Source organism: Bolinopsis microptera, chromosome 5, assembly GCF_026151205.1.
Source record: "Bolinopsis microptera isolate Bmic1 chromosome 5, MBARI_Bmic_1.0, whole genome shotgun sequence".
In the NCBI taxonomy this organism is placed as follows: domain Eukaryota; kingdom Metazoa; phylum Ctenophora; class Tentaculata; order Lobata; family Bolinopsidae; genus Bolinopsis; species Bolinopsis microptera.
In genome coordinates this window covers 13,406,123-13,659,914 of record NC_087076.1, presented here as the reverse complement: position 1 = coordinate 13,659,914, position 253,792 = coordinate 13,406,123, and the positions used below count along the sequence as shown (strand labels likewise).

The window sequence follows — 253,792 nt, the reverse complement described above, 5'->3', positions numbered from 1 at the left end:
TAGTACTTATCGGTACTGCAGTGGTGACGCCATGCGGTTAAGATAATCAGCTCACTTTATAAAGCTAACTTACAAAGGATGCAATAACCAAGTCACTACAGAACAAGAGTGAAGCAGTGTGTTGAAGAATCACAAAACATATATTAATAAGAACCCAATCGAAAGTTGGCTGATTCAGCCACGAAACCATGAGAGGTTGCCAAAACTCTAATGACTTCCACGTTATGTGTACAAGCTTGAGCCGCAAACGGTAATACGAAACACAAAGATACAATGTATATAATGGACATCTCGAGTACAAGTAATTATATAATTAGTAATTACATAATGGCCCACAATGTGCAGCACATCATGGAGCTTGTAAGCTGTGTATAATTTAAGTGTCAACGGAGGAGAATTACAATGTGGTAATCATTTGTTATTTTAAATTAAATTGGTTATGATTTGTTGTATGCTAGAATCTAGATTAAATAAATATTTCACGATGGACCAATCACTACCAATGTTACACCAGCTGTGGGTAATAGCTTAACAAATAACCAATGAGACGACCCACTACCTCACAACTTCACTACTGTTCAAAGCAAAGCTATCAGCATTTCTTAAACCGTTTCCAGATAACCCATCTGTGAGCAATTACAAGAAAACAACAAATTTTTCAAGAAAACTAAAAATTTTTATATATATCAATTATAGCAACAATTTGAAATTCTTAAAAGTTATTCCATTACTCAGCTGAATGTACAACGGGTATGGTAACTTGGACTATTGAGTTGTTAAGTAGATTAAGATTAGTAAACATGCGCTTGCATTGTATTTATAAAAACTAGAAATTAAGCTTCGCGGTAAAATGGAGGAGCAGGCTAGTCTTGGAGAGAGCAGACCGTAAAGTTTACGCACCCACCAGGGCTACCTAGTACCTACCTACCCTAATTGTTCTTTTTGGTTTATCAGCTTGTATTGTTATATTTATGGACCCCAAGTCACCACACTAAGAAGAAGTACATAATAAAATTATAAGTTAAGTTAATGTCATCATATCAGTGTAAAAACAGTAAAAGTTAAGTTGGGGATTAAATTTCTTAATCTTACTATAAATAAAGCGAGACGATATATATATAATTTATATACAGGGTGTACCGTAGAAAGTGTGACTTTTTTCCACTTCTGTAATTTTTTACAAAATCAAACTTCATAGTTATTATTAACTAAATTTTGTTGGAAATATATTTGAATTAATGATAGTAATAAAAAAAATTGTTAATAATTAAGAATTTGCTCAAAATATCCACCCTTCTTGGCAAGTACGTATTGCAGTCGACTATTTAAATTGTTTATTGCCGAACTAATTTGAATTTTTCCAATCTTCCGCCACTATGGATGGATCCGTGCCATTTTACTGACACCACGGCATCAACTTTAACGCGACTTTCCGCAAAAACCGTAAAAGATATACAACTGGAACTTTTTTGACTGGGTCAAATGCTTTAATGGCCTTCAAATCAGCATAAAAAAATAAAAGTAGTCCAAGGAATAAGAATTTTAGTGCCCAAAATTTGGACTCCCAAGTGGTGTCATAATACGATAATAGTTTTACAGCGTAATTTAACCAAAGATACAGAAGTAGTGACGATTGCCCTAATGTAAATTCTTCGTTTGACTGGAGTATGAATAAGGCAGCAGCGATGCTGCAAGGGCGGTCGAACTATTCGATGACACAATAGAGGAATCTACGAATCTCTCCAAAATAAGTAAAATGAGTGTTAAAGGCAACAGTTCCACGGTCAAACTGTATACAACTGCAACCAGACTCAAGACTGCGTACGTATTTGGAACAACGTCTGCCCTGGAGTGAGACTGGCTCTAGTCTCTCTCTCTCTCTAGTGATTAGCCCTTAAAACATCAGATCAATATATCTGTACATAGAGCGAGTACTGCAAGGTGGCGGACAATAGAACGTGCTCTATCATCTTCTTTGTTAGGTAGTGTACATATGCTGCAGTACTATAATAATTAACATCGAGAGAAAACAACTGGCACTTCATGATTTAAAATTCAAGTAGTCTTATAACGGTGAAGTTGAACTTCTTGTTAGACTAATATACAGCTTTATAGGGTTTAATTTGTATCATTTATACTTTATCAACGAGTGCTTTAAAAATGAGTACTTTAAAAATGAGTACTTTAAAAATGATTACTTTAAAAATGAGTACATTAAAAATGAGTACATTAAAAATTTCATACTTGATTCTAAATGAAAAGCTCGAATATGCTCCACAGTCCAGACCTTCTATGTCAAGATACCTTAAAACTTTGCAGGAATGATCCTTGACAATATATATAATATTTGTGAGAGTAGGGCAACAGCTGATTTAAGGAATTTAGTATTACTGACGTCAGTGGACTCTCTATGTCTGACGACACGGCCAATTTCAACTCTTTAATTTGAATGCTCCAAGAGAGCAGATGTGAGTGGACCCCTAGCTGCTACCAACGATCATACACCCACTAATTCACTAATGACTGAGGACACTGATGATAATCATGTAATTATCATCCCACATTTCTTGTGTACTCTCTGGATGATGCAATTCATTTCTGGGATGTTATTTGATAGTTTGACTATCGTTGTCAGTTGACGATGGCGAAGTTGATCAGAACCAATGCTTCCAACAAAACTGTTCGTAACTAGATGGAAATAAAAGTACTAATTCATAAAGTCTAGCTCTAGAAGGAACTAACAATGTATCAACCACTAATCCCTTCTTCTGTTAATGCCAGCTGAAATAACCAAGTAGCAAGAGCTGATCAGGAATATGCACACAATATCCTACTTGGGCTGAGACTCTCATGAGACGACCGTACCCATGAGACAATAATAAATCTCTCCATGAACTATCTCCAACTATCTCCAACTATAGAACACTGAACAGTGAACAGATGCCACCTTCAAACAAACTAACAAGATATCCTCAGAGTTCGGACAAACCGTACCCTATGAAGTACCCACAATACCCCACCTGGTCGAACGACCTTTTGTGTGTACAATTCTGTGTGTAAACTCAGACATATGACAGCCACTACAATGGTAGTAATGTATTGGCAGTGTTACTATATAACATGAGCACACTTGTGAGTTGTGACTTGCAATGTGGCGGGGTATACTCCCTGAACAATAGTATAATGCAGATTGCAGGCCCAAGAGAGCACGAAGTGTTTATAAACGGTCTAAGAGGAATTATACGATTTTGGACTGTCAGACAGGAGCCAGACCTCAATTTGAAAGGTCTTTTCCGCACTATTTTCCTTTTTGTGTGATATGACTAATGACTATGAGCTCGGGATATGGATTGTTCAAAGAATTTTAATGGCTCAGCATCGTATTTCAGAAAATACCTCATCAAATCTATTGACGATCTATTATTATATTGGCATTGTTACTTTACTAACAGCTTTAACTCTCCAACAGTTCTATTAGTATTATAATTGTGATATGATATAAATATGTGATAATAAAATAATACTCTGAGGTAAAAGCCGCGCATGATAATTCCCGAACAACGCGAGGGAAATGACGTTGCTCGAAAAAAGTACGAAGGTACAGGGTGGGCCAAAAGTCAGTACCCATACGTTGGCCTTTATAGCTCAGTCACTGAGTGCCCAATTTAAATACTTCTTTCTGGTATGACTTAGTACCACCACTGGTTCGAGGAATTTGTCAACTCGAAAAATATTCGCGTTCATTTTTTTCAAATGGAGGTTCATTTTCACATTTATTTGATAGTTTGGATAGTCGGATCAAGCTAAATGTTATTGAATTGTGTTTGGCCATTCGAATTACGTTTGTCCTGAAAGAATTAGAACTGTAGCTTCTCAGATGACCGAGATATGAAGCATAACGAGTTTATTCATTACGTGTGATCAGGTGATTGGTTTACCTAATCACGTGATAAGGTTCCCCCGTTAACTACCCCGTTAAACATTATGGGAATTATCAAGGGTGCCCAATTAAGGTGTCGTATCACGGTGTCACATAATCACCCAGTCAATATTGTTAACGAGATACAGAAAATGCTTGATAACTTCGTCATTTCTAATCCGTTTTGCCTCATGTTTTCAGATCATATGCAACATTTGATAATCTACCGTCTCTGAAAAAATCAGGCGTTCAGCATGTTCAGAGAAAACAATATAGGTGTTTTAATAATTCGAATTCGAATTTTCAAATTTTCAAATTTTGACGACGGAATCCTCGAACCAGTAAGTACAGTATGCCATCTGCAAAGCAACAGCTCTCAAATATAAAACACGGCGGAGCTATTAAGGCCAACGTATGGGTACTGAATTTTGGCCCACCCTGTATATATTGTATACCTTCGCATTATTATATTATTATATTATGTATTATCTTACTGGCGGCGCTCAGCCTGTCATTTCGCCGAATCTCTATTGTTTATGAACATAATAGCCTGTGGTCCCCAGGTAAGTATTATCGTCCTGGAGGTTATTATCCAAATAACTGGCAACTCCGAACTACTATAGTTCGTAACATACGGAACAGCGCTTTTAACAAAACAATATTTATATACCGTTAACCTCGATTAGACCACCAATGACCAAATCTGGAGAGGGTCACGAACACAAAAACATACACGTAGACCAGATAACTAAAGATGTCACTGCAACATTCCTAAATTAAACAGCAGCATACACTGCCCATTGTACTGTGATTAAAACAGATCACCTCCATTGTCCAGGGAGTGCACGGACAGGGTTATTAATATGAGAGTGAGAGAGAGATAGAGAGAGAGAGAAGCTCTGGGAAAAGAGTTCCCAGGCTTCATAGTTGTACATCGTAGGACACCGCTATTATGTTTGACCATTTTGACTACATTATAATAAAAATGATTATACCAAATATTGTAAGTTAACGACCTGTTTTACAAAGTAATTACCAATTTATGGTACAAATATATTATTCAGGTAACTAATATTATTATGGAAAGGGAATATAAATTTTGTGAACCAACCCTGTAACCCTACGAGCTGAAAGGGCAGAATTCTCAGGTTATAGCTGTGATGGTCTGGGAGAAGGTAGGTAATTGTGAAGGGCTGCTAGCAGGCAGTATGTGATGAGTTTAAAAGTTAATTTACCTCATTGGAAATATTTTAGCTAGGAGTAGACACGAACACGACATTTGACCATCTGGCCCCTTGCTATTTAAAATATTGTCTTTTTGTGATGGAGCTCCATTCTCCTCCCAGTAACTTATTATAATAGTTCTCAATACAGTTTTCAAACAAATGCTCCAGGATGATCTGCAATATTTAGCGATTATTAAAAACAATGATAATAAAATGACATGATCACGATAGTCTATAAGAGCATAAGTATAACCATACAGCTTTTCGTGCAGCTGGCGCACAACAAATAAATACATATACAGGGGGGGGGGGCCAAAAGTCAGTACCCATACGTTGGCCTAAATAGCTCAGTCACTGAGTGCCCAATTGAAATAATTCTTTCTAGTATGACTTACAACCACCACTGGTTCGAGGAATTTGTCGAATCGAAAAATATTCGTGTTCATTTTTTTCAAATGAAGGTTCATTTTCGCATTTATTTGATAGTTTGGATAGTCGGATCGAGCAAAATTTTACTGAATGGTGTTTGGCCATTTAAATTACGTTTGTCCTGAAAAAATGAGAGTTCTAGCTTCTCAGATGACCGAGATATGAAGCATAACGAGTTTGTTCATTACGTGTGATCAGGTGATTGGGTTGAGGCTAGATCCGCATTATGGGAATCGTGCAGAGAGGCCAATTACGGTGTCGTAATTGGGTAATCATTGAGTACCCAATCAATTTTGCTAACGAGATAAACAAATTGCTTGATAACTTCGTCATTTTAAATCCGTTTCGCACCATCTTTTCAGATTATATTCTGGATTAAATGACCTATTGTAATATGTTACAACGGATTCTCTAACATGTTCACAACCACCAGTATAAGCAATTCAATGTTGATTGGGTGTGGCCCCCAAAAATCGAATTTTCAAATTTTGGTGACGGAATCCTCGAACAAGTAGATGCAGTATGCCATCTGCAAAGCAACAACTCTCAAATATAAAACACGGCGGTGGAATAAGACCCAACGTATGGGTACTGACTTTTGCCCCCCCCCCCCCCCTGTATATATAAATTATAAATATATATACTAGTGAAACCCGTGCCTACGGCCGGTACTTCATTATCGCAGTTAAATTGCAAAAGTATAAACACTTACCACCGGCCGATTAAAAAATTGCTTATTGGCTTCGTCAGAGTTTTGTCGGCACTATACCGAAAAACCAGTCCTGTAACTGATCGTACCGTTTTTTAATATAACCGCTCGGAAATTATGTCGCATTAGTGGTACAAAACCTTCGATTAAACCACTTACCAACGGCCGATTTTTAAACAATTTGCTTATGGGCTTCGTCAGAGTTTTGTCGGCACTATACCGAAAAAACCAGTCCCGTAACTCTTACCGTTTTTTAAATATAACCAAACGGAAATTTCCCGCACACATACACAAACATACAGATTTCTTGAGATTATTACAAGTGATATAAATAACGCACACTGATTCAAATGATTGAACATCCAATATCCATTACAAAGGATATCGATAATCCTAGATTATGCAATGTGCATGGCAAAGTATAAGTAACCATTAATTATGAGATGATTCGGGAAACTTTAATCAATCTTTGTATAATGATAGTTGTAAAAGGCAATAAAAACACAAAAAGCTAAGCAACTGATAAATTCGTTATAATCTATGTATAAGGTATAATAACTGTATATTTGTAATTATAAGTAGGCTTCAATCTGCAGCAAGTGGATAATAGGGGGAACGATACGACATTTGCGGTGACTATTTATAGTCACCGCAAATGTCGTATCGTTACCCCTATAGCAACGTACAAATGCGTATAACTATAGCAACAAATGCGTATAACTATAGCAACGCACAAATGTTATAATGCTCGATGTCGATGATCAGTCTTGGAGTAAAGTCGATTGAGGCATGCAGTGATGATAAATGTATCTTTAACACTAACAGTAACACAGGTGTGCTTACATTTGTGCTATCAAATCACCAACGCTTAGGTACATGAGAAATGTATATTAAGAATTTCGCAATCTCTTGTCATTAAGAAATCTAAATCACAATCTTACACAATCTATTGTTTGTAGGCTGGAGAGTATTTAAAATCAGTGTTCAATGAAATATAGGTACTTTGTTCAACAATCAATTCAGTGGCGCTAAAGTTAAACTGCGAGTAATTATAATGACTGAATCCGGGGCGGAAACTTATAACTGACTGGTTCAGGGAAACAATGGGCTCTCTCTCTATATTTATATTGAGGGGAGTTTCTCTTTTTACATATTCTAAAATAATATTACATGATAAAGTACTGAACAAGAACACAAACTAGTTCAAAGACTGAGGAAACAGGAGGACTCTGCAACCCAGGAATCAACAAATCGTACACCATCGCTTAATAGTTGGTTTGGTATCACGTTATAACATACTATGTTTACCCGACTTTTATTTATTATATTTATTTTTAAAATATTTTTTATCTATATTTATATATATTTTTTCTCTTTTAAACCATTCCAGTATATTGTGCAGAAAGTTGGAGATTTACAATTTTGGAAGATCTGATATCGATCGTAAATAATAAAAATACTCTAGCACAATTGTAACTGCAGTTTTACAGAACTCCAGATGCTTAATGAACACACTTGCAGGTACCACCCGTATTCACACTCAAAAATGAGTTTCGTCAGTTTCCGATACGAGATCGGTACGGGTGCTATAAACAAACAAACAAACAAACAAACAGTAGTAAGAGTAGAGCGAGAATTAGAGAGGTCGACCCGAATTACAGGAATCCAGGATTCTCAAAACGTGCAAAAATTGCAAAATACCCAGCTCTAAAACCCCACTCATAATTCTCAAGCTTGTCTTGAAACTAAAGACAAAAGGAAAGCGTAGAGAAAAAGGATTTATATCAAAGTGTAGGAGCATTGGCTATATTGAATATTGCGAAGCAACTGTGTCATACGATACGAACCCACCTGGCGCAGTTCTAGCAAGATCTCTAATTGTAGGGGTCAGCATCTTTTGTCTTTTTAGGGGGGTTATTCCTTTTTTGGGTTCTGATGTCGTGATGTAGTGTACAAGCTGACATTTAACATAGATGATAAAACACAAGAAGAATATACAATTTCTCGGAGTATTGCGAAGGTTCTGAAGTTTCAAAATATGAGATACATGCTCCCTTGTAAATATGACGTATTCTCCCTTGTAAACGTGACGTGTGACGTTTTTTTCTAATGGGGTATTCCTTTGCCCATCAAATATAAATTTGGTTCTATATTTTAGGCCAGGATAACGACTTGGGATAGAGTTTCAACAGTTAGGGTCAATATATGGGATGGTGAAGGGACGTTATATTATTTAGAAAATTTGTGAGGATATATCTTCAAGAGGGTACCAGTACCAGGCAGGGACAAAAGGAAATCGCGGCATGTACGGAATCGCGATTTTTCCCATTATTTGCGACAAATTTTATGTATAGTTTAATGTATAGTCTGTTAAAAATCGCGGTACCGCGAATTTTGGCCAAAATAATCGCAAAATCCTTTTGTCCCTGGTACCAGGGTACCTATACTACCCACTATATAAAAGTTTAAATCGTTCTTAAAGTTGATACTTGACGACTGTTGGTATTTCAGGAATTTTGGAGGGGTTTTCTTTAAAACATTTAAGTGAAAATATTGTTTAGCAGGAGCTTTCAAAATACATGTGTTAATCGTCTTCAGCTGTCAGATCATTGCTTTTCCATAAGCTGGGGCTGAGTTATGATTACGTGTTTGTGCAACACTGAGCTGGTCCTCAATAATTGAACCCTCATCAGATCATCAATAGTTTAACAAAGGCGAGTAGAAACAATAGTGGTAGCCAATAAATCTACAGTTTGTTAATGTTCACTCACGGTCGACCGTCGTGCTTCTCAAACAAAGGGGGAGAACAAAACTATTACATCCTGAAGCTTTGCCAGTGAGCATTGCAAGGAAGTCAAACTACTCCAGCGAGGGACTCCAGTCTACACAGTTTCGAGGAATTAGGAATTAAAGTTTAAACAGGAATTAAACATTACATTGTCAGAGGGAGCACTAACGCTCCCGTCTAGACTATACAACAATTGTAACAAAGTATTCAAGAGTGAAATTAAAAAAAGGTTAATCAACTGATACAAGGTTGTTAAATACGTATTAGGAGGGAATACGTATTGGAATACGAATACGTATTAATCCTCGAAAATTGACGTATTACGAAAAGGTGTGTCGTGCGCGCAAAAAATTGTTTGCTTATCGGATTATCCATGAAATTTGATTACAAATTTAAGTTATCATGTATAACTGCACTCCTTTAATGCATGATCAATGATGAGGGTGGCGCGCAGCTGTAATGTTTAATTTTGACAAATCAGCGTATTACGGCGTATTATGGCGTATTCGTGGACGTATTTAACAATCCATAGAAATTACCGTATCACAGCGTATTACGACGTATTCTTTATTAGAACCGAATACGTCGTATTATTTCACGAAAATTTGACGTATTTAACAACCTTGAACTGATATATATTGTCATAGATGTCTACCGTTAACAGGACCAACCTGCTCAGCAACTCATTTTCTGGCAACCACCATAATATGGCCATCGGTATCGAGAACGACCGCATAAGACCTTTCCGGACGTCCTACAAGAATATACTGGATTGGATCCTGATAAGTTACGTTTGCTCATGAGTGATAGAGATAATTGGAGAGAAGCGATGTCACGAAACTCATTCCAGACTTCTTCTGGATCGACCTAGGCAGGCAATTGATATCTATTAATCATTCATCATCAATTAATCGTCACAGATTGCAGGGTGACATGATCTCATTCTATTTTCAATGGGAGCCAGATTATGAAGGGTGCGAAAATTTCAAACCTGTAGAGGCCGAGGTCCGTCTTTGAGTTTGATCATTTATGGATTTTATAAATTTATTGGGTTCCGAAATTACAATCTGCTATATGATTATGAAAAAATGGCCAAAATTATTCGAGTAATTAAGGCCATTTTAAGTTAGTTTGTCCAAGTGTCTTGCTTTGATACCGGAGAACCATCCGATTTCCGGTTATACTTATAGCTGCAGCTGGTCCAATTCCCTGGTAGACTACTCGCCATCAAGGTGGTTGGGGAGGGGGGGGGGTGAATTGACAATTTTAATTTTCTCCTTCTTCTTGCTTTTACAAAATGTGTTTTGAATCTCAAACAATAACCATGGCACTGATTACGAATCATTTTTTCCCACTCATAGTCATAGCGTAAAACTCAACGCTAAATAGTTGTTAATAATAATTGTTATTATACAGCCGTTTGGTATGTGGTAGGCTAATTAATTAATTTCTTACCAAGCCAGGATACTTCGAGATAGGTTTAGGGTGTGGTAAAAATAGATATCACGTGATTATGGTATTATCAGGCCGTGGCAACGTATTCCTTCGCAGCAAATCAGCTTAACGCCTGGGATAGGATAACTGCAGGGGTCGGAAAATACATATCAGTGCAGCACTACTACTTTGAGTTTGAAGCTCCGCAAATGCAGCACCATCCTTTCCGCAGGCAAATTCAAACGGAAATAAACCATAAACGGTATTTTAAGGCATTCACCACAACCATTATATTCTATGATCATAACTTTCCATTGTGTTCAGACAACCGTTATGGTTATATTTCACGTTATATTTCACGTTATATTTCACGTTATATTTCACGTTAACAGCACACAGGTTAATCACGAGATCATTTGACCTACTTACCCGACCGTGAGTTGAAATAGTGGAAATTAATTTGATTATACGGCTGCAACCTAAAAACTTAAACAATTACTGATGAAATTATAAATTTTCTCTTTTACGGAAAACTAACCGTAACTTTATTAGCGGTAGCCGTTCTGCGCCGGACGTGCAAGCAATAATTTGTCTCAGTCAGCAGTTCTTCATCTTGAACACTGTTTGCTGACACTGTAAAGTCACCAGTGAACCCCGCCAGTGAACCCCGCCAGGGCATGACGGTGTTTAAAAGTGCACGTGTTGTGCGTTTAGTGTATTGGCTCCATTCACCATTTTCCTACGTCTTGAAATCTATCTTTTTTAATAATTTGTGCGTGTTTAAGCGATATAATCAATAATATTCATAGCGTATTTCTCAAAGTTTCAAGTCGGGCATCAAACACTATACTTATAGCACAAATTCTTGCATGTTTACTCCTTTATAATGTATTTCTTTGGACCTTTCTTTCATTAAGATTCGCTTTCAATTACTTGGTAAGATTATCATTAAGGACGCGATAATGATTCCGGATTTGCCAAAAAATTGCTTTGTGAGCAATAAAATTTAAATGTGGGAAATTTCTCAACTTGAGTTTGCCTTTTTTGCAAAATGTGCCACAAATTTTCTATCCCTTAAATTGTATCTTATTGTATAATACTGATAAGCTTGCCGTCTGTTTGTTGACGTTGAAAATTAACCGACATTTCGCGGGAAAACACGCCACACACAGCTTTGCGTTTCGTCAAATTTGACGCACAAAAACAATTATGTTTGGGTAATTTCATTTTGATTTTTTAACAAGTTATAAATAAACATGATATATCTTGCCTTATTGGATCTAATTTAAGCGGATATTACAAAGACGAAAATTACAGTTTTGTCGGAATTAATCATGACATCAAAAATTTCTTTGAACGTGAAATGGACAATGTACATTGTAAATGTACAGTCAACAGTACATGGTAGTAACAAATACTAGTGTCTTTAATTTTGACGGATTTATCGTGGTCGCTGAGCCCTCTGCATCACCCTTTAGTGCCCACGTAATAATGTCCGGCCAAATAAAGTCACCAATTCACCATGGAATATTTCCTAAGGCTTCCATTTCCACGATTAATTCCACAGTACTTCATATGCAATCACTTCGTAGCCACATCACAATTCACATGATCCAGTCAGCATGCGACGTTTGGTTTATAAAAGGAATATGATTTCTTTAGTATTTATGAAAATAATAATAATAAATAATACCTTAGGGCCAATAAATTTGGTTCGCAATAAATTTGGTTACCATAATTTTGGTTACCATAATTTTATATTTAGTCACAAATTTCGGAAATTTTTAGTCTACAACAATTTCAGTCACTTTTTTTGACTTTTCGAGACCATTTCCATTCCATTTACCTTAAGAACGACAAATTTAGTCTACCCCGTCTGAGCATTACAGATTAATCTGCAATGCATTACTCAGGAATTTCAATAACATCAGATCCAGAGTTTGTGACTCTGTATCACTAAGTTCTTGATCTTCAGAACACCGTTCAGTTTCTTTTTCACCCTTTTTCGACTTTACCATTTTTGTCGGAACGACGTAGTTTATGTCGATATGATCCTTCAGCCTTTTCAACAGAGGATACATTGGGATGGATCGATTAAAAATGTAATGTCCAAGAGGAGCTCTAACCCTTTAAGTGCAATAGGAATTTGGTACGGTTTTGTGCAGTAGGAACGGTGATGTCATATATTAATTATAAACAATGTTAGCTTAATAATATTCATGTCATATTTGCTCTACTGAAATTTTGGTCTGCTTTAAAATTAGTCGCCGAAAAATTGAGTCTCATGAAATTTGGTTTACAACAATTTTAGTCAAAAGTTTGACTAAATTTATGGTAGACTAAATTTGTCGTTCTTAATGTATTAGTGATTAGATTAAGATTTTGTTATTATAAGTCATGAATCTTATAACATTTTCACCGACGATTTTCTTTTTTTGGTAATTGTCCCAGTAACTTCCGTGAATCTTGAGATCTAGCACAAGTCATATCATCCAACTACCAGTACCACTAAACTACCAAAGCGGCGGCTACGGGCTACCTCTCGAAGATATCAATAGATCGTATCATCCGTAAAGACTTACACGCATGGAAGTTAATGCAATTAGATGTAGTTGAACTGCCCCTTCTCCTTGAAACACAAATATGACAACAATACATTGATTCAACAGATTGTGAGTGTATAACCTTAAATTTCGGCAAACTACAATCTAATCGTGCGACTAAAGCGACACAATTTCAATCTGTCGAGGGATTGCGATGATGTGGCTATATCATTCGCCACGTTTACCTTCTCTCATTCTTAACCCTAATTTCAATTGTATTATCAGCTCACCATTACTATAAGACAATAATTTGCAAGGAAGTTTTAGGTCGCAAGTATATTTTCTGGGGCTCTCACTAATTCGCTCGCCTTAAATTATCACGTGACTTTAGTTTTTATGGTTTTGCAGCCGAACAGAACAGTTTCACATAAACCCTAATCCCAACCCTAACCGGCCTAACCATAAACCCGAAACTATCCATAACCCTAACCACAACCCTAACCCTAACCCGAACCGTGAGCCCTATAAGCAATCGAACTCGTGTTTATAGGTCACGTGACAGGCTATATAAACAGGATTAAACAGGATTAAACAGGATTAAACATGAAATTACCAGAGAGAACACTAACGGACTCGTCTTGGCTATACAAGAATGAATAAATGAATAAATGAATAAATAGAATTATCAAAACTGAATCATTTAAAAATAGTAAAATTTAACCGTTTACAATTTCACGAAAATAAAAGAAGATCGTCTATAATAATTTAAGGTAATACAGTAAATAAAGTTCGAGTACTACATCTGTTTGCGAGGGTTAAGGGACGTTTTAGGAGGATTACGTAGATTTGAGGAGTCTGTAAGGTACTTCCCGAACTCTTTTATATGGGGTGAGTTCATTATTGCTCCATATTCTTTTAGCATCAACAGGCTTTTGAGGTTGTCAGAGAGGTTGGACCTGAGTTGATGGTAGTAGGGGCACTCAGTTAGGACGTGGTCTTCGGTTTCTAGAATAGGAGTTTCAAAGAAGGGGAGCTCCTCTAAAAAACGTATGACATCCGTTTCTGAGGAGCAGCAGAAGCGACACGTTTTAAGAGCTGTGTTGAGTTGATCTTTGGTGTAGCGACCTTTTTCTATCCTAAGATCGTGACTGCTAGATCGGAGTTTAGCAATATTGACCCTTTTAAGCCGGCAGGGGAGCTGTAAATAGGGTTCTTCGCCAAACTCGAATTTAACCGCTGTGTAGAAAGACATTTTGGGCTGGTTGAGGAGATCTCTCTTCCAATGGTCAACAAATGTCTCATGTATGTACTCACAAGCGTCTAGGGTGGGTGATAACTGCGGCTTGGAGACTGTACTCATCTTGGCAATAGTTGACCACGCATCATACCAGGTTAGATTCAGTAGCTTTTGCTCTTGAGAGGTGTGGTGCAAAAGAGTGTTCACGTTACCTTCTACCGCCAGGGATGCCCGATGGAAGTAAGCTAAACATTGGGGAATGACGGTAACTGTCCAGGGGGTTCTACCAGTGTCACCATAGCAGAAGTTGTTATTAGCTTTCTTGTGAACGCCTAGTATCCATTTGAGAATCTTCAGATGAGTTGTTTCGAGCGGATCTTTAGCTGCAGATTTAGGCAGGCTCACTTCTTCTTTTTTCGACAGGATAGCCTTTACGATGTTTGTTGATGAGAGCCAGACGGGACATGCATAGGTCGCTACAGGCTTTACTAGACTATCGATGAGTTTAAGCATCGTGCTGGTAGTGAGTGCTTTCGTGTTGATAATTCGCCTCATTGAGAAGAATGAGCGTAGAGCTTTCTTCCTAAGTTCGTCGATAGCTTGCTTAAACGATCCATTCAGAGAGAATTGGATTCCGAGATAGCAGTATCTTTTTACTGGTATAATGTCCAGGCTTCCTAGTTTAAAGCCATAAGAACATTTAAGTGTTCGTGAGCTTGTATTGAAGACCATCACACTGGTTTTGTCGATGTTAACTGATAACTCCCATTTTTCTGCATAGTCGTGCAAGCAATTCAGCAACGATTGTAGGCTGAACGCGTCAAGTGCTAGGAGGACTAAGTCGTCAGCCCATAGGAGGTGGCTTACTTTGATGCCGTTTAAAATTGGGACATTCAACTCTTCGATTTGTTCCAGTCTGATGGAAAGTTCGTGGATATAAACTTTGAGGAGCTCAGGGGACATCGGGTGCCCTTGTTCTGTGCCGATGGTAACGTCGATAGCAGCGGAGAGCTTTTGGATCAGCTTAACTCGGGTTGACGAGTTGTTATACATGTGGCTGATGCAAGTGAAGAAATTGCCTGAGAGACCCATGTTGCCCAGTTTGAACAGAAGTGCATCCCTGCATACACTGTCAAACGCCTTCCAGAGGCACCTATTAGGTGCGATGGGTGCGGGATCGCACAATTTACCGTTTTCAATAATTTATTGTTTTCCGCACATTTTGTAATTTTCCGCATATTTCCGCATAATCTAGCATTTTCCGCATAATTTTGAAATGTTAAAAGTCGGGCCCTTTTAGGAAAACCGCACAATTCCAGCACAAATTTCGAAAAATCGCCGCACATTTGCCGCATAATTGCAGGTAAAAATTTACCGCACCTTACCGCACATTTTACCTTTATAGTCGGGTGCGGTACCGCATAATTTCGATTTTTTTACCGCACCTAATATGTGCCTCTGACGCCTTCCGATAATCGACGAAGCAGGCAAATAGTCGCTTCTTCTCTTTTTTGACATATTTCTCTATGATAGTGTTCAGGGTGAGCAAGTGGTCATTACATTGTGCTCCACTCCTGAATCCCAGTTGATACGGTCGGTCGGGACAAGCTATTTCCCTAAATTCTATCAGCCGTTTAAGGAGCAAGTTCGAAAATAGCTTGCCAAGACAGCTGCCAATGGTAATGGCCCGATAGTTATCGGGGTTCTGACGGTCACCCTTTTTATGGAGTGGAGTGGTGATAGAGTTGTTCCAAGGGTAGGTTCCGCACTGAAGACAGGCATTAAAAAGCTTAACTAGAACAAGTTGGAGTTGCTCGTTGGAGTTTTTCAGCATCTCGTTTGATATCAGGTCATCAGACACACTCTTGTTGTTCTTCAGTTTCTTGATCGCATCTTTTGTCTCCTGTAAGGTGAAGTCTCGATTCAAACTGTCGACTAGGTTTTTAGTGTTCTGCAGCTCGTCGGTTGTGGGAGTAGAGACGACGTCATCATCTGCGTGGTGATTCTTACTACACTTACGGTTGTAAAGGTCGTTAAAAAATTTATGAAAGAGGAGAAGATCATAAATGTCAAATGGCTCTTCATCTTTGTGTTGTTCGGACAGTTGCTTGAGCGCCGCCCAGTTAACATTACCACTTTCGTTTATCTTTTGATTCATCTCGAACAGATATTTCCCCTTTTTCGTGCTCTTAATAGCCCGGTACTCCTTTTTTTTGAGAAAGTGCTGATTGCGAAGGAAATTGCTGTGTGGGTTGCGATTTGCATTCCTGTCAGCTCTACTAGCCGCACTTTAGTATATAGCCTGTCACGTGACCAAAACAGTTTTTTGCCCATAACTCTCCAGGGAAGCATTTTTACCCTACGTCATGGAGGCTGATTCGCAATCACTGGCCAAAAATATATCCACTCGGCACTCAGATTACTTTCACTTTCATACCCTAACTCTCCGGGCCTTTTCATAAGAATTTTTTTTAATTGAGGCGAGCAATTTTAGTTCCATGGCCAATTTTAGTTCCATGGCCAATTTTTAACTTGGGCAATGACGAACTCATATATTTTCAAGTATTGATAAAATACTCCCCTTCCCGTTTTCCAGTATAATTATTTATTAACATATCCCATCACTGAGTACTGACCAACTTGAACTATCGTAGTGACTAGTACCTATCACCATGTTTAAATTACATATTGTCCCAAACATCAGCAATAAGCATTAAACATTCCCCTAAATTTCTCCCTCGTTTATAATCATAGATTTTCACTTTTTATTCGACACGGACATCTTGACTTAATCAGATTGAGTAACTGAATCGATGAGCTTGCAATGAGGTGACATCCTGAAGACGTTCTTGTCGTGAAATTTCGGCTTGGAATGTAAAGTCTAGCTTTAGCAGGAACTGGACGCCGTGGAATGTAAAATGCAAGCTTATTATATTGTTTGTCCTGCACTATTATTTCATTAAGGGTCAACACAATCATGTTACCAATCAGATTACCACGAGTAGAGCTCCATTCTGCAGTCACTTAACATTCCTTGCAAGATGCTTTACAGAAATACCTTAAGCTGTAGGTACACTAATATGTATAAGATTCTTGTTTTAGAGCCACGTTATCACTTTCCTGCGATATCTGCAGGAGATCAGCAGATATCATTTATTGGCGTGATATCACAGAGAAGAAGCTAGCGACTATAAATACTGATGATATGTTTTGATAGCCATACTTCATTTTATCTTTTCATTTGCAGATCGCTCTACCAATAAAGTTTACTCCCAACATGATTCTGGTCACCTTCTTCCTCCAGTGAACAATACCACTGGACGTATATTATTTTAACAGTCCGCCCCATTATTTTTGATGGTCGGGGTACACAGTACACACAACTTGATACACATGAACCCCTTCAAAGTGTCTTAGATTTAGTTATATAAGTTAGAACACGCTTCGTTCCCATCCATGTTTTTATGTTCCAATATTTGAGAGATTATCGATGACAAATTCAGATAAGCATAAACATGGGTTGTTTGGACTCTTTCGTTAAGATGGGACAGAAATTCCTGCCTCCTCCCGGAGTTCTCTTTATCACTCATCTGGTACGTATTTTAATTCACTTTTCTAAGGTTTAGGTAAATATAGTATTTTGGAGAAGGGGTCATCGGCATCAAAGTTACAGGATTTCTCAGTTATTAGATACAGTGGAATGTCGATGACCCCTCACTCTAGGTACATAAATTTCCTTCACGTTTTATTTATAAACAATTCTCTTTTTCAGCTCTACACAACATTGAGTATTATCCTGTTCTTCATTGAGGATCTAGTCTACAGTGGCATCAGTAATACCTGCAACGGCTGGATTCAATGGATCCTACTGTAAGTACACTTGCAATTTCCTAACTGCTAATACTTAATAGACTCGACTGCTTTCGACTACAGAACACAAAACTGCCCATAACTGGATATATTTCAAAAAGTTTATACTACCATTTTCAGTGTTGTTGCTATCCTCATGAGTATTCTGGTGGCTTATGCTAAGTACAAAGAGAAGGAAGACGCTATGGCAGCCTTCGTTTCTCTCCTCTTGTTCTTCGCCACAATTATTGGTCTCCAGGTAAAGCACATTTATAGTACTTTCAGTAGTAAAACTATACTGGTTTGGTAATGGAGAGCATGACTGTAGCCTTGAAAATTAAGCCGATTTATTATTTATTATTTTAGTAGTGTTATGTATATCAAGTACAAATGAATAATAATCGAGCTACAGTCTACACTAGTCGGTTGACTTCAAACTTATAAAATTACTGTAACTAAAATAACTGTAACTGAAATAATTTCAGCTCCATCCATTCGGTTGTTTCAATTTCTCAAACTGGGGCAGCACTCTTCTCTACTATATCATTAGAGGAGCCATCTGCATTCCTCTAGCGATCATCTACTTCTTCGTCTGCAAGTCTGATCTTGACTCGCTCAAGCCTCAGTAAGCCTCGAATCTTGGAGGTTGAGCCTCCCTCCCTTCAGGTCTTTTTGTTTTGGAGGTTCACAACTGGGTGTAGGTGCACTGTATAAATGTGGACGCAATTATTTTAGATATGCTACTGCTATAGTTGCAGTTTTGTTTGTATAATACGAATTTGGAACGTTTTACTTTTATTGTTGGTTTCTAGAACTAGAAAAAATTGATATTATTGAATAACCACATTTTTCTTTTAACTGTTTTCAAATGAATACAACGAGGTGAATGAATAATCTTAGGTACTATTTTAGAATAACATACAATTCATGATTTTAATTAAAACGTCTGGGACTGTAAAGTTTAACGTAACCTTAAGTTAATTCAAATTAAATATCAAACTGAAATAAAATTGCTTTCTCGTATAGTAGACTAGAAAAGACTTTCTGCAAACTGCCGCTACACAGCACACAGGAATTTATATGAAAATACCGTTAAACTGAGCTATTGTTGTATGCCAAATATGGCAATAATACTATAAAGGTTCATTTCTAAACTGCTGCATTCCGAAGAAAATGCATCACAAAAGAAATGAAACTACATAGTATATATCGTGCCAGGTGCCCCTAAAAGGAAAATATTTTGAAAAACCTGTAGTCATCTACCAGGCAGAAATCAGAACGACTACGGGCAGGAATTAACCTACTTTCTCTCTAAAAAACGTAGTTATTTAAAAAGTGATTATACATTTTTCTAAACCTTGTAAACCTTGTAAACCTTGTAAACCTTGTAAATGACAGTAACACTCGACCTCTGCCTGATCCAGAGGATGTCACCATTTTACCTTCACACAGACATCGAACGCTGTAAGAAGATGAAGATCAGACCTCGTTGTTAAACCTTGTAAACCTTGTAAACCTTGATTCCGAAAATTTATGCAAAAATAGTGTTCCTGAGTTCTGTAACTATTTTGAATGAATTTACTTTCGCGTATATCGCGAACTAAAATATTACCATTATTTTACACACGCTGTAACCCCTTTGGCTTTTGATCGCTGTAACCCCTTTTGATCGTCGGTTGGCTTCGCGTGCACGAAAGGTATATAACGTGTAGCAAACCATAATAGGTGATTTTGTTTTGGTGGTCTCTTTGCTACACGACTCGTGCACACAAAGCATGCAATCTGGCCGCCGAAAAAGGTTGCGCGAAAAAAGGTTGCAACGTGTGTCAGCCGTGAGCCGTGAACCCAATCCCCAAGTTTTTATAAATCGCAATGTAATTGATAACTGCCCCCTGTATAAACGACAGTTTGAGTTATTGTCCAGGTCCTGGGCCAGGACAACTGGGTCCGTGTTAATTGAGCTGCTATTGATGACAATGGACACACAAGTCACAACAAACAATGTCACAACATTGTATTTGTATGTAGTTATTGTCACTGATTGTATTGTTACAGCAACATTACATTCCAACACACTGTGGGTACGAGAGCTCGCCAATTCCTGTGTGCGGCGCTTTTATCTTTTCAAGCTCCCATCTTTTCAAGCTTCCTGAACATGAGAGGAGTGAGCAATAAACTTGCAAGCTAGGTAAATACAAGAGCTGAAATTCCTGAAAACTAAATTTATTTCTTGCTGGCTATGGACCGATTCTTAAAACGCCAAGTTCCAACTATCAGGAAACCAAAAAAACATTACATTTACTATACCTGTTGAATTTTAAAGACTTGATTTTAAAGACTTTATCAGGATCTTCATTCATCAATGATAAATGAAATAAAACAATTTGCTTGCAATAAAACAATTTGCTTGACCCCAACCTTAACCCTAACTGCAAACCCAATCCCTGACTGAAGCATATGCATTATGTTGAAACCTTAACCCTAAAGATGATGATTAATCACTCTACACTCGACTGTCACGTGACTTTTTAAACACGTTCTCTAGCTGGCCCTGAAATGACTATTCGAAATCCTAGCCCTCTAATCACTAATCTGATCCCAACCCTAACCTTGACATACGTTGCATGCCACTTTTCGCGCGCGAAGCGCGCGCCGCCGAAGGCGAAACATGTATCAACCCTAACCCTAATCCAATCTTTTACAAAAGCATACTGCAAGCTGAAACCTGCGAGTGTATCACTATCAGCGTAGTGATTTAGCACGCTCGAAAAACAATCGTCGCACTACATAATTAAATATTGATGGCTCAGCCTGCAGCCTGTCATTCCGCCGCGCATTTTATGAACAAAAAACTAGCCTGAGGTCCCTATGGCTATAGGTACTATATATATAGTTCATAGTCGAGGCGAACATACTCCTAAATTTGCCACGCCACACACATTACTGGGCGGTGCTCAGCCTGTCATTTAGGCTCGGCCGAATCTCTATTCTATGTCTATGAGTATATATGATCATGAACATTATAGCCTGGGGTCCCCAGGTAACACACACATAAAGGAATTGTTCATAATTGAATACTTTTAAATTGGATACAAGTATAAGTATAACGATGAATTAGTAATACATAATAGTAAACATTATATTTATAATGATTGTTAATTAATTGTTCAAATCTGAAACAAAAAAGATTATCTGGTGACAAGTCCAAATGCATTTTAGAGTCAAGATTAACAGTTACACGGATTTATAGTATAAGTTTTTTAAATATTTCAAGTCGATTGAGTGAAACTAACCAGTCCTCTGATATCGTGGGGCAAGACGACTGACGGACTGAAGCCGTGACTTTGAATTAACATTGAGAACAATTAACTCAAAATATTTGCATTGTGTTGTGTTGAAGAATTCCAACACACTGTGGGTACAAGCTAAAATTTTAACAAACAAAAGCATTCCAGGCATTCCAGGCTATCATCTCACGATCATGATCACCTCATTGCTGGCTCCAACGAGGAAACACCCAGCACACAGCAGATCTAAATTATTTGTGTGCTATTAAGGCAGCGGGCTGGAGACTATAAATACTGATCATTTCGTTTTGGACGTCAGACTTTGTTTTATTTTTTCATTTGCAGATCTCTTCATCTCTGTACCCACATTATTTTGTCTTCTGTTAACACATAAGATTATCAGCCTTTGCCCGACCCTTTATCATTTATTTCATAACCATCCATCTTACGTTCTAATATTTGACATATTTTTGGCGCAGAAAAGTTTTTAAATCTAGTAGTAGTAGAAGTACTGGTACTGGTAGTTCGTAGTACTACTACTAGCATACTTGTATACTAGTATTCATAACTAGTATTCATAACAATCTACCAAAATCAGCTCAGTATAAATATGGGTGGTTTGGACTCTTTCGTTAAGGTGGGACAGAAATTCCTGCCTCCTCCCGGAGTTCTCTTTATCACTCATCTGGTACGTATTTTAATTCACTTTTCAGGCCCTTTACCCATTGGACCTTGTAAATCGTGTAGCTTATCGGCCGACTAAATATTTTTAAGGTTTATAAATAAAAACCATCGACATCAATACAAAGTCTCAAATAAGATGCTGCAGGATTTCGATGAATTCACGTGACTAACTAATATTCATGATTTAAAGCAATTAATTCACTTAGAAACGATTCACTTTTTCAGCTCTATATAACATTGAGTATCATCCTGTTCTTCATAGAAGACCTTGTCCACGAAGAGCATAGCACCTGTAGACTCTGGATCCAATGGCTCTTGCTGTGAGTAAAACTAAAATATTTTAACTGTTCTAATATTTTAACTGTTCCTACTGCTGTTCATGGACAGTTGTGAAATACACTGAGACCAAGCCAAAACAAATATCTGCCACCTCTTTCCCGATAGTCTGAATTAAATAATTAGCTATCTAACTAACTTATATTATCAAAGCTAAGAAAGCTAAAGCTCTACTTCTAGTGAGGGTCTTAGTCTTAATTTGCAGAACAATTTTTGCTTATATTGAAAATATTCTAAAGTCTATTTTGTTCTCTTCAGCGGTGTTGCGATTTTTATGACTGTTTTGGTGGGTCTAGCCAAGTACAAACAAAAGAACGACATTATTGCAACCATCATCTCTTTCCTCCTGTTCTTCGCCACGATCATCGGTCTCCAGGTAAAGGACATTTATAGTATTTTTAGTTGTTAAACTACTGGTATGGAGAGCATGATTGACTGTATCATTGAAAAATTAAGGCTTATATTAATTGTATTTATAAAGCCGAATTATTATTTTAGCAGTGTCACCAGTAATGCTAACAGTAACGCTAATAGTAAGTGCGCTACAGTTGACGTCAAAGTTGTAGTTAGATTGAGATGTATCTATCGTAACAATGATTGAATTATAAGGACATAACTGCTAAACTAAAATAACTGTAACTAAAATAATCGCAGGCCTATCCATTCGGTTGCAGTAATTGGGTGAGCTGGGGTAGCCATCACTGGGTCTACTACATCGTAAGAGGAGCCATCTGCATTCCTCTCGCTATCGTCTACACTTTCCTCTGCAAGGATGATCTCCTCTCACTCAAGCCTAAATAAGCACCAAACCTTCAAATGAGTTTATGCCTCATTACCTTCTATTCAATGAGCCTCAAACCTCAGAGATTAAGTCTCCTTCCCTTTAGGTTTTAGTTTTTCGGAGGCGCAAAGCTGGGATAAGAGTGGTCTAATTAATGTATTGGTGTGGACTTGATTTAGATATGCCACTTTTATTGTTGATATTTAGTAGTAGTTTTATTGTTGATATTTAGAATTAGAAACGATCGATATTATTGCAGAATAACCAAATGTTTCTTTATTAATCTTTTTAAAATGAATACCATGAAATGAATGGATAATCTTTCAAACTCTTATATCATAGACATAAGAAACAATCCATATCTTGAATTAAAAGGTCAGGAACTGAAAAGATGGGAATTTACACAAAATTTATTCCAATTTATTATCAAACAAACAAAATAATCTGATTGAGTCGTGTATAATTATTAAGTCTCATATTTTGATGCTTCTTTCATACAAATTTCTGTTTGTTTCTGAATAGACTCTGTGCAGACAGTTTCTAATTTATTTCAATTAGAAGCCGTCTTTCTGTTATTCTATTAAAAACAATCAGAAATTTGTATGAAAGAAAAATCATGACACGAAATAGCAATATGGGGTCGTTCACATATTACGTAATCATTTTTTGGAACATTTTTACCCCCCCCCCCCCTCCGTAATCAGCTTTACACATAGCTATTGTGTCAAAATTACACTGGCGTAATCATTCGGAACCCCCCCCCCCCTCAGCTGATTACGTAATATGTGAACGACCCCTATCGCAAAAGAGGAAACTTCTTAAATATCAAAAACTAAAATAAAATTACTTTCTCTCACAGTACTAGATTAGAAAGAACAAAATTTTTACAACATCTATCCGTGAGGATTGATAGATAGGATGATTAATACAAAAAACTTTTTAAAAACCTGAAAAATCTGAAATAAAAATCTACAACTCACTAATAATCTTGTCGCCCTATCCAGACTAACGAGACTGTTGACGTCGTATAAAATTAAAGTCATAATTATAAATTATCACTGCTTACAACAGGATTTATAACACTGCTTACCCGACAAAAAGACAATCCCAGCGCAGACAAAATGAAAGTGTTAATCCGAAACCATGGATACGGTAAAATCAGGCATATCATGATTTTATAAAGGAACCAGTTGATAGGAACCAGCTATAATACGACCGTTTGAAAATGTTTTGCACCAAACACGTCGACAAAGCCAAAAATATACACTACAAAAAAATTCTTTGAATAACACAAAGATAATTATAAAAAGCAGTCGCAGATGATCAACAGTCTTCTGAATAGGAAACCTACATCGATAAAACTGTCGGACGAAAACGGACAAGTCAGCACTTCGGCAGTAGTAGCAGAAAAATTTAATGATCACTTCTCAAACATCGCTCTAAAAATTAAGTCTGAAATTAGTAGTAGGAGCACTTTCGATCCTGGTGGGACCCAGGGGACACTTCGCAGCCCTTCCCCAAATAGTATCTACATATAAAACCAGTCACAGCTACCGAAGTTCAGGACGTTATTAACCTAGGACTTCTACTTTTGTATTCTACATAAAGGATCTGCCTCAAATTTCAGAAATAGCTAAATTCATTATGTACGCAGATGATGCAAACATCTTCCTACCAGGATAAAATCTAAACGAGGTTTATGATAAGCTCAAAATTCTTAGCGATGTCTTAGTTAAATGGGTAGATAACAACGGGTTAGCTCTAAACCAAAAAAACGAACTATATGATCTTTTCGCGGCAAAGAAACCTCAATTTTCGCGATGTAGTAATTTCTGGTGTCACAATCGAAAGAAAAACAGAAGCCCGTTTCTTAGGAGTTATAATAGATAATGGATAACAAACTGAACTGGTCACACCATATTTCTGCCATGAAAATGAAAATGGCCGGATACATTGGGCCGGGGTCATGTACAAACTTAAAAAATAATTGACTCTGGAGCACGTTTACAAATACATATTATATGAATATCATAGCTTTGTGCAGTCTCGCCTTAATTACTGCTCCCTCGTATGGGGTTCTGCTGCCAAGTCCCATATCGAAACAAAAAATGGGTCTTAGAGCAGTACTACCTGGTTTCGTTAATTACTGGTACAAGGACGGTACTCCACCAGCATGTACCAAGTCCGGTTTCTATGTACACAAAATATTAACAGTTCATAGTATCATCGTGAAGAATGCACTAGTCTTTAGGCATAAGTTGAAAAACTTCCGATAGGGAGCTTTATATTCGCTAATTATACTAAAATGTAATAACGGTAGATGATGATCATCATTAGTAAAGCACTGTTTCCGCTGATTGCACTGATTTAGTCCGACACCATATTAGTATTACTATAACGGGTATCCGGGAACTCTACATAAACTATAAAATGATGTTAAAAATGGAGTTTCCATTGACTTTTACTTTAAATAACCTTGGTAATTTAAATAGCATTTATTAACTAAAATCTCAGAACCGCTCTTGGACTCTGAATCGAATGTCATAATAACCGGGTCTGAAGCGTTTACTGTAATGCCACAAGCATATCATATTTGCAATCATTAACACCATCAGCAGCTCGAAGAAGTATGCTATCTTGCCGTGGTTCAAGTTGTTACAAATCCACGGACCTCCGAGCTCGGGTAATAATGTCACGTATTTCACGATTAGTACCAGCAAAATCTGAAATAACATGTTTACACTAACAATTGCAAGATTAGATGATTGATAGAATCATCTGAAATATGGTCCAATACAATAATCACAAATCAAATGTTTTACAGTTCCGGAATTAACTACAAAAAAAAGAAAAACACAGTATAATACGGTTAACGCATCGAAAAAAAAATTGGCCAAAAATCTTAATCAAGCATCTAAGAAGTATATTATTATTAAGTTTTAAACTAATTACAACACTACAAATCTATTACATTTATTGAGTATTGTGTAACGCGATGGAAATATTTAAAATTTAAGCGGGTAATATCCTATCCAAACCCAGGATACATAACATGAAGACTTTGTTTTAACTTTGTATGAAAAGCATTAATATACCATCTTATCGATTTAAGAATTGAATTTTCTTACCGCAATAGTATCTCCAATCGTCTGAATGAAGAAGTAAATCCCCATGGCAAAGCTCTTCATGTATTGAGGTGCCTCCAGGTATATGAACTCCATGCTTGCTATTATCGCGAAAACCTTGGGTTTATTTTGAAAATCAGGGTACCATCTTACAGAGCTGATCAACTTTCGAAGAAATAATTTTGGAAATTTATTTGAATCTCTATCACTTCTAGCCATAACGAAATGAAGATTACTTTGTAATATTTAATAGAGTTTTAACGATGACTGATCGTAAGATTTGTTATGCGACCAATGACCCCCCCCCCCCCCCCAATTCCCCTAAGTTTAAATTTCCTCACCTCGCTAAGAGACATAAGAATTATCTGAGGAGATAACCAAGCTATGCTCATATCTGAAAATAGAATATATTATATAATATTGAAGGTGAACGAAACGAAATGAAATAATTGAAATAATTACATTAATTAGGTTATTGAATTAAGTGATTAAACAAAATAATTTAATTAAGTAATTTAATTAAATGATAACCTCTGACTCTGTAGGTGGTGTAGTTACTACTAATATTATCTTCTTTGTGAAAGTAATGGATGGGAACTGGGTTCCACTCGGGAGCTGTTCTCTCTTTCTCCTCGGCCCCCATAATCTGGTCATAACATTAACATTTTAGCATAAATACATGAACAATTAGCATTTATCAGCATATATTAGCATCTATTAGCATATAATATTAGCATAAAAGTAAATTTATGAGTGATTTTGGAAATGATAAGTCTAAAATAAACTGGTCATATAATATTAAAAACCAGTTATAGCTGATAGCGAATCCTATTTCCTAAATTAGGCTTACCGATGCACAGCATAAAGAAAGACCAGCCATGGCGAATCCTATTTGCATCCTCGTAAAAGCATGCAACTCCAAATTCCTTCTTGCCAAATAAGGATAAACAATGTCCTTCATTAGCGGCACCTGACAAAATATCGAAAATTAAAACAAACAATATGCAGTAAGATTAATAATAAAACGAAAAATTTGTCGGAGGAATCATTAAATTTACTGGTTTTAAAACTTTCAAAAAAGAGAGAAAACTTCAAATTTCTCGCAGAAAATCTTGCTAACTTAGATCAGCTTACCAGGAATAAAATAATGACAGGATTCATAAGATTTATGATAGACAACGGCACGTTTTCCGGCCTCTTAAGGTAAAATGCTTGGAAGTAGTAATAAGAGTTGAACTGAAAATGTTGAGCTGTAAATTTGACCATCAAATTCCGAACACAAAATCTGTTAATACGAACTTTATAATGATTTAATGTGATAAGTACCAAGTTTGTTTGATATAAGCTGGACAGACAAATCAAGAAAATAAGTAACCTGAGAATAGCAGGTCCAGTAGACAGCCATTGTAGACATAACGGGAACAACGCGCCACAAGTCCGCGAACGCGTTAACCTCCTCCTCCCCGAACCTACCACCGTTCCCCCTCTTCAGCAAGTCCAGTCGGGATAGCCCGATATTCCGTATGACTTCCGGGGCTGTCTTGAAACCAGCGATCCACTCTTTGAGGATCGAGAAGAAGGTTTGGAAGGTGTCTTCGTAAGGTTCGATTTTGATGAAAACCCCCGTTTTGGATCCTGGGACCAGGCAGGTGAGAAAGCGTAATCAACTAAACGGTATTGGGCTACTTTTAGGGGTGGTTCTAACGACATTTCTAATTGATAACCTGGAAGTAAGTTTAAATTTAAATGTTGATACCTATAATGAGAAGGATGAGACAGACAACACTGAAACCAAGGGACACATAGAAGCTAGAGAAATAAAGTATAGGGTCTGCGTTTTGAGTCTGCATGAAGCCCACAGCATATGCTCCAAATGCTCCTAGATTTGTGAAGAAATAGAACCAGAGGTAGAACCGCTGGAGGTGAGACTCTCCATTTTCACGCATCTGATCCGCACCAAAAGGAGCGATGTTTGGCTTGCAGAGACCGTAGCCCACGGATATGAAGAAGAACGATAGCGTGAGAAGCACCTGCAATATTACAAGATATAATACACCTGGAACATTCGGTAATGAAGACAGTAAACGTTAGAAATCATCGTTATTTCTAAATGTTAGTGATAATATTGATAGAGGATGTTAGCCAGTTGAAAACCATCACAAGAATCTCACTATATCTAATATTGTACCAACCCATTGCATAGCTATTTCTCCATTGTCGCCCTTAACAGCATAATTTTTGCAGAATTTAGTCATTTTACTGCAACTGGTATCGTTACTGTTATTACAAATCATGGTCCACATGAGAAGAAGGAAACTGATACTTCCCAAGATATAGAAAACGAACGATACCACCAGAGTTTTGTACCTGCCCCATCTGAAAATAAGAGTTAACTTTATTGAAACTGTTTTTTTGTACTATACTCATTTTAGGAGTTGTAGCACAATTTAAGTACTAAGAACAAAGGTAAAGAAATTTCGTCATTGAGAGCAAAATTCTAGCTTGTCGTTTACGGGCGATTGTATAAGAAGACAGCGAATATAAAAGAATTACTTGGAATCCCCGAGCCAACCACCGACCACTGAAAACAAGGAGCAAAGCAGGTAGAATGATATCATGAGAGTGACCACTTGAACTGTGCTGAAATATTCAAGTTTAATTTCGCACTTAATCGCCACGCTGCTGTTTCCCACTGTAGTGCAGTGAATGTCCATGTACGTGTGCAGTGGGGTAAAATACTAGTAAATCGTATACCATCGACCCAGAATATTTACCCTTAAAATTGTTCAAAAGCCCAAGGAGAGCCTTTTTCAGTTGGGAGCTTAACCACAGTTTCTTTAGGTTAAACAACAACAACTGGACGTAGCCTGAGGCCAGGCTATACGGTAAACTTGCAAAAATAAAGGCTGTACCTGGAGAACTGCCCGCAGGTCTACAATGATCAAAAGATTTGCATTAATTAATAGATTTTCGCAAACGAATCTATAATATTTAATTAGATCTTGAAATTTTAATTAAATAAACAAAATATTAAATTAATAAATAAAATTAAAGCATGCTCGTGCGCCGCGCATACAGACACAAGAATATTTACAACGCACCTTCCAGTAAAATAAACCAGAAGACGTTTCCCTGAATTTTGTAGTGGATTTTGTAGTGGATTTTGCGCGCCGCACGTACGTTACAATATTTATCATTGTAGAATATACGACGGTAGATCTTAAAATTTATTCCGCTTTTATTTTTATTCCCACTCTCGATTCCTTGCTAGCAGTCCGGTTAATTTAGTACCTTTAGTGGGTCTCATTTATTCATTAGCTCTAATTAAAGAACCTCTCACCCTCTCAGAAAAATATTAAATTAATAAATAAAATTAAAGCATGCTCGTGCGCCGCGCATACAGACACAAGAATATTTACAACGCACCTTCCAGTAAAATAAACCAGAAGACGTTTCCCTGAATTTTGTAGTGGATTTTGTAGTGGATTTTGCGCGCCGCACGTACGTTACAATATTTATCATTGTAGAATATACGACGGTAGATCTTAAAATTTATTCCGCTTTTATTTTTATTCCCACTCTCGATTCCTTGCTAGCAGTCCGGTTAATTTAGTACCTTTAGTGGGTCTCATTTATTCATTAGCTCTAATTAAAGAACCTCTCACCCTCTCAGAAAAATATTAAATTAATAAATAAAATTAAAGCATGCTCGTGCGCCGCGCATACAGACACAAGAATATTTACAACGCACCTTCCAGTAAAATAAACCAGAAGACGTTTCCCTGAATTTTGTAGTGGATTTTGTAGTGGATTTTGCGCGCCGCACGTACGTTACAATATTTATCATTGTAGAATATACGACGGTAGATCTTAAAATTTATTCCGCTTTTATTTTTATTCCCACTCTCGATTCCTTGCTAGCAGTCCGGTTAATTTAGTACCTTTAGTGGGTCTCATTTATTCATTAGCTCTAATTAAAGAACCTCTCACCCTCTCAGAAAACTCCGTTTGGAGATATTTCTTATTACGCTCTAAGTTATTAATTTTCCTTGTGTTTGAATCCTGTCACTTTTTAACTGTTTTTAGTCTTTATTATTTTCGGCCGATTTTTGCACTTTTACACTGGGTCATCATTCATAATTTCTGGGATTGAGACGACTTATATCAGCATTTAAGGAAGAGTTTGCTTGTCTGACTTACTTCATTAGACACTTCTGGTCAAGAACTGAACAAGAACCACATTCAAAAACTGGAACATCTGAATGACTCCGCAACCCAGGAATCAACTACTCAGTTATTATCGCTCAATAATCGGTTTGGTATCGACGTTACATACTTTATTTATTTTTTTTAAAGCTGATTTTAGAAACCAGGGAATTGAAGTTACCCTCCTAAGGCTAACATTAAATCGCTGATTTTATTTATATATATCATTTTTTTGTTCTTTTCCTTCAAAACATTCCAGTACATTGTGCAGAAAGTTGGAGATGAAGCCGTAGTACGTACATGTAGCATTGCACTGGATCGAACTTGCAGAGTGTGGTTTCCTCCAGTCTGCGCCGCGCGCTTATATAAACATACGCGGCGCAGATCGACTGAAGGAGATTGCACTGTGTAGGCTCCAGTGTAATGTGATATGTATGTACTACGGCTTTACAAATTTTGGAAGCATGTAGGGATATATATCTGATACCAATCGTATATACTAAAAATACTCTAGCACAATTGTAACTGCAGTTTTACAGAACTCTAAATGCTTAATGAACACTCTTGCAGGTACCACCCGTATTCACACTCAGACCTGAGTTTAGTCATTTTCCGATACGAGATTGGGGACGGGTTCTATAAACAAACAAACAAACAAACAAACATATACGACGGTAGAAGTCAGAAGTCTCAATAAACTGCTCGTACTTATACTTTTATAGATATATAAGATATGAAAATCTAAGTAACACATCCACCCCACTCAGGCCGCCCATCCCAAATAGCTTGAAATCTGTGACAAATCCCTAAAAATCCAGAATGAGAATCTTTACCCCTGGGCCCCGAAGGGGATTTGTGTTGCTGAGTATTTGAAACATGTTTGGTGGTTAAATAGGTAGTACATATCCCTAACCATCACAAAGACCAAGTTTTAAGGTCTTGAACCACTCAAGCCACTCCCAGAAGCCATGCCAATCCCAAAATTACTGAAATCCTCATGGTAAAATCCAGATCGAGAATCTTTACCCCTGTAGTGCTTTTATGTTCCGGGGTAGGTGGGACATGTTTTAGTTTAAAAATGGATTCTGCCTGTACCAAACCATCATAAAAATCAAGTTTCGACCTCTCAACCCACTCGGGCCACTCCCAGGGGCCACGCCCATCCCAAAATGACCGAAATCCAGCTGAATCCAGACTTTAAAATCTTTACCCCTGTAGTGCTTTTATGTTCCGGGGTAGGTGGGACATGTTTTAGTTTAAAAATGGGTTCTGCCTGTACCAAACCATCATAAAAATCAAGTTTCGACCTCTCAACCCACTCGGGCCAATACCAGGGGCCACGCCCATCCCAAAATGACCGAAATCCAGCTAAATCCAGACTTTAAAATCTTTACCCCTGTAGTGCTTTTATGTTCCGGGGTAGGTGGGACATGTTTTAGTTTAAAAATGGGTTCTGCCTGTACCAAACCATCATAAAAATCAAGTTTCGACCTCTCAACCCACTCGGGCCACTCCCAGGGGCCACGCCCATCCCAAAATGACCGAAATCCAGCTAAATCCAGACTTTAAAATCTTTACCCCTGTAGTGCTTTTATGCTCCGGGGTAGGTGGGACATGTTTTAGTTTTAAAATGGGTTCAACCTGTCCCAAACCATCATAAAAATCAAGTTTCGACCTCTCAACCCACTCAGGCCACTCCCAGGGCCAGGGGCCACGCCCATCCCAAAATGACCGAAATCCAGCTAAATCCAGACTTTAAAATCTTTACCCCTGTAGTGCTTTTATGTTCCGGGGTAGGTGGGACATGTTTTAGTTTAAAAATGGGTTCTACCTGTCCCAAACCATCATAAAAATCAAGTTTCGACCTCTCAACCCACTCGGGCCACTCCCAGGGGCCACGCCCATCCCAAAATGACCGAAATCCAGCTAAATCCAGACTTTAAAATCTTTACCCCTGTAGTGCTTTTATGTTCCGGGGTAGGTGGGACATGTTTTAGTTTAAAAATGGGTTCTGCCTGTCCCAAACCATCATAAAAATCAAGTTTCGACCTCTCAACCCACTCGGGCCACTCCCAGGGGCCACGCCCATCCCAAAATGACCGAAATCCAGCTAAATCCAGACTTTAAAATCTTTACCCCTGTAGTGCTTTTATGTTCCGGGGTAGGTGGGACATGTTTTAGTTTAAAAATGGGTTCTGCCTGTACCAAACCATCATAAAAATCAAGTTTCGACCTCTCAACCCACTCGGGCCACTCCCAGGGGCCACGCCCATCCCAAAATGACCGAAATCCAGCTAAATCCAGACTTTAAAATCTTTACCCCTGTAGTGCTTTTATGTTCCGGGGTAGGTGGGACATGTTTTAGTTTAAAAATGGGTTCTGCCTGTCCCAAACCATCATAAAAATCAAGTTTCGACCTCTCAACCCACTCGGGCCACTCCCAGGGGCCACGCCCATCCCAAAATGACCGAAATCCAGCTAAATCCAGACTTTAAAATCTTTACCCCTGTAGTGCTTTTATGTTCCGGGGTAGGTGGGACATGTTTTAGTTTAAAAATGGGTTCTGCCTGTACCAAACCATCATAAAAATCAAGTTTCGACCTCTCAACCCACTCGGGCCACTCCCAGGGGCCACGCCCATCCCAAAATGACCGAAATCCAGCTAAATCCAGACTTTAAAATCTTTACCCCTGTAGTGCTTTTATGTTCCGGGGTAGGTGGGACATGTTTTAGTTTAAAAATGGGTTCTGCCTGTCCCAAACCATCATAAAAATCAAGTTTCGACCTCTCAACCCACTCAGCCACTCCCAGGGGCCACGCCCATCCCAAAATGACCGAAATCCAGCTAAATGGACAGACTTTAAAATCTTTACCCCTGTAGTGCTTTTATGTTCCGGGGTAGGTGGGACATGTTTTAGTTTAAAAATGGGTTCTGCCTGTCCCAAACCATCATAAAAATCAAGTTTCGACCTCTCAACCCACTCGGGCCACTCCCAGGGGCCACGCCCATCCCAAAATGACCGAAATCCAGCTAAATCCAGACTTTAAAATCTTTACCCCTGTAGTGCTTTTATGTTCCGGGGTAGGTGGGACATGTTTTAGTTTTAAAATGGGTTCTGCCTGTCCCAAACCATCATAAAAATCAAGTTTCGACCTCTCAACCCACTCGGGCCACTCCCAGGGGCCACGCCCATCCCAAAATGACCGAAATCCAGCTAAATCCAGACTTTAAAATCTTTACCCCTGTAGTGCTTTTATGTTCCGGGGTAGGTGGGACATGTTTTAGATTAAAAATGGGTTCTGCCTGTCCCAAACCATCATAAAAATCAAGTTTCGACCTCTCAACCCACTCGGGCCACTCCCAGGGGCCACGCCCATCCCAAAATGACCGAAATCCAGCTAAATCCAGACTTTAAAATCTTTACCCCTGTAGTGCTTTTATGTTCCGGGGTAGGTGGGACATGTTTTAGTTTTAAAATGGGTTCTGCCTGTCCCAAACCATCATAAAAATCAAGTTTCGACCTCTCAACCCACTCGGGCCACTCCCAGGGGCCACGCCCATCCCAAAATGACCGAAATCCAGCTAAATCCAGACTTTAAAATCTTTACCCCTGTAGTGCTTTTATGTTCCGGGGTAGGTGGGACATGTTTTAGTTTAAAAATGGGTTCTGCCTGTACCAAACCATCATAAAAATCAAGTTTCGACCTCTCAACCCACTCGGGCCACTCCCAGGGGCCACGCCCATCCCAAAATGACCGAAATCCAGCTAAAATCCAGACTTTAAAATCTTTACCCCTGTATATAGTATTGCTTTTATGTTCCGGGGTAGGTGGGATATGTTTTAGTTTAAAAATGGGTTCTGCCTGTCCCAAACCATCATAAAAATCAAGTTTCGACCTCTCAACCCACTCACATCCACAAATTTCCGAATGTAGGTACGGACTTCAAAAAACCGAAAAATATATTCTCGGCTCAGAATGATCAGGGTAGCATGAAACATGAACAAAAGTAGTTTCCAGAAAAACGTTGAAAAATTTTGACTTGAAAATTTTCAGTCTTATTCATTCTCGATACGTACCTCTGAAAGCAGAGCTCCCGCTTCCGAGCTCGTATTGCGAAGGGGAGGCCTGCCTTCTGAGATCGCATTACAAAGGGGACCCTCGAGTCCAAAATCGTATATCGAACTTCGAAAACCGAAAAAACATTATTTTTGGCTCAGAATTTTGACTTAGAAAATTTTCAGTCTTAGTCATTCTCGATACGTACCTCTGAAAGCAGAGCTCCCGCTTCCGAGCTCGTATTGCGAAGGGGAGGCCTGCCTTCCGATATCGCATTACAAAGGATACCCTCGAGTCCAAAATCGTATATCGAACTTCGAAAACCAAAAAAATTATTTTTGGCTCAGAATGATCAGGGTAGCATGAAACATGAACAAAAGTAGTTTCCAGAAAAACGTTGAATAATTTTGACTTAGAAAATTTTCAGTCTTAGTCATTCTCGATACGTACCTCTGAAAGCAGAGCTCCCCCTTTCCGAGCTCGTATTGCGAAGGGGAGGCCTGCCTTCCGAGATCGCATTACAAAGGGGACCTCGAGTCCAAAATCGTATATCGAACTTCGAAAACCGAAAAAAATTATTTTTGGCTCAGAATGATCAGGGTAGCATGAAACATGAACAAAAGAAGTTTCCAGAAAAACTTTTAAAAATTTGGACTTTTAAAAAGGTGGCACATGTTTTAGTTTTAAAATGGGTCCCGAACCATCGTAAAAATTAAGTTTTGACCTCTCAACCCACTCAGGCCACCTGGATTTTACCTGGATTTAAATCCAGGTAAAATCCAGACTGAGAATCTGTACAGTACAGCTGTACTTACATTCACAAGCATGCAAGCTCACCTCACACCTGGTCCAATGAGCGCGAAACGGAGAAAAGCTCTGGTGACGTCATGGTCACGTGACTTAAGGCTAATAATCACGTGGTCACGTGACTTTAGACCCAATCAATTGGGTTCTGGCCTGGGCAGCCCCCTGTCGGTCGATCTTGAGGTGACGTACGACACCTCGTCAACCCAATCAATGTCTGGAAGGCTGCAAAGTGAACATGATCTATCTGCTCGATTCATAGATCACATAAGGGACGAGAACCTTGCTAACTTTAATCCAAGATTTTAAAGTCTGGATTTAGCTGGATTTCGGTCATTTTGGGATGGGCGTGGCCCCTGGGAGTGGCCCGAGTGGGTTGAGAGGTCGAAACTTGATTTTTATGATGGTTTGGTACAGGCAGAACCCATTTTTAAACTAAAACATGTCCCACCTACCCCGGAACATAAAAGCACTACAGGGGTAAAGATTTTAAAGTCTGGATTTAGCTGGATTTCGGTCATTTTGGGATGGGCGTGGCCCCTGGGAGTGGCCCGAGTGGGTTGAGAGGTCGAAACTTGATTTTTATGATGGTTTGGTACAGGCAGAACCCATTTTTAAACTAAAACATGTCCCACCTACCCCGGAACATAAAAGCACTACAGGGGTAAAGATTTTAAAGTCTGGATTTAGCTGGATTTCGGTCATTTTGGGATGGGCGTGGCCCCTGGGAGTGGCCCGAGTGGGTTGAGAGGTCGAAACTTGATTTTTATGATGGTTTGGGACAGGCAGAACCCATTTTTAAACTAAAACATGTCCCACCTACCCCGGAACATAAAAGCACTACAGGGGTAAAGATTTTAAAGTCTGGATTTAGCTGGATTTCGGTCATTTTGGGATGGGCGTGGCCCCTGGGAGTGGCCCGAGTGGGTTGAGAGGTCGAAACTTGATTTTTATGATGGTTTGGTACAGGCAGAACCCATTTTTAAACTAAAACATGTCCCACCTACCCCGGAACATAAAAGCACTACAGGGGTAAAGATTTAAAAGTCTGGATTTAGCTGGATTTCGGTCATTTTGGGATGGGCGTGGCCCGAGTGGGTTGAGAGGTCGAAACTTGATTTTTATGATGGTTTGGGACAGGCAGAACCCATTTTTAAACTAAAACATGTCCCACCTACCCCGGAACATAAAAGCACTACAGGGGTAAAGATTTTAAAGTCTGGATTTAGCTGGATTTCGGTCATTTTGGGATGGGCGTGGCCCCTGGGAGTGGCCCGAGTGGGTTGAGAGGTCGAAACTTGATTTTTATGATGGTTTGGTACAGGCAGAACCCATTTTTAAACTAAAACATGTCCCACCTACCCCGGAACATAAAAGCACTACAGGGGTAAAGATTTTAAAGTCTGGATTTAGCTGGATTTCGGTCATTTTGGGATGGGCGTGGCCCCTGGGAGTGGCCCGAGTGGGTTGAGAGGTCGAAACTTGATTTTTATGATGGTTTGGGACAGGCAGAACCCATTTTTAAACTAAAACATGTCCCACCTACCCCGGAACATAAAAGCACTACAGGGGTAAAGATTTTAAAGTCTGGATTTAGCTGGATTTCGGTCATTTTGGGATGGGCGTGGCCCCTGGGAGTGGCCCGAGTGGGTTGAGAGGTCGAAACTTGATTTTTATGATGGTTTGGTACAGGCAGAACCCATTTTTAAACTAAAACATGTCCCACCTACCCCGGAACATAAAAGCACTACAGGGGTAAAGATTTTAAAGTCTGGATTTAGCTGGATTTCGGTCATTTTGGGATGGGCGTGGCCCCTGGGAGTGGCCCGAGTGGGTTGAGAGGTCGAAACTTGATTTTTATGATGGTTTGGGACAGGCAGAACCCATTTTTAAACTAAAACATGTCCCACCTACCCCGGAACATAAAAGCACTACAGGGGTAAAGATTTTAAAGTCTGGATTTAGCTGGATTTCGGTCATTTTGGGATGGGCGTGGCCCCTGGGAGTGGCCCTAGTGGGTTGAGAGGTCGAAACTTGATTTTTATGATGGTTTGGTACAGGCAGAACCCATTTTTAAACTAAAACATGTCCCACCTACCCCGGAACATAAAAGCACTACAGGGGTAAAGATTTTAAAGTCTGGATTTAGCTGGATTTCGGTCATTTTGGGATGGGCGTGGCCCCTGGGAGTGGCCCGAGTGGGTTGAGAGGTCGAAACTTGATTTTTATGATGGTTTGGGACAGGCAGAACCCATTTTTAAACTAAAACATGTCCCACCTACCCCGGAACATAAAAGCACTACAGGGGTAAAGATTTTAAAGTCTGGATTTAGCTGGATTTCGGTCATTTTGGGATGGGCGTGGCCCCTGGGAGTGGCCCGAGTGGGTTGAGAGGTCGAAACTTGATTTTTATGATGGTTTGGTACAGGCAGAACCCATTTTTAAACTAAAACATGTCCCACCTACCCCGGAACATAAAAGCACTACAGGGGTAAAGATTTTAAAGTCTGGATTTAGCTGGATTTCGGTCATTTTGGGATGGGCGTGGCCCCTGGGAGTGGCCCGAGTGGGTTGAGAGGTCGAAACTTGATTTTTATGATGGTTTGGTACAGGCAGAACCCATTTTTAAACTAAAACATGTCCCACCTACCCCGGAACATAAAAGCACTACAGGGGTAAAGATTTTAAAGTCTGGATTTAGCTGGATTTCGGTCATTTTGGGATGGGCGTGGCCCCTGGGAGTGGCCCGAGTGGGTTGAGAGGTCGAAACTTGATTTTTATGATGGTTTGGGACAGGCAGAACCCATTTTTAAACTAAAACATGTCCCACCTACCCCGGAACATAAAAGCACTACAGGGGTAAAGATTTTAAAGTCTGGATTTAGCTGGATTTCGGTCATTTTGGGATGGGCGTGGCCCCTGGGAGTGGCCCGAGTGGGTTGAGAGGTCGAAACTTGATTTTTATGATGGTTTGGTACAGGCAGAACCCATTTTTAAACTAAAACATGTCCCACCTACCCCGGAACATAAAAGCACTACAGGGGTAAAGATTTTAAAGTCTGGATTTAGCTGGATTTCGGTCATTTTGGGATGGGCGTGGCCCCTGGGAGTGGCCCGAGTGGGTTGAGAGGTCGAAACTTGATTTTTATGATGGTTTGGTACAGGCAGAACCCATTTTTAAACTAAAACATGTCCCACCTACCCCGGAACATAAAAGCACTACAGGGGTAAAGATTTTAAAGTCTGGATTTAGCTGGATTTCGGTCATTTTGGGATGGGCGTGGCCCCTGGGAGTGGCCCGAGTGGGTTGAGAGGTCGAAACTTGATTTTTATGATGGTTTGGGACAGGCAGAACCCATTTTTAAACTAAAACATGTCCCACCTACCCCGGAACATAAAAGCACTACAGGGGTAAAGATTTTAAAGTCTGGATTTAGCTGGATTTCGGTCATTTTGGGATGGGCGTGGCCCCTGGGAGTGGCCCGAGTGGGTTGAGAGGTCGAAACTTGATTTTTATGATGGTTTGGTACAGGCAGAACCCATTTTTAAACTAAAACATGTCCCACCTACCCCGGAACATAAAAGCACTACAGGGGTAAAGATTTTAAAGTCTGGATTTAGCTGGATTTCGGTCATTTTGGGATGGGCGTGGCCCCTGGGAGTGGCCCGAGTGGGTTGAGAGGTCGAAACTTGATTTTTATGATGGTTTGGGACAGGCAGAACCCATTTTTAAACTAAAACATGTCCCACCTACCCCGGAACATAAAAGCACTACAGGGGTAAAGATTTTAAAGTCTGGATTTAGCTGGATTTCGGTCATTTTGGGATGGGCGTGGCCCCTGGGAGTGGCCCGAGTGGGTTGAGAGGTCGAAACTTGATTTTTATGATGGTTTGGTACAGGCAGAACCCATTTTTAAACTAAAACATGTCCCACCTACCCCGGAACATAAAAGCACTACAGGGGTAAAGATTTTAAAGTCTGGATTTAGCTGGATTTCGGTCATTTTGGGATGGGCGTGGCCCCTGGGAGTGGCCCGAGTGGGTTGAGAGGTCGAAACTTGATTTTTATGATGGTTTGGTACAGGCAGAACCCATTTTTAAACTAAAACATGTCCCACCTACCCCGGAACATAAAAGCACTACAGGGGTAAAGATTTTAAAGTCTGGATTTAGCTGGATTTCGGTCATTTTGGGATGGGCGTGGCCCCTGGGAGTGGCCCGAGTGGGTTGAGAGGTCGAAACTTGATTTTTATGATGGTTTGGGACAGGCAGAACCCATTTTTAAACTAAAACATGTCCCACCTACCCCGGAACATAAAAGCACTACAGGGGTAAAGATTTTAAAGTCTGGATTTAGCTGGATTTCGGTCATTTTGGGATGGGCGTGGCCCCTGGGAGTGGCCCGAGTGGGTTGAGAGGTCGAAACTTGATTTTTATGATGGTTTGGGACAGGCAGAACCCATTTTTAAACTAAAACATGTCCCACCTACCCCGGAACATAAAAGCACTACAGGGGTAAAGATTTTAAAGTCTGGATTTAGCTGGATTTCGGTCATTTTGGGATGGGCGTGGCCCCTGGGAGTGGCCCGAGTGGGTTGAGAGGTCGAAACTTGATTTTTATGATGGTCTGGGACAGGCAGAACCCATTTTTAAACTAAAACATGTCCCACCTACCCCGGAACATAAAAGCACTACAGGGGTGAAAAGCACTACAAATCCACTACAAAAATCAAGGAAACGTGCTCTCAAATAAACTGTAGACCGTTTCAAAGGTAAGCCGAACTCAACATAAACGTAAAACTGAATACTCACTCCAAATGAGAGTAGTTTGTTGAAGATGAATCGCCAGTACAGTTCGCTAGACCTTGATTCTTTGCTGAGGATGACCAGGTTAGTCTAATTTTTTAACGAGCGTGCTAAATTATTCTACACTCGATTTTCGAGATTTTTCTAAAAGTGTCCCATGACAGTTGAAACCAGCTTGAACCAATGTATTTTAGAGCGCTGATTCCGAATCACCCCACATGACATCGGGTTAAAATGCTCCCCTAGCGAGTTATCGGCGAAAATTGGGGGCCATCTAGAGAACGTGTTAAAGTAAGTCACGTGATAGTCGAGTGTATCGTTACTTACTAGACGAAAGTCTGAACCACCGACTGAGGGTAAAGGGCATGTTAACAGTTAGTGTGTAGTAGCCACACCTCTCAAATACTGTCACCTGAAACACACTCCGTATTAATCAATTGTAACATAGGTCATAGAATACAAATGGAAATGTGGTTCATTCTTGATTATTATGATATTATAATCTAGATAAAATCCCACAGATCGAAGAGCTGGTACACACTTTCATTATTATTAATCTGTTTGCACGCATCATCAAGCATAGAAAATAAAGTTATAGCATTACTTATCAATAAGCTAAACATGGCCACACTAAAAACTGACAAACTGTATAATTATACTTACAAGAATAAGTAAAACAGCTGCAGCTCTGTTGGTACGAGGGAGCCGGTAGTTCTTATCACCATGGTTACCAGAAAGAGGGTCTGACTCACTATAGTCCGTATCACTTGCACAACTTTCCTCCAAATAACTTACCATCAGCTGTATGTTTATTTTCATTATTGTAAGTTTCATGAGTTGTCAATATTAACGGGATGAAGATGCTCAGTAGAGATGAAATGATCAAATTATTGTCTGTAGTACATAGGTCACATAGGTAGGTCAGTAGTCTCGATGAATAATTTGGTAGCATGAATTTATATTCTCATTGTAGGGATATGTTACTTGTATAGTGTAAAGTGTATACGCGGTGAAACACTTACAATCAGGTCAATGCTAGTGTAATATTACAATGCTAGTGTAATATTACAGTGTGAAACTGTAAGGTGAGAGCCTGTCTGGGACGATACAGACTGAAAACATGTGATGAGTACACAACATGTGTGTGTAGAGATAAGAATGCGAGTACGAATACACGAATACAGAGATGAGAACAGGTTTGGCTTCAGCTGATGTACAATTTCCGTAGATAGTTGAGCTTGTAAGCAAATACAAATGAAGGTATACTTAGTATAATAGTATTCTCAATCCTTGTTACCAGGAGATGTTTGTTACTATAAATAGAGCCAACTTGTTTCCGTGCCGTTATCGTCAGAGCACAAACAATGTTTTGCATGATAAGCCTGCTACTCAGTACTCAACCATCTGTATTTTGTCGCTATCATCACTGTTATAACTTATAACCTCAATATGACATGTTTTACGGAGTAACTTGACACGCTAGGAAGTGAATAACAACTTTCTGAGAAAGTCAGCTTCCTTGTGAGAATTAATGTATATAATATATATATATTGTAAATTCTGAGTGTGTAAATAATATATACACTCCATACTGCATGTTCCAATGATAAGTCATTGTTATTACCACATAGTAATGTATTCTCTCCTCAGACTAGGAGGAAACTACTATGTAGTCAAATAGTGAACCATGGTACAGTAAAACTCCGATTTACTGCGGCCATTTCCTTTCTCCAAATGGAGCCTAACATACTAATTTTGATCGTGAGGGGACCAACTTGCCCGTGATGTGTAAATTATTTCAGGGTTACAATTATTGTGAACTCAATAAATGTAATTATAATTTCTGTATCCTTGTATCCATACATACAAAACCCTGGTTATACAGTATTTAAACTCTCAAAAGCAAAACCAAGTTCCCAATACAACGTATTTTCCTTACTTACGTATTTTCCTAACTAGCGAGAAATAAACCAAATCTGAAGATAAGATTGGGGTATTAGATAAGTAAACCCCCTACAATATCAGTAGTTCAACATGTTCAACACTAAGTATAATATTAAACGTATTATTAAGAGTATGATTTCTGGGTCATTTTCTCATCCAATTTCAAGCTTTGAAATATATTCAGAGCTGGGAATTGTAAATTGTATCAAAATTTAAAATTACAAAGTATTTAACACTGTAACATCCTTAAATCAGTCGGCAGATCCGTAACTCTGCCTCCAGATCCACACAGCACAACAAGTACCCTCTGGTGAACAACTCGTGTAATTACTAATTATTACAACACGTGTAATTACTAATTATTACAACACGTGTAATTACTAATTATTACAACACGTGTAATTACTAATTATTACAACACGTGTAATTACTAATTATTACAACACGTGTTATTACTAATTATTACAACTCGTGTAATTACTAATTATTACAACACGTGTAATTACTAATTATTACAACACGTGTAATTACTAATTATTACAACTCGTGTAATTACTTATTATTATAACACGTGTTATTACTAATTATTACAACACGTGTAATTACTAATTATTACAACACGTGTTATTACTAATTATTACAACTCGTGTAATTACTAATTATTACAACACGTGTAATTACTAATTATTACAACTCGTGTAATTACTTATTATTATAACACGTGTTATTACTAATTATTACAACACGTGTAATTACTAATTATTACAACACGTGTTATTACTAATTATTACAACTCGTGTAATTACTAATTATTACAACACGTGTAATTACTAATTATTACAACACGTGTAATTACTAATTATTACAACACGTGTAATTACTAATTATTACAACACGTGTAATTACTAATTATTACAACACGTGTTATTACTAATTATTACAACTCGTGTAATTACTAATTATTACAACACGTGTAATTACTAATTATTACAACACGTGTAATTACTAATTATTACAACTCGTGTAATTACTTATTATTATAACACGTGTTATTACTAATTATTACAACACGTGTAATTACTAATTATTACAACACGTGTTATTACTAATTATTACAACTCGTGTAATTACTAATTATTACAACACGTGTAATTACTAATTATGTAAGGTTGAAGTAAGCTGTTTGTGGCCATTTGTTTGGGATATGAGTTGTGCAATTCTCATTCGTGATAGTGTAAATTAGTGTACGATGTAAACAGTAATACTATCAAGTACATAAAACACAGTCAAAATAAGATTGTAATGTTTACTTTCCACATATTTTATTGTAAATTACCAAAAGTTAAAAACCCCCATTGTGAGAAAATAAATCCAAAATCTAAAAACAAAAACAACACAGTCATAATAGTACAAAGTTTTAGAAAATATCAAATTTTATATAAATATCTTCTGTTCAAGTCACGTTCAGCACAATTAAAAGTTTGGTCCGGAGTAAATACACGTCACTAATTAAAGCATTATCAACGTGTCATATTACTTAATAGAGGAATCTTGATTAATCACGTCATTCATTCGAAAAGTGTGCCAAAAGTACAAATTGGTAGTTACATCAATTATTGTGATAGATGTGTAATTTGAGATAAACTCGATACTGTACACCAATCAACAATAAGTAATAACTGCTACACTATATTCTATTAATAACTTATCGGATTTTATTTGAAGGGATGTTAATTGGACGCTAGAGGCCCTAGCGGCTAGCGTTCATTTTAATGTCTGTTCAAAATTATATCCGTTCACGCAATGTCCGGTCAAATAACGTCCGATAAGGTAATTAATAATTAATAACTAACTAGGTACTTTATAAATAATTAATAACTACAACAATTTCTCATTGAAAAAACTTAAGAGCAAAACTATAAACATTGATAGCTTTTGATCAAAATTCGACCTCTAGACCAGTTTAACTTTCTTCCAATAAAATTGAATTTTTGCCAAGAATGATTTGTCGGAAATTAAACTAAGACTCCAAATCGAATTACCATACTTTGTCTCAGCATAAAAGTCAGGGAATAATCTGGCCCCGTTTTAATGTAGTCCAGAATTAAAAGCTGGTCTGTAGTCCATTATTCCACTTTAATTGGTAAATAATTAAATGCCTACATAGTACATGCATACGAAATTAAATCGATATATCAAGTTCATAAGAATCTGACTTAAAACAAAGAACAATCATGTTAACAACCATCAAAACACAAACAGTGTAGAAATAATAATACATATGACCAGCATTCAGATCCTGACAAATCCAGCCGTGACCATCAAAAGCGTAATACGTTATCAACTGGGTGAGCAGCAGCACTGCCGCTGCTAGCAGGGTCCCCAGCGCGTTGAACATGTATAATATTCCCATAGATACACTCTTAAACTGTCTGGGTGCCTCAATGTAAGCTAGCTTCAGCGCAACAATAACCACAAACACCTCACTAATCGCAATGAGGAAATACTGAGGAAACCTCAGGTAAAAGTCGAGAGACTGGTTAACAGTTATTTCCAACAAAGAGTAGAAATGTAGGCGGACTTTAGCTGCCTCGTTGTAGGTCGGGTCAGAGTGTAGGATTCTGAAGTATTCCAGCAATCCAGCAACCACCATGGACAGGGCAATTAGAGCAAATCCCACTTGGGACTTTAGAATGGGCGATAAAGGTCCGTAGTGCCTCCTCCAGTAGGGGTACACCTTGAATATTACCAATGGTATCAGCAACATTATTGTAATGTTATTGATTCCTTCTGCGCCAGCATAAGGAAAATATGGCGGGGTTTTCATGAATAGGCCTTGAATATAAAACGTTGTGTGCATTTGGGAATAGAGAAGAAAATACACCATGTAGATTGACAGTTTAGGGATGAGCTTTAACAAGCGTTTCACAGCATTTACATCCTCCCTGTCATAATTACCACCATAATCTCGTCTAGCATAGTCCAAATAATGAAGATTAGAGTCCACTGCAATCCCAGTGACTCTGGAGAGTTTGTAGCCTTCCTTTATTACGTTTACAAACAAGGAGGAGGCATTAGTTCTTGGTACATTGACAACAAAATACTTCTTTCCCAAGAACAATGGTGCTGCGGAAATGACTGAGCAGATGAAAGGCATACAGAATCCAACGGACCATTTGTGTTCCTGAAGGCTGGAGATAGCAACAAAAGTAAAGAAGCAGCCAAAGTTTCTGACAAAATACAATAGGTGTATCGCCTGGCTTATCTTAGTGTACTGGCCATGTTGTTCCCCGTCCTCCTCCTCAGTCTGCACATCAACAAACTGCTCCACACCAAATGGTATTATATTGGCACAATGTATCCCTGATCCGGCAGCACAGATCACTATACTGAAAAACAGCAGACTGTACACTAGAGTGTTGTAAGCAGTGACACCCATGTAACTCTCAATCGGGAAACCTTGACTCCGGTCGTTTGCCTGCAGTACAATTGCTAGACTAGCATAGAGTGCTGTGCCTAAGATGACAATCACCAGGGACAGTTTCAGAGTTTTGTATCTACCCAGCTTTGTGTCACCCAGGTACCCACCAATAATTGAGAAGATGGCAATTAGAAGGTAGTAACTAAACGTAGCTGTAGCCCCTTCTGCTGTACTGGGCCTGGATATGGCAGGATTGTCAATATTGTTTGAACCCTGCTTGCATGGCAACCATGTCCAGCTGTTGTTACCAACAATTGATGCCATCCATACCATATTTGCTGAAACGCTAAAATCTGACACATTCTGTAAAATGACAATGAGGCAAATAAGATGAATTGAGTACTTTTTCCTTTTATCCTCCATGAATTTCATGCTTGTAGTAAGAGAGTTCAGAGGTTTGGAGGCCTGTGAGCTTGCGACACTTTCTTCAAACCGTATGTAGTCAGGAGAGAGCATTTTAGCATTCAACCTTGCCTGAAAATTGAAATGTAAAACATAGTTAGATTATGCAAATATACTAGACTGATTGAAGTCATTGAATTTCGAAACTTATATTTTGTATGCTAAAACAATCTTGAAGTCTTTAACCCCGTTGAAAATCTCATCAACCCAGAAAGTTACAATTTGCCTTTAAAACCATTTAAGTTACCATTCAATATAGTACAATAATAAAATTAGATATTTGAATATACTGCAAGAGGTGCGAGAAAGAACTTGGTTAATATATATAGTCTAGATTTAAATTTGGAGCCACAAGGCCAAGGGTGATTTTCAAATGTTTCTCCCAATATTAAAGATAGGGAATTTATTGAGTTTTTGAAGGGTTGTTTTTATAAAGGGTCATTGTGACACAGAGGCGGCTTTTGAGGGCGTCCAGGCGCCCTAAAATTATTATCTGGTGGCTGGTGCTTGAAAATAGAAATAGTGATTAGTAATGGTATTCGGAAATATCTAACCGCAATATAAAGCTCTCTATTCACTCAAACGTTTGAATGTAAGCGCACGCATGATCTTTGTGAAATTTTGTGTTGTAGGGTGTCCAATCCTTGTTTGGACAACTAAGACGCGCAGTTTTAAGGGGGCAGGGGGGGTCTTCATGGAAATTTTCTCAAAATCGACTTTTTAGTTGTTTCTGATAGAGGGGAGTGATATCTATCAGATGCTTTCAATCCGATAGAAAAATATTGTTCCTAGCCGAAATTATCGCCGGTTAAAGGTCAGCGCTTGTGTGTAATTGTATTGTGCGAGCGATTTTTGATCGCGTGCCCTGAAAATCGAGTCTAAAAATCTATCTTCTCCTACATTTTTTGAGCAATCACCCTCAAACTTTCAGGATATGTTCTAAGGATCATTTAGAAGGGATTGTCCAGGCAAAATTTTGAGATAGGCCTTTAAACATTTTTTATTCGATTTTAAAAATCTTGGACCTCGAAAAATCTTCAAAAAACCAGGTCCAAGATTTTCAAAATCGAATAAAAAATGTTTAAAGGCCTATCTCAAAATTTTGCCTGGACAATCTCTTTTAAATGATCCCTAGAACATATCCTGAAAGTTTGAGGGTGATAGCTCAAAAAATGTAGGAGGAGATAGATTTTTAGACTCGATTTTCAGGGCACGCGATCAAAAATCGCTCGCGCAATACAATTACACACAAGCACTGACCTTTTACCGGCGATAATTTCTGCTAGGAGCAATATTTTTCTATCGGATTAAAAGCATCTGATAGATATCACTCCCGTTTATCAGAAACAACTAAAAAGTCAATTTTGAGAAAATTTCCATGAAGACCCCCCCCTGCCCCCTTAACACATAGTTAATTGTAAACGGTACAAAGCACATCAAGCGCATCTACTAAAGGTAATCTATATGATTTGGTTGTCCAGGACACCTTGTAATTTGAACTTTTGACTGTTATAATACTGCGTGGCTGAGATCGTACACGTGTTGTGTCCTGTTTCTCTCATGTTATAAGTTTTTGTTTTTGTTTATTTGCTGTCATGTAATGTGCCTGTGACACATTACATACATGAGGCACTGTGGCCTGTGTGTAACTGTAATGTACGTTGGAATAATTTAATTAATTAATTAACTCTCTGCTATGGTAATGGTATTGTATGCAGTCATCGGTGAATAGACATCGGCAGTTTGGGGGGGGGGGGGAGCTTGGGCGGCCCCCAAGCCACCCCCACCCCCACTCGGTCGGACACCCAACAAAACTGCCAGCCAGCTCCCATGAGCCGCCTCTGTTGTGACAATTATGTGTATATTGTTGTATTAGCGGCCAGGTAGCGCAGTTGGTTAGAACGCCAGCTTTACAATCGTGAGGTTGTGAGTTCAAATCCCACTGTCTGCCTGGTCGTGGGGTGAGCGTCGTTGACGTTCAGCTAAGGATCCTGAGTGGTCTATGCAGCCCCCCGGTCTACTCAGCCGAATACTCGAGAAATCGGGTGAGAGGGTTAAATGAGGAGCTGCACATTGCAGCAAAGTCTCGGGCGAAGAAAGTATGGTACACACTACCTTAACCGTCACTGGCCAAATAAATCCTTCGGCTTCCTGTAATTGGCTGGTTGCACTTGTGTAACAATGTGGCTGACGAAATAAAATAAGTGTCTTGATAAAAAAAGTTTGAATAATTTTTAATTTAAAATATACTGCAAGTCGGACCCGTCGCCACTCTCTGGTTAGGTTTACTTGTGGTATGGACATGGCCTACCAACAACACTTTTCATTTGACCCATTCGATCAACGTACTGCTGCGTTGGCAATAATAATAACGTGTCCAAGTTGAATCACACAGTAATAAGATTGCATCTTTCGATATATCAACATCTTAGTCTGGTTACAGTAAAACAAAATTTAGTAAAACAAAATTTTTATTTACCACAAAACAATCAATACATATTTAATATTATTATACATTTACAAATAAATCTAAATTTAAATTCAGCTATATACACAATACACAGCCCGCCGCGCAGACAGCCACACATTGCTGAGAGATTCTCAGGTGCAGATGTAAGCGCCGCGCGCGCGAGGTTTGTTATCTTACAATTACATGTCACGATATATTATTAATTATCAGAGAATTTAAGAAGCAAAATAATAATTGCATATTGGGAAAATTTCGGTCGTTAACGCAGTATAGGGCGTGGACACTGCAATGCTAATAACGGAAAATTTTGAGGCACGAGTTTCATTCAGCTACCCAATTTATATGTGACATGTACTTGTATTAAATTCAGATAAATGTTAGTAACAATCGACGCCAACATTGTTGATTGTGCAACTGTAAACTGCAAAATGTTAATGTCGATTATCACTAAATCACATCTCGCAAGTTACTAATTCTTTGCACTATATATGTTACGTCACTATAGCATATGTCATTCATATTGTACGTTATTGGTTATATAAGATAAAAATAAACATTTTATAATTGTTTCAATGTTCAACACTGCTAAAAAACAAATACCTACTTGCCCATTGATTAAGCAGTCGCCAAAACAAGGCTCAAAGTTAATTTACCTTCACACCTCGTTTTGGAGACTGAAGGATGTCAATAAATAAATAATGGATACATTAATACTGAATATGATGGATAATCAGTAATATCAATAAAATCCACAATCACTAATCATGTTTTCGATGGGCAAGCACTCGCAACTGGATGCTGAAACAAACGGCGCAAGTCTTGCACCGTTCATGCAGCATACGTCGCGAGATATCATGAGCTCCGCTAACTCTGCGATTCTAACGGATGAATTAGGCTACCCCGACAGAAACACAGGTAACAGGGGGTTGTGGAAGGACACGAACACTGTTCGTTAACTCGTACCCCGGGTACCCCCTATATAGATCTATGTCCCGCCGGAGACAGCCCACCACCAGTCATATCGAAAGCAGCTTTTAATTCTGCATTATAAATATCGCGTCGTCATAATAAATAATACATTACCACTACACACTTGTCACTACACACTTTTATGCACAGTACAACTAAAATATTAACAAGAGACAGAAGAGTTTTACATCGGCTCAGCACCGCAAGGACGTTGGCTATACACGTGGTTCATAAATTAGTTTGATTTGGGTACGGTTCGACCGGGAAAGTGGTCGGGGTTAGTTCTCATAATGAGTGATCACTGTCGTCAGATATATTAGAGCGGGAACTCCCCCAGGTTCCGGACGAAACGCGCACAGCACAGTATTTAGAGTATCAGCGCGCAATGCTGTGCGCGCTCCCATATTGTTTTATCATTCGGCGATCGCGTTCAACGTGACTGGTTAGGAAGTGCTATGTTGTTTACCTAATTTCAAGCATGGTATCCATAGATAAGATTATCAGTCAGTAAGTGGGAATAACAGGCAAGTATCACTTCTCACTCAGAATTCAGTGAAATTTTTGTCACACCAATCAGTTCCATACCTGTTTTGAGCTCTTAGAAGTGACTGTTTAAGCAAATTCTTGACAGAGCTGCAAGGGGAGGTGAAATTCATCGGCCCAACTTTACGAAATTCGTTCCACAGTCATGCAGATTTGTACATAAATTGATTAGTTGGAGAGGGCGTGATTAACAAATTATCTTTCCTATTTGATAAGCCGAATAGGTAGTTTAACGAAATTGGTACTCGTGACTTAATGATCTTAAACAATTCCATTAAACAACGGTATCTGTATAGGTTCTCTATAGCAAGTAGTTCGTGTTTTGTGAATAGAGGTTTGGTGGACTCTTTAACATAGAATTCAGATCCTAGACGTTGAGAATTAATTGGTCTTGCTCTAGCACAGAAAAGAATATTCAAACAATATACACATAATATAGCAATGGCCAATTGGCTGACTATAAGGTCATGGCCCGAACAAACAATTTTTTTTTAACCCTTTTAAATAGTCAAGTGATGCTAAAGCAGAGCACAAATGTGTAATAAGTTTTTTTTTTTTTTTACCTAATTATAAAAATTATTCAAACAATATACACATAATATAACAATTACCCTATATAAAATTCAATATAAATTCAATAGAAAACCCTTGAACACCCTTTAAGTAGTATAAGTAAGCCAGTTTAAAGAACTGGCTCCAAATTTATATCTAATTCTGCTATTTTTATTGCACTACTACTTTTAAACCCTCTCTCTCCTCTAAGAGCTATGATTGTTGTTCTCAATAGGTCAAATCTTACTCTCTTCCTAATAAATGTCATTGCCTCACTATATCGTTGGCCTGATTTCCTAGATAGTTTATCCGCTAACTTCTTGAAGAACTTATTAGCTTCCCTTCCCACACCCCCAGTGGTTGATAGGACTATCGGTGTAAACGTCCCATGTTCGACTTCTACAATCCTTTTATTGTATAAATTCTTTTTCTGTCTCTCGTGGCTATTGTACATAGTGGTTGGAGATCCAAGAGCCTTATTGGAAGGAGCTTGAGCATGAAATACTCTTACATCTAAAAATGCCCTTTCCAATGGGTTCCATACACTCCTAGCACTAACATCTAATCTAGCTCCATCTGCTTTGTTGGCCCCTGCAGGAAGTTCTCTCCCGTTGACAGGAATGAGGAGAGGTTCAGTGGTAACATCTTTACAGCCAGCAGTTTCTAATAGCTCTGCTATCACATCTCTCAATGAATTGTGGCGGAGAGATACATACCCACCCCTTTTGCATATCAATGAGTGGTTTATTGAGTTGTCACTTCCACATACACATTTTCTTGCAGCATCTTTTATTCCAAAGTTGTACCTAAGGGCTAGGGCGTCATTGAATTCTTGTTTGTTGAGACAGAATCCAAATGATTTGAGTGGGAGTGATGAAAGCCAGGAACTTGCCCCTTTCTCTGATGTAAGATCTAATTGCAATTTTTGGGTTTCATTCAGGTCTTTTGTAACCTCTTCTTTTCTCTCTTTGAAAAACTCTATCCTTGATTTTCGGATTTGGGTCTTGATCTCGACAAGTTTTTCCTGATCGTCATAAAAATCTGGGTTTTGTTTGTATATTGCTTCTGTCAGATCTGATGTTACTTGGCATGAGTACTTGTACTCTAGGTCAGACATCAAACTTAGGTCATATATACCAAGACCTCCTTCTTTGACTGGTAATGCAAAGAGTTTTCTGCTTGTTTCGTTGGTTCCAAAAGATCTATCCAATATTGCTGGTATAAAGGATTCTTGAATTTTGTATTCTAGTCTTTTAAGGTATTGACTGATGCCAGGTGTTGTTCGGCATACATAATTCCATCTTTTAGATAACCCATAGTTGAATGCAGAATAAGCTGCCTGAGGTTCCCTTTTAGCAATATCTGCTAGATCTTCAATGTCATTATTCCATTCATCGACTTTTCTCTCCACAAATGATTTTGTCCCCTCCTCAGTTCCAATGAATGATCCAAGATATCTGTGCCCAACCTCTGATACTTGTATATTTGGGAACATTTTTTCTGCTTTCTCTTTGCAATGTGGTTTAACAATGAGCCATGTCTTGGCTGCTTTGGGATAATAGCCAAACAGTGGCCCAGTTTCATTGAGTTTTTCCCACCATCTAAGAACATCATCCAATTTCCCTCCCCCTGCTGCGTCATCTGCATACCATACCTGTTTCACATTGGTCGCATCAGGTGTTGATTGTGCAACAGTTTGAACTAGAGGCATGAGGGAGCAAGAGTATTTTCCCATTGCACAATTATCTCCCTGAGTTACCCCTTCTTCACTTAGCAGTTCCTTGTCTGAGTTGGAGATAAAGAGTCTCGCCGGATTCCTATAAGTGTTAATGAGGTAAGTAGCAATCTCTGGGCATATGAATTGTATGTTGTGTAGCGCTGCGGTTCGGTTAAGTCTGTTGAATGCATTGTCTGCGTCTACTAAGAGTACTGCTTCACTTTCTTCGTCGTTAAATATCTTCCTTAAGCCATGTACAGCAGCCTCTACTCCACCTGCTACAGCCTCTACTCTTGCTCTAGCACATGTCTTGAACTTGTCTACATAGGCTTCAAAGTCTCCAAAGAGAATCCTGATACACTTCTTTTGAGTAATAAATAGCGGTTTCAACTGATTATTGGGAATACCTCCCCAGACAGAAATAGCATAACCTAGGTGTGATTCAAAGAGAGAATGATATATTTGCTTATATAGTGATTCTGGCAAGCATTTCTTAATACGGTAGATACGTCCACAAGCACTACTTAGTTTCTTATTGAGAGATAATATGTGTGGTTTCCAGCTCAGTTTATCATCAATGATTACTCCAAGAAATTTTGTCTGACTTACACGTTTAATTATTTTGTTATTTATGGACAAGTTTTGGCTATCTATATCTGCATTTAATTCGCTATTATCACGTTTAGAGGGAGAAAAGTACATATAACAACACTTCTTTACATTAATGTGCAGTAGGTTAACTCCCATATACTTGTTTACGGCTTACTGGGCCGCGCTCAGCCTGTCATTCCGCCTAATCTTGTTTGTTTACCAACATTAAAGCCTGGGGTCCTCAGGTAATTTACGGCCTGTAGTACTTCATTAGCCAATTCGTATGCTTTATTTTTCGAATCGGCAGCGACAAATATATTAGTATCGTCTGCAAATAAGACAAATTTACCCTTATTAGTTATATTGCAAATATCATTGATATACAGTAGGAAAAGTAGAGGTCCTAATACACTACCCTGAGGGACTCCAAATTCGACCGGTAATTCATCAGATTTGGTATCTAGAACATTTACAAATTGTTTCCTATTAGACAAGTAACTAGAGATAAGATTCAGAGCATTCCCTCTTATACCGTAGTTTTTTAATTTAGTAGTTAGTTTACAGTGATCTAGAGTGTCAAAGGCTTTTGAGAGATCGATGAAGACCCCTAGGACATGTTGCTTTTTACTAATCAACGATTCTATATGTTCTACAGAGTAGTTCAGTGCATGGCTGGTGGGGTGTCCTTTCCTAAAGCCGAACTGGTTTTCATGTATTATCCCCTTGGAAGTAAGGAAACTATAGAGCCTCTTATAAATTAACTTTTCTAGAATTTTCCCGAATACAGGTAGAGTTGATACTGGTCTATAGTTTTCTAATAGCTGTTCATCTTCTTTTTTGTAAATGGGGCTGATTCTCCCAGTCTTTAATTAATACATGTTTATAGTTTTGGTTCTCTCTTGTTTGTTATTTTCACTTTTAAAGTATTTTAACAAACGCCCTGTTAAAATAGCATTTTCACCACATTTGAACTGCATTTTCAATCTAGTGAATTTTTACATCTACCGTCAAGTAAATGGTTTGATTGAAGATGTCAATCCATCGAGATCGTTGCTCTGCGAAGCAACGATCGACGATGCGAAGCAAGAATTCTAGTTTGCGCGGCGCGTCGAAGCGGCGAAGTCCTCCAATTAGTAAATGGTTTATTGAGCGGTGCTAAGCCTGTCATTCTGCATTCCGCCAAATTAATATTATAAACATTATAGCCTGGTAAGTATAGTATCAAAATTACGGCAAAATGAAGTAGGTGACTAAATAAAACATTTTATTTACTGAAAATCAATACATTTGACATCTATATTATATTTTAAACTTGACGAAATTTCCCCGGCAACGGGGACATAGAAGAAAAAACACCGAAAATCGACCTCAAAATGACCCTCTGGTGAAGCCAAACCCAGCTCGCAAATGGAGTTGAAACTTCGCCATTTTTAGCAGGGTTGTAGAAAAAGGATAGGAATAGGCTATAGCATTCTTAGAATTTTGATTTAGGCTTTAGATTTTTTATAATTAACGTCGGAAGTGAGGTTAAATAATCGTTAGAATAATGGCGTTATTTTAGCAAAGGTTTACTGCGCTGTTGCGTAGCAACGATAAAAATGCACGTGGGCGAGCAACCACAGATTAACAACGCGCGTTGTTATGCTGTATGCTACGTCATAATTTCAAAACTAGCTCACATTTACGCTCACGCTATGACTTCTTATAACTCCGCTATACTGATACACGGGTTCCTGCTAGTTGAATATATTTGAATAACAAGTTTTAGGAAAACAAGTTTTAAATTTTGGCATTTATTAATAACAATCAAAACATATCATATCATAAAAATAAAGCTGCGCGTTGGTTGACTGCCTCAGTAAGGTAAATAATTTAAGCTTGGAGGTGCGCCGCGCATTTAAAAAACCTTGCGCAGCGATCACAAGGACCTGTGAGTGCCTAATTTAATTTAAAGATTTTAAGAATTTTACATGCATCATACTATTACGACGCGCGAGAATTACTGATGCGATGCTTTTTATGAGTTACAGAAGAGCGGATTGCAAAATTGCAAAATGCCAATTTAAGGGTTGGCACACTTAAGCCATGAGCTTTATAATCAGAAAAAATATGAAACGTCAACACTGAACCAATTATTGAGCGATGGTAGCATTTTAGTTGATTCCTGGGTTGCAGCATGTCTTGAGTCTTTCGTATTTTTCAAAGCTTTGAATGTATGTTGGTGTAGTTTATATCTCCCACGACAGCACACTCCCCAAATTGCACGCATTGTAGTTACTTTTTAAAAACTTCTATTTATGAATCGAGATCAAATCTTCTGCAATGTATTTAGAATCAATATATGCACTTTACTTAAATAAATCACTTGAAATACTTTTTAAAGAGAATAATAATAAGCTTAAAACGCTGTTGTCTTATTTCTCCGTAAAAAGCACAACAGCATGAATTTTGCGCTAGTTTTACTGCCTCTTAATACATTTGATCCTCTAATATGACGCCTCCTCCACTTTTAAATACTGTGTAACATTGGGTGTGAAATTTCGTTAAAGTGGAGTGCAGAATACTTCAAAAATGCTTGTAATTTGCTTCCTTTATATGAAATAATTATTATAAGATATGTTTTGACATCATGTTGTTCGTTGATGGTGCAGTGTTTGCTCTCTCTTTATAGTAAGCGTTTGTGTAATACATTCGTTTGAAGTTTAAAGCTGGACATTTTTTTCTGATCGTCTTATTCTTAACTTCATGCGAAAGTGCTCACTGTTGCTGGTTTCAAGATAAAGCTGTATAAAGTGGATTTACGCAACTACTAAAGAATTGCTGGAAAAATTTAATTTCATTTCAATTTAATCGTCTTTCTTTGAAATTTCAATGTACAATGTTTAATTCAAGATACCAAAAGCATGTCCACAAGAAGGACGAAACTCTGAAATATGCACTGTTAAAAGGACACAGTGAAACAGACTCCTTGAAATAACAAACTTTCAGAAAGCAAGCTATGTCAGCATTTCTGGCTATAATCCTCTTTCAAACACTGTATCTCATCCCTAGTTTCTATGGTAAGATTAAGATAATCACATCAATTAAGTGATCACCTGTCACCAATCTGAGAACCACTCGAGATTGGAGAGGCCATATAAAATAAAGATATTTTTTCACAGTAATCGTAAGTGTTATCTGCATCGGGTAATTATATGTTTTCAGTATTTGTATTGCAATAGAGTGATGTGCTACATTTCAGCATATAAAATAAAGGTGAGGGTTGAGACGGCTGCTGATGAGGGAAACGAAGAGACAGACGTTTATCTTACCCTGATGGGTCCCACCGGACAGAAGATTTCTGAGGAGAAAAAACTAGGCAAATTTGAAGAGGGCGAGGTTAGGGTGTTTGAATTCACCACAGATAGCTTGGATTTGGTTTGCTTGAAGTTTACCTTGAAAGAGGGCACAGATGGCTGGACAATGGAGAAGGTAAGTGATTGCTTCATTATGATGTTTTTGATCAGAGATTGAATGATCATTCAATTGCTTAGAGTATACATTCTAATATTTAACATTCGACCTCCAATATTACTCTACACTTACAATAATATAACAGTCTACAGTGGTATTAGAAAGTGGAGTAACGTACACTTATACAAATCTAAGGGGAACAAAACTTGACAACACATTTTGGTTTCAAGAAAATTCGGTGGATTTCTGTTTAAAGAGCATAGGTGAGAGCATGTTTTAAAAAACTATTTGAAAGTAAGCTTATAAAATGTTAATGAAATGAATCTGTATTCACCATGAACAGTTGACACAGTCATGGTTCTTCTTAAAAAGTCACCAATTCGTTAATGACAGTTTGTTTATGAATGCGTCGCCAGTTCGATTACTTATGATAAAGGCTAGATACCCTATTTCAGGGGCATTCGAACTGGTTGATAAAGATTCAAGAAATGTAGAGGGACAGCATGAGGGGCTACTACTATTCGATGGCGGAACAGTGTGTGATGACGACTTTAGTGACTACTCTGCTAAATCGATCTGTATAGCAATGGGGCGCCCACATAGCAACGTTTCATGGACATCTTATCTGGGGGGATCTTTGTACGGTACTCTGCAGAGTAAAAAACATATTAGACTGGACAAAGTTAAGTGCAGTACCAGTTACTGGTATCAGTGTTCCTTCTCAACAACTCCCAAATGCAAGCATGAAGAGGATGTATTTCTGACATGTGGAGGTAATAGATCAATTAATAAGTTATTCAATGGGGAAATGTTTCAAAGTCTAATTGCTTTTATATCATGGTGTATTTTCTTTTAAATCAGATCAATAAAATCACTAATCAAGGCAAGTGTGGGAGGGTTTCTGGGGGAGGTAGCCCTAACCATCAAATTTTGTATCATATTTTTAACACTTTTTATTCTACTGCAGACGGTACTGCAGCAAAGGGACTGGTAACTACAACAGTTGTGATAATAATCGCAGTTATAGCAGTTCTTATTGTTGCCTTTCTGATATGTTTGGTAGTCTGTTGTAAGCGAAGGAAGAGAGCTAATCAACAACAATCTAGACCAGAAGCGGCACCTTTTACACTAGATGTGCAGACGCCATCTTCATCAGCACCATCCGCCCCACCGGCCTACAACCTCGAAATGGCACCGACAGCAGCTGCAGAGGCTCTGCCCAGTTATGATGAAGTCGCAGCCAGCCCCAATCGATTCAAATCAAGGTCTTCAATTAGTAGGATTTCAAGCATTTTTAGGAAAAATAATGGATAAAATATGATGTGTAGCACTGAAGCATGTTACTTCTTATTATTTCTTATCATTACAGATTTATAACTTTACATTGCGATGTTTTTTGTGTTCGAACTTCAAATATGAACGACTAAGAAGATTTATGTATCATGTAAGATTCTTTATTAAACTAGTTTTTAAAAATTTGTTAAAACCATTTTTCAGATATTATCGGTAAATTATGATTGTTTACAACTAACAGTTACCTTTGGTTACATATGTTGGATCGAATTTTAATTTTGTTTTTGAGAAATTCAGTTATATTTATATTTGTTTGTTAGTCCAGACTTAGTTATTTTAAATCATAATTTTATTTTAAACCAGATTTATTTTTTAAAGCAGCTTCTATCTAAACAGAATGTTGTATCAAGCGGGATCTGACGTTGAAAATGGCTTCATAGTTCATATATTATGGTGCAATTTTAACTTCAATTTTAACTCATTTATTTTATTACTTCCATAATCCACAAACATTTTCGAGATATTTTCTGCTACTGAGAAAATTTATTAACAGTTTAGAAAAGATGCTGTGTAAAATGCTGTGTAAAATGGATTTACGCAACTATCAGAGATAGTTGCGTAAATCCATAGCAAAAATTAATTTTTAATTTAATCGTATTTCTTTGAAATTCCAATGTACTTATAAGCGTTCTGGTTAATCTATTATCCTAATTCATGCACTATGCAGTAACTTGCTATCTTACTCTTTATAAAGCACCGTCTTATAATATATGAATGTGAAATGGATTCTTGAAGCTCCAGCTCTAGCTGGGTGTTTTGAATTTCATTTATTGTCTCATAATAATAATAATAAATTGAAATTTAATAACACCGTTATTAAGATACAACTTATATTATACTCAGCAGTGTTTAAACTAGTCATCCAAGAAAATAACATGAATACTAAGTTAAGAAAAGTAACTTTTAGGTTCATAGCGAACCTTTATTTTCAAAGTAGGACTAATAGTCCGTAGGACGGGTATATACTATATCGCTAGTTTGTTTAATTTAATATAATTATGAGGGCTGATAATATTAGGATTGACCAGTAACACTAAACACCTTACTGTTGGTGAGCCCAGGGGCCGGGTTGAGAGGTATATCAGACCTTCAGTACAAGTGATCTGGCAGATCTTGCTAACAACAGAGTATTGATACCACAAATTTAGGGACTCTGTCTCTCTCTTTCTCTCTTTCTCTCTTTCTCTCTCTATCTCTCTATCTCTCTTCATTAGGTCACAATCATTTGTTATATATTTAAGTGTTAAAAGTATTAAAAACTAAGTTTAAAATTTACAATTGAAACTATGTTTTCATGGAATTGGTTAATGTATTAATTTTCAAACATCATCACTTATTATAGGATGAGTGAAGCGATTTCTCCAGAAGTTAAAACTCCCGACCAGAAGATGTCGACCCTAAAAAGGACTCCATCTCTTAGTGCAGTCATGAAAAGTATGGTCGAAATTCCAGCTTCAGGTAGGACAACTTAAAATGTGGAATGTGCTTTTCAGATGTCACAGGATTATTCTGTCAATGTGTTGATACGTAATTTTTTTCCAGGTACATACATACCTATCAATTTTTGCTATGATAAACGCTAAAATGTTTGCTTCAAGTCAAATCATAAAGTTAGTCACTGAGTCAAGGTTATTGGACACTTGTCTCTGTTTGAAAATATTTTCCGAATTAAATAGCTCACATAAATTTAGTTATAGTTTGGGGTTCTGAGATAAGTTTGAGAACCGATGTAATGTAGTACAGTGTCTGGTGTCCCCAAGCGAAATTCTACTCGATAAATTGTGTAAATTCCATCTGTACCAAGTGTAAATTCGATCATTTACCTCCCATGTTTGACTCCAGCTCTTGGATCATTTGTGTAAAGTTGTGTACATTCATAGCATACCTGAGGTGGGTAGCAAGGTTTTGTCATTACATTTGGGGTTGGTAATCAATTCTACAGCACATGAGTTACACACTATACCGAACTTCTAGAACAGTAGAAGTATAATAATCGTATTTACCAGTTTGGTGACATAAACTCAACAACTTTTATGATTTGGCCTAAATAGATAACTAAAATTGCTTATTCAAGTGTGTTGTAAAAGCTCCTCGGTAATAGATATAATGATATTGTAATTATTACCACCAGAGTAAAGACCCTTAACTCCATTACGTAGTAATGTAATTCTAAATAGCTCTGGAATCCTAAGAATGTTACATTATATAAATAGCTGATAATGTGAACACGAAAAATATCGCAAGGGGGGGGGGGGGGGGGGGGGCCAATGGCATAAATGGAGAAAATGGAGAATTACTCATAGGTTTTTCCATTTTCTCCATAGAAATAGTCTCCATTTTATGCCATTTTATGCCATTTTATGCCATTGAAAACCTGAAAAATTTAGAATTTCGAGAAAAATTATTTAAAAAAAGATATTTTCGGCCAATAATGAACAGGGTATCATGAAACATGGAGAAAAGTGGTTTTTAGAAAAACTTTGAAAAATTTTGAAAAAAGTTGACTTAGAAAATGTTCGGTCCGAGTCATTTTCGATACGTACCTCCCGTATCGAGAGCTCCCGATTCCGAGCTCGTGTTGCAAAGGGGAGGCCTGCCTTCCGAGATCGCATTACCTCGAAAAATATTTTCGGCTAATAATGAACAGGGTAGCATGAAACGTGAAGAAAAGCGGTTTTCAGAAAAAAGTTGAAAAATTTTGACCGAAAAAATATTTTCGGCTTATAATGAACATTGAACAAGGTAGCATGAAACGTGTTTTTCAGAAAAACTTTGAAAAATTTTGACTTAGAAAATTACCCCTCGGTACACAATTTTGGACTCGACGCTTCCCCCTGGTAATGCGATCTCGGAAGGTAGGCCTCCCCTTTGCAACACGAGCTCGGAATCGGGAGCTCTCGATACGAGGGGTATGTATCGAGAATGACTCGGGCCGAAAATTTTCTAAGTCAAAATTTTTCAAAGTTTTTCTAAAAACCACTTTTCTCCACGTTTCATGCATCCCTCTTCATTATTAGCCGAAAATATTTTTTCGGTTTATCGAAGTCTACACCTACCCCTCGATACACAAATTTGGACTCGAGGCTTCCCCCTGGTAATGCGATCTCGGAAAGTAGGCCTCCCATTTGCAGTGCGAGCTTGTTTCGACTTTCGAGGACCTAGGTCTCACTTCTCAGTGCCTATTACTCTCCCCTATTACTCACTCCTGCTGTAGCCTGTAGAAATAACTTTACACTAGGCTTGAGTAATTATGAGTTTGCCTGAGGTGTGCCTCTACTAACCTAGTATAAGCATCTAGTAGCCTACTATGAGCTTTCATAAGCTTGTTACGCCCCTAGTAAGCGTAAATAAACATGTTAGGATGTCCAATTTAGGTGTTAAATGGTGTTAAAGATGAAATTTCGAAGACAAAATTCATGGCATAAAATGGAGAAAATGGAGAATTACTCATGGGTTTTTCCATTTTCTCCATAGAAAAAGTCTCCATTTTATGCCATTTTATGCCATTTTATGCCATTGGCCCCCCCCCCCCCCCCCCCCCCCCTATCGCAACTGTAAAACAATAATTTGTTTAATACTGTCACCGTTAGGGGTTGTTCACATATTACGTTATCAGCCGGGGGATGGGGGGGGGGGGAAGGGGGGGGGGTGGTTTCCAAATGATTTCGCTATATTTACACAATATGTATAAAACTGATTACGGAAGGGGGAGGGGGTTAAAAATTGTCCAAAAAGTGATAACGTTATATGTGAACGACCCCTAATAGAAAAGAGGGAAGATGCCTCGATCTTGGAATGTAATAAAATTGAATAATTACATGGAAATATATTAAAATATTCCTCAGTCTTATCAGTCAGAATGGTCAGTTTTGATTTTACAACGCATGACCATTGACCACACCTTACGCCGAACATATTGACCAATGTCTCCCAGGATCACATTTTCTTGACGTAACAGTCATTCCTTTTCAGGTGAATTATCCACACCAAAATCAAATCACGTGAAGACGCCGAAGAGGACTAAATCTCAGATAGAAAAAGAGATAGCTCTTCTCACTAACTCAGAAAATATACTTGGTTTCAGGTTAGAACCTCAGTTTATCGGAGATTATTCTGTTCTGTGGATTAACATTCCACGATTGTGGTTGGCTTCAGAAACCTCTTGAAGATAGATTATTCTGTTCTGTGGATTAACATTCCACGATTGTGGTTGGCTTCAGAAACCTTTGTATTATTTTCTGTCGAAAAATTGGAAACCCTGCACTCCGTTGAATTATTAATAGTAAATTGCAAATTTCCTCAAAAGATTTGTAATTTGGATCAAATCGTATGATATTGAGGCCCATGTTCTTGCTAATGTAAGGTAATCGAACCCCCTGGAGCTCAATGTAACTTGTATAGAGCAAGCTAACTATAACTAAAGTAAAAGCAACTTCCTTAACCACTCACCCTATCATGCATGTTTACAACTTAAAGTTTGAATTTTTCGCGCGATCCGCGCCGACAATTTGTGCTTTAATTTGTGTGTGATCAGTATTAAAAGTATGTGTCAGCACTCCATTTGCGCGGCTTTAGACTTTCTTGTTAGATTTAGGCGCTTGAGGGCCCGCCGTCCTGTCAGTTTCCTCCCAATTTAAACTTAATTGAATTTAAAATTAATTGACAAATGGTGTATTCCGTGTGCTCCTCCCACTTGATTGTGCGCTGGGAATTATTTTGAAATCAACCAGAGTACTGCACCAAACCCAGCTATAACCCAAGTTACTAGTTAGAAATTCACCTTAAATGGCTGGAGAAATGTTTATAATCGAGCATATTTACCATGATGATCGAACATGTCTTGTTTTCTTGTTACTATAATTGTGACCAGTAATTATTATAAGAATTTCATCGTGTAATGACGTCAAGTCTGAGACCTCTGGAAACTTCTTTTGACCCCCTCAATGATTTTTAAATGACCACACATTCATACACGTTGCGGCCAAAAAAAGGTATAGAACGTGTATAAAACCAAAAACTATGCGAGATAAAGCAGATTTTACCGCCTAATACCACTTGAAATTCCGGCCCAAACATTTACTGTGGTCAATCATCAAATCGCTGCGGGTCATATTCGTTTTGATGTAATCAAGTAATAACAGCTGTAAAGACCTCATGTAATGATCCTAATGATGTAATAGAGTGAGTCACTCAGTCCTATTTGAAAAGAGGGGGATTTGAAGCCAGGGCCAGTATTTTACACAGTGTCACATGTGCATCTACATTTTAGCAAGCACTCAGCCATTCATGGTGAAAAACGCAATGATTGCACGTCTGTTCCAGGAATGATTTGCTTTCTAAGTATGTCTGATCGAGTTCGTGGCTCTGATTTCCTAAATTCCCATATTAGCCCAATCAAGCGAACGTGTCCTAATTTTGAGACCTTGGTGTCTGACGAGGTTGCTAATTGACTCACTAGTCCATTTTAATGGTTAGCACCTAATCAAGTAGTTGCCAGTTTGAACTATGATCCAGTATACTTCGTCTCCTTTAGCCTGCTCGTAACTTTATTTAGTTGTTAGTACTCTTAGCTCTCTATCAATGGCTCTGACTCCCTATCATCTTTCTCTGTAAGATATTGTGATTTTCTGAACAGATATTTTTATTGATAATGGCTAATAAACTTCATGCATGACTGTGTATTTCACTCGTTTCTGAACACGTTAGTAACTCATCCTTTCTCAGGCGTCCCCTGCGACGGAAGTCTAGCAATAGCAGCTTGAGAAGTATCAACAGTGTCTCTTCCATCTCCTCTATATCTAGTATTGCTTCCATTTCCGGTGGCTTCAATTCTCTTAGAAACAAGGTTTGTGTTTAGATTTAAACAAATTTATTCTTATTATATTTGACCAAAACCCATAATCATGGGTAGAGTGAACCGCTGCCAGTGTCTCTCTTTTTCAAACAAAAGGAAATGATATTAATTTGAGGAACCGTCCGCAAATGCAAATTGATACCGAGAATGAAATCGGTCGCTCGCTTTTCCCATTCAATAAGCTTTATTACAATTCGTAAGCCGTGAATGAATGGGAAAAGCGAGCGACCGATTTCATTCTCGGTATCAATTTGCATTTGCGGACGGTTCCTCAAATTAATATCATTTCCTTTTGTTTGAAAAAGAGAGACACTGGCAGCGGTTCACTCTACCCATGATTATGGGTTTTGGTCAAATATCATCTCTTTTTGATTATAATGTCAGGATAATTTACACAGTCGAAACTTCATTAATAAGGAGGTAATTTCAACAATTTTGAAATTTCACCTTTGAAAACGTTTCCTTGTGTTCAGGTAGGTTTATCTGTCGATAACAGACTGAATATGGCACTTTTTACTCATTCAAGTTGGCATTTAATTCATATATAATGCCATTTAAATATCGTGGGAAAGCAGAATATATTCGAAATCACGAATGAGCAAAATTCTCACCTTTCGCACATGCAAACTTTGAGCGGACGTTGCGTGCGCATACAATATTTAATCACCATAAATTTTTGCATAGTGGTATTTAATATATAGTTTGATAAGCATGCAAAGTTTCAGAAGATTTCAAAAAGAACTTGGATCACAACGGGACTCCAAAGTTGATAAAAATTGTGAAAATAACAATTTTCAGTGATTTTAGCTATTTTAAATCAATTTGGGCGTGTCCCCACGTGTGCAACTTTTCGATTTTTAACTTTAAAACTAGCCTATAACACAATTTAGACCTTTAAGAAGTAAAATTGAGCTCCACAACCCAACAGATGGCCCAACACCAGAGAATACTAATTCACAACTTTTGTGTTTTTATAAAATTATTCTTCAAAAAAGCACTAACTTCAATAGCGAATATTTTAATGAAGGAGTAAGGTAAGAAACTTTTCCGGTAGATTTTCAGAATGCTTGAACAATTATCTAAGATGAAAATGTCCTCAGATTTTGAATAAAATTACTCCTTAATGGTGTAAAATCGATTTGAAAAGTTGTTATTTTGTCAAATCAAGTTTTAAAAACACTTAAATTGATGACGTCATCAAGTGATGATGATGACGATAAATTATTTTTCAATATAAAGTAAACTAAAGTATAAACGATTATCTTTAAAACCTGTGGTTCGAAATGACTGTATCTTTTATACTTTTGAATCTACGGACACTTAAATGTAGGCTACAATTGACTGCAAAAAGCGTCTATACATACATATATACATATATATGCTTTACGACAATCTGTTGTAAAACAGGGGTTCCAGAAAACCCACTTCCCGATACTCCTGAAACATGAAATTTTTTTTACAGTCGATTTGGACAAGGTCTAGACGCCCTGCAACGTTTCAGATCTCTGACTCAATTTTAACATGGTTTTTAAGGCACCTGAATATGGCGATTTTGGGTTTTTTACCTAATTTCGTATAACATGCTGGCGCGTATTTTGCGCAAATTTCTTAAAAACCTCCACATAACTATTTCTTATTCCTGTCATCTTTAACATTGAATTAGAATGTTTTGAACTTAAATATACCTGCTGAATTACTTTCGATGAGTCTTAATGCCTGGAAAACAATAAAGGGGATATAATAGTATAGGGGGTAAATAGTGTTGTGAATATAAGGGCAACGGTTATGGTTGCCAGCATTGTGATTAATGCTTTTCATGCAAACAAGTTAAAACGAATCTTTTATGTCATGTATCCTGGGTTTGGACAGGATATGCCCGCTTAAAATACTTCCGTCGCGTTACATTTCATAATTCTCAATAAATGTAATAGATTTGTAGTGTTGTAATTAGTTTAAAACATTATTTATGATGACTTAAAAATAATTTGGATGATAGCGACCTAGTTTACTCTTATATTGTTTTTCAATAAAAAATCCCAATGTCCATCGTCCAATAGTTTAATAATTATAAGTATCATTAGTAAATTGAGTATAATCGAGATTTCAACTTGAAGGCCGCAGCTGCATTATTGGGCATAGAGCCTCAGGGTAAAGGCGTCTTCCTAATGTTGCGGTAAACTGTAATGAAGTCACAGATCGATAATTAGGTGCAACATTTTTGAGTTTGCATTTAGTTTGCCTTCTTGTATATTTACATTCGTTATCTTTCAATCGTGCTCTTATGCGTCTTTTCATCCTCAAACAGCTTAAAGGAAAGATGAAACGAAAACGGAAGATGTGTGACGACGAATGTTCTGCAAAAAACAAGAGGAAAAGACACGGAAGTATCGGGAACATAGCCAACTTGTCAAGTGTTACAACGGGCCGAATGAAATCAGTCAGTGGTACCCTGACAAGAACTAACAGTCTCAGGATGGTTCGGTTAGTATTGTTTTTAGTACTGTCTTACAGTTTATTCTCCATTTATCGGGAATTTATCCTCCCAGAATCTAATTGACATGCGGTTTGACTTTTTTGATCACTTAGAATGGAACGTGTTGGTCACAAGCTTTTACTTAAGTTGCATATCTTAACCGACTTAAAGCTATCATATTCTACCATCGGATTGCACTGTTACATCACAGTTTTTGAAACTAGTGAACTACTAACCAGTTCCTACAAAACTCGATGATGTTGATATGTTGACATAATGTTGAACATTTGTAACGATTTCAGATCGCCCACAGCCGAGTTTATAAAGCCGTACTCCGGACCCGCCCTGACCCCCAGCAAGGTGCGGGAGCACATGGTATGGCAGAAGACAGTGGACCCTTTTGTGTTGGAGCACATGCCCCCTGCTCTAGTGAGGAGACAGGAAGCTATATACGAGTTGTTGCAGGTTGGTCAGGGTTGGTGGTTTGAGGGCTTGTTTGTAAATTGTAATACTACTGCTATTATTTTATTATGAAAAGTATAAATGTACGAGGACGTATGCCTATAACTCGAGTTTGCTTTTATTTGCCGTATTGACAAAATGATCTGACAAATCAAGTAAATGATCTGATTGGGATGTTACATTGTTACAGGGAGAGAAGGAGCTAGTTGAGGATCTAAGCCTTGTCCTGAAAGTGTTTAAAGTACCCATGAAACAACTGGGTCTGATAACAGAGGAGGAAATAGGGTTGATCTTTGGGAATATCGAGGAGCTAGTCTCAGTTCATCAGACTATAGTCCACAAACTTGAGGCTCTACAGAACCAGATTGGTGTTTATGACAGTATATCAGATACGGTGACAGAATGGGTTAGTCGAAACTAGGCGCTTTTTCTTTTATTTGTTGTTAATAAAATGATAATGTTACAGTCTACAGAAATTTATCAAGTGTAGTCCGTTTTGTATGCGATTTGTATAAAAGCTAGCTCACAATATCTTTTTAATTTTGCTAAATTTAAATATCTTGTTCCCTCAGATACCATTGTTGAACTGTTACTCCAAGTACTGCAGTAACCAGATATACGCCAAGGAAGTATTCGACCAGATATCTCAGAAGACAGACGTTGCTGACTTCCTGGAGCGGTGCAGAGCGTCCTCTTTCTCCAGAAAGTTAGATTTGTGGAGCTTCCTCGATACTCCCAGACGGAGACTCCCTAAGGTATGTGTACTGAATCTGACAATTTGGAACTGAGCCAACTGAATTGTACGATCGCATAAAAGTTCGGCACACTGTTTTCGTCGCGTCTTGCATATTCGAAAGAGGGTTATATATACTGAGTACTAATTACTAAACGTCTAATTCATTAATCTGCAGTATGTGTTGCTGATAAAGAACATAGTGAGGATGACCCTGCCGACACACTCTGACAAAATGGGACTACAACAAGCTATAGAGGGCCTCCACACTGTCCTCTCTGCTGTCGACAAGGCTACTGGACAAGCCAAGGTTTGTCTTTATCTTATTGTTTCAAAACTTGGAGGTGATCTATCAGATTGTGCCGGTTATTTAATTCACTAGAGTGTGTACCGTAGGAGTGTCATATTTGTTATTTTTAAACTTAAAATCTCTCCCAGTGTGACAAGTATAAGTCGAGGTTGGTGTTCCTGCAGGAGGAGCATGATACAGGTGAGATACAGTCTGCTACCTCCCTTCTCTGTGATGGACCTCTCAAAAACAAAAACGGAACTGTAAGTTTGTAGAATTATATGCAGTGTGATGTAACAGTTATTCTGGTTCTTGCATATATGCTGGTTTCGATGTTCATCTCTTTATAGTTTTTTGTCCGTTTATATTTTTCGAAAGAGTACTGACTATTTGACTCGTTTGTGTTGGGTGTGTTGTCTTAGATCGTGGATTGAAACTTGAACATTCTAACAACAGGGATTGCAAGGGACTACTCAGTTCATAGTGGTTGTTCAGTTCTTTAAATGTGAGCTGCATCGCGTAGATTTATCTTATTAAACTCTGAAATGATATTCATTCTATCAAGGGGTCTCACAAGAATTATATGTGTAGCAAATTTGATGGGCAATATAATCGAGAAATATAATATGTTATATATTTCACTATTTGTACTTTGCACTGCATGAAAACTTAGCATAACTATTACTTATTTATAATTGTGATTAATTCCACTGAGTGTGACACAATTCTTATTTCGTGGAAAGTTCGAGAGACTAATTTAGTTTCCCGGACGTTCCCGAAATGCGTCCTGTGCTACACCGTTCCTCGTATAATGATCTTTGTCTTTCACATCGTGTTTTTGGGGAAAAACTTGGCATTACCAATTCCATTAAATATCAAACTGCTTGCGTTGAATATGATACAATTTGACTGTTACATTAACTAGATCTTGACATTCTGATTTGCCCCTCAGAAAGTGCACGCTCTCCTCTTTGACACAGTATTCCTGCTCACTAGACAGCTTCAGAAAGAAAAACTACATTACCAGGTTAATAATAATATGACATGGTACATGCTGTAAGGGGATGTGTATTCAAGTTCGATAATAATATGTTTCAAGTTTAATATCATTGGCCCTTACTATTGTGGAGGGGGGAGGGGGGTTCTCTACACTTTTTTACACCATACATAAAAAAATAAAAAAAGGCAAAAGTGTAGTGTAAAATAGCCTAAAAAAGCCTTAAAAAGTGTGAAAAGGGAATTTTTTTCTCACCAAAGGTATAGTTTACCCCTGTTTTGCCTTTGAAAATGTACTATGTGAACTGTGAAGACTGATGGGAATATATATACATATAATATCAGGAAAAAGAAGATTTTAAGGTGTAAAAAAGTGTAATTTAGTGTGATTTAGTGTACCTTTTTTACTACAGTTTTTACTACACCATTCACCAAAAAAGGCAAAAGTGTAGTGTAAAAAAGTTTAGTGGACCCCCGGCCCCCAATATTGTATAAAACAGGAACTGATACTTTTATCTTGTACAGGTCTACAGAACGCCCATCTTAGTGTCTGATATACAAGTAGAAGATTTACAAGAAGTTAGAGTCGGGGGCAGCTTCAAACGGACTTTCAGCACCACAGCTGGAGAGATCAGCAAAAACTTCTTCAGAGTATTCGAGGGAGAGGGTCTGGGCTACACGCTATCGGTTCAGTCCGGCACTAAGAAACAGTGGATAGACTCCATCCTGAACGCTAAGAAGGCTCTGTCTGCAAAGAAAATGATGTCACCTCGTAGTTTACCGCTCTTACCTTGTCCTGAAGTGAATGGTTCTGATAATATTGAAAGTGATCCTATCACCTCTGAAGATGACGTCAGAGTACCGGGTGATGACGTCAGAGTACCGGTTGATGACGTCAGAGTACTGAGTACCCCAACAGCACCTGCTAGTCCGCCGCTAGAATTCATCACTCCTCAAGCAAAGCCGCCCCTGTCCCGAACCACTTTTGATTATACGCCGACTTTAGAAGGAGGGAAGAAGCTGCGGAAGACGAGCAATGATCAGTTCTGTGTTACACCGAGTGCTAAACTCCGCACTCCTGCCTGTGTTACACCGAGTGCTAAACTCCGCACTCCTGCCTCTAAATGTGTTACACCGAGTGCTAAACTCCGCACTCCTGCCTCTAAAATATCAAACCCTGGCACTCCAACGGCCACTTCGAGTGCTGATCGAGAGAACTGTAGGAATGTTGCGAATCAGATGACGCCGTTTAGCAATACTTCTCCGAAACTGATGTTGCGCACTGACGAGCACGTGTTGAGACTGATTGTAGACGACGCGCCCCCGACCAGCCCCTCACTCGCCAAAACCTCTACTGTTTGAACTGAGTTTAACCTTCAGTTAGCGGATATTGCTACTCAGTGAGAGGCAGTGCACATTTTGTTGTATGAAGGAACGTGCATCGCTTATAGACAAGCAGCGACATTAGTGTTAATTTAGATATTTAGGATAGTTGGCCCTGAGTTGGCTTGCCTTGATATTTGATGCAATGATTATAATTGTGTTTGATAATAATGTTGTAAATTTTCATTGTACTATCTGGCTTGACGTGGCCACGCTTTGCAATTTATTTTTAATTTCCAGAATTCAGACCCGGGTCAGTTCTCATTCAGATCAAATTGATCAGAATTTTTTGGTTGTTGGGCTCAAATTTGGTGTAAACATGTGGAAACTTTTTCAGAAGTCAGATTCAGAACTAACAGTCTTTACTTTGATAACATACTGTGGTGTATACTTTTTTCTGTTGTTCGTAACGTTTGGACCTCGCTCTGAACTTTAATAACAGGATTACATTTCTAGAGATCTGTCATTAAGTCATACAAACGGAATGAACAACCTTTCATGCACATATTATCTTGCATGTATTTGTAAGTTAATGTAATTGATATCATCATGAAATAATATTTGTCCGTTTATAAGAATATATTGCAAACGCAAGATTCTTGCGTTTGCAAAATTCTAGTTGTAGTCGTATTTGTTTATATGATCAATGATGTTCAATGCATGACTTATATTTGTCTCCTGTACATAACAGTTGAAACGAAGATTAAGTTAATGATGCAATTATCTTCGTGTCAGAATTTATTGTTTTTCAACTATTCATATCTTGATATTGCTTTTTGGATTTAGATAAAACCTTCAGAACGAAATCTTTCAAACTGGAATAGCACATAGATTCCCTAATACTATAGAAACTCTCAAGGAATATTCATTTCTTCGAATAATTTTAAGCTGGTGCTAAAATAGCCTACAAAACTAAGAATATTAGAATGTTTGATATAGTTGGATAGATTCTAACTAATAGCTCACTTTCGTAGAGATTGTATGTTGTATGACTTTAAAAGGGTTATACTTATTGTTTATATAATGCAGTGAAATATTACTCGTTTAGCTAAGACTGCAGCATATCACGAAGGGACATTTTTCGTCTCAATTGAACCTACTTTCTTTAAATTATCGGTATTCCACAATTACTAAATCACAAATTTGTTAAAAATAAACTGTTTTATTTGTACTTTTGGAATTTTACTGCAGTGTACCTTGTTGCTTGTATTGGATGACGCGCCGCGCGAACTATCATTCTTGCTTTGCAGAGCAACGCGGATCATCGTCAATCAACCTAGCTGGGAACCCACGGCTTATTATTATTAAGTGTTAAGAAACAAATATCGCAAATATGGCGGAGCTGGCACGCCATCGTTTCACGTTGCGACCCCCGCGGTCGTTTCACTATGGTCCTGACGATACAGGCGGGTCATACAACGTATGACAAGCACGTCACAGGTTCAAGGTTGGTGACGTCCATGCAGTAAGACTTAGAGACTACCTTATGAGATATAGCCTGGATAGATATTGCAGAATTTCCTATAATTAACCTGTGAAAAGCGATGCCCATCGGCATTACTCAGCTCTAGCTGAATAGTTGCACGCAATTCAACTTCAAGTTCAAAGTTAGTTAGATCAGCAATGCGGTTGCGATATCGAGACGAATTATTAAATTAACTGATGCGCAGCGTGGTTCAGTGGTGCAAGTGCATTGCGCTACATAACACATAAAGATTGAGAGATAACATATTCAAAATCAACAAAAAAGTAAACATAGCATATTTAATTGTTGATTCACGATGTCATATCAACCCTTCGCAGCTAGCTCGGCAAGGACTAGGTGTAGGGGGTGCACTTGATTGACGATGTCAATCCTTCGCATCGCGCCGATCTGTGGTTGCGAGAAGCATTATTTGATGCGCGCGCGACCCAGTAGTGCATCGCGCTACAAGGGGTGCACGATAAAAATAAACTTGCTCGGATTTTTAAAATGTTTGTACCATTGTTTTCTAGAGACTGTGAGAATTTTCACAGTACCAAATTTGTCATACCTTTTTAAAAAGATCAGTGAGTTTCGCCTAGGTGCCATATTTTATGGTGCGCGGCTTTTGGAGCAAAAGTAGTTAGTAGCTGTAAAAGTCGCGTAATTTGACCAAATTCGTTGATTTTTGTCGTATTATTCGGATATGTCTTCGGTTCCTTGAATGAGATCATTTTGAAAATTAGCGACTACCTTCCAATAGGGCTTTCACAACTGTCCGAAAAATTTGGTGGATATCGGAGTTGATACAGTGATCAAAATGGGGCAAAATACGCTGCTTTTAGCTGTAACATAATGTCTGATGGTTGGATATGCTTTAAATTTTTCGGACACGTTCCTTGTAAGTACTGATCTATGAGTAAGCTTACCAATTTTTGTTGCAATCGGAGGTCAGAAAGGATACTCAATATCTATTTGTTTGAAGAAAATTGTGCTGGCCGAAATTAGCGCTTAAAAACCATCCTTGATCCTACAGTCGGCAAGCGCGGCTCACTGTCGATGGCGTATTACTTACAAAGCCCAATGGTGCATTTTGCCGCAAGATCAAGAGACATCATTTGATGCGCGCGCGGCGCGGCCCAGTCTTATCCATTGTTAATGGACTAGCCCGACACGCGCTACTTCGTAGCACATGCCTCGGGCCATTTAGAGAAGAAAGCGCGGTGCGCGCAACGCGCTACTTCGAAAAATTTAGACGAGTAACATCCGTTTGCAACTTTTGCTCGTAATCAGTAATGCCAAATTCTAAATCAATATTATATGTAGCCTTGGCGGTTGCACTTAAAACTCGTTGCATACTTTGCTATAAGCTTTAGCTTTGCATACACATTGTATATTGTATAGTAATGCACATTGCACTACTGGGCCGCGCCGTGCATCCAATAATGCTTATCGAAACCTTTGTTAGATCGGCAAAATGCACCATTGTGCCTCACCGAGCTGCGAAGGATTGACATCGTCACTTAACATCGTATACCACTCGATACACTTAAAGGTATATAAGGATCGAAATTGTCAATTAAATCGTTGACCAGATTTTCTTATCAGCTAGCTTATTAACAAAAGATGTTGGCTTTTCTTCCCGTTCCACAATATTTTTAACCCACGGCATGCCACTTGCTGAAGGCGGATAATATCTCTGAATGTTTGTGAGACGTAACATGTATCAATGGGAACTCAATTTTGATATCATGGAGCAGACTTCGCAAGTTCTTTGATTAAGTTTTTGAAATAAAAAAGGATGGAGAATAATTCCTTCGAATAGAGGTAAAACTGTGAAAAGTTGTTATATTCCAACTACTATACTACACCATCCCTTTGATTAATGAGATGGGTTCAATGTTAGACCGGACGAAAATATAATTACATCTTAACTGCAGAGGTGCTATTACAGTTCAATTCTGTTACATGGACTCAACTAAACAGTTTTAGTTTAATCATTCTTACACACCAAAGGTTGATATGGGTTTAATTTGATGTATTATTGTAAATAAAGAAAAGTTTGTATTGAGACTTTTACACAGCAGTCCAATTAACTTACTTACTGGCCAAAAGTTTGTATTGAGACTTTTACACAGCAGTCCAATTAACTTACTTACTGGCCACATATATGGTTTTAAGAATATTATGACATTAAACGAATTTATTTATTGCGAATTTTAAGGACTGCTAGTATTTTTTATGTATTTGTTAATTTACTTCTGCACGTTTAGGCAATTGCTCTGGTGACCAGAGTTTAAGAGTTATATGTATATATATCCCGTTTCACAGCTTCAATAAACGTCTTTTGAAAAGAGAGGCTGAGTATAGATGGCCCACGAAAGGATAGCACGAGGATGCTTTACCTGCCTCTACCTGCAATAAACCTTAAGTAATTTAAAGCTTTCTTCTTCCAACTCTCATAGGTAGTGAACATATTCATTGGAAACCCAAAAGCCTTGTTGGAAGGAGCAACGTAATTTGGTTCAAATCAACATACACATTTATTTGAATAGCTATTTATTCATGACAGCATCGGTCATATAGGCCAAATTACTGTCATTGTCTCATTAAAACAGTGAAAAAAAGATGGATTAACACTCCCTCTGTGATCGGAAAGTTTTGTGTTAAACCCACTTTTATAATAATAACTAGAAAGCCGGTGGTAACAGGGAGGAAGCTAATTAATAAATAGTATTCTTTGGTAGTCAGTTAGTCAGTCAGTCAGTATTGCATCAAAAAACATCCATCACAACCGAAGATACAGCCTATTAAAGTGTAGCTCGCACTGAACACAACTTAGTTACCACAAAACCGATCAAAATGTCGCTCGCAAATCTTTGCACGTGCACGTGCGCTTTAGAACACCGTTACTATGCAGCTTCCTATTTCTCATCTAATTTGCACGTGGGCACTGGGCGGTCATACAGACAGACATGTAATTTGTATACAGGTTGAAATAATTTAAATTCTACCCTTATGCTCATTGCTCAGCTATAAAAGATAATTTCAAACGTAAGGAGTTGTAGATCTTCACCTTGGACTGAGGTGAAACATAAAACTGTAAAAAGAACAGAAGTTATTATTTGTAAATTAACCCCTAATTACCCACTTTATATATCACTTATATTATATAGAATTTGTCTTTATTTATATCACAATATTTTTTACTGGAACAAGTCAAATGTATGTTGACAAACATGACTATCACCAGGATGTTAACAGCTCCACAAGTAAGGTGCATTGATAAGTCTTCAGTGCACAACATTTGCTCAGGACAGGTTATTGTTACTCTTGCAACAGCTGTAAAAGAATTAGTTGAGAATTCCATCGATGCTGGTGGCAAATCTATCAATGTCACTTTTAGAGAATATGGGGCTAAAGCTATTGAGGTTTCCGATGATGGAAAAGGAATATCAGAAGAGAATTTCGCTGGCCTGACACTTAAACATCATACCTCTAAGATCCGTGATTTCAAGGATATATCTGATGTCTCAACCTTCGGATTTCGTGGCGAAGCTTTAAGTTCGTTGTGTGCCCTTGGTAACCTCAGTGTTTTGACTTCAACAGGTGAACTTGGAACTTTCTTGTCGTATGGGAAGGATGGAAATATCATAAAATCAACTCACCAAGCTAGGCCTAAAGGAACAACTGTAACAATTGAGAACTTGTTTCATTCACTCCCTGTTCGACATAAAGAGTTTATGAAAAACATTAAGAAAAATTTTCACAAAGCCATTGATGCTCTCCAAGCATATGCAATGGTTTCATTAAATGTTAGGATACATTGCCTAAATATTATAAACAAACGCAAGCAGGTAATATTCTCCACTCAAGGCAAGTCGACTCTCAAAGACAATGTGATTGATGTTCTAGGATGTTCAATCTTTAAAAATCTTGTTGCAATCGATTTCAGTGAATGTATATTCCATGTTCATGGATATGTATCTAAACCTTTGCCCAAACATGGGCGTGGAAGTGCTGATAAGCAGTACTTTTTTATTAATGGAAGACCTTGTGATCATGAAAAACTCTCAAAGACAATTAACTCTACATTCAAGCAGCATCAAAAATTTCAGTATCCAATTTGTATACTTGTGATTGATATAACTGGAGATAACATTGATGTGAATGTCACTCCTGACAAACGAAAGTTATTTGTTGACAATGAAAATCAACTGATTGACAACCTGTCAAAGTATTTTGAGAATCTGTTTCAGAAATATGCTGGAGTATTTCTTGAACAGACTTCCAAGCTTCAGTTAACATTACCTGTTATCGAATTGAGTCATAAGGAAGACTTGATTCCCAGCCTACAAGAAAAAACAGGTCCCCTTTATGATGAAGGCATACATTTCTCCAACAATAGACCATTTGCTAGTCAACTCAATTTGACTAATGTTGATACTGGTCACTCAAAAGCAATTGTTCCTAACCCCAGCATCGATTGTTTTAAAACTAGTAAAGAGACCAATTCTTCATGTATCATGTATCCAAGTAGACTTACGAATGGAAATGGGCTCCAAAATTGTGTAGAAGGTCAGAATGATGATGGATTCAAAATGGAGATATTTGAGCCTGTCACTGAGACAGAAAATGAAAGTCTTGCTTTTTCTGTTGTCTCACCTGAAAATTGCCTGTCTGGTGGATTTGTGATGGATATTATAGAAGCTAATCCGGTTAATGGGATTGCTAAAAATCATCTACCCAAACAATTTAGTACAGCAAAATCCTCTTATGATAATGTCAGCTCTCCAAAAAAGACTCCGGTTGACAGATATGATGAACCTAATGTTTCTCGGAAAAGGAAGAAGGTAACAATTAAATGTAACTCCAGTTTGATTTTGAAACAAAGTTCACAGTTTCAACATGCTAAGAAAACTAGTCACGTAAATTTAGTTCACTTTAATCATCAAATAGAATCAAACAAAGATGCTGAAAAAGAGCTTGATCAGCAGATTACTAAAGCAATGTTCCGTAAAATGGAGGTACTTGGACAGTTTAATCTGGGATTCATTTTAGTAAAATTGAATGGAAATCTTTTTATTATAGATCAGCATGCCAGTGATGAAAAGTTTAGATACGAAACGCTCAGGAGGGAAACCAAAATTGATAATCAAAAGCTTATTTGCCCCAAATCGATGGCACTAAATGGAGCACAGGAGGATCTTTTGTTATCCTATGAGCACATTTTTGACAAAAATGGATTTACATTTTCTGTTGATGAAACTAAAGAACCAGGCAAGAGAGTTTGTTTAACTGGTGTGCCACGCAGCAAATACCTTCTGTTTGAAGAAGAGGATGTTCAAGAATTACTATGGTTATTATCTGAAGAATCAACTCTTAACATAGAAAATTTACGACCATCGAAGGTTCACAGAATGTTTGCTTCAAGAGCTTGTCGATCAGCTGTAATGATTGGCACAGCATTAAGCTTTGTACAGATGAGGGAAATAGTGGACCACATGGCCAACATGGATCATCCCTGGAACTGTCCGCATGGTCGACCTACCATGAGACATGTTGTTGATCTTTTAAGAATTTCGTAGTGTTAATCTGTTAACTGCTGATTGATATTATGTAGGTATTTAATTTTCATAGTTGAATTAACTTGAAATATCCTATTTGAGAGAAATCAGATTGTGTTTTCTTAACCATTTAACTATGCTTTCAGAAGATCTCCTAATAAAATTGAGAATTTACGTTGCATTTCTTTAGATGAATTAAAGATTTGATAGCTTATTTATTCTGTGTAAATATGATATTATTACAGCAATTGTTTTAAATCAGTTTCTATGTTATTATTGTGAGCATTTTACTCTTGTCTTAAGATGTTATGTAATTATCATGTCAATTCATAGAATTGTCAATATTACTACAACTGATTTCAGTGCGAAAAGATGTTCACAAAGAATGTACAATTTTAACACCCTATTCGATTTTCGATTCCAATCTATTTTAATTGAAAATTTACACAATTTAACGTGATTTTCAGGAGCTATGTCGACTGAAGATGAATCAAAAGAAGACAAGAATCCTAAAATGACACCCCAACAGATGCTGCTTAAAACTCAGAGTATTTATGAAAACCTGGTTCGAAGTTCTCCTAGAATTGGTTTAAGAAAACAAAAGGTTAATAGCTTGTAGGCAATGCGGGCATGATTAAATTAACAAGACATTGAACTAAGTATTATAGAATCATCTGTCTTATTGATAGTGTTTAAGACCTAATTAAGTGTACCCATACTTACGACAGCTTACATCGTGTCATTAATTCGTGTCTGTGCAATTGATAAATTATATTTCCCTTTTCAGCTAAGCACCGAAAGCTCTTCACCAGAACTCAACATTTCCAGAAAGAGGAGAAAAGTTGGCAAAAACCAACTACCGTCAGACAGCAGCCCAGATGATTTTGAAGAAAGTCCCCTCAGGTAGTTAATTTGTGATTCTTTTTTTGCCGCTTCCAATTTCAGCTGCAACAACGATGTAAGGTGACTTTATAAAAATACAATTTGTTTGACCAATTTCCATCTAGGAAGAGTCTCTCTCCCAAGTCGCCCAAAAACAAAACGAGAAAGAAGAAGAGCTCTAAACGAGAGTCAAGAGACCCAGAATCCAGCCCTGTAGCGACGAATAGGTTTCTACTTAAGATTCAGCTATATTGTGGGCCAAATTTTATCATACAGAATTGTACAAGTAGTAATATCTCCGCAATGGGTTGCTTTCCGCCTTAATGAAATATTCGATGGAAGTTATGTTAGGATAATCATATTATATCAACTAAAACAACAATTTTAAAGATTGGATTGGTCATTACTCTGGTACTTTATCTAAAATAGAAAGTCTACAAGTTATAGTTATCAATAGGTAGTCTTTATTACTGTACAAGGTGGGATGCAAGAAAAGCGTTTATGCGGAAGTAGATAAGTAGATAATGTAATTATGGTAGCCACGCAATGTCGCATGTAGTTTTCAGCGTATCCGATTTCAAAAGAGTCGCAGAGTACACACTTTCTCGCTCTACCTTTCTCAATTTCGAATACAATACAATAAGAACATTGCTAATTGCAAGTCGAGAACTGAAATTATACGCCTGCTCTCAAAGGTCTAACTATCCCATTACATACAGTGAACATTGTTAACATAACAATGTTACACTTCAATTACACCTCAATATTACACCTCAATCATCAATGTTACACCCTTTCTTAAAGGTACACAACAAGGACGGGGAAAGCTAAGAAGAAAATATCTTATGCAGATTTACCTGAAATGATGGAGAGCGATTCTGACTTTGGCTCACCTAAGAGGTAAGCATTCTTTTGTTATGCATTCTTTTGAAAGTATGCATGTTCTATATGTGTTACGATGCCTGGTGGTGGCAACAATAAAAGAGTATTGGCTGTGACATTCTTAACCTTGACATTTGTACCCTCGTAAAATAATAAGGTCCAGGCATGGACCTCACTTGATACCGAATTAGTGCTTTTTACACTGCTGTATACTATATAGTGTATATAGCTGTATATCTCCAATCACTGACCTCTGTAGCATCTTTCAGCAGTATGCTATCCTCCTTGTTTAGATTGTTTCTCTGCAGAATGCTGATTTGATGAATGCAGACTTTTTAGTGTGATTTGCTGTGTTCTATAATCTCCACTTAGTAGCTAGGCAAGCTGTTGTACAATCTGAGACTTACATTTTCTAACTGTACTGCAATGATATATACCTCAGTATAGCAAGCTGTAATTGTATATGTAGCAACCTGCTATTGTATAGCAAGCTGCTATAATACAGCGACTTACCAATGTGTTGAAATCTAGTCGTCACTCTCTTATCAGGTCAGACTCGAGTAGCGAGTGGTCTGGGAGCACGTAGCAACATTTCTTACTCTATTTTTGGGGATCAATTGCATGTCTGGTTCTTGAAATAAGTATGAACTATCTTGCATCCCATTCGATTGCTGGACATTTTAGGTTTATTTCATTAAATTATATGATACTTTCACATTTTGTGCAATTCCTTAACATTTTATTATTTCATGGTTAATTTACACTATTTTTCATATTCATTATTTCACGTGAATTGAATTTCCACAAATTTGAATGCATCCAGTTAGTGTTATTAGTAAATGTTGTTAAATTCGGATTGTTAACTTGTGAAGTTTATGTTATTTTCACAGAGCAAAATCAGAGAAATCAGCGGAAAACTAAACCGGTTCGGTTATATGATCAGATAAATGTGAACTCAAGAATTGAGCTATTTCAATATTTTGATAGTGACGGGTTAAATTTAGGTTATAGCTATGTGCAATGATCTTTGGGATTTGATCTGAATTTTCGATACAAAATGCTGACTCTAAAAATACGCATTTCGGGGTTATATTATGTCTATTTGCAACAGCTGTTGATTTGTATTAATTGCAAACATTTTCTTTCTCCTGTGGAGCCGCCCTAGCTCGGTCATCTCCCAAATTTCATCACATGATCGTGTTGAAAATGTTGTTTTTGATTTGGCAAAATGTCCCGTTTTAAATATATATCACTTTTTAAAGGGGATTTGAGATTATGTTTTATGACTTGAGATTTATATCATTGAATCCCGTAGATTACAGAGTTAAGGCCATAAGGGCTTTGCATATAATTTCAGATACAGTAAGATTTAAAATGCTTTCTGAACCCGAGTTTTGGAGGTAAAGAGATCTACAACGAAAAAAATGGGAATATGATAAAACAAAATCTTAGGTCACGAGTTAAATAGAGTATGGTTTTGTTATAAGAATTTGTACTGTTATATCATTTCAATAAATGTTGAAAATGGTGCGTATTTTTTTGTCATCAATCAAAGAATCAAGCTTCTCCGTGTATCCACTATCTGGACACACACGTTTCCTAATTAAGCTCGTTGATTTGCAAGTCTTCAAATTGAACCAAGACATTCTTTCTGATAACTGATTGTGCCAAGAATATTCCGGTAACAGAAATTAAATTGTGTGATTGGTTGCTACATCGGTGATATTTCAGGAGCATCACTGAGAACTCCAATTCTGCCAGCAGCGATTCGGAGACAGTTAAACGACGGTATGTTAAGTTTCTAAATGCTTATTATGAATACACTTGTAGGTACCACCCGTATAGTATTCACACTCAGAATTGAGTTTAGTCATTTTCCAATACGAGATTGGGGACGGGTTCTATAAACAAACAAACAAGTTTCAATCCTATTATATAATTACTAGTGTAACCTGTGCCTACGGCCGGGAGTTCACTATCGCAGTTGAAATGTAAAAGTATAAACCCGCCTATTACATTCGAATACACGCATTGCATTGCAAGTCACTCAGTCCAAACAGACCGCAATTTAATTCTTAGTGCCCCTCACGTATCTAATAGTAATACTTGATAGGGAATCTTGAGGTCTACTGCCAAATTATCTTTTTATATAGCAAATTTGTTATGGTGGGGGGGGGGGGGGGGGGGGGGGGGGAGAGAGAGAGAGAGAGAGAGCGAGAGTGGGAGAGTGGGAGAGTACACACACACACACACACTTTAGTATCACATTTAGGTCACAAAATGATCAATTAAACCACTTACCACCGGCCAATTTAAAAAACCTTAATCATTTGGCTTGGTCAGAGTTTTGTCGGCACTTTACCGAAATAACCAGTCCCATAACTCTAACTGTTTTCTTGATTAAGCCGCTCTGAAATTACACGCGAACGAACACACATACACACACATCTTGAGATTATAAGTATTGATGATGGAACGAGTTTTAGATTCAATTTCGGTTGACTGGCAGTTTAACAGTCAGTGGATGCACAATTTTATGATCGACTTAGTTGGAATGCGCGGGTATAATTTGTATACAGTTTAGCACTCACCGCACGCATTTATTTTAAATTACGTACATTACGCGCCTCTCATCGATTCGCGGTAAATTGTTAGACTGACGTATAATACAGCTAAGCTTATAAACTTGATACATGTTACGTATCACAAATATCAGAGAAAAGTGGCATGCAACGTATGTCAATTATAAACTTGCTACGTATTTAAGAACCCCTATCTTATATATCCTTTGCGAATTGACGAAGGTGACAACTACATTTAAACAAATATTCCAGTTCGCAGGGTTTATTCCTCATCACCAGTTCGTTGTTGCAACAAACATATTTTACATGATTTGGCCAATTTATCTGAAAAACTTCCATTCCTGCGGTTAATTGCTACGGGGTCATCTACTTAAGACGTCCGGCAAATAGGGAGGGGGTGGTTTTGGAATTTCGGACAAATCCCGACAGGGGAAGAGGGGGTGGTTTCAGTGGCGTAGCGTTGTTCAAACGACGGTTTGGCCCCCCCCCCCCCCCTAAGATTGTGCATCCCCCCCCCCGCACAAGTACACAGCGGTGGTTTCTGAAAATCGGACACACCCGGACACGGGACAGGGGGAGGGGGTGGTCTGAAAATCTGCGATTTTGGCGGATGTCCTAAGTATATGACCCTAAAAATTGTATTGGAAAGGTCAATAATAGTTGTCGATAGCCTTACCTCCTGTTTAGCAAGTGAAAGGTTTTTTAAAATCTTCGTAACAACAAGCGCTTAGCGCATAGCTCTAGTGCAGGCTAAATCAATAGGCAACAGGAAAGGATGGATATGTCTGTCATATTTGAATCTTTATTTTGTTGATTGCATTGTCAAATAAACGTTAAATTTCAGTTTCCACCTACGGTCCAGAAAGTTTCGGAACAAAAAGAAACCCCCGCGGATTGAAGAAGACTCCGAGGAATCATCAAACGACGATAAGCTAAGACCTTCCAGAGTTCAGCCGATTGATACTGCCTCTGAAAACGATAATGTGCAGCCTGCAGATAATGAATTTGAGAATATGAAGAGCAAAAAAGAACAGTCAGAGGATGACCAGCATGAGAGTAATGAATCTGAAGAAGAGATGATTGTTGACAGAAAGAAAAGTGAGTAAATCTTTCATTGAATATTCACAAATTGCCATAAGATTAATTGTCGTGGAAGAGAATTTTAAATTCTACTCTGAGTTAAGATTATTGACGTTTTATGGGCGGTTTAAAAGTTGTCAATTATTGACGTAACTATCCAAAGCTGCTGCTGCTATTTTTAATAGGCTACCTTATGTGTTAATCACACCAGGCCCTATAGTAGTCCAGTCATTTATGGACATTCTTGGTTTGGTACCTGCAAATTTCTAGATACTCACGAAACTTTGCACAAACCTTCCCAAAGGTATGTCCAAGGTCCATTGTCCAAGAATGACTAGACCTACCAGACAGAATAGCAGCAGTTTATTTATTGGCCCATTAGCACAGGTAGTTTCAGACAATGCTACTAACGTATTGGTGAAAACGTTTACAAAATATTACCGGATCCACTTACGAAAAGTCACAAAAGATAATCTTGATTTTGAAGAACACTATAATTATATAGTTATGAGGTTGACATATTTGAATATTACTGTTTCGCCAAAGCTATAGAATACATAAGCACATGATACACAAAAAACAAAAAGTGAATAATCCGTCACTGCGATTAGGATACTGATAAAAGGAGTCATATCATATATCCAAGTTTGATTAAAAATTTAATAACAAAAGGTCCATTAGACATATTTTGTATATTAAGATAAGTTCAGATTCTAAAAATATCACTTCTGAAGCATTTAAAGAATATTCTCAGTTTCTGGGGTTCGCACAGACCATTACTCTAGGCTCGTGCTGTTGCTTTAAGTGTTCGATAACTGGTTCTGTTATGTTTGCTCCTAAAAACAGATCTGAAAGGAAAGATGTTAAAGTTAAAACAGTATTTGATCTACTACTACCAGACAAAAAAGGATATATTAAAAATTTATGCCATGGTTTTAAGACATTACAAAATATTATTATTACGCAATCCATACAAAAAATATTTATTCTTCGAAAATGATACATTTCATAAGAACACTACTCACTAGACAACAGATCAAGCAAATCTTACCTAAAACATCCCATGCTGATTTGAGTTCTTGAGACATCTCCCTAGTAAGTTGCTTGTTGAAAAACCTGTCCGAGAAAAGCACGTCCCACTTGCTGCGGACTTTGTTCTTTGTAGCTGCTTCCAGCTCCTCTTGGGTATGGTTCAGGGACACGGTGACACTTTCTAATTGCTGTGTAAAACTATTTTTTGTCGCTGTAAGCTCAAGTTGGGTGTTGGAAACCTCATTTTGTGTGCTTGCGAGGGAGAAGTTAAAACTTCCTAACTTCTCTTCAAATACCTTCAGGGTAGATTTTGTCTCTGCTAGATCTTGCTCAGAGTTCTTAAGCTTTTCTTGGGTGGTTTTGAGAGATGTGGTTACATTCTCCAACTTATCCTCGGTTTGATTTAGTCGTTGATCCAGAGTAGACTTAGTCTCGGCTAGCTCTTGCTCAGTGTCGTTAAGCTTATTCTGGGTACCTGTCAGGGAGGTGATAACATTTTCTAATTGTTGATTAAGATTAGACTTAGTCTCTGCTAGCTCTTGCTCAGAGTTCTTTAGCTTTTCTTGAGTTGCTGTGAGGGATGCGGTAACATTCTTTAACTTTTTATCAGATTGTATCAAATTAGTCTTTGTTCTTGCCAACTCCTGCTCGGTGTTCTTTAACCTACTCCCAAATGTCTCTAGTCTTTCTTTAATGAGCCTCAGCATTCCAGCCCGCCTTCCAGCTTCAATCTCTTCAGGAGAACATCCAGTTATCTCAGTCACAGAGCCACTTCTCTCCTGTAATATTATACTTTCCCACCTAAGACTTCTTATCGAGTTTAGATTCTCCTCCTCGTTAGAACATATATCAGAGGCCATGTTTCGGATTTCAGTGTCTGTTAAAACTCTACTGTATAGGTTCAACTTGAACAAGTCACCACCGAAAGCGTATCTAGATTCCTTACTCGCAGCATAGTTACCAAGACACATTGTTCCTCCTGTTCTCAGCTCCCTCTGATGAGTAGCTGTAGATCCTATAATCTCTCCGTTTAGGTAGACTGTAGTGGTGTAACTAGATGCACTCCACAACCAGCAGACGTGAAACCATTCTCCATCAGGCACGTTGTACTCGCTCAGAAAAAAATCAGAACCTACCACTAGTAGTAGTAAATCTTTCAAAGTACGAAATATCTCTTTAAAAGAGCATCCTAGGCACCTTATAGATATCAAAACGCATAAAAAAGAAAACAAAAACATCAACCATCTTCTAACTTCTTCCACTCCTCCCTATCTAAAGCTAAAAATCTAAGGTCTTCGAAATCAGTCAAATTCTTAAGTCTAATATCAAGATTTCTACTAGTCAAGTCTTTTCTAATAACATCTAATAAGTTTAAACATGGTCTACCCCGTCTCCCTTCCATAAAAATATCAGAATTTATAGCAAATAACATAGAGGTGTATGCTGGTGAGTATTCCTGTCCTCTTAAGATATGTCCTAACATTCTCCATCGAAACTTAGAGACTCTCACAGACAAGGGAGTGACATAACAACGAGCATAGAGTGCCTCATTAGAAATAACCCCAGTAGGCCATCTGATGTTGAGGATTCTTCGGAGGTGTTTGCGATGAGCAATATCAAGTTCATTCAACGAAGCTAGTGGTGCAGCCCAGGAGTTGCAGTTGTAGAGTAGAATAGAGACTACTTGTGCCTCGTAGATTTTGAAACCTACCACTAGGTTATAATAACCGTTATCACCTAATATCATCCCGTACTCGTAAGGATTGTAGTTCACAACCATTGGAGCTGAAGACTGATGTCTCTTCTTTAGCCACGTACAGACAGAGAACTGCCTTTTAAAAGGGGCCATGTTCGGAGACCACTCTATATAGTCGGCCCTGCTTTGACCAAATCTTAATGCTCTGTGCTTATTTGCCTCTACAGTAGCAGGAAACGATCCTATGACTAAGAGTAGAGCTAAAGGTAGTAACATTTTCCTGGGTGTTTTGTAGGGTATTTTGTAGACCAGAAACACTTCGACAACAAAAAACAAAAAGCGGAGTGTACACACAGAAAGGTATCTTGGTTTAAGAATTGGAAGGTCAGGAGATGTTATTTTGAACTTCAAGAACTGTTCTTGGCCCATGGACAGAATTATCAGTATAATTTTGAATGATCTAATGTTATATAGTTACATGGAAATTTGATTTGTTTTAGGAAGAGATTATCAGAGGAACTGAAGTCCATCTAGCATCCAAACATAGCGCAGCTGGGAGGTCACGTGACAGCAAAGTCCGTTTTTAATAAGGTTAACAAATTCAATGAAGTGAGCGGCTCATGGAGAGAATTATCAGTATAATTTTGAATGATTTAATGTTATGCAGTTACATGGAAATTTGATTTGTTTTAGAAAGAGATTATCAGAGGAACTGAAGTCCATCTAGCATCCAATCATAGCGCAGCTGGGAGGTCACGTGGCAGCAAAGTCCGTTTTTAATAAGGTTAACAAATTCAATGAAGTGAGCGGAAATGCTGATTACAAAAGTTTTATCGACAGGGTGGGAGTGAGTAGAAACTGGGTCAATACTATTGAAGTATTACATATATAATAATTACATAAAATTAGATAAATATAAATTCCCTTTGCTTAGGAATACCAATATATCCAAAAATGAAACGATGTACCTTAGCACACAACACAATACATAAACAACTGGTAGTTTTTCCTCAGAAAAGAGCCCTATAGATAAACCTGGCCTGTGTGAGACCTGCATTGCGATTGCTATTCAGCGATGTGTGCTCTACAAGTCATCGCATACCTGAGTTACAATCACGGTTGCAGTTTTATAACTCACAATTAAAAGTTCCTCGTTATCGGCCGAAATCAACAAATACACGCAACAGCCATAGATAAGAGCCTTATAGTACACTTAAATCTAAGTAATATGGATATTGGATATCAAAAACATTGTATGTTACACCTTGAACTTATCTACATTGAAAATCTTGCCGTCTCTAATATAATGATACTTTGTTGGCTGAGCAGTAATCATTTCCTTCATTTTTACAACAAGTTTCTGATGAGCTGCTTTCTCCTCCCTATTTCTGTCAGGTGTGATGAACCACGTATGGTACGCTGCACATTTAGATTTCTTCAGGTTTCTTGCTCGAGCAAAAACCATTTTGACTGATTCCATACAAGCCAATGTCACTTTTATCGGTCTCGGTTTACCACTATCTGCAAGTTTTTGAATCCCGATCAAACTTGCTGCCACCACTTTAGGATAACACCCCGATGATTCCCAAATCTCGGTGAGGTTCAACTACGGTTTTCACAGCTGTCTTTATACTTTTATACTGTCAATCTACGGAGCACTGGTAGTTGTTCCACAGTGCTTCATGATGCTGCACCACGTTTTTTCATCTCAGTTTGTACAGTTTGCTGGACAGACAGGCATGGCTCCAGCTCAAAATCTTTGGGTGGGTGCAGCTTGGCGCGCAGTGCGGGGGGGGGGGGGGGGGGGATTTTGGAATTTTACCCTCCTAAACATATTTCAATATCTCTCAAAACAGTCTCAATTGAGTAGAAGTCAGAAGAAAATAATCAAACAATTGTGTTTGACAAAAAAATTATAAATATAATTATATAGTTATGAGGTTGACATATTTGAATATTACTGTTTCGCCAAAGCTATAGAATACATAAGCACATATACACAAAAAACAAAAAGTGAATAATCCGTCACTGCGATTAGGATTCTAATAAAAGGATTCATATCCAAGTTTGATTACAAATTTAATAACGAAAGGTCCATTAGACATATTTTGTATGATAAAATAAGTTCAGATTCCCTAAATGTTATTACTGAGGCACTTAAAGAATAATATCAGTTTCCGGGGTTTGTACAGCTCAATTCTCTGGGTTCGTGGTAATGCTTTAAGTGTTCGATAAACGGTTCTGTTATGTTCGATCCTAAAAACAGGTCTGAAAGGGAAATCTGTTAAAATAATATCGTTTTTACTAGACAACCGGAGTTATCAAATTTATGCCATGATTTTAAGAAATTACGCAATCTATACAAAAAATATCTATTCTTCGAAAACGAAAAATTTCATAAGATCAATAGACAACCTAAAAAGAGAGAAATTACCTAGAATATTCCATGTTGATTTGAGCTCTGGAGACATCTCCCTAGTAAGTTTCTTGTTGAAAAACCTGTCCGAGAAAAGCACGTCCCACTTGCTGCGGACTTTGTTCTTTGTAGCTGCTTCCAGCTCCTCTTGGGTATGGTTCAGGGACGCAGAGACACTTTCCAATTGCTGTGTGAGATTAGTTTTTGTCGCTGTAAGCTCAAGTTGGGTGTTGGACACCTCGTTTTGTGTGCTTGTGAGGGAGAAGTTAAAACTTCCTAACTTCTCTTCAAATACCTTCAGGGTAGACTTCGTCTCTGCTAGATCTTGCTCAGAGTTTTTTAGCTTTGCGGACACATTTTCTAAATTAGCATCAGATTGTTCTAAATTAGTCTTTGTCCTTGCCAACTCCTGCTCGGTAATCTGTAACCTAATCTCAAATGTCTTCAGTCTTTCATCAATGAGTCTCAGCAGTGTAGCCCGCCTTCCAGCTTCAATCTCTTCAGAAGAAGGACAACCAGTTGTTGTCTCCGTCAGAGAGCCACTTCTCTCCAGTAATATTATACTTTCCCACCTTAGACTTCTTATTGAGTTTAGACTCTCCTCCTCGTTAGAACATATATCAGAGGCCATGTTTCGGATTTCAGTGTCTGTTAAAACTCTACTGTATATACTAAATTTGAACAAGTCACCACCGAAGGTATGTTGAGCATGTTTACGCACAGCCCAGTTACCAAGACACATTGTTCCTCCTGTTCTCAGCTCCCTCTGATTAGTAGTTGTAGATCCTATAATCTCTCCGTTCAGGTAGACTGTAGTGGTGTAACTAGAGGCACTCCACAACCAGCAGACGTGAAACCATTCTCCATCAGGCACGTTGTATTTGCTCCGTACATCAAGATTAGAACCTACCACGTAGTTATAATAACCGTTATCACCAAACTGTATCTCGTAACCTGGAGGATGGTAGTTCACAACTATTGGATATGATGACTGATGTCTCTTCTTTAGCCAAGTACAGACAGAGAACTACCTTGTAAAAGGGGCCATGTTCGGAGACCACTCTATATAGTCGGCAGTGCTTTGACCAAATCTTAATGCTCTTTGCTTATTTGCCTCTACAGTAGCAGGATACGATACTATGACTAAGAGGAGAAGATAAGGGAGTAACATTTTCCTGGGTGTTTTTCAGCCCGGAAACGCTTAAACGAGAAAACAAAAAGCGGAGTGTACACACAGAAAAGTATCTTGGTTTAAGAATTGGGAGGTGTTATTTTGAAGTTCAAGAACTGTTCTGGGCTCACGGAGAGAAATATCAGTATAATTTTGAATGATTTAATCAATGTTATGCAGGGTATGCAGTTACATGGAGGTTTGTTTTGTTTTAGGAAGATATCAGCAGAAGAACTGAAGTTTATCTAGCGTCCAATCATAGCGCAGCTGGGAGGTCACGTGACAGCAAAGTCCGTTTTAAATAAGGTTATCAAATTCAGTGAAGTGAGCGGAAGTGCTGATTCCAAAAGTTTTATCGACAGGGTGGGAGTGAGTAGGAATCTGGACAAATAAATTCAAAATTATAGCTTATCTCAATATTTTAATAAATAACGCATATAACATTCAGATACTCCAACGAAACGAATGCCGATATACCTCCAAGACGAAACACCTAAAATGACCAAAAATCCGTACGCACGGTAAGTTTGATCTTAAGTCTTACATTTAATTTTCATGAACAGATTTATATAATGGCATGATTGAAAAATCTATTTAATTTTTACAATTGCAATTTAACATTTTTCGCTGTTTAAATGAAACATGTTCACCCCAGAAATACTAGTTCGTACTACCGAGAAAGTGGATACACCTGTAGAACTGACGATTTTTTAGACGACAATTTCATCGCAAGCACTAGCAGCAGCAACGAGTCCGACCCTGACAGCGGTGGAGAGCGAGTAAGGAAGACTGACCCCAAGCGTAAACAGATTTTATCTTCGGATGATGATTCAGACACTATTGTGGATGGAAAAGAATCAAACACACCAAGTGAACACGATGATGATGAGGAGGAAAAGAATATAACGCTTAGGCGATCTAGTAGAAAAAGGCCATCTCGACAATCCCCAAAGGTTGCAAAGGCTCTAAAAAAATTGGCGTCAATGTCAAAGCGAGGGAAGAGGGCAATAAGCATTACCTCGAGCGAGTCAGCTAGAGACACGGAAGAAAGTAATTCGTCGTCATCAGATGAAGAAAAATCACCCGAAAATTCTAAAGACGATTTTGTAAACTTTTGCACACAAGACCCCGTGAACAGTAAGCCTAGTCGGTTCCACAACTCCCAGGAGGCAGGGCCCTCGAACATGGGAAACGGAGGTGAGAATAATGGTGACAGGACGGTTGAGATCAACCTTAATGACGTACATGATGACGTACATGATGACGTACATGATCGGGATGACAGGAGCAAGGACAGAGATGAAAGCGATCAGGTAGACGGTGATCAAGGAAATAACGAGAAAGATGATGATCGAAATTTTGATGAAGTACAGGATAAACTTGTTCAGATATTAAGGTTTGTTCGGATACTCTTACTACTAGCATAGAAAACAAATGTTGTCTCTAAAACCTAACTTTTGATCGTTAAATCAAGCGCTTACTATTCAGTAACCAATTTACAAAAAAACCCGACCGTTTTCCAGGGAAGGAAAACTAAATGAACTCCCTAAAGATACGTCTCCAGATAATTACCCAGATCTTCTCTGTGAAGCTGCTGCTATCAGTACTCCCAAACTTGTTGGCTATCTTATCGAAAAGTTTGGTACGTGTTACTCTTTAAATCGGTAAACTGTTTTAAATTTTATACTAGATTTTGCCGGCTGATTGCTTCAATGCACTTGAATTCGCGGATATAATAACAGATTCAGATTACGACACTGACAGGTTTCAATGATCAGGATTTGATGTATTTGAGGCGGATCAGGCTAAAGTTGGAAGACCTTTAACTCATGCTATAAAAGCTGGAAGAGCTGATAATCTGCCACCTATCATGATGGAAATGAGAAGGAAACCCAAAAAGATTTGCTCGGAGATTACCGGATGGTATTTGACTAACATTTCATTCAATGTTAAAAAAATTCAATGTTAGAAAACAAACTAGGAATTTAAGGATTTTGATAAGATCAGAATATTATCCCTGCCATCACAGACTATGACTGCTTAAAAGAATTATTCCCTGCGGTTTATTGTTGAATTGAATATCACCTATCTGCCGTTAATTAATGAACTTTAGATTAACTTTAGATTAACTTTAGATTAACTTTAGATTAACTTTAGATTAACTTTAGATTAACTTTAGATTAACTTAAGATTAACTTTAGATTAACTTTATAGCGCTATTAAAAATTTGTAAAATTAAAGGTGCGCTCGGGACCTCGTAAAAGGGGATATAAGCTGTTTAAAGGCCCTGGGGGACTGGCAAGAAGAAGTTGCGTCCGGACTATGGGACGAAACATCTTTTATGGAGAGGGTTTTACAAAAAAATGAAGGAATTAGACGGGTTTTCGGTATGTAATGTAATTAGTTTGACTTGCTTATCCGTCATATATCTTGAGTGGATAGATCATGCGCCAATATTCATTACTCATATTGATATTATATAACCAAAATGTTGTAAGGTTTTCCATTTCAGGAACGATTGGCGAGAATTTAAACACAATGGCCCTAAAGCACTTAGTCAGCTTGGAACTACCCTCTGAATGTTATGCTCCTTCCATGATTATCTCAAAATGTTTGCAACAATCCGATAGGTAAATGCAGTTCCGAACTATTATAATATGTGTAGTATGTTCTTATGGAGTAAGAATTTAAAAGTGGACTGATAAGCACCCTTTAAAATTCGGGCAAATCTCATATCCAAGTACTACCAGACATGGTAATTGGTAGCAACAGAATATCAGATGGCAGCAATGTAACTGCCTATTCTTTCAGGTGGAGCGAGGATGAGGATTTCTGCAGGATGTTCCTGACAACGGTGCTTGATTGTTTTAATAAGGAAGAGGTTATTGAAAAACCCCATAAAGATGACAAAGATGACTTTGCCTTGACTCCACTGATGCGAGGCGCGCAGTATGGTGAGAAATGGGACCTAGCAGAATAATTAATCATAATATTAAAATAATTAATCATAATATTATAGATTATAATCGTACCCTTGATGAAAATTAATGTACCTTACAAGACATATTTATGGCGGCCTAATTTGCGACGACCGAAATTTTGGCGGTCCGAAAATATGGCGAAATTGAACAAAAACCGTCAAATTTCGGACGTCACAGAAAATAAGGGTATTTTTCATCATTTTTTGTGACAGTAAGCAGTAAGGAAATTTCTGAAATTCGGTAAAATCATGTTCAAACTTAGTCTGTATTAAGACTGTAAGACTTTCATGTTAGCACACACATGTATTTTAATGCAAATTTAAACTGTATTGCTTGACATTCAATTCGTCATTGGTGTGGTGATAATTTGTCCCAAGATGCCAGAATTTATTTATTTATTTTACTTGATATTACTTTTTAGAAACAAAATAAAGCAGTGAAGGCACAGTCATTGAAATAAGCTAAAAGATAATGCGACGGATTCTATTACGGTGACCGAAATTTTGGCGGTCCGAAAATATGGCGAAATTTTCGGAAAACCGCCACATTTCGTACGTTATAAATATGTCTTGTAAGGTAATAACAAATGTGAAATCTATTCTGCTTTCAAACATTATTTTATTTGAACCCGTACTTATTTGTCTCAGATCTGCCAGCCGCCGTAAAGTTTCTTCTTGAAGAAGGAGCAAATCCATTAACACCTTCAGAAGATGGAACTGCACTTCATATAGCGGCTGCACATGGTCACACGAGGTGTGCTGAAATAATCCTTCGTAAAGAAGGACAAACTCTCTCAGAAATCCATGGGTGATTGTTTATTATTTTATGAACTCTGTTAACAAATGTTTGACATCAATTATTAACTGTTGGAATTGTCATTAATTTATTTGGTAGTACAGTGAATTTATAGCGTATTCATTATCAACATTTTTAATGCTTCCTTCGATCTTTCTGATTTACAATAACAATTTTTAGTTCGGATTCAGGATGGACTCCAGTGATGAACGCAGTTTTCCATGATCACTGGGAGACTGTAGACATGATGCTGTCTATAAATCTGTCTCAGAACAACGAATCTAAAAAGCTGCTGAATGTCATCAGTAGTCTTAGACATAAAACGTGAGTCTCATTTAAAAGAGATGATTTTGAAGCTGAATTTTTAAATTCTGAAAATTTCGAGGCAATTTTATTATGCAGTATCTCAGTGTGCAGAAAATAGATTATCAGAATTTATTGTTTAGGTACAGAAAAAGAGATCGAAAGAAAAAAGAGAAGAACTTCGGTATGATACAGAAATTAATCACACATGTGGCTGAAAGCGACCAACTACGACACTTGTTGAATGACCTTGTTACGAGCATTGATGATCGAACTCTGTCCGATTTTATTTTGGAGGAACTGATGCAGTACCCTGGTCTTGTATCCACAGGTTTGAGAAATAAGTTAATCGCTGATCAAATTATTCATCAGTTAATGATTCATGGATGCTCGTTTTGCTGTAACGAAAAGGCAAAAATTTTAAAAAACTTTCAAAGCGGATATTTAGGACGAAATCGGGTTGCATCCAGCCATTTGACAATTGATTTATCTCCTCAGGTGTTAAGGTCAGATATATTAGGTCTCGCTGTTCTTTCATGAATTTTGGAGCCCTAAGAGAGATCCGGCGAGACGATCTACTGCAAGATGTACTTTCTCAGAGACATAAAATTGAAGGGAGAACAAGTATATCAGCTACCTTCAGAAACGAGCCCGCAGGTGGGCCAGGTTAGTGTTAATGTGATGCTTTTCGAGCATGATGTTGGTAAATTTTAAGAAACCCGACCATTTAGGGTGCACTTTAGGGTAGAAATTTGTATGGTGAACCCTAACCCAAACCCTAACCCTAACCCTAACCCTAACCCTAACCCTAACGCTAACCCTAACCCTAACCCTAACCCTAACCCTAACCTTAACAATAACCCTAACCATAACCTTAACCCTAACACTAACAGGAACTGTTTCCCTGAATGAGCAACATCTCTACATCTTGTAGTTGTAATCCCCTTATTTTAATTTGATCGTATTTCAGGCCCAACGAAGGAGTTCTATCAGCTGTTTAGTCAAAGTGTTGTAGATAATCACTTGTTCAAGTCAAATGAGGATGGATTCTTGAAGTTTACTTGCTTACTTCTCCTTTACAAGAACATCAACAACAAGCAAAACTATGCTCAGTTTAAAGTCTTGTAAGTTTAATTTCTTACCAGTCCAAATCGATATCAACTTTATTTTATTTTCCCTCGACGTTTGGCGACAAGGGGCATTACCGCTTCACGAAATCAAGCTCAATGTCAACATTGTTATCATTCTATATCATATTTTATTTGGAATCAAAAACTAAATTAAATAAATAAACAAACGCTCATTGCTCAGCGATGTAAATTATTGATAACCCTAAGATAATCTATAAAACTAGACTAAATATCTTCTATGTCTCTAACAGTTATCGGTTCCAAGTTTCAAATTTCAAAATTAGAAAAATCTTTCGTTTTATCATCTTCTTGAAAAATATCTGGATATGCGAATTCTAAATTCTCATTCCCAGAAATCTAACAGAATTCCCGTCAGGTATAATTTAGTGGGACAGATGTTGGCTAGAGCAGTACTGAACAACGTACCCTTGGGCCTCAACTTAGCCGAATACATTTACAAATTTGTGTTAAATGAACGAAAAAACGTGCTGCTTGATCTGGAAAGAACCGATAAAAGCTTATTTAATTCAATCAACGAAGTAGAACCTAAGGTACTGTGGAACATGATTGACAATTTATAGATCTGGAGACTGGTGAGGAGGTGAACCATATTTCTTTTGGCACGTGACTATGACGTTCGGTTATAATTGGTCAATTCTGGTCGCTTATTAATTAATCACTGTCACTTGAAAAATATGTTGTTCCCTCCCCACAAGTATTCAGATCTGCACTTCAAATATCAGCTTTTTATTGACGAATACCACTGAAAATTATCTGAACCACTATTTGATGATAACTATGATCCTTACCAGGATTTTCGTGAGTTGGAGCTTGAACTTTTTGAAACCATTATGGATCCCTTTACCAAGGAAGCTATCGTAGTTCCACTATCCACTGTCAACACCGGAGAATTTGAAACTGATAAGAATCGGTAATTTAACGTTTGAAGAGGAATTTAATCTTTTCAGACATATAATATACAACCGGATATTATCCAACTATCAGTATCAATAATATGTAACCTTTCAGACATATATATATATATAACCTTTACTTTACTTATTATTCCACTATTTTAATCCGAAATTGTTTTTACTCAATCAACTTTTTTTTTTTCAGTTATATGGTACTAAAAGGGAGGGCTCTTTACGATTTTCCAAACCTGGAGCTGAAAGAGCTAAAGGCGGGATTCGACAGGATATTCCCATCCAAATTTAAGGAACTACTTACTGCTAGAGAATTGGGTGCACTTATTTGTGGGGAGCTAACATTGAACCTAACTGATTGGATGAATAATACTAATCACGAAAGGATTACACAGGTAGACAAATTTCCAGCAGTTTTCAATCTGAACCCTGGGCAATTAATGGAAATAAGAGAGTGCTAGCTGGAATTATCGTATGATTATGATCTGAGGCACGTGTACACTAACCGGCACGTGTGCACTACCCAGCACGTGTGCACTACCCAGCACGTGTGCACTACCCGGCACGTGTGCACTACCCAGCACGTGTGCACTACCCGGCACGTGTGCACTACCCGGCACGTGTGCACTACCCGGCACGTGTGCACTACCCGGCACGTGTGCACTACCCGGCACGTGTGCACTACCCGGCACGTGTGCACTACACGTGTCACACACATAATTTAAGTTTTATGGGTGCTGGTGGGAAGATGAACCCTATTTGTTTCTGACACGTTGCAGTGATTAACCAATCAGCGTCCAGCATTGACCAATTATAACCCCGAACCACTGCAACATGTCAAAACAATCACGTGCCACCTGTATCACCAGGTCTGCAACATTCTCACGAGATCTGTTTACAGGAAACTAAGACAAATTTCTGGAGATGTGTCGAGAGTTTCAGCGCTGAGGATAGACAATCTCTGCTACATTTTGCTACTGGATTGTCGAGCCTCCCCTCTGGTGGTTTCGCTTATCTCTCCAAGAAGTACGTGTTATTTACTGATATTAAGATCGATCTTTTTGTATCACTTTCTTACGAAACTTTTGTCGATTCTCTAAGTTTTATCTAGTTAATTTTTACAATCGATCACAAATAAAGTGATATATATTATCAGTCACATGGTAATTTATAATCAACAATAGTTTCCTCGTGTAAACTCTCTCGAACTTACAGGTTTACCCTGGTCTCTGGTTATGGTGAGATGGACACTAGCCTACCTACTGCTGCCACCTGTTTTAACCAACTGTCCTTACCTCCGTACTCTTCTCAGGAGATCATGAAGAAACAATTGTTAATAGCTATCCGCTACGGCTCCAAGGGATTCGTTTTCAGCTAAAATTTTGCAGTTTATCGTCGAGAATTGGGAATTGTTGTCACAATCAGAGTTGAAATTGTACTTTTGAGAGAAATTAAGAATTCACAGATGATTTAGAATACAAGTCAACTTCAAAGAATGATCAATTACCAAACCATGGTGTTGCTTAGCACAAAATGGTACGCGGCCTAAGCCTTGGAAACAAATTAATTGTTGGTAGCTGTGATGGGCTCCTCGTGCAGAAATACATGAATATCTTCCTCCTTGCTGACACTTGTGTGAGCTTGGAGAAGCATCACGAGCGGGCGTTGCCAGGTAACTGGCTATCCTGTGAATGGAAGCTTGTATTAAAAAATTCGACTTCAAGGAACGTTAGAAAACGCTAGTGCTAGATTGAAAATTCGTTAAAAATTCGTTAAATAAGTTCTGATAATTTTGTTTTTATAATATATTTATCAAATTGTACAAGTTTTAATCAGAGTTTAGAGACTCATAGATTTTATAATGAAGTCTGATCGTAGTAGTCCCATTACCTTAGTATTGCTGTTCCACTACTAAAACTCATAGATTTTGTTGAATACGTCCTGCTATCGATATTGATTATAAATACATTACATTGAATAGAAATTAGTTGCATTATTATCGCATGCATCGAAATATATAGATGGCTTTTTTTGAAGCAGGTAGAGAGCTTTTGAAAACTCAAATAGCAACGAAAACCTATGAAATGTAATGTAATAGCTGCAGTATACAGGAGAAATCATCAGTTATTTAGTATTATTTATTTTATGAAAATGACAGAAGGGTTTCATATATGAATGATTGGGAACGATTTTTATTTATCTTGACAGTTGTGATGTGGATATAAAATAGTTTTCTGAAGTTCTTGTCCTAATTGCAATGCTGCGTTTTTATCAATGTGTTATTCAAAGTACAAAATAAATACAGACAATATTTCACAATCTGAAGCATTCTTTCGGTGCTGTGCAGTCTCCTGTTGTTTTACATTTCTGAAGTTGCCTCATCAGCCAATCGTTTGGTTGATTCCAATCTACCAAAATTTATTTCATTCCCTTTTATGATCACTGTCCATAGAATGTATTTAACGTATCCAAAAAACAAACAATTGAAACCCCAATCGAACCAAACACTGTTATTGAGTAATTCCCCTGTATCGTACGTCAACTTCAAGTTTCTCATGAATTCCGAACTTTGATCATACCAGTATAATTTGCGTTAAACATTGCACATTATGTTTAGCGACATTTTAAAGCCAGTATAATAACAGAGCTATGACACGTGCCAATATATGTTGTTGTGTTGTATATAGTTAAAACACCATAAAATGGCAAGTCATTATAGGATGCTTGCCACTAAATTGTGCTGTCACTATATAGAGAAGGAATCTATAGATCAGCCTCAAACTATTGAAAAAAGGTGAAGTCTGTACCATGTGTGCATCTTCTCTTGAGATCTGCACTGATAATAGTGGACCTCTGCTACCATGAAATAGGTAGCGGAGTGAAAATGTGGACATGAGGCATGTTGAGCACTCCCAAAACTCAGGTGGCCACCCCCACCCAAACCCCCCCCCCCCCCCTCCAAAAAAAATACAGCTTCATCCCAACAACAGTAACTCACGAATGCACTGATAAGGATAAACCAAAGAGTGTCCTACTTTTACTTTTCTAACCGTTAATTATGGAAATATTGGATACCCCTACATCAACATTCGTTGTCATAGCAACAACAGTGTCACTTATTGAATCAGATCATGATTTCTCATACACACTCTATATTCATGTTTTCTTACTTTGCTCTCCCTCTCAATCTGTTGCTTTTTTATTTATATAATCATAAATCATAATATAATTATGTATATAATTACTTTGTTTTATGATGTCTATAACTGATTACTTCACAGTATCATTGGGATCTTGAATATTTTATCAGCTTCAATTTATAGAGATCAGCCGTGTAATGAAACTGATGATACTCTTGTAGTTGCACCTTTCTTCCAGTGCTCCCAGCATCAGAAATAAACACTGTTATGGTACGGCACCAGTTTGTCGGGCACGTGGTAACCGAGTGACGCAGTCACGAGGTACAGTCAGCTGATAGATAACGTGATCTATATTAGCCAGCGAGAAGGGCTGGATTTCATGCTCAAGCAAAATTAGATTCACAATTCACATCCTAATAGTTTGACTGTTTGAGAGAACAGCAAGGGTTGAGTCAAGCTTGAAATGTCACTGTAATCGTTGGAAATTAGAGGAGTATCTATCGCTAAGGAATTACTTTCATAAAGGAATTTAACAGGAATTTAACATTTATTCAGTACTGTACTCAATAAATGTGATCTATGAAATACAGTTCTCAATAAGTATCAATAATCAAATCGTCACGTGACAAACGTGCGCTGTCCAATAGCAGTTAGGTAAGCTGTCATGTGGCACCACGAGAGTAACACGATGGTAGCAGCATGGCAGGATGCTCATTGGACATTGGACAATGAACACTTTGTGTCGGAAGAAGTTACAGTTTTTTGCCAATTTGACACGGTTAAAAGGCACCAAATTTCAAAATTTTTGTCGGAAAATGTTCCCAAGACTGTTGTCTTGTGCCGTACCATAAGCAATTTATAGAACTCCTGACAAAAATCGTGCCTTCGGCACTCGTTTGGTCAGGAGTTCTATAACTTACCTTATTGTTTCATTTTACCTGCTGATATCTAATTCTAACAGTAATAAACCTTAATTCCGTACAACTATAACGGATAGAAGATTGCCAATAACATCGCGTCCATGATAATCTGAGGTAATTTAACATGCAAGTTGCAACAGTACACAGTAGTATACATTGAACAAAACGAAACTATAACTTAGCTTTGTACACTATAGATTCGTCATTTCTGTTGATTTCAGATTTGTGCTGTGATTTTGAATTTATTTACAGTTGTGCATTTGCAGTTGTATTGAACTAGTGAAACTAAAAGAACTGATGAAATTAAAGCTGATAGTCTCTAGTAGAGCGTCCTGCATGCTCTTGTCATGCGCTTACTGCTGACTCACTATTACAATTTATAAAACGTTTTGAAACATAAGTCTATGATGAAAACACAAGTTCAATTAGTGCTACCAAGTAAAAAGTGCGGTTATGGGTGTAGGAGACGGTAATGAGAAGCGCAGAACTCTAAAATCAGTTTGTGGTAAATGTGAGTCGGAGGTGATGCACTGGGTTCACTACGCTGCTGCAGGTTCGTCCACTTTTACTGAAATACTGCCACAGCTTTTTAACTATAGGGCGAGTTTTTGCTTTTGAGGCTCGGTCTTTCTTATCTAAGTCCTCTACTTTGTTTGTAGGTTTTATTTATGGCCGCCTCAATTAGACTTAGAGATCTCGACTGCCTATGTTTCAAACCATGGCACTCTGTAATGATCTCGTGTGGCACGGAGACAGCCGACCCTAGGGGCAACAGAAAAACTCGTTATTGTCAAAATTATGCATTACATGATTCCTTGTCATTGTAACTACGAGTACACTTGGGGCTTGGACCCTCCTACCGAAATCCTATATTCGCTCACAATTATAGATGGAATCAACACAACACTACAGCTCTTCTCCTTCCACGATCCAGCAACATAGCAAAGGAATAGCACTACGCCACTACAGGTTCAACAGCATGCTCCCCTCATGTTCCAATTTAACAATCTGGAAGTTCCTGGAGTGTCTCCAGAAAGAACTGGGCCAGACAGCTCATGACTGAACATGAAGTTAACTTGTATTATCATTATTCATTATCTTTAATACTTTGAAATACGTGTATGATTTCTCTACATGAACATAAAGTTGAATAGTTTTTATAGACAATATAATTGTCTACGGTGTACTAATACTATTTTGTGATGATATAATACAGTGAGCAAATCAGTACCATAATCGATATAATGCCAATGGTAAGTGTAGTTGTTATTAACTAGTTAACTAATTTTATAGTTGTAATTCTCATTTGTACCAATAAATAGTACACATCACTTACATCAAATCTAACCGCACTTATACTGGCAGGGGAGATCCCATCCTTTCCTCCCGGTCTAGATGATGCCGTACCTGACTTCAAAGTTAACAAGAGAATCTTCATCCACGACGGCAGTATATCTGAACTAGAATGTGACGTCATCACGCTGAGTTGTTCTAAAAGCATCGCTCCCACAGGCATGAAGGCTGTTTATTATCAGGCAGGTCCTGAGTTAAGCAGAACTGCCAGACAACTTGGACCAAAACAAGTGAGGAAAACTATTTAATTTTCCCGATAAATAGTAGCACATCGGTACGATTTTTATGCTCCAAATTGTGTGCTTGATTAAACCGCAAATTTGCAAGCAGAGATTTGAAAATATTAAATTTGCAATGTTACTGTTAGACTTTTAATGGTTAAAACGGCAATAACTATTTTTAGAACCAATCCGTTCGTAAGACCTAAAAGTAAAACAGATTTGGTGTTTTCCACGTTTAGTCATGGAATTGAAAAAAAATTGTTAATTGGTCAATAATTAGTTTTTACTTTCGGCCATTCCGTACATTCTGCAATTCGTTGTCAGTCGCTGCCCGACCCATCATTTCATCGGTTGAGGGGGTGCATGCCAAGCCGTACAAGCAATTAATCAACTCGCCGTATTCTGTTTACGTTTCGTAATTAGGAAAACTGAAAGCGATTAATCATCCGATTAACGATTGTGCAACAATTGCGGAATGTTTCTGTTTTCTACTTAAAACATCAATTATTGTCCTGTAGCAATTTTAGATTAAAGTAGAGTTTTTGAACGTCAGTTTTATATTTACATTACTTTATATTTACATTACTTTATATTTACATTACTTTATCATATTTTATCGAACTAAGGTGTAGTATTGCCAGATCCCAGTTCATTTTGTAACGGAGTTTTATATTAACAGGGAACAATGTAACAGAGACAGAGTCGATATATTTTAATGTTGCCATGGGGTGGCAAGTCCCCATATATCGTGGTCCGGTAGTTTCATTGCGTCCTAATATATAAACTTCATCGCGGTGATTTTCAGGTAACAGAGCTGGTTGAGACAGAAGGATTCGAGCTGCCAAGTTATAATGTATTTCATATTGTGGTACCCCCGACCTGTCACACAACCACGGAATTTGAACAACTGGAACAATGTTATCTCAACATCCTCAATACCTTGGTGAAGCATGGTTACAAGTCAATAGCAATGCCTTGCCTAGGATCTGGAGCTACAACCCAAACCTTGAAAGACAGTTGCGTCAAGTAAGCATACATTTTCAAATCGTTTGTAAATTTCCCCGCAAATTCTAGCATATGTTTCCCGACCTAATAGAGCTTGATCTGAAGATTCATAAAGTTATAATCAATGTAAGCATCTCCAAGCTTCAGCACTAAGCCCGATTAGGTTTATTTCCGCCAATGATTTGTAAATAACGACCACATTTAAACAATTTTCATTATATACTGGTGGCCTCTTCACACCGAGTGGTTGTTTATTATATCTCATCTTGTGACCGTTACCTCAACCTGCAGACAAGTCGTAATTATTATCTATATGGCACATTCCAAATTATGAAACTTCCTGTTTTAAATTAAAAATAATTTCAGTGTGCAATTACGCACCCTGAGAAGATGGATGGATACAATAGTAGATGGGATTCCCAACGCTAAAAGAGTAACGACAATAATCTTATGTAGATGGATAGATCGGGATATAAATGCCCTTGATCGGTTGTTACATAAATGGTTTCCAACTGATCCACCAAAGGTGAAATAAAACATTTTACCATGTCTTCTCTTGAAATAAATCTATCATTTTAAGTTTTAGATTCACATCAGCGTATTCCCCTAATGTCACTGTTCAAGGTAACGCAATTAAAGAAGACTACGACGAATAAAAAGAAGAAGAAGTAGGATCTACGAAAGGGAGGACTTATTTTATCGGACTTTATCAGGTCGGACATTACGTGGCCAATTTTGCGTCCATATTTAATATTTATGTCCGACAAAATGTCTGTCCACACTCCACATAATGTCTGCCCAAATGAATTCCGATAATGTAATACTGTAAGAAGAAAAATAAAGTATTGATGAAAAATATATCATTTTCATGCAACAAACCACTGATATGATATGAAGCATCCAAATCTGATAAAGCTAGTCACTACTACTACTAGTCACTAGTCAATAACGACAGTTTTATATGTGGACTGGACGGCATTTTGGCCTTCTGTAATTGCACCAATGCAGTTTTTCTTTTTGTCATTTTTCTTATATAACAAACATAAACTAGATATATTATAATTTTACTATTACAAATATAGAGATCTATAAAATCGACATATTGTTAACAATTGTGAACCTGCGGCTTATTAAATACGCATGAAGTTTATCTAATTATTCTAAATCTAATATGAAAGTGGTTGGTGTCCATTTTCAAATAAGAACACACTTATCATCCATAAACGTATTTTCACAGGGTTTTCTACCTGCCATACAAAGTTTTATTCATGAGTCTCATTTTGCGTCCCAACCTAATTGTCACTGAATTTCCTATGAAGCACACGATGTCAAATGATGAAGGGAAGAGGGGAGATTCCAAAGGACGCAGGGCGGTAGAGACAGTGTGTCCGAATTGTAACACTGATATAATGCATTGGGTGCACTTTGCTGCTGCAGGTGCTAGGCTTTGAGTTTGATATTGTTATAATATCTGCAAAACCAGTTTATATTTGTATTTGTGACCCTTTTATGCCGGGAAAATTTTGATATTTAGTATTAATGGACAAAAGTCTGAAACTAATGTCATTTTTAGTTCAATTTGGGTTGATTGGGCGGTATGTTTACGTATGATTTCTAGGAGATATTCCTGTATTTGGGTTGATTGGGCGGTATGTTTACGTATGATATCTAGGAGATATTCCTGTATTTGAGAAGAGGGAGTATCCCGTGGATAAGAAAATCAACAAAAAGATTTTCATTTACGATGGAAGTGTTACAGATCTTGAATGTGAAGCTGTCGTTATATCTGCAAACAAGAAAATCAGTATGCAAGGTGAGCCTTGGTTTTTAAATGTCACAAACATATTCAATTTTATATTAATTTCGAATCGATATTAAAAGGACAGTATATTTGAGGGTAAATTGAAAAGCCAACCTTCTTTTTGAGACCCTTTATAGCATTACAATTAGAAAATGCATACTGATTTAGTAAGCAGCTTATCAATTTGTAATCTATATCCCAGAACAAGGACTCGTTGCAAAGTTAGCGGGGGAAGGAATAATAAAGGAAGCTAAAACAGAATCTAAGAAACACGGTCCTTGTGAGGTTGGCAATCGTATAAAAATATAAGCTTCAGATAGGCATCCTTAATTCTGTGCTTATTGATATCTTAGTTTAATGCCATATAGATTATAAATGTATCATCTATACTATCTATACTAATTCAGTAGGCTTTTAACGTTTGCCGTGATTGTACAGTCTTTAGTTGGAAGCTAATTGTTCCTTCCCACAATCAACAACTGTCATAGCAGGATAGTCAGATAATCTATCATTCAAACAAATCGTAATTCTATAACCAGGACGCAGACGTGATTGAAACAGGAGGATACGACCTCCCCGCCGAACATGTGCTTCATGTAGTTATACCGACCACATTCAAGGCTAAAGAAGCACAGTTTATATTGAGGTCATGTTATGTTAACTGTCTTGATCACCTACGTGAGAAGGGATATAAATCTATCGCATTTCCTGCTCTGGGCTCTCAGACTCTTAGAATATCAAAGAAAGCTGCCGCTGAGTAAGTGCCACAATTATAAGCCACTTACTGTAGTATATAAATATTAATTAGTTTTGTTGTTAACTTAAACTTTTATTGTTAATCAAAGCATAAATCAAAGCAATTTTTACCGTCGAATGTAATATAAATGGGCCAAAGAACCCGAAATCCAAATCCAGAAGCCATTTATATTATTATATCTATATAGTATATATTTATATTATATTATCTCGGCTATCATTTTATTTGATTGTCATGAGATGATAAACAGTCTCCATAATTTTTCTCTCAGCTTAACAACGTATATTTCAGGGTTGCGTTGGGATCTATAAGAGCTTGGTTAGAAGATAGAGAAAAGAAAAATGACGTGGATATCATAATTCTGTGTCGTTTTGAAAACGAGGATAAGGACGTTTATGATAAATACCTTCACAAATATTTTCCGGTACTGAAGTGACTGGAAAATACTGATCAGAAGAGAAGTTATGACAACGCAAGATAAAACAAAACACAGTTAAAACAGCTCGAAGGCAATACTATGGTTAGACCGGCGCTCTACCGGCGCTCTACCGGCGTTCTACCGGCGTTCTACCAGCGTTGTGCTCCCATTCTAAGACCAAAATATCTGACATGATTATTGACGATACATTTCTTTATATTTATTTACTTAGCAGGCTACCGAAAATATAGGGTGAAATGGATACAATTCATGTCAGTGCTACCTTTAAAGCTTTAATGATCAATATGATGAAATGAATGATATGAACGCAAATATGAATATCCGGCCGTCGGTCGCTGATCCCTTCAACTGCAAGGTTAAGTTTTTTTAAAATCTTTCTTTGCCAATCATAACCTACACCTATATATGTAGTAATAATTTTTGTAGTGACTTTATACAACTGCATATGTATAATTAGTAGCAGTGCCATTCACTATTCATACTCTCGGGTTTCTCTAATCATGTTTTGCAGATTTACATCTGTAACTCCCTTGTTATGTAGTTCAATTAGGACAATAACTATACCTAAGTAAACACGATCGATTGATTATTGAGTTAATATTACGGTCGGTTTATTATTAAATTATTTTTAAGATGGTAATACATTGAAAGTGATACGATAAAACACATGTTTAAAACTTTCATGTGATCCTGGGTCATGAGTTTGTGAATGTGACCCTATGAGGATGCTCATAGTCATACTCATATAATGTACTCAATTATATACATCAGCATGTCTCAATTTAAACGTCAATTTTAATTTATTAAACTCTGCAATATTTTGTTCGTGATTTCGATATACATTTGTAACTGTATACAAACTCATTGTCTCACGTTGCAATACCTAATTTTTGTTCGTGGTTATTCGCTGTGCTGTGAAGTGGCCGCGCAGTGCACATGCAATGGGGCAACAAACTTACTGATCACAATTAATGCATATCATTTCAGCTATAATCAAACGTTTATCTGCGATTTTCTTGATCTTGGCCTTGTGCCATCAAATATTATCGCATTTTACTGCATTGTCCGTACCAGAAGCCTAGTCGTACCATAGTCCCACGATAGCACATGTAGTGTCGACTATTGTACACGGCAGGAGGATACATCTCATGGGGCAATGTGTCCAGTACATTAACATACGCGTCGCCATGGTCACGTGACACTCACCAACCAATGAGAGTCCCGCAATGTGGCCCACGTGAGTGTGGGAGCCAATGGGAGAAGAGTAACTGGGTAGGGTGACATTAAATGTGATGAGATCACACTATTTAATTTACTTCTTCGATTTACCCATACCCACCTGCGGTAACTTGTTATACATTGTACAAACTTTTAGTTTTTACCTGCAGTGCAGTCACTCAAATCAGGGGAGTTTCAGGTTCAGAGTTGTAGTACACTTACACTCTGACCCACTTACACTCTGGCAACCTAAAATAACACTTTACTTGGCAATGCAGGAATTGCATTTATTAATATTTGTATAAAAGCATATTGTATTAAATTGTATTTGATAGTTTTAGGTTCGATATTCCTTTAATTTGTGTCCATTTTGAAATGATTGTTCATGTTGCTATTTCTGCAATGGTTTAAATGATCTGACTTGGTGGACGTGATCCCAGGCCCTGCTATTCATTTGTCTGATTATCTCGTATTAGTTTTAATACCGATATGATTCATTAATGGTTTGGAGGTACAATCATGAGGCCATTTACGTTCCATCAGGTTGACTGGTAAATAATAACAATAATTCGTTTGCAATGGTTAAATGCTTTACCATTGAACGAATCGAGATTCGTTAAAAGTAATGAAACTTAAATAATCTCATGTCAAATGTTAAATTCACAGCCCTTGAAACTCCTCGATCTATTAGTGATGTTCGTACTTCCATCTGACTGGGAGTATGTATGCAAAGCCGCCGTCCCAAGTCCAAGTGACCATCCCTTCAATTTTCGAGTTAAAGCATCTAATATTGAATTTTTAGTTGAAACGCAAACGATTTATTACCACGTAGCATTACTACTTTACTACGTAAAAACCATTTAATATTATAATACTGACCGGCCTTTAGCGTATCTTTACCTGTTTTCTTACTGAGTTAATGCATTAAGCTGTTTACAAATAAGTAATATTATAAGAGCAACGTCAGCATCAAATTAGCGCACGGAAACTGCTGAACGACTTCCAGTTCCACCCTTCCATGTTTCAGTGTCTCTGGGAACTTGGGATTAATTAATAATTTATCTCTTAGATCTTAAACTTCTTTAATTTAATCGGATAAATTTTATTTTTATGATATTGATATAAGACAATTTTAGTTTATGATTTATCTGATCCCGTGGACTTCTTTTAAAGTTCTTGCACCGCTGGCGTCTTTGTAGCACTTTGATAGTTTCACTACATGTTGCTTTCTGTGATTGGTGGAACACCATATGTGATATGATTGACGTGATAAGTGATTGTGCAGTACTCTTTATAGAGCCCACCTATCTCCTGATCCGCCAGCACTTCAACACTATTGTGAAGGTATGGCAATAGTGTTGTGGTATGTGAAAGCACTCCACTCACAAAATACTAAGATGTTTTCGACTCCATCCACGTGTTACGAAAAAGTAAAGTAGCGGCCGAAGCAGCATGATACTGAAACTAATGGGATCACACATTAGGTACTAGAGCTAGCTGTTCTAGAGCCAGTATACTCGGGTCCCAGAATGGTGGACGAGAGTTGTTGCACGTACGGGAAATATTAGATACCATTCTTCACCATCACGATAGAATAAATGTCTTGGTTAAATTCGTTGTTGTTTGAACTGGATTATACCATAAAAGGAGATGCTGTATTCTATTTTACCAACGTATCGTGATTGTTCCCCTTGCCTGATGCAGGTAGTTATTTTTATTCCAGCATGCCTCCCGAGCTCTGTTTTCCTTGCGCATTCACGAACGTTGTTACCAGAATTTATGAACCTGCAACCTTAGTTCATATTCCTGAAAGTGATCACCCGGTAATGGTATTGGTTGAAGCTTGCGTCTTGCTTATTTAAATAAGTATATCATACTATAGCCGGAACAGTGGTCGAGAATTAGAACATTTGTCACGTCAAGTCACCGCAAGTGCTTAAGCATATATAGGATAATTTGACAGGTATCAGCCTGTATATCTGATAGTACTATTCTCCATCCGTTGCAGCGTCTTGATCTCGAGACCACTACTTGTTATGCCAATAACACGAGTACAGAGTGTGATATTTACTACCTTATCCGTTATCCGACTTTATTTGAACGGAGGCCCTTCCGTTCATTTTAATTTCCGTTTAAATAAAGTCCGACAAGGTAAAAAAGTGCAAAGTGTGAACGTTACTAATTATAACAAGTTGTATTATATATCACTTCGCGTGAAAACTACGTAAATGGTCCAATTGTTCTGACATGTATGACATGTTGCAAGCCTTTGTTTATGAAAACAACGTGTGAGCTAGTAGTTATTGTACGCTTATAGAGGTGTGCGTTTAAAGGCACCTGTTCTGTTCTAATTGGAGCTGGTAATTCATCTACACAGTTGGGACAAACTTACATCAGTTAAATTTACTGTTTGACCATGTCGGACTTTATTTATTCGGATATTTCAACTACGTGAGCGCTGATGTCCATCCATTTGAATTTGATATCTGCATTCCGCCAAATAATTAGGTTCAATTAGGTAGATGAAAATTGAATCCAGCCGCCCAGCCGGTTGTTAATATAATGTTAATTTGAGTTCTAATAGAAAACGTATATCTTTGGACTCGAAAGTGACTTTGCATAGCTTGTTAATGTTTGGTATGAAAGCTTTTTGGGCTGTGTTTTTGTCGATTTGGTTAAATATGTTTGGGTTATTATTTTGTTAACTTGGTTTATTGAAGGTTGGAGATGTCGAGGCTTGTCCCTGTGATACTGCTATTCAGCTTGTACTCAGGTAATTTAAATTCTATGAATACATTTACCTTGCACTTCCCGTTTCACTTACAGTAACGAAAATATGAAACACATTGTGGGAACGACATCTAATCTTTTTCGGTAGTACTAATAATTGAATACTCTGGTACGACTACGAATTTCAGTGAAAATAAAAGTTCCCATTGCAATTGGTAGTCAGTAGTGGCCTGCCAGGCACATCAGTGCCATTGCAATTGGTAGTCAGTAGTGGCCTGCCAGGCACATTAGTGCCATTGCAATATCTCATTATATGTTGGTGATTGAACCAATGATTGGTATTTCAGTGAGAAGTGCCCCCTCATACAGCACTGACATCCCCTCGTCGTCTCCCTGGCCAGCAACCGCAAGTTCGGCCATCTCTAACCCATCCTGGGACTTTGAGAAGGAAAGTGCAGACACACAGACAGACACACAGACAGACACAGTTTCAGACACACAGCCTGCTGTAGTAGATGGTTCAGATCAGATGCAGCAGGTCGTAGAACAGCCTCAACAAGACGGAGGAGGAGTAGTAGTAGTACAGCAGGATACAGCAGAACAACCCGCAGTTTCTGATACAGCAGAACAACCCGCAGCTTCTGATACAGCAGAACAGCCCGCAGCTCCTGTCCAGACGAACCCACAGATAGTGGTGGTTCCCCTGCAGTCAGAGGACCAACAACAAGCAGACCAAGTGCAGCAGGACCAGGTGCAGCAGGTGCAGCAGTTAGTGGATGGCGGAGTGGAAACCGCCCATCAGGTTGTGAACACGGTGGTGGACGGTGTGCAGCCAGCTCCTGAACAAACCGTCCAGCAGGTAAACTACTCACAGGTTTAGAACAGCGCATATTGAGGTTATTCGGAACGGGAATACAGCGCCACAATGACATATTAACTATTCAAAGCCCATTATAATTATATCGAAACCCAAATTATGTATTGAAAGAAGGGTAACCAAAACACAGAAGTGTGCAGTAACAAATACCACACCAGCAATAACATTGGGCCCTAGCAAATAAAAAATTAATCAAAACATATAATATTGTACTAATATAGAAAATAAAACTCTCAAGGCTCCTTCTCCGAGCTAACTACTTTTAAGTTCCTGATTACGTGTCCGGCTCTGCTGTCCTTTTATTGAGCAGTTGGTAGGCCATCTTATCTGCAGCTGATCTATCAAGAGTAATGTAAACTGAGCTAAACCCCTCTACATGTCTTAGTAGCTTAGTCTTGCTCAAGATGGTACGAGCACAGCTAGTTTCAGATAATGCTTCTAAAATGATGGTGAAAACATTTACAAAACATCACCGGATCCACTTACGAAAACGTTCACAACAATTAGAAATTAGAAATTGGAAAGGTTGACATACTAAAGTGAATCCGTCACTGCGTTTAGGATTTTGCTAAAAAGAGTTATATCCAAGTTTCATTGAAAAGTTTAGTAATAAAAAGTCCATTGACATTGACATTTGTATGATAAAATAAGTTCAGATTCCCTAAATTCTATTACTGAGACATTTAAAGAATAATATCAGTTTCCGGGGTTTGTACAGCTCATTTCTCCGGGTTCGTGGTAATGCTTTAAGTGTTCGATAAACGGTTCTGTTATGTTCGATCCTAAAAACAGGTCTGAAAGGGAAAGCTGTTCAATATATGTTATTTAGGTATTCAATCAACTTATGATATATGCTCTTTGGAAACAACCAAAATCTTAAAAATTACGTCAAATTTGTGGCTCATTTTACGCAATCTATGAAAAACATATTTATCATTATGCATTGAAAACGAAACACTTCAAAAAGTTAAACAACAGATCAAGCAAAAATTACCTAAAACATTCCATGTTGATTTGAGCTCTTGAGACATCTCCCTAGTAAGTTGCTTGTTGAAAAACCTGTCCGAGAAAAGCACGTCCCACTTGCTGCGGACTTTGTTCTTTGTAGCTGCTTCCAGCTCCTCTTGGGTATGGTTCAGGGACACGGTGACACTTTCTAATTGCTGTGTGAGATTATTTTTTGTGGCTGTAAGCTCAACTTGGGTATTGGACACCTCGTTTTGTGTGCTTGTGAGGGAGAAGTTAAAACTTCCTAACTTCTCTTCAAATACCTTCAGGGTAGATTTTGTCTCTGCTAGCTCTTGCTCTGAGTATTTCAGTTTATTCTGGGTAGTTGTGAGGGATGTGGTTACTGTTCCCAGAGTATTCCTTGTTCCTGCCAATTCTTGTCTGGTTGCATTTAGCTCGACCTGGGTGGCTATGAGAGATGTGGATACATTTTCTAACTTATCCTCGGTCTGATTTAGTCGCTGATTCAGAGTAGACTTAGTCTCTGCTAACTGTTGCTCAGAGTTCTTTAGCTTTTCCTGAGTGATTGTGAGGGATGCGGTTACATTTTCTAACTTTTTATCAGATTGTACCAGACTAGTCTTTGTTCTTGCCAACTCCTGCTCGGTGTTCTGCAACCTACTCTCAAATGATTCTAGGCCTTCTTGAACGAGCTTTATTATTTTATCCTGCTTTGAAGCCTCAATCGCACCGAGAGTACATTCAGCAAGTGTTGTCTCCGTCACAGAGCCACTTCTCTGTTGTAATATTATATCTTCCCACCTTAGACTTCTTATTGAGTTTAGACTCTCCTCCTCCTCGTTAGAACACATATCTGAGGCTATGTTTCTGACTTCAGTTGCGGTCAAAACTCTACTGTATAGGTTCAACTTGAACAGGTCACCGCCGAAAGTGTAACCATAACTCTTACTCGCAGCATAGTTACCAAGACACATTGTTCCTCCTGTTCTCAGCTCCCTCTCATTAGTAGTTCTAGATCCTATTATCTCTCCGTTCAGGTAGACGGTGAGGTTGGAACTAGAGACACTCCACAACCAGCAGACGTGAAACCATTCTCCATCAGGCACGTTGTATTCGCTCTCCAGACTGAGACTATTGCCTACCACGTAGTTATAGCCACCGTCATCACCAAATATCATACCGTAACCATGAGGATAGTAGTTCACAACCATTGGATTTGATGACTGATGTCTCTTCTTTAGCCAAGTACAGACAGAGAATTGCTTGGTAAAAGCGGCCATGTTCGGATACCACTCTATATAGTCAGTAGTGCTTTTACCAAATCTTAATGCTCTGTGCTTATTTGCCTCTACAGTAGCAGGAAACGATCCTATGACTAAGAGGAGAACTAAAGGGAGTAACATTTTGTGGTTGGTCTGCATACCGGGAACACTTCAACAGAGAAAAAACAACAAGCGGGGTGTACGCATAGAGAGGTATTTAAGTTTAAGAACTGAGGGACGCTATTTTTAAGTCCAATAACGGTTCTTGGCTCATGATAAGAAGTACTACAGTTTCATCTGGAATCCAATAACAGCGCAACTGGGAGGTCACGTGACAGCAAAATTCAGGTTGAAGCAGGTTTATTGGAGGGTTATCCGATTGACAGATTCAGTGCAGTGGGTGACAGTGCTGATTACTAAGGTTTTATCGACAGTGTGGGAGTGAGTAGGAATCTGGTCACGAACAAGTTACAACACATTACCCAGCAGGATCAAGCTATAGAGGGAATTCTATGTCTCGGATACTTGCTGAGACTCCGTGTTGAGTACAGTAGACTATTTCCGAGTTTACATTGTCAAAATAAGATTATATTCAATATTACAGCCTTTTGATTGGCGAATAATTTACATTGTATCGAACTCAGAAATGCACCATTACCAATGCCTCATATTTTACAATTTACGACTATCGCATAGGCTCTAAATTCATTAATAATTATTATTATTATTTATGATTATTTGTATTTATAGTACATGTTCATAGAACTCTAGCGTAGCTTAAATGATTCGAACAATCGAACGCAAATCCGTCACTACTATACGATTAAGACTTTGCTAAAAAGAGATATATCCAAGGTCAATTAAAAAGCTTAGTAAAGAAAGGTCCATTCAAAATGAAAATGTTAAGATAAGTTCAGATTCTAAAAATATCACTTCTGAAGCATTTAAATAATATCCTCAGTTTCCGGGGTTCGCACAGACCATTTCTCTAGGCTCGTGCTGTTGCTTTAAGTGTTCGATAACTGGTTCGGTTATGTTTGCTCCTAAAAACAAATCTGAAAGGGAAAATGCATGTTAAACTTAAAACAATATTATTTCTATTACTACTAGACAAAAAAAGAGTTATTAAAAAAGGTGTTAAATTTATGCCGTGATATTAAGACATTACGCAATCCAAGCGAAAATATTTATTCTCCGAAAACAAAACATTTCATAGGATTACTAGACAACCTAATTTAAAAAGAGAAATTACCTAGAATATCCTATGCTGATTTGAGTTCTTGAGACATCTCCATAGTAAGTTGCTTGTTAAAAAACCTGTCCGAGAAAAGCACGTCCCACTTGCTGCGGACTTTGTTCTTTGTAGCTGCTTCCAGCTCCTCTTGGGTATGGTTCAGGGACACGGTGACACTTTCTAATTGCTGTGTGAGAATATTTTTTGTCGCTGTTAGCTCCACTTGGGTATTGGACAGCTCGTTTTGCGTGCTTGTGAGAGAAAAGTTGAAACTTCCTAATTTCTCTTCAAAGAGCTTCAGGGTAGATTTTGTCTCTGCTAGCTCTTGCTCGGAGTTCTTAAGCTTTGGTTTTGAGAGATGTGGTTACATTTTCCAACTTATTCTCGGTTTGATTTAGTCGTTGATACAGAGTAGACTTAGTCTCTGCTAGCTCTTGCTCAGAGTTCTGTAGATTTTCCTGAGTTGCTGTGAGGGATGTGGTAACATTCTTTAACTTTCTATCAGATTGTATGTAATTAGTCTTTGTTCTTGCCAACTCCTGCTCGGTGTTCTGCAACATACTCTCAAATGTCTCCAGTCTTTCTTCAATTTTAGCCCGCCTTCCAGCTTCAATCTCTTCAGGAGAAGGACAACCAGTTATCTCAGTCACAGAGCCACTTCTCTCCTGTAACATTATATTTTCCCACCGTAGACTTCTTATATAGTTTAGACTCTCCTCCTCGTTAGAACACATATCAGAGGCCATGTTTCGGATTTCAGTGTCTGTTAAAACTCTACTGTATAGGTTCAACTTGAACAAGTCACAACCGAAAGTGTGAACAGATTTCTTACCCCCAGCCCAGTTACCAAGACACATTGTTCCTCCTGTTCTCAGCTCCCTCTCGTTAGTAGCTCTAGATCCTATAATCTCTCCGTTCAGGTAGACGGTGAGGGTGTGACCAGAGGCACTCCACAACCAGCAGACGTGAAACCATTCTCCATCAGGCACATTGTACTGGCTCCGCATAGAAAGACTAGAACCTACCACGTAGTTAAAGTCACCGTCATCACCAAATATCATCCCGTAACTGTGAGGCTCGTAGTTCACAACCATTGGATTTGATGACTGATGTCTCTTCTTTAGCCACGTACAGACAGAGAACTGCCTTGTAAAAGGGGCCATGTTCGGAGACCACTGTATATAGTCGGCAGTGCTTTGACCAAATCTTATTGCTCTGTGCTTATTTGCCTCTACAGTAGCAGGAAACGATCCTATGACTAAGAGGAGAGCTAAAGGTAGCAACATTTTCCTGCGTGTTTTGCAGTGTGTTTTGTAGACCGGGAACACTTCGACAAACAAAAAATAAAAAGCGGAGTTTGCATAGAAACGTATTATGTTTTAAGAACCGAGGGGCTCTATTTTTCTAGAACTGTTCTTGGCTCATGATAAGAATTACTACAGTTTCATCTGGGATCCAATAACAGTGCAACTGGGAGGTCAGGTGGAATGACCAGTGATGACGTCAGGCACATCAGCAGAAGCAGGGAGACACAGATTACCCCTGCTGCAGCATCTAACCCTCTACTCATCGTCCCTAAGTTGATCCCTCTCTCACTCATTCTAGCCCTTGCAACATTCAATGTTCGTGGGCTGAGCAAAGAAGTAGACCAACATATATTAGGACGTGACTGTACTCAATATAAATTAGACGTTATAGCCCTTCAAGAAACTAAGATCACTCAGCCATCTGAAGCAATGTTACCCTGTGGCAATAAGTTGATTATCATTGAACAAAAGGATGCCTGTTATGCAGGACTGGGGTTTGTGGTATCAAAGCGGCTAGTACCGTACATTGTTCAATATCATCGTGTTAGTGACCGTGTTGCGTGGATAGATTTCAGATTGCCTGTAAAGCACGGTGAACCCGTCATGTTTAGAGCCGTCAATGTGTACTGCCCCACCAACACCAAATCAGAACTCAGACCAGAAATTGTCAGGAAAGTGTACAAGCAAGTCAGTTCAGCTATTGTCGTTCCTTCAAGACACGAGTTGTTTGTGATGGGAGATTTCAACGGTAGGCTGGGTAAGCTTGATGACTCAGACTATGTAAATGGTGTGTCAGATTATGTCGGCAGGCACGGTATGGGTAAAAGGAATCACAACGGTCACTACCTTCTCAACTTCATGTGTAGAAACGACTTGTTTGCTGCTAATACTGCCTTCCTTCACCGTGCGAGTCATCGGACCACTTATGAGGGTTTGGTTAATGTCAAAGGTCAGTCTGGTCAAAAGCGTAAAGTGTTTACTCAGATAGATTATATTCTTTGTAAAAGAAGAAGTAAATGTCTGCTCAGAGATGCTAGGTCGCACAACGGTATGGTGTTTAGTTCTGACCATAGGCTTGTAATATGTACGATTGAATTGTCTAAACGCCCCCTGTTCTACGCTAAAGCTCCTAAACGTCCTAAAATGTTTGACACTCGCAGGCTCACATCAGACCCCGATTGTAAACGAACGTATGATCATGACATTGCTAGTAGACTTTCTACTGTAATACCCTCAGGTGATCCCAACAAGGACTTTGCAGTAGTACTGGGTGAAGTTCATAAGTCAGCTGCTGAGACCCTAGGCTACAGGAAGGCTAAGAATAAGTGCTTCTTCTCTAATGACCCTACTGTTGTTGCCCTAGTCGCAGAACGACACGATATACGCCTTGCCCTGGCAAGCACCAACAAGCCCTGTGATAGCTCTGTACTGCGAGGACGGAGAAATAAGCTCGGTAAAGACATCAAAAAGAGACTGAAGGAGCTAGAGTGTGCTAAGGCTGACCAGTTAGCTGAAGAAATTTCGTCAACTGACGACACGCGTCAAATGTTCGAAGCTGTGAGATCCTTAGCTAAGACCAAAGAGACAAAGCCTATAGTTGTCCACAATAAGGATGGGTACCCCATTGGTACAGACCTCGCTAAAGCTGAAGTACTCCGTGATTGGTATGAAGAACAGCTGACTGGAGATGAACCTGCCCTTGATCCGTTTGAAGGTCCCCCTTCTCCCCTCGACTGCCCTATCACAGAATATGAGGTAAAAACCGCTGCTAAACGCCTCAAGAACGGCAAAGCCAATGGACCTGACAATACCCCCAATGAGCTCCTCAAGTATGGTGGGAGTGCGCTATGTGTCCATTACGCCAAAATCATCAACACCTGTTTTGAAGAGAACCTGTTCCTTGACGCTGTCGGAGAATGTTTCATCACCCCTCTTCAAAAGCCTGGCAAGACTCCTGGTGAACTGAAAAGCCTCAGACCCCTGACATTATGTAACTGTGCTCGTAAGCTGCTATCCCTCATTACACTCAGGAGAATTGAAGCAAAGGTAGACGCTTACACAGGTCCATGGCAAGCTGCCTACAAGCAGAAGAGAAGCTGTGGAGACCTGGTATGGTGTCACCGTATGTTGATCAGCATCGTAAAAGAAAGAGAGTGGTCTTTCCACAAGATGGGCCTAGACATGTCCAGTGCCTTCGATACGATCAGTAGGCAGACTGTGCTCAACCTATTAGAGGACGCAGGGTGCACAAGAGATGAGATCAGACTAGTGAGATTCCTCCTGAGCAACACCAAGATCAAGGTGCGAGTCAACAACGCTACCTCCCTTGAATTCATCAGCACCAATGGAGGACCCCAAGGTGATAGTGTTTCAGGCCTCTGTTTCACAATCACTCTAGCTAGTGCATGCTACCACCTGCGTGCCGTGACGCTGCGCCCAACCCCTAGTCCTAGCGGCATGCCTGAAGAAGATGCCTACTCTGATGACATCGACTATCTTGGTGAAGACAAAGATGCTCTAGAAGCCCTCCTCCCTATCGCTACTAAGGTGTTCAAAGAGTGGAATCTGAATATTAATGAATCAAAGACAGAGTTTGTACACGTCTACATAGCTGGGAAAGATGAGGTCATGGATGATGGTAAACCCCTTAGAATGAATGAAGAATGGTGCAGTAGCAAGTTGTTGGGTTCTCTGCTAGAAAGTAGGAAAGATGTCACCAGAAGAATCATGTTAGCCAATGTAGCATTCCAGAACTTCAAGAAGGTCTGGTGCCAACTGCCAGAGTAAGATCCCCTTACAGAAGAAGCTGAAGGTCTATGAGGCCCAAGTAGTATCTATCCTCATGTATAACTCTAGTTGCTGGGGAATGCCTAAATCGTACTGGGACAAACTAGACGCATGTCACCGTAACCACCTCAGAAAGATCATGAATGTCAGCTGGCCACGCAGTATGATGTCCAAAGATACCCTATACAAACAGAGTAACTCTACCCCTATGTCTGAGCGTGCTGAGTTATCTAGGTGGAAGATGCTAGGACACATACTGAGGAGCGATGAAAGATCACCAGCTCAAGCTGCGCTGTGCTTTGCTGTCGAGATGTGTAGTGAAGTTGGTAGACTCGGGGCTCACAGACGTAACCTCCTACACCACCTGAAGGTTGACCTCTGGAAGCGTTTCATCTTGCTGGAGTCGTATGATGATATTCTTCATTTGAGAGAACTTGCTAGTAACCGTGGTTATTGGAGTAAATTGTTCGACTTTATACTTGAGTACAAGTCAATTTGACTTTTGGGACATATAATCTTACAAAGGATCACGTTTAGGTTCTAAATTATTTTAGGATTGTTGACATTTGTAAGATTGACATGTTTGATAATGTATTTATAGTACATGTTCAATCAGGGACGTAGCCAGGATTTTTCTTTGAGGGGGGCTGTCGGCGAGCGAAGCGAGCCGACGCGTCCAATCAAGCTGCGCAGCGAGCGAAGCGAGCAAGCTGTGGCAGGGGTCTGGGGGCGCAGCCCCCAGCGGGGTCCAGGGGCGGAGCCCCTTGGCGGGGGCTAGGGAGACGCAGCCCCCCGGAAATTTTTTGCGAAACAGGGTGTTTTAGACGACATTTGGCATTAAAGAAATTTGTAGGACAGCAATAAACTGGGATTGAAAAGAATCAAGTACTCACGTAAATTTGGTAACTTCACAACAGCAATCTGCATTCTCCAATCAGAATTTACGACTTACTCAGGCCTCATCGTCTTAAGATTTTTACATTTCCTACGGTCTAGGGGACACTATTGACTATAATTATAGAAGTCTTCTAGAATGTTTGCTTGGATTTAATGACATATATTTACTAATCCACAGTTCAAATCTTTGACTGACTGCAGTCATAAACACAGCCCAGTTACCAGGCGACCATGGGGACTAGGGGGCTTATCTTTTTTCTGGGGTTAGCCCCCCCTGGCTACGTGCCTGTGTTCAATGTTCATAGAACTCTAGCGTAGCTTGAATGATTGTATAATAATATTAATAAAGTAGAACTATCGAACGCGAATCCGTCACTACTATACGATTAAGATTTTGCTAAAAAGAGATATATCCAAGGTCAATTAAAAAGTTGAGTAAAGAAAGGTCCATTCAAAATGAAAATGTTAAAGTAGGTTCAGTTTCTAAAAATATCACTTCTGAAGCATTTAAAGAATATTCTCAGTTTCCGGGCAGACCATTTCTCTAGGCTCGTGCTGTTGCTTTAAGTGTTTGATAACTGGTTCGGTTATGTTTGCTCCTAAAAACAGATCTGAAAGGAAAGATGTTAAACTTAAAACAATGTTATTTCTATTACTACTAGACAAAAAAGGAGTTATTAAAAAAGGTGTCAAATTTATGCCGTGATTTTAAGATATTACGCAATTCATGCAAAAATATTTATTCTCCAAAAACGTAACATTTCATAAGATCACTAGACAACCTAAATTACCTAAAACATCCCATGCTGATCTGAGTTCTTGAGACATCTCCCTAGTAAGTTGCTTGTTGAAAAACCTGTCCGAGAAAAGCACGTCCCACTTGCTGCGGACTTTGTTCTTTGTAGCTGCTTCCAGCTCCTCTTGGGTATGGTTCAGGGACACGGTGACACTTTCTAATTGCTGTGTGAGATTATTTTTTGTCGCTGTTAGCTCAACTTGGGTATTGGACATCTCGTTTTGCGTGCTTGTGAGAGAAAATTTGAAACTTCCTAACTTCTCTTCAAAGAGCTTCAGGGTAGATTTTGTCTCTGCTAGCTCTTGCTCAGAGTTCTTTAGTATTTCCTGGGTGGTTGTGAGGGATGTGGTTAACATTCCGAGAGAATTTCTTGCTCTTGCCAATTAGTAGTAAGTAGTAAACCCGCGATGGGGTGGCATGTGCCTCAATAAAAATATTACAATCATTTATTATTATATCAATTTATCATTAAATATTTCAAGAATATCAATAACGTATGGTTGATCCTTCACAGTTAGTAAAATATATAAAAATATAGTTAATCTACACTAAAAAATAAATAATCTATATTATAATTATATAAATCAACAATATTAACTCCCCATCTTCTTGTAGTTGTAGTCATTTATCAAAGCGGTAGAAATCCAAGTAATTTTAGTACGCGGTGCGCAAGGAATTTCGTTTTTTTTAATGTGTAGGCAAGATAAGCCTAAGTGTGGCAGTGAAAATTGAAAAATAAGTTGCAGAATAAATTGCAGTGACTGACTGTCAAATGCATTATCTATTCTTGTCTGGTAGCATTTAGCTCGACCTGGGTAGTTGTGAGGGAAGTGGTTATTGTTTCGAGAGAATTTCTTGCTCCTGCCAATTCTTGTCTGGTAGCATTTAGCTCGACCTGGGTAGTTGTGAGGGAAGTGGTAATTGTTCCGAGAGAATTTCTTGCTCCTGCCAATTCTTGTCTGGTTGTATTTAGCTCGACCTGGGTGGTAGTAAGGGACTTTGTGACAGCTTGCAACTTCTTTTCAGTTTGGTTAACTCGCTGATTCAGAGTAGACTTAGTCTCTGCTAGCTCTTGTTCTGTGTTGTTAAGCTTATTTTGGGTACTTGTGAGGGAGGTGAGAACGTTCTCTAATCGTTGATTCAGATTAGACTTTGTCTCTGCTAGCTCTTGCTCTGAGTTCTTTAGCTTTGCGGACACATTTTCTAACTTTGTATCAGATTGTACAAAATTAGTCTTTGTCCTTGCCAACTCCTGCTCGGTGTTCTGCAACCTACTCTCAAATGTCTCCAGTCTTTCTTCAAAGAGCATTTCAGCCCTTCTTCTAGCCTCAATCTCTTCAGGAGAGCAACCAGTTGTTATCTCAGTCACAGAGCCACTTCTCTCCTGTAACATTATACTTTCCCACCTTAGACTTCTTATTGAGTTTAGACTCTCCTCCTCGTTAGAACATATATCAGAGGCCATGTTTCGGATTTCAGTGTCGGTTAAAACTCTACTGTATAGGTTCAACTTGAACAAGTCACCACCGAAAGTGTAACCAGAACTCTTACCCCCAGCAAAGTTACCAAGACACATTGTTCCTCCTGTTCTCAGCTCCCTCTCATTAGTAGCTGTAGATCCTATAATCTCTCCGTTCAGGTAGACTGTAGTGGTGTAACTAGAGGCACTCCACAACCAGCAGACGTGAAACCATTCTCCATCAGGCACGTTGTACTCGCTCTTCAGAATAATACTAGAACCTACCACCTCGTTATAATAACCGTTATCACCTAATATCACCCCGTAACTATTAGGCTCGTAGTTCACAATCATTGGATGTCGTGACTGATGTCTCCTCTTTAGCCATGTACAGACAGAGAACTGCCTTGTAAAAGGGGCCATGTTCGGAGACCACTCTATATAGTCACCAGTGCTTTTACCAAATCTTAATGCTCTGTGCTTATTTGTCTCTACAGTAGCAGGAAACAATCCTATGACTAAGAGGAGAGCTAAAGGTAGTAACATTTTCCTGGGTGTTTTGTATGGTGTTTTGTAGACCAGGAACACTTCGACAAACAAAAAATAAAAAGCGGAGTTAGCATAGAAGAGTATTATGTTTTAAGAACCGAGGGGCGCTATTTTTCTAGAACTGTTCTTGGCTCATGATAAGAATTACTACAGTTTCATCTGGAATCCAATAACAGCGCAACTGTGAGGTCACGTGACAGCAAAGTTCGGGTTGAAGCAGGTTTATTGGAGGGTTATCCGATTGACAGATTCAGTGCAGTGGGTGGCAGTGCTGATTACTAAGGTTTTATCGACAGTGTGGGAGTGAGTAGGAATCTGGTCACGAACAAGTAACAACACATTAAACAGCAGGATCAAGCTATAGAGGGAATTCTATGTCTCGGATACTTGCTGAGACTCCGTATGTAGTCATGTGTTGAGTACACTAGACTATTGCCGAGTTTACATTGTCAAAATAAGATTATATTCAATATTACAGCCTTTTGATTGGCGAATAATTTACATTGGGTCGTACTCAGAAATGCACCATTACCAATGCCTCATATTTTACAATTTACGACTATCGCATAAGCTCTAAATTCATTAATAATTAATATTATTTATGGTTATTTGTATTTATATAGTACATGTTCATAAAACTCTAGCGTAGCTTAAATGATTGTATAATAATATTAATAAAGTAAAACAATCGAACGCGAATCCGTCACTACTATACGATTAAGACTTTGCTAAAAAGAGATATATCCAAGGTCAATTAAAAAGTTGAATAAAGAAAGGTCCATTCAAAATGAAAATGTTAAGCTAAGTTCAGATTCTAAAAATATCACTTCTGAAACATTTAAAGAATATTCTCAGTTTCCGGGGTTCGCACAGACCATTTCTCTAGGCTCGTGCTGTTGCTTTAAGTGTTCGATAACTGGTTCGGTTATGTTTGCTCCTAAAAACAGATCTGAAAGGAAAGATGTTAAACTTAAAATAATATTATTTCCATTACTACTAGACAAAAAAGGAGTTATTAAAAAAGGTGTCAAATTTATATTTATTCTTCGAAAACGAAACAAACGAAGAATTTCATAAGATCACTAGACAACCTAATTGAAAGAGAGAAATTACCTAGAATATCCCATGCTGATTTGAGCTCTTGAGACATCTCCATAGTAAGTTGCTGGTTGAAAAACCTGTCCGAGAAAAGCACGTCCCACTTGCTGCGGACTTTGTTCTTTGTAGCTGCTTCCAGCTCCTCTTGGGTATGGTTCAGGGATGCAGCGACACTTTCTAATTGCTGTGTGAGATTAGTTTTTGTCGCTGTTAGCTCAACTTGGGTATTGGACATTTCGTTTTGCGTGCTTGTGAGAGAAAAGTTGAAACTTCCTATCGTCTCTTCAAAGAGCTTCAGGGTAGATTTTGTCTCTGCTAGCTCTTGCTCAGAGTTCTTTAGCATTTCCTGGGTGGCGGTGAAGGATGTGGTTAACATTCCGAGAGCATTTCTTGCTCTTGCAAATTCTTGTCTAGTAGCATTTAGCTCGACCTGGGTGGTGGTAAGGGACTTTGTTACAGCTTGCAACTTCATTTCAGTTTGGTTAACTCGCTGATTCAGAGTAGAGTTCGTCTCGGCTAGCTCTTGTTCTGTGTTGTTAAGTTTATTCTGGGTGCTTGTGAGGGAAATGATAACATTTTCCAATCGCTGATTCAGATTAGATTCTGTCTCTGTTAGATCTTGCTCTGCGTTCTTTAGCTTTCCTTGGGTGGTTTTGAGAGATGTGGTTACATTTTCCAACTTATTCTCGGTTTGAGTTAGTTGTTGATTCAGAGTAGACTTAGTCTCTGCTAACTCTAGCTCAGTGTCGTTAAACTTATTCTGGGTACCTGTCAGGGAGGTGATAACATTTTCTAATCGCCGATTCAGAGTAGACTTAGTCTCTGTTAGCTCTTGCTCAGAGTTCTGTAGATTTTCCTGAGTTGCTGTGAGGGATGCAGTAACATTCTTTAACTTTTTATCAGATTGTATGAAATTAGTCTTTGTTCTTGCCAACTCCTGCTCGGTGTTCTGTAACCTACTCTCAAATGTCTCCAGTCTTTCTTTAATGAGCCTCAGAATTTTAGCCCGTCTTCCAGCTTCAATCTCTTCAGGAGAACATCCAGTTATCTCAGTCACAGAGCCACTTCTCTCCTGTAATATTATACTTTCCCACCTTAGACTTCTTATTGAGTTTAGACTCTCCTCCTCGTTAGAACACATATCAGAGGCCATGTTTCGGATTTCAGTGTCGGTTAAAACTCTACTGTATAGGTTCAACTTGAACAAGTCACCACCGAAAGTGTGACCAGAAGTCTTACTCGCAGCATAGTTACCAAGACACATTGTTCCTCCTGTTCTCAGCTCCCTCTCATTAGTAGTTGTAGATCCTATAATCTCTCCGTTCAGGTAGACTGTAGTGGTGTAACTAGAGGCACTCCACAACCAGCAGACGTGAAACCATTCTCCATCAGGCACGTTGTATTTGCTCCGTACATCAAGATTAGAACCTACCACGTAGTTATAATAACCGTCATCACCTAATATCATACCGTAACCATGAGGATAGTAGTTCACAACCATTGAATATGATGACTGATGTCTCTTCTTTAGCCACGTACAGACAGAGAACTGCCTTGTAAAAGGGGCCATGTTCGGAGACCACTCTATATAGTCGCCAGTGCTTTGACCAAATCTTAATGCTCTGTGCTCATTTGCCTCTACAGTAGCAGGAAACGATCCTATGACTAAGAGGAGAACTAAAGGTAGAAACATTTTCCTGGGTGTTTTGTAGGGTGTTTTGTAGACCAGGAACACTTCGACAATCAAAAAATAAAAAGCGGAGTTTGCATAGAGAGGTATCTACGTTTAAGAACCGAGGGACGCTATTTTTAAGTCCAATAACTGTTCTTGGCTCATGATAAGAATTACTACAATTTTATCTGGGATCCAATAACAGTGCAACTGGGAGGTCACGTGACAGCAAAGTTCGGGTTGAAGCAGGTTTATTGGAGGGTTATCCGATTGACAGATTCAGTGCAGTGCTGATTACTAAGGTTTTATCGACAGTGTGGGAGTGAGTAGGAATCTGGTCACGAACAAGTAACAACACATTACACAGCAGGATCAAGTTATAGAGGGAATTCTATGTCTCGGATACTTGCTGAGACTCCGTATGTAGTCACGTGTTGAGTACACTAGACTATTGCCGAGTTTACGTTGTCAAAAAAAGATTATGATCAATATTACGGCTTTTTGATTGGCGAATAATTTACATTGGGTCGAACTCAGAAATGCACCATTACCAATGCCTCATATTTTACAATTTACGACTATCGCATAGGCTCTAAATTCCAGTTAATTAATATTATTTATGGTTATTTGTATCTATAGTACATGTTCATAAAACTCTAGCGTAGCTTGAATGATTGTATAATAATATTTATAAAGTAGAACTATCGAACGCGAATCAGTCACTACTATACGATTAAGATTTTGCTAAAAAGAGATATATCCAAGGTCAATTAAAAAGTTTAGTAAAGAAAGGTCCATTCGAAATGAAAATGTTAAGATATTTTCAGCTATTCTAAAAATATCACTTCTGGAGCATTTAAAGAATACTCTCAGTTTCCGGACAGACCATTTCTCTAGGCTCGTGCTGTTGCTTTAAGAGATCGATAACTGGTTCGGTTATGTTTGCTCCTAAAAACAGGTCTGAAAGGAAAGATGTTAAACTTAAAACAATGTTATTTCTATTACTACTAGACAAAAAAGGAGTTATTAAAAAAGGTGTCAAATTTATGCCGTGATTTTAAGACTTTACGCAATCCATGCAAAATATCTATTCTTCGAAAACGAAACATTTCATAAGATCAATAGATAACTTAATTAAAAGAGAAACATTACCTAAAACATCCCATGCTGATTTGAGCTCTTGAGACATCTCCCTAGTAAGTTGCTTGTTGAAAAACCTGTCCGAGAAAAGCACGTCCCACTTGCTGCGGACTTTGTTCTTTGTAGCTGCTTCCAGCTCTTCTTGGGTATGGTTCAGGGACACGGTGACACTTTCTAATTGCTGTGTGAGATTATTTTTTGTCGCTGTTAGCGCAACTTGGATATTGGACATCTCGTTTTGCGTGCTTGTGAGAGAAAAGTTGAAACTTCCTAACTTCTCTTCAAAGAGCTTCATGGTAGATTCTGTCTCTGCTAGCTCTTGCTCGGAGTTCTTTAGTATTTCCTGGGCGGTGGTAAGGGATGTGGTTAGCATTCCGAGAGAATTTCTTGCTCCTCCCAATTCTTGTCTAGTAGCATTTAGCTCGACCTGGGTGGTGGTAAGGGACTTTGTTACAGCTTGCAACTTCTTTTCAGTATGGTTAACTAGCTGATTCAGAGTAGAGTTCGTCTCGGCTAGCTCTTGCTCAGTGTCGTTAAGCTTATTCTGGGTACTTGTGAGGGAGGTGATAACATTTTCTAATCGCCGATTCAGAGTAGACTTAGTCTCTGCTAACTGTTGCTCAGAGTTCTTTAGCTTTTCCTGAGTTGCTGTGAGGGATGCAGTAACATTCTTTAACTTTTTATCTGATTGTATCAAATTAGTCTTTGTTCTTGCCAACTCCTGCTCGGTGTTATGTAACCTACTCTCAAATGTCTCCAGTCTTTCTTCAATGAGCCTCAGCATTTCAGCCCTTCTTCCAGCTTCAATCTCTTCTGGAGAACATCCAGTTATCTCAGTCACAGAGCCACTTCTCTCCTGTAATATTATACTTTCCCACCTTAGACTTCTTATTGAGTTTAGACTCTCCTCCTCGTTAGAACACATATCAGAGGCCATGTTTCGGATTTCAGTGTCTGTTAAAACTCTACTGTATAGGTTCAACTTGAACAAGTCACCACCGAAAGTGTACTGTGAACTCTTACCCCCAGCATAGTTACCAAGACACATTGTTCCTCCTGTTCTCAGCTCCCTCTGATTAGTAGCTGTAGATCCTATAATCTCTCCGTTCAGGTAGACTGTGAGGGTGTAACTAGAGACACTCCACAACCAGCAGACGGGAACCATTCTCCATCAGGCACGTTGTATTCGCTCTGCAGAGAAATACCAGAACCTACCACGTGGTTATAATAACCGTTATCACCTAATAGCATACCGTGACCGTAAGGATGGTAGTTCACAACTATTGGATTTGATGACTGATGTCTCTTCTTAAGCCAAGTACAGACAGAGAACTGCTTTGTAAAAGCGGCCATGTTCGGAGACCACTCTATATAGTCAGCAGTGCTTTGACCAAATCTTAATGCTCTGTGCTTATTTGCCTCTACAGTAGCAGGATACGATCCTATGACTAAGAGGAGAGCTAAAGGTAGTAACATTTTCCTGGGTTGGAGGGAGATTTGTTTAAAACATATAACTACATATACATGTATATATATGTAAGTGAAACGAAAAGTTTTTTTTGCAGGAGCTTTCAAAATACATGGGTAAAGCGTCTTTTCCTGGGTGTTAATTTGTAGACCGGGAATACTTCGACAAACAAAAAATAAAAAGCGGAGTTTGCATAGAAAAGTATTATGTTTTAAGAACCGTCAACCGAGGGGCGCTATTTTTAAGTCAAATAACTGTTGTTGACTTATGATAAGAATTACTACAGTATCATCTGGGATCCAATAACATGGCGCAGCTGGGAGGTCACGTGACAGCAACGTCCAAGTTGGAGTATTTTTATTGGAGGGTTATCAAATTCAGTGAAGTGAGCGGAAGTACGCCGTACGGATTCCTAAGGTTATATTAACAGGGTCGGAGTGAGCAGGAATTTAGTTACGAACAACACAGGAGGATCAAGCTAGAGGAGCTTCTGTCTCGGATACTGGCTGAAACCAGGAGTGTAGGAAGAGGGGGGGGGGGCAGGGGTGACCGCCCCCCATAAAATCTTGGCAAGGGGTGGAAAGGGGCCAACATTTTTAGGCTCATTTGGCCAATCCGCCATTGCATTATCCAAATTGCCTTACTACTAAAAACAAAGTGTAGTCCAAATTGACATTTTGCTAGAATTCTTTCCTTTTTAAAGGAAAGGGCCAAAAGCAAATTGTCCAAAGAAATTGCAGATTCTCCCTCTTTGCACCCTTTTTGAGACCTATTACTGTAATGCTGTAAGTATATTTTCAAAATTTAAAGGACTTTATCTTTTGACCCCTAAACAGCAAAGCAAAAATATTGCTTGATTTATGATTTCACTTTATGATATCACATTGTTATATTTCAATCCTGAAAGCAACCTTTTTGAAATTCTTCCAAAGAATACAATATGGGAGCGTTCACATATTATGATGTCAGCAGCCGAGGGGGTAGGGGTTTGGAAATGCTGAATGGGGGCCGGGGGAGCTGGAGGGAGGAGGGGGGTCTGAGCCTTGATGACGTCAGCAGAAATGTAACGTGATCTGAATTTTGGCTAACATTTTTGTTTCAAATCAATTTTATTAACAACTTTGCTAACTTCCTTAGGCTTAATATTAGTACCTCGGTGAACTGAACTCTGTTGACCAACTGTTCAAATCAGTCGCATACTAATTTTTCCTGCCTACAGTTACACCCGTCAGCAATTCTAATTATATACGAAAAACTTATTAATCATACTGATCAACTCAAGGCGTACTAAAAACGTGAAAATCGAAAATAAGTTCAAAGTTTAGTACTAAATTATCAATGATATATGGTTTATTAACTTTAAGCATTACTGTTGGGGAAACAATCCCTGGTCGTGATGATACCATGTTACGTGGAAATGAAGATTGGCGGAAGAGTAAGATTCTTGGATCATTGTTGTGTAGTGTCAGTGAATGTGATATAGCTGCTCGATGCATTGCTGGGAACAATGCCTTCTATAAGTTCACCAAGATCTGGTCTCAGCAGAATATCTCTGTTACCAGAAAGATAGCAGTATATGAAGCCCAAATTGTATCAATCATCATGTATAATTGCAGTAGTTGGTGTCCTACTGCAAAGTCAGTAGAAAAACTAGACATTTGCCATAGAAAACACCTTAGAACATTACTGAACATTTATTGGCCTCATGGAACAATATCCAATGCAAACTTATACCTAAGATGTAACTCAGTATAAAGCTATTTCAGATCGTGTCCCTAAAGCAAGGTGGAAGCTCCTAGGTCATATCTTGCGTAGTGCTGATGACTCCCCCGCAGCATTAGCGTTAAAGTTTGATGTCACAACAAACTGTAAAGGGCGCGTCGGTGCGCATCGTAAGAATCGTTAAGATATTAGCCGATGATAGAGTTGCTTGGAGAAACAAATTTTTACTCTAGCTGTCTTGATCTGTACTGATCACTATTTTAGGATGACTTTATTTATTTTAGGGGTTTTGAATATTTTAATGGTGTAAACAGTTTCTTAATAAGCATAGCTGTGTTCAGTTTACTACCGCCCTCATCAGTTTTCTATCTAGGCGGGGATTTAGCCGTTTTTGAGTCGGTACGTAACAGCTGCATAACAATAGTTCTCGCTCGTTAATTTGCCCTGAATGTCTCAATCCTTTAGATTCAAATCTCAACTACATTGTTAAATCATCTAAAAGTTTCATTATCGTCGGTCTTGAATTTGACGACCTTACCAATTGTTTAATCTTCCAGCTCTCAAACGTTCGAAGTTTAGACTGTCCCTCATTACATCGGAACCAATATAATGGATATATTTCTTTGGTGCACAATAGTGGTGGTATGTACTCAACAAACTCCACCTCAGTAGCCCTATAGTTACTATACTCCGTGTATATTAGTCATGATGCGATGAGGGAAAGTCTTGACTGAAAACACAAAGACGTGAAACTTATTAAGGGGGGTTCACCCTGATTTTTTTGTGAAACTTGGTTTCGAGATAGCAGTTGACCAACTAACTAGGACCGGTGACCGAACTTTTGAGGGGGTCAACTTTGAAATTGTTGTTTTCTTGAAAACCAATAAAACTATGAAGGAGAGCTAAGTTTGAGCTAGAATATGAAACAATTGTACTGTCACACGTGACATGTTTATCTGATGAGGGCGGTAGTAAACTGACCAGTACCACAGCTATAACAAACTATATATGAATATAATTAAACCATATCATTAACAATTATAGGGGGGCCGACATCTTATTCTAACTAGCTAACCCGTCCGGCTGTTAGGATGGCCAGAACATGGATCACGAGAGGTTCTTAGTTGTCGGTCACCGTTATTATTGTGCACCAACTAATTATGTATGTCCATTCCATTGGTCTCGACGTGATGAGGGACAGTCTACATATTTTATAGTTATACTGATAGCTTCAAAAGTTTGAGCTGGAATATTGGTCTTAGGGGGGGGGGGGGGGGGGGGGGGGGGTGGGCGGGGCGCCAAATCGTCGTTTGAATGTGGGACAATTTTGAAAAACTTAACTTTAGCAAAACTGCGCATTTTGCTCTAGAAACACACTTTTTTTAGAGATTTTACCCGGTGTATCCTCTAAAATCATCCAATTTGTTCAATTTTAGGGAGGGACGCCAAAAAATTCAATATTACCGTTCTTTGATTGGCGATTGATGTATATTGGGTCGAACTCATAGATGCACTATTACTTCATACTTTTACTATACGATCGCATAGAATACCATGCGATAGTATTCGTTATTAATATATATTTGGGTTAATTTGTATTTATACGTCATGTTCATAAATACTTGCATAGCTTTAATGATGGTATAATAATTAAAAAAAATAAGTATGTATCTTAAAACAGTGTCTAATGTCTATGGGCTAGTAATATCTTACTATATATAAAATATATATCAATATGTATGTTTATATATCCGTACCATTTTACTGACACCACGGCATCAACTTTAACACGACTTTCCGCAAAAACCACAAAAGCTATACAAAATCCAACCAATAATGGACCTTAACCTGATTTTCACAGTCTAAATAATGTTAGACAGATAGTGGACCTTACCTTGTTCTAACAATTTTATGCAATCCAACAAACAGATGAATTAATACCCTTTGTTCATGTCATAAATGATGTTTGTCACCGTAATGATTTCAATATCGACAGAAAATCACAAATAAAACTGCAGGAAATACAGACGGAGGTTGGAGAGGCAGTTCAGGAAACCGTTCAGGAACAACCTGCACAGACTCAGGATGATGGTCTGACTGTAAACCAGCCCCAAGTAGTTGTTGTTGATCCTCTGAGTGGTTCTACTATGGTTACATCCAACAACCAGGTGACTTTTGGGAATGTTAAAAATTTGCTAGAATTGTTTGTTATAATGCAACATTACGTTATATCTGGGTTAACCTGAGAAAGTCCTAAGTACATGCACAGTTACACTCATATACTTATAGTCATATATATATATTATATATGTATATTGTATCGTATAATATGTATTATGATCTGTATCATTGAAATATTGAAAACTTGTTTAAAGTATTGGTATTCGGAGAGTTGTGATTCCAATTACTTAAAATACTACACTCTTACGTTATACTATTATATTCATAGTGTCAACTGTCAACCCATTCAACATAATCAATCAAATATGATTGCTCGTTACTATAACACTATTAACTATTATTATATTGACCTAGTAAGTAAACCATTATTATTCAGGATTCGATTGCAGATCAGACCCAGACTGAAGCTCAGTCATACCAAGTAGACAGCGACACCTCCCAAGAAGAGAACTCTGTAGAAACATCCGGGAATGAAGAAGAGGAGGCAGACGAGAAGGGGGAAGAAGAGGAGGCAGGTGAGAAGGGGGAAGAAGAGAACGGAGCTTTTGGTTCAACGCAACCTCCGAGTTCAACCTCATCTTCAGAACTTCTGGGATCCTTTGAGTCGTCGGTATGTTCTTATATTTATAACTATAATACTATTTATATTTATTGTTGGTTTAATTTATAACCTACCAAGACGCGCGCTGAGTTGGACTCGTCGACGGTCTTGGAGTTCGAATAATATTTGGAACAAACAATTAAAACGCTTATAACTGACATGCAGAATGGGCTCAACGTTTTTAATCCACCAGCAATCAGCATAACATATCCTTGTTCCATTTTTCTAGATGCCTGAAACTAAATTGTCGGTTTGAAACTCTCCGAAGAAATTACCATCGGTTTAAAATTATCCTGGTAATGTCATGACTCGGATTCATAATAAGAATGTAAGCGGTGCAACCGGCCATCTCTAAATTTAATATTTAATTTATATACAGTAAGACTATTGCTACAATCTTGAGTCTGTTAGTGTTATAAGTATTGAGTCCTTATCGGGTCGTGCATTATAAATTACATTTTCTGAATTCTATATCATTGATCCGAGCACAAATATTTAAGTCCTATTTTTAGTAACACCGCATCATTGATTTCAGCTCCCAACTGAGAAAGGAACGGATATTGCTGACGCAGATAATGGCTATCAGGTCGACAACAATTATAATATTGAAACATCCGCTGAGCAGGACATCGTGGAGAAAATCAAGGTATGCACACTGAGACATTACTTTTCCCCGATTGTAAAAAATAAATTATGAAATCCAACCTTACTCTTAGGACTTTCACTTAGGTACCAAAATTGTGAGGATTTCCTGCTATTCTATGCGCTGCATGTTATGTATTTCCTATGCATGTTATGTATTTCCTAATCCTATCTGTGAACTGCAAGTGATCCCTACTTTTTCCTACAATCCCTTTTTTATTCCAATGCAATGATCATTGACTTGTCCAAATGATATAAGATTTGCCCACATCACTATTCTGTTTCCAGGAGATAGAAGAAGCAGAAGAGAAGGAGATCGAAGCCGCTGGATGGGCTGATGCCATGGCAACCACACAAGTTATTGCATTTATCATCATTGCCATGGTGGCAGTAGTAGTTATCTATGTTCTTTACATTGCACGTAAAAAGGTGAGATTTAAACTAATGAATACTATTATCGAAGCATTAGAAACCGATTAACGATTGTTTGAAGCATTACCAGTGATTTTACAGCTAATAAACGGAATGGCTAAGTGAATGAAAGATAAAGTGCTGATAGGTCAGACAAATTAAAACATTCTCAATTCTATCACACGAGCACGACACTATACACAATATAATAAATGTATTTTGTATGAGCACGAAACCAATACCATTAGTAACTAGTAGTACACTCACAGCAAGTACTGGACCTTTTGTTAAAAGTACGTACCAAATAAACTGTGTTGAAATTCTAAGTACGTTGTTAAAAGAACAACTAGGTATCAAAAGTCTAAGTACGTATCGCCTTTCCAAGGTGTGCAAGTCGATACGAGACTACAGGTCCCCCAAGAGTAGACCTAGATACCGGGAGTTGTAATGCTGTAAGTCATGAGGGGAGCTACGTAAATCTGCATGCTATCTGCACGTTTTAATAGTAACCCCGAGCCACAACCTCGGGAATCGGAATCCGGCTAATTTTCTTGCATAGATTGCGATTGTATCACCAACCACTGTTCGACTAGTTCAGTTGTCTTGCATGTAAACTAAACTAATAGCGATCTTCTACTATTATATCCAAATGTACAATTCCTGAGTGTTCACAAACATATCCATATTGCATGTGCATGATTACCAATTTACAATTGCGGTAGGTATCAAAATAGTAGTCCCATAAGTTGAAGACGATTTGTTTATTGAATATTGTTTTGATTCAAAGCATATTATATGAGATGGGTATGAACTATGAAGGACTACTATTTTTTACTCTGTAATCGTCACTATACTGAGTTAATCTTAGACTACGGACGAGTGATTCAGGAAATTATATTCCTTATCTAAAATTTCAATCGAATGGGCTGCTGATTTGGACACTATTAGCAGCTTATTTTGTTATTCAATGTTCAAGTATATATTTAATATAACATTACATTAAAATTAATACTGTATACATTTTTTGTTTTCTGACATATTCAATGTGGTAGCCCATGATGTATATTGAGCAAGTTACACACTATAATGTATATTGTATAGTAGAAAATTGAATGTGACATATGTTTTGGTGTACATACTAGGGAAGAAGCAGAGTTTGATATGAACTGGTGATATAGAGTCTGCTATAACAATATCACTTTCAAAACGTCTGTGTAGTAATCTGATTTTGAATCAATTATTTAAACTATTTGACATCCTGGAATTGCAGTCGAAAGAACGAAGGAAAGAGAAGGAATACAGGAACCTACTGCAGGAAGACTATGACTCTGATGACGACAAGGCTGCCAGAAAGAAGAGATACGGTTGAATTGAAGGCGGGGTTGATTTTTAGTTTAAATGTTGATTGCTGTTAATGTTTTTATGCTTCGCTTTTGGACTATGACCTGTGTTTTTGTGTGTCAGCTGGGTAGAAAGCTGTTGTTCGTAGTATTTTATAGCATGTATTTCAGTAACGTTTATAAGAGTTAAAGTAAAATTCGTAAAATATGCTTGGTTGAAAATTGCAGTTTTATGTCATCAATACATCATTCAATTATTATTTATCATATATTAACACCAGCATTAGTTTGTTAATTTAATCATAAATTATGTTTTAACTAAACCCTTACACTATTACCATTCAGCATGAAATTAATCATTGTTCCATAGTGGAACTGACTGTTTTGAACATTTCATTGTTAAGTTCAATTTTATTTGAAATTTCAAGCTTTTGAGTCATTTCACATTTCGTTTGCTATTCAGTACGCATTTCAAAGTTTTAAACCAAATATCTGTAGTATAACTTAATGAAACCTCAACCAAATTTAACTTTTAACAATAAGAATGAGAAAACTTAGACTCAAGATTAAAATCCTTTAAATAACATAAAACCAAATATCTGTGCTATAACTTTAAAATGAAATCTTAACCAAATTCAAATTTTAACATTACGAGGGAGAAAACCTAAGATAAGAATCAAAATAACACAAAACATGGGATAAATTACAACAGTTGAGAGTTTAATGTGATAATTTAAGTGCCCTAGGTTATTCCCCGCTAGGCTGATCGTCTTTGTGCACCACAACTCCGCGTTTAATAAGGTCTGGAATTTCAACCGCCATCCACGGTCCTAACTGAAATGTAAATCTGTTAATATAAGTCTCAAAATTTTAATAACAAGGCTTTTCAAGTTTCAAATGTTCATTAATTTAAAGGCGACTTTATCCTTAAAACTTACAATCTTTGTAATTACTAAAAACAAGAATTGTACTTACTCCTAAAGCGAGAGCATGAGCGACTCCGAACTTAGGGGCATTCCTGGACCACAGCGGTTTAAAATGTTCGGTCAGACAAATCTTTCCCCCTCTGCAAGATCAGCTGATTTCAAAACCTCGTTGTTGGTATTTAATGTAATCAGCATATTTCAGTTTACAAAGCAGTCGCACAAATTGAGGCCCCTTCAGAACAGCGATAACACTGACGTTTTCACGAACCTGTACATTTTAGCAGTTTTACCGTCCAGTTCTGGTATGGCTATCTCTGGAGCGGTGCTGGGATATGTAACAGGAATCTGAAGTGGAAACAAGATAATTTAAAAGCGTAAAATTTGACTTAGATTAGTCCCTCTTTAGTCCCTCTTTAGTCATGAAATTTGGAAAACCAGGCAGTTTCGAACGAAATGTAAGATGAAATAAAGTGAAACTTACATCAAATTCAAGCTCGAACTCATACTTCTTGTAGTCCTGAATATACCAACATTTGCCAAACCATCTCGTGCCTTCTTTGTTGCTTTGAATTCTTAACCAATCATTATCAGCTTCTTTGTTGTTATGGATATACTGAAAATATAGACGGCTTGATGTTGATCTCGAGGGTGGGACGGTTGAATCTTAAGATGTTCGCTGAACATTACACTAAGATTATTAATCACATCTGATGTGTACATCATCAGTTGTAAATGTTTGGGTGTTGTCTAAGAGTTTGCCATGTTCTATGTGATTGACTAAAGTAATCTTATCCTAATTACCTTTATGAGACTTGTGACCTCTTCCTTCAGCCTAACTGGCCATTCTTCCTTATCTCTTGGACCCGCCTTCGTTTTCAGTAAAGGTATAGCAGCGAGAGTCTTCTTAGTGGCAGCATCAACCATGCTATAAGAGTTAATTAAATTTAGATTAAATGCAAAATGAGAGATAAATGAAATGGGGAGTAGAGTATTAAAATCTAAATTCTTCGAATTAAAATTTCGATCGTTTGCTGTCAGCATTCACATGGGAACAGATGTAGATTCAATCTATATTCTTCATTGCACAGTAGAGCAAAACTCAGAGTTAGGTAAAAAGTAAAATAAATTATCGTCATTTCAGATAATCAGATGGCATGATTTTTAAAAGATTACAACTTCAGAGTGATAAATAACGGCCCCATAAAACAACATTAAAAAACAAGTCCTATCTTCGGTCTGTTTTTCCAGCGCCTCGTTTGCCGGAGAACAGATGTTTAGGTAGCTTGGCAGCAATATGTCGATCAGCTTCACCAGCCTTTCCAAACTGGTTCATCTTTATTTGAGATTTCTTCATCTTTTTTCGAACTTCTTTGACCTGAACAAAATGGTAGTGAGCACGGCTTTCTAATATGGTTTATTGTTAAAATGTTACTTATTATTTCCATTACATAATTTATTATTATAATAATATAATGTGTAGTCATATCCGTCGGCTAGTATTAACTGAATTACGTAAGACTATAATGCCTGAACAGCGCGCATCACGCACGGCATGTGTGGGTGTCGAGGACTGAATACGTTATTAAATGCTACGCCCACGATATGCTATGTAATAATATTATACCGTGGATTGTGAGTTAGACCCAAGCCAGGCCACTTGGAAATTAAGAGTGGCCCCTCAGCCCCTGCCCGTACCACGTTTAATTTGAGAGGCGTGGACGCGCGTACAAAATAAAGTGACATGTGCTGATCAGCACTAAAAATGTGCTTTCTTTGTTAAAAACGACACCCGCGTGGCGCGATGTAACAAATCCGAATGAAACAGGCCGAATTACGCGCTTAATGACGCGCAATTTTCATAGCTTACTTCGTGGTTTTCCTAGAGCAAGGCTTAAGACAACTAAGGTTGATTATTTAAACACTTCCACCCATCATTTAAGATAACATTATGCTGACACTCGTGATAGTGCTACACAATAACACCAAACCCACACAGAGGAGAGTCAACCACAGAACAACTTCCTAAAACTGACCATTTTTGCATCTCGGAGACCACTGACGTCCCGACCAGGCTTTACTTTCTTCGTCTGGAATTTAGTATCAACCTCCATGGACTCGTCTTGGGACATTCTGGATATACTTCGGGCACGTTTTATACCCTGTTTCTTCCTGACCACCCTTTCACTCATTGGGGTTCGATTACTGAAAAGTGTGTTTCGATGGTAAGTGGCAATTCCAATTCTTGAGATTTTTGCGATGGTGAGTGGAAATGCCACTTACTAATGCCAATACTTAAGAATGTTTACTTTTTTAAATAGGCTAATTCTTGCGGTTTCTAGGAATTTTAACAATTTGTCATTAAATTACACTCGTGGGAAGAAATGGGTGCTGCCAACTAAGTACAAACGTGCGCAAAAGGGGGAATAAACAAGAAATACCTGTGTTTGTTAAGTCTATGTTTGTGTCGGATTATGGCCTTCTCTTTTCTTATGAGACCCGCTTTTTCTCGTATATCCTTTTGTTCCTCCGTCAAATTCTCATCTTCACTTTCATAAACACCTGCTTCTTCTAGCATCGCTTCTTCCTGTGCAGGGGAAAAGTAATAATTGAAATCAGACCAATCATTGGATAGAAATATTATAAATGAGGATAATATATCATGTTAAAGAGGCTAAGATAACACAACTAATTTGTAGAGTATAACAATAAATGCTGGGTAATACTACCTTCTCCAGTTCATCTAGTTTTGTCACAATGTCTGGGTCGACAAAATCAGCGATGTTGTGCCCTTCCCAAACTTCTGGAATGTCATCATACCTGAAATAAAAAGCTCGTAACTAATGATAATATAAAGGTTGCTAAACATTAGTTTTTATGGTTGATGTGTGATCGCCTAAACAATCAGGCTATAAACGTGTCTCTATTGTCTATCGACCAATTTGGTGCAATATTCCCAACTTTAAAATAGATTAAAATATTACAAAAGTAATATTTAAAGGCGGCTTCACATACTTATCATCAGGATTAGGTAGATCGTAGTGTTTCTTAAGGTCGAGAATATAATCATCTCCCAACTCCAGTTCCATGTCTCGCTCCAACTTGCGTATCTCAGCAGGCTTAACGTATCCGGCAACACGGCGGGCCAGTACTCCTTGCGGAATGTGGGGTGCTCGAACTTCTTGGGAAGCTTTGGGGACGGCTACGTGAAGTCTGTTCAGGATGTTTTCAACCTGTTTAAAGATTAGTTTCAGCAATAGTAGTCTTGGTTTACTCTAGACCACTTAAAACTGTATTATTCTTTTTGAGACAAAAGAGTTTTGTACAAAAGAGAGTACATATAATATTAACCTTGTTTCCCGCCATCTTCTGCTCGATCCTGTGAGCAAGAAGAGCATCACAGGCTGTGTTCTGTACTTCAGACACTCCCTCCTGAGTCAGAGTGGACATTGGGATAACCAACACGTTTGCGTTCTTCTTAAACGTCTCTTCTAGTAGATTCTGTAGAGAAGAGGTTGTTATAATTTTATAATGACTGGGTTTGTTTGGATAGGTAGTAACAAAGGCAACAGAAATCAGGTGATTCCTTTGTACGTGATAAAATAACATCTATTGGTGAAGTATATTTTGTGATAGTAATTTACTTAATATATTCAAACAATACCCAGGTAAATAACTAAATTAAATTCTATTATAGCTATGAAATTAAGTTTTCGATAAAAGTTGTATGTGACTCGGTTCTAGCAGAAATCGGACGTTATTTGACCGGACATTTCGTAAATGGACATAATTTTGAACGGACATTAAAATGAACGCTCAAAGGCATTAATTTAATATGTTTAATTTAACTACCTTGTGAAATTACCTAGGTAATAATTGAATTAAATTCTATTAGCCGATAAGATTAAGTTTTCGATAAAAGTTGTATGTGACTCGATTCTAATCAGAAAACATCCGATAAAATTTAAAATAAAATAAGTTTTCAGTAAAAAGGTCAAAAACATAAGCTGTACAATCAATTGCACACATGGCACATTCATAAAATTATCCAACCTTATCAGATTATTTAAACAAACCTTTTCCTCTTGAGAGAGATCCTCAGGTTTCCTAGCATCGATCTTGTTGAGAGCTACAATGATAGGCTTGTTAGCGAAGAGTGGCTTGATGTTGTCGAACAGTTCGCACTGCTGTTTCAGAGAGTATCCACATTGCTCGCTGATGTCCAAGACGCACACCACGCACGCGCGTAGATGCGCTAGAGCAGTGATGGCCTGAAGAACGAATTTTGTTTAGTATGGAGAGGTACGATGAGATACTTTAATAAACACGCCATTCTTATATCAGCCTCGTCGTTGGAAATAAGTTGACCCCTACAAAGATCATGGGAGTCTGGGACTAAGAGCTGTGCTATTTTATAAAGGATGAGAATTGTAAGAATTTAAAGTGCACTTATTCAGCACTAATTTAAAGTGCACTAATTCAGCACATATTTAAAGTGCATTAATTCAGCACTAATTCAGCACTTATTCAGCACTCCCGCACTCACCTGCATCTCAATAGTATTCCTGTCCTCCAGGGGCTTGTCAAGTATCCCAGGAGTATCAATAACCTGCCATCTCAAATACTGATAGTCAGTGTGTCCCACGTAGAGCGACTTTGTGGTGAACGCGTACGGCTGTACTTCCACGTTAGCGCGTGTTATCTGGTTTACAAAAGAGGACTTTCCTACATTTGGGAACCTGGGTGGGGTATTGTTAGATATGGCTCTTGTAATTTGGGAACCTGGGTGGGGTATTGTTAGATATGGCTCTTGTAATTTGGGAACCTGGGTGGGGTATTGTTAAATATGGCTCTTGTAATTTTGGAGGTTGCAACGAATAATCTGACTTATCTACACTGCAAGTCGACTAGGCACCTAAATGTTTTAGTCACATACTTTAAAAGGGAGTTTAGGGACACTCCTTACACTAAGTAATATATTGCACAATGCACAAATGTGAAAAGATGTGCACTGTTCCTGCAATGTTCCTGTAGAGGACCCATTTCTAAGAGAATAATTCTCAAACGTTTAGACACTTTAAAAGTTTAAATTACATTAAGTTTTCCGTCCGTTTTGCAATAAAACTAATGACAATCATTAATTGGCGATATCTTATTCATTCGATTGAAGTCGTCGCAATCCTTTCGAATACTCAACTTAACAAAAACACGAATATCACTCCATAGCAAACATGCACTGCACTTGAAGAAAATATATGAAACAAAGTGATAATTATAACTTTATAAACAAGAAAGAAGTGTACCCGAAGAGCAGAAGTGTACGAGTATTGGGGTCAATAGAAGGTAATCTGCCGAGATGCTGCCTAACTTGTTCCAGATACAGAAGAGAACTGTTCTGACGCTTCATGATGGTCATCATGCGACCCAGCGCCGCGCGCTTCAGCTGCTTGCACCGGTACAAGCTGTCTCCAAACTTGAGCAGTCTGTTGTAGTCTTTTGCAACACTGATGGGGAGTGCAAGTGGTTAGAGTTTTAGGTACCCTTTGTCGGTTATGATCTCGTGATATAAGTAGAACATTTCTTCGATAACTCTATAACTTTAAAGTTAATAAAAGTTCATGCTGTATTTTACAACAGTGTGATGGCTGTGTCCCCTTCTTGAATAATGCAAAAATTCTTAATCGCTTTGTTTAATCTCGACATTTTGGGACCAAGCTAGCGACGAAGTATTGAACAATACAGTTGCCTATTCCTTGTGGTTTTGTTACTGATTACGGTTGTCTAATGTCAGATATCTTATTCTCATTTGCTTGCTTTGATCATTTTCTGAACCGGCTAGCACCCTACTAATTATCATCGGCTCACTGCTCATTATCTTGATTTTCGACCAATTTAGTCCCATAATTACCAAAAAATTTTCATATTGCACGACTTTTGCCGCATTATTAGCCTTATTGGACGGACCAGATGCGGTGCCGCATAATTTGCTGTACATTTTGCCGCATCGTTGAGGCTGTGTTTTTGAATTTTCATGAGCAAGCACACTAGTCGTGGGAGAGACTTCATTCTGATCTAAACATCTCTAGACAATATAGGACAGGGTTTTAGTGTTATGCTAAAACCAGCAATTAGCGAGCACACTTCGGAGTCATTCTCTTGTTGTGGACAACACAATGTGTACTCTTCGATTATCTTACAAGAGGTCAGTTCAATAGAGTGTTTTATCTTATTATGTATATATTGTATAATGTATATGTTTATTGTATATATATTGTATTCATGAAACAAAGTGACTGCACCGTTTAGCGACCCCGGAGACAGTGTTAGCCCAACTTCACAATATAGAGGAGGTGAGTAAGATAATTTGTATCTGAAAATCAGATATTGGCGTGCTTTGCCACAAACTTTTATTTTTAGACGGATACTACATTATTTCCTATATTACTACATTATCTCTTTGCCGCACAAACATTTTGCCTTTGATACCGGGATATGCTCTGACAGTCTAGTGGCTCATTACGCTGACTTCTTACCACATATCTAAACATCATTTTAGTGCAAAGCAATGATCAAGACGAATTATGAATAACCTCGAGCAGTTTTACAATACTATTACTAAACACCTCAGTACAATTTCACTGTCATTTTACTGATTAAAGATCTGTGCGCATTCCCGACATTAATCTCACGAATTTATATTTTTGTACTTTACAACCCCGTACAAATGCTGCAAATCCTTAATCAGTAATTATAATCTCTTGTTATAGATCACGATATTATATATTTTGATAATTTGAAAGTTTTCAATCTTTAATGTAACTATATTATCTGAATATAAATTGATAAAAAGTATAATTAATACCTTACTCGGGAATATTATAGCGGGTTAATTTATGACTGGGAAAATTAATGACCGGGAAAAATATGGCGGACTTTCCCAAAACCCGCCAAATTATCCCGGTCATGTATTTACCGGCGCGGTGGGCCGACCTTTCAAGTTTTTTTTCAGAGGTCAACAAATTTTCAACCGAAATTTCTGTTTTTGTTACTTGTTAAAGAAGTTATTTCAATTTACAGTTATTGATATTACTCAGAAATAGAAAAAAAGACACGTCTATTTAAAGGAAAATAAATCTAAGCAATAATAAGTCAAATCTTCATTAAAGCGTATTCTCATTCTCATTATCGCTAAATGTCCCCGCCATTATCATTATTGATATCCCTCTGAGCAGCTGACCGTCAAATTCGAAGTTGTATTGTTGTCTTAACAAGACTTTCATTTTGTCCGCTAATGGGGCTACTGCTCTGAAGGTCAGCCGGAGCTTAATTTCCTGCCCACCGCTTGGTATTGGGGAACGTCTTGGCTTTGCATCTTCAACTGCTCCAGTAATCAATCCACCGTGGACCATGAAATAGTGGCACAGTTTACTCACTTCTAGCGGGATGTGGCCACAAGTTACTTTAACGGGAAAAACTCCCTCTTTCTTTAGTCTACACACTGCACACGAGAAGCGATCAATCTTTAGAGACATTATTATTATAATATATATTATATATTATTATTATTTTCGTTTTCTTCTATAACATATAAATTGTTTTCTTCTCTACGATTCACTGATTCATGGGCAAGAGAAGTAGAATCACGGTCCACCCTGAAATCTGATTTCTATAACCAAATTGTGATTTTTATAACGAAATTATGGTAGCAACCGCCAATAAAGTTACAGCCCTCCATCCACTGCTTCAAAAGTCTTCTCTAGCACATATGAGACTTCAGGTAAAATATGATGATCACCACCCCCTTGGAACCCCATAATCTGAGTCGGCGGGTTTTTTATGGCTGGTAAAATTTTTGACCGGGAAAAATATGGCGGAATCTTCCAAAACCCACCACTTTATCCCGGTTATAATATTCCCGAGTAAGGTAAAATATGTTCAATAAAGTGTGTTTATAATTATGATTTATGGTACATTGTTATTTATCTATACTATAATTTAAACTTGACGAAATTTCCCCGGCAACGGGGACATAGAAGAAAAAACACCGAAAATCGACCTCAAAATGACCCTCTGGTGAAATCAAACCCAGCTCGCAAATGGAGTTGAAACCTCGCCATTTTTAGCAGGGTTGTAGAAAAAGGATAGGAATAGGCTATAGCATTCTTAGAATTTTGATTTAGGCTTTAGATTTTTTATAATTAACGTCGGAAGTGAGGTAAAATAACCGTTAGAATAATGTCGTTATTTTAGCAAAGGTTTACTGCGCTGTTGCGTAGCAACGTTAAAATGCACGTGCGCGAGCAAAAACATCTTAACTACGCGCGTTGTTATGCTGTATGCTACGTCATAATTTCAAAACTAGCTCACATTTACGCTCACGCTATGACTTATATTCATAACTTTGGTTGTGATTGGTATTTTTTGATGCGGTAAAAAGTATCGTTTTGGGAATCCGATTGATTCACGATGTCAATCCTTCGCATCTCGCCGATCTGCATGTGGTTGCGAGAAGCATTATTGGATGCGCGCGCGCGACCCAGTAGTGCATCGCGCTACAAGGAATCCGAATACTAATTACTAACAACGCTGTCGCCATTGTTAAATAAATTCCATTATGTCTACTGTATAACAGAGCTGTATGATGAAGAGAAATTAAAACATAACTGATTTTTAAAATTTCCTCGAACAAAGCTTTCGACTAGCGGGTTTCTAGTCATATTTATATTTTAGGCTGTAACCTTATTAGTTCAATGGAATAAACCTAGCATGCCTTGGTTGCAGCATCGCTTCACTTATAGGTGCATATAGGGCCCGATGTAATTGCTATGATCAGTTTACTGGTCAACTGGTGTTTCGGTGTCCCTAATTTTGTTTACACTCGGTCACTTGTCAAGGCATGTAAGGTCATTCGGCGATATTTTCTTTGAAATAAAATGATGTATTTGGGTAACCCGTAACAATTTGAAAGTTTATTGATTTAAAAAATTTTAAAAACACAGTATATTTATAGAACTTAAATCCTACTCTCAGCTCCGGGACAGCGTGAAACTTACTTTCCAATAAGATGTTTAGCTGTGTTGATCTGACCCAGTGCTAGCTTGTAATGGTCTTTATCGTACAATATGTTCATCAGATCCGCATAAAATGGATGAATATCCTGAAATTGTTACGATTAAAAGAAAATTGTAAGATGATGATAATATTATAGTAGTAGATATAAAAATATATGACATGTAGTACATCTTATGTTCATAAAAACGTGTGATATACACAGAAACTTGATTTAAAAGGTGGAACCATTTTAGTGTGATTATCCCTGTCAGTGTCAGATAATATTTACCATAAGATTTGCTATATCAGCCACTAACATTCACACTTGTAAAGGAGTTTAGATCCTTAGCTTAGGGGATAACGTCGAAACTAACGGCACCATCCCCGTCACTAAGGATCAGAACATTGAACATCTCGCGGATACTCCCAGCTAATGATTAGTATAAGCGTATGTGACTGCACCCCCCCCCCCCCCCCCCCCCCCCCCCCCCCCCCCCCCTTTGTAAACCACTTTACACGTAGCTGTTTAGTAGAAATAATACGATAAAACGATCCCAAAAAGCAATTCTACTGACAGTGATAAGGTTACAATTTGGAATTTTGACAATTCATCTAATTAAGTGTAATTTAACAAACAATGTAAAATACCTCAATTTTGGGGAATTCTCCCAAGATTCCAGTCAATTTCTCATTAAGATTTGATTCAGTGAACTTAACTTTCCTCATGTAAAATGAACGTATCCGAGATATTTGGTAATGCCTGAAGGAAATATGATATTTGATAATGCCTGAAGGAAATATGATATTTGATAATAAGGAAATATGAACTTTTATAATATTTTAAAGAACATAATATTATGAAATATGATAACGCTTGAAGCAAATATGCCGATTAATAATTAAGTCAATAAGAAGTGGCTGATTCAGAACATTTTACAAAACATGATAGTTGTTGAGCTCAACTAAAATCTCTTACTTGTGTATGATTGTTGGGGTTTTTCTCTGCGTCTTTGACAGAATAATGTCAATCAGCTCCTGAAATCATTCCAGTGAAGTCTTGATAAATAAAAGATAAAATTCAAAGATTTTCATTTGTAATCACTGTAGTAGTGTAATAGTGTTTAGTAAAATTTGAATTTTATATTTGTAATGACAGCAAAATGAACCAGTTCAAGTCAGAAAAAAATTATACTGTTAAATTCACACTATAACTATTAACTATAGGTGGGATTACGCAATTAATAATTACATAATTAATAATTACCTTTGCATTGGGCACGGTCGTTATTTGTTTGAAGTTGTAGGACGACATGACACTACCTGATCAGATACGGTGTTATACATTGAGTTTGTTTACAATGACTCATGATATCAGAGAAAGGCAGAAACAACTTTGTATTTATACAAAGTTAATATATAGGCTCTATTTTCTTGGAATTGGCACCATTTTCCTTTATTTTCCTTACACCCACTCACCCGCTTTAAGTTCCTCTGCTATGGAGTTTTGTCAGCATATAAAACATTTTTTAGCAGAGCTAAGCTTTTCTTAATGAGCTTCATTAGTTTATTTAACACCCACGTTTTTGGGATGGGCTGAGTACAGTAATTTTGGTAGTTCCTGTTCACCACCCAATTGCGACGTTGAACTGGGCAACTACTTAATTTCAGTACATACAGCTGCCGAGGCATTAAGTATCATGGACTTCCATGCTTCCATGGTAACTTACAGACCGGACTACAGACGTAGCCTGTATATTTTAACTCCAATAATTCAGTTAAGATCCGGTCATGCTCATCTAACGTACTCTGGTTAGGAATTGTTAATCTTGTGACAAAGTAGAGACAGACCGGCAACGACGACAAAGAGATAAGAGGAGATAAGAAGAAGCGGACATGACTGAGGGATGCACGACAGGACAGAGGACAGAGACTCAAGAAGAGCTAGATAACAGCTAGACAACATAGCATTTTGTTCAGATAGGATTCATATCAGTTTTTTTCACAGAAAATGTGGATGGACAGTTAGAATTGCTCTTGTGCAGGTAATAAGGTTACCAGGTTAAGGTTTACGTAATATGCGAATGACCCCTTATATTATGTGGATATTAATCGGGTTTTTGACTATTTTATTATTACGATTATATTGTATGTATAGTGTATACTGAATTTTAGTGTTCTATCTAATATCTTTTCATTACGAATTTATAGAATCGTGTTTTAAGCCTTGCTGAAGTGTCTCTCTAAACAGTATCTCGCCTCGACATTGGAATGGTATTTGTCGAGTTCATTTAACACCCACTATTGTTCAAGAGGGGCTGAGTATTTGAAACCCACAAAAATATAGCATCCAGTCCTTTGCCAGTCCCTAGGTTGGCATGTGTTAGGATAACCAAGTGGTCATGATCATGAGCCCTGGTAGTAGGCCTGTAACTGTACACAGCTGACTGCTGAATAGAGTTGTCTTCACAGTCCAGACACGTCACTCTTCCTTGTGTTCTCTGCCCAGGCTAGTGACAAGGACGTGGATGGTGATATCAGTGATGTGTATTTTATCAAAGATGCTGCTAATCTAGATATAATGTGCACTTGAAAATATTCGTCTGTGACTTTCAAGAATTGGCTGCACATTGCCTCACCTTGTGTTGGACTGTTGGTCGACAAAATGCTGATTACAAGCTGATTACAAGCTCACGGCCAACTTTTTATTCTAAGCTATTAACAAGCATTACACCCCCCCCCCCCCCTCTGGCCTTAACAAGCATTACACCCCCCCCCCCCTCTGGCCTTAACAAGCATTACACCCCCCCTCTGGCCTTAACAAGCATTACACCCCCCCCTCTGGCCTTAACAAGCATGGCCAGATCAAGCTTGTGAAATGGCAAGTTATCTTGGATGTGCTGTGGCGTGCAGTTCATGTAGAAGTTCATTCGTGCATACGTGTAGAAACGATGCTAATGCGTTTGGTGGTAACTAAGTAACAGTAACACTAAACGTATTATTGTAAGTCCAACTTGAGTGTTGAATGTTGTTGAACATTCTCATATATATATAAGAGCGCTGGCAGGAAATAATTTGTTATGAAAAATAATTTATTTTGACTTTCTGATAAAAACAATGAAGTAACACTAATATATAAAGTTTTCTTATAATAAAATTTTCGAAACAACTATAAATCCAATAAACTAGACAATAACTAATCGGGTACTTTATATTAACAAGAATCTAATACATTAATTGAATAATTATAAACCCAACACTAATTATTTAACGTAACTAATCACAAAAAATACAACTTATACAATATACATGCAGGTTGGCCGATGATGTAATCAAATCGAATAGTACATCGTACTTTGCACAGTTAACAGTATCCGTATCTCCGTATGTAAATTGTAGGCGCATATTCTTCGATTTTAATTTAAAGCTTTTAGCTAATTAGCTGAAAAAAGAAGTAAAGGGAAAAAGAAGTAAAGAGAAAAAAGGATGTTTCCGATCTCGACCAGGTAATAATTACATTTTAAATAAAAGTTGTTAATTTCTTCATTTAAATCATTGAATATTAATATTAAAATATTATAAGGATTTCATTCAAGGACTTGACAGGAGACAGTGATAATGCTACAGAAGCTAAGAATCAAATTTACATTATTTGTCTTCCACGTGCTCAAACTTCATTGACATGACCCAGGGTATCACTATCGGACAATTTGCCCAAATCATTCAGCAAGATAATATCTTTGATCTGCAAACAATGTAATATCATGTAAAATTCGCATTAGGAATTTTGGAATGTACTGCAGAAAGATCTCCGACAATACTGTGATTCTTTCTTTCTCGTAAGGCACAATACAAGGTATCGGGGACCGGGGTGCACCTTACTAGAGAAGAATTTATCAGCATAGTTGTCATTCTTATCTTAACAAATTTCACCTCCTCGGTCGACTTCTCCTGATGGCACAATCACACACAAAAAACACGTTAATTATAAATAATATGTAAATTTTCAAAATTTTCACCTTGAACAAAACAAAAGAACCAATAATTTAACACAAAGTTCTGTCTTCATCTGACTTAAAATATACACGAGACGACAATATAAAAGATAGACTATCAACTATCAAAATCCAATCAGAAATTCAGTTGACTAATTTGATTAAAACAAACAAAACAATCGAAATTTGGTTTCCCACCAATTTTTTTCTTTCGTTTGTTAGTAAAATATTATAACTGCTTGTCAGTTGACAACTTGAACAACTCGTTATATTATAGTAGGAAATATTATTACTACTACTACTACTACTACTGTACTACTACATACTACTACTACTACTACTACTACTATGTCGGAACTAAGTCCGATCTACGCCAGATAAACCCCTCCGTATCATATGCCTGTCCAGCATCAGGGTTCGCAGTAGGAAATAGGAATAATTTAAAACTACATAAGTTTCAAAAATCGATTTATACAAATAATTCGAAAATCTAAACTGCCATGGTACGTTATTAAGTAAAAATACATAATGTCCAGAACAACAGGTATGGTAAGCGGGTCACTACATTAGAAATACCTAAAAAAACAACAAGAAGTTCAGATTGGTACCAATTAAATCGTTTATCAAAAACTCATTCGTGTGAAACGTCAGTATGTAAAAAGAAGCATTCTTAGGGTTGTCCTAAATTGACCCTGTCAGCATTAGAGGGTTTTTGTACGATAACACTTCGTAACTTTTAATCTTTCATTAGAAACGTTAACTCTTATACCATGATACGAAGTTAATTGTGGTTCACCCTACTTCAATATATTTAACGTTTTGTCTCTTCTATTCGACACAGCTACAGGTCACAGAATACAGATACCTAATCTAAATCTGACTCAACTTTATGTTTATCTGAAAGTTTTTAAAAAAATTAAAGTCTTCAATCTAAAGCTCTATAAGAGTCGCGATGGCGCTAAAGTAATTAATAAGTTTTCAAAAAGAACATACAATTTGAGAACACAGCACAGTTTTAAGCTGCCAGATGCTGCCAGATGCTGCCAGACTCTGTTCTGTTCTAGACTTTGTTCAACTCTACAGCTGCCAGACTTTGTAAACCTCGGTAACATAGTTGCTAATCTCAAGTTTGTAGAGGTTACTAAAGTAGTTGCCACTAGGACCGCCAGGGAGGATAGAGTAGAATACGCTGGTTGACATGTCTGTTATAAACCTCCACGTCTGACGGAATGTAAGGTGATTATATAGAGTAATATTGACATTATAGAGCATTATTGGTTCAGAAACGCTGGCAATAAAGTAACCTTGTCAAGTAAAAGCATTTGATAGGGACATAAAGTTTAAAAGCGACGTACAACAGTCGACAGCTTTTACCTGCATAAATACACATGGATCATTCAGGTACTTGTCCACAGACCCAACTTTAATCACTTCAAACCCACTGTTCGTCGGGTACGGACCAACATCAAATCCCAAAAACTTTGGCAGCTTGCCAGAGAAGAACATGTTGACAGAGAAATACTTCCTGAAATCACCGTACACAGTTCCTTGATAACGAGCTATGCTATTCTCGATACTCTCCTTCAGAACAGGGGTTATATCAACACCGTCCACAAATCCTGTTTCCAGACCGATGATGGCGAACTTGTAGAATATGTACTTGTTGAAGACGATGGGTTCGAGTTTGTCGTACGCTTCCCGGCCGAATATGATGGAGTTGATGTTGGCAGTGAACTCCGTCCAGAAATCAAACCAGAGAGCCGAGGGGCGGGATTCTATCTCGAATCTGCGATTCCAATGCCTCAGTTCGTCTCCAATACCTGAACAGATTTGAAGCTATATTATATATTATATCTTTATATTATATATTAGACAAAGGTTGACCAGGATCGGATTTCTGACTTAAAACTGAAAATTCGAATATTGAAAGTACAGTAACCAGTACCGGGGATAAGCCGGGACCGGTAATTTATCAGAAAAAAAGAACCGGAACACTGAACAAGAGAATGGCTGGAGACTAGAGCAAATCCATCATAGTTTGGTGTGGAGCTGTTATTCTTATTGTTCCTTCTTGTAATTCAAAGTTTGGTGAGCGTAGCTTCTCTGTGGTGGCTCCAAAGATCTACAATCGTCTGCCTGTTACCATCTCGTCAGCTCAATCCTTGGAATCTTTTAAAGCTCTTCTAAAATACTACCTTTTTAAACTGTCCCTAGACAAACTTGAAAAACTTTATCGATAACTATTTTGGTCATATCTGGTGTTTGACCTTTGCATAATATGTTTAAAAGTACCTTTTTCTGGCTTTAGCATTGACGACGCGATACATTTTCAAGTTTAATTTACTTTTCTTAACCTAGTTTTCATGTTATTTTCTGAGATGACTAGTTTAAACACTGCTGAGTATAAGTTTTATCTTAAAAGCGGTGTTATTCAATTTCAATTTATTATTATTATTCTGCAGTAAATTTTTAACATTATGAAATTTTGCCAAAAAATTACAATTGCACTTCTTCAGTTTGTGTGAGGAGTCTGTGTGATCGTATCTATCGGCTGCCGGATTTTTGCGCCCTTTCTCACCCAATGTAGATCAAGTTATCATCGGTTCATAGGAAGATGGTGAATCAAAACCGATGAAAAACTGCTTAATTATACGATCATTGTATTAGGCAAAATTTCAAAAATTCACCACTGTATATTAGGACGCAATGAAACTACCGGACCACGATGTATGGGGACTTGCCACCCCATGGCAACATAAAAATATATCGACTCTGTTACATCGTTTACTCAAATTATTTGTTATATAGTAGTGTTGAAAGTATTATATGTAGTATGTACTATACAGTATACACTATACATTCACCACTGTATATGTTAGTTTTAAACTAATTACAACACTACAAATCTATTACAATTATTGAGAATTATGTAATGTAACGTGATGGAAATATTTTAAGCGGGCATATCCTGTCCAAACCCAGAATGAACTACAAGGAGAATTTGTTATAACTTTGTATGAATGAAAAGCATTAGTACACTATACACTATACATTCACCACTGTATATGTACTATACATTCAGTTGAGCGAGCCCTTTTCTACAATAACAGAGTTATCTTCTTCAACAACTGTTTGAAAATTGAAGAAGTGAGTTTTTTCATGACATCAATTACTGGAAAATAAAGCTTTTTATGTTTAATAAGGGGTCGTTCACATATAGACATATTACGTAATCAATATTTTGGCAATTTTTACCCCCCCTCCGTAATCAACCGTAATCAAGACCGAACCCCCCCCCCTATATTGGGGGGGGGGGGTGTCATGTCCGTCTATGTCCGCCTATGTCCTGTCCTTTTTGGATTCTATGAGACAACGGACGTGTTTTTTGGGACATTGGCGGACACGGACGGACATTGGCGGACTTGGACGGACATTGGCGGACTCGGACGGACATTGGCGGACCCGGACGGACATTGGCGGACTTGGACGGACATTGGTGGACATTAGCGGACATTGGTGGACATTAGCGGACAAACATTTTGAGGACTGAAGAGTACTGAAGAGTACTGAAGAGTACTGTGGAGGATGGCTGAGGAGGATGGCTGAGGAGGATGACTGAGGAGGATGACTGAGGAGGATGACTGAGAGGGAGGAGAAGGATCAGGAAGACCCAGGAGGAGGACCTAGGAGGAGGAGGAGGAGAACTGAGGAGGATGACTGAGGAGGAGGAGGACTCAGGAGGAGGACCCAGAAGGAGGAGGAGGAGGAGGACCCAGAAGGAGGACCTAGGAGGAGGAGGAGGAGAACTGAGGAGGATGACTGAGGAGGAGGAGGACTCAGGAGGAGGACTGAGAAGGAGGAGGACTGAGGAGGATGGCTGAGGAGGATGGCGGAGGAGGATGACTGAGAGGGAGGAGGAGGAGGAAGAGGACTGAGGAGGAGGAGGAGAAGGACTGAGGAGGAGAAGGAGGACCCAGGAGGAGGAGGACCCAGGAGGAGGAGGACCCAGGAGGAGGAGGACCCAGGAGGAGGACCCAGGAAAAGGCCCCAGGAGGAGGAGGAGGACTGGGGAAGAGGAGAACTGTTGAGGACTGATGAGGAGGACTGAGGACGAGGAGGAGGAGTAGGAGGAGGACTGAGGAGGGGAGGAGGAAGAGGACTGGGGAGGATCAGGAAGACCCAGGAGGACCCAGGAGGAGGAGGAGGACCCAGGAGGAGGAGGAGGACTGAGGAGGAGGACTGACGATGACTGAGAAGGAGGAGGACTGAGGAGTACTGAGGAGAATGGCTGAGGAGGATGGCTGGGGAGGATGGCTGAGGAGGATGACTGAGGAGGATGACTGAGGAGGATGACTGAGAGGGAGGAGAAGGATCAGGAAGACCCAGGAGGAGGAGGAGGAGGAGGACCCAGAAGGAGGACCTAGGAGGAGGAGGAGGAGAACTGAGGAGGATGACTCAGGAGGAGGAGGACTCAGGAGGAGGACTGAGAAGGACTGAGAAGGAGGAGGACTAAGGAGGATGGCTGAGGAGGATGACTGAGAGGGAGGAGGAGGAGGAAGAGGAGGAAGAGGACTGAGGAGGAGGAGAAGGACTGAGGAGGAGAAGGAGGACCCAGGACCTCACTTCCCAGGAGGAGGAGGACCCAGGACGAGGACGACCCAGGAGGACCCAGGAAAAGGCCCCAGGAGGAGGAGGAGGACTGGGGAGGAGTAGGACTGTTGAGGACTGATGAGGAGGACTGAGGACGAGGAGGAGGAGTAAGAGGAGGACTGAGGAGGGGAGGAGGAAGAGGACTGGGGAGGATCAGGAAGACCCAGGAGGAGGAGGAGGAGGAGGAGGAGGACCCAGGAGGAGGAGGAGGACTGAGGAGGACTGAGGAGGAGGACTGACGATGACTGAGAAGGAGGAGGACTGAGGAGTACTGAGGAGGATGGCTGAGGAGGATGGCTGGGGAGGATGGCTGAGGAGGATGACTGAGGAGGATGACTGAGAGGGAGGAGGAGGAGGACTCAGGAGGGAGAGGAGGAGGAGGACTCAGGAGGAGGACTTGGGAGAAATGAGAAGGAGGACTGAGGAGAACTGAGGAGGAGGAGGAGGAGGAGGAGGAGGAGGAGGAGGAGGAGGAGGAGGACTGAATAGGAGGAGAAGGAGGGGGACTGGGAGAGGACTGGGGAGGAGGAGGACTGATGAGAAGGATGAGGAGGAGGACCCAGGAGGAGGAGGACCCAGGACCGAGGAGGAAGAGTAGGAGGATGAAGAGGAGGAGGAGGACTCAGGAGGAGGAGGACTCAGGAGGAGGACTGAGGAGGATTGCTGAGGAGGATGACTGACAGGGAAGAGGAGGACTGAGAAGGAGGAGGACTGAGGAGGAGGAGGAGGAGGATGGCTGAATAGGAGGAGGAGGGGGACTGGGGGAGGACTGAGGAGGAGGATGGAGGACTGAGGAGAAGGATGAGGAGGAGGACTGAGGACTGAGGAGGAAGAGGAGGAGGAGGACCCAGGAGGAGGACCCAGGAGGAGGACTCAGGAGGAGGAGGAGGACTGGGGAGGAGGAGAACTGTTGAGGACTGATGAGGAGGACTGAAGACGAGGAGGAGGACTGAGGAGGGGAGGAGGAAGAGGACTGAGGAAGATCAGGAAGACCCAGGAGGAGGAGGAGGAAGAGTAGGAGGAGGAAGCATCTGAATGTTATTTCCATTTTTGTCCGTTTTTGTCCATTTTTGTCCGCTCTATTTTTTGTCCGTTTTGAAAATATAGGGTACCGAACGGACAAAAAACATGATCCCCCTATAACAGCAAAAATTGAACATTTTATTTAGCAATTTAGGTGTCCATTAATGTCCGTATATGTCCGTCTATGTCCGCCAATGTCCGCCTATGTCCGTCTATGTCCGCCTATGTCCGTCTATGTCCGCCTATGTCCGCCTATGTCCGCCTATGTCCTGTCCTTTTTGGATTCTATGAGACAAGCGGACATAGACGGACGTGACACCCCCCCCCCCCCCCTATATTACGTTATCAAGGTTTCACCCCCCCCCCCCCCCCCGTAATCAACCGTAAGCATTTGAAAACCCCTCCCCTCGGCTGATTACGTAATATGTGAACGACCCTTAACAGAGGTTTAACATAAAATTATGGTGAATTGTGTTCTTTTGATAAGATGGATTTGTGGATTGAACTGGACAACAAAACATCAATTGAAGAAAAATAAAAAAGGTGAAAAAATAAAATACCAACCTGATGAGAAAATAAAATACCAACCTGACGAAGGAAGGAAAGGTTCCAAGAGTGGGATGGTGAGATTAGCGATTTTACTGAAAGTGTCTCCCTGGTATCTCATCATATCTTCCACTGAGTGGTTTGAACCACTTCTCAATATATCCGATATCCTGTGCGTCAGTTATCAAAATATGTTGCTTTTATGACCAGTTTTAGGATAATTTTGCCCGGCATTAATAACATCTATTCCAAAAGGCATTAATTTCAATTTCTTTTAGTCATTAGCCTTCAACTCCAAGGTAGGCCCCGGCCCCGTTTGAGAATTTAAATACGATTCGACAGAAAATGAGCGCTACACTGACTGAAACACAGAATAAAAATTAAGGAAATGCTGTTGACCTGTTGAATCGTGTAGGTAGAGCGGGAAAAGTGCTAACACAGGGTTTTGAGGGGTCTTGGTAGTGGTTGTTTGCTGTGGCTATAAACTGGTCAGGTGGGTTCAACACTGTCATGTAGTCGGAGTCTGATAGGTAACCTGAACAACAATTTCGCTGCAGTTACACAATTACAACACGTACGATCATGTCAATTCCATGCAATGTAGTTGTACCAGTATCATTGGAATTACGGGTTACCATTTCAATCGAATTATTTGAAATGGAAAATATTCTAATGATTATCATTAAAATTAAGACATCTATTTTATAAACCTGCCCAAAGGTTGGCTGAGTTCCAAGCAGGAAGCGGCAGCAGACCATCACTGTTAGGACGCAGTGGAACAGACCCAGTCTGTTGGTACCCAATATTACCATGGATATCTGCCAGCAAATAGTTAGATCCCAGAAGGGATTGCGGAACGAGTTTCTTGGCATCTGCCACTGATTGAGCAAAAGGAAGGATGGACTGTCTCATGGTGATCTCTTCACTTCTATCAGGTATTCTCATAGCAACGTAGACACCATCAGAGATCTCCTTATCATAATTTTCTGCATTCCTCTCTATAAGATGACCCTCTCCAGTCTCATAGAATATCGCTTCTTTTCCAACCACTTCATATTTTCTCGATTTTAGAGGTAGGTAAGTGCCATCACGTTCGTATTTTCCATCCTTTATCCTCTCGATGAAGTAGTCACTCGCATCCAGCATACCATATGTCAATGAAAAGGTCAATGCTTTGTTCCTTCCCATAAGGATGAAAGGGACCCCTGAAATTGCAAAGATTAAAAGATGAAATATTAGATACAGTATTTTTCTACCTTGCTGAAGGTGACATAATAAGGCATGTGTTTATAGATTGGCGATTATGACTTCATTGCATTGTATTCATGTAAAAGCTATAAGTAAGTCCAGCTTCATATTGTGATCATATAATTGTGATTTATATTCTACTATTATATTTTATGTGTTTGTATATGTATTTGAATTTGAGTTAACTCCTTTATATTTCAGGAGTATGCTATATAATATATACGATGTCTGTGTTAGCCGTGGGGTCTCTGTATATCTATTGACTTATCTACTTTCAACTATCAACGTGTGTCATTGATTCACTGAACTAACACATCGTGTAACCGTGATACAATTTTTGACAGAAAGGATTTGCAAAGGAGACAATTTTTCTGAGACTCTCACCTGGCACAGAAATACCAAAAATAGAATCTCCCTGCCTGGAATAGTAAGAGGATTCGTAGAAGGTGTTAGGATACTTTGAAAGGTCAAGATGGGGATCCGAACTCATGATGGGAAATCCACTGCTTGATATTGCACCTGAAGGAGAAATTGTAACTTCATTGGGGACAGCAGCTAGGCATTTAGTTAAAAGCAGTCGATGGCTTCAAGATTACCTTTTTAAAGAAAGCATTAAAGCAAGGTCAAGCATGTAAAACCTGCGGAATTGACTGTTTGGGTTACCTGTTATTACCGGGGGGGGGGGGGGGGGGGGGGGGGGGGGGGGGGGGGGGGTGGGGGGGTGGGGGGGGGGTCAGTACCCATACGTTGGCCTCAATAGGTCAATCACTGAGTGCCCAATTGAAATAAATTCTTTCTGGAATGACTTACTACCACCACTGGTTCGAGGAATTTGTCATTGTTCATTTTCGCATTTATTAGATAGTTCGGATAGTCGGATCCTGAAAAAATAAGAGTTCTAGCTTCTCAGATGACCGAGATATGAAGCATATAACGAGTTTGTTCATTACTTGTGATCAGGTGATTGGGTTGAGGCATTACGAGAATCGTGCAGAGAGCCCAATTACGGTGTCGTTATTGGGTAATCATTGAGTACCCAATCAATTTTTCTAAAGAGATAAACAAATTGCTTGATGTCTTCGTCATTTTAAAAATCTGTTTCGCACCATTTTTTCCCGATCCATGACTCAAAGTGCCGAAGGCACAAAAGAGTCAAGGACAAGGGTTAGCGATCGAGGTTTTTTTTATATGGTAGCTTTGCGACCGTGTGTGCGCGCGAGTGTGCGACCGTACGTGCCTGCCATGCGAGCACTGTTATCGCCCACGTGACTACCTGCGCAAAGTTATTTTGCGTGACAATCTGAATTATATAATTGTTGGCGCGCGGCGCTGAACCAACCAAGTACATTATTAATTTCATCATGTACGTATCCCACTAGGCACTAATTAATAGCATATTATTATTATTTTGAGTTAGTATTACTATTTTGCACAGATCCGTGTCAGGTTGCATAAACAATAAACATATGGTTACACTTACATAGAAGTATACACGATTTTCAAATTCAATATAGAATTATATTAACTGGGCGGCATGGGCAGTCGGCATGTCACTTCGCCATATTTGCATGTTTATATAAACAGTAAAGACGGGGCCGTCCCCAGGTTGTATGGAATATGATAATTACGCCATCACAGATCGGGAAATTGAGCGGCCATCCACAAAAGAAAAGCGGCCGCATTTCTTGTTTCAGATTATATTCCTGATTAAATGACCTATTGCAATATGTTACATATAACATGTTCACAAACACCAGTATAAGCAATTCAATGTTGATTGGGTGTGGCCCCCCAAAAATCGAATTTTCAAATTTTGGTGACGGAATCCTTGAACAAGAAGGTACAGTATGCCATCTGCAAAGCAACAACTCTCAAATATAAAACGGCGGTGGTATAAGACCCAATGTATGGGTACTGACTTTTGGCTCCCCCCCCCCCCCCCCCTGTATAAGTAGGTAAAAACTTACCAGAAACAACCCAATTGTTGCTATTTGTTATCACAGGAACAGGTGATTTTAATCCATCATTTGATTTGAGATCCTTGATACTTTTATACATTGCAACATGTTCCATGGTGAGATTGTTCAAATGAGGATGAAAAACCTGTTTTAAAAACTCATGAGAGACTTTGTCTGATCGCAGAAATTCGATAATGGTTTTCTCCACTGCAAAGGATATTTCTTCCAAACCAACAAAGGACACGAAGCTGATGAAGGTTGTTACATCAGTTGGCACAAATGGTTCTGGATGGTAGTTAATAAGAACAAACTCGAAAGGACGTCTATGATTCTTCATGTAGTTGTTTACTCCAGCAACGTATGATTCAAGAATGTCCTTTCCAAGACCACCATCCTCGTAACCTGCATAGTAAGCTTTGTTCCTGCCGTGGAAACCAAACTGTTTGGAGATAAGATCCAATTTGTGGTTGGTCTCAGCATAAGGGAAGGTCTCTGTAAGCCGTCCTTGAGCAGCAAGTCTTGTGAGACATATTTGAACATACCTGTCTCGAGCGTGCATCCAACCTAGAGTTTTGTAAAAATCTGATGCAGTATTTTCCCCATATCCCACCAATGTCAGGTGCTCTGTGCGTTTCACAGTAATGTTTGAACCATCAATAGACAGATGAGTTGTCATTCCTGGGTACTGGTAGTCTGTGACAACATAAACCATCAGCAGATGAGAAGCTAGGATGCTGCATAATACCGGAAGGAGATATTTGAAGAGGTTCTGGTTTTTACCGTCCATTGCCTAAAAATAAGCATATATGTTATAAGCTTGTTGAGCTCTACATTGCTAGATGAAATTTCGATGAAAGAGGAAACTGGTCAACTTTTAAGAAACATGTTTTTAAAAGTTGTAAACAGGATTAAATATAGTTGTATGTTTATAACCCATACGCCGAGGTTGAAACAAATATTTACAGGGATCATCCATAAACCTTCAAGAGGCAGGATTCAAATTACCGATTCGATTGATACAGGCAGCGTCAGGGCATGGTATAGGATGCAGTATGTTCACCAAGAATAACAACTGGAATTTTAATCATATTTCCTGTTCAGCATTTTTTGTCTGAGCAGGAGCTCTCACTATATGTCATAGAGAATCAGATAGCAACTATTCAAATCCAAGGTCTATGTAAGTCCTAAATCTATTGAATAACAAATTATGTCTAGGGGAATTTCCTCTCACCTTTCAATTCAAACAAAGAAATAAGAGCAGAAAATTTGCTTTTTGCAATCACATTGCGATGTAATTGCAATTGACGTTTTTGATGCACCGCCCGCGCCGACCCATTTAGGGGAATCGAAGCGGCAAAGTCCTCCAAGCTACAATTGGAGTTGACACTTTCAATAATCATACTAGTATCACTCAAATACATTTTTGTTTAATGCAGCCAAGCTTTGGAACGCTGTTCATAAAAAAATTTTAACTTCAAGCAATTGCTTAGAAACGTCCATTAGCTTGATAAAACTGAGAACCAAAGCACTATTAATACAAGCACAGGCAGCTGACTTAAAAGATACTTGGACTCCAAACAATTTTAAATTGCAGTAATCAAATCTAATTGCAGCGGCACACACTTACTATTACTATCATGATTGTACTATAGACAGAAAATCTTTCAAATCGATTTTGGGCGCTTTTTAAACATTTGTTGTAATGTTTTTAGATAAGTTAAATATCTAAATTTATAAAATTTTTTATCGGAATGAATTAATTGATATTTAATAATTTATTCGGTAGGTTTATCTGGTATTGATATTGATTATATTGATATTGTTATTATTGAACGAAGCTAACTCTAGACATAGTTAATACTACTTCTTTTAAGAAAGGGACTTGGAGTATAAACGACCAAGTTTGCATAAATTTCTACCCAACCAAGAACTCAGGAGGCAAAGGTGGGTGCGTAAACTTTTGGTCTGCACTCTCCGATCCTGTATCACCCTGGATTCTTCTCGACGTATCTTTGTAAAAGTTATATACCTTTTAGTCAATCTCTTGCTACTCCAAGTCCCCTAAGATATCTGATCTAAAGTTCGTGCTAGTTATATATATATGAAATATATTTTTGTCTGCTTTAATTGATACTAAATAAAATTGTTGTTTTCTTGAAATTGTTGTTTTCTTGAGTAGCAGTAACTAAAAACCTTGTGAGTTTGATCAACCAACAAGACCAGGATATCACCAAGCTGGACCTGGGCAAGATAAAAAAAAAGAAAGAAGAACTGAGGAAACAGAAAGAGGAGTTTCTCTCCCAAAGGTTCAAGGTGCTCTATAATGAGTCAGATCATCAACTTAAGAACCACCTAGGCCAAGCAAGAGAGAAGGGAGCCTCAACATGGCTCTCAACACTACCACTGAAGGACCTCAACTATGTTCTGAACAGGCAGGAGTTCCAAGACAGCATACGCCTACGTTATGGTTGGAAGATCCAAGGAGTGCCCTTTAAATGTGCCTGCGTAAATGTAAACAGTATCTACCACGCCCTTGACTGTAAACTAGGTGGATACGTTTCCATGCGCCACAATGCCATAAGAGACACTGCTGCTTTCCTCCTTCGAGAAGTGTAAGGATAGAACCAGCACTCCTGACAATCCAACCAAGCTCATTCTCAAGGAAGACCAACACCCAGGATGAAGCACCCTTTGAATGAACATTCTATGACATCAGGGTCACACATCCTAACTGTGACACAAATACATTTATCTTACTAGATCTTACACAAATACATCTTACTAGATAAGATCTATAGAGATCATGAGAAAGAAAAGAAAGATTTGTATGAAGAGAGAGTACTTCAGTCGGAGAAAGGATCCTTTGTCCCTCTAGACTTCATAACCTCCGGAGGTATGGGACGCTCTGCACTGTGTTTGTAGATCGTGTCTCTGAGATGATAGATAGAAGCCAGGACAGAAGCCAGGAGCCAAGTCAAAAATCATATCAGAACACGATTAAGATTCGATCTGTTAAGAAGTACATTTTTTTCAGAACGATGTATATATAATAACCCTATATACAAATTCTATATAAAAATTCAATAAAAAATCTTTAAAAATTTCATAACAACCCTTTTTTGTAGTAGTAAAAGTAGCCAATTCAATTTGTTGGCTCTAAGTTAATATCCTTGACATCAAGACCCAGTGGTGCATCTCGCCGATCTATAGTTATGTGGTTGCGAGAGGCATTATTGGATGCGCGGCATGACCCAGTATGCAGTAGTGCATCACGCTACAATCTACAGTCAATTTTCAAAATATTTCTAAAAGTTTGATTTTAGGCTAAATAAAAGATCACAGCTTTTAAACTTTGCAAAGTAATGTCGTTGTCATGACTACTAGGCTAAATGCAGCGTGCGAAAGGTAATCTTGACGTGACGCACGACGACAAACGTGCTGTTGAAAATCTATCACCTCTAGCGAGCCCTGCAGGCGGTGAAGTTTTTTGGGTCGGTGTGTTGCTCTAACCAGAGCTCTAACCAGAGCCCTCTCGCTTGTGAAACAAGCGCGTCACGCAGTACGCGTAGGCACATGGCTATGTGAAGTCGGTGTGCAACAGCTTCCAGGCACGCGCATTCCTTGCCCTGTTAGTTACCTATCCTTCCAAAACCAAACTAGCAGTCAAGGACAAAAAGTTGTAGGTTTATAACCTACCAGGACGCGCGCCGATTTGAACTCGTCCCAGGAAAAGTTACCGGCTGGTGGTGGTACTAGAGTTGGTTTAATTTAAACAGACGGCTTGACCTCGCGCGCAACAACAAGCATGATTTGCACGCGTGGCGTATTCCAATGTTCAGGCAGCTACCACGTGACACAATTCAGCCAACCAGAGTACAGGAATCCGCAAAGTTAAAGTTGCAAACTTTTGATCGGCCTGAAAGGGGACTTTTCTGGAGATTTTGAGATAACTCAACAATTACGTTGTCTTGAATTTTCCTCCTGGAGAGGTAACGTTACTTTTAAAAGAGGAACATGTTACCAAAAACCGGAAGTCTCTAACTCTTTTACTTTCAAAGTTAAGCCCCATCCGGTCAGGGTTTCTGGGTGCAGTTGACTGACGCCGAGTAGGGTGTTTTGGCCGTTCTAACTTAAGAATTTTAAGAATTAAAGCAGCCGTATTGATCTTCCAAACCTACAACTTTCAAGGGCTAGAATTCGCTGTATTTTGTCGTTAAACCACAACTTGTACTGTTTTACTTCATGATGGGGGGGGGAGGGGAGGGGGGGGGGGGGCGTAATTCAAAAGCAAATTTGGCAAGAAGTGGTGCTCACGGTCTCACTTAACGTCACTTATCGCTCAGTTAAGAGCGACCATGGTCTTAAGCGACAGACAGCCTGCAGGCATATGATCCGAATACGAAATATCCTTGTGTTCGGCATTCAATAGCCTTAATTGGTTACTTCGCACCCAGGAAAAGTTACCGGCTGGTGGTGGTACTAGAGTTGGTTTAATTTAAACAGACGGCTTGACCTCGCGCGCAACAACAAGCATGATTTGCACGCGTGGCGTATTCCAATGTTCAGGCAGCTACCACGTGACACAATTCAGCCAACCAGAGTACAGGAATCCGCAAAGTTAAAGTTGCAAACTTTTGATCGGCCTGAAAGGGGACTTTTCTGGAGATTTTGAGATAACTCAACAATTACGTTGTCTTGAATTTTCCTCCTGGAGAGGTAACGTTACTTTTAAAAGAGGAACATGTTACCAAAAACCGGAAGTCTCTAACTCTTTTACTTTCAAAGTTAAGCCCCATCCGGTCAGGGTTTCTGGGTGCAGTTGACTGACGCCGAGTAGGGTGTTTTGGCCGTTCTAACTTAAGAATTTTAAGAATTAAAGCAGCCGTATTGATCTTCCAAACCTACAACTTTCAAGGGCTAGAATTCGCTGTATTTTGTCGTTAAACCACAACTTGTACTGTTTTACTTCATGATGGGGGGGGGAGGGGAGGGGGGGGGGCCGTAATTCAAAAGCAAATTTGGCAAGAAGTGGTGCTCACGGTCTCACTTAACGTCACTTATCGCTCAGTTAAGAGCGACCATGGTCTTAAGCGACAGACAGCCTGCAGGCATATGATCCGAATACGAAATATCCTTGTGTTCGGCATTCAATAGCCTTAATTGGTTACTTCGCACCCAGGAAAAGTTACCGGCTGGTGGTGGTACTAGAGTTGGTTTAATTTAAACAGACGGCTTGACCTCGCGCGCAACAACAAGCATGATTTGCACGCGTGGCGTATTCCAATGTTCAGGCAGCTACCACGTGACACAATTCAGCCAACCAGAGTACAGGAATCCGCAAAGTTAAAGTTGCAAACTTTTGATCGGCCTGAAAGGGGACTTTTCTGGAGATTTTGAGATAACTCAACAATTACGTTGTCTTGAATTTTCCTCCTGGAGAGGTAACGTTACTTTTAAAAGAGGAACATGTTACCAAAAACCGGAAGTCTCTAACTCTTTTACTTTCAAAGTTAAGCCCCATCCGGTCAGGGTTTCTGGGGTTGATGTACGGTCCTGGAACAAATATTTTACGAGTACATTATCACCCGTTAAACAAATAGTCATACAACAAATAGGCATTATATTTCATAAATTGTTTTATACCTTTTTATTCTGTAAAAATGTACTAAAATTAAATTTCTTGTTTTATTGAATTTCTTGTTTCATTGATAAACAGTGAGAAATTGCAGTCTCCGTTTTTTGTCGAACTCCAAAAACTTTTGACTTTATAATTAATTAATATGTGTTTTCTCTCGAACATACGTGTAACGTGACATTTGGAATTGTATATAATTCGGTCTAGCGCTATAAATATTTAAGTACGTACGTTTCACCACTGGCAACTTATACTTATAGTGAGTTTTAGAAAACTGACCATAAGGAATTTTATGCTTAATAGTAAATATGCTAGCTCATTGTTATGACCCAATTTTATCGCCGATAATTATCGTTATCGCCGATAATTTCAAAAGTGTTATCGGTTATCAGCGTTGACGGATGTTACTCGTCTAAATTTCTTCGAAGTAGCGCGCGCCACTTTCTTCCCGATGGCAAGTGCTACGAAGTAGCGCGCGCCGGGTCAGACCATTAACAATGGTCAATTATCAGCGATAAAAATTATTGGACCGATAATGCAAACCCTATTGTGCGCCAATACCAATTTAATTCAGATTTCAGAATATTGCGTAAAATAACTTTGCGGAGTGACAAAGTTATAACTAATAGGGCAAGTTCGCTCTTAAAATGGTCACGGTAAAAATTAAGGAAAACAACAATTTCAGGAAAACAACAATTTTATTTAGTATCAGTTACAGCAAACAAAAAATATATTTTATATAATATAATATAACTAGGACGAACTTTAGTTTAGAAATCTTGGGGGACTTGGAGTAGCAAGAGATTGACTAGAAGGTATATACCTTTTACCAAAAACGTCGAAAAGAATCCTGGGTGATACAGGATCGGAGAGTACAGACCATAAAGTTTACGCACCCACCTTTGCCTCCAGAATTCTTGGTTGGTTGAAAATGTATGCTAACTTGGTCGTTTATACTCCAAGTCCCTTTGTTAAAAGAAGTAATATTATGTACGTCTGGAGTTAACTTCATTCAATAATAACAATATCAATATAGTCAATATAAAATTAAAATAATAAAAAAATAAAATTAAAATTTAAAACTTTCAAAACGGAGGCTTATATTATTATATTATGATTGTAAAATAAAGGATAAAATTTTAAATTTGTTTCACTAAAAATTTGTTTCACTAATATCAATATCAGACTAAACTATCAAATAAATTATCAAATATTATTTGTTAATTCGATCTGAATAAAAATTTAGTTAAGTTAAGATATTAAATAATTAAAAACATTACAACAAGTGGTTAAAAACGCCCAAAATTGATCTGAGAGCTTTTCAGTCTATAATACAATCATGATAGTAATATTAAGTGTGTTAAGTGTGTGCTGCTGCGATAAGAATAGATTACTGCAATTTAAAATTGTTTGGATTCCAAGTATCTTTTAAATCAGCAGCCTGTACTTGTAATAATAGTGCCTTGGTTCTCAATTTTATCAAGTTAATGGAAGTTTCTAGGCAATTGCTTGAGGTTAGAATTTTTTTATGAACAGTGTTCCAAAGCTTGGCTGCAGTGAACAAAAAAGTATTTGATTTATTAAGAAGAATAACTGTTAAACTCGTTGTACGGTTTGAAATGTTGATGGCCTCATAAAGGGAGTATGGGCAGTGGTACTTGATAATCTTAGAGAATTCTGAAATGCAATGGTACTTGAACAAGTTTTGAACTGTAAGAATTTTTAGTCTATTAAAAATGGGTTTTGTATGCTCCTTTTCAAAATGTTTATGGCCTAATCTTTGCATACCATATGGTCTAGTTCTTGCACATGTTGATTGTTTATCTAGATATGAGTCGAGATCACCAAAAAGGATCCTTATACAGTGCTTCTGAGTAATAAAAAGACTGTCATTGGACCGTTCCTTGATGACAACACCCCAAACACTTATACCATAACTGAGATGTGATTCAAAAAGAGCATTATATATTTTCAAGTATAGTTCAGCAGGTATAGAGTGCCGGATTCTACAGATTGCACCAGTCATGGTCCGCAGCTTTTTACGGATGTAGTGCATGTGGGCAATCCAGTTTAGCTTACTATCTATAACAACACTTAAGAATTTGCTGCCAAATCAATTGGTACCTTGCAGCAACTGTGTCAGCCCAATATACTCTAGAAGTATGATCACACCTATTTTAATGAACAAGAGACCCATAATTAATATAATCAGATACTCGTCAACAGCAGCAGTTCCCGTCCGTGTGATGTGTTGTCCTTCTCCTTTCTGTGTCCCCGTCGTTTTGTTTTGTGAAATGTATTGTAGTAGTGTTTTAATATTTAAATCGAACGTAACTCAATAGTTAATAATAACAAACACAAATACTATTTTAAATAATTGATTAATATCGATTTATACCAACAACCAAACATTAATTATTCTTTAATAACCTTTTATATATGTGTTAAACGATCCATGGCATATCTAAAATTCGATAATGAACTTCATATTATTAGTGCTGCGTGCTGATAAATATTTTGGGAATCAATCCACCCAATCGTGGCAATAACATACTTTTGTGCTTGGCCGGTTTTAGGTTTGAGTTTGTGCTCCAAAAGTGGTAAATCGGGTGCTAGTAAAGCTCTTGCAGGCAACTGGCTCCTTTTGCCAACTGCTTTTGGTTTAAGCGCTGACTCACATTTGGAACTGGCACGGGTATAATTGTAATATCCTACGAAGTCAGCATGTCATATTATTTCTCAAAACTCGTTTAAACATCTCGACAATATTTACAATTTAAAGTTTATGTTTTTAGGTTTAGGCGCGGCGCACCGCTTATATGTTATAGCTCAATCATCTTATATTTTAAGCGCTGTGATGCTACACGCTGTATAACATGTGGACCCAGCGCGGTGCCGCGCCTTAGCAGCAAAAGAGTTATTTATTTTAAAATTTATTTTTGTATCTAGCAAAAATGGTGAAATGTTTTTAATATGACGTAGAATTAAACATTAAAGCTATTTCCGTACAGCCTAAGTATGCTCGTTAGAAAAACTATCAACAATGAACATGCTAGCTTTCTTTATTTTTGTAAGTCGCGTCGGCTGACATCTTGGGTTGTACTGGATGTAACAAGTTTATTATCGGATGTCTACTTATATTTATTATGATATTATTATTCATTGTAATGGCAATAAAATTTAAATTTTGTTTTACTTAAAATTTTGTTTTACTTACTGCACTGGTGATGGTGTGCATAATGTTGTACGCTGTTTAATATCCGTCCTGATTCGAGCATTTCTTTAAGTCCAAATAACACATTTTAATATGATCGTAAATTATTGTAAAGACCTTGAAACTTACAGCCCATTTACTACGGAACCTCCCACGGATTCTGTACCCTTATTTTAAGCTGTTTAGATTTAAGTTCTTGATATTTCGAGCATTCCAAGTGGTTAGTTTTGAATGGTCTTGACTGGTATTTTGATTGAGCCAGTCGGCTCATCTCCAGGTTTCATGATAAGGTGATAATTAACAAAGTTTTAGAATTATTTACAGGTTAATGATCCAAGCCTGCAGGAATTTAAATCAGACTTTCACGTGCGCTTATTTTAGAATTTTTAAAGTAATAAGATCGTGTGAAGAAATATGTTACTGTGGAGATTCGCACGGAGACAAATTTATGCTGTTCGAGTTTTGTGTATTTGCAACGTGATTTATAAGACGAGTTTTCCCTTTGAAAGATAAGGAGGTTATCCCTTTGAAAGAGAAGGACGTAAGAATGTTTTGCAATATTGTTGTAGCATATGATTTATAAGACGAGTTTTCCCTTTGAAAGATAAGGAGGTTATCCCTTTGAAAGAGAAGGACGTAAGAATGTTTTGCAATATTGTTTTAGTAGCAACGAGATTTACGAAGACAATCATAACACTTTTAAGAACGAGATCAGAGAAATTGATTTGAATTTTGCACGGAATTCAGAGACATTGATAATGATATTGTTACGATTCAGACACGTGAATGACGTCATGAATGCGATAAGGAATTATTTATAAGGTCGTATTTTTATCCAATAAGTGGCTTCGGGCTCTTGACTTTTAGGCTTCAGACCCTTAGGTCTTAGGGCTTGGTTATAGGTTCTTGTCTTTTGAGCTCTGGGTTCTTGTTTCTTGGGCCTTGACTCTTAAGTCCCAATGTTTGACGTTTTTAAGTTTGTAAGTTCCAGTACTGAGGGTACAGAATCCTATACTGTGACTCATTTTGTGACAAGTAGTATTTATACTTTACTCCACTTCGCTTTACATTAGTTTACGAACTTGTCTCAATTGTCCCCCCTCTATCTCGAAAGTGAAGAAAAGCTAAAGACACCTCTGACCTCGCCTAAAACTCTCAACTTTAACTCCTTCTACCAAATTAACCCCCTAAAGCGCACAATTTGGTGGAGAACCCGGGCACTGAGTTGTACGCTGCAGTCTATTGGAACTCAGCCAACCGATCCCAAACGAGGTTATAATTTACTACATTAGTCATGGGAGATCCACTTGCTACATTAGAGTTGAAGACGACTTGGTCCTAATGTGGAAACTTCTTAGCCTCTCCATTACAGATTTCAGAAAATTCAAGAATTGACACAGTCCTGGAACCCTTGAACCCTCGAAGATCTTCAAAGTCCTAGCCTCTTGGACCTACCTGGTACAACACCTGGAAACGAATAAGCAGATTGTGTGCCATTTTGACACAATAAAGCTTATCCCTACAAATTAACGCAAAGCTGAAACTCTTAGTCAACACTAGATAACAATACCTTACAAGCACAACCCGATGAAACTAACATGCCTAAGTTGATGAAGCTAGGTTAGGATCCACATCTAACATTCTAACTAATTACTAATTAGTTTCGTCCACCTGAAGGATTATGACTTTTACTTACAGAAATGTCAAGGACTGATATCTTATGGTGATAAAATCAACAAATGTGATTGTTCATATGATCGGGTCCCAGCTAAGAGTAGTGGTTCATTGCAAGGAGTTGCTGCTTTTGCTGATGAACCCGCAGCAAATACCCTAGCTGAGATCTACCTCCCAGAGACCACATTCTAGCATCACGATGACCCTTGTCAGTTGTTACGTTGATCGCTACTTGCTAGCTTTAGTTGATAATAAGCGAAGTATAGACTTGTCGAATTGATCCGAGCACTCTAGAGATATCAATTAGAAGAACCTTGATATGCAAAGGAACCGGCAATGCTACTGAAAAGATCACCAATGACGATGAGAACCACAAGATATCTGATCCGATGGACGAAAGTGAAAGGACGAAACTGATGTTCGGCACTGTTATGGAAATGGAAGCACCAACCAGCGAACCCATGAATGAAAACAATGCCCCGGACGCGGACCTCTCAGAGACTGAACAACTTAGGTACAACCCCAGACCAAAAAAGGATATTTTTCGCTCTTCAAAGGTTAGCCCAAGCTTTAATTTGCATTGTTCGCTCCATCGTCTCTCAAGTCTACTCTGGCCAAAACTGGTCCTGTCTCCCTTTCCACATGCAATTTTGAAAGATTCTGAAAGACACTGAAAGCACCGAAAGTTACTGAAAGACACTTATTACGACGGAAAGAACTATGAATGCCTATCTGGCTGGTTAACTCTACCAAGTAGTGATTCATTGAAGCATTGACGAGGAGTTGCTACCATTAGTTGATGAGTCCATGTAGTAAATACTTGGAAGATTTGATCTACCTGTTGGTATAAGTAGTTTTGCAACGGCTGAAACTTTTAACTGTTTCGAACTTGATGACAAAGGTTGCACTTGATACCCATAAATAGTTAGACATTCCGATTGAAATGCTGATTTGAAAGTAAGAAAACAGGTCTAATGAATGTTGCTGAGTGCAAAAGTTCAAGCCGAAGCTGACATTAAATCACTCCTGAAAGAACCTCCAGCCCACTCTTCAGTTCGACAACAGAGGATAACTCACTGGTCGAACATGGACATGATCCAAAAGAATTGATCTCATATTGCGAATAATAGTTGCAGAATCACAATTTATGTAACAGGAACCCTACAGAAGGTATAACGATACCACTTCGGAAACTACCCTCTCACTACTTCTTCTTCACTCTATAACAACCCCAGCAAGTTTTAGACAAGCTGTTCCTCGAAAAAAGTCACGGAAAAGACATCGGACAAGCTTGGAAGATTGAAACAAAGCTAACGAATAACTCTGCAGATTTCAGCCGCGAATTAAAGACACAGTATTTGATATATGAACTTGAAGCTCACTGCCTAATGCAGTCATGAATAAACATTGCTTCCTTATCGAACTAGATATTACATTGTAACTTTTTCGTGATTATAAACCCGATAAATATGACATGTTATAATTATATTATCATCGATGATCGTAAGCCTTTAATAACGCAGCATGTGATTTAGACTTTAAGGATTCATAGAAACACTGCATGTAATATGATATGAGATCTGTTAGCTGTATCTTAACTGAAAGACTGTACAGAGAGAATCAATCTTAGCATTTTTTAAGAGGGAAGTGTTGTACGCTGTTTAATATCCGTCCTGATTCGAGCATTTCTTTAAGTCCAAATAACACATTTTAATATGATCGTAAATTATTGTAAAGACCTTGAAACTTACAGCCCATTTACTACGGAACCTCCCACGGATTCTGTACCCTTATTTTAAGCTGTTTAGATTTAAGTTCTTGATATTTCGAGCATTCCAAGTGGTTAGTTTTGAATGGTCTTGACTGGTATTTTGATTGAGCCAGTCGGCTCATCTCCAGGTTTCATGATAAGGTGATAATTAACAAAGTTTTAGAATTATTTACAGGTTAATGATCCAAGCCTGCAGGAATTTAAATCAGACTTTCACGTGCGCTTATTTTAGAATTTTTAAAGTAATAAGATCGTGTGAAGAAATATGTTACTGTGGAGATTCGCACGGAGACAAATTTATGCTGTTCGAGTTTTGTGTATTTGCAACGTGATTTATAAGACGAGTTTTCCCTTTGAAAGATAAGGAGGTTATCCCTTTGAAAGAGAAGGACGTAAGAATGTTTTGCAATATTGTTGTAGCATATGATTTATAAGACGAGTTTTCCCTTTGAAAGATAAGGAGGTTATCCCTTTGAAAGAGAAGGACGTAAGAATGTTTTGCAATATTGTTTTAGTAGCAACGAGATTTACGAAGACAATCATAACACTTTTAAGAACGAGATCAGAGAAATTGATTTGAATTTTGCACGGAATTCAGAGACATTGATAATGATATTGTTACGATTCAGACACGTGAATGACGTCATGAATGCGATAAGGAATTATTTATAAGGTCGTATTTTTATCCAATAAGTGGCTTCGGGCTCTTGACTTTTAGGCTTCAGACCCTTAGGTCTTAGGGCTTGGTTATAGGTTCTTGTCTTTTGAGCTCTGGGTTCTTGTTTCTTGGGCCTTGACTCTTAAGTCCCAATGTTTGACGTTTTTAAGTTTGTAAGTTCCAGTACTGAGGGTACAGAATCCTATACTGTGACTCATTTTGTGACAAGTAGTATTTATACTTTACTCCACTTCGCTTTACATTAGTTTACGAACTTGTCTCAATTGTCCCCCCTCTATCTCGAAAGTGAAGAAAAGCTAAAGACACCTCTGACCTCGCCTAAAACTCTCAACTTTAACTCCTTCTACCAAATTAACCCCCTAAAGCGCACAATATTCTGTCACATGGTTTACATGACCAGTTAACATTTCAATTCACTACTTCAACATTTGCGCGGGTTTCTTAAGCGCGAACGTACGTTTATTCTTGGCCATTAATCAGACCCATGACATAACGCTATAGGTGGCAGTGACTGTAATTTTCTACAACAATTACTGAATTATCCATCCATAAAGTGATTTACAAAATGACACCTAAACCTCGTGTTTCGGTGTTCACTTAAGGGGGCAGGGGGGGGTCTTCATGTAAATTTTCTCAAAATCGACTTTTTAGTTGTTTCTGATAGATGGGAGTGATATCTATCAGATGCTTTTAATCCGATAGAAAAATATTGCTCCTAGCAGAAATTATCGCCTGTAGAAGGTCAGCGCTTGTGTGTAATTGTATTGCGAGAGCGATTTTTGATCGCGTGCCCTGAAAATCGAGTCTAAAAATCTATCTCCTCCTACATTTTTTGAGCAAATACCCTCAAACTTTCAGGATATGTCCTAAGGATCATTTAGAAGGGATTGTCCAGGCAAAATTTTGAGATAGGCCTTTAAACATTTTTTATTCGATTTTGAAAATCTTGGACCTGGTTTTTTGACGATTTTTCGAGGTCCAAGATTTTTAAAATCGAATAAAAAATGTTTAAAGGCCTATCTCAAAATTTTGCCTGGACAATCCCTTCTAAATGATCCTTAGAACATATCCTGAAAGTTTGAGGGTGATTGCTCAAAAAATGTAGGAGAAGATAGATTTTTAGACTCGATTTTCAGGGCACGCGATCAAAAATCGCTCGCGCAATACAATTACACACAAGCGCTGACCTTTTACCGGCTATAATTTCGGCTAGGAACAGTATTTTTCTATCGGATTAAAAGCATCTGATAGATATCACTCCCCTCTATCAGAAACAACTAAAAAATGACATCAATAGATTGTATGATTGGTCAGTGAGAAATCGAATGAAGTTCCATCCACAAAAGTGCAAAGCCCTTTCTGTGTCCCTGCAAAGAAACGTGCTGGATAACTTGCCATTCAATACCTTCTTCTATAAACTTTCTGGAAGTGATATTGACTTTGTGCCCTCTCAGTCAGATTTAGGAGTCGCAATAAACTCCAGGTTTAATTGGGGTGCACAATGTAAAGCGCTTGTTTCCAAAGCTAACTCCAGACTTGGACTACTTAAGAGAACATGTCATTTCACTACTGATAAAAGGCAGAAAAGATCGTTCTATTTGGCGGTAATTAGGTCTATATTTGAACATTGTTCTGTCATATGGTCCCCTCAATCTGCAACTCATCTTCAACAGTTTGTTGCTATCCAAAAGAGGGCTATTAAATGGATCAATGGTGAACCCTACTCCAGTTATAATGACGATAAACTTGCTACAGAGCAAAAGAAGCTAAATATTCTCCCTGTCATGCAGAAGTTTATTTATAACGATCTTATGACCTTCTATAAAATAGTGAATAGCATAATCCCAGTTTCGCTTTCTACTTATATAGTCCTATGCCGTCCAGAGGGCACCCGATACACTAGGCACAATGCTCAAATAATTGATAGGTCGGATACTTCAACTTACATGAGTACCACTGTGCCCTGCTCGGATACCTTCCGAAATAGCTTCTTTCATAGATCTATGCTGAAATGGAATAGTCTACCAGTATGTATCCGGCAGTCAGAGCGGATTTCTACTTTTAAGGCCAATCTGATCAAGTACCTCTGGGCTGCCGATACAGTCTGGCCAGACTAGCTCAAATGTGTTTTTGTTGGTTACAATTCTGCCGTCCAATTTCCTATCCACTTGTCCTTTCTTTTTTCTTCTATCAGTTGTGACGGAATTGTAATGAACAAAATCCATATATAATTATTTATGATATGTTTGATTTTTTGTTATTGTATGTCATTCAAATTTGGTAGACGGCCCCAACATTAATGTGGCTCTTGCTATGTGTTGGTTCAGCCGAATTAATTATTATGTAATCAAGTTTATTTTTCTCTTTTAGTTAGTTGTCATCCGGCCAAACATTAAGCAACTTATATTGCAGTTCCATTTATCAATTAGTATATCAAAATATGTCATTGTAATTTTGCATGGCTGAAATGTAACGCTTGATTTATATATATAATAATTAATTGAATTTTCAAATTAAAGTCGATTTTGAGAAAATTTCCATGAAGACCCCCCTGCCCCCTTAAACGGTACTTGGCGGCTGAACTGTGGTGTTTGACGTTTGCAGCTAGATCGGACTCTGATATTGTATTAGCAAATTTGTATAGTGTATAATTTTTTAGTGTTTATCATACTCTAGCTCTGCAACCTGGTAGCGCGGCTGACACAAAAACAAAATGTTGGCCTGGCTTGTGCATAACCAAGTAAATAACACGCACTCCGATAAAAGCCGCTTGGAAAAACTCCGCAAAATGTTCATTGTAGTCAACGGGCAACGGGCACAAAGAAGCACTTCTAGCAATTGTGTCCTTTACCCTCCTGCATAATTTGAACATTTTTGTGGCTAACTCATTGAACAACATCTGAATTAATATGTGTCTAGTATTAAAAGATTCAGTAAGTTATTTTTTCATGTACGCTGTACACTGTAGTTAGTAAATGCAAACCAAACTTTTTTGATCAGCCGCGCGCCAAACCAGTGTTGCACTAGGTAAAAATTGTGTATATTTTGTTCATTTTTGAGTGTAAATTAATTTATTAATTTATCACAAATTATTTTATTATAATAAAACCACTTATGTGAAATGGTTATTTTGACTTTAAATATTTGAACTAAATATGAATTAATAAAACAAAAGTTAATAAAACAAAAGTTAAATTTATTACCAATTATTCTATCAATACATATCATAAATTCTAATATTGGAAACACAATGCAAAATGGATGTCTTAAACTATAATTTTGTTGTGACTAATAATCTATTGACTTTCAGAGTTGAATTTTAGTTAAGTATGAAATGCCACCACATCATAGTTAGGGTAAAATGTTATTTTTAAATTTTAAAATTGAGAAGATTGCTCTATGGCTTAAAATTTAAAATTCTAGCAAAAGATATCTTATTGTTAAATAGTTGGTTACAGTTTATGACAGTACTGGCATGACTAGTTTTATTGTGGCTGGTAAAAGGACCCAGTTGCCTGTAAGGGCTTTACCGAACCCCAGGGGACCGCAATGTGATAAGATCAGGCCAGATGTTTCTATGTAGAGCAATTTATTTATTTTGGAGCTATGGTTATATGATATTGCTGGTGGTCATGTTTAAAGATCAGTTTATCCTTGTGTGCTAATTATCCATCCAGATGCTTAGTGATGTGGGTAAATCATGCCATTCTACGATATATAATGTTTGACCATAAATTTGTTTTTACCACATAAACTGTGGCACTAATGTCAATTAACAATATTTACATTCATTGATATTTAAAGCGTGTTTTTTCCCAGCACTACTACACAACAAAAACCTGTCGGCCCACCGAGGAAACACGGTCGCAGAACAAAGAGCCCAATTGTGCTCTTCTATTCTGTGATCGTGTGTATCTACTATAAACTAGCTAAATGTACTAAGAAAATTTAATGGAATCATTACAGTCGTTTGATAAGTTCACGTGTCAAAGTAATGTTCATGGTGATCATATTTTTGGATCCCCGGTGGGCAAACACTCGTCCGAAAGGTCAAGGCAATTGATTGTGGGTTTAAAATAAATTTTTTTTTACTAAAAAAAAATTTGTTTTACTAATGCCCATATGAGTAATTCTGACTTAACAATTTATATCTGACATTGTATCAACTAGCAGGACTTTTAAAATCAGTAATTTATATAAAAGATGTTTTAGAAACACAAGGAATTAACGGTCACAGTTTCTCGAATAATTGGTTGTCACTTGTAACGGAAAGTTAGTAATCCATCACACTATAAATAATCCAAACTAGGCCTAGGTATGCAGAAGATATGTTAGCATGGTATGCAGGTTGTCTCTCAAACTCCTACAACAACTCACCATAATCCCAAGTCTGTAAATGCCTCTTATTCTCGTCTATCTGAGGCTTTCCGACATGTGACTGCTGGACCTCTCCAATGTCAGGTAAGGGAAACAATTGCCATTCTTTATGCTGATGATGTGGAATCTATCACAATGCCAGATTGTCCCGATGCAGTATCATGTTTACTGTTTAGAGAATCCCTCCAGTTTCAAATAAACAATCTTTCAGTTCCAGAAATTATTTCAAGCTTTAAAACGGAAAATTCGACCAGATCCATATTTGCAGGAGCAAAAATATTTTACAAGTCTTATGTCTTTGATTTGTTAGATAAAAATGTGAATGTTTGTATTTCCATTAACATAGTTTTAATACTTTCAATTACTACAATATAACTGTTTCAGGAGATATGTTCCCTGTTTATGTGTTTTAGGCTAGTGGAGCCTTGTTTGATATCCCTTCCCTTATACCCTTGGTGTTTCATTGCTTTCACTGGTACTTGCCATTTCACATTGGTAGCAAGGAAGTGAACCTGCTGATTTGAGATCTACCGTGATGACAGGTGAAAACTCATTGGAGACACCTGCACCAAGCCCGGGTAACAATAGAACTGGATACAAGGCTCCACCGGCTTACAAGGAAGGTCGCTGCTATGAGGACTGGAGGTTGGACATTGATCTGTGGAGTGAGTTTACGGCTCTTCCCAAGAAGAGGAGGGCAACTGCGTTTCTTTTGGAGCTGAAGGAAGGAAAAGTCAAGAACCATGTTAGATCCTTGGGCAAGGAAGTGCTCATAGCTGAGGATGGCTTGGAGCAGATAATAGCTCGATTAGATAAGATCTACAAGGAAGACTCGTCACATATAGCATATAAAATATACTGTAAGTTCGAACAGTATGAAAGGCGCAATGAAATGAATCTGCAGAGTTATATATCTGAGTTCGAGAAGTTGTACGACGATCTGAAAAAGCACAAGATCGAGCTGCCAGAAGAAGTACTTGCATATAGAGTATTGAACAGTGCCAAGCTGGCACCAGAGAAAGTCGATCTTGCATTGGCAACTGTGAAGAGTATGACCTATGCAGAGATGGCAAAAACGATAGGGAAAATCTTCACACGACTCCCAAACACCGACAGTCAGCAACACGGAAGTGAAACTACTGTGATAAAGAGTGAGCCAGAAGAGTGTAACTTTACCTACAACAACAACTGGAGACGAGGCTCTAGAGGAGGTTCAAGAGGTTCAGGGAGTTACAGTGGTCCGTATAAAAATAACCGAGGAACCAACAGAGGAACTTCATTTCCATATTCAAGAGATGCTAGAACCAGGTTCAATAGCGGCTGTTTTGAGTGTGGAGATAAGGGCCATATTGTTCGTTTTTGTCCAAAGAAAGCAAGAGGTGCTCAGTACTTCGCGGAGGAAGAAATGGAATCAGAGAACTCTGGAAGCGCCTACGTGACTCTGATGGTAGAAGAAACCACCCTCATTCAGGAGAAGCCTGATTCCAGCTCACTAGTGTTCGAGACACTATCGTGTGCAGTCATTGATTCTGGCTGCACAAAGACTGTGGTTGGAAGAAACTGGGTTGAACAGTATGCAGAAACATTGGGAGAAGAAGAAAGACGGATGATGACTCCAACTGAATGTGCAACCCCTTTCAAGTTCGGAGATGGTAAGAAGGTGACCTCAGTTGAAAAGATAAAGATCCCAGGGAGGATAGGGACGCAGAAAATACTCATCGATGCAAATGTTGTGAGTTGTGACTTACCCCTACTATTGAGCAAACCCTCTTTGAAGAAGGCAGGAGCAGTAATTGACTTCACCAAAGACACAATGATGTTCAACGGAGAACAGGTCAAATTGCTTGAGTGTAAGTCAGGACATTACTGTGTACCCCTGTGCAACAGAAGGAGATGTCTCAGCGACTCAAGTGTGCAGTTGGTATTGACAGTTACTGAAGATACTATGGGTGGCACAGATGAAAAAGAAATGAAAAAGAAAGCCTTGAAACTGCATAGGCAGTTTGCTCATGCTCCAGCATACAAGCTGCAGAGTATGTTGAGGAATGCAGGCTTCACTAAGAAAGAGTTTATGAAGGCTCTAGAGATAGTATGCAGTAACTGCGAAGTGTGCCAAAGATATGCTAAGCCAAAACCAAGACCGGTTGTCGGGCTGCCAAGGGGAACTGTTTTCAATGATTGTGTGGCAATGGACTTGAAAACTGTGCAAGGACAGCCAACATTCATCCACATGATAGATTGTGCGACTAGATTTTCGGTTGCTAAGATAATCCCGAACAAAAAGAAGGAAACTGTTGTTGATGCAGTGTGCACAAGCTGGATTGCATTGTTTGGAAGTCCGAGGCGTTTCATGGCAGACAATGGTGGTGAATTCTCCAATGCAGAATATGTGGAGATGTGTGAGCAGTTTAATGTGGAACTACAGCAATCTGCAGCAGAAAGCCCATTCAGTAATGGGATGGTGGAAAGGCACCATAGAATAATAGCCGAGATGATGGTGAAGACAAAAGAAGATGTACGATGCACATGGGAGGTGTCACTAGCTTGGGCTGTCAGTGCAAAGAACTCACTTCAGATGTCAGGAGGATATTCCCCGTACCAGCTTGTCTTGGGAAAGAACCCGCCATTGCCAAATGTGGTAGATAATCATCTTCCTGCCTTGGAGGAGAAAGTTGCCAGTACACATCTGGAAGACAATCTGAGAGCAATGAGGACTGCACGTGAGGAGTTCATAAAAGCAGAGAATAGTGCTAAAATCAAACGTGCCTTGCGGTCACAGGTCCGTACCTGTCAAGACACTGTGCTGGAGATGGGTGAAAAGGTTCTCTATAAGAGAAACAATTCTGACAGATGGAGTGGACCTGGTGTTGTGATAGGACGTGATGGTCAAACTTTTGTTGTCAAACATGGCTTCCAAATAGTGAAAGTGCACCCATGCCATATCTCTAAGAAGACGACCCAAGAGAAGCATCAATTTGTTTCACCCGAAAGTAATGATGGCACAGAAAAAAGGATGGTTGATGAAGATCAGACTCCAAGATACTATTCTGAAGAAGTTTCACTTGAGCAGAGAGCTTCTAGAAAGAAAGAGTTGAGAATTCCTACAACAAGCACGGTAGTAACTGCTGACACCCGCGAGTTGGCAACTCAAGTCATTGTACCTGCGGCAAGTAGACAACAAGAGTCTGTAGAAAAGATAGAGCTCCCCAAAGTGAAGACACATGTTCTCTTTCGAGCAAAATACCCTGAAGACGGAGAAGAAGAAACATGGGAGAAGGTTTATATTCACAGTAGAGCAGGAAAAGCCTCTGGAAAATATGCTAAGTGTCTGAACATTCAGCTCGATGGGGAAAGCACTACCCAATGTGTGGACTGGTCTGAACTTGCTTCTGAGTGGCATGCTGATCCAGAACAAGAGCAAGAACAAGAGCATGAAGTCATGTTCACCAATGGAGAGATGTTTGAGCAAGATATAGTTGATGCAAAGATTGCAGAACTCGAGAAATTCAAGCGCAATGAGGTCTATGATGAAGTGGGAAATGATGGTCAGTCTACAATTGGTGTAAGATGGGTAGTTACCCGAAAAACAACAGGAGAACCAAAAGCAAGGTTGGTTGCTCTGGGCTACCAAGAGAGGGATAAAGGTTTGAGGGCTGACTCACCGACATGTAGTAAGGATACTATTCGTATCGTTACAATGTTGTGCCAAGGACTGAAGTGGCTCATTCAACACATAGATGTACAAGCTGCTTTCTTACAAGGGGAACAGTTAACAAGAACATTGTTTATAAAGCCACCAAAGGAAGCATCAACAGTAATGCTTTGGAAGCTGAAAAAATGCATCTACGGACTGATTGATGGGCCTCGAAAATGGTATATTACTCTGAGACGTACTCTAGAGGATCTGGGAATGACAATCTCTAGTTATGATGAATCGTTTTTCTTTGGACACCAGGGGGAAGAGCTGGCTGGTCTGATAGCCATTCATGTGGATGACCTCATGTTTGGAGGGAATGAGTGGTTCTTAAGCCATGTCATGGGTTCATTGAAGAGCAAGTTTAAGTTGAGCACTGAAGTTGAAGGTTCTTTTGTGTACACTGGTCTAGATATCAAGCAGAGTTTCATGCTCATCAATGTTTCTCAGTTTGGATACATTGAACAAATATCTGAGATCAAAATCGATTCAGCTAGAGTAAAACTAAACGATGTGCCAATAAACGAGGTTGAAAAGAGACAGCTCAGGTCAGCTGCTGGACAACTGCTGTGGGTTGCTACTCAAACGAGGCCTGACATAAGCTATGGAACTTGTATTGCCGCAAACTCGTACTCCTCTGGAACTGTGCGTGATCTGAAGTTGGTAAATAAAACAATACGGTTTATGAAGCGAAACCCGTTATCACTGAAATTCCCGAAAATCCAGTTTAATGGGGCATTTATCATAGTCTTCAGTGATGCCTCATTTGGAAATCTTTCTGATGGATCTTCTCAGGGTGGACACAAAATATTCATGGCTGAAAAGAGTGGAAAATGCTGCCCTCTTACCTGGCAGAGCCGAAAGATACGTAAAGTTTGCAAGAGTACACTCGGTGCAGAGAGTTGGGCTCTAGTTGATGCTCTAGATGCAGCAGAGCTAATATCAACCCAACTCGACCAGATCTTCAGGGGAAAGGGCTTGTTCCCTATCATCGGTCTAACAGACTGTAAGTCACTGTATGATGCGATTAGAACAACCAACTCTCTGGAAGATAAGGGCTTGCGGATTCCAATGGCATGTCTGAGGCAACGATTTAACCGAGATGAGGTCAAATTTGTTTGGGTTCCGACAGGATTGCAACTGGCAGACTGCCTTACTAAGGCAGGGGCTTCATCGGGGCTACTACGTGGGACTATTGAGGATGGGAAACTTCCCAAAGCTGTATCAGCTTTATTGTTCAATGGAATTTAGAACGCTTATTTGTTGGTTACAAAAACAATTGAATTATATGAATTTTATGTGTGATGTATTAGTTCGTATTCGAACGTTTTTTTAAGAGTTTTTAAAGAGTTGAATAAAGGTATATATTTATTATTTTTATCATAATTACAATTTATCAGATGAATTGGTCTCATTCGAGCACGAGCATTTTTATCTATTTAAGTTTTTATTAAAGAGAAAGAAAGGGGAGATTGTGAATGTTTGTATTTCCATTAACATAGTTTTAATACTTTCAATTACTACAATATAACTGTTTCAGGAGATATGTTTCCTGTTTATGTGTCTTAGGCTAGTGGAGCCTTGTTTGATATCCCTTCCCTTATACCCTTGGTGTTTCATTGCTTTCACTGGTACTTGCCATTTCACAAAAAAGACTTTTTCCCTAGGTTTTCTGTGGTGGAAAGTCGTGCAAGTATGAGAGGTCAGATGTGTGGAGTGCCGAGCAGATGGCTATCCCTGGCTTGTTTTCTCACTGGTATGTAGGAATGCATGTTATGAGGGAATGCATGCTATCTTGGAAATACAACACGATTTTCTCTTTTATTCTCAAATAATAATTATATCGATTCTTAGGTATTTAATGCTCTATCTACTAGGGTGACGGATAATATTCTTGCAATGGCAAGACCAAACTACACCGAGATGAAGAAACACAGTATGATAGACTCTTTTAAAAAGTATGTATTGCATCTAGCTGGTCCGATTCTATTTTGGTCCAGGATTGAATTAGTTGGTCTTTAAAATGAGTCACTGTATGCTTGTTTGCTCAGAAACCTAAATGCTAAATTCACTTTTCAGATCAGGCATCACTGCTATTATAAATCTTCAAGAAACAGGTGAACATGCCAGCTGTGGAAATTCGCTTCACAGTTCAGGCTTCAGTTACGATCCCATAGAGTTTATGGATAACGAAATTTACTATTATAACTTCAATATCCAGGTTAGCAAGATTGCAGGTCGATGAATGACTAGTAATATGTAGTTGTGAACTTTACATTTGGCAAATTTCTTTTTGCGACTCTGATTTGATTTGAATCTGTACTCTAGTTAAAACTTGAATAAGTGACATACCATGACACTTCTAATGTACATTTTTCAGGACTACTCAGTACCCCTACAACGATTCCTACTGGATATCTGTAAAGTAGTGACCTTTGCACAGAGTGAAGGTTGTGTGGCTATACATTGCCATGCTGGACTGGGACGAACTGGTGTGGTGATAGCTTGCTTTCTTGTCTATCATCACAAGATGAAACCTAAAGATGTAAGTTTGTATTCTGCTTTGACATTTTCCTACAAATCACCTCTCTTTGTTGTGAGAAGTTGCCTACTCTGTGGATTCCTTGGTAACCGAGTTGTAATTGTTTAGTCTAATACTGTGTAGTCTAAGACCTTCAATTTTGGTGGGTTGACACAAATTAATACAACAACATAAAAACAAAGATAGAGAAAGAAAACATATAAACAATATAATAAATCCTCAAAAATCCTTCTCTAGAGACGTGATCAGTAAATTTAAACACTTTACTCTACACTGACAGTTATAAGGCTAGAAAATCGTTTACTAAAATACCTAAGGCTAAGGCCTGAGATTTCTTCCATTCAACTGCAAGGCATGAAAACTATCAATGTTATTTATATCGGTTGATATATTATCCTCTCCACATCAGTTTGATTTTATACTAGAAATGTAATGCAGCGTTAATTGTTCAATTTCTTAATTTCCTGACTGCTGAACGTTTAAAAAGTGTAGTACCTTCAACCTTGTAAAGGAACATTGTGACAGCTCAGTACCAACCAAAATAGTAACCAAGAAACAAATGTAGTAAATTGGGCCTACGATATACGATTGTGGACTCGAGTAATGCGATCCCGGAAGGCCTCCCCTTTGCAGTGCGAGCTCGGAAGCGGGAGCACTTGCCTTCAGAGGTACGTATCGAGAATGACTCGGACCGAAAATTTTCTAAGTCAAAATCTAATCAAAGATTCATGCTACCCTGATCATTATTAGCCGAAAATATTTTTGCTGCACGACAAAGGGGGGCCCCCGATTATTAGGGGTCAGATCATATGACGTATAATTAGTGATGTGACGTATAATTAGTGATGTGATCCACCAGCTATGATTTACAGAACATGTGAACTCTACCCTATATCTAGCCCAGTTTAACTCCGTACTTTTGATTTATAATTTACTACAATATATCGTGCCCAAACACTGAGGCTACAGAAAACAAATACTCGATCTTGCTAGAGTATGTGGAGTAAAATGAACAGATATCGTGGAGTTGGGTATGGCAATTCCTTCGACTCTTAGCGAACAAGAACAGCTTGACAGAGGTGAAAGTAGCAATTGCTCACATCCCATCCTGGCAAATTCTTCATAAAAGCATTCACTCTGGCCAAGGACATGAGAAATCGTCTGAGAGGGATAGATAGCACGGACACTTCGTAGAAAGTTTGTGCTTGCAGCACCGCCAGGAAGATGCGAGGGCTGAATCCTTGCTCTTCTTCCGACAGTAGATGTATCCATCAGAGTCAAGTAGCTGTTGAGATCCTGTCCGACCGATACTATTGTCTTTCATCTTCCAGTAATATACCTAAGAACACTTGATCGGCTCACTCCCCTTGCATGCCTTTGGCACGTACGTCTCACATCCCTTGATACAAGAACCCCCTTTAGCAAAAGCTCCCGTCCCTTATGTGATCTACGAGTCGAGCAGTCAGATCATGTTTACTTCTTAATATACAGATATTATTTACAGAATTGACATGTGAACTCTACCCTATATCTAGCTAATTTCTGGGTCAATTAAATTCTACTGATGGATCACATCACTAATTATTCGTCACATCACTAATTATACGTCATATGATCTGACCCCTAATAATCGGGGGCCCCCCTTTGTCGGCCTCCCGTCCGGACCTACCCTTTGATATACGATTTTTGGACTCGAGGGTTCCCTCTTGTAATGCGATCCCGGAATGCAGGCCTCCCCTTTGCAGTGCGAGTCATCAAGGATGACTCGGACCGAAAATTTTTTCAACGTTTTTCTGGAAAGGACTTTTGTTCATGTTTCAAGCTGTCATGATCATTATGAGCGGAAAATATTGTGTCCAAATCTTGTGCGAAAAATTCTCATAATGTTTGTCTGTTAATGTCCGCCAATGTCCGCTAATGTCCCATAAACACGTCCGTTTGTCTCATAGAATCCAAAAAGGACAGGACATTGGCGGACATTGGCAGACATGTAACCCCCCCTATAATCAATCATTCAAGCGAATTTGGTTCAAATTATTAAAATCAGTTTCAGTCTTGACTGACAGACATTCATTACACCACAATAAATGCTACAGAAATATCAAGTTATAAGTTCAGTAATCCTCACTTGTTATAATATAATTGTTAATTAACCTGAATTTCTATAAAACACTGGAATAGGCCGTTGAGGTCCTGTCACCCTAACAGAGTTTTTCATCCTAAAGTTAGTAGTAATACCCAACTGTGGTGTAATCTGTAATCTTACTCTTAACACTTTAGTCTTAACGAACCTATTAAAACTAGAGATAGATCTGTAATACACCAAGGGGTTCAATGTGAAGTTTACATAGTTGATAAACATGGAAACCTTGAAGAATTGATCGTAGAAGTTGGCGTTCTCAGGATCACCAGGATCAACAAATATGTAGCATATCAACATAGCAGCAACAGAAATGTAAGATAGTACGAATACCCCGGAGATAAGGATGAGAGTAAGAATGCTCTGTCTCTGTAGTCCCCTCTCCTTGTTCACATACCACAGCAGCCAGACTGTAGTCACAATGATCAGCAGGATGGGGATAATGATGAAGAGGACAGAGTACACAGGAACCCACCACACACTAGCAGAGCGAGAGCTGGAAGAGTCGCATCTGTAGGAACCAGAGTTCATCTTCATCTCCCCCCTCACAGCGTTCATTGCTACAGGAACGGAGAACAGCAGGATTCCCAACCACAGACACAGTGCTATGTACCTGCCGGTCCTGCGTGCGCGCAGTCTAGCGTCCAGCGGGAACAACAGACTAGTCAGCTTACTAATGTTAAGGGAGCAGACAAGTGTAACATCTCCCAACAGAGCCAGCCAAATTACCCAGTATTGGAAGCAGCAGAGTCCTGTTCCAAACACCCACTTCTCCGTAGCCAGGGCCGGTATAGTGGGCAGGATGCCAATAGTGGTGTAGATCAGATCCCACACAGCTAGGTTACAGATCAGTATGACTGAGACCCGGTCTAACCTTATAGCGTTGTACACTAACACTGCTGCTAGTACTGTTATGTTACCGGGGATGGAGATGATGGCGCACGCGCACGTCCACGCTAGAAGAACGTAGCGCTCACCCGTAGCGTGCGGGATGAACGAGTCATCTGTTGAAGAGTTTGTTATCATCTCTACTATTCCTGGAGGACAATCCATTCCTGGAGGAGAATCGTCAGGTTAAAGGGGTTATAAATTTATTGCCTCTGCCGGCCAACAAAATGTGATAGCGAAATAAAATGAATTAACTGATGCTAGGAATCTCAGTAAGAGCCCCTGTGCACGTGACGGTTAAATGGCATAGTCCACGTGCCGGGCATTATCTTGTCTTTTGTGGTAAAAATAGTCCTTTCCTTGCGTTAATATTATCAGGGCGAAGTAATTTGCCCTGGTAGTGGTCGTTAGGATAGTTCCAAAGGATGATTATGATGTTTGTAAACATTTTCATAATGTTTGTCAGTTAATGTCCGCCAATGTCCGTCCGAGTCTGCCAATGTCCGTCAATGTCCGCTAATGTCCAAAAAAATGTCTCATAAAATCCAAAAAGGACAGTACATAGGCAGACATTGGCGGACATGTCAAACCCCCCCCCCCCCCCCCTAAATTTAACACGAAAAGTAATCCAGTACGTGGCTCGACTGCTATTAGTCTGCATGCTTGATTTAAGTTGTTCTCTCTGTGTGTCATCAGCCCTGCCCTGGCTAATGTCAATACCTGCACTGGACCACTAAGATCAGTACTTATAATACTGGACCTCGTACAAAATAAAAACCTATATCTACAGAATGGTGCATAATGGGTCTTGAGAACGATCGTGAGATTAGCACATTAGAAGTTATAAAATATATAAAGATAAAACAGATGTGGCCAGACAACTGTTAACTATTTGAAGGCTCATAATCTAGGTTGTTATTTTGGTGTGTCGTTAGAGAGGCAGTCCTGACCAAGTGGTTAATGCTTAATGCTGGACCACATACAACATATTATAAACATTTACCTTTATCAACATGCAGGTTAAAAAATAAAAATGCAAGAACACAGACCTTTATTCAAGGAAGGTTCATAACAAATAGTAGTAACTACTAGTGACCGTGAGCTTAGAGGTTAGTACAGGGTATAGGACTCTGTGGCGGAAGTCACTGCGGCGGTGTACAGTCCGGCGGAGGACGGTACAGCGGAGGCCGGTACAGCGGTACTTTCCAAAAAGGTTGGACGGTACGGCGGATCACATGACACCCACTTTACTTTGGACAGTACGGCGGCACTAGAAACTAAACCTATAAGATAGACCTAGCACTGCTAATATAATAACAAAATCGATTAGCTTTAAAACACCGCCGCAGTGACTTCCGCCACAGTGACCGGTTCCCGTTCAAAATCAGGGTACCAACGGTACTGTACAGGATGGAGTGCCTACTTTATCTCATACTAGCATAGATAATGTGGGTGAGGTCACGGCGAGTGAACAAATTTTCAATTATCAAAGACAAAGTCACTAAATACCTTACCGAACAAACGACACAAATGCGATCTCTATCGATTTAATGAAATTTGAACCCTTTTTGTGTTTAAATACCCCAGAGTCTATTAGCACAATGCACATGGTATCTGTATGATCCCTTGCCAGAATTACTATTTTTAATAGCGATATATAGTTGACACCAGCAGCAAATGCGGTGGATTTCTTTATATTGGATCAGGATGAAAAGGTACTCTCTTTTGAATACCTTAGTAATGATGATGAACCACAGTCCTTGTTTGAAATTGAGGAAGCTATCAAGAAGTTGAAGAACTATTAAAGTAAGGTTCTCCTGGACTTCTGCCTTGGTTAAAGGATCTTTTTGAAACGGTATGGAAAAGTGAGGATATTCCTAATGATTGGAGAAAAGGAATAATCACCATCATCCCAATATCACATATTGCAACAATAACAGAGGGATAACTCTACGCTCAACTGTATCGAAGTTATTCCAAATTGTGTTGTTAAAAAGACTGAGTGATGGGCTAGAAAAATTACTCAGAGAGAATCACTAATCAATATTTAATAGCAATTTTTATCCCCCTCCCCCCTCCGTAATCAAACGTAATCAAGACCTACCCCACCCCCCCCCCCCCCCTCAATATTTTTTCATGAAATTTTCAGAATCAACGTATTGTCTGATGACCTTAAGTTTTGGAGTGGAATTTTGAGTTAGGCCTTCAAATTTGGCGGCCGAATTCTGAAATTTGGCGGGCATTTTTCAGAATTTGGCCGCCAAAAGAACTAAACTTAGGAACTATACCCCTTCCCCCTTCCGCTGATTAAGAAATATGTGAACGACCCTTAAATAAAAAAACAAAAAATAAATATTAATCGATGCAATTTCGAATTGCACAGAAACTGGCTTACCACACTAAGTATAATTGGCAAAGAAAGCTACGCTTTTTATTGTCAACGATTACAAATCTAAGTCAGGTGTGTTCATTACCAGGTTTGTCAGCTGCAAATAATTTGCTACAAAGACCATAGGCAACAAAATCAAATATATTATGGCACTAATGCCTATTCTGCTGTTAGGAGAGAAATCATTGAACCGATTTAGTGATCGAATTCAAAAGGAAATTTGAGCAGGTGCTTGTTTACTGGGCTACTCTCAGCCTGCCATTCCGCCGAATCTCAGCCTGAGGTCCTCAGGTAAGTGTTTGTAGATTAGCTAAAATCATAGTGATATTTAAATAAAATGACGTTATAAAGTTTGTGAAAAGGTAGCTGGTAGAATACTACTCTAACAATAACAATTAAATACAGGTGGTTCTGCCAACCACCTCCTTTATAGAAACTTAATAGTAAACCCCATGCAGTAGAAATAGAATGGCCTCTAATAAGGATTTCGCAATATCGACCATGACGTTATTACGCTATTACGCTCTGAACAGGTTCCTGACGATTTCGTTTTTCTCGAAACCACGTACAGTAAAACTCCAATTTACTATATTCTTTGCCCGTTTTGTGTGGGGCATGATAGATTTTTGAGCTTTTAAGTTGTCAGAAAACAAAATGTAACAAATAGTAACATCAAACATGTACTTAATTATCAATTATGGTAGAAATCCCCCCTAGGATTTGCATACCTTATCAATTCTGATGCAGAATGACCATACAAAGAATCCTTCAGAAGCTGAGATAAAAATATCCCATATACGTGCCTGATATGAAATATGGGCGTGGCTCCACACAACATGCGGCCCTCGGTGATTTGAGTAACCAATGACCTATTTTACCATATCCAGTAGCAAAAAACTCTATACATCGAAGTGCACACTCAACTCCTCCCTGCTACTGAAGTACCTGTTCCGATCCTAACTGGAGGATTGGTTATACATCGGAGGATGGGTTTACGCATCGGTGGATAAGTCACACCTATCATGCTGGCTTCCAGAAGAATTATTCTACCAATTGTTAATATTATAAAGCTACTAGAAAGCCCGTGGTAACAGGGAGGAACCTAATAGTATTCTTTCGAAGTAAGTTCAAATCGTTTCAAAAAGTATTCATCCCCACCGAAGATACAGCCGATTAAAATGTAGCTCGCACTGAACACAACGTTATTACCACAAAACCGATCAAAATGACGTTAAAACAATCTTTGCACGTGCATGTGTGCATTAAAACACCGTTGCTATGGAACCTTTTGGTTGTTACCTAAATTCCTATTTCTCGTCTAATTTGCACGTCGGCGGTCGTACAGACATACAGACAGAAACAATTCTTTGAATTATAGTAGAGATTAACATGTCACAATACAATTTTCAGATCTCAGTCCCAAAATGTCCAGGTCTCGACCCACAAAATTTTCCTCTGCTTAAAGTTAAAAGTTCGAGCATGCTAGTTTTGTCATTTGCACGTTAATTGGCGGTTATAGGTCACTTGTAAAAACAATTAGCTGTTAGCTAATATGTATTTCTCCTTAAAATATATACGTTTTACGATAGAATGCTTCGTAGAATGACATCGTGAACTATTTGGAATTTCCTCATTTTTTTGTTGCCATGGTTTCCATTCAGTAAACACTGAACATTGTCTCCGCTCTTGTTGTCTGAGCTATCAAGTATATAAGAGTAAAATGGTAAGGAACTGTCACTATCGTGAAGAAACAATATTGTAACGCGCGTAAACTGTTTTATATAAAAACTTGACTTTCAGCATTTTGTGTAGCATTTTGACAACACGATCTGTTGCGCGCAGAATAACTTTCATTTCTAAATATTCCCGTAGACTGCAGCAGAGCTTCAATTTTTCTCGGTTCAGAACTCAGACGATATTTCCCAATCCCCAGAAAGTGACAAGTGCACCAATTTAGTCACCCAATTAGTTTGTTTCCAATAATAAAGTCGCATGACGACAAACTAAAACTGCTGAAGGAAAGATATATCCGTAATCCTATTATTCTGTAGAACGTTAATTTAACTCAACCTGAAGTTACATTTCAAGTGGTCAGAAGAAATTTTGCTCTCTCTTGAGTAATGGAGTATTAATTAGTTATTTATTAGATTACGGGACCAATATTTAACCTCATTTCGACATTTCAGGCAATTCTGCTGGTGAGAAAGAACAGGCCACGGTCCATCCAGACGAGAGGACAACTGAAAGCTGTATTTCGTTTCGCTAACTTTCTTTCTCCACTATGGATACAATTCCCTTCACAGTAAGTTTTTTTAAATGATCATTCTTGATTTAATATTTTTCTTGATCATGGAGGTTTCTAAAATATTTAAACTATAACAGTATAATAAAAAACAATGTCATTTCGGCTTATTATTAGTGCGCCGTTGTTACCAAGCTACAACCTTGAAGAGATTATAGCAAATCAGAAAATAGTTCTTCACGGCACCGAGGGGAAGACACTCAAGTACACCCCAAAGGTAACACTAAAAACAAAATAACAATATACTGACAACTATTGTTCATTCCGGTAATGATAACCATGACATACATATATTTACGTCTATGCATTTTACTGCAGAATTTCGATATCATCTTTAAAATTTGTACAAAAACTTCCAAAGATTAAGACATTTGTGTCTGCAGGTTGTTTACATGGTATGTTGCTGGGTGATGGAGAAAGTAGGACAGCCCACCAGTGTTCTCCACAAGAGGATCAGAGCTAATAACGAAGTTTCAAGACCAGTCACGTGTCCTTCAAGTTACCAGGTTATCTTCTTTTGGGTTTTTTTGATCTGATTATATGCACGTGGAAATCCATCGTACTGGCCGAGTTTTTGGATTAAAATAGGCAACAAAAAAACACGGATTAGACTTCTAGGGTGAGTCAATTAAGTTTTAAACTGAGAATGTCCGATCAACTAGACTATAACTGTACGTTATTTTAGTTTTGTTTGCAGCAGTATGATCTAGATGAAGATGACCTAGACTCGCTGAACGGAGCCGAGTGTACAGAGAAAGAAGTGGAGGAACTTGAGAGACTGATGTCAACTACAGGGGTCTTCAGGAGATCCAGGAGTGTGGAGAACGTACCCGACCTCCCTTCTCCTTCTCATCCCTACGTTAGTTACTACAATTTGTTAATTGTGTTATATTCATGTGACTTGTGTTCTAACATATATGGGGGAATACATTTTGTAATACTATGACTGTGATGTTGCCAGTGTATTGTCAGTGAAGCAACAATTATCCAACCTCAGGATATCAGGATCAACAAGATATCACATCGTCTGAACCTGAGTCCCAGGTCTTCCCGGACACAGACCCACATCAACCAGGACCAGGCCAATTCTTCTGACACTGTTGTGTCGTCTGACTCTGTGGAGGCACCGGAGAATGACCTACTTCAGGAGGTCTGTCAGATGTAACCTGACATATTCATATCAACTATCACTTGAGATTTGCATCATTAGTACCATGGATGAAGTCAATGAATCCAGTATTTTTATTAGTGATGGTTATATCTCGGACGATCTTTTTAGCTCTTAGTACCTTTAGTATAGATAATGTTAGCACATCTTTCTGTGTCTTTTAACTGTTTGTAAGGCATTATATCATGATATCAATGATCATGACATTTGCATTTGATAATGGATATATTTTAAGGGAGACTCGGCCAGCATCCTAGATCTACACAACATCTCAGAAGATGCTGACACTGCAATCAAGCAGTTTCTAGCGGGGGTATCTGGTAAAGAGTTACAGGATGGAGAAGGCAGTGGTGCGAAGTACGATATAGATCTGGTCATATCTCAGATAAACGTGGGCGTCTGGGAGTCAGTAAGTACTCTTTTATTTAGAGTCTAAGTTTTGTTCAGTGATTTTATATGATGGTTTCAAAATGTTGGTGAAATTGAGTACACAAGTTAAAATATTGAGTCAAACTATTTAGTACATGAAGGTTAAAAACATTCTTTCAGACGAGTGACTTGGCACCGTTCCAGCTAGGGAGCCTTCTGAAAGCCTGGTTTAACTCTCTCTCCAAACCGGTCCTCAGCGTGTTCGAGATGGAGGCTCTGTTGAGAAAGTGCGATATCAGAGTCAGAAACGAGGGTGAAACAACTCCAAAGTACTTGGAGAGGCTTGCAAACGCTTTTGATACGCTGTCTCCGCCCTTGGTTGCTACCGTTCATTGTCTGGCAACTGCTTTCGCAGTGGTGAGATATTTTTTGCTTAGATTTGTATCTGATTCCCTTGACGGATAGAAGCTTATGCAAATTTTAAAATCCTCATGTTTTATGATCATTTTGTCAACTATGTACTACTACTACTTTTTATAAGTTTAACATTTTCTTTTCAGCTTCTTTATGGACCATTTCATCTTAAAAGTGGCGAGGTTTTCTCAATTTTACAGCATCTCCTCACTCAAAAAGACACTAGTAAGTATTGTTCGATCAATGCCTCCTGTAAAAATATGCTTAAGATAGATTTTGATGGTAAGGTTCACTGAACAAATTATGTGTTACGAACAAAACTGACCCTACATTGTCCAAATTAAGGCTGATCATATCTGGGCAATAACCTTGCTATAAAGAAGTTATAGTTGCATTATAGTTGCTAGGTTTGTAATATCCAAGCATTAACTGGACACAATTTATTTTCCGCAGAGGGGAGTCAAGATACGGTAGAGTTAAAACGGTTAAGTCCTATACTGACAGCGTTACTGCATTCGAAACGCAACGAAATATTGCGAGTTATGAAGCCCAGTAAATAAAGGAACATTGTTGTGGTTATAAGATGGCTCAAATATATTTGTTACCATTTTATCTTAATCATATTCTTAGCCGAGATCAGCATCACACATTTTAACCTCATAACTACTTTTTCATCTACAGATCTACAGTTCTTTAAAGATCATTGCGAGAGATTTTACCTTTATTTGGGGTCGTTCACATGATCAATTTGTTGGCAGTTTTACACATCCTCCCGATCCCCCATTCCTGGCAGCAATATTACGACATCTTATTCGGCCCCAAGATCCAAACCTAAAGATCCGGCATCAGCCGTTTTCATTTGAAAACCTCTCCCCCTCGGCTGATTACGTAATATGTGAACGACCCTTTTTTAACTTAGTTAATCACTAAACCTTTGCATGATATACATAGGATAGGAAATTATTTATTCTGAGATAACGAAACTATTTCTTATTAGCTCTTGACTGAGGCCTTGCTAGCGCACTGTCAAGTTTTATCATTCATATTTTGTTCATTTTATCATCCACAAGATGGACCAAAATATGCTGAACATTTAAATTAACTCTACACATGGGAAACTGAGCAGTATGAGTATTGGGTCAGCTTCCTTTCGTGTTGGGAGCAACTGGAATAATTGGATGTTCAGTTTATTTTGGCCCATCCTGTATATTTCTTATCGATTGAGGGTCAGTAGTTTTAATCTTTGCGTTCCGACACGCACAGTTCCGATATTTTAATTTAAAGTCATGTATTTAAGTCTTTATACGAGTTGTAAATATTTTATGTAGTTGCTAACAATATACAAATGCATGCGTTATTTTTTGTAAAGTGTCAGTCCTGTTGTGACCAGTATTTTGGATAGTGGCGTCGGAAGGAAATTAAATGTTGGATTTCGCGGCTCAGTTTGCCACACATTGCGTGTATCTTTTTCCGGCAAGCACTGCAGCGAGTCTTTAAGATTTAAAAATATATGGTCATACTGGAACAAGAAAACGATTTTATTATTTCATGTGAAACTAAGTAATCTAATTTCAATATTAAAACACAGAAATTTAAAAATCTTACACTATCAAAATTTTGTAGCTGATCATAACGACTAAATGGTTAAAAATTCTTAAACATTGATATATAATTGCCGGACAGTCTTCCATCGATCGAATAGTTTACAATATACAACCTCTATCTAGTTCTATTTTAAACTTGAAATATTACAACTCTATTAAATAATCGTCAGTAATTTCCCCCAGCTTGCGATCACTGATTCATATTACAACTACAAACACTATAAATCATTTTTACTTAACTTTTACTTAACTAGATTACATCTAAACTTATTCAACTGTACACTCTGTAAAGCATCGCCTACCTGGAAGTCACTTATTGTAAAACAGAACGTTGTTAACCCCAAACACGTGGTTTCTATTTGGATGTGTTACTTATTATATACATCATACGGGTAAACAAACGGCGAAAATTATCTAATATAATGGTTAACACAAAAATATTTAATGCAACATGACAGGAATTTTAGGATGAAATTGCAATGAAATGAAAGAGTTAATGCTACGGAAGATGTATAATACTGGGTAAAGTTTTATCACTTTTAATTTAAGAGGTACAACGTAGTCCCAGTGATTAAGGCTCATTATTACTGACTGGGAATTATGGAAAGAACTAAAGAATTACACATCTCCCGAACAGGATAACACAAACTCCCTTCTCTACAAAGATATATTTGAAAGTTCAACTTTACTAAGGTCTTCTTTTAACTCAAGATCGTCTGATTCGTTATCAGCGGTTACAGCATTGGTTACAACTCCACATTTAACATCGTCCGAATAGGGTATCGAGGAGTTTTGTGCCTCTCTGTGGGCCCATAGCCTCCAGCCGATGAAGTAGAGAATGGTGCCGACTATTTTGGCGATCATTGCCATGGTAACGGCTCCCGTCATCAGTTCGGAGTTGTTGTATTCTTGACAAGCGCCCTTCTCACCGCACTCGTTTTCCTGGAAAGTATCGGAATTAGAAAAATTGCTGGTACTTGGTTGCAGTAGTACATGAAAAAGTGTGTTACTGGATCCACCATTATCTTGGACTCAAAGTTTTTCAGAACATTGTAGAGTTGTATTTACCTCCTTAATACCTATACCATACTGGTATGATTAGCTCAAAATGTTCCTTAGACATAATAAATATAAGAAAACTGTAATAAACACAAAATCCCATAAAAAGGGCGAGGAAGTGGATGAAATGGGTACTTACGTTCCAAAGGATGCAAGCTTTGTCTATAAATGCTCCGAGTATGATCGGTCCTGGAAATGCGCCAAACACCCTAAAAGCTACACTCTGTAAAGATATCGCCATTACTCGCTCGCTGTCCTTCACACACCTGAAAATAACCAACATTACTAAACAAGATTTCTAAAAGTCCTTCACAAGTGAAATCATATTTAAAGCCAACGTTTCAGTATAATTCTACTGCTAGTTAGGGTGATAATTTTCTCAGAAATCCGAAAAGATTCGATTCAAGATTCGATAATAATCACACTTACCGTAAGTTAACAGTGAGGAATATGACATTATTGAGGAAGGTGAAGAACATTATTAAGAAAAGGCAGATAATGTAAGGTATCAGCCATTTGCATTGTGTATCGCAAGATCCGGCTGTGGCGATTGTTTCAGCGCCGCAACAGTCATAGAAATCCTGAAATAAGAAATTTATTAGTAAACCAACAGGTTTACCGTCATGATATTTATTGGATGCAGCTATAATACTCGCTCGGCTCGCCACCTTCATTGTTCGTTGTAAAGTGGAAATGGACACTGAACCGCTAATCGCACACTCAATATCCTGACATTAATCATATTATACCTTAATTCAAATCACTCATATTGAACAAACACTTTCACCCAGTGTTAATATCTTATCATGCAGCTGCTTATCAACACGAATTAGCTAATTTTATCTTTGTATGCTGCGATGACACACAATTAAATTTGAAGGTAACGTCAGTGAAATAGCACGCGTGGGTCGCCAGAATATGCCGCTGCGCGCGTCCGATAATTGCTCTCAGGACGCACTAGCCCACACATGCAAGGCAATGCGCGTCACAACGATGACCCTAAATATACTCAAATTGTCCCGTTTAATGGATTATACCTGTCGTTTAACGATTATCTATAGTAATTACCTAATGCTTTATTGCCAGAACAATTAACAATCAGCAGCTGCTCTCTATTATCACTATTGGCACACATACAGGTATTGACAGCTGAAGTGAGCAGAAATCAAGGTTCTCTGTGGAAGTTATGGCAGTCTAAATTCCTCTACACTCCCAGAAATTAGAGTCCATAGAACCTTTTTTGCCGAAAAAAACAAAAATAAATTTTAAAATTCGATTATCCTTGATTATTCTACATTATGCACGTTTAACCAAGTTTCAAAGTTTGTGGCAGGAATCTGTAATATGTGGCACTTTATTTCCTAATCCCAAAATATCTCGTAAATTAAACGTCAGAGCTGGCAGATCATTTATGGAACTTACTTAATCCTCAGCGTCTTCTAACAAATTCAATTATTACAACATTAACTTCTCGTTATGAATATAATTAGATGCTAGACAGAACGTCAGGACAGCGATGACGCGATGTCCCTGGAGATTTACCAGCCACACATTCCCCAATCCCCACACATTCCCCAATCCCCTCTACTATTGTGACACATGTTTGGAAAGTAAAACTTAGCTGACACGCTACTTTGAATATCGGAAAATAGTAATAAAAAGTTAGCGGATATCGCTATCATATTTGTAATAGAGTAATAGGATCAGTGCACAGACTTGGCAGCCAGCCGGAATATGAGTGACAGTTTATATTGCTTTTAGAAAATAATAGCTACGATGAGCATTGAGGCCATTACAGGAATCTGTAAATTCCTGTAATAAAGTTAACAGAACAAATGTTGTGAAATAATTGACAAACATCCTGGCAGAATGCCACAACATTCCCCAAAGATCACACACAAACATTAATAGACACACATTTGACCGTTACACACTCACGGAAGATGTGGCATTGTAACTGGTACAAGCGGCGGTACAGGGTGTCGTGTATGTGATGCCATCAATACACACTGGCTCGTACACGTCATTTTCGGGACAGGCTACTTTACAAGTTGTCGCTGAAGCTGCACTGCACCTGAAATATGTTAGAGTGAATATACGGTATACATTAATGTTGATTTGTTAGGACTAGAAATGAAGAAATGTAAGAAATACCGAAGAACTCATCCGATCTGTAGTGTATTATTACTTAAATCCAGACATCATGTGAGCAAGGGGTAAATATAAAATTACAAAAGCAGAACTACAATCGAGATAACATGGGGTTTATCTGAAATGTCTGCCGTCTATCACCAGGGTGTGCAACGAACAAATATTTCTTTAAAATTTCTAATTTTTATCATTCCTAGCACCTCATAGAAAATGTCGTGAGATGAAATTCCAGAGGATAAAGAGCCGTATACCGGTAATTTCGGCATCCTCAAAGTCCTCTTTTGTGTAGAAACACGTCGCATAGTGTAGCACTTTATAAAGATACGGGAACGTGTATCATTAAAACTGTGCATGATGATTGATCATGATATATTTGACGTAGGAATTTAACAGGAACTGATTAGGAACTTAGCAAGAACTAATCACTGTGCATGGTACCTAAATCAAAATCATGTCGTTAGGGAAACCTTTCTTAATGGTAAATTATCTTACAATGTATCAATACAGGTATTTAGCTCGATCAAACTATTATTTTCTATGGCATGAGTGAAAAAGGGCGTAATTCTCAAAAGATATTCGACACTTAGAATATTGAAATATATCCACCGCTTTCACTCAACTTTCTATATTTTCGGTCGATAAAAATTTGTCTGTAATTATAAAACTCCAACATCAGTTTAAAAAAATGGAAAGTAGTTTAGTTTTCTGGCCTTCTAGCCTGTCAATTATGTACAAGTTTTAAAAAGATCGAGTGCCCGACGTCCGTCTCTTGTGGGCGGAACTCATACAACATTCTAATTTACATAACGTCTGAAATGGGCAGAATAGGACATGCAGTGATTAAAAACTCCTTTGGTAAATGATAGAATAATAATTTGCTATTCTGCCAGAGTAAAGTAATCTTATCATCGGGGTAAATATTTGTTTCGAATTCTGAGCATAAAAGGGTATATTAAAACAAGTTTCTCACGCCCATTTTTGTAACTGTTCGCCCACAATTACAAGAACATAGTGACTGACCTGGATATTCTAACTTTAAGCCAGCCATTAAGTGATTATGTAGACCACTGTGAAAACTCTTCACAACAAGAATAAGGAAGTTGCAGTCTAATAATGGTTTTATATCACAAGTCACAACGACCCACATGCCACATCAGTTCTTACACTTTTCTAGTTTTCTCAACCTCCAGTTTACAATAAGTTTACACTAAGTACAGAACAGTTGTCTGCTTATCTTTGTCTACCTATGATACCCTGCAGGTGCATTTCCTGGTGCTATTATAGTACTACAAAGGAATTCTTTGTAATTCACATTTATCACGTGACCAATTAATCCAATGGTTATTTAATATTCATTAACGTTAAATGAGAGGTAACACATCCTGTTATCTTGCGACAGAGATGCTGTACTGTAAAACCAGATATTTTTTCAGACACTAATTTTTGCGGATTCAAATGATACGATGTAGACATGACTTAGGAGCAATCAATTTCGCGGCACACATTTTCACGCATTTTCACGCCGCGGAAATTAATGATTTTACAGTATTATAAAATTAATATGAGTAACTAAAAGTTCTCTAGTGTGATAAGTGCGCTTTGTAGCTACTCAATAACAATTTTCAATCATATCACTATCTAGCAACAAAATTAATCTCTGATAATGCGAAAATGATTAACCAAAAGTGCTTTAGCACTACAGTGTTAACTAGATCACGACATGCTGTGCCTACTCAATAACAACATTACAATCTTCAGGCGTTGTTCGTCACCATAACAACGTCATTACACCCACACATGAACAAACGATTGAGCAACCACAATCTAAATATTAATGTAAAATATACGAGTTCAGGGATAGTTCCACGCTTCAGGACGTGGCTGGGACGGTTATCCACCAACTAATCGTTTAAAGGGCAGTTGAGTAGTTTATTATATTAGAGGTTATTACTTATTAATAATTATATCACGTTGTTGTGAGGTGGTTAATTTAGTGTTCTCAATGTTATTAGTCAATATCTGAACTCGATTATTATTGCGTTTGTGTTTGATCAAACTTAACACTCATTTCAGTTTTCTAATCCAGTTGATATAATGAAGAATATAAAGAAATTTCCCATTATATCCTAAATACGCCCTAGATTACAAGGTGATGTTCTGCCTTATCTGCCGAGTGATAATCATTTGTAATAGGGTACAGGAGTCAGGACGGTGTTGAGTATATCAGTGAGTAGGATACACAGTAATGTTGACAGGGTGTCAGGCCAGTTGGTCGGAACTGAACCATTTCGGTTTTGTGAGTAGAAGAACAGCAGTTAAAACAAGTTTAACACCAGTTGGTGAGCTGGTGGTGTTATAACAACACCATGGAATGTAGGTTGTCAGACCCCTTACTACTTTAAACAGGGTACAAGTTCAATAAAACATAGAAAGGTCAAGTTTAACAGAGGACCAGATAGATAGTAGAGCACGAGACAAGTGAAGTGCGGGGGTTTTTCGCTAGATAAATGCTGAAAACAACAAGTTTTAAAGGTATGCTCAGCCTGCGCTACCCAAGTTTAAAGCTCACTGCAGCTCAGCAAATGGTTGCTCAATTTTGGCAGGGCTATGTAGCAAATCTGTGTGTTATCTTAGTTTATCTCCCCTCATTTCATCACAACATCATCACCGCATTGTCAGACCTGTCACCAGGGAATCATTTACTTTTCTATCCTGTCACCAGGGAGTCTTTTACTTTTCTAGCAGGTCAGATTCTTTGTGACGAAGTGTTAAAATGAGCTACTGCCACATTCTAATGTCTACATATTATATCTTCACCTGTGATACACAGCACTACAGCTGCAGCTGTTATATCCTGATTACATGAGGAGCAGTTTCACAGGGCACAAGTATCCTGAACATTCCATTGGACCTGGTTAATAGGGTGTAATTGGGCTGCAGTAATTGGGAACAGACTATTAACACTGCTCAATGGTGACGGAGTTAGTGCTCTGTTTTTAGTAACGAACAGGGTGCCACATAGCGGGAGAAGCTATGTAAGTGCACTACTCTGCAACTCTGGGAGAGTGAGAGGGGGGGGGGGGGCGGGGTTCTTTTTAACCACAGGATAAATTATACAATGGGGGGGGGTTCTTTTTAACCACAGGATAAATTATACAATGGGGGGGGGGGGGGGGGGAGGGGTTCTTTTTAACCACAGGATAAATTATACAATGGGGGGGGGGCGGGGTTCTTTTTAACCACAGGATAAATTATACAATGGGGGGGGGGGGGGGGGCGGGGTTCTTTTTAACCACAGGATAAATTATACAATGGGGGGGGGGGGTTCTTTTTAACCACAGGATTAATGATACAATGGTATATTTTTCAGTAGAGAATCACATCTAATAACCATAATAACCATAATAATAATGATATGTATATTTTGGTGTGAAGTGCCGCGCCCTCTTGGGGATTTGTCTTCATAATATTGTCTGGTTGCAGGTTTTTAAACAGGTACTGATGTTAAACAAAATTGGTAATTATAACCACCAGCACCGATACGGCCAACAACAACAACAACCCTTTCTCTGCAGTAGTGACCATGAATCTTTCTGTCAAAGTGCGCGAAATAATTGTATTCTTTCAATACAAGGAATGACCAAATCATATGGCACCCCAATGTGAATTTAGCATGGCAGAGTTTGACACAGCTAGTATACTGTGTTAACACGGTAAAATATAGCTGCTCCCCCCTCTGTTATAGTGAAAATACATCTCACCTAGCAAGCTAGCAGGAGATACTCGCTGTGTACTAGGTTACATATCCCGGCACCAGCATGGCTGGGGACTGATAGGGTTTCACGATAACTACGAGAAATGAGGCAAGCTAAGTTGATAACCTTGAAATTTAGTGGAAATCTAATAAGTGTACTTGAATACCGAACACTGTGGGGTATATTTTATGTTTTCTTTAATTGAAGTGTCCCTTGCCATGGCGGGGCTTCTTCCTCCAGATTCACTGTACATATTATGTGGGGATCCGGGGTTATGGCTCGGTTTTTTAAATAATATTGTTAGACCTAAACTGTCATCATCCCCATTTTAGATAGATTATATCGTTCCAACCTTTCACGTCCTTCGTCATTCTTAAGTTGTAATATTGTGTACGACGCCTTTAAAAATATCCTGAGATATGCTAAGAATGACAGCTATGTAGCAGTTTAACAGTGAAGTAAACTAATACGCTTGCACAATTTATAATTACTCAGGCTCGCTGGGTACTATCTTTGCTCGAGCCGTTGACCAAAATAGACGTCGTTATTGTTATTCTCAATACGATTACTAAATTACATTCTAAGAAGACGCGGTTATACCGTCTGTTGTTTAATATATAAGTGGTTAATGGTTATTTACGGTTACCCGCATGGAGATCTGTACACCAGTAACTGTCCAAGTAGAGGAAGCCTAAAGCCTAGGAGTATTACGGAAGAAAGCCTAGACTCCGGAAAGATCCCGGAACTGATTGCATAATATTACCCCGGAAATAAAAATGAACAGACATGTTAACAGTATTTGAAGCTACATATTTGGTAGGATGAGAAGTAGAGTAGACACGAACTAGACACATCCACAGGGCAGAGATCATGACGTAATGGGCGGTGGGGGTGTTGTATCAAATAATTTAGCGGTGAGTTTATCAAATACCCGGACCAGCACAGCCCGCACACTTGATATATATAATATCATAAGTGTTGGGGTGTCAATTGTAAAGCCCTATACGCGGTGGTATGACACCTTGTTCAGCTCACACCACCGTGACAGTTCCACCCTTCTACCGAGTCATTAGTACCACTTAGTTCCTGCTCCCGACGCTCCTTCCGTGGTCACAGCCCGACAAATTGTAGTCACATCATGGTAGGACGGGGAAATGCAGGTTATATCCTGATGGTGTGTTTTAGGGGGGCCGTCCTGAAATTAGATTAAATTTGGTGTTTTCAATGTTGTATTATTGAGAGGAGGGTTTGTGTCCGTGATATCATTCAGGCCGGGGAGACCGGAAATGCTACAGCCGCTTCCTTTTCCTACACATTTCTTACACTCGCTTTAGCTGTCTGAAACTCAGCTCCAGGTAATGGAATAGCGCATACCAAGACTTATTAATCTAGTGATTTTCGGGAAATGACAGTCGGATATGAATACTTACTAAATTATATGCTGTCTTGAGATCTTGAAATCCTACACATCAAGACTGTTTCTGTCATGTTTTATGAAGGGTTTTACAGTGTGGGTGGTCGTGACGTCACGCAAAGCAATCGCAGTTTAGTTGTTAAGTACTGCTTATAAACAGTTTAAATAATGAAATGCATTAAGTTTAAATTCTAACAATGTGTATGATAATACAGGCTACAGATAACGATATACAGTCTAATACAGTCTAGTCACGACATAAAGCACACTTTGAGGAAAATAGTGCAGTAAATCGGGGCCGGGTGTAAGGTAAAACCATTTTTAAATGTTGGGTACCACTATCAGCTGTATCAAACGGTTGACAAGCACTCCGTATATATAACGAGACTGAAGTCTTGTTTACCACCAAGGATCCGTTTAAAATCAGAACTACGACAACTATATAACTACCACTAAATATCTTAACCTACAGTCAAGACTGGTCTATCCCAGAAAATCGCCAAACGGGATGTATTTAAATGTAAAACCCGAAATCGTAATAAAAACCCAATCTTGGTTATACTTTAAATGCTATAAGTACTTCCTCTCGTATCTAATTACTCCGAATCCCCTGCAACGCTAAGCCTGCAACGTTTCAGTAAGAGAAATACGTCTGATCGTGAATTTGCTGCATAAATTGCTTTATGGCAGGCGGCGTAATATATTAATATGCGTCGAAACTAACTTATAGAGATTAAAGAATCTAAAGTCGCTTTGCTAATACATGCTGTATTATAATTCTTTGAATTATAAGTAAGATAGTCTGTAAGATTTAATACTAAATTCTCTGCAGCAGTCGAGACTACAGCAGGTGTTTCGGCCGAGTAACTAACTCTATCAGGATTACATTAAAGCGTTAACTTAGGTCATTAACACTTAACAGGTGTCCAATATAGAGCACTTTGGTAGGAACACAGTCCCAGTTCATACTCTCTTTCACGTGTCTTATGTCCTATATTATATCACCTGTTTCATACAGTTCACCTGTTCCATACAGTTCACGTGTTCCATAAAGTTCACGCGTTTTGTTAAGTTGCCAGCTCATCTTATAATCCATATCCTTCATACAGTTCACACTTAAGTTTGCACGTGATTCATAATCACATTACAATTTACACCTATTACAGTTAGCGCTGTTGTTCCGACCACGTGGTACAATTCACGCTGGTTCCTATTTTCACGGTACGTGTTTTAACAACTCTGTGAAGTGTTGGGACAGCAGTTAACTGAGGAGCTCGCCAGAAATAGCTACGTTCGCGTTGGGTGGAACTAAATATCTCATGCAATCTCGCCCATACCTACCATAGTTGCCAAAACAAGGACATGTGTTTCATGGGCACTTGAAGGAGTTGTACTCTTCATTCAACACCCGTGACAAATTTTTCAGATACGCACGTCACAAATGCCTTTCTTGATATAATCAATGAAATTATCAAAACAATTTTCATAGATATCATTCCAAAGTTTAATTACATTCGAGCAACCTACGTATATTTATGGAGGCCCAACAAGCAACCTAAGCAATGTCAACCTCCAGTTGATGTGAAAATATTCTGTTTCATTTGTTGAATGTATGAGATGTTTTAGTTCTCATAATTAGCAACCTTCGTACATTCTCTACCTACTGAATAGAATCCACTCAATGTGACATATACAGCTGAGAATGGAGATATAAACAACGTTTCACATGACAGCGATAAAACAGTTCAAGTAAGAACAGTCACTGTATGAACATCCTGTTAACCTTCTTCAAGTTGAATATCTCACATATTCGCTAATATGCACATATTCGGATCAGGAGAGGGGACTGAGGTTGTTGATGTATTAGATGTACACAGTAAACGGGGGTATTTCAAATTTGTTGAAGAGGAGAAGGAGGGTCTTACAATCTGTTTTTATGAATATTATTATTATTTCACACGATTGTGATTTGTGATGGATAGACAATTAAAAATTTAAACGCTGCTTATCTATTAACAGCAACACATTTTCCGGATTACATGACCGATAAGAAGTTTGTTAAGTAGATACATATAACGGTTTTGATATTACTACATGGCACATTATAGGATTGAATTAATATTGTTAAATTAAAATGCTCATTTTAGCCATATATTTTAGATTTTCATCATCATTCATATTTCACACGGCCTGCTTATCGTCTCTCTAAGGATTAAGTTTTGGGAGTTGTAAATTAACTTACTGGGATAAGAAATGTCTCTCCCACACACAGTGCACCGGGCCCCCACACACAGTGCACCGGGCGACACACACCCTTTGCGATGAACAGTAAAAACTATGGCTTAATATTAGTAAAATCCAACGGTGCCTTGTACCTCCTTTCACAAAATACGAGTCATGATGAGATGCAGATTTAAGTTCAGCTTGGAGGTTTTCAAATTTCAAATATAATATCCTTATATATTTTGCCGCACAGCTGCTGCACTCGTTCACAAATATATGAAATTAAATCTACACTGTACGGCAAAACCCATGGCTTAGCGGAGAGGGATGATATTAGAAGGATCTAATGGTGACTAGTATCACCTTTCACAAATCATGAGTTATGAGATGCCGATTTCAGTCATGCTTGGATGTTTTTAAATCTAATATATAATTTATAATATATGAAACACCATTAGGCACGGCTCTCATTCGTTTACTCAAGGGTGCTTTTTATTACATTTCTTTCTTCAAAACCATAAAACTACAAAAATCTCATTAACTTTCCCAAATATAAGAAACAGGAGGGGCAAAACTAAGCGGGATCACTTTGAGGGAATTAGCCGTGAAGCTGATGACTTGCTTTTCCTGAAGGTGGATCCAAGGCAATTGCATCCTGAATTTTCAAAAAGGTGCATTGGAATGGATTCTACTGTTTGTGCAAACTTGAGCGAATATAGCAGTCACTGAGTCGAACTAGCGTGGCATGCTGACCAAGGACTAAGGACCAATTTTAAACACTTTATTTAGGGTTATTATTAAATTATATTACTTAACTGATTACCGAGCCCTATAGCAACGCTCACAACTCCTCAAATTTTAACGTCACCTTAGTCCTTCCTCACTCGGAGGATGATGTACCATCTTCAGAAGTTACCTCTCTCGTTACTCATTTGAATATCGAGTTAGGGAGGACACACACACACAAGCATCAATCTTCCCAGCTCACAGCTCCCTAAACTTGTTTACCTTACTCGGGATTATTACGACGGGTTTATTAACGACCGGTTAAAATATGGTTCGGGAAAAATATGGCGAAATTGCTCAAAACCCACCACATTTTCCCGGTCGCCATTTTACCGGTGTCAAACCTTTCAATTTTAGATTCAAAAATTTTGTCTCAGATGTAAATTTCCTTATTAGAGATAAGCAGGTTCAGAAATTTTCGCATTGCTAAAACTTGTGAAACAAGTCGAATTATCAATAATTGTTGAAAGTAGACCCTAGCAAATTCGTTGTTTTGAATTAGCATTACATGTTTACGTGTATCAAATAACCATTATGACTCAATTTGTAGAAAATCTTCGAAAGAATGCATCGTTCACATTGTTTAGAATTATGAATAAATGACTGATGAAACTGATTCATGTTATTGACCGTTTTAATTAATTCGAGTTTTAATTTAACTGTTACTTTTACTTTGAGTCCTATTTCATTATGTAGAGATAGTCAATACCTAAGAAATTAAAAATTGGCCTATTTAAATCAACTTTGACAATAAGGATATATGACAAGAATTGGGCAAAAAGGTGAATTTTTTGCAGTTTTAGCCAAATGAAGTCGAAAAACCTACAACAAGTGTCCCAATAGTCTTCTTTAGTGAATATAAGACAAAGCTGAGTCGGCGGATTTATTAACGACCGGTGAAAATGTGGTTCGGGAAAAATATGGCGAAATTACCCTAAACCCGCCACTTTATCCCGGTCATAATAATCCCGAGTAAGGTATATAGGGGGCCGATAATGCCCGCCAATGACCACTGTGCAATTCAGGTATTAAGTTTAATTACGAGCAATAAGGGTGGTCTGTGAAAGAGAGGGAGAGAAAAAGAAGGATGGTCTGTGATGAGTGATGACAGTGTTTATTTATAGCGAGTGAGGGGATGTTTGGTGGGAATGAGGCAGGGTGGTAGTCATGGTGGGAGACTGGAGGGGAGACTGGAGGGGAGACGTTATAGTTTGCTGGTTCTGGTTGTAGACGTCAAGTAGACAGATCAATAACCCGAGACTCTGCCTCTAATTCGATAACAACTACAGTTTATTATACATGCTTTTTACCTGCGTGAACAATAAAAATATCATATCCACAATTCGTTAAGACACACTGTAATCTAGACAGGCTCGAAATCAATGATCCGCAAGTTACCTAAATGATCGGTGAGAGGGTATTGTGGGAATATCTTGGGTGCCGTGTAAAATCGGTCATATTGGCAGTCTAGACTCAGGATCTTTTCCACCCACCAACTTATTGATACAGCATGTTTCCTTACTTTTCACGGCTTCCCACACAAACTCCCCCCATTATTTCTGGCGTTTTATAGTTTTACGGTGTCCCTGTCTCTATTATTGTAACGTGTGTTACAGACTGGGAACAATTGTAACAGTCTGTGTCACATCTGTAGAGTTGCGACTATTTACAGGTTGTCACACTAGACATGTGTGATTGTGTGATATTACGTGTGATATATACAAATGTGTGATACCACCCATTGAACGTGTCAACATTATAGTGCATTAACCTACTGCTTTTAACAAATTGAGGTATTATTCCGCGTGTTAAAAGTGATAAATTACCTGATGTACTGCATACTTTAATCAAAAGCTGTGAAACTGAAGAGAAACGGAAAGCCAAGTAACGCCAAATTCCAAGGTGAATATTTGCTGCCAACCAACGGCAAATTCCGACAAAAAACTTACAAATTCCCGGTTAAATTCCGGGGGAATAAGGTGGGGTGTTACTCACTTGGAGGTGTCAGCTTGTGGGTTGATCCCGTCAATGTTGAGGGTGGGACAGTGTATAAGGAGGCCCAGCTGGGACAAAATACAGACCAAACCGATAAATGCTTGCCATTTAGCACACTGTAGACCGTTCAGCTTCCTGTACTGAAAATATATTATGTTATCATTTAGTTATTATTAAGTTATCATCAAGTTCTTATTAAGTTCTTATATTAAGTTATTATAAAATTGTTAGATTATTACGTTATTATCATGTTATTAAAACAACTTAAATTATTAGGTTACAACGACAAATCAGTGAATTACATAATCTTAATCTTATTATTATTATTATGTGTTAAAAGCTTTAAAGGACGGGCTTTAGCTCCGGTAAAGAGGAATATCTGAGGTAATTACTAAATAACTGGTATCCAGTTCTCGGTGACTCTCAGACATGGTCAAAAAGCAGTTGTGCCCAGTATAGCTAAGTCCAGCAGTCAACGTAATCAAGCACTACATGACAACTCATTTGCAGTCACTGGACCTCGATTATGGAATGTAATCCCAACACATATGCACACCATCGAGGATCCTATGCAATTCAAAGCGGCTTTAACGAACTTTGTGAAGTCATTTCCGGACGAGCCTCCAGCTCCAGGATACAGCCGTCGGAATGGAAACTCCTTGCTTGATTGGAGTGGTGATAAAACAGTTTCTACACTGTCCGGGGGGTCGACTTTTTCGATGGCCCGATAGAGGATTCTATGAAACCCTACAAAGTAACAAAGTAAGTAATTGTTTCTAATTGAATGTGGTTTTTAGAACTTTTCCAATGATCATCAGTGAAAATAATGCCGTCTTTAGATTCCTAAGAATGCTCATTTCGGAGCCGGATAATGAGCCGGATAATGAGATTAAAATTAAGGAAAATCCCGAAACTCAGGTTAGTAGGGGGAAGATTCAAGAAATATTTTGCAATCTCTGTTTGTGGTTTTGAATCCACGTGTTCATTTTTGAAACTCTATACAGTTAAACCAGTCGGCAAATTGAGCACCCTAAAGTATGATGTTGTTAAGACTGGACGTTTGCCGTGAAAATTTATCGAGTTAGAACTTCACGTACATTTTACAGGAGCTCAAAACGGTCAAATTTCAACCAATTTTATGAGAAGTCCGACTAGTAGGCACTCTAAGTCATTAAACTCGTCCTGATGTTTGATAAAACACAGTGCAGGGGTAAAATGGTCTGTCTGTGATTATTACTTTCAGCACGTCTTGGTGGTTGATAAAACATTGTGATAAACGGTTTATAATTTGTGTATGTGAATTGTGATACCTTTTATCTTTTGAGACAAAGTGTGCCACAAAGGAAAATTAATAATTGTAATAATTTTGTCAAAGACGTTCAAGGCTCCTTGATATCAGATATATGCCACCAGGCACCATTCAAACCAAATCAGGAGTCAGTTTTCTGATTATCTTGTCGGTGAAACTTTGAGAAAAGACTCAGTCAGGCAGAGACCTGGGACAGGCAACCTTAGAAATACTTTAAATTCCATCCGTAATGGAAATACAAATGCATGTGCTTTGGTGTTTTGGTATCATGAGCCAGTGTGCTGGGGTGAATCGCTGTTAAAAATGCGGCAAATGAATCCCTGCCTTTTTGTTGGTCTAGTACCAACTTGCTCTTGGTACTAAAAACAATGTTCAGAGCACATATACGGCAAACATATTTGGTAATGCTTTCGTTACATAGCTACTCAATACTCGTGCAATAAACTCTGACCTAGTGTTATGAATCTACTTTTTATAACGTATTCAGCTCGGTAGATATTAGATAATTGACGGGTGTTTCACGTCTAGTTCAAATTAACAGACTCCCAAGTGAGCTGAGTTGACGTAAGTTATGATAAAATCAGACAAATAAGTGAAAATGTCAGTAATTTGAACTCTGAGGTGTGATGTGTTTTCGAATTAAAATCTGCCGGGGTTGAATAGGGCATAATACCTTCAAATCAAAACGTCAGTTTTGAACAACATGATTTCAATATTGTTGTATATATAGCGTAATAATTGTAAATTTTAGAGTCATACTCTCAAAGTCTGGAAAAACGGCTCCAATGATCTCGGCAGTCGCTTTAACGCTCACAGAATTTGTCTGTATTTTCCTCCATACTTCATTGAAGAATTTAATATTACCGAATTTGAGCATATGACCCGATAAGATTGTCTCAAATTTTGTTAAATTCCGTATACTATACTATTACGCTGTCTTCTCTATCGGCCCTAAAATTAAAAGTGACAGACAAAGTTCGAGCCCTAAAATTAAAAGGGGTCAGACGAGCCCAGGGCACGGCTGTATCATTTAGTCTAGTTTGTAATGTATGTGCGATTCATCATGAGGTGACTGGGCTAGCACTGGTACTAGGTGGCACCAGTAACGTAATTAAATAATGTTCATTCAGACAACTTGATAATGTGAACACCCAGAGGACGTTTAAAGGAGAATTTATCGCTCGCCCTCGGATCGAATTTCGGACAATGGCTTGAACCAAAATAATCGCAAAATCTGTGCATGCGTCGGTGTTAAAAATGATATTCGCTAAAAATACTTACTTACTTTAGGTACTTTAGGTTGGTTTGGCAGGGATTGCTTCTGGACAACAGTAACTAGTACGTCCTCCATTCATTCCTGGTTCAGATCTTTCTGTAGATTCCATTCCAGGAGTGAGTTGTTGGTGATGGCGGTGTATCCTTTGGTTGGCGGGGTATCGGGAAACGTCTCCAAAAATCGAGCAAGTAATACCTTGAAGGGTCCTAGAGCAGTTAAAATGTTCACTTGTCGTGGGAGGAGGTTCCATAGTCTCGCTGCATTCACTCCAAAGGAATTCTCGTAATGAGTGGCCACTGATCGTTGCGATTTGTTGTTCAGTGGTGGGACTATGGCTTTTATGCCATGTCGAGCGTTTTCCTTGAATACCATGTTGATGTCATTTGGAGCAAGGTCGTTTGCCATCTTCCATGTATGGATCAGGATGTATCGCTCTCTCCGCCTCTGCAGGGAGAGCAGGTTCAGCTTCTTAAGACGGTCCCAATAGTCCAATTGCTGACAACCTATGATACGGCGAGTGTAGTTCCTCTGAACATTTTCGATTGCTTCTATATCGGTGATTTTGCTGGGGTTCCAGACCGGGCAACAGTATTCTAGCCTGCTCCTCACCATTGTTTTGAAAAGGGTGAGCATCAGGAAAGGTGATCTGTCACTGAAGACACTGAAAACCCACGATGCCATTTTCTTAGCAGTTTTCAGCATCTGATGGATATGGGGCGTCCATGAGCAGTCATTTGAGAGGAGTACTCCAAGGTCTCTGACTGTTTGCGTTGGTTCGATAATTTCCCCGTTTGTTGAGCTGTAGCTGTAGTCTTCGTTGGAGAAGGGAAGTTCTCTCAATAGCAGGGATTTATTCAGCTTGTAGTTGATAACTTCAAATTTGGTTTCGTTTAGCTGCATGTTATTTTGCAGGGCCCATTTGATGACATTAAACAGATCTTCTTGAAGCAAACACCTTGCTACTAAATCAGTAATTTTGCTTATAAGCTTCGTGTCATCAGCAAAGACCTTTCCAAGAGCAGTTAATAACGTGTCCAGTTGGTCATCTATATACAGAATAAACAAGATTGGACCTAACACAGTTCCCTGTGGGACACCACTTATCACAATCTGGAAGGACGACTTTTCTCCTTCGACGACCACTGTCTGCAGGCGATTCTTTAAGAACTCAGCAAGCCACTGTAGAGTTTTGCCCGTGATACCGTAGCGTTTGGCTTTAGCTAGAAGAATGTTGTGATCCACTTTGTCAAACGCCTTGGCGTAATCAAGGTATATAACATCCACTTCATCGCCACTATTGAGGGTCTTCAGAATATTGTCTACATGGTCCAAAAGTTGAGTGAGGCAACTCCTTTTTTTACGGAAACCATGTTGGTGCGGAGACAAAAAGCTGTTTGATTCCATGTGCTGGACGATGTGTTTTCTTAGCACTCTCTCGAAAATCTTGATTAGATGAGACGTGATGGAGACTGGGCGGTAGTTGGCTGCTGATGTGCGGTCTCCCTTTTTGTATATTGGTGTTATATACTGGGTCTTCATACTTGGTGGTATTACTCCTGATCTAAACGAATCGTGCCAAAGTAAAAATATAGGGACTGCAAGGCTATCCTTACACTTTGTGAGAACTTTAGCTGGGATATCTCCATCAGGAGTTGAAGAGTAGGGATCCAGTTCTTTAATGGCTTCTACTATGTCGTCCACAGTGAAGGTTATGCTGTCCAGATTTCTATCTGGGACGGGGTTTAGTCCAGCAAGGCATGCGTCGACGTTGGCGGCGTTGGGGTCGCTGAATACTTTGACGTATTGCGCCTGGAGAAGCTCTGCTTTGTCAATTGCGTCCGTTTTCAGAGTCCCACTATTATCTCTGATGGGGGAGACAGACGACTTCGTCTTAGCAAATCGTTTTGCATAGCTGTAAAAGAAGCGTGGATTCGTTTTGATAGTGCTTACAGCTTTAGCTTCATTCTCATTCAATTGCTTAGTAATCAGTTCGCTAATTTCAAATGTGAGTAGGCTCACTTCTTTACTCAACTTAGCAATGTTTTGAGAAGACGGGTTTCTTTCGGTGAGGGCTTTAATGCGTACATTAAGTTTTCTTCTTCTTCTTTTAAGAACATACTTGTCTCGCTGCTGGCGGCTTTTGCCGGTTGAGGTCGAACTAGAATCTGCTGTGTTGTTTTGTGTATGACTATGGAGGAATTATCATCTTTGTTTTCAAGAAGGGCATTTCGATTCTGGGATTTGAATTATCGTTTAATGAAATTTAAAAATATAACGTATTTTAAAATATTATAAGGAATTGATGTGTAAAATCTAATTCTATTAACTTTTTAAACCAAACAAAGATTTTCTTTGACTTAACAATTCCGTTAATCTTTCTAAAATGTCATCACTAAGCGAAACTAAGGATGCTTCTTTGCATCCTGCCCCAAGATTATCAAATAAATTTCTGCATACGTTACGTATCATCGGGTGTTTGATATTTTAAAGAAAAGTTTTAAGGTTATCTTTTAACAAAACAGGAGAATGATTTGCAACATTTTTGTAACTTCAGGAACATACTGGTCACGCTTAGATACCAAGAGCATCTCGAGGTTTTTGTATTAACTTAATAGCCACTCACAATTACCTACCACACACAATATTTTATAAGTCTTTAAGTAACACAACTGTTGCATAATGTGGTCAAATGTCAGAGCAACATCACCAAATTGCGTTCTGACCATCACAAGGTCCCCTCAATACGAGGTCCCCTCAATACGAGGTCCCCTCAATACTTCAATACGAGGTCCCCTCAATACGAGGTCCCCTCAATACGAGGACCCCTCAATACGAGGACCCCTCAATACGAGGTCCCCTCAATACGAGGTCCCCTCAATACGAGGTCCCTTCAATACGATGTCCCCTCAAGCTATATTTAAAATTGTAAGTGTCTTGAAAAGCAGCTGCGGTTGACGTTTCTTATCGTTAGCAAGTAACGAGACACAAAAGTACATGCTATCAAAAAGCTATTTTGTTAATAACCATGGAGTATGGACATGCAATGCATGATATTAAGATTATCAATGTTACATCATATCAGGCAACTTGTCTTGTAGACTTGGCAAGTTTCGTGTCGATGTTAGAATTATGTGTGTATGAAATGGTGTGTGGTTGATTTGTAAGATGGTACATTGTGTATGTGGTTAAGATAAACAACACTCAGTTTACTTCGTGTCTTGTTTTATGTTTACTTTCAGGACCATTTTAATTTTTAACTTGAACTATAAAACCACATGATAGTTAAATATAAAACCGCTAACCACTGCATATTATCAAATTATAGTGATGGCGACCGTGTGTTGAATTTAACTTAGCGTTAATACGAAATAATTGTAGGTATAAAACACTTCGCAAGTTTAAAATACAATAACCTCGGTTCTAATTTTGATTTTGAGGAAGGGTTAAAGATCGTCGACTGACAAGGAATGGATGATTATTAAATTACTTTGAAGATTTACGACGAATGACCGGCTGGTTTTCAATTAATTTATATAGTAACATACTGTGTGTACTATATAACGATATTTTAGAATTATGTGGTATGATACACGTAATACTAATATAACACACCTACACTCTACAGTGTACAATGTACATTATAACTGTACGATAGTTGAAAATGCAGAAGCCTCATGTTGACTAAAATGTGATTGTTTATTTGTGTCGACAAAGTGAACCTATCTTTCTTAAGAAACAGCATTATATGTAACAATATATATTTTTTAATGTAAGCTTTGGATATCATATTAATATTATATTTTTGGTATTAAAGTAGACTTAAAGCCTTTAACGGAAGATGCCACATATCGAAAGATGCCATATAAATTATAACAGGATAAATGGCAATGAAAACATCAGTAATATCATTTCCGCTTAATTTCTTAAATGTCCTGGTTGAAATTCCACGTCACTAACGGTCATTCGCTTTAATCGTTTGAGAAGATACCTAAATACAGTTACGTATAAAATCATATTTTGGAGTCATGCGCAGCCAGAATTTAACCGTTTCATTTTGCAGAACGCATTACCAAAATACAGATCATATTAGTGTAAAAGTTAGAGGGTTATCCTTCTATAATCGACTGTGAATTTGTTAATCTATCATTAGCCCCTGGTTCAAATCGTAAGGAAAAGTTATGTCATACTGAGCAATAAAAACCATGAAACGTCTTCAAGTCGCTTCCTGGCCGATCCTGATGTCCTAACTTGCTCAAGTGTAAGGAGTAAGGATGTATTACATTATATTCTATGAGGGAGCTATCATGACTAACACTAACAGCTACACGGTTAACAATGATATTGGGAAGAAAGTAACGAGAGACCTCTCAGACATATTTTAGGATTTCCAACATTAATTAACACTACATGCCTGATAAACATATTGTAAGCTACATTATTTGACAAACCTTGACTATAATCCCGCTGACTATAATTCCTCCCGCTGCTCCAGGAACTGTCACACCTCCGGTTATATAGGCTGCTATAGAACTTGACACTCTGAAAAAAAAAAACAGTGGGATCATGTAAAAGTTCAATATATATATATATAATATCATCGGCTAATGACATAATAAGGAGAAACAAAGCTTTATCATGATTTATTGTCAGTGGTTGTATAGAATACTTCAAATGTTGGGTTATAAAGCCAGACAAGCAGGATATGAGAAGTAGTCTCTACTGCACATATTACACCCGGTAACCATGGGTACGCCATCACACGCAGCGCTACTCTTCATCAGCTCACTCAATCAACATGGCTCAGATGCCTCATATGGAATAAACATGGCTACATATTGTAGCTTATCGTGTGATTTGTTAATGAAGAATAATGTTCTGAAGAAAATTGTCGTTTTTTGCAGTGCCACGCCTTTAACAATGACGGGTACTATGTAAAGAGGCGATTATCGCGTCGTTTAGAAACAATAATTTAGGCCACCATTGTGCCACTGGTTTTATCTTTTTATTTATCTGATCTCCGTACCGACTAATCTTTCAGAGTAATCAGAACACTCTGGATGTTTAGTTTATCATATCTCTTGGATTGTTACATTTAAATTACAATGTTCTCCCCTATAATTGTGTCTTCACTGGACTACACTATATTATATTATAGTATATTATATAGCCACGGACCCTCAACAATGGTATGTTTCAGGGTTAGCACTTAGAACTGGGGCATAATAGGGACAGGCTGAGGTTGTGGGGCACAAATAAGCAAGGTCATTATGTTTAGTATTTAAAATCACTATTCACCATCACTACGTAACCTTTAAAATATATATTATAATATTCCTCCAACAATCAAAATCTTAACTCTGGTAAAATAATAATTAATGGATTCAGGATAGCTCTTAAGTCATTAAATAGGGATTTTAAGGCTCAAACTCGATTATGTCTAAATCAGATCCCTGTTATATCTCACAGAATACAATTAATATTTATTTAGTCAACTTGTTACTTGTACTAACCCGAACTGGGACTCTACCATCTTTGGTAGCCACGCAGCAAAAGCGGAGATAATCAGAGAATCAGTGATAGACCCAAGAACTATCAGAACGAACACGGGGTTCATGAGGACTCCCTTGAGAAGGGGGAGCATGTCTTTTAGCAGGGCCAGGAACGTATGGTCCTGAAATGGAAGTATCTCTATTTAAGCTTTACAATTAAATACCACTGATTTAGTTATGTGGAATGTGATTGGTAAATATCAGCGTTAAGCATGCTTAATTTTAATGAGGATATAATTGGAAGACATGTTCGTAAGATGATTGGACTGATTTGATTTAATGTGATTGTTCATTTTTCTTATCGATTTGGCATTTCAGCTTCTGGTGCAACTAATTCACTCTAGATAAACCTGGTCTCAAATACAGTACAATGTTCACAATGTATACAATGTATAGAATCTCACTAAAATATTAGCCATTCATTAAAAAACTGGTCAATTCTTATGGGAGGATCTTTAATATAATTTGCTTTTTCGTTTTTTAATAAAAATGCGATCATATGCTTTTGTTGAAAGGATTAAAATTGATTATTTAATATCAAATTTAACAAAGAGAAATTTGCATTTAGGGATAATACGTTATATTGTACTGATTGCTGCAGTTCTTACAACACATTTAAAAGCCAGGAGCTATTGTTTCAGTTAATGACCGTGACCACTTCGCTACTACCAGCTGGCTACAAATCTACAGGGTGTTGTCTTGCAATATCTTTATAAACAAGGCAAACATATAGGAAAACTTTCCCATTATTCTAATCTAGACAACGACATGACGTTTAGATTACATTGTACATGAAATTTACAAGTGTGACAACGAATTTAGCCTTCAACTAAAGTTTCAAAAGTTGTTGAATACGAAAGATTTCACATACTGACGCAAAAACTTCTTTATTGCGGTTTAATTTCTTTTCTAGAGGCGTTTTTCAGTTCTTCGACACTTTTGGGCACAGGATCTCTTATAAACAAGGCTTTACAGACTTAAGGGCTTAAATCAACCTAAAGAGGAAAGAACTTTTTTTGAGAAGACACAAAGGGTTTAAATCAGGACTATAGAGTGGCCAGGCAAACTCACATTGTTCGTACATCCTTGCAGGGTTTTTGAAACACCCTGTAAAACATATCAAGTATAGGAAAACTTTCCCATCATTCTAGTATCAAGACAATGACATGATGTTTAGATTACATACATGAAAGTTACAGGTGTGACATCGAATCTACCCTTGAACTAAAGTTTCATTTTAATCAGCACACGAAAGTTTATCAACTAATTTGCGCTACATGATATATAATTATACATTGTACCAATATTTAACAAGTCAATAATCAATAGGAAACACTGACAAGCTAATCCAAGAACGCACACTGAAAAGTGATCTTTACATAGAAAACATGAATTACCAGAACTACAATATAGCATACAACAACAAAAAAACAGGGTTATAAAATAAACCACATCTAGCAAGCATGCAGTAGACGTATATAACCCCAGCTAGGTTTTAGCTGTCTCTCTCACCTCAGCAACGGTAGCAGCCTCATTAGTAGGGGCCTAAGAATGTAGAATGCTATTATTGATCAGAGGCAAAATCACAAACATACCACAAGGGGGGGGGTGTGTAGGAGATGTGTAAAGACAATTCATGAAAATCACTCATGAAAGCATGCAGGCACACTGTGCTGCATTCAGTGCCGTCAAAAATCGAGTTATTTGACAGGAAAAAATGACGGAGGCAGGTAAAGACCATGGGAGAAAAAAGGTATTGCAGAGTGATGGTTAACTTAAATAAATCGATTTTACCTCCTCTCCATTTGCAATTTGGATGTTCAACTCAAGCTTCTTTCGTTTCACGTCTTCACACTCTGGTAGCTGCAGGATTAATCAAAGAATGTGACTTCAAATTTTATCATATATCCGCAATAGAAAGGTTATTTCATATTATTTTCATTGCCGAACTTAATATTCCACTGAATTGGCAAGAAATTTGAGACTTTAAACATGATACATTCCAGACGTACCTGTGCAGGAAACAAGAGTAGGAGAAATCCGAAAATGTATCCAATAAGTGCACAGATAAGAAATCCAAGCCACCATGCCCCCACCCAGTTTGCATTATCTACAGTCAAACCTTCTGGTGGTTCACCCAGACTTTTGTAAAATCCCAGAAATAGTCCACCCAGAATGTATCCCACAGCTGGAGCTACGGCACCGATTCCATAAGATATTCCGAAATATACACTCACTTTTAGAGGTGAAAAGATTTCATCACAAAAAGTGGTACCAGCCGTGTACACAGGTGAAGCACCAAGCCCAATTAAAATTGAACCAATTGTTAATAATGTATAAGCACCAGAATTACCCATCGTTTCGTCAAGGCAGTCACTCTTAATTTCTGAATTTGTGGAATCTGATGTTTCACATAAATACATTTTATCTGAGTTCTTTGCTTCCACTATATTGTCTCTTCCATATATAAAATGAGGAAGTGCAAAGAACAAGGCTCCTGTAGACAGCAAGATCATTCCAATGCCCAAAGTTCTTGGTTTGTGCGAACTACCAAAATGAGCAACAACAAGCACTGTCACAGCTACTGCAATATCATAATTACTGGGGAACAATGCTGCTTTTGCACTTGACATCTGGAATTCCACTTGGATGGTGGTCAGAACAACGTTCAAGAAGCCTGAGACTAACATAGACTGAGCAGCAATACAGCCACACCAGAGGAAAAAGTAAAAATGGGGGGTAAATATCCGTCTTTTCTTCTCTTTCATTTCATCATCAGATGTGGACACTGCTAATGATGCCATATTTCTGAATAATAGTTTGTGTCAACAAATCATTACAATCATTACAATACAGGGGTTTCAATATCAAGGACACCTGAAAATTCGAATAGGAAAACAAATTTAAATTGTGGTATTTATTAATAACAATCAAAACATATCATATCATAAAAATAAAGCTGTGCGTTGGTTGACTGCCTCAGTAAGGTGGATAATTTAAGCTTGAAGGTGCCCCGCGCATTTACAGAACCTCATGCGGCGATCACATGATCATGAGGACCTGTGAGCACCAAATTTAATTTAAAGTTTCTAGAAATCATACATGATCACTACAAGTTACTCATACTCAATAAAGCCAAAACAGAAATTATTCTATACCAAGGCCAACAGTAAGTACATAGTGTTATTATTCTATGCAATCAAGCTAGAAGTTAGTAATTATAATTTTACAGTAGGATTTCTCGGAATTCTGAGTTCAAGGTGTAAAATCAGGCCTCAACGTTTTTGAAATATTTGTGTATAAAAGTTCAAACAAATTATCGATTTCAGACTTAAAATGCAACTTTGAAAGCATCCGTTATTTTGAAATAATTTGTACATTATCGTAATCAGCTTTATGGGACGAAACTTTTAGTAACAAATTTATGATTACTGAGAAAAAAAATAAATTGAACACATTTAAAAAATTTGTTCCAAAGAATTTGTTACTAAAAGAAATATTGTTTGGCGCTATTACAAAATGAAGTCGAGATAGTGGTGTCAGTAGAATGGTAGTAACAGATATTATGTTATATTATAAATATCTTCTCCCTTTGTATATAGTAACATACAAATTTGAATTTTATTGCCATTACAATGAATAATAATATCACAATAAATATAAGTAAACATCCGATAATAAACTTGTTAGAACCAGTATAGCCCAAGATGCTCTACTAACAAATAAAAAGAACTTGCAGGTTTCTGACGCGCATGCATAGGCCATACTGATCTAGCTATAATTCTACGTCATAGTAAATACTCTACATCATTTTTAAATACAAAAATAAATTTAATCAATTAAATAATATCAACATGACAGTCAATATAACCGAAAATATTCTGATCGGAAATATGTAAAGGAAATTTATTTTTAATTCTTTTGCTGCTGGCTGCAACTTACGCTCGGCACCGCACCAAAAATTCGCGGTGCCGCGCCTAAACTCTAAATATTGTTGAAAAAACGAAATTTAACGAGATAATTTAGCATGCTGACCTCGTGGGATATTACAATTATACCCGTTCTGGTTCCAGACGTAGGTTAGTACTTAAAGGGCGTGTAAATGTGAGATTTGACTTTCGTATATTAATAACATATATCTTTCCTTGAATTCAGAATGGTCTCCTAAGTAATTACATCAAACAACGAACTTTCTAGCACACAAATTACGCTAGATATCGCTTGCTTACTCTAATTCAGTCGGAACGTCAAAGTGTCTCCCTTTCTACTGCCTACTATCAATCTACGTGTTACTGCAGTCTTTGTATATGATTTGTGGCTGCTTTATTTTACTATTTTTAGGCATTTCAGATTTCCAATTTCGTTTAAATTTTTAAATACTCTTAATATTGAAGTCATTATTGTAACGGTATATTAGAACCAGACAGAAACAAAGTGTGAAGGGCCTAAACGGAACCCCTCGGTTTCAGTTCCTTGCCGTACAGCAAGGACAGCAATATGAGATTCTCCTGCATTAAAAACTTAAGTCAGTTTGCCGGTTTCACTATTATTAAGTTTATATGCAATTCATAATGTCATTGTTGGCCCTCATACCCTAACATGTATATTTTGCCTGTATTCTCGTTTTAGTTACCGTCTTATTTTCTACTTCTGTTGAAACTGTGCTTGAAGTAAAAATATAAAGAAATTTGCAGAGGTGACAAGTTCGATGAAGCTTAAACTATAAAACTGTAAAATTATAATTCCGTAAATATCTGACATTGCTATTCTAAACCCTAGTGTTTATTACACCTTGCTGAAAATCAGCATAGTGACCGTCTGGTGAAGGGTATAGTTCTCTTATCCTCTTCACAACACATGATGGGAGAGCATATCTCCGACCCTTTCCGATAAATCTAAGACAGCAAATTTGCAAAAAAGTTCCGTAAGCAATGTGTCTCAGGCTTTCTGGTTTAATTTTGCCTTCCATATCTCGGCAAATCTTTTTGCACACGGGAAAATTGGAGTCATTTCACAGCATGAAGCTGTTGTATTTGCCAAAACTACACAGTTTTGAAATGCAAACAATGATTATCCTTACAATGTAGGCAGCCTCTCAAAATAACCTCTGCGTACAAGGAGGAAACCTGCTGAAAACCTATATATGTAGAGCCTACTCCAGAGCGAATAAATCCTATGTCCTAAAAAATAGAAATCTATATGACAATCTAACATTTAAGAAAGCCATTTTATTGAACGTCGATGAAAACATTAAAAACTATACTCTTCTTCCCTTCGACTTACATAATACCTCATATATCATTAAAGACATTCCTACGACGTTCCATGGGCTAAAACCCCCTGACAAGAAACTTATGATTGATCAACAGATGTCACGGATCAAAAAGTAATCATTGTTCGATTTAATAACTTTTCAATTATCATTATTTCCTTATGTTTGTCTCCTGTGTGACACTGACGTGTAATTGTATACTTATTTATGTAACTTTCTGTTAAACCTTCAAGCAAAATATTTGTTTTGTGGCTAATCGGGAAAATAAAAGGTTAATCTAAGAAAATAAACATAGCATAGACAACAAAAGTTTGGAGAAACGTAGCAGACACACAAACACAGCTAGAATTGAGAGTGCTTGCTAATGGAGGAGACACCATGACGTATACAGTCATTTTTTATTTTAGCGCTAGCGGGGTGAAGGAAGTAGATAGAGACTTCAAACTTCGACTAAACTGTTGCTGTAATTAAACTTTTGGATTACAGAGCACTAAACATGTGTCGTAAAAATCGCATTTACTCACCCTTTAAAACAAAAGCAGTTGACAAAAGGAGCCAGTTGCCTGTGAGAGCTTTACTAGCACCCGATTTACCTCTGGGGCACACACCCAGGCCTAAAACCAGCCAAACACAAAAATATATTATCATCTCTAGTGGGTGGATTGATTCACAGGACATTTATCAGCACGCAGCTGCCGCAGTAATATGAAGTTTATTACATCGTCTCGCAATTTCAAATTGAAAGACCATTGGGACTTCTATGAACAAAATCATAAAATTTCAGAATCTTATTTTTAAAAGAATATTGAATTCTAACAGAGGTACAGTTCTTCAAAATAGGGACAAGAAATGTTGACTTCGTCGCATCATTTTGTGACCATGTTAATATCAAAAGTCCTCTCTAGAATCAGAATCAACTGTATCATCCATACTCCTTATATGGATTTTTCCCGCTTTTCAAACTAAAAGCAGATTTACCCCACTTATATACTCAACAAATGGCGGATGGGGTCCACAAGCCACAAGATACCACAAGAGACTTGCTGAAAAACTATCCCAGAAGAGAGGAGAAGACTATGCGGCTATTATGTGTTACATGCGCACCAGGATTAGATTCTCAATCCTCAGGAGCACCCTGATAGCGGTCAGGGGTGAGAGAGGGAGACGGCAATCGTATACATTGCCAGTCAGTGTAACTTCGTTTAACTTGATACCTGCCACCATGGACTATGAATGTTTCTAGACACTATCCTTTTGATATTGAGATATTGGTATCTCAGATCACGTGTACATCATTCCTTTTTTATGACAGTAATTTATTGATATGAATGATTTCGACAATAAGTAAGTAGGTAAGTGAAAAGTCTATAAAATGTGACAGAATTAACCTCATTTCCCAATAACCAAGTGTGTGTATTACGCAATCATTCAAAACAGTGCATTTTAGTGCCAAAGTTATCCAAGTATTCAATGAAACAATAAATTTTCACAACAATAAATTTTATTTCTAAGCAGTGCATATGGGAGTATTATATGGGTCACGTGGTTAACGTTCAGAACTTCTGGACGTGCTAGGTTAATTACAGATGCCAAAATTAAGCCACTATTGTGGCTTAATTTTGCCTGGTGAATGAGCAGCTTCGATAAAAACGGATTCGGAAAAGTCAATGCGGCACTCGGGTTTCTGATATCATTATCGGTATATTGTCCATTATCTGCGTTCTGTTTTCGTAATTCATAGTTTCAACAATAGTGAGTTCTAAATATTATACAACTTTTTATTAACCGACTATGTATGAATGAATGAAATACCTGAAAATCCGCTCTACTATAAGTCAAAAGCATAAATAACTCGTAATAGAATGATTCTTAAAAACTTTAAATAAAATTTGGCGCTCACAGCTAGGTCCTTGTGATCACGTGATCGCCGCCGGGCCACGTAAGCTTTTGAAAATGCTCAACGCGAACGCACCTTCAAGCTTAAATTATTTATTTTACTTTGATGTAGCCAACTCGCTTTTGGCTTTATCTAAAGTCCTTGGGCTTGCAGTAGCGCGCACCCGCCGTTTTTACTTTAGCTTTGTACTTGTGAAACCAGCGCGGCCGCAGCGGCGCAAAAACACATGGTTAGGTGAAGTAGCCAACCAACGCGTGGCTTTATTTTAAAGATATGATATGTTTTGATTGTTATTAATAAATACCAAAATTTTAAACTTGTTTACCTAAAACTTGTTTTTTTTTTGTTTATCAATATCTTCAAATGAACGTGTTCACAAACAAAGCAAAGGCTTGTCATACGTTGTTGACCTGCCGCGCAAGAGTGCGCGGCGCGGCTGTATCGCGTAGCCGCGACACATAGTGAAACGACAATGGGGGTCAAAACGTGATACAATGCGCGGCCATATCATGGCTATTCGAGTGCGCGGCGGGTCTACAACGTATGATGCAAGTGTAACTAGCGTTGCAAAGCAAAATTGTCCTTTTTATTTGAAGGTTTTTTAGTTCAAATTAATTTATGATTTCAGCATTTAGACATTTAAGCATGCAAAGTCATTGATCTGATGCGAGTTTATAAGTTTTGTTTTCTCTAAATATTTGAAGTATTCGAAGAAATGGCAAGACGGGCCCAAAATATTCAACAATGTTTTCCTTTACAAATTCAACAAGTTAGACGTATAAAAAAACTATTTTTATGGTGCTTTATGATCAAATTATTAAAGTACTTTTAATAAATTTATTTATTGTTTAAGTTTGCCTACTATACAATAGTATGTACACGTTGTACGTGTAATGTAAATATAGTGTGGATAAATGCGAATATATGGACACGTTCATTTGAGTTTGAGGATATTGGTAAATATAAGTGACCCTATTAAAAGGCACAGTGTAGTTGACTGTGTCACACTATGAAATTACATAAACCCTTGATGGTTAGGATAATCGTCTCATCTTCTAGGCTAACTTTGTCACATAACGATATCTTAATCAGGTGATAAGATATCGCTTAAATACGGCCGGCACGGAAATGGTTACATTGTCACGCTATAAACATGTGACGGAGTAAATATGGACCCCTTGCTGACGTTTTTGACCAAACTTTTGTGTGTCCAGTTGATTGGATGGGTACATATGACCATTGCCTACATATTTGACGACTTTTTTCGTTAGATGGCGCACTCAGGTTTACTCTGTCACACATTTAAGAAAATATGTGAACAATGTTTAGGGCACCCTGACAAGCAATGCTGAGTTGTGTAGGTTTATTTGATGGCCTGGAAGTGCTGGGAATCGTTAATATCACATAGTCGTAAGGAATTAAAACACAAAAGGCACAAACAAGTTTACTTTGTCACATAAATAATAATTACAACATTTATAAACCGCCTTATAGCTAATAATAATCTTGATGATATCTGAACATATTGTGTGAAAGTCAACAAATAATGATATAACAGCTTGAACCCCTTATATTACGTACTATGGATAAAAAACACTGCTAGTACCATGCACCAGTTACATAAATCATTACCAGGTGGTAATATGTTAACAGTGTCACAATTAAACTACCGCAACATGGTCAATAATAGGGTAATTTCGTCACAAACAAATTATTATAACTCAGTTAGCTCCTTGCTGGCAAAATAACTAGTTTAAATCAAAATGTTTTTGATTATGAAGTTACATAGTATTCTAATAGAGGTATATAGTTCTTCAAAATAGGGGCAAGACATGTTTACTTTGTCACATCAGTTATTATAAGAGTTAGGTAATCGTCATAAGATTAACAGATCTTTTTTGTAGTTTGGATCGATTAATATAGGCAATAAAGCAGCCTATGCTAATTTTAACACACTATCTTGATATTGTTGGGACAGGGAAAGTTAATTTTGTCACATTTTTAGTGACTTTGACAAATTTAACAAAAGATTGTCAAACTTGACCTCTGATGTTCTGGAAAGTGTTCTATTAATCTTTTTGAAAAAATTTTGAATTCTAATAGAGGTATAGATCTTCAAAATAGGGGCAAGACATGTTTACTTTGTCACATAAGTTATTATAAGAGTTAGGTAATCGTCATAAGATTAACAGATCTTTTTTGTAGTTTGGATCGATTAATATAGGCAATAAAGCAGCCTATGCTAATTTTAACACACTATCTTGATATTGTTGGGGCAGGGAAAGTTAATTTTGTCACATTTTTAGTGACTTTGACAAATTTAACCAAAAATTGCCAAACTTGACCTCTGATGTTCTTGACAGTGTTCTATTAATCTTTTTGAAAAAATTTTGAATTCTAATAGAGGTATAGATCTTCAAAATAGGGGCAAGACATGTTTACTTTGTCACATTAGTTATTATAAGAGTTAGGTAATCTTCATCAGATTAACAAATCTTTTTGTAGTTTGGATCGATTAATTTAGGCAATAAAGCAGCCTATGCTAATTTTAACACACTATCTTGATTATATTGGTGGGGCAGGGAAAGTTAATTTTGTCACATTTTTAGTGACTTTGACAAATTTAACCAAAAATTGTCAAACTTGACCTCTAATGTTCTGTTCAACAATATTCTATCAGTCTTTTCTGAAAGAATGGTTAATTCTAATAGAGGTATAGATCTTCAAAATATGGGCAAGACATGTTTACTTTGTTACATCAGTTATTATAAGAGTTAGGTAATCGTCATCAGATTAAGAGATCTTTTTTGTAGTTTGGATCGATTAATATAGGCAATAAAGCATCCTATGCCAATTTTAACACACTATCTTGATATTGTTGGGGCAGGGAAAGTCAATTTTGTCACATTTTTAGCGACTTTGACAAATTTAACCAAAAATTGTCAAACTTGAATTTTTTGTGACAATGTTAACATCAAGTGATCTTAACTTGCATCAACTACATTGTCCTTAAATAAAGTTTTCCGCCTTTCAAACCATAATCAGATAATAATTCGCCCAAATTTAAAATCACAATATAAAATTCCATATATTGTGACAGAATTAAGCTCATTTCCCAATAACCAAGTGCCTGTATTAGCTAACTATTCAAAACAACATATTCTAGGGCTATGATTGGTAGAGCAACCATCAAATAATGAGTTGAAAGGGTTTTGAGGACACCTCACAGTAGAAAAGAGGTATGATATTCCGAGTGTGACAAAGTTACCCAAATGTCGCCTTGTAACCGTTCGATCCGTGCCCTTTAACCAATGTTGTATCATAATTGTTAGATTGACCTAATCTACTATATTTCAGACCAAGGAATGATAATTAGGCAACTGCAGTTAACTAAGTCACACAAAATGTGACATTTGAACCATTATAGTGCCTAACAACAATAGATTTTCTTTCTGAGTAGTGCATATGGGAGTATGGGTTACGTGGCTTATGTTCAGAGCTTCTGAACGTGCTAGGGTAAGAGATGTCAAAATTAAGCCACTATCGTCAAAAACGCTATTATTTTTATTTACCAATATCCTCAAACTCAAATGAACGTGTCCATATATTCTAAATAACTTTGCCTACTATGATCGTTTTATATATGTGGCTGATCTTAAGTTTTAGGAAGTTGGTACTATGCTATATATTATGAATGAGCTGCCTTTGGAAATTAATGATTACATGTCTAGTCATTGGACTCTGCAAAGGTGTATCTAAAAACTTTTCTTTTCAAACTGCAAACGTGCTTACGATATTGACACCTAATTACTTTTTTAAACTGCTACCTCTTTCAACTTAGCATTTCTCTAATTTTTCTACTGAACAGTGCATACACATCACACATTATTTTGATATTTTGTGTATCAAGTCTCATACTAATTTTGCATGGTCGAGAATCTAAATATGGAGTGCTTTTCAACTTCTTGTGTCCTGAATTGTTTTCGTGACACACCTGTGCATTTTAAGTTGTTGCATCATTTTAATAAGAGATTCATTTAGAGTCAAGTTATCGCCAAGTCGGCTGCAGTATTCTGTTCCTGCAGGGTGCATTTTCTTCATATCTACCTGTGTCCCTGTCACTGTCTCCAAACCCGGTCCATATTTTAAGCAATTACATATTATTTCTACCATAAATGAACCCTGATGTTAATTGTTATTGATATAAGAAAACAACAATTTCAAGAAAACAACAATTTTATTTAGTATCAATTAGAGCAAACATAAATATATTTATATATATGCGGTACCCCCAAATTTCACATCCATTGTTTCTGATGGTACATCGTTATACATAACAGACTGCTTTTGTTAGTCAAACAGCTTTTAAGTAAGGTAAGTGCTGTGCCCCTAATATCGTAGGAGTTTAACTTGCTCAGAATAATGTTGTGGTCAAGGGTGTTAAAGGCTTTGCGCAAGTCAATGAATATCCCTAAGACATGTTTATTGCCAGCCAGAGTCTTTGTAATGGAGTCTTTAGATTTGTGTAGAGCATGAGTGGTAGAATGGCCTTTTCTAAATCCAAACTGTGAGTCTGTCAGTTCCCCCTTTAGATATGGAGAAATTATAGAGCCGTTTGTAAATGACCTTCTCGAAAATTTTTCCGAATAAAGGTTATATTGATACAGGCCGATAGTTTTCAATACATTCCTTATTGTCTTTCTTGTAAATAGGAACAACTTTACCAGTTTTAAAAATACTCGGGAATGTACCACCCTGTATACATGTGTTATAAAGCCTGGCCAAGGTACCAGCAATGAGCTTTGCCGATTTGCTGGTACCTTGGCCTTGGATATAGTATTGATAGTAACTGACGATAGTAATGAAATTGTTGAAATTGCTGTTTTCTTGAATACTTGAATCAAGCGTTCTCAATAATTAATTAATAACAATTTCAAAAAAGGGGATCCTCCACATGTAGCTGAGACACCAAACAGCAAGTATAACAAAGTAGCTCTGGGATCATGTCGTCCGCAAATCTTACATAATATAAAAGCTACAATAAATTATCTCTAAAATTTACGTAAAAAACTTAGGAGACCTCATAGCTCGTCTTCTGAGGGATGAGATTGAAGGATACATTATCCAGTCCAATGTGCTGGGCTTTTTTGTCTTCCTCTGATTCCCCTGAGCTGAGTGCTATGAGTGTGCTTCATAGCACATTCGATTTTTCTGATAACCAACTTATATATAAAAGTTTGTATATATACTGAGTTTAAATTCTATAATAAACTCCTTCGGGCTGCATGATATTAAATTGTTTAGAAACCAATCCATGCACCCGTCATTGTGACATTCTATATTTGTGTCCAGCTGGTTTTAGGCCTGGGTTAGTGCCCCAGACATGGTAAATTGAGTACTAGTAAAACTCTAGCAGGCAATTTGTTCATTTTATCAACTGTACTGGTTTTAGTGTAGCCCTATGTCTGAAACCAGAATGAGGAGCATAGTTTCAATTGTCCTACTAGGTCAGCATGTTAAAAAGTTTAACTTTGTTCAGTTTTAATACTTTCAACACTACTATATAACAAATAATTTGAGGTCAATGAGTTATGTTACATGAATAAAAGAGAAGAGTTACAGGCAAAGAAAAGAAAGGCAGAAACAATTGGACTAATACTGCAAACAAGAAGATTACAAAAAGAGAAAGAGAGAAAAGATCAAGTAGATTGTGCGATCAAAAAATAACCATTGCATTCTTGTGATCAGATTGAATATCATGGTGAAGATCGAAATCAGTCCAGAGATATAGAGAGAGCTGAAGCAATTGGAAGCATACTGCAGTTAAGAAGATTACAAAAAGAGGGAAAAGATAAAGTAGATTGTGCGATCAAAAAAGAACCTTTACTTTCATATGCATGATCAGATTGAATATCATGATGAAAATATCAATAGTGAAAATGCCAATAGTGAAAACATCACTGGTGTAAACATCAATGATACAGAACCAAATCCGTCCTGTGAAAAGGTGAAATTTGTGATTGAGACTGAGGGAAACATAGACAAAATCACAAAAGACTTTTTACACTCGTTGGGAGAGAACAGCAGCAGCTTTAAAATGAATGTAAAAATAGGTTTATTTAAATTTGAAATTAGTAATGATGATTGATATTGTTAATTGTTTTGGTTTACTCTTATCATTTTATATCCTAGCTAATTTGGTCATGAGCTGGAGCCCTTTCTTAACTGTACTTTTTCCCAGATTTTAAAGTTAATGAATTGTATACTGGTATTGAAGAGATGTTAAAGCAGAGTGCTTATCATATTTATTAAACATTTCATCGTTACATTTTGAGTGAGATATAAAGCTTAAACTAAAACTGGTTGAAAAATTTTGTGTTGAATTTTTTTCAATTGAATCTTTGCAAATATTAAAATCTGTTATATAATGTTCATGTAATCGGGTTTTGTATATGACCCCCAAAGAAAACCAAAGCATAATCAGTTGTATTTGATACACTTATTATTTTGTATAATATTATAATTTATATTAACCCAAGATGGGTCCTTACTCACCTCATTCAGCAGTCTGTCCAGTCACTATATTAACAAGTTAACAAATATTTGGCATTTAAGTGCAGTACCGCAAGTTTCATGACGCGTAGCCTCACTTCAGTTGGAACCAGTGCAGTAGTTACTAAATAATTTCCCCTTAACCTTGTTACATTTTTAATTCCAAAAGAATTTAAATGTTGACATTGGAATGATATAATTGATAATAATACTTTATTATGTGATTAAATGAAGTAAACTTTATTATAACCACTGGATTAGTGTGGCCTTGTGTGTCCGCTCAAGAGACTAGACTTGCTGGCTCTTTTGGGCTTCAGCCTTCTGATTATTGTGTTCCTTGATAGCCTCATCCAATGTTTCTGAACACTCATTTAGTTGAGACAGAACATTTTCATAATCCTCCTCCAATAGGTGGCATCTCATGTTATGAGACTCCTCTCCTAATAAAGTTCTGATAATAATAATTAAAATACTCTTTCAGAATGATTTCTTGATTAAAGTATAATTTGACAAAAGTGTTTTTAAAGAATACTTTTGTCATTGTAATAAACCCATTGTAGTTACTAGTTATTCGATCACCTTGTCTTTGCTTCCAAATGAGAATCAACTAAGAAAGAAAGGTTAGTACTTTATTCCAACTTGTGCCTCCATTGAACGCAATGTATGTAAGATCTAGCAAAGTCCTTTTTATTGTTCAGTTTTAGTTCACATGATATAGCAGGGGTTAAGGGGCACAGCCCCAAAATGTTTACCAAAATTCAAGCTTCCTGAATCTAAATCATACCTTTAATTTGCATATATATAGACCCACACAGAAGTGAGGGTGACACCTCACATTTCACGATTCACATCCATCTCCTCATGAAAATCAAATAGACCCCTCATTCCAAAAGAAAGTGTGAGATAACTCACATTCTATAATTAAATGAGTGACACATATTTCATTATCTCAGGCAAGTATTATCTAAGGTTATAATTGGTATTTGAACGATATTGAGTAGATTATGAAAATTGATGGATAAATTTTGTAAAATTTATATATATTTTTGCACCGCAAGCACAAGGAATTTGGCCAAATCCTCTCAGTTTCAAAAACATCTTCTTGGTTACAGTATAACCTATTCAACCCAATTTTTGAAAGTAAGCATGACCATCAGGTCTCTGATGGATCTTTGTCAGCAGAAAATGTGTCGACTACATGATCTGAATTATGATGTGCTCTACATTATTTGGCAAAAACTAATCTTTGCAACCAAAATTAACAATATTTATTGATAGGTAGAATATGGGGCCAGGGTGATCCTATTTGGATATTTCTCAAGATATTTTTAGGCCATTATAGCACTTTAAAACCATCCCACCTCATCAATCATAAAGCATGATCTCATTTTATTTAAACTTTTAAGAGCATTTGAGAATGGAGATTTATTTTCACATCAACAGTTCATTGTTATTAAAGTTAGCGTCTCACCACTTTAAAAAACATCCTCCACTTTGAGTTTGAAGTTGAAAAAGTGACTTCATTTTCACCTATCGAAGGTTACCACAAACTCTAAAAATATCTTAGCATTATATCACTTAAAAGGGTAGAAGTGGTATGCTGAGATACAGATATGCTTTTAGGCTTTTACCTCTATCAAAACGAACAGATTATTATATTGTGGCATGTTCTGGTGAAGTAATGCTTTCAATCACTTAGGTGAGGGCACCTAAAAGTGTAAAGTGACGTGGGGGTGGGTCCAATAATTTAAGCTTTTAAGCCGTGAAAACAGCTTGCATTACAGTGCATAGTGTAGTTTTTATTTTAGAGGGTCAGTGACCACGCGGTACCTTGTTGGAATTTCAAAAACAGTTAAGCAGTTATAGGCCGAGGTTTAATTGTTAGCAGTCGAGTTGTAAGTATCATCATTCATCTTACAATTGTGCCTTATATAGAACATTTTTAGCCTCAACAAGGCATGATAGTCCTGACTAGCACTATAATGTTAGCCCTGGTCCATCGTTGTCGTACTGAGATAGTACCTGGGTCCCTTGAAGCTTGCACCATGCATGCTATACCTTCTCTTTAACCTGTCATATATATAATATATAGGATCTTATCCAGTGCAGTAGTGAAACTGTATTCAGTGAGTTGTAACTGCTGACTACCTTACTCGGGAATATTATGACTGGGATAAAGTGGTGGGTTTTGGAAAATTCCGCCATATTTTTCCCGGTCATTAATTTTCCCAGTCATAAATTAACCCGCTATAATGTTCCCGAGTAAGGTAAACTAATAGTAATACATTTTGATGCTTGGTGGGTTTTGGAACATTCCGCCATATTTTTCCTGGTCATTAATTTTCCCAGTCATAAATTAACCCGCTATAATATTCCCGAGTAAGGTAGACGGTAGTTATTGCAATAAAAAACAATTGATAATACTGTCTTGATTTCGGACAAGCTCACAGCACATTACATAAATGCTTTTTACTGCATGCATGAATTGCATTGTTATCGGATATTATTTGATTTGGATAGTTGTTTGCAGCAAATTTTGCTGTAGAGTGTAGAAAGAATTGCCATTAATAGCTTTAGACATAGCTTAAGACTGAATATGATATGAACTAGTATATTTTAAAGGACGGTTAGCAGTAAATCTTACTTTTATTAATTACCCTGCAGCCACATGTTAAAACATTATCATATAATATAAGTGATTTTTTCTGAATAGATTTGTTTTTTGAGATGATCTAGTTGTTTGTTGCTGAATATTTTCACCTCTATTCACAATTTAGAACCGCTCTGATATGGTTGTGTCAGTTGATATCCATATTGGCGTTAAACAAGCACATCATTTCATTTAATTTCATGCTTTAACATCTTATCATATTACCAATCAAGGCCTAATTTTATTTAATTTTTAGGAGGTGTAGGGTGAAACGAATGTCCCACCAAGTTTACAGCCCTATTGCTTTGATGAGTGGCAACTTTGCAGGAAGAAGAACGTAAGAACAATTAATAATATAATCATTTCTTTGAAAATATCTTTTAAGTTATCAAATACTTAGTTCAGAAAATACCCTTATCAACGAGTATAACGACTTAGCAGGAATCTAATTCGATTGAATTATGTGCTAAATCTTGAACATTTTCGTGATTATGATCAGGACACAATGTTTGGTCTCTTACATCTCTTACTTTTCAGGTCATCACAGTCAAAAGCGAAAGTATACACAGATGTTAACTCTGGTAAACCCAAAGAATACTGGGACTACGATAGCCACATCATACAATGGAACGATCCTGACAGATACCAGCTGATAAGAAAACTGGGACGGGGAAAATATAGTGAGGTTTTCGAGGCACAGGACTTGAAACTCGATAGGAGAGTTGTCTGTAAAATTCTTAAGCCTGTTAAAAAGCGCAAAATAAAGAGAGAAATCAAAATACTTGAAAATGTAAAGGGTGGTCCAAATGTTATAACGTTGATTGAAGCTGTTAAGGATCCCATCAGCAAAACTCCTGCACTAATATTTGAGCATGTCAACGCAATCGACCACAAGCAGCTCTTCCCAACGTTCACTGATTTGGACATTCGATATTACATGCATGAACTATTGAAAGCCCTGGACTTTTGTCACAGTATGGGGATAATGCACCGCGACGTCAAGCCCCACAATGTTATGATAGACCACGAGAAGAGGACCTTGAAGCTGATCGACTGGGGTCTAGCCGAGTTCTACCACCCTCTGGAGCAGTACAACGTGAGGGTCTCCTCCCGACACTTCAAGGGTCCGGAGCTACTTGTAGACGATCAGTACTACGATTACTCACTCGACATGTGGAGTTATGGGTGTATGTTTGCTGGCATGATCTTCAAGAAAGATCCTTTCTTCAACGGTTACGACAACCACAACCAGCTTCATAAGATAGCAAAAGTTTTGGGAACTGATGAGCTGTATGAGTACTTGCAAAAGCATAACATTGAACTAGATCAAAAGTTAATGGCCATGATCGGACGTCATTCCAAGAAAAGGTGGGAGCGGTTCCATACCTCTGAGAACACTCACCTGATAAGTCATGAGGCTCTAAGCTTGCTTGATGGCCTCCTTAAATTCGACCACCAGCTACGTCTCACCGCCAAAGAAGCCATGGATCATCCATATTTTGATCCGAATAGAAACACAAAGCAATAATGCCTGATAATATAACGAGGCTGCACATTAATGATGCGGCCTGTACTTCACTGGCGCCTTGCCAAAGTGTACCTCCAACTCGGGACGATATTGTAGATCCTAGAGATAGTAGTCTGTTCCATTTGTTTTATTGAAGTTTTGGGAATAGTTTTTAGCTTTTTAATTTTGTAGTATTGAAACAAATTTTACTGCTATGAAATTGTCAATTGATATGATGTCATGTCAAATTTTAAGAAAAATAAGACCAGCGGTGACAAGATCATCCTAATTTTCAAGATTGTCGCACATGATTGTCGCACATGGAGGAAACGTATTTGGGGTAATGATTCCCATGGCCATGATTAGTCATATTTGACTTCGCCTTAATTGCAGACATCAATCTTTACTTCTTACATACTTGTATTGGATTATATGTCATGCAAGTTGCTTGAATAATTATGCTAAAAATGCTCGTGCGGTCAAACGTATAGACGTTGATTATGTTTGCTTTCAAAAAAACTTGACCTGTACCTGTTTTTCAATACAAAGTCTAGCCTGGTAATTAATACTATTTAAGAATGTAATCGGGAATTTAAATATTTGAGACGGCAGCCTCCTTAGCATCTGAGTTTATTGATATGATGATTCAAAATTTCATTCTAAGAATTATAGTACTCCTTATAATACTGTTGTAATCTTAACAGACTCTTGCTCCTAGCCAGTGCTTAACTACTACGATAGTCTCGCAATTATTTATATATAATACGACATTATAAATGGTTATAATAATTGCTGCAGCTCAATTTGATTTAAAGTCAATATTGAATATTTTATGGGTGCTCGGAGAATGAATGTTTGTGTGGTAATTTGTTTCTGTACCTGATTTTAAATGCCACCTTACACTGCACCAATTTGAAATGTAGCAGTGTCTCATATTTTTCAATATTATGAATTATGATAGCTGTAGTATCTTGATAATGAATAGTGATTCGTCATTTCTAAAATGCATCCAAAATGGTGCTGTGTCGTATTTCATATCTCCAATGCAATTCTCAATAACTATTTTATAAATTTATCAAGCGATTTCTGAGCTTCAAACATTTTATGGGTTTAAATTGCCTTATTTGGTAAGTTGTTATGGCACCTAGCTATCAACTACCATTTGAATTTGTCAACTTTGGCATATTAATCATCACCCAGGTTTAATTATGAGCACGTTGAAGTATAAGATATCAGAACGAAACTTCGTTTTTAATTTCAATACCTTCTCTCTGATTAATATATTATCCCTAATTGATATCCTCTTTCTGAGGTGAAAATCTGAACTACCAGTGAATAACTTTCCTCAGTATTATCAAAAAGATTACCCAAACATCGTCAAATAACTCACTTAGCATTACCTAATGATTAAATCTCATTTAATAAGCTTCCTAAAAATCTTATCTCAACTCTGACAGTTTCTAACTAAAAACACCTAGGAATGTTGCAAGTATTGTCTCTGAAGGAGATAGCAGAATGGCTGGGTATCTCCCCCTTCGAACTGTCCCTCCAGCTTCTCTCCCTCCTCACCACCTCCATCCTAATACCCATGAAACTGGAACATGACGTCACGTTATCCTGGTGGACGGTCTTCACGCCCATCTGGATCACCGATGGAATGTGGATATATTTCAGACTTATCATTTACCTCAGATTACACTTTCATTACACGTCACGTCGCCACCGGGGAATCTTGAAATTCTTCTGGATAATAACGTTTACCGCGCTGTTGATATCATTTGAAATGTTATTATGTCAGCACCTTGAACACTCTAAGTACACCCTAACCACGGTTTTTATACCCCTGTTCATTGTATTGGGACTTCTTTTAATTAGGTCGTGTATATATCCCAAGATGTCGGGTAGTCACGACGCTACCGCAGCAAACAGGCGACCAAATGACCATGGTACGGGGACATTAGGAGACCGGATGAGTAACATTCATCTCTAGATATGTGTATTAGGTATATTGTTATTGTTTGAGCGGAGGTTTTCGGGGCTGGATTTAGTGCTTTTTAAAGAGATATTATAGTAAAATGTTGTGGGACAAGATTATCCTTCTAGGTTGTTTTTGTAATATATATATAATGTCGTTGAGTAAATTTCTAGATTTCCCCAATTTGAAGGGAAAATTGTTCTCCCTTTAACGGTATGATTTGTAAAGTTTTAACATGACCTATCCTTCATTCGTCGACTATACCGTATTTAATCAATTATTGTAGAGAGGTGTTATTATTATTATATTACCTCTGTCGAGCCTACTCATTTTAATTTTTACCTTAAAGAGCGTTTCTACTGCTGCACCTTTAATGGTCAAATGATAAGTGTAAAATGTTGTATCGTCTGCACCGTCAATCAACATCCGCCATATCTTCATGGTATATTGTTTTACATTGGGGGCTCTCTACAGTTGTGGAGTATAACAGAGGACTGTTGTACGATTTATTGTGTATATATTATATATCAACTTGAATACTGCTTTTTACTAGAAACGAGAGGTAAATATTTATAGAGGTTAATGAATTGTTTTAAGAGTAAACGCTATTTTTACAGAAGTGAGAAATACGCCGCGAATTGTGGAGTGTGATGAAATGTTTTCGTGCGCTTTGGAGCCGAAATAAAGTCGAGAGTAATGCCGTGTTTTGACTGTATATATATATATATAAATATATATAGTTCGATTTAAACTCCTAAACATGAGTGTTTTGAGGAAAGAAAACCTTCGGATTGTCAAACATTTGTGTACGATTTGTTTGTAATGGGAAATTTAATATATTACAAGGGCCAAGTAAATAATCAAATCAGGAATGTGGATTGGTAACATGTAATTGTAAACCTCATTTAACGGTGTCTTCTCTGGATAGAAGACCCCTGTTGTGAACCATATGAATGATAGAATGTGTTGAATTTGCTTTTTAGATAATTGTATTTCTATATACAGTTTTGATGAATGATATATTTTTAGTATCGGTGTCAAAGTATAGCTCATGTTATTGTTTATTGAAATGTTATTCAATGTGACACGTTACACACAGCAACCACATTATACGTGGAATCTCAAAATATCTGTAATTCGATCCACCTGAGCACTAATTTTGAAACGCTGCCAAGGTTAAATAAAAATGTTCTATGATGCATACTAGAAATGTAACTTCTAATAGTAAGAACGTTTTATTCTCAAGCAGGAAGACATTATGACAATAGTTCGCCAACAGTCGGCACCTCTCTCCTCTGTTCCTCTACAAATACTTCTCTACTACAACTACTATTACTTCTCTCTTTTTTTCATCGTTGAAATTCTCGCAATGGTGTGGAAAGGTTTGTGCTTCCTAGTTTGTGTGCTTTCTAGTTCCTTTTAATCCTACCTGATGGTGTACTCTTTCAACCTTACTGTGAGTGATCTTGAGGATAATGATTTTAATGCGTGTACCTACGATACATTTTTGCATATTGATTAGTGCTACTACTAATGTTATTATGCTGGTTTATCAATTTTCATTGTCTTCAATTTTGCACAGGCTGTGTGAAATTAAACCGTTAATCTATGACTTAAATTGTCGTCTTTACCTATTCTGTTTACAGTACACAAACTAAGCACATCCAGGCTACGGAAAATTGGATCGTTCTCGATTTGTCAAATTTTGGTGACAGGCGGTAGAAGTTTTCTAGTAATTGATAGCACAGGCACAAATTTTACACATCGATAAGTTGTAGCCAACAATCGGTCACCTAATTGATTAAGACATGTGGAATTATCTGGAGGCCGCGTAAACTTTAATGTTAGGGTCGTTTCTCAAGATCTTTCGATGCGCGCCTATTAGCGCGCGTATATATAATTTCCGTTTGATCGATTGAGTTGAATTGTGCTGAATCATCTGTATCATGTATCATGTATAATTGTCATGGTAAGTTCCGGGCTTTCTCCAAAATTGAGCTTCCATGCGAAGTTGAAGCAATTCACCTAAGAATGAACTAGAATACACTTACTTTCCATTCCCATTGTATTTTACTTGTTAATTTAGTTCTTGTGCTACCTAATAATTTAATTATTATGCTTCATCAATATTGATGACTGGTCACTGTCTAATTTTCTTAATTTCTTATTCCTAGACTTTATTATCTTCATTTTTACGTTCTGACACAAATTAGGTAATACATTTCCACATTCCAGGCACAGTGTTACCCTACGCTTCCTCCACCCTGGCCTCTGAGGTATCTCTACTGTTCCTCTACGCTCTTTGTGAAGCTATCCGATTGTATACCGGTAAGTTTATTGTGTATGAACCAAGCAGCTAATTAGATTGGTGTAGTTTTGTTGTTAAAGTGAGGACTTGTGACCTAAACCCACATTATGTAGTGAGTAACCATTGTACTCAAGAGTTGAGTTTAACTCAAGAAATGAGGTCCCAGACTTTGTTAATGGTGTCAGAGTTAGAGAAACTCCAAAACTAGTATACTTTCTATTGAAAACATACGTTTCACATCTTTTTTCAGGAAACAAAGGAAACTTGACCGAGACAGCGTTCCCAATGATCGTGTTCCTACTTCTGACTCTTCCCATGATAATGGCTTATGTCTTTAACATGATATTCCAGACTTATGTGTGAGTATTTACTCACATCAACCGTTCATATTGGGGGCTTATTTTGGGGTTCATTTTAAATGACACAATTACGACATCAATTTATAGAGAATCTTAAAATTAAACAAATGTAATGAAAATAGTGCGTCTATTTCGTTTCCCTCAATATCGTTCCCGAACAGTTTTCTCATATTCATGACTTTTCATATCATCACATTGTATTCTACAGGTTACATCTAGACGCAATCATGTCCTACATTGGTATCGGATTCTGTGGACTAGAGTTCATACTTGGTATCGTGGCGGTCATACAGTTCTCCAGGTACAGAATATCCATTTGAGGCATTTAAATTATATGCATGCATATTGATTGAAATACCGAATACTGATTGTGGTTGTAGATTTAAAAAGTTTAATTTGGTGTAGAAAAAAGAAGCTAGGGGTCATTCACATATGACGTAATCAGCCGAGGGGGAGGGGGTTTCCAAATGTCAATGATTACGCTAGTGTTGACATACGTTGCATGCCACTTTTCGCGCGCGAAGCGCCGCCGCCGAACAACGCTAGTGTAATTTTGACACAATAGCCATCTGTAAAACTTATTACGGATGAGGGGGGGGGGGGGGGGTAAAAATCGATCGTTCAAAAAGTGATTACTTAATATGTGAACGACCCCTAAGCAGTTGTATTTACACATATTAACGCCAATTTGTTACGGTTAACGAATATTTCAGATCTGACCTCACGCCTTGATGCATCGGACTCTCCTAAAGTTCTCTCGGAACATCCCTTCTCCACCTCCCCAGATATCCCATCAGAAATTCCAGTTATATGAATCTCCACCACCCCTCCCCAGTTTTGAACCCCGGCAGTTGGTACTATTGAAGACAACCACTGCTGAACAGCCTTTGAGACTTGTGAAGATTGGTCCAACGACCGTGTTTACCGAAAGTTATGAAAAAATTGTCTTAAATCAGGAATTAACGCAAAGTGTGTGGTATGGGTTACTCAGAACTATTTTTATAACCATTATATTTAACTGTAAATATTATATTTATTAAGTGTACATAAGCGTCTTGCTTTAAATTATTTTATTACTGACAGTGTATATAGTGTAAAAGATATTTATAGCAAATGTATTTAACATTCAGAATATCGATTTCATAAACGCCATTAAGCTTTGACAGCAATTAATTATTTTTATAATTATCGTACATGATCAGTGTATAAATTACATATTTTATATTTATGCATAGATATCCCAGCCTATTTGATGTGTTTGATATGAATTTAAAAAGCGAATTCAGACAAGAAAAGGGTTTCCCAGAAGTTAGTAAGTTAGTAGTCACCCAACATTTTTTATCAGAGAAGCTATTATCAATTATGTTTACAGCCATGAGCGCAATTTGAGAGCACTTCGGAAATATTAAAGTTCAGAATTTGGCTGATATAGTACAGTGTATAGTGTATAGATTAATTGTCATCCTTGCGCTACTCTACTAAGTACGAAAACGGCCCTACCTGATTGTGCCGCCATAAATCGATTACAATATCCATGACGAATTACGAATTTGATGGCCAAGCGTGCTCAGTGCTGCATGACAGTACTACAATGTATTCATAAAAAGGGGTCGTTCACATATTACGTAGTTACGTATGCGTAATCAGCCGAGGGGGAGGGGGTTTCCAAATGCTTACGGTTGATATCGGGATGGGGGGGGGGGTTGGTTGTTGATTACGTAATCAACATTTTATTTTTTGCCCTCTAGAATAATACAAATTTGACAATATTTTAGTTCAAATTCCACTCAATTTCACTCTGATTGTGAAAAAAATTTGAAATTGATCGGAATTCGACTATTATAGTAAATAGTTAAGAAGGTGATTGGCCGGATATAATAACAATGATTCCCGATTCCGGCTCATTATGATCAGGCATCAGGGTAGTATAAGTATTTAGTATAGCATCAAAGGAAGAAAATTGCTTGTTTCCAGGGAAAAAGTCAAAAGGGGGCGGGGGTCAGGCGAGGCCATGATCGATTACGTGATATTGCTGTCAGGAGGGGGGATTGGGTATTGAATTTGATCACGATTACGGTTGAGGGGCCTAACTTCGAAAATAAAAAAGATAGAAACGTCTGGTTTTCAACAAAATGTTCGCCTTGTAAAAACGTTCCCCCCCCCCCCCCCCCCCCCCCCCCCCCGAAACAGTGTAGATTTTGAATTATCGCGAAAAGTATTATTTTGGGCCTAAAAGTACACAGCTTTAACTTTGCGGATTCCTGTACTCTGATTGGCTGAATTGTGTCACGTCCTAGCTGTTTGAACAGTGGAATGCGCCACGTGTGCAAATCATGCTTGATGTCGCGCGCGAGGTCGAGCCGTCTGTTTAAATTAAACCAACTCTAGTATGTAGTACCACCACCAGCCAGTAACTTTTCCTGGGGGAGGGGGTAAAAATCGTAATATGTACGTACGACGTACATATTACGTAATATGTACGAACGACCCCAAAACTATATATATAGTGACTTGCTCTAACCAGAGCCCTCTCGCTTGCAGTAGCGCGCGACCGCCGTAGAGAAATATATTCAACTTGTGAAACAAGCGCGTCACGCAGTACGCGTATACACATGGCTATGTGAATATAGTGACCATTGTTAATAGTCTGGCCCGGCGCGCGCTACTTCGTAGCACTTGCCATTTCGAGAAGAAAGCGGCGCGCGCTACTTCGAAGAAATTTAGACGAGTAACATTCGTCAACCCCAAAGCAAAAATTCGTTGGGCCTGCGAAAAAGGGTTGCTCATTACAATGATTTTGACACACGCTGAAACCCCTTTTGATCGCGCGTGAGAGGTATAAGTAAAATACAATTTTTAAGTAAAATACAATTTTTATTTTCCACAGAAGAATCAATACATATTGAATTATAAATATCCGATAATTCCATTAATAATCATTAAAAGTTGCTTTGTCATTTGTAAAATCAAAAACGAAAAGCCCCACGCTGAACGCGCGCGGCATTTTTTCTGCAGCTGCATAGCTTCAAGCTTGTAGCCGCTAACATCAAAGCCGCCGCGCGCGCCCAGCGCTGGGGTGCATTGTCATTAATAATTAAACTTGGTCAAAGATATTTATATACAATTCCTAAATTAAATCAATAATCATGTTAATATGAGTATTCAACACTACTCGACAACAAATATTTGCCGGCCCATCAACGATTCAGTCGCCGAAACAAAAATCAAATGTTTGCTTTTTCGTTTCGGGGACTGTTTGAACTCAGTTAAGTACTCAGTTAAGTACCATATCCGACTAATTAAATCACACTTTATAATGGTTAAAATACAAAGTAAAGAGATTTTCCTCGATGGGCCGGCATTCGCAACCGCGAAACGGTTTGAGTACGACAAACGATGACACCACCACCAGCCGTTAATTGATAAGTCTATGGGTGACGGGATAAAGTTAAAGTAAGATGTGTAATTTCATATTGCCTATCACCTAAGTTACTTTGCATATACTGCTTCTAGTTACACGATAGCGATCTCAGTCCCCAATAACGTGTTGTAGGTTTACAACCTACCAGGACGCGCGCCGAGTTGGACTCGTCGACGAGTTGGACTCGTCGACGGTCCAATATATGGAACAGATATTTTACGAGTATCACCCGTTAAATAACGTGTGACCCAACAGAGGGGATTGTGGAAGGACACGTACAATTTTCATTAACACGTGCCCTGATTACCCCCTCCGTTGAGCTACTATACGGGGAACGTTGACCGCCAGTCTGTAGTCAGATCGTTAATAAATTATACTTTAAAATTGGTTGCCGGGTGATGGTGTCAGTGAGAGACGTTAAGTTAGGTGAACATTGGTACAAAAATATAATAATCTAGCAGTTTATCTCAAAGTTAAAATCACTATTTGTTAAAGTATACAAACAGTTCTATTCAAAAGAACAAAGTCCGAGAGCAGAGAGAAGATTTGGAGACTATACACGCATATGTGGGGTTTAAATTTGGTATTAGTAATTTTAGGGTTCGACCGAAAATGTTGGTCGGTTGGTTAATAGGGAGCAGTCACTGTCATTAGAATTATCAGATTAGGAGCAACAATTAGAATCAAATCGGACATATTGTGTATTGTGTATTGTGAAATCAGTGAAACCTAGAATGGCGGTAAAATGCTAGCCCGCCTTGTTATGCGCGCTAACATACTAGCTGCTGAAAATAAAGAAGTATATGCATGATAATGTCGTTTGGCGGCAGCGCCTGCCGATACCTGGATTATATTGTGTTTAACTTAGAATTCAGTGAAATTTTTGTCATTCCATTCAGCACCATACCTGTTTTGGGCATTCATCAATGACTTTTGTAATTTATTCTTAACAGAAGAACAAGAGGAATTAAAATTAAATGAGCCAATTTTACAAAACTCATTCCACAGCCACGCTGATTTATAGATGAATTGTTTAGTTGGAGAAGGTGTGATTAACATATTGTCTTTCCTATGAGATATGGTGAACAAAGAGAACATTGAAATTGGTACTCTTGTCTTAATTATCTTAAAAAATTCCATTAGGCAACGTAGTCTATATAGGTTCTCTACAGCTAGTAATTTATGTTTTGCAAATAGAGGTTTGGTAGACTCCTTAACATAAAAATCGCAACCCAAACGTTGGGAGCCGAACGGTCTAACTCTAGCACATGTTTTGAATTTGTCTACATACCTTTTATGGTCTCCGAATAGAATTCTTATACATTTCTTCTGAGTAATAAATACTGGATATTAGGAATACCTCCCCACACAGAAATAGCAAAACCGAGATGTGATTCAAAGAGAGAATGGTAAATTTGTTTATATAGTGATTCTGGTAAGCATTTCTTAATACGGTAGATACGTCCACAAGCACTGCTTAGTTTTTTGTTAAGAGATTGTATGTGTGGTTTCCAACTTAATTTGTCATCAATAATTACTCCAAGGAATTTAGTTTGACTAACACGCTTGATTACCTTGTTATTCATGGATAGGTAATAGCTATTTATATCGGCGTCTAATTCATTATTGTTACGTTTATTTGGAGAGAAGTACATGTAACAGCACTTTTTTACATTAATGTGTAGTAGGTTTACTATCATGTACTTATTAACAGCCTGCAGTATTTTGTTAGCCATGTCATATACCTTATCCTTTGAGTCGGCTGCAACAAATATATTAGTGTCGTCAGCAAATAGAACAAATTTACCTAGACTTGTTATATTACAAATATCATTTATGTACAGTATGAACAGTAGAGGTCCGAGCACACTCCCTTGGGGGACTCCAAATTCTACAGGTAATTCATCAGATTTTACATCAAGAACGTCCACAAATTGTTTTCTATTAGATAAATAACTAGAGATAAGATTTAGAGCATTTCCTCGGATACCATAGTTATTTAATTTTGTTATTAGCTTAGAGTGGTCTAGGGTATCAAAGGCTTTAGAAAGATCTACGAAGACACCTAGTACGTGCTGCATTTTGCTAGTTAACGATTCAATATGTTCTACAGAATAATTAAGTGCATGACTAGTGGAATGCCCTTTTCTGAAACCAAATTGGTTTTCATGAATTATTCCCTTAGAGGTTAAGAAACTATACAACCTAGCATATAGGGGGGGGATACAACGGTCATTAATGTGCATAAATGGGCATAAATGGGCATAAATGGGCATTAATGTGCATTAATGTATATGTATATTTCAGCAAAATTCTATAATACTGACATTAATGACCAGGTTTTTTTGCAATCCTTTCAAAATTTCGTGTAATACTTATTTTACAACATTCTCGCTCACATGAGCTTGATTGTTGGTGTGCACTGTGCGTGTATGAGACGACGTAAATAGGAACAACAATATTTAAAAAATAATTGCGCTGAGGTTGGAAGTACGATAACCATATTAAAACTGTTGGTAGTTCCAGATAATTTCACCGGAAATTTTGTGCTAAATCAAATTTGGGACTTTGCATAGATATAGATGGATATGATTATGCGCCGCACCCTCGGATTCATGATCACTTGTCATCGCGTTATGAATTAGTTACTCAGCTTTACACTTGTACAGTCGTCAAGTTTTGGTCAAAGACAGTTTAAGCCAATGCTAACTCAGCCGTCAAATTTCAGTCAAAACTGATTTAATGGAGGACTGAGAAGGAGGAGGACTGAGGAGAACTGAGGAGGAGTAGGAGGAGGAGTGAACAGGAGGAGGAGGGGGACTAGGGCCAGGGAGGACTGAGGGGGAGGAGGACTAAGGAGAAGGATGAGGAGGAGGACTGAGGAGGAGGATGAGGACTTAGGAGGAGGACTGAGGAGTACTGAGGAGCATGGCTGAGGAGGATGGCTGAGGAGGATGACTAAGGAAGACTGAGGAGTACGAGGAGGAGGAGAAGGAGAAGTAGGAGGAACTAGGAGGAGGAGGACCCAGGAGGAGGACTCATGAGGAAGAGGAGGAGGAGGACTCAGGAGGAGAACTTAGGAGGAATGAGAAGGAGGAGGACTAAGGAGAACTGAGGAGGACGACTGGAGGAGGAATGAATAGGAGGAGGAGGAGGGGGACTGGGGGAGGACTATCATGAGGAAGAGGAGGACTGACGAGAAGGATGAGGAGGACTGAGGAGGAGGACTGAGGACTGAGGATGAAGAGGAGGAGGATGAAGAGGAGGAGGAGGACCCAGGAGGAGGATGAGGACTGACAAGGAGGAGGAAGACTGAGGACGATTGAGGAGGATTGCTGAGGAGGATGACTGAGAGGGAGGAGGAGGAGGAGGAGGAGGAAGAGGACTGAGGAGGAGGAGAAGGACTGAGGAGGAGAAGAAGGAGGACCTAGGAGGAGGAAGAGGAGGAGGAGGACCTAGGAGAAGAAGGAGGACCTAGGAGGAGGAGGAGGAGGAGGGGGACTGGGGGAGGACTATCATGAGGAAGAGGAGGACTGACGAGAAGGATGAGGAGGACTGAGGAGGAGGACTGAGGACTGAGGATGAAGTGGAGGAGGATGAAGAGGAGGAGGAGGACCCAGGAGGAGGAGGACCCAGGAGGAGGATGAGGACTGACGAGGAGGAGGAAGACTGAGGACGATTGCGGAGGATTGCTGAGGAGGATGGACTGAGAGGGAGGAGGAGGAGGAGGAGGAAGAGGACTGAGGAGGAGGAGAAGGACTGAGGAGGAGAAGAAGGAGGACCTAGGAGGAGGAAGAGGAGGAGGAGGACCTAGGAGAAGAAGGAGGACCTAGGAGGAGGAGGAGGAGGAAGACTGATCTAGGATGAGAGTACGCATGTAGGGGGGCGGGGGGGGGAGGTTGGTTGGATGGGAGGAGGCTGCTGTCGGCCACCTGCTTGCGGCCAGCTCCTCGTGATTCCATCTTCTGTGCATTCATCGACTTGAATGCATGTGCGGGTCGGCTAGCCTGCAGTGATGGGCCATTGCCGTCTCCCAGCTTCGTCTGCGTCGTGCAACCTCGAGGGTTACAACTTGCGGTCCTGCGCCGGCTGCCAGCAGCCTACAGCGTCGCTTCTGCCAGTCGGTTCGTTGGACGAGCGGCTACCCATGTGTCCGGATCGAGGCTGCTGGGCCGAGGCTGCTGTAGTGCGCCATTAGTAGCAGACAGCGAGTCGGCGGTAGGCGTCGCCTGCCATCTGGCCTCTTCTCCCTGTCGCCGGCGGAGACCAAATCGGAGTCAACATTGTCCCGGTAGGAGGCAGGACGACCGGAGTCCACTTCGGATCCAGACAAAGGACGTCTGGTACCAGCAGTAGACCTTAGGCGGCGCGGAACTGTCCTCGTAAGGCGGCGGAATGGTGACTGTGGGAGCCAGTGAGTGAGGCTTTCCTGCCTACGAGAAAGCATGCGTGTGAGCTTCTGAGTGTCGACTGAGGACTGCGGAAGACGATGAGGAGGATAGAAGAGGAGGAAATGACCCATGAGCATTAAGGACCCAGTGAGGAGGATAGAGGACAGCCGAGGAAGGTAGGATACTGAGTAGGTGATTTGTCTAGGAGGAAATGCGAGAGGAGGTGATGAACTGAGAGGGATGAGGAGGAAGGACGGAGGAAGAGGACAGAGGCAGAATGAGAAGGACCGAGAGGCTAAGCACGTGAGGACCAAGGGAGTGAAGGAGTAGGCGGGAGGAGAAGGACCTCGGAGGAGAAGGTAGGTGAGGGAGAGGGGGACCGGTACAGCCCTCTGCTGAGTGTCGGTCGTAGGAGGAGGCGTCCTTCAGGAGGGCATAGGACACTGCTAGATAGGCGTAGGATGATGGCACACAGGAGGAGGACTGCGCACGGAGCGTCCAGCTACTGCTGTCTGAGAAGGTGAAGTTCTGCTTACGATGACAGAAAGGCGGATGTAGTGAGAGACGAGACTAGGATGCGACGAAGGAGACCTAATGAGGAGGATGGACCAAAGCAGAGGCCCTCAGGACGAGGACAGAGGCAGGTCCAGCGCCGGAGGCGGACTGCGGCGAACTTACGGCCGGCTGACAAGGAGGATACATCTCGGTTCTTGTGGGCTTCGCCGAAGGACATAGCTGAGCAGTAGAATGAGGAATGCCCACGCGGATGATTACCCATAGGATGGCTTCTCGGGGCGGCCGAGAGTCGGAAGAGGAGAGACAGGACTCAGGGAAGGAGAGACTGAGTAGTACTGAGGAGGAGGACTTAGGAGAAGGAGGAGGAGGAGAAGGAGGAGGACCTAGGAGGAGGAGGACTCAGGAGGAGGACTCAGGAGGAGGACTCAGGAAGAGGACTCCGGAGGAGGACTGAGAATGAGGAGGACTGAGGAGAACTGAGGAGGAGGAGGAGGACTGACGAGAAGGATGAGGAGGAGGACTGATGAGGAGGACTGATGATTGAGGAGGAAGAGGAGGAGGATGACCCAGGAGGAGGACCCAGGTGGAGGACCCAGGAGTCGAGGAGGACCCAGGAGGAGGACCCAGGAGGAGGAGGAGAACGACTGAGGAGGAGGTGGAAGAAGAGGAGGAGGAAGAAGAGGAGGAGGAGGAGGAGGAAGAGGAGGGGGAGGAGGAAGAGGAGGAGGAAGCATCTAAATGTTATTTCCATTTTTGTTATTTTTTGTCCGTTTTTGTCCGCTCTATTTTTTGTCCGTTTTGAAAATATAGGGTACCGAACGGACAAAAAACATGACCGTTGTATGCCCCCCAGCATATATCAGTTTTTCTAGTATTTTCCCAAAAACAGGTAGTGTCGATACGGGTCTATAATTTCCTAAAAGCTGTTCATCTTCCTTTTTGTAAATCGGACTAATTCTCCCTGTCTTAAGTTCTTCAGGAAATAGGCCTTCTTGCATGCATCTATTGAAATACTTCACTAAATACGGTGCAATTACTTGACACGACTTCTTAATTACATGAATAGGTATGTCGCTTGATTTACCATTTTTTAATTCGTTTATGGTCTCTATCATTTCAGCACTGTCACAGTCTTTAAGATAAATACTGGATGTGATGGATTTCGGGAGGTAGTCGGTAAATGTTGGTAAATCATTTATTCTTAAATAGTCATGAGAATACACTTCATTAAGATTAGATGCAAAGTACTTGTTGCAAAGTACTTGTTGAACTCATTTGCAATTACACGACGATTGGTTACACGCTCATTATCAATAATAAAGTTAGGTTTCGTCTGACGTCTCTTCTTACCACGTAATTCGTTAATTATCTGCCAAGTTTTCTTGCTGTCACCAATACATTCAGCAATCTTTCCCCCGTGATACTTATGTTTTGCACAATTAATGAGGTGGTTTAATAACTTCCGATGTGCTTTAAATTCCTGATGACGCATTACTTTATTTGTACAGTGATAACAAAGACAGTCTGATTGGTTGGGTGTTGAAGTGTTAAGACATGCCTTTTTTCCTGCCTTTATCTTAAGTTCATAAAGCTCATGTTTTCTATTTACAGAGTTAATTAGGCCTGACGTAATCCACGGATTATTCCTAGCGGTTCGTTTAGAACACTTAGGTTGCTCTAGTTTACATGCGTTGTCTAGTTGTTGATTAAATACTGAGACAAAGTCGGTGAAATTCTCTGGTGGCCTATTTAACAAATCGTTATCGAGTGCTTTAACAAAATGATCAACGTTAGTTCCACAATAATCGTAGTATTGGGTGTACTTTTGCTCGTGGGCCTCATTACTGACTAGGGGTGATTTGAATATGTGGAATACAGCGTGATGATGGCTGATGCAAGTACTTATTGATCCAGAGTAAACAGAATTTTCTATGTTGGTAGTGAGTATGTTATCAATGCATGATTGCTTACATCCTGGTTTGTGGTGCGTGTAGGTGGAGATTAGAGGTGACAGACCAAGGCCTAATATCAAGCTTTCGAAGTCCTGAACAAGTTTGGTGTTTTCATCATGTAAATCAATGTTAAAATCGCCAATTAGGTGGACATTATTCTTTGGACATTGTTCAATAATCTTCTTAAGTTCGTTGAGTGCTTCGGTGGAATTTCCACTTGGGGGACGATACACTGTCTAACTCCATGGTGAAGGCGTCAAAATTTGTTTTATTACCATCAATGTTTTGAAAGATCGTTGAGCAGTTATTTTCAAAGTGCGGTTTCATTAGTATATTAAATTCCTTAAGTGTATAAGACTTATAGTTTTCTAGCATATCAGAGATTTTCTGAATACAAGGGTCTTCAGAGTCGACCATTACTTTAAAAGGATTGTGTTTAATAGGGATAGAATGTTTACAGTTTGTACAGTAAAAATTTTCGTTAATTATTTGTGCTTGAGATGACTTGAAGCATTTAGCATGGAGAATTCTATTACAGTTAAAGCATTCAAAGTGGGGAAGCCCTAATCCAATACTCTTTTGACAGTGATTGCAAATTTCTTTTTGAAGACGATTAATCATACCTGATTTAACCGCCAGACGTCGTCTGCTGAGATGCAGCCGGGTCTCTAGTCACATTGCTGTTTAGTCTTCCATTCACTCTACCAGAGCGTCTTCTCTTGTCTTTTCCACCATTTAGTCTAAGAAATATTGATTATTTAATTATCCCTGCAAGAACTCTAGCCCCAGTCCTATTAAGGTGCAGCATGTCGGGTTGCCCATGCCTGTCAAACTGCTTAGACAGTTCCCAAGCAAGGACATTGTTCTGTGCAAACTGCATAAAACCATCAACAAGCTGAACACCCTTACAGGTCTGAGGCAAGTCGAAGTGAATAGCCCTGTTAAATGTATCAACCTTTTCGTTCAGTAACATATCCTTAGTGGGTAATAATCTACAGACAGATACAGAAGTGTTAGGGCTAAGTTTCTGTATCTGTTTAACTTTTAGCTTTAGTTTCTGGTAAATATCAACAATATCAGACTGACTCTTAACATCAGGCTGCTTCACATCGTTGATCCCGCACAACAAAACAACATTAGCGTAACCCATGCAGGATTTGGGATCAATGTCATCAATTCTGGGTGACCAGAATTTCCGTCCTGGCATAAGCTCGCCAAACGTGCTCCTCTTGCAAGATCCGAAGCGTAACATACCTGTGTTCGAGTCGCCCATAATACATGTGGAGTTTTTGTTTCTCCAATCTACAGATCTAAAAGTTAAGCTATATCTGATTCCAGCATCAATTGAATTTACATCCATCATATGATCAAATACTTCTTGCGATCTACGGGTCATATGGTAGAGTGATCTGTTTGGACAAGCCAATGTTGTCTCAACACCTGTTAACTTCTCTATAAACTTTATATCACATGATTGGCCAAGAGATAGAGTTAATATAGAGGATTCCGGATTGATAGTGATCTCACGATCAGAGTGGCGAGGGAGCTAGCTGGTCGGTCCATCATACCGGTTGATTAAGCATGAGTTTATGATGGGGGCACTGAGTTCGCCTGAGTCAGAGTTTGCAGAGTTAGATATTTCTGTTTGAACTTTGTTTATTTTCTCAAAAAGGGGTTTAAGTTCTTCTGGAATGGGAGGGACATTATCAGATGATTTTGATCCCATGTATTCATAAGGGACACCTACTGAGTGAACTGAGTGGCCATTTTCAGGCTTGAATGAGCAGGATTCAAGAAAGGTAGTAAGTGTATTGGCCTCCTCTGTTGTAATGAAGTCTGACATATTGTCTGAAGCATGAATCTGGCTATGAGGAATAGACTGCTCTGGGACAGGTGGGATTGGAGGACACGTTATTTGTGCAGGACAAGGAAGCAATGATGGGGTAGGGGTGATGGAGGGGCCAGGATGCTGCAAGGATTGGATGGAGCTGATGGACTCTTTAAGTTCATTAATGCCTGCAGTTACATGAGGTTCATTTGCACTGAGGGCTGTTAGTTGCTCAGATATGTTCGCTAGAAGATTCTCAGATGACTTAGATGCATGTACTGGCTCTGGAGTTGGTCGTGATGTAAGGAGTTTGAGGTCATGCTGAAGTTCATTAATCTTGAGATTGAGTGCATCTAATGATTTGTCACAGGAGATGATATCAGTGTTGTGGCCTTTGAGGGAGTTCTCATGGAGCAGTAGGTGCTGAAGACGTGTGTCAAACTGAGAGAGTGTCTCGATGTGGTTACTGAACTGTTCAAAATTGATTTTGTCAAGTTGAGCACAACATTTTGACATATCTTGGAGTTTAGATTGTGCCAAGCTTGATTCGCACTCTATATTCGTCTGTTGAAGGGAAAGAGTGTTACGACAAATGTGACAGACATCCACAACCGTAGAAACTGTGGGGATTGGTGAGACATAACAGAACGGACAAAGGTATTCTGTCAGTTTGTTGATTGCCTTCTCTTCCAGACCCTTCAACCCCACACACTCTAAATGCCACCATTGACTGCATTGACTACAGTCTAACTTCCAGGATCCAAGAGATTTATTACAGGGACAGGCGTCCTTGTTTCTATGTGAATTCTTAAGTTTGGGGAGTTGCTGAGTGGTGGAGGATTCAATGGGACATGAATCATCAGCAGGAAGGGATGCAGAGGCATCAGGTGTTCCAGCTACTGGTTTCGATTTTTTCTTGGATGGGAGGCTGTCCAAAGTGTTAGAATCTCTTCGTTTTGAAGGCAGTTTCAACTTCTTTGCAGCTGCAGCAGCAGTTGCACCAGACATATTTAGGTATCAGCGAATCTATCAGCAAATATATAAAGACAGCGCAGCTATAAAAGTTGACAGCTCAGCCAGCTTTCACAGCCAACAAAACAACGAAAACTTACAGCTCCCTTTGGAGGGCACTAATACATTCTATCCCTCAAATTATTTGTTATATAGCAGCGCTGAAAGTATTAAAACTATATATATATATATATTTTGTTGCTGTACTCCTACACATTGAAAGTCGGTGTTGATTAGATCTTCGAAATAGTTCTTTGCATCATTTTATTAAACATCGTTATCTGGGATAAAATTGTTCTAAAAGCAACTGGAATATTCACAAATCTTTAAAATAACTTACAAACTAGGAAAGGAAAACAAGTCTTAGGAAGACGTACAAAACTATGTGACTCAAAACGGTACAAAACTAAAAATACTGAGTAATAATCAAACGAAAAAAATGGCTGAGTACATTTTATCTAATCTATTAAATAAAAGATTAGTTTCTCGGAAAAAGCTAGATTTCTCTGAATCAAGCAGTAAAAATATTAAAATAGTGATGAATATAACACGTCTCTGATAGCAATATTGTAAACTAAACACAGGTTTATAGGCTAAGATCATGTTAAATAAAATAGTATATATATATATAATATGGATCCGTGCCATTTTACTGACACCACGGCATCAACTTTAACGCGACTTTCCGCAAAAACCGTAAAAGATATACGACTGAACCTTTTTTTACTGGGTCAAATGCTTTAATGGCCTTCAAATCAGCATGACAAAATTAAAAATTGGCCAAGGAATAAGAATTTTAGTGCCCAAAATGTTGACTCCCAAGTGGTGTCAAAAACGCGAATTAAATAGGTAATAATTATTTTAGTCTCTCGAGTCTTGACACCACTTTAGGGTAGACGGGTTCCTGCTAGTATATATAAATCAAGCGTTACATTTCAGCCATGCAAAATTACAATGACGTATTTTAATATACTAATTGATAAATGGTACTGCAATATATAATAAGTTGCTTATTTTTTTTTTTTTTTTTTTAAACAAAAGTTAAATTTATTACCAATTATTCAATCAATACATATCATAAATTCTAATATTGGAAACACAATTCAAAATGGATGTCTTAAACTATAATTTTGTTGTGACTAATAATCTATTGACTTTCAAAGTTGAATTTTAGTTAAGTATGAAATGCCACCACATCATAGTTAGGGTAAAATGTTATTTTTAAATTTTAAAATTGAGAAGATTGCTCTATGGCTTAAAGTTTAAAATTCTAGCAAAAGATATCTTATTTTTAAATAGTTGGTTACAGTTTATGACAGTACTGGCATGACTAGTTTTATTGTGGCTGGTAAAAGGACCCAGTTGCCTGTAAGGGCTTTACCGAACCCCAGGGGACCACAATGTGATAAGATCAGGCCAGATGTTTCTATGTAGAGCAATTTATTTATTTTGGAGCTATGGTTATATGATATTGCTGGTGGTCATGTTTAAAGGTCAGTTTATCCTTGTGTGCTAATTATCCATCCAGATGCTTAGTGATGTGGGTAAATCATGCCCTTCTACGATATATAATGTTTGACCATAAATTTGTTTTTACCACATAAACTGTGGCACTAATGTCAATTAACAATATTTACATTCATTGATATTTAAAGCGTGTTTTTTCCCCAGCACTACTACACAACAAAAACCTGTCGGCCCACCGAGGAAACACGGTCGCAGAACAAAGAGCCCAATTGTGCTCTTCTATTCTGTGATCGTGTGTATCTACTATAAACTAGCTAAATGTACTAAGAAAATTTAATGGAATCATTACAGTCGTTTGATAAGTTCACGTGTCAAAGTAATGTTCATGGTGATCATATTTTTGGATCCCCGGTGGGCAAACACTTGTCTCAAAGGTTAAGGCAAACCTGTCGATGTTTCACCATACGAAGTAAGGCGATTTGAACATATACTCAGCTTACAACTTAACCCATGGGACGAGACGTCGTGAGCCTCAAAATTCTTCAAAATATATAGCACACAGGTACCTAGTTAGCAAACACTAAACACAACATACATACGATACCAAATAATGTATAATGCCATTACTACATTCGAAAGAAAATATATCTGCAATCTAATTTAAAAAATTGAAGAATAAACCTGAAGAAAGGAGAAGGAGAGAGGGGTTTGGGAGAGGCAGAGTAGGAAAACAACAGGATCCTGTGCCGCAGGATTTTAAAATTTGTTGTATGATGATTCGTTTTGTTTCGTCTCTTAGATTAATATAGGTCTGATACCCTTGTCATGGTTCTTTGCAATAACACCGTGGTTTACTCATATGATTAAGTTTAGTTAATTAACCTATTTCAATGATAATTCATTTGCATCAAAGTTGTAACTGCACCATAGTTGTCTGTCATATTTAGATTGTAGTTCTAACAAAGCTTTCTTAAGATTATTCTTGAATATACTGATAGGAGTGGAGAAGTCTATTTCACTCGTTGACTTACGGCTGTGATTCCAAATACTGGTTGATTGGTAGATGAATAGTGAGGACGGAGTGGGTGGGATGAAGTAGTTGTCTCGTCTTGGTGACCTGTTGAATAAAGAGAACATTGAGACTGGTGATTGGAACTTATTAATTTTAAACATTTCCAGTAAACAGTGTAACTTATGAAGATTGTGGACAGTCAGGAAGTTATACTCGTTACAGATTGGTTTACTGTGTTCTAGTTCAAAGAAATCTTTGCCTAACATCTGCTTGATAACTTTACCGGTCTTATCCCTAGTAATAGGCCTTACTCTGGCACATGTTTTGAACTTATTGAAGTACGCATCATTATCACCAAAGAGAATTCTTATGCATTTCTTTTGTGTTTTAAATATGGCTTCTAGTTTATTATTTGATACACCTCCCCAAACAGATATTCCATAACATAGGTGTGATTCAAAAAGGGTGTGGTACATATAACTCTGCGATTAGTTATCTTTTCATTGTCTATGGTAAATATAGGTCTGATATCACGTTTCTGTTTGCCACGAATTTTATTTATAAGTTCCCAGGTTTTCTTGGAGTTTCCCTGAGTTTCAAGAAACTTGTCAGAATAATATTCAGATACAGCCTTTTTACGAACCTTTTTTAGAGCCTTTCTATATTCTTTGTAGTCATCATAACGGTTTCTTTTATTACAGCAGATTGTGTCAGTTTCGCCTTGTTTACACTTAACTTTCCTGACTTTCGCCCAGGCATCATACAGTCCATGGCAGTGGTTTACTGAGGCTATAATCCCGCCAGTAATCCAGGGGTTGTTCTGCATAGTGCGCTTAGTGGTTTTGGGTACAGCTAGTTTGCAGGTTTCGTCAATGCTGTTTTTAAAGATATCATGAAAGTTGGTAAAATCTATAATTGGTTCATTATCTAGTTTATTACCTAAGACTTCAGCAAATTTATCAGTGTTTGACTTACAATAGTCATAATATTGAGTGTGCTTATGAATATTTTTGGTCTTGCTAATTTTCCAGTCAGATATATTAAATATAGGGAGGTGGTGAGATATGTGATCAGTTATGACTCCAGAGGCAGTAACAGAGTCTAGGTCATTTGTAATGATGTTGTCGATGCACGAGGCATTACATCCAGGCTTTTCATGAGTTGCTAATGATATCAATGGGAAGAAGCCTCTACTGAATAGGACGTCTTCATACTGTGCAATAATGTTACTGTGTTTACCATGGAGATTAATGTTAAAATCACCTGCAATGTGTGTATGTTTTGGTGCTTTATCAAGGATTGACGACAATTCTTGGAGAGCTTGCTCAGCATTTCCATTTGGAGGGCGGTATATTACTCCTATAGAAGTAGCATTTCCTATACTTCCTATGGTTACAAAGAGGGTTTCTAGATTTTCTGTTACTTGTGACAGGTTGTTATTTTTAACAGCATTAAAGGAGTTAAGGACATATAGAGCTACTCCTGAGCCTTTTACTTTCGAGTCAAAGGTATCTTGATAGAAGCTCTCATCGCCTGTGAGTTCGTACAAGTTTTTCAATTCAGGGCCTACATTTGTTTCAGCAAGACCAATTACAGAAAATTTGTTAGTAAATCTAGCTATTTCAATTGCCAGCGAGTCAAAGTTTGATTTGTTGCCATCAAGATTTTGAAATATTAGTGAGTTTTGCACTTGTAATTCGTGAGCAAAGGTGTGGTTTATGCCTTTTACAGAATATGAGTCACAGCTTTCAAGTACCTCAGAGATTTTACGTGTAACATCATCTGCATCAGTGTTATCATCATTGTCATCATTCAGAAGCTTGAATGGGTTATAACGGATTACTGCTAGGTGGAGACAATTATTGCAGTACAAGTCAACTTTTTGATTTTGTTTGTCACTGGTGTTATAGCATCTAGAGTGAATGGGACAGTTACAGTTGTAGCATTCAAATATAGATTGACCTAAATAGATACTTTTTAAACAGTGGGCACAGACCTCTTTTTTAAGAACATTCATGTTGGAGGCTGATAGCCTTCAACATGAGGCTGTCCTCCGGCGGCATGAGAATAAAGTGTTGAACCAACCTTACCGTCCCTCCTCCCCCTCTTCCTCCTATCAGTCCCTCCATGCATCCTAACGAGGACAGTATTACGGATTAAAGTAGCAAGTTTGGCCACTCCCTTCCAATTAAGGTGCAGGTAATCCGTCCGGCCATATTTGTCAAACTCCCTGGACAAGGTTAGGCAAAGTAAGCCAGTGTTATTATCCAGGAAGTCATCAAAGCCATCAACGAACTGGACACCAAAGTTTTTGGGAAGTAGCTCACGACGAATAAGCTCTATAAAGTATAGAACTTTCCTATTTAAGTCAGTATTTCGAGTTGGTAAAAGTGGACAAAGAAATACTTGAGCAGTTGGATTGGCCTCTTGGATTTGCTCAATCTTGAATTCTAAAAGACTAAATATAGCAAAAATTTCACGTTGAGATTTAACAGATGGTCTTCTAACATCATTAATACCACACATAATAACAACGTTCTTGTATCCACATGCAAGATATGGGTTAATGTCATCTATTGTCGGAGTCCAAACATTCCGACCAGGCAGCCATTTAATGTTTGGCCGGATGACAACTAACGAGAAAAATAAACTTGGTTACATAATAATTAATTCGGCTGAACCAACACATAGCAAGAGCCACATTAACGTTGGGACCGTCTACCAAAATTGAATGACATACAATAACAAGAAATCAAACATATCATAAATAATTATAAGGATTTTGTTCATTACAATTCCGTCACAACTGATAAAGAAAAAAGAAAAGGACAAGCAGATAGGAAATTGGACGGACAGAATAATTGTAACCAACAAAAACACATTACTGAAACTCATAAGACTGATGAGCTAATCTGGCCAGACTGTATCGGCAGCCCAGAGGTACTTGATCAGTTTGGCCTTAAAAAGAGAAATCCGCTCTGACTGCCGGATACATACTGGTAGATTATTCTTGGAAAATAATATTTGTGCAGTCAAAATCTTTTTTTTGGGCAGTAATTTCAAAACTATAACCTCTCCATCAACAAGATTCGGCGGTCGCGCGCTACTGCAAGCGGAA

General features: G+C 38.3%; 17 protein-coding genes across 26 annotated transcripts; 10 read left to right on the top strand and 7 right to left on the bottom strand.

Annotated features, from left to right (window-relative positions):
* Positions 1-17,504: 17,504 nt before the first annotated feature.
* LOC134815677 (uncharacterized) lies at positions 17,505-18,980 on the top strand. The gene is made up of 4 exons (XM_063824238.1): positions 17,505-17,878; positions 18,058-18,155; positions 18,276-18,393; positions 18,620-18,980. Exons 1-4 carry the CDS (start codon positions 17,801-17,803, stop codon positions 18,761-18,763), a joined length of 438 nt encoding a protein of 145 aa, XP_063680308.1. The 5' UTR covers positions 17,505-17,800; the 3' UTR covers positions 18,764-18,980.
* A 3,043-nt stretch (positions 18,981-22,023) lies between these two features.
* Positions 22,024-23,777, top strand: LOC134815953 (uncharacterized). The gene is made up of 4 exons (XM_063824571.1): positions 22,024-22,109; positions 22,331-22,425; positions 22,700-22,817; positions 23,096-23,777. Exons 1-4 carry the CDS (start codon positions 22,032-22,034, stop codon positions 23,240-23,242), a joined length of 438 nt encoding a protein of 145 aa, XP_063680641.1. The 5' UTR covers positions 22,024-22,031; the 3' UTR covers positions 23,243-23,777.
* A 2,402-nt stretch (positions 23,778-26,179) lies between these two features.
* LOC134815946 (rho guanine nucleotide exchange factor 3-like) lies at positions 26,180-71,057 on the top strand. Its single transcript, XM_063824559.1, has 12 exons — positions 26,180-26,203; positions 59,040-59,155; positions 61,670-61,781; positions 63,422-63,542; positions 65,857-66,032; positions 66,327-66,489; positions 66,677-66,892; positions 67,059-67,241; positions 67,398-67,529; positions 67,658-67,771; positions 68,461-68,535; positions 69,030-71,057. Exons 2-12 carry the CDS (start codon positions 59,041-59,043, stop codon positions 69,864-69,866), a joined length of 2,244 nt encoding a protein of 747 aa, XP_063680629.1. The 5' UTR covers positions 26,180-26,203; position 59,040; the 3' UTR covers positions 69,867-71,057.
* Positions 43,439-46,718, bottom strand: LOC134814982 (solute carrier family 15 member 4-like). The gene has a single exon (XM_063823376.1). The coding sequence runs from the start codon at positions 46,101-46,103 to the stop codon at positions 44,349-44,351; it is 1,755 nt and encodes a 584-aa protein (XP_063679446.1). The 5' UTR covers positions 46,104-46,718; the 3' UTR covers positions 43,439-44,348.
* On the top strand, positions 55,765-57,984 carry LOC134814696 (uncharacterized). The gene is made up of 5 exons (XM_063822876.1): positions 55,765-55,950; positions 56,133-56,362; positions 56,490-56,607; positions 56,800-57,117; positions 57,312-57,984. Exons 1-5 carry the CDS (start codon positions 55,890-55,892, stop codon positions 57,656-57,658), a joined length of 1,074 nt encoding a protein of 357 aa, XP_063678946.1. The 5' UTR covers positions 55,765-55,889; the 3' UTR covers positions 57,659-57,984.
* A 3,531-nt stretch (positions 71,058-74,588) lies between the features above and the next one.
* Positions 74,589-77,276, top strand: LOC134815462 (mismatch repair endonuclease PMS2-like). Its single transcript, XM_063823996.1, has one exon. It carries the CDS (start codon positions 74,589-74,591, stop codon positions 76,935-76,937), a length of 2,349 nt encoding a protein of 782 aa, XP_063680066.1. The 3' UTR covers positions 76,938-77,276.
* A 104-nt stretch (positions 77,277-77,380) lies between these two features.
* LOC134815944 (uncharacterized) lies at positions 77,381-97,048 on the top strand. Its single transcript, XM_063824557.1, has 23 exons — positions 77,381-77,520; positions 77,704-77,819; positions 77,924-78,025; positions 78,603-78,698; positions 80,412-80,468; positions 82,107-82,360; positions 89,106-89,178; positions 89,313-90,053; positions 90,181-90,299; positions 90,436-90,580; positions 90,899-91,044; positions 91,170-91,287; positions 91,469-91,611; positions 92,286-92,445; positions 92,614-92,757; positions 92,880-93,067; positions 93,235-93,402; positions 93,707-93,860; positions 94,243-94,417; positions 94,679-94,797; positions 94,986-95,187; positions 95,694-95,818; positions 96,008-97,048. Exons 1-23 carry the CDS (start codon positions 77,389-77,391, stop codon positions 96,168-96,170), a joined length of 3,840 nt encoding a protein of 1,279 aa, XP_063680627.1. The 5' UTR covers positions 77,381-77,388; the 3' UTR covers positions 96,171-97,048.
* On the bottom strand, positions 83,068-85,568 carry LOC134815951 (uncharacterized). The gene is made up of 3 exons (XM_063824568.1): positions 85,082-85,568; positions 83,394-84,506; positions 83,068-83,190 (listed from the first exon to the last, which is right to left on the bottom strand). The coding sequence occupies exons 1-3, from the start codon at positions 85,497-85,499 to the stop codon at positions 83,093-83,095; spliced, it is 1,629 nt and encodes a 542-aa protein (XP_063680638.1). The 5' UTR covers positions 85,500-85,568; the 3' UTR covers positions 83,068-83,092.
* LOC134815351 (uncharacterized) lies at positions 87,010-88,459 on the bottom strand. Its single transcript, XM_063823877.1, has 2 exons — positions 87,505-88,459; positions 87,010-87,338 (listed from the first exon to the last, which is right to left on the bottom strand). Exons 1-2 carry the CDS (start codon positions 88,226-88,228, stop codon positions 87,241-87,243), a joined length of 822 nt encoding a protein of 273 aa, XP_063679947.1. The 5' UTR covers positions 88,229-88,459; the 3' UTR covers positions 87,010-87,240.
* A 2,237-nt stretch (positions 97,049-99,285) lies between the features above and the next one.
* Positions 99,286-102,587, top strand: LOC134815743 (macro domain-containing protein PG1779-like). Of its 2 annotated transcripts, none has more exons than XM_063824319.1 (5): positions 99,286-99,405; positions 100,218-100,435; positions 101,232-101,452; positions 101,798-101,864; positions 102,056-102,587. In XM_063824319.1, the coding sequence occupies exons 1-5, from the start codon at positions 99,306-99,308 to the stop codon at positions 102,101-102,103; spliced, it is 654 nt and encodes a 217-aa protein (XP_063680389.1). In that variant the 5' UTR covers positions 99,286-99,305; the 3' UTR covers positions 102,104-102,587. The 2 variants fall into 2 exon arrangements, with proteins under 2 accessions (XP_063680389.1, XP_063680388.1); XM_063824318.1 differs by having other exon boundaries at positions 101,798-101,957.
* Positions 102,588-102,754: 167 nt separating this feature from the next.
* LOC134815785 (ADP-ribose glycohydrolase MACROD1-like) lies at positions 102,755-105,252 on the top strand. The gene is made up of 5 exons (XM_063824376.1): positions 102,755-102,868; positions 103,104-103,244; positions 103,435-103,517; positions 103,772-103,989; positions 104,281-105,252. The coding sequence occupies exons 1-5, from the start codon at positions 102,757-102,759 to the stop codon at positions 104,423-104,425; spliced, it is 699 nt and encodes a 232-aa protein (XP_063680446.1). The 5' UTR covers positions 102,755-102,756; the 3' UTR covers positions 104,426-105,252.
* Positions 105,253-132,994: 27,742 nt separating this feature from the next.
* LOC134815952 (ubiquitin-fold modifier-conjugating enzyme 1-like) lies at positions 132,995-134,654 on the bottom strand. Its single transcript, XM_063824570.1, has 5 exons — positions 134,516-134,654; positions 134,196-134,327; positions 133,983-134,059; positions 133,764-133,854; positions 132,995-133,622 (listed from the first exon to the last, which is right to left on the bottom strand). The coding sequence occupies exons 1-5, from the start codon at positions 134,636-134,638 to the stop codon at positions 133,536-133,538; spliced, it is 510 nt and encodes a 169-aa protein (XP_063680640.1). The 5' UTR covers positions 134,639-134,654; the 3' UTR covers positions 132,995-133,535.
* Positions 134,655-134,819: 165 nt separating this feature from the next.
* LOC134815950 (GTP-binding protein 4-like) lies at positions 134,820-181,849 on the bottom strand. 2 transcript variants are annotated; one of them, XM_063824567.1, is made up of 14 exons: positions 181,845-181,849; positions 144,027-144,082; positions 143,739-143,797; positions 143,411-143,522; positions 142,765-142,868; positions 139,015-139,215; positions 138,258-138,450; positions 137,788-137,982; positions 137,063-137,212; positions 136,727-136,944; positions 136,441-136,531; positions 136,153-136,298; positions 135,748-135,916; positions 134,820-135,089 (listed from the first exon to the last, which is right to left on the bottom strand). In XM_063824567.1, the coding sequence occupies exons 2-14, from the start codon at positions 144,072-144,074 to the stop codon at positions 134,940-134,942; spliced, it is 1,836 nt and encodes a 611-aa protein (XP_063680637.1). In that variant the 5' UTR covers positions 144,075-144,082; positions 181,845-181,849; the 3' UTR covers positions 134,820-134,939. The 2 variants fall into 2 exon arrangements, with proteins under 2 accessions (XP_063680637.1, XP_063680636.1); XM_063824566.1 differs by lacking the exon at positions 181,845-181,849 and adding an exon at positions 149,544-149,572 and having other exon boundaries at positions 144,027-144,084.
* Positions 145,763-157,016, bottom strand: LOC134815945 (penicillin acylase 2 proenzyme-like). The gene is made up of 7 exons (XM_063824558.1): positions 156,189-157,016; positions 154,606-154,740; positions 153,684-154,178; positions 153,373-153,508; positions 153,016-153,143; positions 148,129-148,574; positions 145,763-147,975 (listed from the first exon to the last, which is right to left on the bottom strand). The coding sequence occupies exons 1-7, from the start codon at positions 156,964-156,966 to the stop codon at positions 147,832-147,834; spliced, it is 2,262 nt and encodes a 753-aa protein (XP_063680628.1). The 5' UTR covers positions 156,967-157,016; the 3' UTR covers positions 145,763-147,831.
* Positions 173,460-190,988, top strand: LOC134815948 (protein tyrosine phosphatase domain-containing protein 1-like). 7 transcript variants are annotated; one of them, XR_010160328.1, is made up of 15 exons: positions 173,460-173,613; positions 178,891-178,979; positions 179,101-179,181; positions 179,303-179,444; positions 179,604-179,768; positions 187,369-187,484; positions 187,602-187,701; positions 187,868-187,990; positions 188,182-188,343; positions 188,482-188,634; positions 188,888-189,061; positions 189,202-189,438; positions 189,582-189,660; positions 189,889-190,165; positions 190,355-190,780. XR_010160328.1 is itself a non-coding variant. In XM_063824561.1 (14 exons), exons 1-14 carry the CDS (start codon positions 173,494-173,496, stop codon positions 189,993-189,995), a joined length of 1,860 nt encoding a protein of 619 aa, XP_063680631.1. In that variant the 5' UTR covers positions 173,460-173,493; the 3' UTR covers positions 189,996-190,988. The 7 variants fall into 7 exon arrangements, 4 of the variants coding, with proteins under 4 accessions (XP_063680631.1, XP_063680632.1, XP_063680634.1 ...); XR_010160327.1 differs by having other exon boundaries at positions 188,170-188,343; XR_010160329.1 differs by lacking the exon at positions 188,482-188,634.
* LOC134815947 (solute carrier organic anion transporter family member 4A1-like) lies at positions 190,972-219,213 on the bottom strand. The gene is made up of 11 exons (XM_063824560.1): positions 218,353-219,213; positions 214,569-216,642; positions 214,351-214,419; positions 214,069-214,101; positions 212,518-212,678; positions 211,456-211,546; positions 204,423-204,562; positions 194,037-194,172; positions 192,528-192,679; positions 192,238-192,364; positions 190,972-191,981 (listed from the first exon to the last, which is right to left on the bottom strand). Exons 2-11 carry the CDS (start codon positions 215,358-215,360, stop codon positions 191,697-191,699), a joined length of 1,986 nt encoding a protein of 661 aa, XP_063680630.1. The 5' UTR covers positions 215,361-216,642; positions 218,353-219,213; the 3' UTR covers positions 190,972-191,696.
* A 6,049-nt stretch (positions 219,214-225,262) lies between these two features.
* On the top strand, positions 225,263-236,313 carry LOC134814869 (casein kinase II subunit alpha-like). Of its 2 annotated transcripts, XM_063823169.1 has the most exons (6): positions 225,263-225,305; positions 233,656-233,791; positions 234,645-234,737; positions 234,968-235,076; positions 235,285-235,377; positions 235,790-236,313. In XM_063823169.1, exons 2-6 carry the CDS (start codon positions 233,668-233,670, stop codon positions 235,806-235,808), a joined length of 438 nt encoding a protein of 145 aa, XP_063679239.1. In that variant the 5' UTR covers positions 225,263-225,305; positions 233,656-233,667; the 3' UTR covers positions 235,809-236,313. The 2 variants fall into 2 exon arrangements, with proteins under 2 accessions (XP_063679239.1, XP_063679238.1); XM_063823168.1 differs by lacking the exons at positions 233,656-233,791; positions 234,645-234,737; positions 234,968-235,076; positions 235,285-235,377; positions 235,790-236,313 and adding exons at positions 229,184-229,264; positions 229,465-231,759 and having other exon boundaries at positions 225,280-225,305.
* Positions 236,314-253,792: the final 17,479 nt, after the last annotated feature.

Coding starts and splice junctions, on each gene's coding strand:
- LOC134815677 (XM_063824238.1), top strand. CDS start 17,801: ATGGGTTGTTTGGACTCTTTCGTTAAGATGGGACAGAAATTCCTGCCT. Junction 17,879..18,057: donor TTCTCTTTATCACTCATCTG/GTACGTATTTTA, acceptor TCTCTTTTTCAG/CTCTACACAACATTGAGTAT. Junction 18,394..18,619: donor CCACAATTATTGGTCTCCAG/GTAAAGCACATT, acceptor AAATAATTTCAG/CTCCATCCATTCGGTTGTTT.
- LOC134815953 (XM_063824571.1), top strand. CDS start 22,032: ATGGGTGGTTTGGACTCTTTCGTTAAGGTGGGACAGAAATTCCTGCCT. Junction 22,110..22,330: donor TTCTCTTTATCACTCATCTG/GTACGTATTTTA, acceptor TCACTTTTTCAG/CTCTATATAACATTGAGTAT. Junction 22,426..22,699: donor TGGATCCAATGGCTCTTGCT/GTGAGTAAAACT, acceptor TGTTCTCTTCAG/CGGTGTTGCGATTTTTATGA.
- LOC134814982 (XM_063823376.1), bottom strand. CDS start 46,103: ATGCTCTCTCCTGACTACATACGGTTTGAAGAAAGTGTCGCAAGCTCA.
- LOC134814696 (XM_063822876.1), top strand. CDS start 55,890: ATGTCAGCATTTCTGGCTATAATCCTCTTTCAAACACTGTATCTCATC. Junction 56,363..56,489: donor ATGGCTGGACAATGGAGAAG/GTAAGTGATTGC, acceptor ATAATATAACAG/TCTACAGTGGTATTAGAAAG. Junction 57,118..57,311: donor TGTATTTCTGACATGTGGAG/GTAATAGATCAA, acceptor ATTCTACTGCAG/ACGGTACTGCAGCAAAGGGA.
- LOC134815946 (XM_063824559.1), top strand. CDS start 59,041: ATGAGTGAAGCGATTTCTCCAGAAGTTAAAACTCCCGACCAGAAGATG. Junction 66,490..66,676: donor CTATATACGAGTTGTTGCAG/GTTGGTCAGGGT, acceptor ACATTGTTACAG/GGAGAGAAGGAGCTAGTTGA. Junction 67,772..68,460: donor TCAAAAACAAAAACGGAACT/GTAAGTTTGTAG, acceptor TTTGCCCCTCAG/AAAGTGCACGCTCTCCTCTT.
- LOC134815462 (XM_063823996.1), top strand. CDS start 74,589: ATGACTATCACCAGGATGTTAACAGCTCCACAAGTAAGGTGCATTGAT.
- LOC134815944 (XM_063824557.1), top strand. CDS start 77,389: ATGTCGACTGAAGATGAATCAAAAGAAGACAAGAATCCTAAAATGACA. Junction 90,300..90,435: donor CTATCTTATCGAAAAGTTTG/GTACGTGTTACT, acceptor TTCAATGATCAG/GATTTGATGTATTTGAGGCG. Junction 93,861..94,242: donor TATGCTCAGTTTAAAGTCTT/GTAAGTTTAATT, acceptor AATTCCCGTCAG/GTATAATTTAGTGGGACAGA.
- LOC134815951 (XM_063824568.1), bottom strand. CDS start 85,499: ATGGGCCAAGAACAGTTCTTGAAGTTCAAAATAACATCTCCTGACCTT. Junction 84,507..85,081: donor TTATTATAACCTAGTGGTAG/GTTTCAAAATCT, acceptor TACTAGTGGTAG/GTTCTGATTTTTTTCTGAGC. Junction 83,191..83,393: donor ATCAGCATGGGATGTTTTAG/GTAAGATTTGCT, acceptor CTTTCCTTTCAG/ATCTGTTTTTAGGAGCAAAC.
- LOC134815351 (XM_063823877.1), bottom strand. CDS start 88,228: ATGTGTCTTGGTAACTGGGCTGTGCGTAAACATGCTCAACATACCTTC. Junction 87,339..87,504: donor ATCAACATGGAATATTCTAG/GTAATTTCTCTC, acceptor TTTCCCTTTCAG/ACCTGTTTTTAGGATCGAAC.
- LOC134815743 (XM_063824318.1), top strand. CDS start 99,306: ATGGGTGTAGGAGACGGTAATGAGAAGCGCAGAACTCTAAAATCAGTT. Junction 99,406..100,217: donor GGTTCACTACGCTGCTGCAG/GTTCGTCCACTT, acceptor TTATACTGGCAG/GGGAGATCCCATCCTTTCCT. Junction 101,453..101,797: donor TTGAAAGACAGTTGCGTCAA/GTAAGCATACAT, acceptor AAATAATTTCAG/TGTGCAATTACGCACCCTGA.
- LOC134815785 (XM_063824376.1), top strand. CDS start 102,757: ATGTCAAATGATGAAGGGAAGAGGGGAGATTCCAAAGGACGCAGGGCG. Junction 102,869..103,103: donor GGTGCACTTTGCTGCTGCAG/GTGCTAGGCTTT, acceptor TATGATATCTAG/GAGATATTCCTGTATTTGAG. Junction 103,245..103,434: donor CAAGAAAATCAGTATGCAAG/GTGAGCCTTGGT, acceptor TCTATATCCCAG/AACAAGGACTCGTTGCAAAG.
- LOC134815952 (XM_063824570.1), bottom strand. CDS start 134,638: ATGGTTGATGCTGCCACTAAGAAGACTCTCGCTGCTATACCTTTACTG. Junction 134,060..134,195: donor AGTTCGAGCTTGAATTTGAT/GTAAGTTTCACT, acceptor TTTCCACTTCAG/ATTCCTGTTACATATCCCAG. Junction 133,623..133,763: donor CTCATGCTCTCGCTTTAGGA/GTAAGTACAATT, acceptor TTTACATTTCAG/TTAGGACCGTGGATGGCGGT.
- LOC134815950 (XM_063824567.1), bottom strand. CDS start 144,074: ATGTCGTCCTACAACTTCAAACAAATAACGACCGTGCCCAATGCAAAG. Junction 138,451..139,014: donor CGTACACTTCTGCTCTTCGG/GTACACTTCTTT, acceptor TACCCCACCCAG/GTTCCCAAATGTAGGAAAGT. Junction 135,090..135,747: donor GTCTCCGAGATGCAAAAATG/GTCAGTTTTAGG, acceptor CATTTTGTTCAG/GTCAAAGAAGTTCGAAAAAA.
- LOC134815945 (XM_063824558.1), bottom strand. CDS start 156,966: ATGGACGGTAAAAACCAGAACCTCTTCAAATATCTCCTTCCGGTATTA. Junction 154,741..156,188: donor CAACAATTGGGTTGTTTCTG/GTAAGTTTTTAC, acceptor TTTCTCCTTCAG/GTGCAATATCAAGCAGTGGA. Junction 153,509..153,683: donor CTCAGCCAACCTTTGGGCAG/GTTTATAAAATA, acceptor ATTGTTGTTCAG/GTTACCTATCAGACTCCGAC.
- LOC134815948 (XM_063824561.1), top strand. CDS start 173,494: ATGCAGGTTGTCTCTCAAACTCCTACAACAACTCACCATAATCCCAAG. Junction 179,182..179,302: donor ATGATAGACTCTTTTAAAAA/GTATGTATTGCA, acceptor TTCACTTTTCAG/ATCAGGCATCACTGCTATTA. Junction 188,635..188,887: donor AGAATGACCTACTTCAGGAG/GTCTGTCAGATG, acceptor ATATATTTTAAG/GGAGACTCGGCCAGCATCCT.
- LOC134815947 (XM_063824560.1), bottom strand. CDS start 215,360: ATGGCATCATTAGCAGTGTCCACATCTGATGATGAAATGAAAGAGAAG. Junction 214,102..214,350: donor AAATTGCAAATGGAGAGGAG/GTAAAATCGATT, acceptor CTACATTCTTAG/GCCCCTACTAATGAGGCTGC. Junction 192,680..194,036: donor GTTACAATGCCACATCTTCC/GTGAGTGTGTAA, acceptor TTCTTATTTCAG/GATTTCTATGACTGTTGCGG.
- LOC134814869 (XM_063823168.1), top strand. CDS start 229,203: ATGTCCCACCAAGTTTACAGCCCTATTGCTTTGATGAGTGGCAACTTT. Junction 229,265..229,464: donor AACTTTGCAGGAAGAAGAAC/GTAAGAACAATT, acceptor CTTACTTTTCAG/GTCATCACAGTCAAAAGCGA.